Source organism: Eurosta solidaginis, chromosome 4 (assembly GCF_040869045.1).
Source record: "Eurosta solidaginis isolate ZX-2024a chromosome 4, ASM4086904v1, whole genome shotgun sequence".
Lineage (NCBI taxonomy): Eukaryota > Metazoa > Arthropoda > Insecta > Diptera > Tephritidae > Eurosta > Eurosta solidaginis.
This window is the reverse complement of record NC_090322.1, coordinates 164552897-164841254: the sequence shown is the minus strand read 5'-3', so window position 1 is coordinate 164841254 and position 288358 is coordinate 164552897. Positions and strand designations below refer to the sequence as shown.

The 288358-nt window shown below is 38.3% G+C and overlaps 4 protein-coding genes, 1 long non-coding RNA gene and 1 other non-coding gene across 8 annotated transcripts; 2 read left to right on the top strand and 4 right to left on the bottom strand.

Annotated features, from left to right (window-relative positions):
• Nucleotides 1-34242: 34242 nt before the first annotated feature.
• Nucleotides 34243-49357, bottom strand: LOC137250588 (uncharacterized). Its single transcript, XM_067783665.1, has 3 exons — nucleotides 47692-49357; nucleotides 38851-40210; nucleotides 34243-35313 (listed from the first exon to the last, which is right to left on the bottom strand). The coding sequence occupies exons 2-3, from the start codon at nucleotides 39733-39735 to the stop codon at nucleotides 35284-35286; spliced, it is 915 nt and encodes a 304-aa protein (XP_067639766.1). The 5' UTR covers nucleotides 39736-40210; nucleotides 47692-49357; the 3' UTR covers nucleotides 34243-35283.
• A 3127-nt stretch (nucleotides 49358-52484) lies between these two features.
• LOC137250591 (uncharacterized) lies at nucleotides 52485-133869 on the bottom strand. Of its 2 annotated transcripts, none has more exons than XR_010953014.1 (3): nucleotides 132904-133869; nucleotides 55307-55736; nucleotides 52485-52652 (listed from the first exon to the last, which is right to left on the bottom strand). It is a non-coding gene; the product is annotated as an uncharacterized lncRNA (long non-coding RNA). The 2 variants fall into 2 exon arrangements; XR_010953013.1 differs by having other exon boundaries at nucleotides 55344-55736.
• Nucleotides 133870-140939: 7070 nt separating this feature from the next.
• Nucleotides 140940-141110, top strand: LOC137251564 (small nucleolar RNA snR44). The gene has a single exon (XR_010953299.1). It is a non-coding gene; the product is annotated as a small nucleolar RNA snR44 (small nucleolar RNA).
• Nucleotides 141111-142940: 1830 nt separating this feature from the next.
• Nucleotides 142941-242541, bottom strand: LOC137250589 (mannosyl-oligosaccharide alpha-1,2-mannosidase IA-like). 2 transcript variants are annotated; one of them, XM_067783666.1, is made up of 3 exons: nucleotides 242322-242541; nucleotides 240714-241765; nucleotides 142941-143029 (listed from the first exon to the last, which is right to left on the bottom strand). In XM_067783666.1, exons 2-3 carry the CDS (start codon nucleotides 241341-241343, stop codon nucleotides 142970-142972), a joined length of 690 nt encoding a protein of 229 aa, XP_067639767.1. In that variant the 5' UTR covers nucleotides 241344-241765; nucleotides 242322-242541; the 3' UTR covers nucleotides 142941-142969. The 2 variants fall into 2 exon arrangements, with proteins under 2 accessions (XP_067639767.1, XP_067639768.1); XM_067783667.1 differs by having other exon boundaries at nucleotides 242411-242501.
• Nucleotides 242542-251234: 8693 nt separating this feature from the next.
• LOC137248304 (uncharacterized) lies at nucleotides 251235-254500 on the top strand. The gene is made up of 3 exons (XM_067779176.1): nucleotides 251235-251358; nucleotides 251426-251691; nucleotides 253017-254500. The coding sequence occupies exons 2-3, from the start codon at nucleotides 251443-251445 to the stop codon at nucleotides 254343-254345; spliced, it is 1578 nt and encodes a 525-aa protein (XP_067635277.1). The 5' UTR covers nucleotides 251235-251358; nucleotides 251426-251442; the 3' UTR covers nucleotides 254346-254500.
• A 1495-nt stretch (nucleotides 254501-255995) lies between these two features.
• On the bottom strand, nucleotides 255996-278322 carry LOC137250584 (activating signal cointegrator 1). Its single transcript, XM_067783656.1, has 5 exons — nucleotides 278169-278322; nucleotides 277447-278104; nucleotides 275492-275976; nucleotides 256241-256557; nucleotides 255996-256168 (listed from the first exon to the last, which is right to left on the bottom strand). Exons 1-5 carry the CDS (start codon nucleotides 278234-278236, stop codon nucleotides 256098-256100), a joined length of 1599 nt encoding a protein of 532 aa, XP_067639757.1. The 5' UTR covers nucleotides 278237-278322; the 3' UTR covers nucleotides 255996-256097.
• Nucleotides 278323-288358: the final 10036 nt, after the last annotated feature.

Below are 288358 nucleotides of genomic sequence, written 5' to 3'. Positions count from 1 at the left end.
AAACTTTTATCATTTTAAGTTTAAATTATGTAGATGCGCCAAGGATTATACGATTTTCACCCATGTGTTACCCAATTATATCGACTTAGACTGCTTATGATTTCGAGTGCGGCATCATTGACCGAATAGTTACTCCCTAACGTTTCAATATGTTTTTTTTTTTTGTGTAACTCGGAAGTATAGCACGACAATAACATCCGTCAGAATGTCTTCGGAGTTACACCTAGAGCTTCGAGGAAAGTGACATCAACGAAGGTATGAGTTCGAAGTCGCAGTCCTATGGCTTCTGTGCTGGCATATGGAATAAGGGCCAGGATGCGTGGTAGCGACTGGTGGTCAGAATTGCTACTGTTCGCACGTCGGGAATTGTAGATCTTAAAAACAGTCGAAAAAACTGAAGGCGCACTTTGGCACGATCAACAATAAGCCAGCATTGATGCTAATCGTTAAAACTGTGCCACGAGAGTCATGACTGTTAGTAGATAATTGATAACAACCGTATGTCGCCTTTGTACCAGCATGTAGCCATAAATGATTTAAAGAAATCTTGGCGACGGCGTGTATTAGAGTTAGCCCAGAACATCTCCTTCGGTGAAATTACGCTACAAAAGTGTGACCATTTTAAGTATTTCTCTCTACGCAAGGAGCTACTCCCGAAATTTTTTGAACGATCCACGAGATTTTGAGGCGAAAACCGCGGATCTTGCCGAAATGGCCGAAACGTCGACTTCCTTAAATACATATAAACAAAACTTTCATAAATATTATTTTTTTTTTTAATTTTCACTTTACGAGACTCCCAGATACTCATCCGCAAGTTAATGATATTGTTCCAGATAGTCAAGCATACCATTGACGTCAGCAGTATGTTTCCATATTCATTAGTTGTGGACAATGTGATACTCTGAAGTCCAGCCATTTAATTCAGAGGTTTACGCCGACACTTTGTCCGCCTCGGACACGCCGCCGCCGCCGGTATATATAGAGCCTACGCCGCTGCCGCCGATTAAGTGACCGGCGTAAACCTCTAATATGAAGTAGCCTCCTTTTAATATTTTTCGAGTAGCTGAAGATTGCACTTAACTGAGAAGTAGTAAAAGTCATCAAAAGCATTAGCCAAAAACAACACTAACAATAAAGTGATTGCGTTGCTTGTTCGCGCAATTTGCTGCGCACATTCAGATATATTCGCACTTATGTATGTATGTACATTAACCTGTGTCGATTTGTATGGACGAAAGTTAACCGATATCGCGCCATCGATTTTTCGATAGGATATGGACTGAGGAAAAAATGTTCCACTACGCATACCCAAAAAAATAATTTTCCAGCCTGCGAAATTTAATTTTTTTTTACTTTTTTCGACTTTGATTTTTAAGGTTTTTTACATGACCTACTAAAAAAATGTCATATGTCCGACCCAAAAATGTCCGCTAAAAACGTTGTCGATAACAGTTTTTTGAAAAATATTACATTTACAATCAAAATTTTTTTAGTAGGTCATGAAAAAAACCTTAAAAATCAAAATCGAAAAAAAATAAAAAAAATTAAATTTCGCAGGCTCGAAAATTATTTTTTTGGGTATACGTAGTGGAACTTTTTTTCTTGAGCCCAAATCCTATCGAAAAATCGATGGCGCGATATCGGTTAATAAATCGACTCAGTCCAATGTATGGTATTTCTCAAGTCTAAAAGTAGATCAGCGCTTGGTTTTCATATTCATTTACAGGAAATCACTATGTATGTAATCACAATCAGTGAACTTTAAGATGGGCGGCAAAGGCGCCCTGTGCACATCATGTGGAAAGTGGCACTCATTGTTACTATTGTTTGGTCAACAATCGCGAGCAATGAGTGGCTCTTTGCTCTTCCCCTGCACAATACGTTTCAACCATATAATGGCGCTTAGTTTGTTTAAGTTCAAGGAAAATTGGCGCAAATCGTTTTAAATTTAGAAAAGTTTATCTCAGTCTCAAAGTTCATGCAAGGGTTATGATATGACAGAGACAAAGGAGAAAAATGAAAATAATATAAAAAGTGCCAAACAGTGGAAAAAGGATTTTTTGCAGTGCTGGGTCGATAAATTGTGCGAGAAGTATTAAGAGAAGAATATGGATTTGCATAAAATATACGAACGGCTGTAATATATGTACTAACTTACTAAATCCCAGATAAACCTCCAACACAGTAAAGTGGCGTCGAGCGAACTCCTCCTAACCCTTGAGGAGGGTTCGTTTGACGTGGCGCTGATCCAGGAGCCGTGGCTCTCATCGGGAGGAAAGGTTTCTGGACTTAGCGCGCGCGGGTTTGGCGTTTACTACGCGCAAACGGAAGGACGGGTGCGAGCTGTAGTAATGGTAAGGAAACAGCTGCATTCATATATGCTGCCTAATTACACCACTGAGGATCTCGTAGCGGTGGCTGTTGAGCAAAAGAATAAGCAGGCATTTATCCTGGCGTCCTGCTACATGGCCCATGCTGCGGAGGTACCACCGATGGAGTGCAAAAGGCTAGTACAGGAGGAAGGGCGCAAAGGGCGGTTGGTCATAGGCGCAGATGCAAATGCGCACCACAATGCGTGGGGAAGAGCAGATACGAACGAGAGAGGCGAATCTCTGTTTTGTTACATCCTGCAAACCAATTTGCAGATAGCCAACAGGGGAAATGTCCCTACATACATTGGTCCAACATCCAGCAATGTTCTGGATATTACATTGAGCTCCGAGCGTGATATATCAAGGTATGATTGGATGGTTCTTGATAGACCATCCTTCTCCGACCATGCGTATATCAGCTTCAACATCCCCCTAAAGAGGGTAGAGAAGGGAGGAACCTTTAGAAACCCTAGGTCAACGAACTGGACTAAATTCCAGAAACATGTAGAAACAAAACTGGGACAACCCAAAGAGGTTGCTAATGTAGAGGAACTGGAGGAGTCGAATGAATTCCTAACAAGGACGCTTATGACTGCGTATAACAAAGCTTGCCCTCTAAGAAGATTCAGAGGAGAAGCAAAGCCGCCATGGTGGAGCAATGAGCTGAGTCTTCTAAGAAGACAGGTTAAAGAAATGTTTAAGCTCGCAAAGATCGCGGAAAGCGAAGCGTGTCGGGACGAGTACAGGGATCTACTGAGGATCTACAAGCGTGAAATTACCAGGGCGAAGAGAAACTCATGGAAAAGTTTCTGTACGGACATAGAGTGCTCCAGCGAAAGAACACGGTTGAAAAAAGTCCTAGCAAAGGGAAACATAGTCCAGGGACTAATAAATAAAGAGAACGGGGAATGGTCACGTAATAGTGAGGAATCCCTTGAGGTGCTTCTCGATACACATTTCCCATCGGGAGACGGTTTAGAGGAGCCAGCAGACATCACTCACACTTCGATCACGGAGCTAGTAGTGCCGGGCTTGGTGACCGATACCAAGATCGAGTGGGCAGTGAAGACGTTTTCTAAGTTTAAATCGCCGGGCCCAAATGGTATATTCCCGGCCATGCTACAAGTCTCAAATAGGGCGGTCGTGGAATGGCTTAAAATAATATTCGATGGGTGCATACGACTGAATCATGTACCGCAAGTTAAGTATGTACTTTCGATTTTAAATAAAACAATATACTTTATTTGTATCTATATGTACTTTAATGAATTCTAAACTGAAGTTCATACCCAGCCAGCATTTTTTGAAAATTTTGATCAAAAAATATTCAAATATCATACCCTAAGATGATTAAAAACGTTCAAATTTAAAAGCATTTTCTGTTCGAATATTAGCGTATCGTCGGGAGAAAAATGTACCATAAATGTGATTATTCTTGAATAATCATTTATGATTCATATTTCGAAACGCTTTTTATTCATATTTGATATCATTGTAAAATTGAGCTTTAATTGTTTTAGAGTAATATTTGACTGCTTTTCACAGTCGTTTTCTGATCATATTCGTGAACATATTTCAATCGTTTTGGTTGAGATTTTTGAATGCCATTATGATGCATTTATTCTTCAAATCTCGTTCAAAATAAGATACTACATAATAATCTTATTTCATCAGGGGAAGAAAGCATGCGGAAGTGAGCTATTTGAACCACAGGTCACTCGCAAACAAATAAAAAAAAAAATAAATGTAAGGCGCGATAACCTCCGAAGAGATCTAAGGCCGAGCTTCTCTTCCAATTTGCGTCGTGCTCCTCTTGATTTTTCCCTACAAATTGGCCGGACGGGACCTACATGTTTTATGCCGACTCCGAACGGCATCTGCAAGGCAGATGAGTTTTCACTGAGAGCTTTTCATGGCAGAAATACAATCGGAGCGCTTGCCAGACACTGCCGAGGGGCGACCCCGCTTAGAAAAATTTTCTTCTAATTGAAAAATCTTATTTCTAAAATTTTGATGTTGCTTTGCCCGGGATTTGAACCCAGGGCATACGGTGTGATAGGCGGAGCACGCTACCATCACACCACGGTGGCCGCCCACTCGCAAACAAACTTGACCGATATTCACCTGCGACTACAACATCCAACATCAGCTATGATGGTCAATATCTTAAAATACGATACGGTACGGGATGTTGAAGACATATCCAGTTACATATGTCAAGAGAGTTTCACTTACCTGGTCAAATAGCTCACACCTTTTGTATTGTCCAACTATTATCTATTAACTGGGAAGCCGAAGGTGGAGAAATGGTTGGGGAAATCTTCGGGCATGAGAGGCATTTGCATTAAATTGTCTTGAAGAATGTCTTAATAATAAAAATTGTATATACATATTTTTCTGAACTTCATGATTGAAAAAATGTGTGTATGTGAAAAAAATAAGATTTTCAATGAAAAGTAAAATTTTAACAAGTATAAAACTCATTATTCAGTTAACAAATATAGCCAGAAAAGATTCAGAAAGCTGAATTAAAAATGATTATAAATGTTTGATCACCTAAAGTAAACACATTTGATTCAAATATGATTCCAAAATGTGATTGAAAAACTATATTCAGTTTTTGTTCATCGAAAGGTAAGCATATTTGATTATTCCTTTTGCTGACTTTTATGAAATATTAAAATTTAATCATCAAAGGACTTCAAAAATGATTCCAAAACGTGATCGAAAAATGATTTTCAGTTTTTGACATCAAAGGTATTCATATTTGATTATTTCTTTTATTCAATTGTATGATAACTCATTATTTAGTCAGAAAGAAGAATGAAATTGTATTTATATGTAGGAAAATTCAAAATTTAATCATCTGAATGCCGTGTGGGTATGCTTCAGTGTAATAGAAGACTAACTTATTTCTATGCTTAATCGTCTATTTATATGCTCTGGCTTCTTTTGTTTAGTGGCTGCTGATAATGTTCAAAAAAGGATCTTGCTGATAATGTTTAAGTAGAAATCTTATCTATGCTTACAATGGTTGAATAGGAATCTTTTGTTCGCTGATAATATTTTATTTGGTTTTGTTTATGTTTTGTTTATGTTTGTATTTGGTTTATGTTTAAATATAAATCTTATCTTTGCTTACAATGTTTTGGTTTCTGATAATGGTTAATAGATAGATAGACAATGTTTAAAGAGGACCATACTTTTTATGTAAACTACTGATTCTATATCATACATGGGATGATGTTATCGGTACAGTAGTGTATTTTCTGTTGCACTAACTCGCACTCTTGGAGAACTGCTCGTGTAGCTTTTCTACCAAAGGCGGGGAAGATCGGTCACATGTATTCCAAAGACTATAGCCCCATTAGCTTAACATCATTTCTGCTCAAAACCTTTGAGAGGCTGATAGATGTGTACATAAAGTCCAACGTGGATGAAAAGCTGCTCTCCACAACACAGCATGCGTACACCAAAGGCAAGTCGGTAGACACCGTATTGCATAGGGAGGTAATAAGCATAGAGAAATCCCTGGAATATAAGGAGTATGCTCTAGGAGTCTTCTTGGACATTGCCGGGGCTTTCAATAATTTTGCAAAATGAGCGATTATGGATGGTCTTAATTACATTAAAGTACATCCTGCCTTAATAAGATGGATCGGCTGCATGTTAAATTGCAGAAAGATTACATCACAATGGGGACAGATGACGTTGCAATTGTCATAAGTGGAAAGTGCCTTCCAACGATTAGTTCTTTGATGGATCGGGCGCTTCGCGATATTCATACCTGGGCATCTAATGTCGGGTTGAAAGTCAATGCGGAGAAGACGGATATGGTCTTGTTTACAGAGAGGTACAAGGTCCCAAATTGGACCAGGCCTAAGTTAGGAGGGGTGACCTTACAGGAGAAACCTTGCACAAAATATTTAGGAATCATCCTAGACAGTAAGCTGTAATGGAAGCTCAACGTGGAGGAGAGGGTCAAGAAGGCCTCACCGGCACTCTACGCATGTAAAAGAATGCTGGGGTGTACGTGGGGCCTATCGCCCTCTCTTTCTCATCGGGTTTTTACAGCGATTGTAAGCCCTATTCTATACTATGGAGTTCTTGTTTGGTGGAAAGCCACACAAAAAAACAACATACCTCAAATTAGAGGGGGTATGCAGACTATCGATGCTTAGCATTACGGGAGCCCTGAAAACAACCCCGACGGCTGCACTGTATGCCATTTTGCACATCCCACCTGTAGACCTGGTAGCAAAGAACAAAGCGTTAACGACCGCAACCAGGCCCGGTGCTTCGGGGCAGCTTGAGCGCCGACCATATGGCCATAGTAGTATAGCGTCATCAATCACAAGACGAACAGACTACATGATTCCCTATCTGCGCTTCGAGGGAGATCTTAAGGCCACAATAGAGGTGGAGGTAGAGCCGTCTATATCTATATCAATTTGGGGAATAATTGAAAATTTATGACAAAAGGATTAACAGCTAAACTCAACTTTAGCCACTCAAATTTCAATAAGATAAAAAAATATTCAGATAAGGGGTTCCTAAAAAATATTTGATTGGCTGGAGTGAATACTTAGTAAGATCGAATTAAAGAAATTCAACAAATTTTGAGAATGTTTGAGCCGATATTGATATTAAAGAAGTGATCCGAGAACACGAAACTACAAAGATCAACAATGCCTATCTTCTTATGCACATTACTGACAAAAAAACTAAGTATCCCATGTGATTTATGTACTATATTTAAATATAAATTATTTATAAAAAGGCGTCTAAGGTATACTACTATTAAAATGCCAAGCACTTAAGTGCACGCCAATAAAAATTAAAGCGAACTTACGAATTGAAGTAAAAAGTTGCATGCAAACTCAATCAACCTCAAGCAGCGCAGCCACAAAGCCGTAGAAAAAAAACTAAGTGAAGCTTTAAATAACAAAACAAGTTATTTAATTTCCGCAAATTAATGTGAGCGTGAGTTGCAAATATGTAGATTAGACCGTTTCAGAAAATCTTTGAACTGCTTTTTTGTGGGCATTAAAAATGGATTTCAAAATATGAGCGGTCTTATTCGAAGTTACAAAACTGAGCAGAAGTAGAATAATATCTATCTCACGAATTATTGTGGGTCGATTTTCTGTCATCTTTAGTAATTTATAGAAACTATAAACGATATAAAGAAGGCTGATTCCGCTCTAAAAACATGATAGCCTTTCATGTGAATGAGCTTGTAGTCCGTTGTTTTCTTCCGGAATAATTTTGGTTTCATTTAGTCATAGTCGGATGTGTCATTTTTCTTGCTATCTAGATATCATCTTTACGAGGGAAAACTTCCGCCAAACGGCGGGTTTTGTGGAATTTCAGTCATTACTTCAATCAGCCAACATCTGAAGTTCGTTGCACTCATGCCATTCGTCCTCATATTCCGTTCTTCTAAGATTTTTTACTAAGGTTTTGCCACTGAGTATATCTTCATAAAGCTGATTCCTGTTTGATTTTTAAACGGTTTTATTTAGCTTGATTTGACAGGCTGGCTTGGCTGGCTGCAACGAATTTTGTAATTGAAATTTAAGTAACTTACCGATAAGCCACAAGCTTGAAACTTGGAATATAGTTCAGAACCCGATGACAATGCAATAATAAGAAAAAAACTCCGATATGTGGCGCATGGATCGAAAAATCGTATTTTGATTAAAAGATAACTGGCCAATTATGTGTTTTACAGAAGTATTTAATTTAACTTTGCACTAAGCAAATATTGGTCAAAAAGCCTATTTATACTGCTGTGATCGTATTTTTGGTCCGATTTGGTGCATATTTGGAACACATAATACATACAAGAATAGAAAGAGGCATATGAAGAAAAATTGCCGCTAGGTGGCGCAAGGATCGAGATATTAAAAAATTGCATTTGTGGTCCGATTTGGTCCATATTTGGAACACATAATACATACAGTCCGGTAGAAGTGACATCAAACTATTTTGGAGTTCGAGGAGGGGCAAACATACGTGGCGCAGAGTCGAGTAAGGTCTTTGGAAGAATTATGTATTGAGGACTTAGATTGTAACAAATTGTCAGGAAAGAGTCCTTGCAATAATGAGTCACTAAATAAACTAAATAGAATGAGAAATAACAGGCAATTAAATAAAGACTGAAAACTTGAAAATAAAATAATTAAAAAAAATTTTTAAGTAAAACGGTTTTATCGAAAACAATACTTATATGAAGTAATATTAATACTAAAAGCTAAAAAAATAATTAGGTAGGTCCTAGGTAAGCTGCGAGTCAGAGGGAAGTTCCAATTAAGGAAGTAGGAGATAACGCTAAGACTCCGGCTTTCTCGGAGGCGCTAAAGGGAGTTAACGCTAAGACTCCGGCTTTCTCGGAGGTGCCAAAGGGAGATAACACTAAGACTCCTGCTTTTCCCGAGAAGATGAGTGATGTGGCAAAGCAGTCACTGACTGTGGCGCTGGTTGATCGTAGCAGTCCTTTCGGACAAATGACTACTGAAAGGTGGAGATCTGTGGAAAGGGAGCTTATTAGCTTAATGCTTAAGATGATGCGGGAACAACCAAGTAAGCCCCTTCCAACCTTTGATTCGGGGGGATGATATAACGGTGTAAAGATGATAGCGTGCGACAACATCGCGAGCTTGCAGTGGCTGGAGGAAGTGGTTCCAAACCTCCAAAGGCAAGGCACGAACGCGCGGTTTGAGGTGGTGGATAAAGCGCAAATCCCCACGGTACCAAAAGTTAAGGTATGGATACCATGCGTGATGAAGTCGGAGGATACACTGCGACTTCTGCAGAATCAGAATCCGAACATACCGACACAGAATTAGAAGGTACTTACTGTATCTCGGCCTACCGAGGATGGTCAGTTCTACATCTTCCAAATAAACAAGCAGGCGGAGGATATTTTGTACACGCAGCTTGGTAAAATGTCCTTTGGCACTGGCAAAATTTACATGCGACTCAGGAAAAGAAGTCCCGAGGATAAAAACCCTAACACGCTAGAGGTGGGCGAAGTCGAAAAGGACCTCAAAAGCCTAAGGGAAAAAAGACAGGTGGAGGTCCCCGACGTCACCACGAACGTGCTAGAAGAGGACCAACCGCTAAATGGTGCTGTGACTCGCACAGAGGAACACCCTGCACAACAGTCACGAGAGGCTGAAGGGGGCCTCAAATACTCTAAACCAAAAGGGCAAGGGGAGGACGACGACGTCAAGACGAAGGTGCTGGAGGGGGACAAACAGCCCAATGGTGCTACGAGTCCTACAGATAAACCTCCAACACAGTAAAGTGGCGTCGAGCGAACTCCTCCTAACCCTTGAGGAGGGTTCGTTTGACGTGGCGCTGATCCAGGAGCCGTGGCTCTCATCGGGAGGAAAGGTTTCTGGACTTAGCGCGCGCGGGTTTGGCGTTTACTACGCGCAAACGGAAGGACGGGTGCGAGCTGTAGTAATGGCAAGGAAACAGCTGCATTCATATATGCTGCCTAATTACACCACTGAGGATCTCGTAGCGGTGGCCGTTGAGCAAAAGAATAAGCAGGCATTTATCCTGGCGTCCTGCTACATGGCCCATGCTGCGGAGGTACCACCGATGGAGTGCAAAAGGCTAGTACAGGAGGAAGGGCGCAAAGGGCGGTTGGTCATAGGCGCAGATGCAAATGCGCACCACAATGCGTGGGGAAGAGCAGATACGAACGAGAGAGGCGAATCTCTGTTTTGTTACATCCTGCAAACCAATTTGCAGATAGCCAACAGGGGAAATGTCCCTACATACATTGGTCCAACATCCAGCAATGTTCTGGATATTACATTGAGCTCCGAGCGTGATATATCAAGGTATGATTGGATGGTTCTTGATAGACCATCCTTCTCCGACCATGCGTATATCAGCTTCAACATCCCCCTAAAGAGGGTAGAGAAGGGAGGAACCTTTAGAAACCCTAGGTCAACGAACTGGACTAAATTCCAGAAACATGTAGAAACAAAACTGGGACAACCCAAAGAGGTTGCTAATGTAGAGGAACTGGAGGAGTCGAATGAATTCCTAACAAGGACGCTTATGACTGCGTATAACAAAGCTTGCCCTCTAAGAAGATTCAGAGGAAAAGCAAAGCCGCCATGGTGGAGCAATGAGCTGAGTCTTCTAAGAAGACAGGTTAAAGAAATGTTTAAGCTCGCAAAGACCGCGGAAAGCGAAGCGTGTCGGGACGAGTACAGGGATCTACTGAGGATCTACAAGCGTGAAATTACCAGGGCGAAGAGAAACTCATGGAAAAGTTTCTATACGGACATAGAGTGCTCCAGCGAAACAGCACGGTTGAAAAAGTCCTAGCAAAGGGAAACATAGTGCAGGGACTAATAAAGAAAGAGAACGGGGAATGGTCACGTAATAGTGAGGAATCCCTTGAGGTGCTTCTCGATACACATTTCCCATCGGGAGACGGGTTAGAAGAGCCAGCAGACATCACTCACACTCCGATCACGGAGCTAGTAGTGCCGGGCTTGGTGACCGATACCAAGATCGAGTGGGCAGTGAGGACGTTTTCTAAGTTTAAATCGCCGGGCCCAGATGGTATATTCCCGGCCATGCTACAAGTCTCAAGTAGGGCGGTCGTGGAATGGCTTAAAATAATATTCTATGGGTGCATACGACTGAATAATGTACCGCAATCTTGGAGAACTGCTCGTGTAGCTTTTCTACCAAAGGCGGGGAAGATCGGTCACATGTATTCCAAAGACTATAGACCCATTAGCTTAACATCATTTCTGCTCAAAAACCTTTGAGAGGCTGATAGATGTGTACATAAAGTCCAACGTGGATGAAAAGCTGCTCTCCACAACACAGCATGCGTACACCAAAGGCAAGTCGGTAGACACCGCATTGCATAGGGTGGTAATAAGCATAGAGAAATCCCTGGAATATAAGGAGTATGCTCTAGGAGTCTTCTTGGACATTGCCGGGGCTTTCAGTAATGTTGCAAAATGGGCGATTATGGATGGTCTTAATTACATTAAAGTACATCCTGCCTTAATCAGATGGATCGGCTGCATGTTAAATTGCAGAAAGATTACATCACAATGGGGATTGTACGAGGCCACGAATCAGTGGGCAGGGGCACGCCGCAGGGAGGGGTGCTATCACCTCTGCTGTGGACGCTGGTCATCAACCAACTGCTCAGGCAATTCGATGAGGGACCCGTAAAACTTACGGCTTACGCAGATGACGTTGCAATTGTCATAAGTGGAAAGTGCCTTCCAAAGATTAGTTCTTTGATGGATCGGGCGCTTCGCGATATTCATACCTGGGCATCTAATGTAGGGTTGAAAGTCAATGCGGAGAAGACGGATATGGCCTTGTTTACAAAGAGGCACAAGGTCCCAAATTGGACCAGGCCTAAGTTAGGAGGGGTGACCTTACAGGAGAAACCTTGCACAAAATATTTAGGAATCATCCTAGACAGTAAGCTGTCATGGAAGCTCAACGTGGAGGAGAGGGTCAAGAAGGCCTCAACGGCACTCTACGCATGTAAAAGAATGCTGGGGTGTACGTGGGGCCTATCGCCCTCTCTTTCTCATTGGGTTTTTACAGCGATTGTAAGCCCTATTCTATACTATGGAGTTCTTGTTTGGTGGAAAGCCACACAAAAACAACATACCTCAAAAAATTAGAGGGGGTATGCAGACTATCGATGCTTAGCATTACGGGAGCCCTGAAAACAACCCCGACGGCTGCACTGTATGCCATTTTGCACATCCCACCAGTAGACCTGGTAGCAAAGAACAAAGCGTTAACGACCGCAACCAGGCCCGGTGCTTCGGGGCAGCTTGAGCGCCGACCATATGGCCATAGTAGTATAGCGTCATCAATCACAAGACGAACAGACTACATGATTCCCTATCTGCGCTTCGAGGGAGATCTTAAGGCCACAATAGAGGTGGACGGTTGGCGCAAGGGTGCGCAAATTGCGGACGAGGCGATACATGTGTACACCGATGGTTCCAAAGTAGTGGAAGGAGTAGGATCTGCGGTATACTGCGCTGATCCGGAAATAAGCAGATCCTACAGGCTGCCGGATTACTGTAGCGTTTTCCAAGTGGAAATATTAGCCGTAACCAAAGCAGTAGAAACCCTGGAAGAGAATAGCTTAAGCTGCAACCGTGTTAACTTTTATATTGACAGTCAAGCAGCAATTAAGGCAATAATCTCGCATAGCACAGCATCTAAATGCGTGTTAAAGTGTAAGCAGTCTCTGGAGAGAATCGGGAGAGGGAGAAGCATATATCTGTATTGGGTCCCAGGGCATATGGGAATAGATGGGAATGAAAAAGCGGATGAACTAGCTAAAAAGGGCGCATCCCTTGAAGCTTGCTCCGTAGATGTCCCAATTAGATTGGGCGAGATTAAGCGAAGGCGGGAGGTGCACATGATCGACCAAGCGGGAAAGGCGTAGGTTCAAGCGCGGGGCTGTAAAGTGTCGAAGATTATGTGTAGGTCTTACAACCTTAGACTAACACAGTTGCTCCTATCATTAAAAAGCGAGGATTGTAGACTCATGACGGGTATTCTGACTGGACACTGCCTTCTGGCGTCACATGCCTTTAAACTAGGCTTGGTCAGTGATAGCAGATGTAGGAAGTGCGGGTTGGAGGAGGAAACGATCGAGCACGTTCTGTCCTCGTGCCCTGCACTTGCCAGGCTAAGACTCCAGCTATTAGGAGTGATACAGCTGTCAGATCTAGAAGCAGCAAGTGGCTTAAGTCCTAGGAAGCTTCTAGTATTTGCCAAGAGGACGGAGTTATTTTATAACATATGTCCTGGTTTTTGATAGGGTTTTTCAGTTTGGTCGTTAAAACAAACTTCTGGTAACACTACGGACTCAATCAGTCTATGTGAGGTCCTCATGGACCGGCCAGTTCAACCTACCTACCTACCTAGGTACTTGCCATCACACTCCCCATCAATGTAGGGCGTTGATCAGACAATTAAAAGCATTGGACGCGTCAAATTTCTATTGATAGTAATAAGTAAGACCAACTGAACCTTAATCAGGTTATGCTACGCCTCACATTTTCGGAAGTTTCACGCACCCAACGCTTTTATTTGTCTGATCAACGCCATAGATTGATAAGGAGTGTGATGACTAGTACCTAGGACCGACTAATTATTTTCTAGCTTTTAGTATTATTATTACTTTATGTTATTGTTTTCAATAAAACCGTTCAACTTAAATTTTCTTTTTAAATTATTTTAGTTTCTAATTTAAAGTAGATATGCCAATATGTGTATCATCGTATTTGTAAACAGGGGTTGCCATAAATCCTAATTGTAGTTATTTCTTTGTTTATCCGCATATCATCTCCAGACGTGTTGTACGAAGTTTGATACAAACATAGCGTATTACATTTTAGACTTCTTATATTTTATAGTATTTCTTGAATAGTATTTCTATAGAAATATTAATAAATAGGGTTGTCACACAGGGTTGCCACCTAACCTCGTATACCCAATACTATTTCGAAAATGGCTAGACCCATTTTTAAATTTTGCATATAGGTAATACGGTGCTTCTAAGCTCTTTTTTACTAAGGTGTTGCTAGTTAAGATGTTTTGATAAGGTTGCCACCTGCATGAATATATTTCTTTTAGTTAAGGTGGAATTTGACAACATTAGTATCAGGAGAAAAGTATTTGAAAGCTTTTTTTAAGTATTGAGTAGGGTTTCAACTAATATTAATTATATATGTACATGTATAATTGTTTATGGAGAAGCTGTAAAATTTCTTAGGCCAACCAGGCGCTTAAAAATATGAGCCCAAAAAAATCGGAAACGGTGTCTGTACAGCAGCGAACATGAAAGCAGTAGTGCAAATTTGTATAATTTAAGAAAAAACTTTTCTAAATTTTGTAGCTGAATTTATGCAAACCATTCTCATAAACCAATTTTTGTTGTTATATCGGCCTACTGATTTGTAAGATCGCGGGTTCGAAAATTATTGTTAAGCCTTGAGCTCGATTCGAACCCGCGATTCTCATAAACCTTTTCAAAATTTTGAAATTTTGAGAAAGTTGTATGAAAATTTCTAACTTTTTATTTGTACTTCTCTTACTTTTTAAGTGTGCAGTTTTATAGCCGAATCAAATTTTGTCTAAGAAAAAGGACAGGCTATAGGTGTTTCAAAATTCATTTTCATATTTGTCAACTTTATCCGAAAGACGTTTCATATTTTCATTCATAGGAAGGGCGCATAGCTTAATTTTTTATCTGGAAATCTGAAACAAGCTTCGGAACAAAGTACGCAAATCAGTACCCTTATTTGGAAACAGAGAAAGAGGGGCTGTCCTCTGGGTTGGTGTACCTAACTGGCGTCATGTAAGGCGAGACAGGGGGAGCTGACTTGTTGTTAACGATATCCAAAATACTTAAGCTGTAATTAATGGATGAATTATTGCATCCCAAGATATTAAGGGCGTAATCATTTTCTCTTTTCTTCTTCTTTCTTCTTTTTTCTCAAATGATTCTGCTTAGGCACAGGAATTTCGTTGCTTACAAGTTTCTCATGGCAGAAGTGCACTCAAAGGGCTTGCTGTCGAATTTAAGAAAAATAGTCTAAACTATTTTGGTGCTGGTTGTTCTATCACTTCAGTCAGTCACCTTCAGTTTATTTGAGATACCTATAACCTGTAATTGTTAATAAAAACCTCGAATTTTCGAAAACGTTTTTGAAGGTGATTTGTGAAGTTTCAGCTACAAAATTATTAGAAGTATTTTTTTTTAATTATCGAAAATAGAACAAGAATATAACTGAAAAAATTTTATTTAAAAAATGTCCCTGCTATTTTCCACATTTCTTTAAATATCCAAAATCAAATACTAGGGAATTACTAGAAGTTTAGATCAGGTAGTAGAAAAGTTGCAAGCGTTACCAATTTATGAACCCAAATCAAGAGTGAGAATGCAGTAGCTTCCCTAAAGGGAAGTCAGTAACTAGTGATACAAATTTCAGGTTTGGAACTAGATCAAAGGGCGTTAGTAGCTAGATTTTCTTCGGTCATAAAATCGGCAGTTTGGATCTTTATATTTCATATCTTATAACTTTAAACGAGCAATTCTTGTATATTTGTATAGCCGAACGATCTCGGGAACGGCTCAAACCAATTTAAATGAAATTTGGCACAGAGATAATGTATCACTTTCTAAGACTTTCTACCTAGGTGTTGCCACTCAGAATGTTTCACAAGGTTGTCACCTATTCGAAATTAAAAAAAAATTGAGATATGCCGATATGGGTATCAAACGAAAGGAATTTCACTCCGCTTTACAATAGGGACATTTTTGATTAGGGTTGCCCTTTAGGGTTGCCACCTATTCGAAATTAAAAAAAAATTTCATGAGATATGCTGATATGGGTATCAAACGAAAGGTATTTCACTCCGCATTACAATAGGGACATTCTTGAGTAGGGTTGCCATTTATGGTTGGGGTAGTTAGACGAAATAGTACTCTACTTACTCATATTCTATTAAAGCTTTAAAGGAGAACATTAAAGTTAAAAATCTTCGTAATTCGAATTAATTTTCTTAATTCCACACACGCTAATAAAATTGAAATGCAATATCAAGGCACCGTGGCAAATTCTAGCAAAATATATTTAAATGCATATTTTTGGCAAATATGAAATGAATAATTGCAATTTCTCACAGATTACTATTAGAAAGATTTCTCACCATAACAAAAAGATATCTCACCATAGTAATTTGCTACCGTTGAACACTAGATGCATATATTCAATTTGAAAACGACATCTAACCATTTAACTAATTACCAACAGATGGCGCTTAGGGAAGTAAGTTGACATTTAAGGAGCTTCGACTATGAGTATGCTTTTTTCCCCCACACCTTTCTACCAGTTCGGAACTATCGAAAAAGGGGATAATACCGTACTAAAAGCAAAATGTAGAATATCGGTTCGGAGCAGGGCCAACGAAATATTACCAAGGTGAGAGCTAGGTCTTAGCTGTAAATTTTTGCACTAGTGCGGAAATATCGAAAAAGTGCCAAAAACCCACTACTTAGTTCCAAAGTGGAAATTTTATCTAGTGCGGAACTAGTAAAAAGGTAATGCAGCGGAACAGTTTTCACCGCCTAGGACATCGCCATGTTAAATTCGCCAGTTGAAAGCATGTAAAAGAGATAGATGACGAGCTAGTAGTGATTCGGAATGTACTATAAGCGCACCAACTTTGAATTAGAGAATTTCCCTACAGCCTTTATCCGAATGTGAAAGAAAAAGTCCATTAATATTTTGAAGGGCGCTTACTTGTGTTAAAAGTGTGTTAACTAAAAGCCACCACGAAAACAGAAGCAATATGCTGGACGCTTAACTTTACTAAAATAGAATACTTAAGCAGAACACCTAGAGCAAGGCTTGGCTACGCGTAAAATCTAGCTGCTTGCTGTTGGTTGCATATGTAGCTTCAAGTAGGAATATTTGACTGCATAAGTGGCAAGTACACGTAAGTAATTTATTAGTCTGGCTTATAAAGTCACATACTCAAGCGCTAAAATATTTAAGTACATAGTGAAGCAGTTAAGCCATGCTGCTGATAGTTAGCTGTTTAAAGGAGATTACAAATTTTGTGCGCTAAAGGAAATAAATCTCAGCTGACAAAGAAATGCTAAGCAACAGGAAATTTATAGATCGAAGCGAAGGAGTACGCAAAATGCTAAGTAGCACAAACGCGGACCTGCGGTACTAGACCTTTAAGTTGTATCAACAAATTTGTTTATTTTTTTAACTTATGTTAAATAATATCTAAATACATATATACTTTTTCATTTATGTAAAAAATCTTCATAAAAAGACCCGCAGAGTATTAAGAAACCTTCCATTGTATCGTTTAAGCTGTGAAACCTCGCATATGCTAAACGCCAAAGGTGCCAGAATTTTAACAAAACTCTACAGTAGGGTGGTTACAAGGTATATGATGAATTTTAATTTTTGATCTATCTTTCGGGGCAATGAAGTTCCTGGCATAAATGGTTTCGCTTCTAAAATTTTTTCTGAAAAATCGCTGTTTTTCCTGACTTTGACCTCAATGAGACACGCGTTAGCATTATCGGATTGGCCTGAAACTTTGCAATAATCATTTTCTGATCTATTGGCATATTTTAGGAGGGTGCCCCGAAAGATAGAACAAAAATTTAAATTCACCATATACCTTGTAACCACCCTACTCTACAGCTTAACTGAATATACCGAAAAACGACTTAGCAAAAAATAAGCTGAAACGCCAAGAATGGCAAAAAGAAAAGAAAAAAAATTAAATGCGGAACTCAGGAGCGAAGAGTAGAAATAAATGTGAGAATAAATTTTAGTACGATAATAAAAGTTTTTGCTATTTTTAGCTATGCGATTTGGCGAAGTTACTTACTTAGTTGGCGTGCATTCTGACCACAAATTAAGTAACTGAGGTTTGAATATAGCTTAAAATAGTTTTCTGCAGAGTGTTGCAGTAAGCTGACAGTTAAAACGAACGTGGAACGTGTGAAAAATAGTACTTATTACACGCCAAGAGCTCAGCAAGCAATCAGCTGGCTGTGAGACATGTTGCGAGCCAAACGGAAGCTGAATATTTTAAAAGCAACCCTAAACAAGTAAACTTAGTCTATGAGTACAATATTTGTATGTATCGCACTGTAAGCAGAATGAAAAAGTTTAATATGTTTTCCGCGAGAAGGGAAACTTCAGAAGCGAACACGAAAATAGCAGTCGCAATTTTTATCAAATTTCGTCAATTAAATTCTTCTTTTTTTACTTTCGATAATTGTTCTTTTGTAACAAAAACTATGCAAATAAGTCTCAAAAGCGTTTTCGAAAAAAATCTAATTCACTCAGAACTGCTACGGTTTGTCTGCTTATGTCCCCAGAACACCATTAACACAGTTAGGCGAGAGTACTCCCCATAAGGAAGGGAAATGATATCCTAACCAAACAGTTTCTGCTGAATATCCAGAAACTTGGGCATCCCAACAGACATCTGCTGGAAGAGACCACACCTCCCAGGGGCTTTAGATGTCATTTCCGTAAGCATTAGGAGGAAATACGGCACTTGAGAAAACAACCTTATGAAGTAAAAAAACACAAACATGTCGTCAGTGATATCCACAAATAGGCGTCGGACCTCTATGCCAGGAATTGCCCGGGAACGCAGTTCTTAAAGAAAAATATGCAGAACTCCGCAGAAGAGGATCGCTTTCTCCCTAGAGAGACGCGCGTCGCTCTAGATCAACTTCCATATGGGTACTGTAACCGGTTAAACTCTTACTCTCTGGTTCACCGCTGTCGACTCGCGCCGCGCCGTTTTATTCCTCTGCTTTCATCGGCGGGCTCCAATAAAAATACTATCTTAGCCGGAGCATCAGCTTTCATTCGCATACCATGGCCTAGCCGGCGTAGACGTTGAGCTTTGATTCGGTGGACTATGTTGATGTCTGCGCAAAGCTCGTATAGCTCATCATTAAATGTGTTTCGGTACCCGCCGTCGCCAACTCGTAGAGATCCGTAAATGTTTCGAAGAACTTTTCTCATGCTTGGTTCATGCTTTTGAAGAAATCGAGAACACTACGATAGCAAATCGGTTTACATCCATTGTTGACCACATTTTCACGAAAAATTTACTCATCACATCCGTGTCTATTTTAAAGGCGCCATTGATATTACGACAAGAAGCTGCCTATATGGACTTTGGCTTCCACGCAAAATGTATATCGTTGTGCAATATGACGTTGAGCAACATCTTGTAGCGCGGAATTTCTTAACCTTGATGCTAGAATTATACAAGGTGCAGCACTTAAATGCTTTGTCTATCTAAGCGTTGGTGATTGGAAGGGCGAATCGTTTTTTTTTTTTTTAATTATATAATTATATTACAGTTGATTGTATGTAATTGTATAAATAAAATAAATGTAAGGCGCGATAACCTCCGAAGAGAGCTAAGTCCGAGCTTCTCTTCCAATTTGCGTCGTGCTCCTCTCGATTTTCCCTACAAATTGGCCGGACAGGACCTACATGTTTTATGCCGACTCCGAACGGCATCTGCAAGGCAGATGAGTTTTCACTGAGAGCTTTTCATAGCAGAAATACACCCGGAGCGCTTGCCAAACACTGCCGGGGGGCGACCCCGCTTAGAAAAATTTTAAAATGTTCTTCTAATTGAAAAACCTTATTTCTAATTGATTGATAATTTTGATTGATTTGACCGGGGTGTGAACCCGAGGCATACGGTGTGGTAGGCGGAGCACGCTACCATCACACCACGGTGGCCGCCAATATGTATTGTATATTGTTAGGGCGAGACAAAGAAACCCTTCGGTATATGCCGGTTCGAACTCTCACGACAAATTATGCTCGATATGCATGGAGAATGGACAAAAAACAAGAAAGAACACCGAGTTAGTATGGTAAAAATTTATATTTCCTTTATTCGTAAGACTTGCGTGGTAACGTAGATTACCTGTGTTATAAGCAACAATACAACTCTACCAACGCACTTAACTTGTGTTAAATTATGATATTAACTTAGGTGCCCGACACCTCGTTTCAACAATCGCGACGAATGAACCAGTGAGCCAATACTAAACCTAACAGTATATGCCTCATGGCCTTTTATTAGTTCTAATATCGTAAGAGAGACACCGCTTGACTTTCCATAGCTCTGCATCTTTGCAGCGGATAGCTGTGCCAACCGTCAAGCAGCGTTTCCCAAACGTTGAAGGCATTTTGGCTTCAACATTGCCGCCCGCCTTGCGATACGTCAGGATTGCAAACATAAATCTTAATTACAATGATGCAGAATACTAGAAACATATTTCATTTAATTCATATTTCATTCAAGCTTACAACTAGATAAATTTTGAGATATGTAAATATAATAAATGTATCGCTAGATTAATGTAATGTACATGCATGTGAAATTCATTTTGTGGGTAGATAGCTACTGCTGTAGATATAGTTGATGTGGCGAAGAAATGCGTGGCTTATCTTCAGCGCGGAACAATATATAGACCGGATATTCACCCATGAAGAGGTTCGAGTGCCTTAAAGAACACACGGGCCAGAAAGGACCCAACCGAAAATGCTATTCTGGGCAGTAGGGAACCCAGGATTTGATATCTGTTCTTGTTTGATAATTTTAAAGTAGACATCGCCGCCTAGAATAATGGCTACAGCGGATGAAGTGTAAAAATTTGGATCTGCTAACTTTAGGTTTGAGAATTTGTCCAGTACCGAAGAGTTTAGGTGGCGGGTTGGCGTTTTCAATCCGATCTCCGGTATGACCTTTGCGGTAAGTGTAAAACGCACCTTGACATCGTTGGTCGAGCTGATCGCAAGTTCGCATATATCGACGTTGGCTACGGGGAGCGTGGTCACATGTAGTTTCTGAACCAGTGTTTGACATATTTTGCTCATCTGAGACCAAGGATCCAACAGAGCTCTGACGAGGAATCGACGTTGACGCACGTGAAGGAATACTGCGCAGGTTGGCAGTACGGTAATGGTCCCCCCAAGCTGTGACAACGCAAGGGGTGGCTGACTTTGTGATTTCAACCTGCGATTTCCATGAAGCAACGTGTGATGCCGTTCGTGACGAACAACCACCAAGTCACCAATAAGAAGATCTCTTTGAGGAAACTTCCACTTGTACCGTTTGTGAAGCTCCTTTAGATATTCTTCTTTCCATCGCAGTGATATTTGTTGACTGAGCGCTTTCATTTTCTGCCATCGATTAATTATGGAAATCGGATCGGCTTCGATAGAAGGTTCTGCAGGGGCAAGAATGGGACCACCTGTGAGAAAGTGTCCAGGGGTCAGAGCGGCACAATCTGCTACGTCAGTTGAGATGGGAGATATAGGGCGGGAGTTCAGGCATGCTTCGATTCTACCCAGCAGTGTTTGGAACTCTTCAAAGGTGTATTTATGTGAACACCCGGCTCTCCTGAAATGGAACTTAAAACTTTTGACCCCGGCTTCCCATAAACCTCCCATGTGAGGAGCACCAGCAGGAATGAAGTTCCATATTATTTCTTGATGACCGTATAGTCTGTGTACCGATTCTTGGGCGCCTTTAATAAATTTCTTATAATCATTCTTGAGCACAGCAGAAGCGCCCACGAAATTGGTTCCGTTGTCCGAAAATATTTGTTTGGGGCAGCTGCGTCTGGATACAAATCTCGAGAACGCGCCCAGGAAGGTGTCTGTAGAGAGATCGCTTGTTGCTTCCAGATGTATCCCTTTGTAATGACGCATCCTCTTCCTCGATAGCTTTTGATCTCGAAGGGACCCGCAAAGTCTACTCCGGTATTTTGAAAGGATCTGGATAGTGATGTCCTTTCCTCGGGTAATGGTGCCATGATCTGCGACTGCTCCTTCCTTTTGTGGATGACGCATATTTTGCATTGGTGGATGACGGCTTTAATTAATGTTTTTGCCCTTGGTATCCAATAGCGTTGACGCAACAGTCGTACGACTATTTGGTTCGCCCCATGAAGAGAGGTACAATGGATAAACTCTATCAGGAGGCGAGAGTAAGTACAGCCATAGGGGAGGAGAACTGGACGTTTTTCATTGTATGAGAGTTCGAATGAGTTAGTGAGTCTACCACTGGCTCTTAAAATACCGTTTTTGTCGAGAAATGGACTCAAACTAAGAAGTTTACTTCTCCTTGAGAGGACTGTTTTCCGCGATAACGCCTGATATTCCTCACTAAGTCATTTTTGTTGGGACAAACGAATTAATCGATCACGCACTTGAGAAATTTCGGATCCAGAAATAGACCATGAGTTATACGAATGAATGTGCGTGTTTTCTTATTGGTCATAATGTAGAAGCGTAACACGTATGACAAGACACGCAAGGCTCGAGGGAGCGAAGAAAATCTCGCCAGTGGATCTTCCCATTCGTTAACCTGTGATGCGTGAGAATGGATTTTTCTAGCTTCGAGTACAACCTCATCGAGATCCGTATCCGACACCGGCCAATGGGAGGGGTCTTGCCTTAACCATAAGGGTCCATGCCACCATAAATCGTTAGTGCACAATTCTTGCGGTCTAACACCGCGGCTGCCGAGGTCTGCAGGATTATCCTGAGATTCTACATGACGCCAGTACGCGTGGCTTGTCCTTTCTTGTATTTTCGCCACTCTGTTGGCTACGAAGGTGGTCCACGTGTACGGTGGTTTTCTCAACCAGGACAATACTATCGTTGAATCTGTCCAACAGGAAACCTTTCCTATTGCAATTGGGAGCTCACTCAACAGGGACACTAGCATATCGGTCAGGAGGAGTGTTCCGCATAATTCTAATCGGGGAAGGGATGAGTTTTTAGGGATGCAACTTTTGTTTTTGCCAGTAGCAGGTGAGACGATATATTTTGTTCATCCCCTACCCGCAAGTAGATCGCCCCCGCGTATGCTTTTTCCGACGCGTCACAAAAGGCATGAATTTCAACGGCTGACCCTTCGGTATAATTAACCCAGCGCGGTATTTTTATGAATCCTATATGCTTATAATTTTCGACAAATTCTGTCCATTTAGACAATGTATGGGGTTTTAGAGGTTTATCCCAGGGAGTGTCATCCTTCCAAATTTTTTGCATTGTAATTTTTGCTGTTATCACTATAGGGGCTAACCAACCCGTAGGATCGAACAGTTTTGATATGGTTGAAAGAACTTCTCGCTTTGAATACGAACATTCGACGGACAAGGGTAGAACTATAAAATAAAAGTGGTCCACTCGGGCGTTCCACCTGATTCCCAACGCTTTGGTGTTACTTGTTTCATCGAATTCTAGGAAGTCTTTGTCCAAAATGTGTTCTTTTGGGAGATCTTCTAGTATGTCCTTCGAATTTGAACACCATTTTCTCAGCAAAAAGCCTGCACCTTTTAGGTTATCTATCAGCTCATTTCTTGCACGTAGCGCAGTTGCAACGTCAGGGTAACCTGTCAAGACGTCGTCAACGTACATTGCCTCCTTAAGAATTTTAGATGCCAGTGGATGGGAGGTCTGAGAGTCATCAGCTAATTTATGAAGTGTGCGAATAGCCAAATACGGAGCGCAATTAACTCCGAAAGTTACCGTGTTCAACTGATAGTCTTCAATGGTACTTCCTTTATGACTACGAAACAAAATTCTTTGGTAAGGTACATGGTCTGGATGAACCTGTATCTGTCGATACATTTTTTGAATATCGGTACTGAAAACAAACTTGTGTAGTCTGTAACGTAGGAGGAGCATCGGCAGGTCTGACTGAAGAGTTGGACCTGTATATAAAACGTCGTTAAGGCAGACTCCATTTGATGAGTTGCTGGAGGCGTTAAATACTACCCTCAACTTTGTAGAGGTACTTTCCGGCTTAAGAACCGCATGGTGTGGTAAATAAAAATGCGACGGAAAGTGTTCAAAGCTAGGTGCCTCTACTCTCTCCATATGACCTAACTCCAAATATTCATTGACAACATTTCGTAATCAGATTTAAGCTCAGGGATTTTATGTAGCCTACTCTCATTTCGTATAAACTGCCGAAATGCAATCGGTCGTGACGATCCTAGCTTTATTTCCGTAGGGAATTCCTTCCTAAAGGGTAATGATACGATGTATCTGCCGTCGGGATTTCTCCTGGTGGTTTTCACATAGAGCTCTTCACAGAACTCGTCCTCCGGGGTCTTAGGGTCCCCTTTGTGACCTCTTCTAATTCCCAAAAGCGTTGTAGCTGCTGATCTATTGTATTGCCCTCTCCTATGGACACCTTCGTAGTAAAGCAAGACACGTTTGAGGTGGAAGCTGCCCCAGTGACAATCCACCCAAACACCGTTTCTTGTAACAATAGATTGTTGTGAAGACTACGTTTCACTCCTTCCATCATAATTTTGGGGTACACGTCCCCTCCAATTAAAACATCTATCGGACCACTACGCAAAAAGTTCGGATCCGCCAGAGGGACTCTCGGAATCTCATCCAAAATAGATGTAGTTATTGTAGTGGACGGTAAGTTGCCCGTAATTTGTGGTAACACAAGGGCTGTTGCTTCCATAAGTAAATTTGAATCGCGTGGTGAACCTAAGACAAATGAGCACAACTTCCAGGTACTTGAAGATACCTTTTTGTTTAATCCGGAGATAGTCGCGTTTGTTCTAGAGAAGGGAAGCTTCAGGAGATTTCGTATTCGTTCCGAAATAAAGGACGCTTCTGAAGCTGAGGCAATTAGGGCTCACGCACTATACGTAGATCCTAAGTGGCAAATGTGCACCATTGCTGTGCCGAGAAGTGCCGACCTGAAATTGGTTGTCTTGTCTGAAGGTGTCTTGTTTGGAGGTACTTGGGTATCAGAACAAGTGGACTGTATATGAAAAGCTTGGGCAGAAGTGCCCTGATTTGCAACGTTATTGGTTGCCGGGGTAATTTGGTTCACTCTATGAAGAAGGGTGTGGTGTCTGCTGTTGCACGTTATGCATGCATGAGTGCTTTTGCAATCTTTTACGGAGTGTCCCCTAGTAAGACAATTGAGACAATAGCTATGCTTCTTCACGGTGGAATACCTGTCATTAACCGACAGTTTCAAAAATTTTTTACACTGTCGAAGAACGTGTGCCTGTTTGGGACATAAAACACACTCCGAATGATATACCTTGGTAGCATGCGAATATTTCTTCTGACTATTCGTGGTTTGAGGTGTCGTAGATGTTCGCTGAAGCTGTTGTGCTGACGTTGATGTTGCTGCACCTTTAACGTCCATAATGGATTCAAGAGACCTATGTCGTTGGGTGAGGAAATCGTCCATTTGACACCACCCCGGTAGTGCTGATTTGTCCAGAAGCGTTTGTTCCCATAAATTTAGTGTGTTTTCCGGTAGTCGGTTTGAGCACAAGAACACTATCATTGGATCCCAATTTATTACGTTAACCTCGTAAATTTTCAAGGCAGCTAGACACCCGTTGATGCTTCGTTGTAGATCCTTCAAAGCTGCAGCACTTTCGCTCCGAATGATTGGTAACGCGAAAAGTAGCTTGATCTGGCTGTTTACTAACACGCGTTTATTTTCGTATGTTGCCTTGAGGTTAGCCCATGCTAAGTCAAAGCCCTCATTTGTGCGTGGTGATTTTTCCACGATTTCTTTTGCTTCACCACTGGTCTTTCGAAGTAAATGGCAAAGCTTTTCAACTTTGCTCAAGCGGGGATGGTCTATGTAAATAGCTGTAAAGAGATCGTGGAAGCTCGGCCAAGAAACATATTCTCCTTTAAAAACTTCAGTATCGCATGGTGGCAATTGCAGCGTACTGGTGGGATGGTACGAATTTCCCTGATGGCATTTGGTTGATTGAGGTTCTTCCTTAAATTTTTTCATGCATTCCATGATGCGTGTGACACACGAAAGATAGTCTTTAAATGTAGTCGAGTGTTTGGACTTTACTGATCCAATGTCAGCTTCCTCTTTTAGAGATACTAGACATTTTTCATATGCCGCTTTAGCTTTTGCCCATAGGTCGTCAAGTTCATTTTTCATTATTTCCAATGAAGTTTTTGAATGTTCTGCTAACGTGGATGCATCCCAACTAGCATTGAACTCAACGACTTGATCGGAACACCGAGTAAAAAGATTAAGAGTGGTCGACATGTTTACACAACAAATATAATTTAATCAATACTGAATAAACCAAATATTTCAGGTAGAGAGATGTGCATACAAATGTTCGCTTATATTCGCAGGGTCTAATCACTTGATGTTGACTAAGGTGTGCATAAAAAAGGTGACCGTAAAACCTCAAACTATGTAAATAGTTATGTATACTTGTAGGTATATTTATTTGGTTGCCGAAAAGCGATCGCCACCCCAAGTATATATAAAGATTAGTGGAAAAACATTAAGTGCGTGTGCACGGCAGCGAACAAATTTGCGATGGGTTGAAATATAGGGAAGTTGTGTATATACCTGAAAGGTTTGCAATGGGTTGGAATATATGGAAGTTATGTATCTACCTGGAAGGTTTGCGACCACTTTAAACGAGCGCAGTCTCTTTGTATGCAAATTTATATGACTAACCTTTTAAAGCCACCAATGGCCGTGCTAGTTTTTTATTGTTTTTTGTTTGTTTTTTGTTTTTTTTTTTTTTTTATTACAGCTACAGTAGCTATCACGGCTTAGATTAGGTTTCGGGTGATTTAAAAATTCTTGCCGATATTTTTGAAGCTACTTTGCTAGCCTTTTGCACACATTTTTTCACTATCTACCCCACAAATAGTTTCACACGCACCTGTTAATAAATTCCGGTATGATTTGGTTGTAATTTTTCACTTTGCTCGTTTTATTTTCGCACGCAATCTCTATAGTCAATGATGATAGATATATCCGTACTCCTCTTGTTTGTAGCTCGACGGCTCGCTGGACCAAAATGTTAGGGCGAGACAAAGAAACCCTTCGGTATATGCCGGTTCGAACTCTCACGACAAATTATGGTCGATATGCATGGAGAATGGACAAAAAACAAGAAAGAACACCGAGTTAGTATGGTAAAAATTTATATTTCCTTTATTCGTAAGACTTGCGTGGTAACGTAGATTACCTGTGTTATAAGCAACAATACAACTCTACCAACGCACTTAACTTGTGTTAAATTATGATATTAACTTAGGTGCCCGACACCTCGTTTCAACAATCGCGACGAATGAACCAGTGAGCCAATACTAAACCTAACAGTATATGCCTCATGGCCTTTTATTAGTTCTAATATCGTAAGAGAGACACCGCTTGACTTTCCATAGCTCTGCACCTTTGCAGCGGATAGCTGTGCCAACCGTCAAGCAGCGTTTCCCAAACGTTGAAGGCATTTTGGCTTCAACATATATCTTTACTTATTTGTTTGTTCTTGTAGAAGATCAAAGGAAGTTAAGCACCTGTAACACCTTATATGTATTCATGGGGGCGAGCACTTGGGCTCTGAGGTACTAGCTGCATTTTGAGCTACCTTATGTTTCTATGAAAAAACCCTGATTTTGGAAGCAAATCTTAAGCTTTGCCTTTAAAAAATTTCACTAACTAGTTGAGAATTACAAGCGCACTGAATGGTTAATGAAACAAACGAAAGAAAGATGTGCATAACCTTAAACCAAAAACGGCCACCCTGTTTTGCTTATACCCGATCCTATATGTAGGAAATTAGAATAAATATTAAGAAGAAACTTTGTTGATAAGAAAGCTTTGAGCAAAACAAAAAAATTTAAATGAAATAAGGAAATTGAGAAAAAAAAATTGGTAAATTTTAAGAAATTCAAAAAGCAATAATAAATGATTGTGCAAACACGGGACAACAGACGACGAAATTCCGAAGATGGGTAAGCAATAAAGGCAAATTGACAGACTTAATAGATACTCGCTGATTAAAAAAAAAAAACAGAGAAAAAAAATTCTGTAAATTACGCCCAAGTATCACACTTTGCAAAACTTGTTTATCCTTTACATGCACTCCACAACTTTTAAAAATGTTTAAGAACACCAATTTTTTTTTTTTTAATTTTCAAAATTTTTTCATATTTCCGACTTTTAGAAAAAAAATGATTATTTGCCGTAACTTTGAAAATCTATCTATCTCCTATTCCATAACTCCGGAACTCAGGACAGTTTTCGTTATTTGTTTCGACAAATTGCGAATGCCATATTCACAGATATGTTGTAGTAGTAATAGTAGAACATACAACAACATACCTAAATATCATGTGAAATTTGAGGCGTTTAATTGGTAACATGAAGCAAAAGTTACTAAAACCCTCTTATCTGAAGATTCTTGGGGAGATATATGTATGCATGTTTAGTGGTCCGATCCGACCCGATCCTATCCGGGCATCAAAATATACCCGATCACCAAATTTCATAAGGTAGGTTGAACTGGCCGGTCCATGAGGATCTCACATAGACTGATTGAGTTCGTAGTGTTACCAGAAGTTTGTTTTAACGACCAAACTGAAAAACCCTATCAAAAACCAGGACCTATGTTATAAAATAACTCCGTCCTCTTGGCAAATACTAGAAGCCACTTGCTGCTTCTAGATTTGACAGCTGTATCACTCCTAATAGCTGGAGTCTTAGCCTGGCAAGTGCAGGGCACGAGGACAGAACGTGGCCGATCGTTTCCTCCTCCAACCCGCACTTCCTACATCTGCTATTACTGACCAAGCCTAGTTTAAAGGCATGTGACGCCAGAAGGCAGTGTCCAGTCAGAATACCCGTCATGAGTCTACAGTCCTCTCTTTTTAATGATAGGAGCAACTGTGTTAGTCTAAGGTTGTAAGACCTACACATAATCTTCGACACTTTACAGCCCCGCGCTTGAACCCACGCCTTTCCCGATTGGTCGATCATGTGAACCTCTCGACTTCGCTTAATCTCGCCCAATCTAATTGGGGCATCTACGGAGCAAGCTTCAAGGGATGCGCCCTTTTTAACTAGTTCGTTCCCATCTATTCCCATATGCCCTGTGACCCAATATAGATGTATGCTTCTCCCTGTCCCGATTCTCTCCAGAGACTGCTTACACTCTAACACGCATTTAGATGCCGTGCTATGCGAGATTATTGCCTTAAGTGCTGCTTTCCTGTCAGTATAAAAGTTAACACGGTTGCAGCTTAAGCTATTCTCTTCCAGGGTTTCTACTGCTTTGGTTACGGCTAATATTTCTGCTTGGAAAACGCTACAGTAATCCGGCAGCCTGTATGATCTGCTTATTTCCGGATCAGCGCAGTATACCGGAGACCCTACTCCTTCCACTACTTTGGAACCATCGGTGTACACATGTATCGCCTTGTCCGCCATTTGCGCACCCTTGCGCCAACCGTCCACCTCTATTGTGGCCTTAAGATCTCCCTCGAAGCGCAGATAGGGAATCATGTAGTCTGTTCGTCTTGTGATTGATGACGCTATACTAATTTCATAAAAATATCTTAAAAATTTATTTTTACATGAAAATGCAAGTGGGGTGTTCGCTACTTTGGCAGCAACTCTTATTGACATGGATCGGTTTTTCCTAATTAGAGATAGAACATTATTCTCCAATTGGACAGTTGATGATCCTTTGGCCGGCCACTTGTCCTTAAACATTTTCGAACTTTCTGTATCAGTCTTTATTGGTTTGTTTATGTCTTCTTTAGGTTAGAAGCGCCTTATCGTCGATGCTGCAGGAGTTGTAAAGAGGATGAGGAGGAGGTTCACGGTGGTTCATCTCATCTGCAACTGCCCGGCACTAAGCGGAACATGGCAGCGTTTTCTGGATACTCCATTTGTAGATAATCTGAGCCAGGTTGTGGAGCATGACGTCAAGGACCTGGTAGCTGTTATCAGGTCTTCAATATGGTTCGAAGAGGAAAAGTAACGGTATATTTTCGTGGTATCACAACGGGCCTAACACTACTGGCCTAAGTTTGCCCTCGGGCAGCCACCTCAATCTAACCTAACCTAATGTCTTCTTCTTTAAGGAGTTGCCATTTTTGAGAATCGGACCAAACTTAATGCACCTAACATTTTGTTATTTAAATGTTATTAAACCAGTTATTTCCTGCCAAGGTACTACTTAAGTTAAATTATACTCAAGCTAAGGTATGGATACATTTACATACATACAAGATAGGAAACGCTCATAAAACAATTTACAAAATAACTGAGCTATAATTTTTAATAATTTTGTTTTGCGCACATGACGAATGACATATGGATTTCGAGAGGCACCCAGGTGGTTGCATTCTAATTGAATTTAATAGCTCAAAACTGGAAGTAAGTAAGTGAATTACAGCTGTACCCCATAAAGTAAAATATTACAAAAACAACATAAACGAAACAAATCGCGAAACAAAAAACCAAATGAAAAATACAAAGCCACCGCAATTGTACATACTTGCGAACGTTTATTTTATTTTTATTTTTTTAAATAACTACTACGGTGGCCAGTCGTTTATTTTCTTTTTTTTTTTTTTGTAAAAAAAAATTTTTTTTTGTGATTTTTGTCGTTTGTTCTGTGCGTTTAGATTTTTTTGTACATTATTTTTTAAACGTACTTCGATGCCGCTTGAAATAGCTACACGGTAATCAAAATTTATAAAAATAAAAAAAGGCGTGGCACCGCCTACTGCTGACAAGTATTGACTATTGATCAAAAACGGTTTAAGTTATCAAAATAAAACTCCCTAAATTGATTCCCCTTGTCATAAGAAATAAGCCTGGGAAAAATTTACGAAATCGATTACAGACCACACCCACTTTTTTATAAGCATTATCTTTGCGAAAAATTACTTTAGAACAATGCCGTTTCACTTATAAAGTGTATTTATAACCAACAATTTTATGAGCAAGTTTCGGAAATGGGCATGACACCGCCCCTTTCTTTGAGCAAGCATTGTTAACGTTTTGGGAGTCATAGCTCGCAGAGGAATGGAGTTATCTCGACAAAATTCGAAATATATGCATATAAGCGCAAAAGTTTGGCCCAAAAATGGACACAATAGATAGAGGACCAGTTCTACTTTTTATAAAAGATATTTAAAAGGACTTTAGACTGATATAATAGGCAACATCTTATGGAATGGATCTACCGTGCAAAAACTCGGTGCGCTTACTTCTTTTGTAAGGAAAACACTCGTGCAATAAACACGCCCACTTTTAATAATAGTTTGTGCCAAAAAATTTAAATAAATGGCGATAGAAACTCTGACTATATAATGTTCGGCTACACCCGAACTTAGGCACTCTTACTTGTTTTATTTTTTTTTACATTGACACTACAATTCACGGCAATCACTCTACAAAAAGTCACAATCACAAAAAAATTACTTTAAATCAATCAATCAAAGCTAAACACAAATGCATGCCGAAACCAACCAATTAAAGTTGAGACTCTTTGCTTTACTATATTTTTTCTTCGATTTTTCAAGACTGAATTTTAATGAAACCCAAAAATATACAAGGGCTAAGCAATGGAAAACGAAATTCTTTGCTTTTCTTCTATTTTTTTTCCAAATGGCGGGTGTCATCTGCGAAATCTTGAGGTGTCTTTGTCTGTTCATCTACCCAATTTCGCTCGTATCTTCCAAGCGAAAGTTCTGGGCATAGAGAGGGCGTCTGCACTCCTGTCAGAGTACTCGGTGGGGCGCGAGGTGTATATTTACTCAGATAGCCAAGAAGCGCTCATTGCGCTTAACTTCCCGAGCACTTTCTTTAAGCCTGGCAGCAGCTACAAGAGGTCGCTTCAAGCCACAGGTAACTTCGCAAACATAGCCCTCATATGGGTTTCTTGTCACAGAAACATCGAGGGCAACGCGAAGGCAGACGAACTTGCAAGGGCAAGGGGCAAGGGTACAGCTGGAGGCTGCGGATGCCGTCAAGATGCATCGTCCACTTACATCAATCAAAATAAACATACATAGCAGATTTAAGGAGTCAGGAGTCTCCAACTGGTGCTACTCGGACACCGGCAAGATAAACAAGCCGGAATTACGGTAGTAAGAGAACAGGGGACCTACAAGATAGGTCAAGGAAATAAATTTGAATGACCACTGCCACAATTACGCGCCACTGGCGGCTTGACCTGCATTCTGAGAGAATGGAGATCCCTTTTAACAGCATTTGGAGGAAGTACGCTGAGGAGGGCAGCAAAGAAGCAGTCGCGCACTACCTGTGTAAATGCCCAGCTCTAGCATACACTAGGTTTCTAACTATGGACAGCTTTATACTGCCAGAACTTAAGGCAGTAGCTAAATGCTTTGTAAGAGATATCAGCATGTTCATTGTCCGCTCCAAATGGTTCGAACGGAGTACCTACTAGCCATACGGAAGAAATCGGTTACAGGAGAAATGTGCATGAAAATGGCGCCCTGTGCGCTGCTTGGGCTCGGATCTTTCATATCCGGGCGTCACAGCCACCAACCAAACAAGGATATGTATCGCATGTGCAATGATATTTTCGTTATTGTTAAAAACTCATATGCTTAATGAGCAAAAAGTGTCTAAAAGGAAACAATCGTTCATTCATGTATGGTTGGATTATTACATCAATCAAATCTCAGCAGGCATGGCTTGGGGAAAATGTTATTCCTCTAATCGATTTGAAATGTTATTGTGTATTAATTTGATTATAGTACGGATTCAAGATGCATCGTCCACTTACTAATTATCAAAAATTATCGTGCTGATTATTGATGATGTAATTGTCAAACTCCTGTAGGAATTAAAACGGCGACCTTGTAACTGATGTCCAGAGAGTGCTTAGATTATGGAGGGAACACTTCTCTGCTCTCCTAAATGGAGGCAGCAATTCACCGCGCAGAGATGAAGAACCCGATCCCGCAATCGATGATGATGGAATATATGTCCCCCCGCCCGATTATGACGAAGTTAGAATAGCAATAACCAGATTGAAAAACAACAAGGCCGTGGGCGCTGATGGATTGCCTGCGGAGCTATTCAAGTTCGGTGGCGAGGAGTTGGTAAGGCGCATGCAGCAGCTTCTTGGCAAAATATGGGCGGACGAAAGCATGCCCGACGGTTGGAATCTAAGTGTTCTTTGCCCAGTCCACAAGAAGGGGGATACTGCAAAATGCACCAACTATCGTGGAATCAGCCTTCTTAATATCGCATATAAGGTCCTTTCAAGTGTATTGTGCGAAAGATTGAAGCCCACCGTGAACCGGCTGATTGGACCTTATCAGTGCGGCTTCAGACCTGGTAAATCTACCATCGACCAGATTTTCACAATGCGCCAAATCTTGGAAAAACCCCGTGAAAAGAGAAATCGACACACATCACCTCTTCGTCGACTTTAAAGCCGCCCTCGACAGCACGAAAAGGAGCTGCCTATATGCCGCTATGTCTGAATTTGGTTTCCCCGCAAAACTTATACGGCTGTGCAAAATGACGTTAAGCAACACCATCAGCTCAGTCAGAATTGGGAAGGACCTCTCCGAGCCGTTCGAAACTAAACGAGGTTTCAGACAGGGTGACCCCCTATTGTGCGATTTCTTTAATTTGATGCTGGAGAAAATTATACTAGATGCAGAACTTAGCCGCACTGGAACAATATACTATAAAAGCGTGCAATTACTGGCATATGCTGATGACATTGATATCATCGGCCTAAACACCCGCGCTGTTAGTTCTGCTTACTCCAGACTGGGAGAAGAAGCGGTAAAGATGGGTTTGATGGTGAATGAGGACAAAACGAAGTACCTGCTGTCATCCAGCAAAGAGTAAGCGCATACGCGCCTTGGCAACCACGCTACTGTTGGCAGCCATAATTTCGAAATAGTAAAAGACTTCGTTTATTTGGGAACCAGCATCAACACTAGCAACAGCATCAACACTGAAATCCAGCGAAGAATCAATCTTGCCAATAAATGCTACTTTGGACTAGGTAGGCAATTGAAAAGCAAAGTCCTCTCTCGGCGAACGAAAATCATACTCTACAAGTCACTTATCGTACCCGTCCTGCTATATGGGGCAGAAGCATGGACCATGACAACAGCAGATGAAGCGGCTTTGGGAGTGTTCGAGAGAAAAGTTCTTCGAAAGATTTATGGACCTCTACGCGTTGGCGACGGCGAGTACCGAAAAAGATTTAATGATGAGCTGTACGAGCTATACGCAGACATCAACATAGTCCAGCGAATTAAAACGCAGCGGCTGCGCTGGCTAGGCCATGTTATGCGAATGAAAGATGATGCTCCGGCCAAGAAAGTGTTTCTATCGGAACCCGCCTATGGAAGCAGAGGTAGAGGGCGGCCCCACTCCGTTGGAAGGACCAGGTGGAAAACGATTTAAACTCCTTTGGTGTGACCAATTGGCGACGGTTGGCGGAGCGAAGGAGCGACTGGCGCGCCTTGTTGGACGGCCATAACCGTTTAGACGGTTAAGCACCAATTAAGTAAGTAAGTAAGTAATTGTCTCTCTCCGGCAGCCGCCGTGGTGTGGTGGTAGCGCGCTCCGCCTACCTCACCGGAAGCCTTTGGTTCTACTCTCGGGCGAAGTGGCATCAAAGTTTAAAAAAAAAATGTTTTCAAAAGACACAAATTTTTCTAATCGCTTTCATCCTTGGAAGTGATTTGCCAAATATTCCGAGTTTATTTCTGCCATTAAAAACGTCTCACTTAAAATTCATCTACCTTGCAGATGCCGTTCGGAATCGGTATAAAACATGTAGGTCCCGTCCCACAAATTTTTAGGAAAACCGAAATCGAGTATGACGCAAATTGGAAGAGAAGCTGGGCCTTAATCTCCTCGGAGATAAATAGGGCTAAGTATTAATATACTTTTAATTGTCTCGCTCCGAATTTCTTTACGTCTACTTGGTTTGGTTGACAGCGGACAATTTACGAAAAATACATGTGACGGGCAGTAATAAACATTTCAAAAGAATCATAAAAACAATAAATATTAAGAATTTTCAAAAGTTGTTTGCCACACTTATAAATCATTGAGTTAATTAGATATGAATTAACATAATACATAGCTACAAAAATAGCATCATATGACTACATGGAATTTATAGTAATTACGCGCAGGTTTATCTGATATCTTAAACAATTTCAAGTCATTAAAAAAAAGAGATAAAGATTTGAGTTTTTTATAACAATGAGTATCATGTGACGTTCCTGTACTAAGTATTGAGAAATTGTTCTAAAATGTGTTGATGTGAAGAATGTTTCCGTTTATCTGACTACTCGGTTATTGTTTCTTAGATAAGAGAATACCTATTTTTTTTAGCTGTCTGACTGGCGATATACATAGAATTTTTTAGAGGAATCTTACGTTGTAGATTTTTTGTCTTATCAATTAACTCATATTGTACTCACATCTTTCAATTTGTTTGCTCTATCAGCCATCTTACCTGTAAAGAAAAAAATATAACAAATTTTAATTAAAACTTAGTATAGAAATAAGTATGAAAAAAATTGTAATTCTAATGATGGTGATTGTTTTTTTTCAAATTTATAATGAATGTAAGTTAACTATACATTTTACACAGGACCCACTTGCAGAACGGCAAATTTACTTATTAAATCAAATTTACCTGACATGAGGGATTAAACTCACATATTTTTAACAATTTTTTTTAATTAACTCCGAGTTAAAAAAAAAACTCGACGTTTTTCACTGGGAAAAACAATTACTTAAAATGAGGAAAACATTTCCCAAAAACATTTTCTTTAAATTGAAGAAAATTTCAATATAATGGGAAAGAAGTTATTAATTTTTGTATGCAACTTTTCATCAATTTGAGGGAAAATTTTTTCAATCAGTTTACTGTGAATTTGAAGGCCTTGACTCGAAATCCACTGCAATGAAAGTTACCTATTTAATTCTTTCACGTTTTATAATACAAATTTATCTATTCTTTAGAAAATTATTCCCTTAACAAAATGGAAAAAATCAAAATTTTTAAGAAAATTTCTTATTTAGATTGGGAAAAGATTTCTATGGCGCAAATTCAATCCCATTTTTCTCAGTTTATTAGCTGTGATTATCTTATTGTCTATCTGCATAACTTTTAAGAAGTTTTTACCCCTTATTCTCCCTCCCTTTTTTATCCTTTTGTTCTCTTTATCTCTTTCTCCCTGTTCGTATTTTTCTTCCATTATTTTCTCTATAGCTATCTCTCCTTCACCCTCCCCCGCTCCAACTATCACTATCTCTCTATTTTCGTCTAGCTCTATATCTTTCTATGGCCCTTTGCTCTCTCTAGTTCTTTTTATTCTTCCCCATCCCGTATTCCCATTCTCGTCCATGTTCCAGTCTAAGTCCCAGATGGTTTTATGATTTTTGAATGCTGTTTCATTCATTCATTTTGCGGTACGAAAAATAGATAGGCTCCGATTCTCAAACCCACTCAATATGCTCATACAATTTCATGAGAATTGGTCGAGCCGTTTCGAAAGATTTCAACCACAAACCCCGTGATACGAGAATTTTATATATATTGATACTTTTTTTTTATATAAAAAATTAGGTATACTAAGTGGTGTTAAGATTAAGTTCTTTCAACAGGGCACCTACGAAATTGAGTTTTCAAAATATTATTTTCTCATATCCATATAACTGATGCTGTGGTTTTCGATTTTTATTTCTACATAGACCAAATTTTCGTTTATTTTTATAAAAATATTTATTTTTATACCTTTCATGAAAATTAAATGGTATATTAACAATCAATCTCAAAACTGTAAGTCCTTAAAAGAGAAGAGATATACACACCAGTATACCGAATTGATCATGTTGACAAGCTGGTTTGAGTTAGCCATGTCCGTCTATCCGTCTGTTTGTTTGAACGCAAACTAGTCCCTCAATTTTTGAGATATCTTAATGAAATTGTGTATATTTTGGTGTCGGATTAGACATTTGACGGAACCGACCGGATCGGACCACTATAGCACATATCATACAATCGATTTTACGGAAAAGAGGTTTTTTGTTATTTTTCCTCAGAGTTAGAAGCTTCACATTTCACCAAATGATTTCATATATGGCACATATTGTTGTCTAAGAAAATCGTAAAGATCGGTCATATATAGAGCAATATTTTATAAAACAGATTGTTAAGATTGCAATAATTTCGTATTTTCTACCCATTTCAACAGCTAGAAGCTTAATATTTCACCGAATGCGTTCGTATATAACATATATTGTTGTCTGAAAAAATTGTATACATCGGTCTATATAAAGTAAATATCCCATACAAACAGATTGTTCAGATAAGGAGCTTTTCGTTATTTCTGCCCCATTTTAACAGCTAGAAGCTTCAAATTTCCTGAAATACTTACGTACATATATCTGATCCGGCCAATGAAAAGTCGGCTTATGACTCAAGAAAGAAATTGCGAGAAACAGCTGTTAAAAATAAACAAACAATGCATTTCTTCAGTTTCTTAGTAGTAGTAATTTGTTTGAGTCATAAGCCACCTTTTCATAGGCCGGGTCACATCTATCATATATTGTACAGATAAGTGATTCATGGTCATAGCGCTATCATACAGACCACAAGAAACGTATAACTTTGTATCGTCACACAATTTTTATTGTTTTATATTTATCGAAAATGTCGCTTAATATGCACATCTGTTCACTATGTATGTGTTGCATATATAATACAGCCGATTATTCGGATATTACAAATGGGCTGAAATTATTGCTCAGTTAAATGCATGAATGTTATGAAGTCCCGTCCTTACTTGTTTCTATCTCAGATGGGTCTGATTTGGTGGAAACTCCCATATATAAACAAATAAGGAAGGCTAAGTTCGGGTGTAACCGAACATTACATACTCAACTGAGAGCTTTGGAGACAAAATAATGGAAAATCAACATTTAGCAAAATGAACCTAGGGTAACCCTGGAATGTGTTTGTATGACATGTGTATCAAATGAAAGGTGTTAATGATTATTTAAAACGTAGTGGGCCTTAGTTCTATAGGTGGACGCCTTTTCGAGATATCGCAATTAGGGTGGACCAGGGGTGACTCTAGAATGTGTTTGTACGATATGGGTATCAAATTAAAAGTATTAATGAGGGTTTTAAAAGAGAGTAGCCCTTAGTTGTATATGTGAAGGCGTTTTCGAGATATCGACCAAAATGTGGACCAGGGTGACCCAGAGCATCTTCTGTCGGATACCGCTAATTTATTTATATATGTCATACCACGAACAGTATTCCTGCCAAGATTCCAAAGGCTTTTGGTTTCGCCCTGCAGAACTTTTTCATTTTCTTCTGAGTATAAAAAGCACGTTAAGTTCCCCTTACAAGTCGCCAGGTCGAAATAGGGTTAAGACTCATATTGTCTTAGGCAACATTGTTCATAATGGTCCTTAGAGTTGTTGTTGTTGTAGCGATAAGGATACTCCCCGAAGGCCTTGGGGAGTGTTATCGAGTTGATGGTCCTTTTCCGGATGCAGACCCGGTACGTTCCGGTACCAAGCCCGACCATCTCGAGAACGATTTGTTATGAACACATGCGACCTTCTAGGCCATCCCGCCCTCCCACCCCCTAGATCCATGAGGAGTTCGGGGTCGCCAGAGCCTCGGCTATTAATGAAACAGGATCGCCACGGATAGGTGAGGTTAACAATTGGGTTTGGAGAAGCTATACATTGCGCTGGCAACCTGATAAGGTTGCGCTACACAACCCCTTGAATCTGGTATTTTAGTCGCCTCTTACGACAGGCATACCTACCGCAGGTATATTCTAACCCCTTAACCCTGGGGGGCCCTAGAGTATTTTCCGCGAATGCAACTTATTGGGAAACAGTAACGTAATGTATGTACATATATGATTAAAATTTTAATATCTTATCCCACCAGCTTGGCCTTATGCCAAAATGACTACGAACACTTCAATATTTTACAAATACACGTGCATACAAAATTATTTACCTGTTTGATATGATCGCGCTTCTCAAAATCAATTTGACCGGGATTATGATCCAAAATTGCCATACGATCAGCAGTCTGCCAAGCAGATACAATCGTCGTCGGCGTTGTATTGAGCCCCACATTGGCAGCGGCAAACGTAGTGTTGTTATCTGATACTGTTACAGAAGTATCAGTTGAGGACTTTAATGTGGTTGTTTCTTCGATGGTGGTTGTATCTCTGCCATCACTGTGCACACTCGAACTTTTCGACGTCACTAGTGTTTTCGTCTTCTCCGCCGTCGCATTCACTAACTGCGAGAGTGACGCATTCAATTGCCGTCTAGTAATTGTCGCAGGAACTGAAATCGAATCAATATTACCATCAACAATGGCACCTGTTATCGGTTCGATAAGCTTATCGATGAAGGCATCAACTGTGGATGAGGATGAGGAGTACGATGTGGAAGACGACTGTTGCGCTGCAGCTTCAACAGAGCTCGCATTCGTTATCGAACTCGTGAAGTTGCGTATGCCAATTTCGATGATAATTTTATTTTGTGACGCCGCATTATCACCAGCATTGTTGCCACCACCTACACCACCACCACCACCGAAACGTTGTAAATTTTTTGGATGCGTTGCCGCAATATAATTTAGATCGCTACGTGATAAATGATTATGTTGTAATGTTGAATATTGTTGTTCGACGAGCGCGGCACGCGTTTGTACGGCATTAGCACCCGTCGCTGCCGCCGAATCGCTTGCAACTTTTTCACGTAATTTGATGATATTTGAAATGTTGATGCTGTTCGTGAGTGTAATGCCGACAATGCAAACGAGCACAATGGTAAGTATGACGCCAAGTATGACCAGAGTGTGTACGCGAAAACATTTCCGGCTGCACATTGTTTTATATTTTGTTGTATTTTATGTCAAACCAAATGACGATGTTTAGAGTTGGAAAAGAAGAAGAGGAAGAAAAAGTAGTTGGAGGAAGTTGGCGTACGCCAGATATGGATCGTAGTTTTAATATAATAAGTATTTTTAGTTTAATGTTCTCATTTAAGTTGCATTATTTAATTTTTTTTAATATTTCAAGATAATGGCTGTATTGATATATATTTAGCCATAGATCTTGCAAACTAGCAAGATACCGCTGAATTGCCTTTAATAAAAAATATTTTGTTTTTCTTTCATTATATTATACAGCTTTATAGTGCTGATGATTTTTAAACTTTTTAATGCACTTTTAAAAATGTTGTCTATATAGGAAACTTTCGTTGGCGTGAATATTTTTTCACCGAAGTTTTCAGAAATATTTAATTCCGTTTTGGTGTTCTTTAACATATTCTAACTTAGAATTTCTAAGATACTGGTTCGCCTTGATGTTATACGGAATAAATAATAATTTTTTCAATTTATGCATTTCTTGTTTTTTTTTCGTATACAGCAGATAACAGGAAAATGGCAGTGTCCATATTTTTTAAATTTCGGCAATTGAATTCTTCTATTTTCGAAATTTTAAGAAAAAACTTCAATGAAGTTGGTAACTGAAACTACACAAACCAATCTCACAAATGTTTTGGAAAATTTCGTAAATTCGAGAAAATGTCTAACATTTTATTTGGAGTTCTCTATCTTACTGTTTCAGTATACATATTTGTATCCCACTTAATTTTAGTGTAGCAAAGTAAAAGTTAATATTCTTCGGAAAAAAATTGTCAAAAACTAATGCGAAATTTGGGAGAACTATAACACTATATACAAACACACACCAAATTGGCAATTTATACCATTTGGGCAAGTTATTACGCAAATTACATATAATAAATTGTAATAATAAATTGCCAATTTAAAAAAAAATTGCGTAATAAATTGTTTCATACTGCAAATGCAACCTTGTAAAGTGTATTTTTTGGGTAGATTTAAACGTCAGTTACGCATGACTCAACTATATGGTTGGCTCATCTCATCAGCTGATTTTATTTTTTTCATTTCACTGGAGTAGGGATTGTCAAAAGAGGATCGCAAACTCAAAATGAAACGAAAACATTGAACACATTTTTTACAACACACAAAAATTTCAAAGTTTATGTTTTCATTCCATTCCATTCGCCTAATACCAATACGCACATTTTGACAGTCTGAACAAAGGTATGTTGTTGCTGTAGAGATGAGCCAAACAGCCATCACATTACTATTGTGTAAGCTAAATTGAGTCGTATGAACACCACTCAATTTGAATCGAAATCGCCTCAATTTATTTCTCTGTTTGAACATAGTATAACTTGTACAGAGAACTCCAAATAAAAAATTGGAAATTTTTTTTCGAATTCTCGAATTTTTATAATTTATTTTTTGAGATTGGTTTGCATAGTTTCAGTTTACAAAGTTCATAGACAATTTTTCTTAAAATTTCCAAAAAAAAAGTTATTTACGAAGATTGATAAAAATAGCCACTCCTGTTTTTGAGTTTGCTGCTGTATATGTTTCTTTCTTATAACTATTTGTATTTACACTATTTTTAATAAAGCAGGTCTTTCTGATTTCCAATTCTTATTTTTGTAACATCTTTATATTAAGCCGATTTCATGTTGATATGTTGATTCGGTAAATTTTAGTATAAAGTTGGGGAATTTAGCAATCTACATATATTTTATTAACTTCTCGTGGAGCTAGAGTTTTGAAACTTCGAACATACTTCAGAATCCTAAAGCAATGCAAAATGAGGAGAAAAATGGTGCCATGATATTCCCGGAAAAGGTATAGACTTGAACTTTGACAGAGCTAACAGTTCTATTAAAATGCAATACTTTAGTTAAACAAAAAACTTTACATATTAAACAGGGATCAACCCTCACTAGGGTAGGCACCTTGTCGTTGGTTTGAGGGCTTAGCCGAACTCCATAGCGCCCGACTATGAGGCGGAGCTGTTTAGGACTGACATCTACGCCGTTTCGCCTCATAGGAGGGCGCCGGGATGTCGGTGACCAAGACCTGCCAACCCCCTAATCCAGGGTGTTATGCGGACCGTGCCTATTGGACGACTTGCAGCCAGGGGATAAATTCGAACAGAGCTTTCCCGATACCGGGCCACCTCGAGAAGTATTTATGGCCTTACCACAGTAAGGGGTGCTGCTGTGGCTAACGGTTCTTTCCTCGTATATAATACTGGACGGCTGAGCCCGCCTTGTCGGGCAGGTGGACGTATGACCAAGACGAACGACTCATTACCTGATTGTAATAAGGACAATGTAAAGAGGAGGACTGAGTCGCAATCCAAGGACGACAAATACGAATTAAGCGATGCGTCGGACTCGGGGAGCGAGAGTAGTGCTAATTCAATGAACTCCGTGTTGGAGAAGCACACAAATTAAAACGGAGTAGAAGACTGGAGAAGGGTACGGAGCAGAGGAAGTAAAAGAGCTCTCTTGCAGTACCGTGCAGCACTAAGAATTGTACAACGCTTGGGAGCAGTGGTCGACCCAACAGAAGTGGAGATCGAGCGCTTGGAATGGGTCCATGAAGCGGTAGAAGTAGGTCGAAGGCAGTTCAAAAGGTTTGCTGCGAGAAACCCTCGGTTCTGGAACCGGTACGAGAAGGAAGAAGCGTCGAATGGCAGAATGAAGAGGCAACGTTCGGCGGAGGGCGACAAGCCTGCTTTCAAGAGGCAGAAAGGACCCAGTCCTAGAGCCGCGAGGCAGGGCAGTCGCATAGACAAGACAAGTAGGCCCAAAGCTGTAAGACAGATGGGCTCGAATAGCGAGGTAGCAACTGCCTCGAAAGCTGCGAGTCAGAGGGAAGTTCCAACTACGGAAGTAGGAGATAAGCCAAAAGGAGATAACGCTAAGACTCCGGCTTTCTCGGAGGCGCTAAAGGGAGTTAACGCTAAGACTCCGGCTTTCTCGGAGGTGTCAAAGGGAGATAACACTAAGACTCCTTCCTTTCCCGAGAAGATGAGTGATGTGGCAAAGCAGTCACTGACTATGGCGCTGGTTGATTGTAGCAGTCCTTTCGGACAAATGACTAGTGAAAGGTGGAGATCTGTGGAAAGGAAGCTTATTAGCTTAATGCTTAAGATGATGCGGGAACAACCAAGTAAGCCCCTTCCAACCTTTGATTCGGGGGGATGGTAAAATGGTGTGAAGATGATAGCGTGCGACAACATCGCGAGCTTGCGATGGCTGGAGGAAGTGGTTCGAAAGCTCCAAAGGCAAGGCACGAACGCGCGATTTGAGGTGGTGGATAAAGCGCAAATTCCCACTGTACCAAACGTTAAGGTATGGATACCATGCGTGATGAAGTCGGAGGATACAATGCGACTTCTGCAGAATCATAATCCGAACATACCGACACAGGATTGGAAGGTACTTACTGTATCTCGGCCTACCGGGGATGGTCAGTTCTACATCTTCCAAATAAACAAGCAGGCGGAGGATATTTTGTACACGCAGCTTGGCAAAATGTGCTTTGGCACTGGCAAAATTTACATGCGACTCAGGAAAAGAAGTCCCGAGGATAAAAACCCTAACACGCTAGAGGTGGGCGAAGTCGAAAAGGACCTCAAAAGCCTAAGGGAAAAAAGAAAGGTGGAGGTCCCCGACGTCACCACGAACGTGCTAGATGAGGGCCAACCGTTAAATGGTGCTGTGACTCGCACAGAGGAACACCCGGCACAACAGTCACGAGAGGCTGAAGGGGGCCTCGAATACTTTAAACCAAAAGGGCAAGGGGAGGACGACGACGTCAAGACGAACGTGCTGGAGGGGGACAAACAGCCCAATGGTGCTGCGAGTCCTACAGATAACTCTCCAACACAGTAAAGTGGTGTCGAGCGAACTCCTCCTAACCCTTGAGGAGGGTTCGTTTGACGTGGCGCTGATCCAGGAGCCATGGCTCTCATCGGGAGGAAAGATTTCTGGACTTGGCGCGCGCGGATTTGGCATTTACTATGCGCAAACGGAAGGACAGGTGCGAGCTGTAGTAATGGTAAGGAAACAACTGCATTCATATATGCTGCCTAATTATACTACTGAGGATCTCGTAGCGGTGGCCGTTGAGCAAAATAATAAGCAGGCATTTATCCTGGCGTCCTGCTACATGGCCCATGCTGCGGAGGTTCCACCGATGGAGTGCAAAAGGCTAGTACAGGAGAAAGGGCGCAAAGGGCGGTTGGTCATAGGCGCAGATGCAAATGCGCACCACAATGCGTGGGGAGGAGCAGATACGAACGAGAGAGGCGAATCTCTATTTTGTTACATCCTGCAAACCAATTTGCAGATAGCCAACAGGGGGAATGTTCCTACATACATTGGTCCAACATCCAGCAATGTTCTGGATATTACATTGAGCTCCGAGCGTGATATATCAAGGTATGATTGGATGGTTCTTGATAGACCATCCTTCTCCGACCATGCGTATATCAGCTTCAGCATCCCCCTAAAGAGGGTAGAGAAGGGAGGAACCTTTAGAAACCCTAGGTCAACGAACTGGACTAAATTCCAGAAAAATGTAGAAACAAAACTGGGACAACCCAAAGTGGTTGCTAATGCAGAGGAACTGGAGGAGTCGAATGAATTCCTAACAAGGACTGCGTATAACAAAGCTTGCCCTCTAAGAAGATTCAGAGGAAAAGCAAAGCCACCATGGTGGAGCAATGAGCTCAGTCTTCTAAGAAGACAGGTAAAAGAAATGGTTAAGCTCGCAAAGACCGTGGAAAGCGAAGCGTGTCGGGACGAGTACAGGGATCTACTGAGGATCTACAAGCGTGAAATTAGGCGAAAAGAAACTCATGGGTAAGTTTCTGTATGGACATAGAGTGCTCCAGCGAAACAGCACGGTTGAAAAAAGTCCTAGCAAAGGGAAACATAGTCCAGGGACTAATAAAGAAAGAGAACGGGGAATGGTCACGTAATAGTGAGGAATCCCTTGAGGTGCTTCTCTCACATTTCCCATCGGGAGACGGTTTAGAAGAGCCAGCAGACATCACTCACACTTCGATCACGGAGCTAGTAGTGCCGGGCTTGGTGATCTATACAAAGATCGGGCCCAGATGGTATATTTCCGGCCATGCTATAAGTCTCAAGTAGGGCGGTCGTGGAATGGCTTAAAATAATATTCGATGGGTGCATAAGACTGAATCATGTACCGTACTCTTGGAGAACTGCTCGCTTCTACCAAAGGCGGGGAAGATCGGTCACGTATATCCCAAAGACGATAGACCCATTAGCTTAACATCATTTCTGCTCAAAACCTTTGAGAGGCTGATAGATGTGTACATAAAGTCCAACGTGGATGAAAAGTTGCTCTCCACAGCAGAGCATGCGTAAATCAAAGGCAAGTCGGTAGAAACCGCATTGCATAGGGTGGTAATATGCATAGAGAAATCCCTGGAATATAAGGAGTATGCTCTAGGAGTCTTCTTGGACATTGCCGGGACTTTCAATAATGTTGGAAAATGGGCGATTATGGATGGTCTTAATTACATTTAAGTACATCATGCCTTAATCAGATGGATCGAATGCATGTTAAATTGCAGAAAGATTACATCATAATGGGGATTGTACGAGGCCACGAAATCAGTGGACAGGGGCACGCCGCTTGGAGGGGTGCTATCACCTCTGCTGTGGACGCTGGTCATCAACCAACTGCTCAGGCAATTCGATGAGGGACCCGTAAAACTTACGGCTTACGCAGATGACGTTGCAATTGTCATAAGTGGAAAGTGCCTTCAAACGATTAGTTCTTTGATGGATCGGGCGCTTCGGGATATTCATACCTGGGCATCTAATGTCGGGTTGAAAGTCAATGCGGAGAATACGGATATGGTCTTGTTTACAAAGAGGTACAAGGTCCCAAATTGGACCAGGCCTAAGTTAGGAGGGGTGACCTTACAGGAGAAACCTTGCACAAAATATCTAGGAATCATCGTAGACAGTAAGCTGTCATGGAAGCTCAACGTGGAAGAGAGGGTCAAGAAGGCCTCAACGGCACTCTATGCATGTAAAAGAATGCTGGGGTGTACGTGGGGCCTATCGCCCTCTCTTTCTCATTGTGTCTTTACAGCGATTGTAAGCCCTATGCTATACTACGGTCTTCTGGTTTGGTGGAAAGCCACACAAAAAACAACATACCTCAAAAAATTAGAGGGGGTATGCAAACTATCGATGCTTATCATTACGGGAGCCCTGAAAACAACCCCGACGGCTGCACTGTATGCCATTCTGCACATTCCACCTGTACACCTGGTAGCAAAGAACAAAGCATTAACGACCGCAACCAGGCTCGGTGCTTCGGGGCAGCTTGAGCGCCGACCATATGGCCATAGTAATATAGCATCATCAATCACAAGACGAACAGACTACCTGATTCCCTATCTGCGCTTCGAGGGAGATCTTAAGGCCACAATAGAGGTGGACGGTTGGCGCAAGGGTGCGTAAATGGCGTACGAGGCGATACATGTGTACACAGATGGTTCCAAAATAGTGGAAGGAGTAGGGTCTGCGGTATACTGCGCTGATCCGGAAATAAGCAGATCATACAGGCTGCGGGATTACTGTAGCGTTTTCCAAGCGGAAATATTAGCCGTAACCAAAGCAGTAGAAACCCTGGAAGAGAATAGCTTAAGCTGCAACCGTGTTAACTTTTATATTGACAGTCAAGCAGCAATTAAGGCAATAATCTCGCATAGCACAGCATCTAAATGCGTGTTAGAGTGTAAGCAGTCTCTGGAGAGAATCGGGACAGGGAGAGGGGTACATCTATATTGGGTCCCGGAGCATATGGGAATAGATGGGAATGAAAAAGCGGACGACCTAGCTAAAAAGGGCGCATCCCTTGAAGCTTGCTCCGTAGACGTCCCAATTAGATTGGGCGATATTAAGCGAAGGTGAGAGGTGCACATGATCGACCAAGCGGGAAAGGCGTGGGTTCAAGCGCGGGGCTGTATAGTGTCGAAGATTATGTGTAGGTCTTACAACCTTAGACTAACACAGTTGCTTCTATCATTAAAAAGAGAGGACTGTAGACTAATGACGGGTATTCTGACTGGACACTGCCTTCTGGGGTCACATGCCTTTATATTAGGCTTGGTCAGTGATAGCAGATGTAGGAAGTGCGGGTTGGAGGAGGAAACGATCGAGCACGTTCTTTGCTCGTGCCCAGCACTTGCCAGGCTAAGACTCCAGCTATTAGGAGTGATACAGCTGTCAGATCTAGAAGCAGCAAGTGGCTTAAGTCCTAGGAAGCTTCTAGTATTTGCCAAGAGGACTCAATCAGTCTATGTGAGGTCCTTATGGACCGGCCAGTTCAACCTAACCTAACCTAAACAGGGATCAATGTATTTAGGGATCTTTACGAAATTCAGATCCAACGGGGAATCTGGCGATCAACTTTTAAGTACTTTCTCATTAAGCAAGAAAATGTCTGCGGGATAATGAAAAATTAAGTCAATATTAAGATACTTCCTGATAACCTAGGGTCCTCAAAATTTTATCATAGCTGAAAGGTCTTTAAACTGCAATGTATGTATATAATATTAAAAAATTCTTCTCGATGGGTCAGGGATTCGAAATGTTTAGTAAATCCATACAAACTGTAGACTACGACTAGGAGCAAAATACCTGTCACCAATTTCTAACACTTCCTTTATATAATAGGATCAAAATGCAGTGGAAAATGTGCCGTTAAACGACAACATAGTGATGATGAATTTTGATTTTAAAATTTTAAGAACAGCTATTGTAAACAGCTTATCAGAAACAAAGGGGCAGGGTTGTACCTATGCGTAGGTGAAATTCAGTACTAAAATCTTCGAGTTTTTTTCTTTATTCTGGAATAGCTACTTCCTTTAACTTTTTTTACCTTCTTTTTTCTTTACCAATTTTGAATTTTAGCGATTTTCCAATGTTTTCCTTAAGTTTTTTCAGCCATGAAATATTTTGTACACATATACGTTATATTTCTTAAAATAAAACATTTTTTTAATACTGTTTATCTTCTTACTTGCGCATAATTCAATCACATTAAGTTGGCTATATTTCAATTTACCTTTCTTTTAAAAATTAATTTGGACCAATATTTTTAAACATTGTCCTTTTTATTGTTTATATTTTTATTTTATTTTTATTACTACGTTTGCCTAATTTTTTTCACGTGCACGCACTCCGATTTTATAAAGGTATATGTAATTTTTTTTATTAATTTTGTTTTTTTGCTATTAAATTTTTTTTATATAAAAATTCTACACCACTGATACTGTTTTCTAGCTCATTAACAACTTCAAGTTTTCATGAAAGATTTTTTCACTATCAGCTTTAAAATCACCCTCTATTCTCTCCTTTCATTATTTGCTTTATTTTATAATAAGGTTTAGATTTTTATATATTTTTTTTTAATTTTCTTTTGTAAAGGCACAAATATTTGAATAAAACGGAAATAACAATAACAACAATTAGAATAGTATTATTCTCAATTTTTTGTATTCTCTTTCAAATTTGTAATTACTGCATTCTTTGCGAAACGCGCAACAGCTGCAATCAACGACCGATTCACTACTTTGGCTCTAGTGACTCAAGCAAACTAAGCCGAATCGCGTTTCAAGTAACCCGCACTAACGCATTTTTCGTTTTCTTATTTTGTTTTCGTTCTACACCACTTCGCTTAGTACGTTTTCAATATTTTACTTAGTTTTATGTGCCAAGCACACTATTTGCATTTCAATTGTTTTTTCTCAAAATAAAACTGTTGCACCTTTAGCACCGCACACACAGCTCTGCACGCCGCGCTTATTCATTCAATACACAGCTTGGTTTGAGTAGTAAGTGGTCGTTGTTGGTGTTGTTTGAAGCGTCACACGCGCTGACGTTGTCTGCAACACACCGCAACTTAGACCCGAATGAGACGAAAGAACTTGAAAAGCAGTTTTTCACGATCAGTTGCGGCAACAAGTCAACCACGGCATCAGCAGCACAAGCTGAGCTTCGAAAGCTGCGCTCAGTAAACGAATAATATTGCGTGCGCTGCAGCGAGCTTGTGAGGTCTAACCTCAAGCCGCGCTAATGCGCGCCTAGTGATCTTTGCTGCTTTTGAAATTACTTTGATGTTGATGTTCTAAATTTGGAGCTTTGAATTACTGTGCTCACCTCTCACGGCAATTAGGTTAACAGCACATACGACCAAATACAATGTAGAGAGCAAAAAAATTAGACACAGCTGTTATGATAACTTTGGTATATTTTTGTGCTCAGCGCTCAGTTCTTCGCTGTTTAAACTTTGTATGAAAATTGAGGCTTTGGCTTTTGTCGTTGACTGCACTGTCACTTTGACGCCGAGTGAGGCAGCCGCAAGTAGCTTGTTGGTTTCCTGTTGACCTCTGTGAACTTGCAGGTTTTCGCTTCAGTCTCTGCTAGCGTCAGCGCTCATTCTGCAGCGTTGTTGTTGTCGGCATCAGCAAAAGCCAGTGATTCTTCATTGTTTGTTTGCATTCTTGTATTCGTGCGATAACACAGTTTGCGTTACAATATTTTGTATATTTATACTCAGTTGAGCAGAGCTCACAGAGTATATTAAGTTTGATTGGATAACGGTTGGTTGTACATATATAAAGGAATCGAGATAGATATAGACTTCCATATATCAAAATAATCAGGATCAAAAAAAAATTTGATTGAGCCATGTCCGTCCGTCCGTCCGTCCGTCCGTTAACACGATAACTTGAGTAAATTTTGAGGTATCTTGATGAAATTTGGTATGTAGGTTCCTGAGCACTCATCTCAGATCGCTATTTAAAATGAACGATATCGGACTATAACCACGCCCACTTTTTCGATATCGAAAATTTCGAAAAATCGAAAAAGTGCGATAATTCATTACAAAAGACAGATAAAGCGACGAAACTTGGTAGATGAGTTGAACTTATGACGCAAAATATAAAATTAGTAAAATTTTGGACAATGGGCGTGGCACCGCCCACTTTTTAAAGAAGGTAATTTAAAACTTTTGCAAGCTGTAATTTGGCAGTCGTTGAAGATATCATGATGTAATTTGGCAGGAACGTTACCCTTATTACTGTATGTACGCTTAATAAAAATTAGCAAAATCGGAGAAGGACCACGCCCACTTTAAAAAAAAAAAATTTTTTTAAGTAAAATTTTAACAAAAAATTTAATATCTTTACAGTATATAAGTAAATTATGTCAAGATTCAACTCCAGTAATGATATGGTGCAACAAAATACAAAAATAAAAGAAAATTTAAAAATGGGCGTGGCTCCGCCCTTTTTCATTTAATTTGTCTAGGATACTTTTAATGCCATAAATCGAACAAAAATTAACCAATCCTTTTGAAATTTGGTAGGGGCATAGATTTTATGGCTTTAACTGTTTTCTGTGAAAATGGGCGAAATCGGTTGATGCCACGCCCAGTTTTTATACACAGTCGTCCGTCTGTCCTTCCGCATGGCCGTTAACACGATAACTTGAGCAAAAATCGATATATCTTTACTAAACTCAGTTAACGTACTTATCTGAACCCACTTTACCTTGGTATGAAAAATGAACGATATCGGACTATGACCACGCCCACTTTTTCGATATCGAAAATTGCGAAAAATGAAAAAAATGCCATAATTCTATACCAAATACGAAAAAAGGGGTGAAACATGGTAAGGTAATTGGATTGTTTTATTGACGCGAAATATAACTTTAGAAAAAACTTTATAAAATGGTTGTGACACCTACCATATTAAGTAGAAGAAAATGAAAAAGTTCTGCAGGGCGAAATAAAACACCCTTAAAATCTTGCCAGGTATTACATATATAAATAAATTAGCGGTATCCAACCGATAATGTTCTGGGTCACCCTAGTCCACATTTTGGTCGATATCTGGAAAACGCCTTCACATATACAACTACCACCACTCCCTTTTAAAACTCTCATTAATACCTTTATTTGATACCCATATCGTACAAACTCATTCTAGAGTCACCCCTGGTCCACCTTTATGGCGATATCTCGAAAAGGCGTCCACCTATAGAACTATGCCCTACACCCTTTTAAAATACTCATTAACACCTTTCTTTTGATACCCATATTGTACAAACAAATTCTAGGGTCACCCCTGCTCCACCTTTATGGCGATATCTCGAAACGGCGTCCACCTATGGAACTAAGGAATACTCCCTTTTAAAATACTCATTATCACCTTTCTTTTGATGCCCATATTGTACAAACAAATTCTAGGGTCACCCCTGGTCCACCTTTATGGCGATATCTCGAAAATGCGACCACCTATACAACAACCACCACTCCCTTTAAAAACCCTCATTAATACCTTTAATTTGATACCCATATCGTACAAACACAATCTAGAGTCACCCCTGGTCCACCTTTGTGGCGATATTCCGAAAAGGTGTCCACCTATAGAACTAAGCCCCACACCCTTTTAAAATACTCATTAACACCTTTCTTTTGATACCCATATTGTACAAACAAATTCTAGGGTCACCCCTGGTCCACCTTTATGGCGATATCTCGAAACGGCGTCCACCTATGGAACTAAGGATTACTCCCTTTTAAAATACTCATTAACACCTTTCTTTTGATACCCATATTGTACAAACAAATTCTAGGGTCACCCCTGGTCCACCTTTATGGCGATATCTCGAAACGGCGTCCACCTATGGAACTAAGGATTACTCCATTTTAAAATACTCATTAATACCTTTAATTTGATATCCATATCGTACAAACGCATTCTAGAGTCACCCCTGGTCCACCTTTATGGCGATATTTCGAAAAGGCGACCACCTATACAACAACCACCACTCCCTTTTAAAATCCTCATTAATACCTTTAATTTGATATCCATATCGTACAAACACATTCTAGAGTCACCCCTGGTCCACTTTTATGGCGATATTTCGAAACGGCATCCACCTATAGAACTAAGGCCCACTCCCTTTTAAAATACTCATTAACACCTTTCTTTTGATACCCATATTGTACAAACAAATTCTAGGGTCACCCCTGGTCCACCTTTATGGCGATATCTCGAAACGGCGTCCACCTATGGAAATAAGGATTACTCCCTTTTAAAATACTCATTAACACCTTTCATTTGATACCCATATCATACAAACGCATTCTAGAGTCACCCCTGGTCCACCTTTATGACGATATCTCGAAACGGCGTCCACCTATAGAACTACGGCCCACTCCCTTTTAAAATACTCATTAACACTTTTCGTTTGATGCCCATATTGTGCAAACGCATTCTAGAGTCACCCCTGGTCCATCTTTACGGCGATATCTCGAAAAGGCGTCCATCTATAGAACTTAGGTCCACGCCATTTTAAAATACTCATTAATACCTTTCATTTGATACCCATATCGTACAAACGCATTCTAGAGTCAACCCTGATCCACCTTTATGGCTATATCCCTAAATGGCGTCCACCTATAGAACTATGGTGCACTCCCTCATAAAATACTCTTTAATGCCTTTCATTTGATACACATGTCATACAAACACATTCCAGGGTTTCCCTCGGTTCATTTTCCTACATGGTTATTTTCCCTTATGTTGTCACCATAGCTCTCAACTGAGTATGTAATGTTCGGTTACACCCGAACTTAACCTTCCTTACTTGTTTTTATTGTGGTAGAATTTTATGAGCGTACTTATTTTTTTTATATTTATTTTTTTGGTCTTTTTTACTGTCTCCGTTGATCATTTAAAAAATATGTACGTACTTCAATTTGAATAGCTTTTTGAATTTTTTAATTTTATGCGTATGTTTTTCTTACTTCCAAAAGTTTATTCACTTAACGAAAAAGCCGTTTTGTTAATTTTTAAGGTAAATTATTGATTGCAAAATTTGTTTAGTCCCTTTAACCCAGGAACCAAATTTCATCATCATAATTTAAGTTTGTAGCTGTGGAATAATTTGCTTGAGGTCTCTTAGCTAGAATGTTATAATTTATCTTCACAGATTATGAGGAGGTAGTTGATCGAGCATTTATTACGTCGTCCTTGTTGGGGACACATGGTCGACAAGTAGGTGGATTGAGAAAGAAAAAAAATGAAAAAGAAGCCACGGATGATGGGAAGGGTAGCAATTATCAAAGTGAGCAAACAGCTTGACGAGGGAGATGGAGAACGAACAATGGTTGAAACGAAGAACTAAGAGATTTAGAGTAGAAGAGATAGTCGAAAGGAAAAATTTGAGAGTGAAGGCCGCGGTTCAATGACATTTTTCATATAGATGCGTTTAACACAAGCTTATGCATTCCAATAATATCGCCACAATCAACCAAGATGTTGCGTTTGTAAATATGAAGGAACTTCAGACTTGGCAATTGAAGTTTATTACGCCGTGCCCACTCACATACAAAATTTCGCGAAGCACTGTTATAAACATTCTCCCTATACAACAAAAATACTTATGTTTTGTGTCGTATTCGATTGTTATATTGCAGTTTTTAATTGTGAAAAATTTTAGAAAATTTACCAACCAGTAGGAAAAATAATTTCACTTGCAAAGGGTGCCAACACCCTTAGCCAAAGCAAATGTCAAATTCTTCTTGTTATGATTTTCTTGGAACAAAATTGGGCTACTTTTCAATATCAGATGGCGCTCATTCTACGATTCTCCATAAAAATACGTGCATTCTACTCATAATGCATAAGCATGTGTTAAACTCATCTATATGAAAAACTGCTTATGTGTCGGAGCTGTGAAGGAGAAACTGCGTAGAAAAAAGGAGTAGATGGCATCAAAGAGGGAAAGAACGATATACATATGTATGTAGTTGACTTCGAAATGCATAGGGCTCTATAGCGTTCGTAAGTCTAGTAGAAAGGTGAAGCCCAAAAATACTGTAGGCACAATAAGAATGATGGAGTTTACTACATTCTTGACACCGGTTTTCAACCAATTCAAGTCATTGTATATCAGATAGGCAAATGAATACCTATACCATATTTATCCAAGTTTAGCAAGTTTTTTTGCTGAGTTTGCTTCAAGTGTTTCATTTCTCCAACACGTTCAGGCCGTTAAGAGGGAGAGGGGAAGGACAGGAAGAGGGTGGGGGCGAGACAGGAATAGGGAAATAAAGAAGGGCATGGATTAGGACAAGGAGAAAGAGAAGGAAAAGAGAAAGGAGAAGTATAAGCCAAGGGGGAGAGGAAGAAGAGAAAGAGGGAAATGAGAAGGAGAAAGAGAACAAGAAGGCGTAGGAGGAGAAGGAAAGGGGAAGCAGAAGTAGAAATAGAATTAGAAGTAGAAAGAGAGACAGAGGATGAGGGAGAAGAGGAGTGAGAAAATGAGGGGAGAAGGAATAAGTGGAGGGAAAGGGAGACTGGGAGTGGTAAGGAGAGGGAGAGTAAGGGGAGAGAAAGGAAGAGAGAGGGAAAGGAAAAAAATTAAAATTAAAATAAAGTGTTTCGCTTCTCTCCTACATTTTCCAACGCTTCTATGCCATCATCACGGAGCCTTAGGGAAATAGCAGATTTAGTTCTACCACAAATATTTCTCTTTTATTAAATACATTTGAAATGTTTCTAACAACTCTATCGCCTTTTTCCTCACTTCTCAGTTTTCCACTCCCCTAAGGCGTTGCATGATTACCTTTGGGAATAAGCAGTTGGAAAAATTCAAATAGATCTATTATGATTAGATGCAACTCGATGAAGACTTAAAATTTTATATTTACTTAGCAGACCTTCTTCTGCTCGAAATCTAGTTTAAGATATTTAAAATTTGTCGGCATTCCTCACTCTTTACCAATTTTCAGACTCCTATCAAAAGTACCTCTCGACATACAGTGCAACATAGATGAATGGGATCCTTAAAGACTTGAGATCTTTAAAAACGCGTAGGAGATTAACGAAATCTACTAACCAACGCAGCTGCAACCCAGCCAACAATTGCATACGAGCATAGTCCAATAACTGAGATTAAGCTAATTTAATTGGTCGGAATTTTTAATAAATACTTGGCAGTAGATTTAAGAGTTAGAAACATTGGGGTACATTTAAAGTCGATTTGTCGATATTGAATAGAGTTACTATGGAAATATATATTTTTATTGATAAGACATGATATCGAATGGCGTGGATTTATTTTCTATTGCAGCTTAATTTTATTATTTTTTTTTATTAAACTCATTTAGAAATAATATAATTTAAAAATAATGCTTATTTTATTCCTACGGTTTTAATATTTAGGTCCAAAACTAATTCACATGCTTTTACACATGCTTTTTTTTTTTATTATATATGCACTTTTATCATTTTCCACAACTGTCCTTTAAATGACTAATTTACCAGCAAATTTTCACGTTTTTATTTGAAAATATTTTCAAAAGGCGTTTAAATAATTGAATAAAAATCAACACTTGTAATTTCAACAATTATTTCGCACACTCTTTATTGCACTTAATTTGCCAATAAATGGCACAGATTTTATATACATACATATATATGGCATACGTTATACGACGTCAACTCTTACATAAAAACTTATGTGACGAAAAGCAACTGTCTGATTTGGGCATTTGTGCTAATGGTGTCACCTCGAGCTCTTGTGTTCTTGCTATGTTGTACCTGCTGTCATTTATTGATCAGCTAACCTGGTTACAATTGGTTTGCGGCTGAATTATTGGTTTGTCAGTTTACTGTCTAATGTAATTTTGTTGTTTGATGATTGTTAACGAGGCTTTGGCACTTTGTTTCAAGGACACATGTGGATGCGGTCATCAATGAATTGTTTTAATTTTTTTTTCTTTTTTTGTTGAAACTGTAGTTGTGATTCGCTGTCGTAGGTTATTTTATATGTTCATACTTTCGCACTCCTTATTTATTTATTTTTTGTCAAGGCTTGGTTTTTAGTTTGCTTTGTAAATCGCTTAAAGAATATATGTTTTATGTAAGTACATATTTCTTAGAAAAAAACAACATTTCGTAAAAAATTAAATAAAATTTTAACAAATTGCAGCTCTCAAGTTTTATTAATAAACATAAAACCAGTGCAGTTAGGAGATACAATTAGAAGCTTTGAAATATTCTCCACAGGTCTAAGACCGCTGTTTTGTTTCTTTGTTATTATTTTTAACTTTAAGCGTTGACAGAAATATAGCAAAGAACCAAATAATCTATCCTGAAGAATTCCCGAAATGATGCGGAAATAGTTCCAATGCACGATTTCAAATAATATAAAAATGGAATAAAGTTTCCTTAAATCTCCGAGCTTTCCCGAAATAGGAAATAGTTATCCTTCAACAGTCCGAAAATCACAAAATAAAAGCTTTCACGAAATGTTTCGAGAATAGTCGAACGGTATGAAAAAAGTTTCGAAACATTCCTTTAAAAATTCCGAAATAAGCACAAAAATAATCCCAGAAGTGGCTGAGATATGCTTTTATGATCTTTAAAACAATCTCGAAATAGCCCTTAAATTATTGCTAAAGTTATTCTGAAATCATCCTGGATAGTTCGGAAATGAGTTTTAAAATTATCTCGAAATGGTTTCGAAATCATTTCCAGTCATATCTTATACAACTCCGAAACTACTTATCCCAAAATATCACGAACTATCCTTTCATTATGGCGGCCGTCATGATTTTGAAGTAGCGTGCTCCGCCTACCACACCGAAGATCCTTGGTTTAAGCCCAAAGCAACATCAAAAATTTAGAAACAAGTTTTTTCAATTAGAAGAAAGTTTTTTTAAGCGGGATCGCCCCTCGGCAGTGATTTTTGGCAAGCACTCCGAGCGTATTTTTGCCATGAAAAGCTCCTCAGTGAAAAATCATCACCATTGCCAATGCCGTTCGGCGTCGTCGTTAAACATGTAGGTCCCATTCCGTCAATTTGTAGCAAAAATTAGGAATTGAGAAACTCCGCCCAAAATCTCTTCAGAGCCTTGCATTTACTTTTATCATTCTCAAATCGTCGTGAAATATGTAGTTTCAAAATGATTCTAGGATCAGTTCCGAAGAGATACCGAAAAAATTCTAATTATTCCTTAAGTTGTCGAAAATTGATCCTAAAATAATCTCGAAGTTCCCCTAACAATCTGAGATGTTCAAGAAACGATATCGGAGATATCTCGAAATTTTTCTTCAACATCACAAAACACATCAATCCCGCATATTCCTGAAATAGTCCGATCCTTAAAAGTACCGAAATGGCCCTTAAATTATTCCGAAAGTCCTTCTGAAGTTATCTTGAAATATTCCAGAAATGTTCTTTAACACTTTCGAACCGACAAAAGACTGCTGGGTATACGGTAATAAAACTATATGACCGTCAAAAGTACAGAAATGTGAGCCAAAGCCATAGCCTAAAATAAAATGTTTGCAAAAAAGATATTTACAATTAATTAGTTCCCAAGCAGTGTGGTTGTCAAACGTAAAACTACCGTTATGAAAATTTTCTAAAGATCAAAAGGTTGGCATTCCCATAAATGTTAAGACATTTTTCCCAGAGTTTTTTCATACCTTTATATTAAGACGCTTTCATGTTTGTCCCCTCGAATTTTTGACCCACGGAAAAGTCTTTTTCGGTAACTTGCCGCTGATCTAGACACATGACACTTAGAACATACTTCAGATCTGAGAGACATTACAATGCAAGTGAAAAAAAATCCGCTAGGTGGCGCACGGATCGAGATATACAGAAAATTTATTTTAAAATGGAAATTTTGCGATCGACTTTTAACTAACTTCTCGGTGATCCCGAGACTTGAAAGTTAGCACGTAGTTTGCGAGTCGATGGCACTACAATTTATAGAAAACAAAATTCCGCTAGGTGGCGCGCTAAGTGAGATTACTACAAATCCCTGAAAAACGAGGGGAATCTTGCAATCGATTTTTGAGTAACTTCCCGGTAAGCTGGAGATATGAAACTTGAGCCGTAAGTCAGAACCCGGTGACAATGCAATATTTTGTCAAAAAAATGCCGCTAGGTGGCGCATGGATCGAGATATGAAGAAAATTAATTTTTTTTGGGGATCTTTCAATCCATTTTAACTAACTTTCCGGTTTCCTAGAGACTTGTAACTTAGCACATAGTTCGAGACCCAGTGACAATATAATTTGCAGAAAACAAAATTCCGCTAGGTGGCGCGCTAATTGAGATAACTACAAATCCCTCAAAAACGAGGGGAATCTTGCAATCGATTTTTGAGTAACTTCCCGGTGGGCTGGAGATATGAAACTTGAGCCGTAAGTCATAACCCGGTGACAATGCAATATTTTATCAAACAAAAAAAATGCCGTTAGGTGGCGCATGGATCGATATATTAGGAAAATTAATTTTAACTTGGGAATCTTTCAATCCATTTTTAACTAACTTCCCGGTTACCTAGAGACTTGTAACTTAGCACATAGTTCTAGACCCGATGACAATACAATTTATAGAAAACAAAATTCCGCTAGGTGGCGCACCAAGTGGGATAACTACAAATCCCTAAAAAACGAGGGGAATCTTGCGGTCGATTTTTGAGTAATTTGCAGGTGAGCTAGAGACTTGAAACTTGGGCCGTGGATCAGAACCCGACGACAATGCAACATTTAAAAAAATAAAAAAAATAAATGTAAGGCGCGATAACCTCCGAAGAGATCTAAGGCCGAGCTTCTCTTCCAATTTGCGTCGTGCTCCTCTTGATTTTCCCTACAAATTGGCCGGACGGGACCTAGATGTTTTATGCCGACTACGAACGGCATCTGCAAGGCAGATGAGTTTTCAGTGAGAGCTTTTCATGGCAGAAATACACCCGAAGCGCCTGCCAAACACTGCCGAGGGGCGACCCCGCTTAGAAAAATTTTCTTCTAATTGAAAAACCTTATTTCTAAAATTTTGATGTTGCTTTGCCCGGGGTGCGAACCCAGGGCATACGGTGTGACAGGCGGAGCACGCTACCATCACACCACGGTGGCCGCCAATGCAACATTTGGTCAAATAAAATTCGCTAGGTGGCACGCAGATCGATATAGTAAGAAAAGAGATTTTAATTTGGGAATCTTTCAATCCATTTTTAACTAACTTCCCGGTTACCTAGAGACTTGAAACTTGGCACTTAGTTAGAGGCCTGGTGACATAACAACCTATAGAAAACAAAGTTCCGCTAGGTGACGCGCTAGTCAAGATAACTGCAAATCCTTTAAAAAAAAAAAGGGGGGGGGGGGGGGGGGGAATCTTGCGATCGATTTTCGAGTAACTTCCCGATGAGCTAGAAATATGAAACTTGCGCCGTAAGTCAGAACCCGGTGACAATTCAATATTTTATCAAAAAAAATCCGCTAGGTGGCGAATGGATAGATATATTGAGAAAGCTAGTTTTAAATTGGGAATCTTGCAATCGATTTTTAACTAACTTCCTGGATATCTAGAGACTTGAAACCTGAAATATAGTTTAAAACTCGGTGACAGTGCAATGTTTGATCAAAAAATTTCAGCTACGTAACGCACAAGTCGAACTATTTAGAAGATTAAGCCATACCTACAGGGCTAGCCTCCTGAGTGTTTCAGGCGTTGTAGGGCCAACTCAATGCACGTCCTTGCATACTTTTAGGCGTACGCGACTTTCACCACGATTTTAAGCTGTGCAAATTAAGTAGCTGACAAACGAGGTGGAATTCTCTTGTTATGATGCGAGGTGTAATTCTGTTGTTTTCGCCAGTGTTGTCAGCGAAAATTCCACTAATTCTATTAAATCTTGCTATTTTGAACAAAATAAATAAAGATAAGAATTTTCACTCAGGAATTACTTAAATTACTAATAAATGTTGCAACTGCCTTTTTGTAGGCAGTACTAAAAATTGAAAATATAAAGATAATAAAAAAAATACGGCAACGGCCGTAACAAATTTGTCTTTAAAGCAACTTTCACAAAAGATGACAATAGTTCCAATATATTTCAATTCTCCACACTGTCCAAAAACTAACAAAACAGGCATTTGTGATCTAGAAACTTGGCCAACTTAGACAGATATACGTAAGTTTTATATTATGAAACCGGCTGTTTAAGTAATTCTAGAATATAATTGCTTATTTAAGCCCGGTTTTTCAGCGCGAGTCTAAACTTCAATTATAGTTGACAAGAGTTTGACCTTGCCGCTTTAGTCGGTAACATAAAATTTTAATGATCACTTTAGTTTATCGGTCATCACCTTAGTATCAACTCTAACTGTAGTCTAAACTAACAATGAAAAAACGAGCCTAAGCAATAGAACAGAATTGAATTCAATTAGGTACTTATGAATTTATAACGATACTAACATCGAACTGTCAAAGCAGTCGACAATAAAAACAACAACAACCAGTTACAACCACAGGCAAGGTAAACGCAATAAAATCATCAGAAACAAGTAAGGAAGGCTAAGTTCGGGTGTAACCGAACATTACATACTCAGCTGAGAGCTTTGGAGACAAAATAAGAGAAGGTCACCATGTAGGAAAATGAACCTAGGGTAACACTGGAATGTGTTCGTATGACATTGGTATCAAATGGAAGGTAATAAAGAGTATTTTAAAAGGGAGTGGACGATAGTTCTACGGGTGGCCGCCTTTTCGAGATATCGCCATAGGGGTGGACCAGGGGTGACTCTAGAATTTGTTTGTACGATATGGGTATCAAATTAAAGGTATTAACGAGGGTTTTAAAAGGGAGTGAACCTTAATTGTATATGTGAAGGCGTTTTCGAGATATCGGACCAAGGTGGCCCAGAACATCATCTGTCGGGTACCGCTAATTTATTTATATATGTGACACCACGAACAGTATTCCTTTCATGATTCCAAGCGCTTTGGATTTCGCCCTGCAGAACTTTTCATTTTCTTCTACCTAATATGGTAGATGTGACACCCATTTTACAAAGATTTTTCTAAAGCTATATATTTTGCGTCAAAAAACCAATCCAATCACCTTGTTTCGTCCCTTTTTTCGTAATTGGTATGTAATTATGGCATTTTTTTTATTTTTCGTCATTTTCGATATCGATAAAGTTGGCGTGGTCATAGTTGGATTTCGGCCATTTTTTTATACCAAGATAAAGTGAGTTCAGTTAAGTACGTGAACTAAGTTTAGTAAAGATATATCGGTTTTTGCTCAAGTTATTGTGTTAACGGCCGAGCGGAAGGACAGACGGTCAACTGTGTATAAAAACTGGGCGTGGCTTCAACCGATTTCGCCCATTTTCACAGAAAACAGTTAACGTCACAAAATCTATGCCACTACAGAATTTCAAAAGGATTGGTAAAATTTTGTTCGATTTATGGCATTAAAAGTATTCTAGACGAATTAAATGAAAAAGGGCGGAGCCACGCCCATTTTGAAATTTTCTTTTCTTTTGTATTTTGTTGCACCATATCATTACTGGAGTCGAATACTGACATAATTTACTTTTATACTGTATAGATATTAAATTTTTTGTTAAAATTTTACTTAAAAAAAATTTTTTTAAATTGCGCGTGTTCGTCATCCGATTTTGCTAATTTTTATTTAGCACACATATAGTAATAAGAGTAAAGTACCTGTCAAATTTCATCATGATATCTTCAACGACTGCCAAATTACAGCTTGCAAAACTTTTAAATTACCTTCTTTTAAAAGTGGGCGGTTCCACGCCCGTTGTCCAAGATTTTACTAATTTTCTATTCTGCGTCATAAAGTCAACCCACCTGCCAAATTTTCGATATCGCAAGTGGGGGTGGTTATAGTCCGATTTCGTTCGTTTTAAATAGCGATCTGAGATGAGTGCCTAGGAACGTACATACCAAATTTCATCAAGATACCTCAAAATTTACTCAAGTTATCGTGTTTACGGACAGACGGACGGACCGACGGACATGGCTAAATTAATTTCTTTTTTCGTCCAGATCATTTTGATATATAGAAGTCTATATCTATCTCGATTAGTTTATGCCATTGCGGTGTACCGTTAAGCGAACAAAATTAATATACTCTGTGAGCTCAGCTCAGCTGAGTATAAAAAATCTTCTCCAAGGTGGTACCGCAAAGGCCAAAAGCTGTTTGTTGTGACCAAAAAAACACCTCGTTGGTAGCAGTAATAAAGCGGTATAAATTAAAAATACTGTAGTATTGGAATCTTAGAGTTGAGTCTTATTAGAGCCATACTTGAGTTCAAATTGGGAACTATCTTTTTATCGACTTAAGTGACAATATTTTTTGCTTTATAAAAATCCCTTATTTTATGAGAACCCTATGATTCTCAAGTTGAACCGCTGTTTCGAAACACCTCTTGAGATTTTAGAAGTGTGCTAGTTATCAACATGAACTCTAATAGTACTCAAACACAAATGATTGTTGGGTTCATTCGACGCCATTGCGAACGAGCTTAAACAACTGGTAGGCTAACTAGAGTTTAACCCTGCAAGATCGCTCGCTAAACTAAGCTTGAACTTCAGTTTAAGGAAACTGAAAAACTGCAAAATAAGTCTGGGCATTGTTTAACTGACAAACTGAGTTTAACTTGTACTAAAAAGTCGGGTCTAAGTGTTGTGATATTGTGTCTGCTTACATTACTTAAGTAAATATACGCCACAACGTTGCCTAAGTATGCAACCTAAGCTATCTTTTTAGTTTGTTCTACTTTGTCAAGTATGTACATAAACAAGACAAAAACAAACGAGATTCTAACAAATTAGGTTCTATAGACGAGTATAAATTTTTTATTTTCATTTTTCTTAGTTAAACAAAGGCGATGCCAACATGCAGCATTAACATTGACAATTATAAGCAAGCGAGACAAAATGTCAGACACAAAACATCATTAAATACTGCTGACAAAAAATAAACGTAAACGGCAAAAGAAAACGAGTAAATAGAAATAATGACAAAAAATAGCGATGGTAAGAGCGCATTAACAAGGCCTCAATGAAGTGTAGTTTTTGGGACGATGCCACGGTCTAAAAGACTGAAAGAACAACATACCGAAAAACCAAATCAAGCAACAGGACTGCTTTATAAAACTACTCTTTTCTCTTGGTAAATATAAGAAACTTTCTGGGACTTCAACTAATTGTTACATTGATATCTGTTAACTCTGATGCACCCATTACCCGGTAACTTGAGTTCGTGCAGGGAACGTTTTTAATAGTTGCTTCCAGCTATCTCACTCACAAGGATTAGTTTAAGAACATGTGTCGCCAGAAGTCAGTAAGTAGGCCCATCAGGGTGCTGATGTCTTCTCTTTTCAGATATGTGGACAATTTTGTTTAGTCTAAATTCAGACATAGCTGCATATAGGCAACGATACGCGACAGTTCTTTTTCTCAAGGCCTTGGCGTATATAAAAAATTTGATCGGTTGTGGACTAACGCAGTCCAAAGCCGCACTGATAACTACAATCATTAATTTGGAGACTATGAGCTACAGACTTTCACACAATATTATTAAAATACCATTACAAAATATTCCGCGGTATCTATCGTATGTTGCGAAACCTCTTATCTTGCGCTTGGGGTCGAGCACACCTCAATCCCAACCTGGGGGTATGGGTTAGTCCGATGATAATTCTGTATTTACCGAATCTTAGCGACCGGGTTCAAACCGCTCCGCCGTCAATCTGTCGGTTCTCAATGCATTCATTATTTCGTCGGCTGAGATTGGGGTATTGGGTTCGAGAAGAACTATATAACAATGAGAAGAAGTAGTAGTAGCTTTTCCATAAATTAAGCACATAAATTTGCACCAGTCTTGAAACCTTGCATCATCCACTGGATATCCTGGAAGAATTTACAGGCATTACACCTTTAAGCCAGAACTTAAGTTATTTGAATTAACGCGATTGGAATCTCTTTTCCTTCTTCTTACCACCAAAGCGTTCATATACACAGCACGTTACTGCGCTTGTATGCTGCGTGGCAAAGTAGGCAGCATCTTTAATTCCCGAGGCGACGGGAACATCCCCATTTTGTTACTGTTGTTGTAAGGGAATAAACACTTCACGAAGGTTCATGGCAACTTCGCGGATGTAGCCAGTCCATTGCTGGATATGAGCACTGTACGATACGGTTCTAATACCTCCTGCTACTAGACGGACTTCCCCGGAGGCGATTTTTTTACTCCCCGAAACTTCGGGTCTGTGAATTACAATCGGCCTTCAACCCGATTAGATGCGTTCTTAAATGTTCTTGATGCCAAATTTTCCTTGCGTCACTGTGCGAACTCTCTCTGCGCACAGAGGTGTGTGCTATCTTGGCTCCAGCCAAGGAGGAGTAAGTAGCCCACATCAAGGAGAATATTGGACCCTGGTACCACAGAAGTCAATCAATTGGGGATGCTACATTGGTGAAAGTGAGAGACGACATTATTACTATTACGATGACAACCGGTAAGGCACCAGTATTTCCATTACAAATGTCCTGTCATTCCAGGAACATGCCCTCAAATCATAATTCGTTGTCGTCAGCACAAAAAAGACTTCTCATCCGAGGCTTGATAATATATTTCATTAGAATGATGACGTCTCTGATCGCAAAAACAGAGCACAAAAAATAAATATAAAAAAATATCTTTGCCATTTTAATTGCGACTAACTGTACTGTTTAGTTTGAGAACCAATGCAAGGAGGTTATAACAACAAACAAACAAAGTAAGCAAATACTAAAGTTACATTTTGAAGTGGGCAATTAATTTTGTGTGAGTAACAGTTCGCCATCCGTCGGCCCATTAACGCACAAGTATGAACATATGTATATATTTACAAATAATCGCTTCTCAGCTTGTGCCTTTGTTTGTCCATTTTTTTGCTCCCTTCAACTTTCTGCAAAATAGTATTAATTATGCTTGTTATTATTATAGTTGTTATTTGTTTGCAGTTAGTTGTAATTGGTTTTGCACAAACATTGTTACTTGGGGAAAAAATATTAGAATAACAAAACTCAAATAATAATTATTACAGCTACAATAACAATGATGAGCTGACTAGCTCTTGGTGGCTTCATCATAAATAAAGGGGGGTTTTCAATAATTGTTGAGAACTTGATGATAAATATATGTACATATGTTCGTAGATTCAAACAAGCATGAGAGGTGAAAATTCGTGAAGCATCAATAGTGTTTCATGATTTGGCCAACTGCTTGAATCAAATTATAAAATTTAGAGTGTGGAAGAAGTAAAGGAAACGAGTATCCAACGGCAACACTAAACTTACGAAGAATAAGTGGAGAAAGTCTTAAACAGTTAAAAATTATAAAATTTAGACTGTGGAAGAAGTAAAGGAAACGAGTATCCAACGGCAGCACTAAACTTACGAAGAATAAGTGGAGCAAGTCTTAAACAGTTAATACCTCGATGGTGATAACCCGAAGAAAATGTATTAAATAAGAGGGGAAATTTCGATAGGTGGCGCCTGGCCGAGATATTTAAAATTTCGATATCAAGTTTAAAGAAACTTTTTATTGAGCTTTGGTTTTGGAACCACAGAGGTATGTGTCTAGTTCTAAGGACCAAGACAACGCAACAATACAGGAAAAAATCCGATAGGTGCTACATGGTTAGAGATTAAAAAAAAAATTTAACGGGTTTTGGAATCTTCCTAGAACGCTGGAGACTTGATACAATTGATTTCAGGCTTTTTGAGAAGAGCTTTGTCGGTTTATTATTGGTAAAAACCGATACGCACAAGTTTTTATTTTATTATCGGCTTTTTGTCGATAGGCAATTATTATCGGCGAATTATCAGTTTTTTATCAGCTTGTTATCGACAATTTACAGAAGTGTTATCGATATTTTTGTAATTTTGTCTGTTTTATAACAAACTTATGATAGCATATCGGTAACATTTCTATAGTAAATGTATAACTTTCCGATAACAAATCGACAGTACGCTAATTACAATTTATAACACCCTGATAACAAAACAATAACTTTTCGATGAAAAATCGTTGCATTTTTAATAGCACATCGATGACTTTTAGATTAATAACCGAATCGTTCTCGATCGATGCATTTTTGATAACAAAGCGATAAATTTCTGATAGGAATTCTGTAAATGTTTGGCAAATCGATAATTTTTCGATAGCGGAAACGCTGATGGCAAAATGATAACAACTCGATATTAAATAGATAGCTTTTCGACAGCAAATCTATACATTTTTGATACCTTTTGATAAGTAAGCGATAACTTCTCGATAATTCGATATCTTTTGGATGAAAAATCGACAACTTTTTCACAAAAATCCGATAAGCTTTGTTATCGATAACAAATACATAACACTTCGAGAACGCACAACCACCGCGCTAAATGCCATTAGCACCCAAACAAATTGCGGTTTAATTCAAAACCCCCACCACAAAACAGCACTCGTTGCGCTAGACACAGCAAAAGCTTTTCATACGGTCAACCACGACACGCACACTTCCCAGGGGAACGTGAGTCACTCTAGCTCAACTTCGATCTGGATACTGTAACAGGTTAAACTCTTATCTATCCAGAATCAACCCCGACATACAAAACATATGTATGTCCTGCTTGTGACGTGTCCCCACATGACACCAACCAATTATATTGTGGAACCAACGCCTCTAACACCCCTCTCATTATGGTATACCCCTGTTGAAACAGCAAGTTTCCTTGGACTCGCGTTAGAAGATATTGATGACAATTTGTGATCGGTTGCACCTATGGGATGGGGCGAAGCACTGCTACAACAACAACAACAACAGCTTCGAGAGCAAGAGGACAACCTTTCTGTATCTTGTGTAGAAACTACACGTAAGCGCCATATTAATGATATTGTCGGTATGTGCTTTATAGTTGGCATATGTACTGTTAGGTGGAACGGCTCATTGGTGCAAATAATGACTATCCAGGATAGTATTGTGACGAATATTAGCAACACTAAGGGATACTATCATCTCTAAGCCGATACTAAGCAGTTAGTTGTATCGACATAAACAAATCAATCATTATATCTACACATATGTATATAGAGCAACGGAAAGATGCTCACAAGAGTATGCAATCATGTTCTCACACATACACATGCATATTTCTGAGATACTCACAAAAGTATGCAGTCTTCAGCCAACTAGTAAATTCCAGAAGGAGAAACGCCTAGAAATATGCCAACGAGGAAACCGAAGAGTATAAAAGCAGCACCAGCTGTGGCATGAATCAGTTTGTTTTAAACACGCTATCAGTTGTAAAGTGAAGTTTAATTGTGAAGTTCTTTAATAAAGGCCATTTTGCATTATTGAATATTAGAGTTATTTATTCAACAGTTTAGCGATACGAACGTTAGCAGAAGGTTTGGAATAAGTGGAAGTTTCACTAAATTCGTTACAGTATCATAATGACTCAGAGCAATTTTAAAGGCCCTTGATGTTGGACAGCAATCAATACGTCACCATCCAAGGAGCTGCCAATTTTTCTACCATCCCTGACTTTGCGAAAAACTATGAATCAAAACCCTTATTGTCGATAATGTCTAGATGTACCTGCTCACTGTTGGCACTCTCTCGCGACCGCTCCCACACACACACACAATTGAAGATAATTTCAAAATAATTGGGCATTAATTAAAAATTATCAAATAGCTGTTTGTCGAAAAAATCCGTCTACAGTCTAGATTGCAACAAGTGAAAATATATATTATAGTATAGCAGAAAAAACTACAATTGCATAGCAAACAATTGTAAACACATTTTCATGTCATGTTAGCGTCAATAGCCGACCGTACGACAAGCAACTCTTAGAATATTCACATAAGTAATCACTTTTTTGCCTAGTAGCACGCTCAGCCGAGCATGAAGTGATCAGATCAGTAAAATTTGTTGTAGGAAATGTAAAAAAATTTAAATTTTCTAATATCAAAATTACATGTAAATTGTAGTTACATTAATGAAATCGCAAAGCTGCGAGAATCACGAAAAACGTATCTCAACTAATAGGAGGAGCGACGATGCGCCGTTTAGAATATGCGATTAAGGCGTTTCAATCGCTTTCTTACTTACTTACATGCATTCTTTCCAGACACGCTACTTACAAAACTTTTTAATTGCAATGAACGATTGTAATGCAGTGTATTTGTAGGAGCTAACGTCGTCATGAAAAATATGCCGGGAAAGCTATTTAATTAGTGGAAAATGCGCACATGCATATTCTATTGCATTTCGGTGCAGAGAGTTGTGTGTTTCTATTTGAAAACTTATGAAGTAAAGCCTATTTCATGAAAAAGACAGAGCTCCATTTACTTCTCAAACATTTTCTTCCCTTATATATTGTTTTCGTTTAATTTTTTCTCACCAATTTCCATACTAATTTGGAGAATCATGCAATCCATTTTTGAGTATTTTCACGGAGCCCCATGATAATGCAACATGAGGGAAATAAATTTTCGCTAGGTGGCCCACATATCGTGAAAATTCAAAAAAATTTCCGAGCTTGGATATTGTGCTCCCAAGTTTTAAGGAACTTCCCTATAACCCAGTGACCTGAAACTGTGAACATAGTTTTGGTCTTTATTGCGTTAAAAGATTTAGGATAAAAAAGTGTTCTCCATTGGACAGGGATCGAAATATTTAGGGATATTTAGTAATTCAATTTACAAAATGTGTAATCTTGTGACCGATATTTGAGTGGCTTCCCGTAGTCCTAGCTTCTTGAAACTAAGAACATGCTTCAGAAGCCGATGACAATGAAACATGAGGGAAAAATCTTTCGCTAGGAGGTCCAAGGATCGTAAAAACTCAAAATATCATCCGAACTTGGAAATTATGCCTTCACGTTTTAAGGAAAATCCCGATAACCCAGTGGCCTGAAGCTTTCAACATAGCGTTGGGCTTTATTACGTTGTAACATCAAGTACTAACAAGTTTTCTCCATGGGGCAGGAATCGAGATATTTATGGATATTTAGAAAGTAAATTTAAAGCATATAAAAGCTTGGAACCGCTCTTTGAGTAACTTCGTAGAGCTATATTCTTGAAACTGAGAACATACTTCATAACTCCATGACAATGCAGCATGAGGGGAAACAATTTTCGCTAGGAGGTCCAGGGATGGTGAAAATTAAAAAAAACGGCCGAGCTTGGAAATTGAGTAGCCGATTATCGAAAAGTTATCGTTTTACTATCGGAAAGTTATCAATTTATTATTGAAATTCTAAAGATTATTTACCGAAAAGTTATCGTTTAATCATCAAAAAGTTATCGAAATGAAGTCCCAAAGTAATCGACTTGTAGTTATGGAAAAGTTACCGATTTCCTAACGGAGTGTACCAGAATTTTATAGGTGTGTTATCAAAATGTTATCAAAAATTATCGATTTGTTATCGGAATGTTAACAATATTTTACCAATTTTTTATCGGTGTGTTATCAAAATGTTATCAAAAATTATCTATTTGTTATTGGGATGTTATCAATATGTTAACGAAAAGTTATCGATTCGCGATCATAAAGTTATCAAAAAGTTATCGATTCTTTATCGGCGTGTTATCGCCTTGTTATTGACGATTCATCGGTTTTGAAACATATACTGATAAAATATTCACACAAAATCGATGACACATCTGTAGCCCGTCGATAACGAACCAACAAGATGCCGATGTCGCGGCGATAACAAGCCGCTAACAAACCGATACATCGACGGTAATTATTCCATATCTAATCCAGCTATCTCTATCCATAAAATATATGTTGCTGGTAAAGTTATATCTGTCTTATTTAACTACAACCCTGGGCGAACTCTCGTTAATATAAAGACATTTCTTTTCTAGACGTACATAAATTTACACATCGAACTTCACGAGTACTCGGTACTCACGATTTTTTTTTTTGCAAATATGTACGTTTTCAGCTGAGTCAAGCCGTTATGAAACAAATTGTACTCGTAGCTCTATTAATTTACGAAAATAAGAACAGCTTCAAGTAATTCCACTACCGGCGGATGAAGAATTGTAAAAAACCGGTTAGAACACTCTACAACACACTACAATCAGAACACTTTTTACGAGTTGCTTTTCGATAAGAGGGATTCGCTTGGAAGTATTTGAAAGTGAGTGTCGAATTGGAAAGAACGCTTAGTTTTTTTATGGCTAGTTATTCGAAACGAGTAGCTTTTTATGCGAGTAAACAATATTTAAAACGTTTAAAGCGTTAAAACGTTTATAAAACAGTCGTTAGATTACTTTCCCTTTCATAAGTCATTTTTATGTGATTTATTAGAGCAGTTAATTAGGCACAGTTAATGTATGCATATAAATATTGCTAATGAGATTAAAGTCGATCGTACGTTTATTATAACATTTTTTAAACGAATGAGCCGGAAATAAATATGCATTTATAAAAGTTTGTAAAATTCATTGACAGCTTATTAAAAATAAAAGCGACAAAAGAGCGCATAAATTAAAACGTATATACAGCAGCGAGCAGGAAAATAGCAGTGGCAATTTGATAAGATAACAAAAAACTTCCATCAATTTTGTATCTGCAACTGTGCAACCCAATTTTGAAAACGTTTTCGAAAAAATTCTAAAATTTTAAGACAATTTCAAACTTTTAATTTATTAGAGTTTTCTGAATATTTTTGAGCATAGTTTTGCAATCCCATTAATTTTAGTCAAAGTACAAGTTATACATAGGTCTCTAAATATTCGCATAGATTACAGAGATAGAAGGTAACGAAAAGTCCTTGATTTGCAAAAGAGGGTGCAGTAGACTGGGTTGGTCCCCATACACAAAAAAAAGTTGCTAATGTCCTCCCCTAAATTTAAAGATTATGTTGAGAGGATTTCGGAAAAAATTTTTAAAATTTTTTTTTTTTTTGATCTTTCGAAATACAGCCGAAAAGGTTTTTTCGTTGTATCTTGGTTATTTGACGTCCGATTTTTAAAAATTATTATGTCATTATTTTGGCCTTGAGAAGCTTCAAATTTCCGTTTAATTTCCTTTTAAGCTATGAAGTCGTTTTCCCATGATTAGGTCAGCTAACAAGGTTGTACCCCCCCCCCCCCCCCCCCCCTAACGTATAATTTTTTCCAAAACGAAAGTACTTAAAAATTCAAGAAAATTTTGCTTTTAAACCATATTACTAAAATAATAAACAGAGAAGTTATAGCACTCTCAATATTTATTGCAACTGTTATTTAACTGATTCTTATTATATTTAGACCTGAAACTCATTATATTTTTGGAGTAAAAATTATTATTAGGGTTTGCATTGAAAAGTTAATAAAGATATACCAAATATCATAAATAGGGGAAGTCAAAGTAAATAAGTGAGTCAAACCGTTTTTCGAAGTTAATTAAATGTTAATTTTATGTTATACCAAATTTCTCAAAAAAAGAATTCAGCCCTTCAAATAAGGGAAAAGAGCGGACCACGACCACATTTTTACTTTTTCAATTTGCTGAACGCGTTAACAAAAAAAAATAAAATTTCGAAATGTAGAATTTCTACTACTACTTTGTTAGCTGACCTAATCATGTGAAAACGACTTCATAGCTTAAAAGGACATTAAAGGGAAATGTGAAGCTTCTCAAGCCCAAAATAATGACATATCAATTTTAAAAATCGGACGTCAAATAACCAAGTTACAACCAAAAACCCATTTCGGCTGTATTTCGAAGGATCAAAAAAAAATTAAAAAAAAATGTTTGCCAAACCCTCTCACTCTCAGCACTGCAGCATTCTCTAAATCGACGGCAGACGTTGAACACGTTTTATATTCGGTTGATCACGTTCTGTGCTTGCGTCCTGCGTTCGCCAGCTCAGCGCTCCAGTTATTCGAAACGGCAGAGTTTTTCAGAACGTTCTAAAAGATTTAATTCACATAAATCATGCAATTGCGTATCGATTTTGACAAATTCCGGTTTTAATTTTTTGCATAAGAAATTGTTTGTCATCATAGAACTGTGCGCTAGAGATAACGAGGTATCCCGCTGTTTATTAAGTCCCGAAAATCTTGGGATTATAGGACTTTGAGCCCGGGACTGTTGAAAATGACATTCTAATATCCATTTAAATAATTTAAAAGTTGTTTCACAAATATGTATACCGCTTTTAAAAGCAAAATAAGCCCCTACAAGAACCCAAGTCAGACGTCAGGATTTTCAAATTAGTTTAGATTTTTATGATACTCGTGTCTAATAAAACTGCGAAGAGCGCCATTTTATATGTACCTCTCACAAGCCGACAAAAATTTGTATTAGTTTTGTAACCAGAAACACAACATACATATTTTCTCAAAGGCTTCGGCGTGATATATTCGAACCTAAAAGTAAAAACAACACATTTTTAGGTACATATGTGGTCATGTCACTTCTGGAATATTTTGTAAGAACGTTATTCTACCTGAAAGTAGTAGTGGCACTCAAAATCCGTTAAACGTTTTTAGAAAATATTTTTTTTCTGCTTCTGAGAAATCGCATATGTTTCATGTTAACATGCGCTTCGCCAAATTTATTTATTTGTATTTGTTTTGTGTTCTTTAAAATGAAAAATTTATACGCCTTCTGCTAATGTTCGAATCGCTAAACTGTTAAATAAATCACTCCAATATTAGATATTGCAAACTGGTCTTTATTTAGACTAATTTGGGAGTAGTACTTCACAATTATACTTCACAACCAATAGCGTGTTTAAATCAAAACTGATTCGTCATTCCAAAGCTTGCGCTGCTTTTATGCTCTCTGTTGCCTCGTCCGCATATTTCTACTAAGGTCTAAACCTTGCCCCTTCTAGAACTGCTGTATCTCCTGCTTGTTAATTGAGCTATATACGCGTGTATGTGTGAGTAACAACTTCGGCTGATGACTACATGTGTGTGTGAGATATCTCTTCGTCGCCTTTTACATAAGTGTTGCTATCTTTAAAGCAGGGTCGGAAAATAATAATTCTTTTTTTTTTCGGAGTCGAAAAAGTCCTGGTCAAAAAATTGTTCGAGGTGAAAATGTTTGAGTTCCCAGGTCTCCCTATAGCAATATCATGTCGATAGAACTAGTTAAACTCGGACTTTTAAAAATAAAAGTCCGGAGAAAAGAGTTAAATCCGGACTTTTATTTTTTTAAGGCCAAAATAAAAGTCCGGCTTGATAACAAAGAAGCGGCTTATCCGAAATAAATTTTTTTTAATTCGGATGAGCCGTTTCTTTGTTATCAATCCGGACTTTTATTTTGGCCTTAAAAAATAAAAGTCCGGATTTTACTTTTACTTCCGGAAATAATTTTTATCTTGATCCAAATATATTAAAAGTCCAAAATTAATAGTTTTGCAAGGAATTATATAATAAAAGGAATAACAGTTCCCGCACCTGCTTTAAAGTGTACATGTACATAAGAGTGGCTGCTTCATGTTTTTGTTGTTGCGTGATTATTTGCTAACAGCCTAGTGATGTCAACATTCGCCACAATATAATTTTTGTTAAAAGCCACAAGGAAATCTATACAGGTTAAGGTTCGATACAATCCCGGGATCCCTGCATTGAACTTTCGTATTCCGGATATCCCTTGAGCTGAAAAATTCCGGAAAATCCTCATCCCTACAGGGCACAATGCAAGTACTAACAAAAATTTGTCGTAACTCGACCTCGGCTGCTATTGTTTGTTGCCACAGTATTTGACATTTTAATTTGTCAGTTGCGGCCGGATATTTTAAGCGAAAATGCAAATTATTGAATTAAGTAATAAAGGCGAATGAAATTGTGTTAAGATAAATGAATTGAAGATTAATTAAGTTTGCACCAACACTTTAACTTTTTTGAATAGACTCTTTACTAACATAGCTGTAGTTCACAATTTGGACATATACTCGTTCGTGTGCTTCAAAAAGTCATTCATACCACATGTAGTGTCAAAGGTTAAGTGTATACTCGCATTACTCTTATAACTTAATATGGGTGTTAATTTGTTCGCATAAGACTGTTCATTTAGTCCTACAAACTTAATTCCACTTTTGGATATGAAGAAAAACGAGCAAAAAGGTACATAAGTATATGCTCTAGATGTGCTAGAGCTGCGCACTTGAATTAATGAATTTACGAAAAGTATGAAACAAATACAGTGCAGCAGCCATTTCGGTTAGAAATACTCAAAACTATAACTAACTATCTTCTATCTTAAATCGATTCTATTTTTCGAAAGTTCGAACAAAGGTTAATTTTAGAGAAGAATAAGTTTTAGAAAATTAATCTGCTAAAATCTATCTCCTCTATCATCTGAGATGGTGAAACTCAAATCGGTCCTATTCAAGTAAATCTTAGCATCTCTCGCCAATTTTTTCACAGGCTAAGGCACCCTAATAAGCAAGTCTCCATATACATATGCTGTTATAATCTCAAACTTCTCCCATATTTTCTTCCGCAAACTACTCAATGCAACATTTGAAAACTTGTCACACGCGCATCTCCCTATAAATGTGGTAGCAATCATACCACGAAGAAGCAAGAAGCACAAAAAATAATTTACGAATGCCACCACTGAGTGCGTACATAAGCACTTAGCCACTTTAGCGTTACAAATCTGATTACGTAGCCAACATCATCAGAGTAATGGTGAGCGCAGGCGGAGCGAGAATGACAGGCGTGAATGTAATTATTTTGCTGTCACCAACATTGACCGCGGTAACGCAAAACAGTGCTGCAGAATGCCACCTTAGGGGCTCGCGAGTTTTAGATATGCAAATACTTGCAGTAGCGGCATCGGAAAAGTAATCAAATTTAAGCGGTGATTTATAGAAAAAGAAAATTTTCATTTAAAAAAATCATTTATACTCCTTAAATTAATATTAACATAGGTCAAAAGAAAAATTGAAGATGTCCTGTGCAATGCTAAGGTGGAATGAAAGCAAAGTGAATGATGAGTTTGTAAATATTAAAATAAAATCACATATCTGGCCTTCGAAAAATTGTATCAAAGACCATGAAATCTTAAGTAATTAAAGGTTAGGTTAGTTTGAACTGGCCGGTCCATGAGGAACTCACATAGACTGATTGAGTCCGTAGTGTTACCAGAAGTTTGTTTTAACGACCAAACTGAAAAACCCTATCAAAAACCAGGACCTATGTTATAAAATAACTCCGTCCTCTTGGCAAATACTAGAAGCTCGCTAGGACTTAAGCCACTAGCTGCTTCTAGTTCTGACAGCTGTATCACTCCTAATAGCTGGAGTCTTAGCCTGGCAAGTGCAGGGCACGAGCCCAGAATGTGCTCGATCGTTTCCTGCTCCAACCCGCACTTCCTACATCTGCTATCACTGACCAAGCCTAATTTAAAGGCATGTGACGCAAGAAGGCAGTGTCTAGTCAGAATACCCGTCATGAGTCTACAGTCCTCTCTTTTTAATGATAGAAGCAACTTTGTTAATCTAAGGTTGTAAGACCTACACATAATCTTCGACACTTTACAGGCCCGCGCTTGAACCCACGCCTTTCCCGCGTCGATCATGTGCACCTCTCGCTTCGCTTAATCTCACCCAGTCTAATTGGGACGTCTACGGAACAAGCTTCAAGGGATGCGCCCTTTTTAGCTAGTTCATCCGCTTTTTACATCTATTCCCATATGCCCTGGGACCCAATATAGATGTATGCTTCTCCCTGTCCCGATTCTCTCCAGAGACTGCTTACACTTTAACACGCATTTAGATGCTGTGCTATGCGAGATTATTGCCTTAATTACTGCTTGACTGTCAATATAAAAGTTAACACGGTTGCATTTTAAGCTATTCTCTTCCAGGGTTTCTACTGCTTTGGTTTGGTAATTAAAACTAATTTCTCTTTTTGCTCAACATTCACGTCCACTAAACGATTTTTGGTGATGAAATCTTAAACTTTTTAGTTTTTTTGTCTGTTTCAACTGGGACTCATTTATACCCATTTTAGATACACCTAACGGTGAATGCGAATACGTCTAACTAGGCAGGCTTCGGCAGGGTGACGTAAGGCCAAAAGCCATAAGTTCAAACGGTCTTGTGTCCACGTCAAATGGCCACTTTAAATCGCCATAAAGTAAATTGACTTTATGAGCTTTTTAAATTTGGCCTAATGGCTGTATAAGAAATTTCTGTTTGAATTCTAAGGTGTGGCGTCGAGAATTGACTGTGGGTATGTGAAGCAGCTATCTCGTTTTTAACCGGCTCCACAGCAACAGCACCGCATTAAGTGTTCCAAAAGAGTTATTTTTGCTTAAAGGAAAACAGTTTACTCCCACCTGCATTCTTAAACATAAAGGGCGCCTTCAATAATGTTCGGTTGTAAGCAAGAAGACGCGCCCTTGGTATACCATTATAAACAATATTGGGTCGGCTAATATGGGCACTGCGCATCCATGGAGAGGGGCTCCGCAGGGCGGTGTTCAGTCACCATTCCTATGATTTTGTATTATATGTAAATAGCATACTTCGTCAATTCAGCATCAACGGGGTTAAAGTGATGGCTTACGCGGATGACGTAGTTTTACTGGTATTAGGTGTGTGTTCCGTCGTGATCACTGGGATCAAGATGCACTCACTGAGGAATCCGAGTAGTTGGGAGGAGAAGGCTCTCAAAGCCAGAAGTAGTACTCTTCACTACCGAAATGAGAATCACAAGTTTTAACTGTACTCTTACTGGTCAAGATCTAAGTATTTCAGATAGTGCTAAACACTTGAGAGTGCTTCTGACACCTACTTAAGGTGAATTGGCAGCAAAACACACAACATAGGCTTAAACGGGGTGGAAGAGTTACATATATATTGCCCGCAGAATAAGGTTGGGCAAGAAGTGGGGTCTGAGACCAGAGCTCACTTTATGGCTGTATAAGGCGGTTATTGGGCCTTTTTTTACCAAAGGGAGCACCACAGAACTACGATGCAATGGCTTTTAGCGCAATGCAATGTCCCAATAATCGATCTCATTTTTAACAAAAACGGGAGCTCAAGGTTATCTTAGGCTTTGCGAGTTGGGTCGCTGGAGGAAACGTACATACGGGCACGACCATTTAGAAATAAAGTACTTAGTGTGTTTCACGAAAGATTTCTATAAACTTTACGCTCCTCAAATATGGCCCGATGAAATTTGGTGAGCATATTGAGTAAGACTGAGATTCGGATCTTATCTGTTTTTCATACCCCAAAATGGTAAGGATAGACACAATTTTTGTTTTTATATTTTTATGAAACAGCTTTCAAAAATAGATACAATACTAGTGGAAGATGGGAGTATGATTGTGACTGGGAGAGGGACTTGGACTGAGGCCGGGACTGTGACTGGGGCTGGGAATAAGGGATGGAGAATAATAAAAAGAACTAGAGAGACGAAAAACGAGAGACGGAGAAAGAGATACAGTTAGACGAAGATAGAGAGATAGGGATAGATGTAGCAGGGGAGGGAGAAGAAGAGGGAACTAGAGAGAAAAGAAGCGATGGAAAAGGCGGAGAGGTAGAACGATACGAATAGAGAGGAGTGAATAAAAGGATAAAGAAAAAGGGGGAAGAAGAGTAAGAGGTAAAAAATTATTGAAAGTTGTGCAGCTATACAGAGGCTAGGGCAGAATAGCGTCTGCCAGAACTGCTAGTATTTTTATAGAAATGTAGGGTGAAACCGATAAGTGGAAGTAAGCTAGTTTACATTTAAAACTTAAACTGATTACATCGTCCTTTTGCCATGTGTAGGGAGTTCTGAAGAGTTAAATCTTTGGTTCACAAAAATACAGATCCTTAAAAAATAAGTAATATCTCATACCAAACTTAGAAATTTCGCCACTTCTCCCACCACCACTTTTTTATATCACTGAGTCATCAGGAAGTTGCTACATGTTGATGCAACATGTTGCTAAAGCTTTTTTTTCTCTTCTGGAGTAAACAGTGTTGGTGCGAAATATTAAGCCTTGTGCAGGAAGCAAGCAATATTTCCTAGGACACTAAAGTTGTAACTCTTACAAATTTGTTTAAAACTTGGCGTGAGGTACCTTGTCACTCCCTAATCCTTAGCTTCCGTTAAAAAAAAAGAACTCAGACGTGCTGTACTATGAGATCGCTCAGAGAAAATTATGACATGTACGAAATCGGTTTAAAATATAGTTACTTCTAGTTTTATTGTACTGTGTTATTAGAAACAAACAGTTCTAGCAGTTAGTTAAAATAACATATGCACAACTTTTTCATATCATTTCATATGAATGCAAACGACACAACTTTTCAGCAGTCACTTTTTTTGCTGGCAAAAAGTTCAATTGATTACGTTTCACCTATTTCAGTTCTTTTTAACCCTGCGGCTGTTCGCACTTTGGCAGGCAAAAACTTCCGACGGCAGCGATAGCCGGAAGTTTTGGTTTTTGCGGAACGATTTTTTTTTTTTTGTTGCTTATTTTCCTTTTGCTTCTTCTTTTCGCTTCGTTCGCAACTTTAAATAAATACATAATTGGCGCGATTAACCTCTGAGTATATTTAGGACGAGCTTCTCTTCCGATTTGCGTTGTGTTTCTTTTAAATGTTTCCTACATATTAGCGAGACGGGTCTACGTCTTTTATGTCGACCCCGAACGGCATCTGCAAGGGAGAAGAATTTTCATTGAAAAGCTTTTCATGGCAGAAAGACACTCGGAGTGTTTGCCAAACCACTGCCGAGGGGCGATTCCGCTTAGAAAAATTGAAAAAACTTAATTCTAAATTATCGATGTTACTTTACCCGGGAGTTGAACCCAAGACCTTCGGTGTGTTAGGCGCAGCACGCTGTAACCATATTACTTGCCCAACTTTGCTATTTTTTTTCACATTTCTTGTTAAACGGAAAGTTGTTGAAAAGCAGTTGTTTAACAAAATGTGCACGCATTTAAAAGTAAAAATATCAGCGAGTCTCCTGGAAGACTACGAGCTCCTGCAACCACAAATAGCAACAGGAGCTCCACGTTTGCGATACACCAGAGACGGCGAGCTCGCAGACCATGAATTGTAAAGTTTTTACAAACTTTTGAGAACGAATAAATGCAATTACGTAAAGTTAAAGATTGGCGCAAGTAAAACACCGGCAAGACGAAAAAGTTAAAAGTAGAAAAAAAGCGAAAGAAAACTCAAAACACAACTCAAGGAAAGCTGACGTTGGTTGTTAGAAGCAAATGGCAGCGATAGCGAATGCAATAAAAATTTGCCAAGGGGATTATATTAATTTGCTTGCAAAGTAAAGTAAATAAGCTCTTTCATCTTATAGACGTATAGTAGCTACTGAAAAAGTTCTATAAAGAAAGGAAAACAAAGCCAAAAATTACACCAACACGTGTGAATGTCAAAGCAGTAAATGTAGCACATTTTACGGTTTATGATGGTTAAAATTGAAATCCTTAGTAGGTGCTGTGTTTGAGTGACGGGTAGTTAAAGCCTTAAAGTATATAATACATACACTCAATCATTCACTTATGTAGGAGCTTAAATTTCACACCTAAGAAAAGTCAGATTAACATAAACGCTTAAAGTCATAGCACTGCAGCAACGGGTATCCACTGAATTATGGAATCGGACTATAGCATGGTGTTAGTCGTTACCGGAATTACTGATCGATAGGAAGGACTTGCTTTACGCAGGCATGACGATATTGCAGCAAATAAAACCCCAAAAGCTTCGCTGGCTGGGAAGTATCTCAGTCGCTACTGAGTTGGGAGAGGCAGGCGGAGGAAGTTGACCTCCTTTGGTGCTCCCAATTGGCGTCAGTTATCGCTAGTCAAAGATAGCTAGCGTGAGTTGTTACGAAACAGACAAAACCGCTTAGGCGGTTAAGCGCCAATTAAAGATAATGAGGGATGACCACTAGAGTAATCGTAATTTCACATGTTTTTGATTAACGATGCGAAAACTATATCAAAAACAAGAAAGGTTAACGAAAACCACCTCGAAATGGTATTTACAACAATCTTTACATTACACTAAACAATGCCGAATCGGTCCCAAAAACAATATCTTAATAAAACCAATGAGTCCTAGATAGTCCCCAAATTATCGCAAAAGAATCTTGAAATTTAACCGATAACAATCACGAGATGTTTCTGTAATACTCCCCTTAAATTTTCTTTAACTATTCCGAAAATGGTCCCACTTTCGACTTTGAAATTATTCCAAAATAGGCTCGAATTAATTTTGAATAGTTTCGCAAGAGTGATGCGGAAATAGTCACGAAATTAGCCCAAAATTGTTCCGAAAAGTCTTCGTAAGAGTCCCCATTTTATCTTAAAGTCATCCTAAAATTATCATGAAACCGTCCCAAGATGATATTGAAAACAATCGTGAAATGATCTCAAAACAGCAGGGAAAGCACCCCGAATTAATACCGATAACAATACCGAAATGTTTCGAAATAATCCAAATTTCTAATTGGTCTAGAAACAGCCGTGAAGTTGTCACAAACAGCTCATTCAAATATTACTGACATGGTCCCAAAACATGCTACCTAAGCCCGAAATAACATCCTACGGTGTCTACGTGGAAGGCGAGTAACACTGTCACCTTTTTCCTAATTGCTTAGACCTCGGCTTACACAAGGCAAATATATTGAAAGCCATGGAATCCCGATCATTTTACTGTTTTTTTTTTTTTTGTTTTTTTTTTTTTCTTGTTTTTCAAAAAAGCATAACCTCAAAGACTACTGATATCTGTGTGCCAAAATTTACCCCAAAAGCGAACGTCCCTTCTAAAATGAATGAATCACAAAGATAAGCATCTGAACATCCATAAACTACAACATATCTAATCACAATTTATGTAAAACGCCTAAAAGTATACTCTATATAGGGTGGTGAAAGATGCAGAAGAGGAAAATGAAAATAGGAGCGGGGAGCAATAAAGAAGGTCCAACCGTTTTTCCGTCGAAGCAAAGCCATATCTTGAGCAGGGCGACATCTACCGGATTTGCTGGTTGTTGTTGTTGTAGCGATAAGGTTATTCCCAGAAGGATACAGATCCGGTACGCTCCGGTAACACAGCACCATTAAGGTGCTAATCTCTCCCTCCCTACCCCCAAGTTCCATGAGGAGCTTGATGTCGCCAGAACCTCGTCTGTTAGTGAAACAGGATTGGCCGCAGATAGGTGAGGTTGACAATTGGGTTTGGAGATGCTATATATTGCACTGGCAACCTGAAGGGTTGCGCTACACAGCCCCTTGAATCTGGTATTTTAGTCGCATACCTACCGCGGCTATATTCTGACCCCCTAACCAGCTGGGATACTTCAAGCCGGTGTATCTTTTTTTATCTTAATAACTGCCCTTAGACAATGTTCAGTTCATTGCGCGGAAGCCAACAGTTCGAGCATGCTTGAGCCATGGCTGAAGGTGAATCAGGCAAAAAATATGATTTTGGAAATTTTTAGCGAAATCATAGGCGCTTGCTGGGTCATATGATGAATGTTTCACTGGCTGTCATTTGTGTCAAGTCAACATGATAAAAACAACATAATGCTATGACGCAACTGACAGACTTTGTTGCTCTTACATAGCGACTTTATTGCAAAAGCGACACTTTATGATATATTTTTAAAGACTAAATGGAACGCACAGTATGTCTACGATAGCTCATGTGAAGGCTTCACCGAAAAGTAAATATGTTAAATATGAAAGACGTAATATATATACAAATTTGTAAATATTGCAATGTTCTGCTAATTTAGCTTTGGTTTTTTTCTCAGAAGCTTATGTATGATAGGAACTCAAAAAAAAAGGCTGTGTGATTACTTCTCGTCCCCCATGTACATATGTTACGGCGAAATTGTGGGATACTTGCCGATAAAAAGCTCACGCTGCACTAAAATTATTTGTTCACTACCAGTAATGTGTTTTTTTTTTTTGGAATTGTGTAATAACTTGGAGCTAAACTTCTTCAAGGTGATTTGTGGGTGAGCTTCTCTTTCAATTTGGGGGGTACTATTTACTTAAAATTTATTCCATTGTATTTGGGAGACCAACACGTTTTATGCCGACACCGAACGGCGTGGTGAAGGCATATTTGTGATAAATACCTTTTAGTTGTTAATGTTTATTGCGGGCTAAGACTTTCAGGTTGGTTGCGAGCACACTACTTCAATTCTATGGTGCCCCCATATAACCTACGGGAAAAAATCGCCAATACCAATAGCTGTAACTGTGAATGAAACCATAACTATCTGCAAAGGTAACAGTTAGTTTGACCATAACCCCTACCGTGGTCGTAACTAACACTTACGGTATTAATAAATAAATAAATAAAATTTCCAACTAGGGGGATGACCGCAGCCGCAAAAAAAAACATTACCTTAAGGTTAAACGTAACCTTAAAAGGAACACTGCCCAATTTTAAAACTTCATATTCGTCTATATTTTCTTGTCATCCTTAGCCTTTCCGTCATCAAAATCACCGGTGTCATAAGTACCGTGACTATCGTCTTTGACTTTATCATTAAAATAAACATTTATTATTCTTCTTCTTTTTCATTCTTTTTTTTTCATCTTCTGTTTTCTTCTTCTCCTTTTTCTTCTTCTTTCTTTTTCTACTTTTTCTTTTTCTTATTTTTCCTTCTGTTATTTTTCTTTTTAATCTTCTATTTTTTCTTCTTCTTTCTCATCTCTTCATTTTCTTCTCCCTCCTCCTTATATCCTTTCTTGTTTTTCTTTTTGTTCTTCTTCTTCTTATTTTCTTCTCCTTCTCTTATTTTCTTTCTTCCTTTACTTATTTTTCTTCTCCCTTCGCTTTATTTTCTTCTTCATATTTTTTGTCCTTCTCTTTCTTCTTCTTTTTCTTTATCTTCTTTTTCTTCTTCTTCGTCATATTCCTCTTCTTCTTCTTTATCTCCGTCCTTTTCTTCTTCGTCCTCCAATTTTTCTTCTTCCTCTATTTTTTATTCTACTTAATTTTTAACTCCTTTGCTTCCATTTGGTATCTTTCTTTAGAAGTGCAATCGTTTTTACTTCTTTTTCTTCTTCGCCTTTTTTTTTCTTCACCTTTTTCTTCATTTTTTGTCCTTTTCTTTCTTCTGCTTTTTCTTTTTTCTTCTTTTTTTCTTCTCATTTTTCTCCTATTTCTTCGCTTCGTATTATTCCTCTTCTTCTTCTTCTGCGTTATCTTCGTCTTTTTCCTCTTCTTCGTCTTCCTATTTTTCTTCTTCCTCTATTTTTATTATATTTAATGTTTATCTCCTTTGCTTCCATTTGGTATCTTTCTCCACTTCTAAATCGTTTTCCCTTATCTTCCGTCTAATAACCTTTTCTTTCTCTTTTTCCTCCGCTTGGTAACTTTTCTTTTCTTTTTCCCTCTCGTATGTCGTACACCTAATCTTCGCATCGTCTGCTCTTCTTCTTCTCCTTAATCTTTTCCTTTTTTTATCTTCATATTTTGTTATACTTCTGTGTCTTTTTGGCTTTTCTCTCTTTTTTGTTTAAATTCTTAGTCGTTTTCTGTATTTCTTCTTATTCGGTTTCACTTCCATTTTTTTATATTTTCTCTTCTTCCTAATATTTGTCGGTTCTTATTTCGAAATCTTAATATTTTTATCTTCGCCTTTGTCTTAACCTCTTTTTCTGCCCAATTTGGTATTCTTCTTCTACTTAATCTTTTCCTCTCCTAATTTTTACATTTTTGTTTATGTTAAAATTGTTTCTCTCTCCTTCTTCACCTTCTTTTTCGAATTTTTCCGCTTCTTTTGAGTATTTTATCTTCTCTTATTTCTAATTCATTTCCTTCTTTTCCTCAATAATTTTTTACTTATTTCCAACCTTTTTATCTATCAAGTTCATTTACCTACTCTTTTCTTTTAACTTAAATATTTATCTATTATTTTATTTTCGCTTTGAATTAATCACCGATTTCTATGATTTTGCTGCTCTGATTCTGTGAGTCTTTTTCAAGGTGTAGATTTGTTGTCAAAGCCGTTATTTGTGGGGGAATTAAGAGTGTTTTAAATTTATTTAGTACTTTTGTGTTAATCTCAATTTCCTACTGGGCCCTTGTTGAGCTTGGACGCACGCAGTTTATAACCAGAAACGGTATAATATAGAGACATTGCATGGACGAAAAATCGTGTGAGGCAAGCTTCACAAAATTCTAGTAGGTCACATTCACCACTTACCACAGCAGAATTTGTTAAACTACCACTGTCTGTATATGTTATTTAACAATTATTTGTACACTTTTTATTCAGCTAATGTGTTCAGAATTCACATTTTTACTCTCCAAAACTACAATCAGTGTATTTCTGTGCTTAAATTGTGTTAAAAGTTGTGTTAAAGTTTTTCACCACAAGTGACCTACTAGAATTTTGTTACGCTCCGCTGCTTTCCACCGAAGTTCGCGCATGCAATATCTTTATATTCAAAAATTTTTGTTATAACTATGCTGCAGGAACATACATACATGAATGTTTATTTTCCGTTTTGTTATATTTTTCTTTTTCTTTTTTGTTTCGGTGCATAACATTGTTTAAGTTTTTGTTAGCGCCTAAAAGTATGCTAACCACTATAAATATTGTTTACTTAGGCCACAGCGCATACACGGCTCTAACGCGTATCATTAGTTGTAGCTTATCTCAGATACATGTTTACGAGTTTTGTCTACGAGTAATGTGAGGGGGTTGTGGAAATATCTATCTTAGAAAATATTTATAACAATTTAATGACAAGTAAAGAATACAATAGCAGCAAATAGACAAAAACAAATTCTTTATGAGTGCATTATATAAATACAAATTGTAAGAGTGATGTTAAGAAGCACAAAGGAAGAGCAAATGTAAATGAAGCCATCAATCTCTAGACATGAAGATCTAAGAAGATTACTGAAACTAAAAAATGACATAAAAAAATAAAAATAAATTCAAGGCGCGATAACCTCCGAAGAGCTTTTAGGCCAAGCTTCTCTTCCAATTTGCGTTGTGCTCCTTTCAAATTTTCCTACAAATTAGCGGGACAGGACGTAATTGCTTTATGCCGACTCGAACGGCATCTTCAAGGCAGATGAGTTTTCACTAAGAAGCTTTTCAGGTCAGAAATACACTCGGAGTGCTTGCCAAACACTACCGAGAGACGATCCCGCTTAGAAAAAATTCTTCTAATTGAAAAACTTGTTTCTAAAATTTTAATATTGCTTTGCCAGGGGCGTACACCAAAGATCTTCGGTGTGGTAGGCGGAGCACGCTACTATCACACCACGGCGGTTGCAGTGTCATAATCATGGCAAATAAAAAGGGTGCTTCGATAGGGAGCGCAATGTGTGACGCAATCTTGCTACTAGCTTTGGTAAATAGTTTAAGTGGCAACTAATTTAAATTAAGTACCAAGTTAGTTATCTTTCAGGCGCCACTCCACCGGCTGTGAGAACAAAATGAGAACTAAAACTTAGTGAAAAGCCAGATTAAAATTAGCCTATTGTTATAAATTAATGAAGCTGAAATGAAATTAGGTACATAGAGTGTTGATTGTGAGTCTTACAAAACATATATACATATATGTATGTAGAGTATGCAAATCCTGTCATTACTTAGTGTGAAACGTAATTAAGCGATTCATTTAAGTACTTAGAAATTCATGAAAATGTTTGAAACGCCAAGCTTTGTAATTATATAATATGTGCACTTAAATTCTTCATATTTCACAGCATACTCAAGTATGGCGTGCGAATGTTTTCTCGAAGAATTTTCATTATTATCCTTTTCAAATTCATAATATTTAGTATGTTTGCATATCGTAGCCATATGCCTGTTATGTGTGTGTGGAACAATATACAACTGTACAGCAAAAGAACTTTGTTTAGATCAATAACTGAAGAGAGTTCTTGCCAAGATCGTAGATGGAGATTCAGCTCACTGACGATGAATCTGTTTTCAGTTCAGTTAAGGTTTTGTTAAGTTTATAAGACTGGACGAAAAGGTTGCCTTCCCAGCTCGACATTGAGCCCAGGGATAGACGCATGACAAGCAAATTGTGATTCTCGGTCTCTAAGCGTTACTCCATGAGTCACCATGGATCAAAACCCTACGTGGAGTCAATAAACTTACCTAACTCAATTATGACGAGCTTCATATCATGACCAATAAGGTCATTGAAAAACATAACGTCTCTAACCCTGATCTATCTTTTGCGCCTACTTTCATAGAAATACCAAAACAGGCTTAATTTCTCGATCATTTACCATGTTTACAGCGTTTCTACCCATATCCATTTCACCACGTTGGCCGCCAGAAAACTTATGTTTTTTATTTAAGTAGAGGTCACCCAAGGGTTAAAGTTAAACCCCAATCCAGGTAACTTTACCAGAAACGAATAATTTCGGGCTATTTGAGAATAGCTCCATTGATTTTTTATCGCTTAATACTCTTTTATTATCGGCTTATTAACGATACCAAATTATTTTCGTCGATTTAGCGATATCTGCTTCATAACAAACCGATGAGTCATCGATTACAAATCGATAACACGCCGTTAACAAATTTTTAACAAATCGATAACTTTCCGCCAACAAATCGGTTAAATTTTTATGGCAAATTGATAAATTTTCGATAACAAATCGATAACTTATCGACAACAAATCAATGACTTTTCAGTAACAAATCGCCTATCACGAAACGATAAGACTCCAGTAACAAAGCGATTACCCTTCGATAACAAATGGATAGCTTTTTGAAAACATGTCGCTGGCCTTTCGACCAAAAATCGATAGGTTTTTAGTAACATTTCGATAACTTTGTGCATATATGTACATTAATCGTAACAAATAGATAAATTTTCGAAAACAAATCGATAACTTTTCGAGAAATCGATAAAATGTCAGTAAAAAATCGATAACCTGTGGATTACAATTCTATAACTTTTTGATAACACATCGATAGCTTGTCCAACTCTTCGATAAAAATCGTTAATTTAACAATAACCTTTGTTATAGATATCAAGTTTATAATATTTCGGTAACAAATAGCGGCATAGTTACTCCAATTAAGCCTACATTCTGGGTTGCCCCATATTCCCTCAATTCTTATCACAACTTGTTTTTAATAAGCTCCCCTCTGTTGCTCCCCACTGTAGGAAACAAATATGCATTCATCAGTCTTAATCATTTAACTACTCAACCATTTAACATCCTCCTACACCCTGTCCATGTATGCCATTGTACTTATGCACATACACACATTTGTATGTACATACTTTACTTCATGAATCTTTGCTTTGCTTTCATATCTTAACAACTTTCAATCAAGAGAATCACTTTTTTGTTTCTATTCCTTTACTGTTTTTTCTTGTGTGTCATTTGTCTTTCCTTGTGCTATTTGTCTCTTCACGTGCATGAGTGAATGACGTTGGCTGCGTTTTTTTTGTGCTTGGTATATTTTGGCTATAACAATTGGCATTGACATATATATGTATGTGGCGAGTGAGGCAGAAGTCAGCCTACGTGCAATATTTATATATTAAAAAATGTGTATACCCATTAACATCCACATACCAATACACATTTAAAACCTAAGTCTTCTTAGCACTCATCATTGGTTAGGCCGCCAGTGCGTATACGTATTTTTTTCTATTCAACATACATACACAACTAAACACACACACACAAATTGAGTGTGTATGTGACCTTGAGTATTGCTGTTTTTTGTTTTGTGGAGACTGGCGTTAGCTTTGACTTTTATGGTCATCTGGCATGTTTTCTTCATTGCCCCCCCCCCCCTTTTAGATCATTGTCATTGTCATCAGCAGAGCAACGAGCAAATGTATTCGCATGAGCGCTTGTTACCCTCCGCAAAGGGTTGTTTTTCTCCTCTTAGTCATCTTTAAGTCGCTGTCGACATTCCATTGCAACATATCAGCACATTAGTGTAAAGTATGCATTCTTCGCCATTTGTCTGCCTAAAATTGCTACCAAACAAGGCGGAAGACGAAAGGCTGAAGTCTGAGGAATGCTGCTGGTCCACCGTCCGTTGGCTATGTGCAACACTGTGGCAAATGAGAGGAAACAGTTGGCAGATAATGCATTCCCGAGGATAAGCAAATGTTTTATTTTTTTTATTTATTTTTTTTTTTTTTTTTTTTTGTTTACGCATATGGCTTTGGCAATGGTGGTTACATAATGTGGCTGCAATGACAATGGCTGTGGCAGTGGCGGTCTCGGTGTGGTTGGCGGCATAGAACTCGAGTGACATATGCAACAAAATTTATTTGAAAGGAAATTTAGGCAGATGAACGCCGTCGCTTAAACTACTTTGCTTGAAAATTAGTTTGATAATTTAGAATTTCAAATGTATGTATTTATTTGTGTGTTTTTGCTGAAAATTTGCCAAAGGATTTAGATTTAATTTTCCCTAGCGATTTGTAATCGCAAATGTTCTACTTTGTAAGCTGACGTTGTGTGCGTGCTTGTATGTTTGTGCATCGAAACTAAAACAACAACAGTGTGCAACATTTTTAAGTTTTTTTTTAATTAATAGGCGGCAAAAAAATGGATTTACATTGAGTATGATATACCGATTACTGTAATTTGGTCCCCAAGTAATCAGCAAGCTGGATTCTGTGGACTCACAAAGGCACACACTAACGAAACGAAAATATACATAAGAAACTGGAAAACAAAGCAGTTCAGACAACAATGCTTTGAATGGCCAGGACGAAGGCAGGCCAAATTGTTTATACTCCAGCAACGAGAGTATAAGCCACACTCAGTTATCTAAGCAGTGAGTACCACCTACAAACTCTCACTGGGTACTATACGGGACACTGTAGTGTAGCATATAACCTAAATATGTTAAATCTAACCGATACAGAAATATTTTGCTTTTGTAATGTGAAGGTTCACATTCTCTGCGATAGTGTCGATCTGACAAGGCAGATACCCTCTCATCTAACTAAGTGGCGTAACTCATAATCCGTTCGTGATATGTAAGGGATACTATCATCTCTAATCCGATACTAAGCAGTCACTTGTATGTACATAGACAAATTAATCATTCTGTATACACATATGTACATACAAGCAGCGGAGAGATATTCACAAAAGTATGCAATCATCAGCGAAGTAGTTCTCACATATACACACGCATATGGCTATGCGAGAGACTATAAACTACAAATTCATATGCATATATCTGAGATACTCACAAAAGTATGCAATCATCGGTAGAAGTATTACTCACATATACACGCGCATATGGCTATGCGAGAGGCTATAAACGTGCATCTGTAGTTTATAGCTGGTAAGTTTATAGCTGGTAACAAGTAGAAAATTCTAGCAGAAGAAACGTTTAGACATTTGGGCTCATAATATAAAAGCAGCGAAAGCTGAATAATCTGCAATCAGTTTGAGTTAAGCACGCTATCACTTGTGAAGTGAAGTTTAATTGCGAAGTGTTTTCAAAGTAGTATAATAAAGACCATTTTCCATTATTGAATATTGGAGTTATTTATTCAACAATTTAGAGATACGAACGTTAGTAGAAGGTGTAAAATAAGCGGCAAAAATTAAAATGTAAGTGATTATTTTGTAAATAATACACCTAGAATGTTGAAATTTGACGTGTGGACTGATATTGAGACTCTTGATAAAAATTTGAAAAAAAAAATTTAAATTGGGCGTGGCACCGCACACTTGTGTTCAATTCTACAAATATTATTAATCGTAAATCAAAAACCGTTAAACCTATCTTAACAAAATTCTGCAGAGAGGTTGCCTTTAGTATAAAGAATGCTTCGAAGAAAGATTTACGAAATTTTATATAAAAGATTTTTAAAAGGTTGGAAAGGATGAATAAAATAAGGTATATCTACTAACCTGGGTCGATTTGTATGGACGAAAGTTAACCGATATCGCGCCATCGATTTTTCAATAGGATTTGGGCTCAGGAAAACAAGTTCCACTACGTATACCCAAAAAAATAATTTTCAAGCCTGCGAAAAAAAAGGCGAAAGGGTAAATTTTTCGAGCAAAACACTCCCCAAAACCCAAAAATATATGTTTTTTTTTTTTTTCAAACTGTTGTAAGAACATTGGCGATAACAGTTTTTTGAACAAAAAAAATATTTTTTGGGTTTTAAGGAGAGTTTTGGTTGAAAAATTGACCCTTTCGCCATTTTTTTTTGCAGGCTCGAAAATTATTTTTTTGGGTATGCATAGTGGAACTTTTTTTCCTGAGCCCAAATCCTATCGAAAAATCGATAGCGCGATATCGGTTAATAAATCGACCCAGTTAATATCTACACATATTTTCCCTATCGCAGAAAATATTTCTGGAAAAAATGAAAGATATCGGTTAAGGACCACGCCCACATTTATATAAAAGACTTTTAAAAGGGCCGTAGACGAATATAATAAGCTATAACCCTGCAAAAAAGAGCTTGATATCCACACGAGGCAAAATTAAAACATCGTAATAAAATTGGGAATACAAACTTTCCTTATAGCAGGAAATATTTCTGGTAAAAATAGACGCGAACAGCAAAAGACCACGCCCACTATTATGTAAAAGATATTTAAAAGGGTCTTAGACTAGAATAATAAGCTATATCTTAGCGAAAAATAGTTTGGCATTGTGGCGAATTTTCACATCACTAAATAAATGCACAACAACAAAAACATTAATGCAAGCTACATAAACACATTAATCATTATTTACCCACATACATACAAGGCAACGAAGCGATAACTCACACACACAGATGTAGTCATCAGCCGAAGTAGTACTCACGCATACACCCGCATATGGCTATAAGATAGACATAAACTACAAATATATACATGTATATAGCTAATAACCAAGCAAGATATACAATTGTTCTGGAATACACTTTCGCGAAATGACTAGACCTTCGAAGAAATGGACGAACAAGAAAACAGAGAGTATAAAAGCAGAGCAAGCTGGGGCATGACTAATCAGTTTGATTTAAACACACAATTAGTTGTGAAGTAAGAGTTATTGTGAAGTGCTCTCAAAGTAGTCCAATAAAGACCATTTTGAATTATAGAATATTGAAGTTATTTATTCAACAGTTTAGCGATTCGAAAGTTAGTAGAAGGTTTGGAATAAGCGGAATTTCACTAAATTCGTTACATTATCAATGATATTTCACTTACCAAGAGGAAATTGGGAGAAATTCTTTTTAATGGGCGGTGTTACGCCCCATTCCGATCAAGCATTGCACAACACTTCTAGAGCCCAAAAAAAAAAATAAATCCCTCATAACGAAATTCGAAAAAGTAGTTTATCTGAAATGAACTGTACATTTGTACCCGAACTTAGACACCCTTACTTGTCTTATAGATGATTTAAATATGTACTATCTCGAGAATGACCTATGTCACTTCTTTGTAGGTAACACAAGACATTATAGACTCCTTCACAAGGTTATCACATATTTGAATTATATTTTTAAATGTACCGATTCCGTATATGCCAATATGAGTGTCAAGCAGAGAGAATTTTACATCGTTATTAAAAAAACTGATAATTGCCATCTAACCATAATGTTTTTTTATTGTTTTCTATATCAGCCAGCATTACCAGACTCACACAAAGGTAGCTGGACACGTCCCTTTCTTGAAATTCTAATGATCTGAGAAAATGTAACTCCCTACCGACTCCTCAATTTAAAAAAAAAAACGAAGACTACTGCGACAAATGGGGTAACTGGGCAATCTTTGGATACTTGGATTTTATATGATGGATTTTTAAAATTTGAATCTCCTGTTTCACAGTGTAATCAATTTGCCCAAAATATGTACACAAAGCTTATAAAGCACTATACTTAAGCCTCAAGCTTCATGGAAATTTTCCTCAAAGAAGGTTATCAATAAATACGAATTTGTGACAAATGACACATTAATCAGGTGTGTGCGTGAGTGTTTTAGCTTACAACGACAAGTATTTAGGCACACAAATGCTTTGTCGGTTCTACGTATATTTGTTAAAATTATAAAGCCATTAAACATGCAATACTTTGAGCTAAAGCACACAGGCAGGAGTAAGCAAACACCCTTATAAACAGGGTAAGCTAAAAGTACTTACTTAGTAAATAGCATGTGGAATAGCTTTTGGTGTGAGGTATTTTTCAATTGAGGCAAAATTAATTTATAATAAAATTTATAATAATAAACCCAACGGATTCCGCAACGAAGTCCGCGTGACGCACGCTTTAGTTATTCTCGATTGCCGAGTCGTTGAAGGGCAGAGGTTGGTTAAGCGTCAAGATATACAACTGCTCAGCTACAGAGAAAAACTCATCAGCTAAGTAAAATACATGTAAGATTTAGTAGATAAATATGTAAAGATTGAAAAAGGAAGATAGAAAAGAGAGTTTTGACACATCTTGACGGCCAAGATGGACATTAAATTCGCTCTAGAGGAAGTTCACTTCGTTCTGGGCTAGAAACCAAACCGTTAAGTAATTTGATAATTAAAATAGTACCAAGCATTTCCCTGCGACTAGCACGGGTAGGAAGTTTAATAAATTTAAGAAAATTTCTATATGGGGGGGCAGATTATACAAAGGATCCCACCGAAAGACCCCTAACGCGAAAAGTAAGAACTGTTTCTGACCTGATTCAATTCAATCTATATGAACCCGGAAATTTGGGTTTTAATCTTCCTCCGTGGGTTGGAATCTTCCTCCCTACTCCTGCCGTTTAAAACTTATTCAGCTCCCTACGTTACGGAGTCGTAGGGAGATGGTAGGTGTGTTATTTGTAGTAAAACTTATTAGAGAGATGGTAAATAGCCCTTTTCTGCTCGGAGAAATTTTATTTAATGTTCCCTTTCGACCATCTAGATATTTTCAACCGCTTCATATAAGCACATGCAGATCGAATTTTGAAATGCACGAACCTCGTCGTTGTGTGTGTACTGACTTCAATAAGCACTGCAAAAACATTGATACGTGTGACTCACTCTATGTAATAAAAAAAATATCTGCTGACTACCTTAAATACGCAATGATTTGGGTGGGTCGCTTGGAATCACGTCCTTTCCAACCTCCCACACATCGCAGCCCTACTTGTTACGTGTCAAATATACATCAGCTGCTCGAAATCACGTCCCTTCCGACAGCACTAATAATCAATTCCTGTTGCTCGGCATCTTGGTTCATCCCGACAACTGATTTAATAGTGTATGTACAAATTTTATAATATAATTTTGTTCAATTTGTATGCTTCTGTAATGTATCTGCAGTCCGTACTATATTTAGTCTAATTAATTGTTAATTTGTAGACTAATAAATAAATAAATAAATTATTAAACCGTATTAAAGTATCGGTCTTACTATTGAAGGGAAAAGAGCTTTAGTTACAAAAGGGTCATTAAATTCTTTTGGCAATTACTTTACAAACGCTAGAACACCACTTGCTTTATTGACTCTTGCATTAATATGAAGGTTGCAACTATGTTTGCAGTCCAGTAACCCCAGTAGCCCCCAGATCAACAAAATCAATCACTTGTTCAAGACAGTGGTATTAATTATGTAGAAAGCCCGATGAAATGATCTACTCGAAAAAATCATTTAATTATTGATTCAAAGGCATATAATTTATAACACAGTGTAGCCAGTGTGTCTAAATCAGATAAAAGTAGAGACCTATCTTCGATCGATTTGTAAGAAATAAAAATTTGAACTTACATTAAAATTTTTGAAAACTTTATTGAAGTAGAGATATCGTTTATGAATAGCAGAAACAGAATCGGATGGAGATGGCTGGCTGCCTTCAGGAGCTCCAGAACAAACCTCAATGATATTAGATAACGCATTTTTAAAAACCACTCTTTGTTTTCTGTCAAGAAGGTAAGAAGGCTTCCATCGGGTTAGCCCCGGTGGAAAACCCAGCAAATCAAGCACGGGAAAAAGTGGCGAGCAACACACTTGGTTGAACTCTTTGCTGAAATCGGTGTATACAACATCGATGTATATATTTTTTCTAAACTCATTTGGTCCAAAAGTTGTTAATTCATGTAAGTTCGTCACAGTTGATTTTTCTTTACAAAAGACATATTGGCAGTTGGCAATCGAAGTAGAGATCGAAACTGTGAACTGACTGGTAAGAATAGCTTCAAATAGTTTTGAAATGGCAGAGAGCTTAGCTATAAATCAAATAAGTCTTACTTTTATTTCGGCATTGGCTTCAAAAGTACCTGATTTGAATTAAACAAGGTGATAAACATTTTTTAAACACTTTCACTATATAACTGGATCAAAACGCAGCGGGAAATGTGTCCTTAAACAACGACCTATTGTTTTTGAAGTAGTTCGGAAATGGATTGTACTCAAACGGAAAAAATTTTCAAATTCGGACGAGTTTTAAAAATATGATATCCCTAGCACTACACAGCGACAGCTTCCTTTCCTCACGTTGCATTGTCAATGCGTTCTTAATACGAAGGAAGGGGAAAAGGGAAGAAAACATTTACTTTTAAGGCAATTTTATTTTAAGGTGAACTCAAGAAGGTTCTTTTTAGCTTTCTAATCGGTGGTCTTCCAGAAAACCATAATCTCTATTAAGTCTTGTTTTCAGAACGAACTTTGAAAAATATTGTGATGAATATTAGTGACACTGAGTGATACTCACATCACTAGTCTGATGCTAAGTAGGTGAAGTCACAACAACAATAAAGCAGACAGTCAATTGTATCTAAATAAACGAATCAATCATTATGTCTACACATATGTACGTACACGCAGCGGAGAAGCAACGCACAACCACATGCACATATATCTGAGATACTCCCGAAAGTATGCAATGAGAGAAGCTATAAAATCGTGCATCTGTAGTTACAGCTGAGTAATTTTGTAGCTGATAACTATCTAGTAAGTTCTGGAAATAGAAGCGCCGAGAAATATGTCAACGAGGAAACCGCACAGTATAAAAGCAGCGACAGTGGAGGCACGACAATCAGTTTTGATTAAGCACGCTATCTGTCTAATAAAGACCATTTTGCATTATCGAATATTGGAGTTATTTATTCAACAGTTTAGTGATTCGAACGTTAGCAGAAGGTTGCAAATAAGCGGAATTGCAGTAAATTCTTTACAATATCATAGATGATCAAAAATTGCCTGTTACTCTGTATTATGTCAACATTATATACAGCTCCTTATAAACGAGCTCTCATACTACCATCTTTGTATGTGTGTGTGTTCAAGATTTTGGCGCGTGAGCAACTTATTTATTTATTCACGTCATAATAAAAGGTGCTTAGCGTTGTATGTGTATTTTACTTATTAATTAATGAAATTGTTCCAAAGTGTTATATTACACGTATACGAAGCTATATACAAAGACATAAATATGTATGTAAATATGTGCTAATAATAATGACCTGGACAATATCCCATGGAGAAGATTTAGGCCGAGCTTTTGGTACACACGAATTTACGGGACCAACATAGCCGACTCCGAGCAGCATCTACAAGCAGACGAGTTTTCACTGAGAAGCTTTTCATGGCAGAAATACACTCGAAGTGCATGCTCAACCTCAGGCGAGGACGAAACAGTTTGAACAAACTTTGTCTAAAATATTTTTATGTTACTCTTTTCGGTTCTTGAATCAATGAGCTTAGGCATGGTGGACGAACACACTACCAACATACATACAACCGCTGTCACCCTACAAATATCTACAGCGTGTGTTTTATTTGAGTTGGTGTGCTTATGTGCGCAGTTGTTTCGCTGCAACCCTCTCGGTATCTGACTTTAACACAAGCTTATATAAACTCTGTTAGAATGTCAAACGAACGCACACATCTTCCACTTTTCCTTCCACATTGTTTTAGCCCCACAACGAAATGAAGAGGCACATATATTTTGACTGTATAAAATTAAATAAATACACACTGGTGTCAACTTAATTTATTTATAAAAGTTCATTGAAGAGCATAGTTAAAAAATTTATTTAATTACGTTGAAGTAGGCTAACCCAATAGAAAGACGAAGTTGAACTCAATTTTAGGTTGTTGAGATAAGAGGATTTTCAACATTTCTGCCTCATTTTTTTTTATGTCCGATCTTGACGATTTTTTCAGACAACCAGCTATGCCCAATACGTAAGCTTGTGGTAAAATTTGATGTTGCTAGCTATTAAAATGAAGCAGAAATGGGGCAGAAATGTCGAAAACCCATAATTTTAAGTGGGATAGGAACTATGAGACAAATTCGTTTTCATCGGCAACACTTTTACACGTTTCTGAAGAAACCCTTAAAAAAAATGGCACTCCTCAAAACCCAAAAAATATAATTTTTTTTTTTCAAAAAACTGTTATCACCAAAGTTTTTAGCGGAAAATTTTGAGTCGGTCAGGGTATACATGAAAATTTTTTTAAGTAGGCCATGAAAAAACCCTTAAAAATCAAAGAAAAAAAAAGTCAAAAAACTCAAATTTTTCAGGCTCGAAAATAATTTTTTTTGGGTATGCTTAGTGGAACTTTTTCTACAAATAAGCAAAGGACAATTAGATAACCAAGTAAACTAAAGTCACAATTAATTGATTCATGGCGCTGTCGGAGTGGACGTGATTCCAAGCAGCAGATGTAAAATTACAACAACAAAAATTGCGCTGCTTTGCGTGGGAGGTTCGAAAGGACAAATTCCCAATCCACCCACCCGAATAGTTGTCATTAGTTATTTAAGGTGACAAGTATACGCTTTTTTGATTAGAAAGAGCGGGTCTGAGATATCAAAAGAAGTACTAAGTATGTTGGTCGAAATTCTGACACAAACAGCTGAAAGGTTTGTGCATTACAAAGTTTAATCGACAAGTGTTTACGCTATTGAAAAATGCGTTTATATTAAAAAAATATATTTATTTTTGTTTTTATTACTTATTTTATTTTTTTGGCATTTTTTAAGTCTGGAAATTTTATGTTTCAGATGGGGGGAACCCATGATTCAATTACTAGAGGTTTGTTCTTCAATGACGGCAGAGCTTTGACACTCCCAAATTGAAAAATTTGGACGGTTTGCTTTTACGAAGTAAGAAAAACGGGTAATAATTCAATCCCCTTTAGCGAAAATTGTATTAGAAAAATACCTTCAGTAGTATATTAGTAGTGATAATAAATTTGTAAATGCCAACAGGTTTTGGAGGAGATAATTCATCTTCTACTAAATATTTCATGAATTGATAAAGAGCTATGTTGGTTTAGAATTTTATTCAAAAATTCCCTAATTTGTTTCAAAAACTCCCTATATGAGCATAAGTTCAATGCATTTTGACATAAGCGGGAGTTAACGAATAGCATTATGAGGCGTTCTTCAATCTAATTCTAATATAGGGCGTTTTTGTGACAAATCATGAAATGTGAAGTTTTTGAAAAATATTTTGAGATAGGACGATAGTGAAAGGCAGCCGACATGGTCTGACAAAAAAAACATAATAAAAGAAAATGGCTTATTGTCTTAGAACTTTATATTCCGGTCTTGACTTTGACAGAAGAGTTCAGCTTTTATGAGGTCCTGCTACAAGGGAGTATTCACCTTTTTATTCTGAAATTTCGGAAAGCTCCTTTACGTTAAGTATTCATGGAAGTGTTCCGGATAAACCATTAATTTAGAATGTTCGGAACACGATCGTTTGATACTACCTCACGAGGTCCCAATATACATAATATTCAAAATATAAACCTATTTCCCATATAGAAGAGAGAAACGAATGTTCCGAACATACGGAATGAATAAGTTAACATGCTCAATGAGTACATTTCGTTCTGGCATCTTCATTATTTACTAATGTCATTTTATACGTGAATCGATTTATTAGTCGAGTTTTTTGACGTTGAACGATGAATTTTGAAGTGGTTTAGGTTTCATATGTTCATAGGTTTGCGAAAGTACACGATTCCTTGGTGTCCGTACTTTTCATAAAACCTATGTTCAGCTACACTAATAGATAATGGCATAGTTAAGAAATTCATCATAAAATTAAAATAAATGTTCTAAGGAAGTATGCAGTTCAGTACTTATCGGGTATTTGAAAACTGATTGCTTCCTATTTCTACTAATAATATTTTTCGAAAAATCGCAAAGAAACAACACAGTTAACGAATGTCAATTCGATTTGGGAGCAAAATGGCTGCAATTGTCAAAAAATTTGTCTGTCGAGCAAACCTCTTGTGATTGAATCATGGGGGGAACCTACGATTCAAAATTAAAGCATTTTCCCCACCCTAAAACGGCATTGCGTAGTATATAAGTGCGTTACAAAATCTAATTTGAAGCAGTCAGAAAGAGAATTCTTAAAGACAAAGGGTACCCTGTTTTGCAAACCAATGATTACAATTTCAAGAAAATCTATACTGGGTTTCCGGTAATAAAGGAATAACGAAAAGGCCGGTGAGTTGGCAAACGAGGTTGCTGGGCTGGATAAGTCGACAGTAGACGTCCCAATCTGCTTGGGAGAAATCAAAAGTAGACAAGAGTTGCATACGATCCATTAAGCAAGAAAGGTGTAGAAAGTAGCGCAGGCCGTAAAATTTCTAAGATTTTGTGCAAATCATACGATATGAGACGTACAAAGTTGCTCATATGTCTAGAGAGCGAAAACTTGGGCCTCATGATCGGCATACTAACTGGTCAGTGTCTTCTGGCGTCACATGTTTATAAATTAGTCATCGTCAGTAAAAGCAGAAGTAGGAAGTACGTGCAGCAGGAAGAAACGGTTGAGTTCTGTATACGCGTCCTGCGCTTGCCAGGTCAAGAGTCCAGCTATTAGGGGCGGCAGAGTTGCCAGACCTCAAGGCAGCCATTAAGCAAGGTCCTAGAAAACTTTTAGTATTTGCCAAGAGGACTAAGTCATTTTATAACATACGTTAGTCTGGGTATGTACTTGGTTTTTCCGTTTGGTCGTTAAACAAATGCTGGTAATACTATAACCATACCGCAGCCGGTTCTATGTACCGGAGTGACTCGGGATTTTTTTTGTTTTCATGAGCAAGGACCGTAATTCCAGTGTAACCCCATTTAATTTGGCGCGTCTCTCCACAAATTGTCATCCTCGGAGAATCTCCCAGCAGCTGCACTGCTTCATACCCTCCTGCTTCGGGTATACATTGAACCCAACCCTCGGTCCAAGGATGTAATTCGGCTGCATATGGGGTAAAAGGATCCACCTTAGACGTTCATAGTCTTGTCAGTGTGTCACGTGTAAAAGATGCTTACATCGTTCGAGTTGTTCTAGGATAAAACCCAGCGTTCGTGGTTCCCAAAATATCTATAAAACTTTTGTGACTCTCAGCTGTTCGCATCCAAACACGTCCCGTGGTTCATGCTCAAGGGTACCTCCGCCAACTTTTGGCAGCAACGCTGCCCAGCAGGCCACATCAACTGCTACCTGTTGCTCGCCAAACGGCGCCTTCAACTAACGCGGCCGCTCCAATCCATTACTATAATCTACGTAGTATGGATAGAAGCAATGCCGAGCACCAGCCTCTGCCCCGTCTCGCCTCTCCTGTTCCGACATACGCACTCGCATTAGAAGTATAATTGATATATTCGTTTGCTGTTTTGAACCGAATCATGCAGACATCTAACATGAATGTATATAATGCACCATCAATCTTAATTTTTGAGAGTTCGAAGTCTTTTCTTTTACAACTTTGTAGTTTCATTATTGTCCTTGAAAATCAATTCAATAGGTCAAGGACATAGCAGCGACAAAATTTCACCCAAATAAAAAGCCGAAAGTCAGAAACATTTAAGGTTAATGGAAATCGAAATTATTTGAAGAAAGAATATCTGTCGGCTGAATGTGAGCCAATTACGCATTTAGAAGGTCAATCACAATCAAAGCGCAATAAATAAATTGAAAGAAGTAAACGTGCACACAAATAAGTCACAAAAAACCATAAAAAATATCATAATTACGGGTGCTTGTAGACTAAAGAAAAATAAAAGAAAATAACGAGTCAATAGCAAACAAATTATAAGTATAAGTTGGGCTAATAAATGCCCAATAAACAACATAAAAATAGTTCTCAAAAGTTTTGGGGAACGATTTGACTTACAGCGTGCATATCAAATTTTTAACTGAACATGTTTTAAAACGACTCTCAAAGTTGTTTCAAACTTGAGTAGGAGGTAAGAAGCATTGAAAAAGGTTTCGATTTCGATTCCAATACGTTCCTGTCATATTTAAAATGTTTGTGGGAAGTCGAATTTTATCTACTTGAGAACTAGTGATGGGGTTTGATGGTGAATGAGGACAAAACGTAGTAGCTGCTGTCATCGAGCAAAGAGTCAGGGTATATGCGCCTTGGCAACCACGTTATTGTAGGCAGCCATAATTTCGAAATAGTAAAAGACTTCGTTTATTTGGGCACTAGCATCTGAAATCCAGCGAAAAATCACTCGTTCCAATAAATGCTACATTGCACTAGGTAGGCAATTGAAAAGAGAAGTCCTCTCTCGGCACACGAAAATCATACTCTACAAGTCACATATCGTACCCGTCCTACTATATGGTGCAAAACCATGGACCATTACAATATCAGATGAAGCGGCTCTGGGAGTGTGCGAGGGAAAAGTTTTTTGAAAGATTTATGGCCCTCTACGCGTTGGCGATGGCGAGTACCGAAGAAGATTTAACGATGAGCTGCACGAGCTCTTCGCAGATATCAACATAGTCCAGCGAATTAAAACGCAGCGGTTGCGCTAGCTAGGGCATGTTATGAGAATGAAAGATGACGCTCCGCACAAGAAAGTGTTTCGGAACCCGCCTATGGAAGCAGATGTAGAGGGCGGTCCCCACTCCGCTGGAAGGACCATGTGGAAAACGATTTAAACTCCCTTGGTGTAACCAATTGGTGCCGGTTAGCAGAGAGAAGGAGCGACTGGAGGGCCTTGTTGGATGGCCATAACCGTTTAAACGGTTAAGCGCCAATTTAGTAGGTAAGTAAGTAAGAACTAGTGAAAATCGCATACCAAAAACCTAACTTTTAGTTGTAGAGCGATTTCAGATTGCAGAATATAATTACGTCTCAAATCTTTTGTAATTGAGATTGAAAAAAAAAATGTTTATTGGGTAGAATACTAATTTGTGCTTAGAAATAACAGACACACTTACACGTATGCAACTAACGATGATTGAGCTCACATTGCGCTCTTTAGGTGGTTAGCATTGTACGATAAAAATTGGTCGATAGGAGAAAGTGGATAATTGCTGGGGTGAAGCATACACAAAATAGAAAATAAGCATACAAATCTATTGAAAAGCCATCTATAGTTGAAACGAAACTAGAAATTGACAATGAAGGCAGGACACACATATGTATGTCTGCAAAGAATAATGTGAATTATATGGTAGAGTCGACAAATCCCGTGATTTTTTGAGAACAAAGTAATTTGTAACTGTGGCTTTTCAAGCTATTTTCATGCATGCTGCAGCCATGCATTAGCATTGATAGAAAAGCAATATGATGTAAGTCACATCTTTCTCGACAGTAGATTAGTTAGCTGCGACAATATGAATCACTGAACTGTGCTTTTGCATAACCGGCATAGTAACAGTAGATGACGCAGTCGGATTTTACTTAGGGCGTGTGGATGTTGCAGTCAACTGCGATTGCGCCATTTGCTACTATTTAGATAAAGCACAAATTACAGTCAGTCAAGGGATTTTCTCTGAAGCTGTCGCTGCGATTTACTAGAATGTCACTGATTGTGATGATATCGCACGTACACAAATATTTACGATCTCTACAATTTGTACGACGAAATGCGTACTGCGGAGGAATTAGTACACATTATAGCACGCCTTTCTAATAAATACCTACAATTTGTATAATTTCATACAGTTGGGCTCCGTAGTATATGCGCTGTTTTAAATGAATATCCTAAAAGTATGCAATATACGAAATATCCGTAATTGCAAACGCTAATGTACGATCGCTACATAAATTAAATAAATCGATATATGTACGTACCTCCGAAGAGCTTAACGCGTAGCTCCTTTTCCAGTTTTCATTGTGCTCCTTTTTTTCTGCGAATCGGCGGGACGTACACATTTTATACCACCCTCCGAACGGCATCTGCAAGCATATGAATTTTGCACTGCCAAGTTAGAAACATTTGTTTCTAATTGAAAACAGATTTTGATGTCCCTTTTCCCAGCCTAGAACTTACTACTTTTGGTGTGGTACACGAGCACGCTACTGCAGCACCATATTGGTCGCCGATCGCTAAATACTTTGTAAAAACTATCATAGCAGCCTAAAAGTATGGAAATGCACAGTTAGTTGAATCCAAATTGAAGGCAAAGAAAAATTCGAACAGGAAACGAAAACTCGCTCAGGAATAATATCTGACATAAGCCGAAGATAATGTTATCATTGGTTTTAGCAAACGCATATTAGGATGTGGCCTGTAAAAGGTGGCGAAACAAGTGAAATCTGCATTAAACGAGTGTATAGAAGCGTACTTACTCTTTTGCCGTCTTGGTAGACAAACCACTATTGACAGATATAAGTAAATTCTCATGTATGAAGGACTTCATCTTCGCTATACGTCACTCACACAACTGTCCAGATTTATAGCTCAGAGTCATGGGCGGTATGGCAAGAACTGCCAAATTGGGAGAAAAAATATGAAGACTTGACCTGCATTGGTTGTTTCAAATAATATAAGATATCGCTTAAAACTGGCCTAGGCTGAGAGCAAGAGAGCAAATTGAGCAACAAAAAGGCGTTGAGAGGTGAAATATTATATTTAAAAATTTATTTAACCGCTAGATGGTGCTGAGGTTGAGCTTTCTATTAAAACCATAGATTTTTAAAAACAATGGAGCAACTGGATCTCGGAGGACACATAAGAGCAATCTGCAAAGGAAAAATGTTTGTTATAAGCGGTGGAATACCCCGTACTCCAACAAATGACAGTGGTGCCGAATAAATATATATACAAGTTATTTTTTCTTTAACACACACTGTCGCTTAATAGCTGGACTGAACTACATATGTACATATGTATAATATGTTACACATCAAACATGAATAAAATGAAAATGTGTCACCCACCCAACGGGCATTGATAGACAAATATAATGACAGGCATACCCTGAAGGAAGTGCATATGTATATTGAGCTAAATACAAAAACAACATATACATATCTGCTATTTAACTATAGCCGCTTTCTTTTGCAAGCTAGTGGAAATAAAACGATATGTGGAACAGTGAATTGCATAGAAAACAACAACACAAGGTGAGCTAGTTGACTTGGCGAAGCGGATTGAAATGAAATCGCTGAAGCAATAGTCGACCAAAAAAAGGACTATTGTGAACGAAGTAAATTTATAAGAAAAAAATAAAACAATTAATAAATGTGAGGTGCGATAACATCCGAAAAGATTAAGGACAAGCTTCTCTTGCAATTTGGGGTAGTGCTCCTTTATTTTTTCCTACAAATACGGGACGGGAACTAAATGTTTATACGCCGATTCCGAATGGCTCTGCAAGGCAGGTGAGTTTTCACTGAGAAGCTTTTTAATGATAGAAGCAACTTTGTTAGTCTAAGGTTGTAAGACCTACACATAATCATCCACACTTTACAGCCACGCGTTTGAACCCACGCATTTCCCGCTTGGTCGATCATGTGACCTTCTCTTAATCTCGCTCAATCTAATTGGGACTTCTACGTAGTAAGATTCAAGGGATGCGTCCTTTTTAGCTAGCCTTTTCATTCCCATCTATTCCCTTATGCCCTGGGACCCAATATAGATGTATACTTCTCCCTGTCCCGACTCTTTCCAGAGGGGCTGAGAATTTGAACAAGATATATAGAGGTACTAAATTGAGGTAATCAGAGTGCTCACTCTTCTCCCTCTACTCTTTGGTATCGGATCTAGAATAAATGTGATTAGTAGCTTTGGGTTAGTGTGATAGGGGCGGTACCTACAGTGAATGAACATTTCAATTTAATGCGGCGGAAAGGCTGTAATCACATCCCTTACTTGTGATTCAGATTATTCCTGGTGCTCAGAGAATGTTGTTCACATCCTTCGTAACTTGTTTTGAAATTGTGAAAGTGTATCATGTATCTTCCGGTGTCCCAAGCGTCAGAACTGATGCAGCGAATTATTTACGCTTAGAATAGAATTTTAATGGAACTGAAGGTGGAGTTGTCTTGCAACCTGATGCCATTATCCTTAAAATGGTAAGAAACTTTGATAGACATCGTATCTTACGAAGGTAACACCTTGCAATTGTACCACCCGATTACAAACTAATTTGGTAACAACGATCATGCACTGAAATATATGGGCAGGAAACATGGAACCGAAAGTTGGGAGACTAATAATGCAATTAAATCCGTTGTGTTTTGATGCCGTGCGGTTGAGCCTTAAGGCAGGTACTCACGTTGAAAACATACTAATAGTTGCGCCAGAATTGAAATGTCAAAGCAGCTAAAAAAATACTAATTAGCTCATTTCCTTCCACAGCCTCGATGGTTCTGCAATGATGAAACTGTTTAGCTAGTTGAAGCGTTTTTTCCGAACTCGCTTGCAGAAAAAAAGCAACTTACATATGCATACGTCATAAACGACTCAATCATCAACTCGTATGAAAAGAAACAATTCAATGTTACGAAACTAGATACAACAAGTAAGGAAGGCTAAGTTCGGATGTAACCGAACATTACATACTCAGCTGAGAGCTTTGGAGACAAAATAAGGGAAAATCACCATTTAGCAAAATGAACCTAGGGTAACCTTGGAATGTGTTTGTATGACATGGGTTTCAAATGGAAGGTATTAAAGAGTATTTTAAAAGGGAGCGGGCCATAGTTCTATAGGTGGACGCCATGTTCGAGATATCGCCATAAAGGTGGATCAGGGGTGACTAGAATGCATTTGTACGATATGGGTATCAAATGAAAGGTGTTAATGAGTATTTTAAAAGGGAGTGGGCCTTAGTTCTATAGGTGGACGCATTTTCGAGATATCGCCATAAAGGTGGATCAGAGGTGACTAGAATGCGTTTGTACGATATGGGTATCAAATGAAAGGTGTTAATGATTTTTTAAAACGTAGTGGGCCTTAGTTCTATAGGTGGACGTCTTTTCGAGATATCGCCACAACGGTGGACCAGGGGTGACTCTAGAATGTGTTTGTACGATATGGGTATCAAACTAAAGCATTAATGAGTATTTTAAAAGGAACTGGCCCTTAGTTGTATATGTGAAGGCGTTTTCCAGATATCGACCAAAATGTTGACCAGGGTGACCCAGAACATCATTTATCTGGTACCGCTAATTTATTTATACATGTAATACCACGAACAGTATTCCTGCCAAGATTCCAAGGGCTTTTAATTTCGCCCTGCAGAACTTATTCATTTTCTTCTACTTAATATGGTAGGTGTCACACCCGTTTTACAAAGTCTTTTCTAAAATTATATTTTGCGTCAATAAACCAATCCAATTACCATGTTTCATCTCTTTTTTTCATATTTGGTATAGAACTATGGCATTTTTTTTAATTTTTCGTAATTTTCGATATCGAAAAAGTGGATGTGGTCATAGTCGAATTTCGGCCATTTTTTATACAAAGATAAAATGAGTTTAGATAAGTACGTGAACTTAGTTTAGTAAAGATATATCGAGTTTTTGCTCAATTTATCGTGTTAACCGCCGAGCGGAAGGACAGACGGTCGACTGTGTATATAAACATAGAATCTATGCCCCTACCAAATTTCACAAAGATTGGTCAATTTTTGTTCGACTTATGGCATTAAAAGTATTCTAGACAATTAAATGAAAAAGGGTGGAGCCACGCCCATTTTGAAATTTTCTTTTATTTTGGTATTTTGTTGCACCATATCATTACTGGAGTCGAATGTTGACATAATTTACTTTTATACTGTAAAGATATTAAATTTTTTGTTAAAATTTGACTTTAAAAAAGTTTTAGTTTAAAAGTGGGCGTGTTCGTCATCCGATTTTGCTAATTTTTATTTAGCATGCATATAGTAATAGGACTAATGCGTCTGCCAAATTTCATCATGATATCTTCAACGACTGCCAAATTACAGCTTGCAATACTTTTAAATTACCTTCTTTTAAAAGTAGGCGGTGCCACGCCCATTGTCCAAAATTTTACTAATTTTCTATTTTGCGTCGCAAGGTCAACGCACCTACCAAGTTTCATCGCTTTTCCTTCAGCTTCAAGCTTAGTGCACTTAATGTATTTTCTTGGACATTTGAATAATTTGCCAATGTCATAACTGTACATTGTATATAAAACAACATAAAGAATAAAGCGTATGCTACTTTGTAAAGCTGCCAAAAGTATACAGAGAAGACTATTTTACACATATTTATACAAGCACCAAAGTGATTTTTATTATAAGGAAGTGGCTGTGCGTCCGGAATTTTTTTTTATCAATTTAAAACAATATGAAAATTTTCGGACGAAAGGGGACATATTTATTATAAAGGCATATTGGTTGGCGGCCACCGTGGTGTGATGGTAGCGTGCTCCGCCTATCACACCGTATGCCCTGGGTTCAACTCCCGGGCAGAGCAACATCAAAATTTTGGAAATAGATTTTTCAATTAGAAGAAAATTTTTCTAAGCGGGGTCGCCCCTCGGCAGTGTTTGGCAAGCACTCCGGGTGTATTTCTGCCATGAAAAGCTCTCAGTGAAAACTCATCTGCTTTTCAGGTGCCGTTCGGAGTCGGCATAAAACATGTAGGTCCCGTCCGGCCAATTTGTAGGGAAAATCAAGAGGAGCACGACGCAAATTGGAAGAGAAGCTCGGCCTTAGATCTCTTCGGAGGTTATCGCGCCTTACATTTATTTTTTTTTTTTTTTTTTATATTGGTTCAAATTTTATTTTAACAAATTTGAGATCACGTGTCCTCTGCATTTGCATTTATATTTGAATTTATATCTAACGAATTAAGGGGAGCTATCTCTATTTAAACAAATTTTTTTAGTTTTTTGTTTTTATAATAAAACTGGCAGACCCTGCAGACGTTGTTCTGCCCTAAAAGGGGTCTAACTCTGCCCTCTTCCCGGGCCCACGTTTTGGCCTATATCTAGAGACCCTAGTCTCCAATAGGTATGAAAACTACCCTTTACTAAATCACTCATCAGCAGCTTTAATTTGTTATCCATATTCTATAAACACATTCTAGGGGTACTCGGTTCCACGTTTCGGCCTATATATCGAGACCCTGCACGTCGATCGCAACCAACCTATGTAATAACCGCCGCGTGAGGTATGCACAAATTATGTGAAAGTTTGAACAAAATCGACCAATGCATCTCTTCAAACACCGGCGACCAACTAACACACATTTTAGCCTTTCTTTTTATATATATAGATTTTATTTGAAAACTTCTCTTTATTTTAAATTTTTTTGTTTGTAAAATTTTTTTTTTATTTTTTTTACCTTTTTAACTCTTTTTTATTTGGTTAACCTTTTCAAATTTTTTTTATTTTTCTATTTTGTTACGCTTTTATATTTCTCGGTTTTTCTTATTGTTGAAATTTTTATTTTATATTCTTTAAGGGTTTTTATTTTTGTTTTGTTAAGTTTTCTATTTTCAATGATTTTTCCTTTTTTTCGTATTTTCTTTACCCTGTGTCTTTACCCTTCTGTTCTTGTATAATTTATAATTTAAGTGATTCTTTTTTATATTTCTGCTACTCAACCTTTTTGACCTTTTTTTAATGTTTTTTATGATTTTTAAATATTAGTTCTATATTTTTATTTTTATAAGGTTTTTCTTGTAAGCTTTTAATGTTTTTGGCCTTTTTATTTTTTGTTTATGTTTTTGCCATTTTTTTTATCATTTTAATATGTTTGTTAATTTATCTTGTTAAAATTTAATTTTTTTATTTTTGAAGATTTTTTTTATTTCTAGGTTCCTTAGTTTTTCTTTTTTTTTTTAATTTTTTAAGAGTATGCTTCAGTATCTTCTGTATTTAAATTTTTATTTTATTCATTGGCTTTTAAATTTTGTTTGTCTTTTTCTTTTTTACTTATTCATTTTGCTTCGTTGTTTATATTGGTAAGCCATTTTTTACATCGGCAAATTTTTTCAAGTTAGTACCGGTTTTAAAATTTTTACTTTTTGTTAATTTATTTAAGTTTAATTTAGTTTAGTGTTTTAATAAAAATAATTATTATATTTAAACATTTTTTTTTTATTTTTTAGACAATTATTTTTGTTGTTTACGGCCTTTGAATTATAACTTTTTAAATAGAAACGAGCTCTAGGCCACGGCCAGTCGACATATTGCATTCAACAGTTCCTGATGATGACTTCAAACTGAAGTCGAAATATCGACAAATTAAATAATATAATTGTATATCAAAATTCACGTATTGTGTTTTATTAAGAATATACAAATATTTTTTAAACAATTTTTGTTTTATTTTTTTATTTTTTTGTAATTTTTTTTTTATTCTTGTCAAACAAACAGCGCAGCATGCATAAAGCGTACTTCGAAATGGATTTATGGGAGGTTGTCTGAAAAATTTTCTTCATATTATTACAAAAGCAAAATCCAATTTTTCAATTAAAGAAAACTAAAAAAAACAATAATTATCATAAAAATTTTTGTTCTGGCCTTGAGCTCAAATCGAACCGTGAATCGTCTTCCTTTTTTTTAATTTTAGGTTTTTACTAAAAAAAAAATTTTTTCATTCGGTTAATCTTTTTTTTTCAAGTGCTTCTGTTTTTTTATTCTTTCTTTCTTTTTCTTTAATTTTGAGAATGCTTTTTATTTATTTTTTAATAAATTTGTTTTTTATCTACAATTTTTTAAGTTATTTTTTTGCTTTTCAAAGGTTTTGTTATGCTATTTAACTTTTTTATTTTAGTTATTTTCCGTTTTTATAGTCTTTTAAATAAATAATATTTTGATCTGTTAATTTTTAAATGCTGATTTATGGAATATAATTTTTTTTAAGTTTTTTTTTTTTTTAATTTTTGTAAAGTTTTTTTATTTTTTTAATTTATTTACATTCTTAAGCTTTATTTCACTTTATTAAGCCATTTTATAGTTCTCACTTTTTATGTTTTTCAAATTTTAGTTTTTGAGACTTTTTTAATCTTTAAATTACCAAGTTTTTCGGTTTTTCATTTGATTTTATTTTTTTAGTGTTTTCTTTACAGATTAATATTATTTGATTTTTTTATACTTTTTCAATTTGTCCAGTTATTATTATTATTTTTTTAATTCAGAGAGTTTTGTAGTTTTTCAGTTCTTTTCAATCAAAGTTTTATTTTACTATTTTAAAAAAAATGTGCATTGATTAAAACCATTTCATTACAAATAATAAAAAAAAATGTTACGCAGCCGTCTTTTCAAGGGTCTTTTTCTCAAAAATACAAGTCTTGTGAAGTCAAGTGTGTTTGTTTTGACAAATTTTTCGTTTCAGAAAAAGTTTGCTTGTGTAATAAGACTTGCATATTTTTGGAATTGGGGTCCAGGTGGTACGGATATGCTTTTGTGTAATTGGTTGGTTTTTAATATTATTTTTTTTGATGTTTTTCATTATTTATTTATGGCTGAAATGCACTCACATTTGATGTTGCTTTGCACGTTCGATGTGATAGGCGAGCACACTTTCATTGCACCACGGCAGCCGCTGTTTTACTTATCTTAACAATATCCTCAATCGTCCAAGGGTCTAGTTCGTGTCGTATAAAGCTCTTCGTTAATCGAGGATTAAGTTGTCTGTCTTTCCAACCTTTTATGCATCAGTAGCGTAATCGTTTGACCATCGTCTTAAAATAGATTTTACTTCGACAAAAAATATCTTTTTTTTTTTTGTACACTCAGTAGTAACTAAAGTCAAACTGACAGCATCTTAAGTAAACAATGGCGATTCGATTTAAAATGTTCTAATAAACTGACAAAATCAATTTCGCAAAAATCTCAACAAATATCGTCAAATGGATAAAAGTGAAAAATGACAGCCGCCAAACCGAATAGATGTCAAAATATGTAGCACATTAAATCCAAACAACAAACAACAAAAACCGCATGACGACCACAGCGAGCAGTCAAAGCCTTTGCATGCCACATCATTTTGACACTTGCTGAGTTACATGTGTGCATTACCAGCGCTTGGTTAATGCGATGAACATATTTACTCAACTATTGTATGTTCACCGTTGATGAAAGAGAGGCAAGCAGGCACTCAAACTGTCGAAACAGCTAGTCGTTGCATATATTTAGGCGCATATATGAGCAAATGTGCACAACATGTTATGAATTATTAATAGCGTTGCAATATTTAGCCGTCATGACATGCATCAATACAACAACATGCAATGTGACATTTTACAGGACGTAAATTTAATTTATTTAAATTTAATTTATTTAAAAATACACATATAAGACATATTTTTTTAGCTTATGCAGGAGAATTCTGTGGCGGACCGTGTCGAGTGCCTTATAAAAGTCCAATGGTGAGGTCGCCATTGTCAAAGTTTGGTCGTATGTCTTCTAAAACCTTGAGCATAGCGGTTGAGCAACTATGTCCAATGCGATAACCTGATTGACCGATAACCAAGGACACAATGACAGAGCGGCTAAAGGGAAGATGAGAAAGTTGAATGGATAATGAAAACAAAGATAAGAAAATATAAGTTGAAAGAAGAGAATGCGTGCAAGCATAACATAAGAAACCTAATGCAAATGCTGGTTGATGTGCAGAGTAAGCGCGTTGTTAAGGAAACTCTGAAAGGGAAGACTCTATTGAAAAGACGAGGCAAAGCGATTGTGTAAAGTGAAAAGTGGGCAAGATTTTGTGCAATATGAGTTTTAAAGTTTTTTGTTTTGTTTTCTTAAAGTAACTTGAATAACTTGGTGGATAGGCAAGACTGCCTGTAAAATCGGTAAGCGAAAGCTCCGGCCAAAAAAGTATTTCAATCGACACCGCAGTTTGGAAGCAGAAAAGGTTTAGGGGAGTGTTATCGATGTTGATGGTCCTTTGTCGGGTAGCGATCCGAAGTACTAGCCCGACCATCTCGCCAACGATTTAATATGACCGCATTGAACCTTCTAGGCCACCTCGACCCGTACTCCGCGAATGCTAAATAGGTGCATGATATGTTTAAAAAAAATTTAAATCACCCCGTAGAGGTGTGTTTGAAAATTGTAGGGGGGAAGCTGTGAAGCTATAAGTTTTTGTTTTGCGCTTAGCAACCCCTTGAATCCCTCTGATTTTCTCTCTATCTCTCTTTGCTTTTCTCTCTATCTCCCTCTCCATCTTCCTCTCTATCCCCCTCTTTATTTCATTCTCTATCGCCCTATATATCTTCCTCTCTATCTCTCTCCCTCCCTACGCCCTCTAGTCTACCTCTCGTTTAATCTCGCCCTCTGCCTCCCCTAACCTTCTTTTGTTCTTAACCCTTTTCTCTCCCGCACCCTCTTCCCTCCCAAACCATCTTCCCACCCTAACCCACTTTCCTGCCTAACCGTCTTCACTCCCCAACGTTATTTCCACCGTAACCCTATTCCCTCCCTAGCCCTCTTCCGGAGCACGGGGTATCCGTGAGTTGAATTTCAAACGAATGGTCCACTTTCCTTCGTTTTGAAGAATTTTCGTAGGTACTCATTATGTATAACATGCAACTGCAAATGACTGCACAGGGGCAGGCACATATTTGGGCTCAATTTTTGCTTATACATGATCATACAAACACGAGTACCCTCATATTTAGTGAAACATTGGCCAACGAGACACGTGAGTCACACTTTAATGGCACGCAAGGGTCAGCAAAGATAAAGCAGAAAAGAATGAAATATTTATATATTAGTGGCAATATAAAAAGATATAACAAAAAACAATAAAAATATAGAGGCACCATATATGACCGCGGAGAAGTGCACGGAAAGAAGACCGAAAGTAGCACATAAATAAATGCAAGGTGATGCAACACCATAGCAAAAATGTACAAAAACAAAAGCATAGACGAAGGCAGCCAAAAAGCCAAAGGCATAAATACTTAGAACACATTTGTACAAGCAAATGTAAGGCTATGGACCGCACACACAACATTTACGGTAAATATACATATGATTTCTATTCTGTGTGCACAAGAAGTCTCTCAAGAAGGTGTCATCAGACGTTACCATTATACCCCACAAAAGCAACATGAGCCATTGAGCGCCCACCCGAACATCGACAGCACAAACTCGATGGGTGGTTCTTGTTGTCGTACAAGATGCAGATAAGAACAAAATACTGCAAGGCAAACAGCCACTTTCAGCTTATCTGCCTTTTAAGTGCACTCACAATACAATACTTATACACGTAACTATGTAAATATACACAAATACATGCCTGCTGTTATGGTCTCATATATTTAAGGAGTTTTCCATGCTATCGGCTGTGAAATTCGTGCGACAAGTTAAAAAATTTTTGAGTTTGTTTGATAGTTAAATTTTCCAAAATTTGCGAATGTTGTAAAGCTTTTCTGTCCTGCTGCACCCTTACTACGAAGTCGTATTCAACACGAAGCAGGGATCGTGCGATTTTGACTCTCAAACCAAAACTAAAAATTTATTATGTATTTTTTGAATGTTACCAGAAAAATACAAGTTAAAATTTGACTTTTAATACAAAAGTCAAATATAAAAGTCAAACCTAATTTTTCGCGATCATTTCAACAGCGTTTCGGAATTGTATTAGGTATAGTTTCCGAACTATCTCTGTGATCATTTTGGAATTTTTTTTGTAGATAAATTCGAGGCTTTGTCTGGATCATTTTAAAACTATTTCAGGAACATTTCGGGACTATTTCGGCATCCCCTCGGGATTAATTCCGGGTCATTTTAAGATAAAAAAAAATTTAAGGCGCGCTAACCTGCGAAGAGATTTTTGGCCGAGCTTCTCTTCCAATTTGCGTCGTGCTGCTTTTAATTTTTCCTACAAATTGGCGTGACAGGACCTACTTGTTTTATGCTGACTGCGGCAGATGAGTTTTCACTGAGAGCTTTTCATGGCAGAAATACACTCGGAGTGCTTGCCAAACACTGCCGAGGGGCGACCCCGCTTAGAAAAATTTTCTTCTAATTGAAAAACCTTGTTTCTCAAATTTTGATGTTGATTTTCCCGGGGCGTGAACCCAGGATCTTCGGTGTGGATCGCAGAGCACGCTCCCATCACACCACGGCGGCCGCCGGTAGTTAATGTATTTTTTCGGTATCAATTCAAGACTATCCCAGTGCAATTTCTGTATGATTTTGAAACTGTTTCATTTATTTCCATTTCGAATTTATTTCCGTCATATATTTAGGACCATTTTTGGATAGTTAGAATATTTATTTATTTATTTTTTTTTTTTCAATATAAACATTGGCCGTCCTGGTTTTGTGTTATCGTACTCAACATACTACATCGAATATCCCGGGTTCAAGTCCCAGACAAAGCTACATCCAAAATTTAAAAAAAAAAAATTTTTTTTTTTTCAATTAGAAAAAAGTTTTTCTACTTGTCAGTGAAAATACATCTGCTTTGCAGCTACCATTCGGAGTCGGCATAAAGCATGAAGGTGCCGTCGCGCTAAAGAGTATGAGCACGACAAAATGGGATTTAAGGAGTTGATGAGCGCAATACAAAGCTTTATAGCTTCAAAGTTTCCGCAACCCAATTGTCAACCTCACCTACGCGAGGGGAATCCTGTTACAAATATGAATGTATCATACACATATTGATCAGTAGAGGCTCTGGCGACCCCAAGTTCGACATGAAATTAGAGGGTGGGGAGGGCGGAATGATCTAAAAGGTTTAATGTGGTCATATAAATCGGTCCCGAGATGCTCGGGCTAGTACTTTAATGGTGTTTTGTTACCGGAACGTACCGGATCTATATACGGTAAAGGACCATCTATATCGATGACACTCCCCAAAGCCTTCGGGGAGTGTCTTTATCGTTAATACAACAACAACAACAACATCACGACGCAATTTGGAGGTAAAACTAGATCTAAACTTTTCGAAAGTAAATTGCGGTATTTCTTTTTATTTATTTTATAAATATCTCTCTTTTATAAAAGTCTCAGCTCTCCCGTGAGTTTATGTGTTTCTTTCACAAAAAAATGTTCCACTGAATAAGAAAAGGGGGTGTGACATTACTTACAGACAGAGCCGTTTTGCATAGCGCCATATGACTTAGTTGAAAAGTAAGAATTTAAGAGTGCGACATAAGGGTAACATTTGTTCCACAAGAGAAAACGCCATACATTTTTCATGTAGCTTTGTCTGGGACTTGAACCCAGGATCTTCGGTGTAGCCCCAAAACTATCTTGAATATCACCGGATTAAGGCTCCAAGTGTTAGGAGCAGCATGAAGGGTAGGTCCTATAAAGCTTCGAGTACCTTCATAGCATCTTTTAGTTTGGTCGTCGAACAAAGTTCTAGTAACACATCATATTCAAAGTAGCACTCGTCGATTTGCTCGTTCGGCGTGGTTGGTAACGATCAAGTGCATTCGTATATTTTTTTATGACAACAGGTACTTTGAGCCCGAAACGGAGCAAGAAACATCGCGTGATAATAAGTTATTTTGTCTGTAACCTTGTCTTCCTCTTAATATTGCTCTTATTTTTTAGTTAAACCTGAATTTACCATCTGCAAGGTCATCCTAAACCACTTTATCCCTGATGTTGTCAGCATAGTTACTTACTTAATTGGCGCTTAACCGTTTAACAAGGCGCGCCAGTCGTTCCTTCTGTCTGCCAACCGGCGCCAATTGGTCACACACAAATACTCATTTTCGAATTCAAGTTTTCAATGGCAGTGCACCTTTTTCTGGATTAGTCCATAGTAAAGCAGCGCCATAAGCCAAGCCAATAAGGCAAATTCTTAACCAATGATAAAAAAACAATATTTCTTGAAAAAAATTAGGAATTGCGTGCTTGTTAGTGTTGGCACACTTCTTTTTGCTCAACAAAAGTAAGTGCATAAACATTTGTAAACATAAGTACATGAGTATAAATATGTTTAAGCTTTTACTTAAGCCGCCCTCTTGTTCACTTTTCTAATGTGTATATTTTGGCACTAAAATTTTTATTAAAAATTGCTTTGAAAATATGTATTTATCTACACTTGATGCTTGTAGTTATAATGTAAGAATCAGTTAGATAACAAAAAGGGAAATTACGGAAACAACAAAGGCTTTTTTATGACAATGATGAAATATAAAGCCAAGGGCTGCTTAAATAAACAAGGTAATTTGTTGTGTTTTCTTTTGTTTTCTGCAACTCTTCTTTTATAAATTAAAATTTTTAATAGTAGTTTCAGCTGTTGCATACTTTTAGGCGTCCATAGGTTTATTGCACCATGCGGAAAAACGTTTGCGTCGGATTGATTGCAACTACGCTGAAGGGAAATCAGTAACTAGTGATGAAATTTTGTGGTGCGGAACTAGACTTAAAGTGCCAAATAAGTACTAGTTCGTTAGTAGCTAGATTTTCTTCAGTTATAAAGACGACAGTTTGGTTTTTTATATTTCAAATTTAACATACATATATATTTGAGAAGTAGGCCACCAACTAAAATAGTACCAAGAAAAGAACTAGATCTTTGCTGTAAATTTTTAAGCTCGGAACTATCGGAAAAGTGCCAATAAAGAACTAGTTTTAAAGTGAAAATTTGTATCTAGTTCGGAAATAGTGAAAAGGTAATGCAGCTCGGACAATTTCCACCGCCTCGGACATCGCCATGTTAAACACGCCAGTTGTAAGCATGTAAAATAGATAGATATCGAACTAATAGTGGTACGGAATGTACTGGAGGCGCAATAGTTTTGAACTAAAGATTTTCTCTACAGGGTAAAAGTGAACCTGGATCTATAATATTATATTATACTCTTAAATCAGTTTAACACAGAAACAATTCGGAACAGTTGAAAATCAAAACATTGATTGTGTTTGTGACACAAAGTTTTTTTATTGATATTAGATAATGTTTCTGAATTTCACTTTAGCAGCTAGCTTTTTTGAAGATGAGTTTAGAGCTCGAAAGTTTCTGCATTCATACTGCTGTAATGACAGATGCCTCTATCCACTTAGGCATATGAACCCACTGCTAAAAAACCGATGTTACTAAACAAGCTCTTTTGAACTCCCCTGAAAATATTCCACAAAATTTGGATTAAAAATATATAGTAACACTAGAAGACACGGCAGACGTTGTCCTGCCCTAAATCTGGCATATCTGCATACATTTTAATAAGCTTTTTCCATCTGACTCTGCACTCCCCTCCCAGTCCCAGTCCATCTCTGGATAATATATTACTCTGTACTAAAGCACTCATCAACAGCTTTCATTTGATATCCATATTGTTACGAATATTAGTAACACTAAGGGGTACTGTCATCTCTAAGCGATGCTAAGCAGTGACTTGTATGCACATCAATAAATCAATCATTATGTCTACACATATGTACGTACACGCAGCGGAGAAGAGACGCGCAAACACATGCAGATATCTTATCTGAGATTCTCCCAAAAGTATGCAATTATAATTGTGGAAGTGTCGCTCACAAATACACGCACATATGAGAAGCTATACATGTGCATCTGTAGTTATAATTTTATAGCAGTAACTAAGTAAATTCTGGAAGCGCCTAGAAGATGCAACGAGGAAATCACAGAGTATAAAAGGCAGCAACAGTAGAGGCGCGACAATCAGTTTGGTTTAAGCAAGCTATTGGTTGCAAAGTAAAAGTGTTATTGTGAAGTACTTTAATAAAGGCCATTTTTGCATTATTCAATATTGGAGTTATTTATTCAACAGTTTAGCGATTCCAACGTTGCCAGAGAATTTGTAATAAGCGGAATTGCAGTAAATTCGTTACAATATTGTATAGATACTGTCTAGGCATTCACTGGCCCACGTTTTGGCATATATATCGAGACCCTAGTCACCCAGGGGTATGAAAATTACCCTCTACTAAAGCACGCATCAACAGCTTTCATTTGTTATCCATATTCTATAAACACATTCTAGGGGTACTCGGGTCCACGTTTCGGTCTATATCTCGAGACCCTGTACGTCGATCGCAACCAAATGTAGTAACCACCGCGTGAGGTTTACGCAACTTGTGTGAAAGTTTGAACAAAATCGGCCGACGCATCTCTTCAAACACTGGCGACCAACTAACACACATTTTAGCCTTTCTTTTTCTATATATAGATTTTTATTTTTCACACTTCACTATAATATTAAAACGAAATGCAGATATTCGTTGCTTTTGAAATTCGGCTTAAAAATTGCACATGGAACAACTAAAGACTCTCCTGAATTAAAAAAAATGTTTTAGTAATGTGCTATACTTGATATCATTCGCTATAATATTTTTTATTGATTGTTTAATTTAACACCAACCAATTACACGGAAGTATATCCGCACCACCTGAAAATGTGAGTGCCGGTGCGTATACGTAACACTTTATCATTACGTATAAACAAATAAAAAAAATTGCAATAAAATAATATTGCGACTATAAACTGAGGTATAACCTATCCTATCTCTCAAGTTAGATCAAACTACACACGGGGTGCAAAACATATTCACAATCGGTTCAGTAGTTTAGGAGTCCATTTGCGCCAAACATAGTGACACGTGTTTTTTATATATTAAGATATGTACCTAATTGTGTATAAAAGTAATAGCAACAAAAATGGCAACTTATGAAGCGTGCAGCGGGGCATTCGTATGGTTTAGTGGCTAAAGACATCTATCTGCCTTTACACAAGGATGCAGGTGATTCCGAGTTCAATACTCAGCTCCCGAGAAGCTAGCTGATGAAGAAGTGAAATTCATAAAAATGTCCTAGTAACCATCTCCGTGTGCAAATTTTGTAATTTTTCTCTAAAATCAATAACAAAGAAATTGTGTAAAGCAATATGAGCTTGCATCGCTAATTAAATACATAAAAAAATGTTTGGCAAAAATGTATCCAACTTTACGTCATCTGTTTGAAGTGGCAGCATAGGAAACTCTGAAATGTTTCCCTACCGAATGAATAATATTGAAAATCTTACTGCCTGAATAGTCTCATTACCTCATATTGAAAGGAATTATAACATACATACTTAAGTAACGCAAGTATTATTATTACTTTGATAATAACAAAAACTTATAATTTTAGATGCAGGCTTTAATTTAATTCCTTTGATGAAGGTTCATATAGAATATAGAATAGCATAACAAAGCTGAATTCATAATAATACACATAAATAATTCACATAATGCTAGGTATGTGTGTAAATGCCGGAATTTGTGTCATATGTGATAAATATTTGCAAATTATTTGCCTATGCACAGGCGGCAAAATATGCAAACTGCACAAACACATACACATTTTTTAATACATTTTAGAGCAGTTGGAGCTTGGACAATTATTACGATAACATATAATGGACCATATTGTAAAAGATAAATTTTGGATTTTAGTGCATATGTAAATATGTACATATATTTCCGATGATATTGCGTGTAAGAAATTTATCACCAACATTATTACAAAAACATTTGAGTTTCCATATGTTTACAAAGCTGAGCACGAAAAAATGGAAACACCAATTGTTATTATTATAAATAAAATTTTATTTAAGCATTTTAATTTGAAACATTTCATTTTAATTGATTTATTTATTTAATAACGAAGATGCTAAGTTTTGAACTCGCGGCATTCACATTGGCGGAGTGGATAGAGGCATCTGCCATAACACCAGTAAGAATAGAGTTGAACTCGATATCAAAACATAGCAGTCGAAAAGCTAGCTGGTAAGGAAGTGAAATTCAGAAGCACATCCTCTAGGGGTGGGGTGGAGGGCGGTACGACGTAAAAGGTTCAATATGCTAATATTAAAACGTTTCCGATATATTCGGGTTTGTACGTTATTGGTGCATGTTGCCGGAACGTACCGGATCTATACCCGCCAAGGACCATCAACATCTATAACACTCCCCAAAACCTTCGTGGAGTGTCCTTATCGTTAATACAACAACAACAACAGCTTGTCTCACTAATCATTTATTTTTAAAATATTTTTTGCTCATCAAAACAAGGCAAAATTAGAATGCCTTTTTAAGAGAGAAAACAATCTTAGAAGGTATTGTGAACAACACCAAAAAGACAAAATAACGAATTCAAAGCCAGCCAACAAACCAAGAACATAAAAAAAAATTGAATTATATTAGGGCTGCATTCTCTATTACGAAACGAACGTTCGAGTCGCCTCAGAGACGAATCGGTAGTATATTTGCACTATGTTAAACGATTGCAACATATCTTTTGACAATTGATTTCGCCTTTTTGTTTGAAATAAAGTAAGGGACGTAAAGGCCGAACGAAAATGATAGAGAATGCCGTTATTAGACGAAATCGTTTGGAGGCGAATCGTTCGTCTGAGCTATCGTTAGCAATACAGAATAAAGCCCTTAATAAATAAAAAGAGAAAACTAAAAAATATTGAAAAAAAAATATTTTAAAAAAGATAAGATTTAAAAAAAATAAAAATACATTTTTGGGGGAAGAAGCGGAATGGGAGCGTGATAAATGAAATAAGCTAAGGAGAGAAATAATAGGAAAAATAGAAGATTAAAAGAGAATGGGATAGAGAGTGAAGACTGGAAGTGTGGATGCCCTTTTCAATATAGGTAGCTCACTGATAACTGTTTATTTGAGCGAAACGACCGAGTCTGAGGTACATACGAAAATAGCACTGAAGATGGCACAACGAAAAGTCGTTCTAACATACATACATCAAAAATCACGCTGTCGGAAAATAAACAAAAAAAATTATTAGATGTGCATTCTACTTGCCGCCCACATTCAGCCAACAGGACGAATTCACAAACAAAATTTTTTTTTGAATATACAAACATATGTACATACATAAGTACTTATTTATTGCTGCATAAGTGATATATTTAGGTATAATCCATATACTGTATGCAAATGTGCCTGTTTATGCAAGCACATTCATACGAGTATTTACATCCGTCTTTGCCATTGCGACCTGCAATGGAACGAGCTGCACTTAAGCTGGGTTAAAGTGTTATAGGATAACATTGACAAAAGGATAACAGCATTTATGTAAGGGTAATATGTATGTACAGCTATGCGATCAAGTGATAGGCAGCGCTATCTATAAACACATGCACTTCCACAAAATCACGCTGCCACCCACATTTTCACTCACTCACTTTATGCAAAAATCGTGTGAACCAAACATGTATATATGTATGTTTGAAGAGGAAAAATTTGTTTCAAGCATGATATTTGTTGTGGTTGTTGTTGCTGTTGTTTGTAATGCACTATCATGTGTCAAACATACAAGCACAACTTAAGCTAACGATTATTTGCCGCTCACTTGACCAACGTTCGCTCACTTCACTTACACCACTTACGGCAGTAGTTTTTGAGTTTGTAGATTTTGTTTGCGAATATAAGTGAAAATATTTGCTTGACTCAAGTTAACACTTTTTTAAAGGGAAATGTGAGTAGTGTATCATGTCAGCTGCTTCCTTCTTTTACACTTGTCAGCAGGGAGCGTAAGGGTTATGCATTTTTCACTTTTAATTTCTTCAAATATGGTGTGATGGTAATGTGCTCTACCTACCGCACCAAAGATCCTGGGTCCCGAGCAAAGCCACATTCAATCGGTATAAAACCCGTCCCGACAATTTGTATAAAAATTTAAAATGGGAGCATGACGCAAATTAGAAGAGCTCGACCTAAACCTTCGCGGAGGTAGAGCACGTCAAACATGAAGAAAATAAAACATTGGTTTTCGTTGAGTTATAAATTTAAGTTTTTAATATACCTAGGTTGTACATGGTTCACCTTTCCAAAATCGTTCGGACCTATATCTGACCCATATATGTTCCTTAATATTACTGACCCCGATATTGCCTAGATATGATTAAAGTTTTCCGAAACAGTCCAGAAAAGAAGCCGAAATATAGTATTTGAATGAAATTTAGCGAATAGATATCTTATAGTCCGGAAGGACGTACAGTTTCTTATATCCAATGACGGTCCCGAACTGATTTCGAAATTATCTCAAACCTTAAAGGATTCCGAAAATGATTCCGGAGTTATCCCGAATTACTCCGGAAATGTTCATTAGTCGCGAAATGATCTTTAGTCCCGTAATGTTCCCAAAAACAATACCGATCTAGGCCAGAAGTTATGCCGCAACTTCTCCGAAATAGTCCGAAAATGATCCCGAACGACCTCGAAACAGTAAACAACTTATACAGAACACAACCCAAACTACATGGAACCCAGTCCCGAAACGGTTCGGATAGCAGTTCCAAACTATCCCGAAATAATGCCGAAAGGATCCCGAATGTGAGGGCTGGTCAAAACAGTATATCCAACCGATCGTTCCTCTTTATTAGCTATATGTGTTCCAAAATTCATCAACATCTGTTCAGAGACGGTTCTTGCGTAACTCAGTCACAAATGTCCCGAAATGATTCCAAGAACAATAACAAGGTTATTTGAAGCTCAGTCCTGAAAGGACACCTAAATAGTTAGTATAAAAATTATCCAGAACACAATCCGAAACTGATTCGGATTAGTCTCAAAACTATAACGAGCTCAATCGAGAAGTGGCACCGAAGTAGTAAAAAGTTATTACAAAAAGAATACATAAAACATTTACGATGTAAACCCGAAACGGTCTTCATATCAATTCGGAAATGGTTCATAAAGCAGTCAAAAATAATGGGCAGTCCCAAAATGATCCCGATTGCGGGACCCCGTAAAAAAGTATAGCCAAAAACCGTTCCAGGCTATTGGCTATCTGTGGGAGAAATTTCTTCAACATCCGTTCAAAATAGATTCGCTCTTTCCGAGAGCACCTTGTTCACTATAAACACTTCAGGGTTCCGAGAGCTTTGCGGACATTGTATCACGCAGTTGCGATATACACATAATAATTTATGCATTTTAGTATTTTATTCGTATGTCTGTCTATATTTCCTATCTTTAGATAGATATTTTTAAGTCTTTTTTTCAGGGTAGGGAAGTATTCCCACTAAGGTACTAAATACATAAGGTAACTTTCTCACCACACCTGTTAAGCCGACACCAAGCAGTCAATGTGTGGTCTTCAGCCACCAGACTCAAGGAAGCGTAGATCTAGTCCTGTTATTTTGTTGAAAAACTGAGTTCGGGGCCGGACAGAACGGGCTTGCCTATCAAAGCTTGTTTAATGGACTTAGGTGACGTGTTGTCGAAAGCCCCTGAGACAGCGCGAGGCGCAAAGGGCTATAGTTATTAACTAAAAAACCTTTTTAACTTCTACTGTATAACTATGAATAGCCGTGGTATTTTCTGGCTGGTAAGCGAATTGATTCCTACACTGACGATGTGCTTTTTGGATTGGCTTCCGCTATATGCTGATGAACTGAGGCTAATTCGACGAAGCGACGAGTACAGTTGCAGGGGCTTCCTTCTTACGACCTTAGGTAGGTTGAACTGGCCGGTCCATGAGGACCTCAAACCCTTAACTTATGTTCAACTTTTTCGAAGGTAGCCTGGTAGTAGATGCCCTATATAGCTGGTTAGATACTAATAATGCGCTATGCTTTATTCCCTGCTGAACAAACAAGAATATCCATCATTCTGACATGAAAATTGGACTGGACTGAAAGTAGACAAAGCAATTGTGGTAAGCTTTGCTGATAGACTCTTTTTTCTATCAATAATAAACGTAATTTTATTAGATGTGTGGGATGAAAGGCCTTTTATATGCCATGAGGGAAGCTACCGTCTGCCCGTTAGTCTTCCCGCAATGATCTCGCCAGGTAGCTTAGTTAGAGGTATGTTTTTCGATGCCAGTGGTGCATAGCTCTTGCTTTATTAAGCATTTTCCTATCTTGACATCTTAGCCTTCCCGACTTTTTATTCTACATATGAGTAAAGTCCAATCCTCCAAACGAAAATAGAAACGTTTGACGCAGAATCATTCCAAAATAAATCTAACTCTTATCGTTTTCGAAACATTTAAGGGAGAAAATGAATAAAATTTTCTTTGCTCTCATGTCAAATATAAGAAGGTTGTTATTATACCCTTCATCCGACTTTTTAAAATGAAATTTCTAAAGTAAAATTTATGTACGATCTCTGCTTGCCAAGTAAATGTACATGTATGTATGTATGTGTCTCTAGGTTAACGATTTTCTAAAAATTTCACAAGCTGAGAATTTCTATTGAAATTACTGCACTTCACTTTCTTGCTGCCTTCTTACCGCCAGCTTTTCGCCAACTTCCTTCCGCTTTTATCAAATTGAGTAGATTGACTTACTGAGGGGCTGAGTGTGTCAGTGGTGACGCACTGGACTGGCTAGTTGACTTGTTTGGGTTGAATTTCATTTAACAGCAACTCGCTCGGCATGTAACTGAAATGTTTTCTGGTTATTATACTCAGTTGAGCAGAGCTCACAGAGTATATTAAGTTTGATTGGATAACGGTTGGTTGTACATATATAAAGGAATCGAGATAGATATAGACTTCCATATATCAAAATAATCAGGATCCAAAAAAAATTTGATTGAGCCATGTCCGTCCGTCCGTCAGTCCGTCCGTTAACACGATAACTTGAGTAAATTTTGAGGTATCTTGATGAAATTTGGTATGTAGGTTCCTGAGCACTCATCTCAGATCGCTATTTAAAATGAACGATATCGGACTACAACCACGCCCACTTTTTCGATATCGAAAATTTCGAAAAACCGAAAAAATGCGATAATTCATTGCCAAAGGCGGTTAAAGCGATGAAACTTGGTAGACGGGTTGACGTTATGACGCAGAATAGAAAATTAGTAAGATTTTGGACAATGGGCGTGGCACCGCCCACTTTTACAAGAAGGTAATTTAAAAGTTTTGCAAGCTGTAATTTGGAAGTCGTTGAAGATATCATGATGAAATTTGGCAGGAACGTTACTACTATTACTATATATGTGCTAAATAAAACTTAGCAAAATTGGATGAAGAACACGCCCACTTTTTAAAAAAAAATTTTTTTAAATTCAAATTTTAACAAAAAATTTAATATCTTTACTGTATATAAGTAAATTAAGTCAAAATTCAACTCCAGTAATGATATGATGCAACAAAATACAAAAATAAAAGAAAATTTCAAAATGGGCGTAACTCCGCCCATTTTCATTTAGTGTGTCTAGAATACTTTTAATGCCATAAGTCGAACAAAAATTTACCAATCCTTTTGAAATTTGGTAGGAGCATAGATTCTATGACGTTAACTGTTCTCTGTGAAAATGGGCGAAATCGGTGGAAGCCACGCCCAGTTTTTATACACAGTCCACCGTCTGTCCTTCCGCTCGGCCGTTAACACAATAACTTGAGCAAAGACCGATATATCTTTACTAAACTTAGCCCACGTACTTATCTGAACTCACTTTATCTTGGTATAAAAAATGGCCGAAATCCGACCATAACCACGCCCACTTTATCGATATCGAAAATTACGAAAAATTAAAAAAATGCCATAATTCTATACCAAATACGAAAAAAGGGATGAAACATGGTAACTGGATTGGTTTATTGACGCAAAATATAACTTTGGAAAAAACTTTGTAAAATGGGTGTGACACCTACCATATTAAGTAGAAGAAAATGAAAAAGTTCTACAAGGCGAAATCAACAGCCCTTGGAATCTTGGCAGGAATACTGTTAGTGTTATTGAATATATAAATAAATTAGCAGTACCCGACAGATGATTTTCTGGATCACCTGATCCACATTTGGTCGATATCGAGTGAACGCCTTCACATATACGTCTAAGGGCCACTCGCTTTTAAAACCCTCATTAATACCTTTAATTTGATATCCATATCGTACAAACACATTCTAGAGTCAACCCTGGCCCACCCTATTGGCGATATCTCGAAAACGCGTGCACCTATAGACATAATGCCCACTCCCTCTTAAAATGCTCAGTAACACCTTTCGTTTGATACCCATATCGTAAAAACATTCTAGAGTCACCCCTGGCCCACCCTAATGGCGATATCTCGAAAAGGCGTCCACCTATAGACCTAATGTCCACTCCCTCTTAAAATGCTCAGTAACACCTTTCCTTTGATACCCATATCGTACAAACATTCTAGAGTCACCCCTGGCCCACCCTAATGGCGATATCTCGAAAAGGCGTCCACCTATAGACCTAATGCCCACTCCCTCTTAAAATGCTCAGTAACACCTTTCGTTTGATACCCATATCGTACAAACATTCTAGAGTCACCCCTGGCCCACCCTAATGGCGATATCTCGAAAAGGCGTCCACCTATAGACCTAATGCCCACTCCCTCTTAAAATGCTCAGTAACACCTTTCGTTTGATACCCATATCGTACAAACATTCTAGAGTCACCCTTGGTCAACCTTTATGGCGATATCTCGAAAAGGCGTCCACCTATAGAACTGAGGATTACTCCCTTTTAAAATACTCATTACCACCTTTCATTTGATACCCATATCGTACAAACACATTCTAGAGTCACCCTGGCCCACCCTAATGGCGATATCTCGAAAAGGCGTCCACCTATAGACCTAATGCCCACTTTCTCTTAAAATGCTCAGTAACACCTTTCGTTTGATACCCATATCGTACAAACATTCTAGAGTCACCCCTGGCCCACCCTAATGGCGATATCTCGAAAAGGTGTCCACCTATAGACCTAGTGCCCACTCCCTCTTAAAATGCTCAGTAACACCTTTCGTTTGATACCCATATCGTACAAACATTCTAGAGTCACCCTTGGTCTACCTTTATGGCGATATCTCGAAAAGGGTCCACCTATAGACCTAATGCCCACTTTCTCTTAAAATGCTCAGTAACACCTTTCGTTTGATACCCATAAGGTACAAACATTCTAGAGTCACCCCTGGCCCACCCTAATGGCGATATCTCGAAAAGGTGTCCACCTATAGACCTAGTGCCCACTCCCTTTTAAAATACTCATTACCACCTTTCATTTGATACCCATATCGTACAAACACATTCTAGAGTCACCCTGGCCCACCCTAATGGCGATATCTCGAAAAGGCGCCCACGTATAGTCCTAATGCCCACTTTCTCTTAAAATGCTCAGTAACACCTTTCGTTTGATACCCATATCGTACAAACATTCTAGAGTCACCCCTGGCCCACCCTAATGGCGATATCTCGAAAAGGTGTCCACCTATAGACCTAGTGCCCATTCCCTTTTAAAATACTCATTACCACCTTTCATTTGATACCCATATCGTACAAACACATTCCAGAGTCACCCCTGGCCCACCCTAATGGCGATATCTCGAAAAGGTGTCCACCTATAGACCTAGTGCCCACTCCCTTTTAAAATACTCATTACCACCTTTCATTTGATACCCATATCGTACAAACACATTCTAGAGTCACCCCTGGCCCACCCTAATGGCGACATTTCGAAAAGGCGTGCACCTATAGACCTAATGCCCACTCCCTCTTAAAACCCTCAGTAACACCTTTCATTTGATTCCCATATCGTACAACTAGAGACACCCCTGGTCCACCTTTATGGCGATATCTCGAAACGGCGTCCACCTAGGGAACTAAGGATCACTCCTTTTCAAAATACTCATTAACAGCTTTCATTTGATACCCATATCGTACAAACATATTCTAGAGTCACCCCTGGTCCACCTTTATGGGGATTTCTCGAAAAGGCGTTCACCTATAGAACTAAAGCCCATTCCCTTTTAAAATACTCATTATCACCTTTCATTTGATACCCATATCGTACAAACACATTCTAGAGTCAGCCCTGGTCCACCTTTATGGCGATATCCCTAAATGGCGTCCATCCATAGAACTATGGCCTACTCTCTCTTAAAATACTCTTTAATACCTTCCATTTGATAGACATGTGTACAACCACATTCCAGGGTTACCCTAGGTTCATTTTCCTACATGGTGATTTTCCTTATTTTGTCTCCATAGCTCTCAACTGAGTATGTAATGTTCGGTTACATCCGAACTTAGCCTTCCTTACTTGTTTTTTACTTGACTTGTTGTTGCTGTTACGGCTTAGAAGCGTTTGCTGAGCTTTACTTTTGTTGACTTAACTGCAAGAGCGCAAACAAATAAAACAACAAATGCAAGCAATGTTTGAAATCACAACAAAAAATATACTTGGTTTATAATTTTTTTTGGCAAGTTTATACATGCATATATATTTTTATCCATATGTTTAGTAATCATGGGCAAATATCCATAGCAGTAACTTAAAACTTACTAAATAAAATGTCATTTTTGTTCGAGTCAAGTTAAGTAAGATTATAGTAACTTTGAAAAATATATAGCAACAATTACTGCAAGGTTGCAATATGCACTTTGGGGAATTGGTTTATTTTCCTTTTACTGCCCAAACCAATTTATTTTATTTTCTAGGGGAAATTCTCTGATTGCTGCGAATATGTTCCTAAAATTTAAAGTTTGTTTAATTTAATAGACAACAAGATTTTGCGCAAAGCATTACAAGTCGTTATGTAGACAACATAAAGTTTAGTCAAATTTCATATAACACAGAAAAAAGTATTTAGCTTCTACAATGAGAATGTTATTCTAACTAGGACCGCGCCTCGGAAGCGGTATTTATGCCATTAAAAGCTTATCGGATGTTGTTCGGAGCCAGTAAAAAACTTGGAGATCCCATCCCGCCCATTTATATGAAAAAAACAGCACGACAAAAATTGGAACAGAAGCTTAGCCTCAATCTACGTGAAGGTATTGTGGCGAATACTAGCATCACCATGCTGTTAGTAAATAATAACAACAACAAAAACCGCAAGCAGCCACATTTATTTATAAGGCAACGAAGAATATTCCATACACATAACCAGCAGCTTCAAGCATAGAGATTATTTCACATACATATGTATATGTAGCCGAAATCTAAGATCAGAAGTTGTTAGTCTCACATACACACGCATATGGCTAGAAGAAAAGCATAAACTACAGATATACATGTATATAGCTAAATAACCAAGCATGTGATACAACTGTTCCAGAACACATGTTCGTGAAACGACTAGAACTTAGGATAAATGGACGAACGAGGTAACCGAGAGTATAAAAGCAGCGCAACCTGAGGAATCAGTAATCAGTTTGATTTAAACAAGCTAGTAGTGAAGTACAACTGAATTTGTGAAGTACTACTCCCAAAGTAGTCCAAGTAAAGACCATTTGCAATACTGAATATTGGAGTTATTTATTCGACAGTTAAGCGATTCAAACGTTTAGCAGAAGGCGCATAATCCTCAGGAACTCCGAAGAATTCGTTATAGTATTATTAGTGTCATACTATTATTATTGAATCATATTAATCTTCATCTTTGCTATAGCCGATTTTTTTTTTCCAAGGTGTGGAAATAAAACACGAGGTAGATTAGGGAATTGCAAACAACACAAATTTGAAAACGCTTAAGCAACAGTCGACCAAAAAAAGGGCACGAACGATATGTACATACGAATGTACAGATAAACCAAAATAACAAAATAACAGCGTAGCGGCATACATACACATAAACACATGCGTTCCATGTATCTTGTTTCTGTAATTCTCTGGGCCGACTTTCCTTATTCAAGTCGTAAAATGACATATGTCTGTCCCAGACTAACATAGGGTTTTTATTTAATAGTAATGTTAAAAAAAACATGACTTGTTTTTCAACTGGGCCAAGCATAACTTAGCATGCTTGCCTTGTTTATGCTTGAAGATAATAAATAAACGTCATATTGCTCCCTAGCCTATTGGATAAGCTAATAAAAAAAAAAACAAATAAAACACAATGTTTTCCATGACAAACGTTCTTTGCGCTGTTGAATGGTCATTATTTCATTTTTGGCGCTTAAAATGTTTCTCTCGACTCGATTACTCTTCCTTTTTGTTTTTTCTCCAATTTTATGTGAGTAACAATATATAACGAAAATATTGTGGCGAATATCAGCACTTCGATACATCACTATGCTAGTAAATAAATGTACAACAACAGCCAAACAAGCAGCCACACAGAGACGTAAACGTCGAAGCAAGGAGCCACACATACATGTAACAGGCAAAGCTAAGGGCGAAGAGAATCTTTCACATACATACATGTAGTCAGCAGCTAAGAGCGAAGAAGAAAGAGAAACTCACACATGATATAATCATCAGCTAAGAGCGAAATGACATTACTCACACATATTCATGTATATAGCTAAACAACCAACTATGAGATACAACTGTTCGAGAAGGCTGTTCGTGAAAAGTCTAGACCCTAGGAGAAATAGTCGAACGAGACACCGACAAGCAGCGCAAGCTGAGGTATAATCAATCAGTTTGAATTTAACACGCCATCAGTTAAGAACACGAGTAATATAATAAAGTTATACTACTAAAGTAGTGTAAATAAAAGAACATTTTGCTGTACTGAATATTTGAGTTATTTATTCGACAGTTAAGAGATTCGAACTATAACAGAAGATGCAGAATAATCAAGAATTCTGAATTAGGGTGATCCTTATAAATGAAATGAATATTTCTTCTGATTTCACCACTCAGACGGGCTAGCTAGGTCAAAACTATCAAATATAAATTTTGGCCCAGATTGGAGACGGTTTGCTAGTGAATTTTTTTTTCTTTTTTCAATGCATAAAAACGTATTAGAGGCCTAGGTTCCCTATCACAATTGAAAAGACGGTTGGTGTCATGTGGGGACACATCATATGCAGGAAATATGTATACAGATTACGTATGTCGCGGTTGATACTGGACAGGTAACTGCTTAACCTGTTACAGTATAAAGAACGAAGTTGGGCCAGGGTGACTCTATGAATTTTAGCCCCGATTGGAAATGAGGCATGTTTCACAGGGATTAAAATCAGATTGTCAAAGCTTAATCCTTGTCTCAAGTCATTCATCAATCTAATTTGCCTTGAAATATATTCTTCACGCAAAACGGGATAAATAGATCAAATGTTTAGAGAAGAAAACGGAAGCCTAAATAGTTATAAAAGCATACGAAGCGTCAGAAGTTCAGAAAATCCCTCAGCCCTTACCCTGAGTGGCACAGGACATGAATAAAATCCTTAAATATTCTCTGCTAGCAGTTGAGGCAAGAAAAAAGAAACGGTACCAACTACATATATAGAATATATCAAGGTCGCTCATGTGTTATGCGCTTCCAGTACGGTCATCGGACAAACAACAAAAAATTGATAAAACTAAGAATTGCCAGGGGACGTCTCTTTTTGACACCTGAATATAATTTACACAATGAATCTGAAATACTCCTCGTAAAGGAAAGAAGTGAAGTGCTGAACAGCGTCTGTTAAATTCCCAGACATATATATGTTGGCATCTTCGTGGACACTATGGAGAGTTCGACATACAAGAATTTATCAGCTTGAGCTAAAAAGGGCATAAGAAGTACCTCACACTCATTCACACTCGCTGGTCGATTAAGTAACGAGGTATGCACGCTGAACCTCGTTTTCAGAGTTCACTATCCTTCTGAAAAACCTACCAAAACTTGGTAATTCTATCGAATCTCCTTCCAGCACTTTTTATATTTTTCCCGGTGGCATCAGGAAGTTGGTACGTGCTTATGCAAGATATTTACCCTGCTAAAAAAAAAATGTTGAAGTGGTTGAAGGAAATATAAAGTTTTGTACAGGGAGCAGTATTAATTGAATGAAATGTATGACTCCATTTTTAAATAAGTCCATCGCACGTACCACGTACCGAGCACGGAATATGCATTAGCAATTTTTATCGAAATTTTGTTAATTTAAGGCCACATTATGCACGACGCCAGGACACTTTACGTCGAGCACACAGGTTGACTGCCACTCACTGAAGTGAATGAGTACTCTTATATCATACAAATTTTGGTTCACACGAGTTTAAAAAACTTAAAAACAGACAAATATGGTGCCGATTTAGTATCTAGAATTCACTTAGATATTTGATGTTGATAGCACCATAGCACAGAGGTTCGTGTTTCCACTACTAAGAACAACTCGTTTTGTAGCGAGTTATTTAACCACTGCCGCGAGTCTTCAATAATTGTCGCTAGGTGGGTCTAACTCTCCTTTGCGCGCCTAGCCTACAGCTAAGAAAATCCCTCCAATGTGTAGTTTGTATACACATACGATACCAATGAGCAAGGTTATATGGCAGGTTCCACGACAAAGTGTACCTTGGTGCGGAGATAATTTTTCTTATAAAACTGGAGACCGTGTGGATGCAAATATTGTAAAAACCTTCCAGCAACCGAAAAATATTAAATTCATGCTTCAAATAACTTTTCAATCGAATTATTTTCCTCTTAAAATAAAGTGCTGATTGAACTTTTTCAAATAGGTACAAAAAGAAAAATGCATTAACTCATCATTGTTCAATGGAGCGGATTGAAATACCAAATTATATAATCCCTTTATTATTAATATTTTATTTATCGAATAGTAGCCGAGTTTTTTACACGCTTAAACGTTTCCGTTCGCGCGTAAAAAAACGCTTATCCTCGCTTAGATAATGCTTCGGAGACCCATCTAGCGGCAGTGGTTAAGCAACTAGCTACAGCACAGGGTGTACCAAAAAGCGGAGACACAGCCCTCTGATGGCCACAATGTATAACATATAGCTGAATCAGTTGCGATGAATTGTGGACTCGCACCATTTTAAGAGGTGATACATAGAATTAGTGTAGAGGTGAAACATAGACACATATTTCAGTTACATAAGAGTATAATGCGTATTAAAATTTAATAGTACTAATTTTATGCGCAGCAATTTCAGAGGTGTATTTAAAGTTTGACGCTTGGCAGTCCATATAAAGTTTAAGCGTAAACGTCTATAGATGTAAAAAAAAACTACAGCTAGTGTTAGTTTTGTCCCACCCGTGACAAAAAAGTCAAAAGTTGTTGTTCTAAATTTTGCAAGACTTGTTTTTTTTTTTTTTTTGATATTTGTTATACAATGTTAGAAACTCGTTTTTAATATATCCAATGATTTAGCTTTGATTTCTTTGAAGTTTTTAAGGAATTATTAAACAACAAAGTTTGTCCCTCCCGTGACAAATACGCAGATAGGGTTGTTAGAAATTAGTAGGCATTGCTAATACGCCTTATAGTTCTAAAAGAGATATCAACTATGTTCATTAAAATTTTAATCAAAGTATAACATCTATCAAATTTGTTTAGCCCACGAAATATTCCCATGGCGTGAACCATATTTTGAACCTTCGGAATACTTTATTTACTATTAACAGGTTCTTTTAACGTTTCATTCTATTTTTGTATGTAATATGTGTTCCAATATGAGCCTAATCGGAGCACAAATACGATGTTTTTGAATATCTCGATCCTTGCGCCACCTAGCGGAGATTTTTTCTTTCTATTCATGTATGTATTATGTGTTCCAAATACGATTTTTTTCATAGGTGTTCCAAATATGGTCCAAATCGGAACACAAATACGATTTTTTTGAAGATCTCGATCCTTGCGCCACCTAGCGGCGTTTTTTTCATAGGTCGCTTTCTATTCATGTATGTATTACGTGTTCCAAATATGAACGAAATCGGACAACAAATACGATTTTTTGAAATATTTCGATCCATGCAGCACCAATCGGAGTTTTTTTCTTATTATTGCATTGTCATCGGGTTCTGAACTATATTCCAAGTTTCAAGCTTGTAGCTTATCGGGAAGTTACTTAAATTTCAATTACAAAATTCTGTTCGCTACAGTGAGTCAAACTAAATAAAACCGTTTAACAAGCTACTTCCATATACTTGCAGTTTTTGCTTAACTAATGGATAGCGTTTTTTTTTTTTTTTTTTTCTCCACCAGTGACAATTATAAAACTTACTATAATTTGCATATATACTAAGATATTGTGAGCAGTTTTTACATAACAGTGCTGATTCAATGTCAAGTGTCTCAACCTATCTATTAGAAGCTGAAATCTTCAGCTGGTTTTATCAGAATGCGTAAACAAAAATGAAATATTGACTACAAATGACCTACCCGTGACGGTGGAACATCCCATATATACAGTGGTATACTTTATAGTCTATATAAACCGTCGAGAATATTTCAAAGCATTTCAAAAAAAAAAACTCCAACATTTGGCCGCAACAATAATTACCAAAATTAAATTGTTCACTTAGCAGATATAAATAGATTCGTTGAAGTTTAATATCACCAACAGTGACTGGGACTTACACATAGTTGACTCCGACCGCTTAGCGAGCACAAAGGTATTTAGTGTAAATCACGTAAAAGAAGGCGGTGAAGATCACGTAAATTGTAAGCGAGAGAATACACAAACGCGCGCCATAGAATTATCGGCAATAGAACCGAAGGGTCGCGCCGGAAGCGTAGGCATTAACAACATTAAATAAGATGAGATAAGAAACTACAGTAAAAACTTAGAAGCATTTCGAAGAAGAAGAAGAAGCATTATGTTGCGTAAACTGCTGCTGCCATAAAAAGGATAACAACAACAAGCACGACGTTGGTACGTATCACATTATTGCTGTTACTGGATTTTTGTCTTTACATAAAATTCTTTTCGAAATATTAACACACATTTTTGTGACACTTTTTCAACTCAACTTTTGAATGATTTACGATTTCATTTGTTTTATTTTAACTTTGAAAGAAAAAGAAAACCAAAATCACATTAAACGCGCGCGCGGCAAATGCGTCGACGCTGCTTCGGGGCGATAAGAAGACAAATGTGAATGAGAGTAAGCAACAACAACAACGCTATAAATGCAGCAAAACTTCTTCACATGGGTGTTGCATAAAAATAGATTTGACACACACACACACGCACGCCCGTCACACAATACCACGAAAGTCGAAACGCCAAGTCAATTCAAGCGAACGCGTAACCAATGTCAACGGCTTGGGCTGCAAAAGCGACGATACGACATGGCGTATGAGTGTTAAGACATTGAAATCGACGCTACAAATGTTTATTTTGTATATGCAAGGCAAATTCGTGGTAAAATTGTATTTGTATTTGTGTTATTTTATGTTGCTGCTGCTGCTGCTGTTGCACGCTGCTACAGTTATTTACCGAACGCGTTATAAGGCGCTTTTTCGTTCAGAAGGCAACAACTAACGGAAAACAACTGAATTACATCGACCATCAAATAAAGCGTCGAAGCCAAAAATACGACACGATGAATACGATGCCATGACGAAGGCCAATGATAGCAACAATAATAAAGGCAACAACAGCAAGAATAGCAACAAAAAATAGTATCTGTACAAAATGCAAACAAAATATACACACATACACACATAGACAAACATACCGAAGTTTTTAGGTAGTGTTCGTCAAATCTCGAAGGACACGCCGAAGTTGAGTGTACGCCAATACAACAACAGTGGTTGTCGTCACAGTAACTCATAGTGAAAACGGGATAGAAATTCAAGTGGTTGCAAGTTATAGTTTTAAGCTTTCTCTAAAATTAATACAATAAGGCTCTAACAAAGAGTATTTCTTTTTTCAAGTCCTTACCTTATACTAATTGTATATCTCTCAAACAGCCTTATTTACATCAAAAAGTTATGAGCTCACTAAACTCTTACAGCCGCATAGATCGCTTCGCTATTTAAACTTTAAAAACTTTGAGCGCACACAATTTTGATGAGTTTATTGGGAGTTTACGGGGCTAGCTTGAAATCATTTATAGAACATATTTCGATAATTTCGGTATTGTTTTCGGCGAATTTTCTGCACTATTTGGGGTTGATTTTGTAATTGCTTTTATATCAATTCGGGACCATACAGGGATATTTTTTCATGATATTTTCAGGCCTTTTCAGGATCATTTCGGCTTTGTAATTTTCCGGGATTATTTAAATACTATTTTGGTATTTCCTGTGATCGCTTCGGGACTATTACTACACCGTGTCGGTATAATTTCCCCACAAGAGATTTACAAGGAATAATGGCAATAACTGTCGCCTGGGGCGTCCTGTAGTTATAATTTTTCCAAAAAATGTGTATTATATTTCCGGACTTCTCGGAACAGTTTCGTGATTGGTTTCTGGATCGTTTTGGAATTCTTTCGGTATACTTTAGAGTTTTTCGACATAATTTAAGCACTATTTCGGGACTGTTTAAGGATCCTTATGGATCGTGTTCGGGATAATTTTCGAACTTTAGCAACAATTTTAGAAAAATTTCGGGATATTTTCAGCACCATTTTGTGATTATTTCGCCATAATTTGAAGATTTTGTCGATGTGATTTCAGCACTATTTCGGAAATTTTCCGAATCATGCTCGGTCTAATTTTGGGACTTTCCGGCACAGTTTCGAGATGATTTCTGGACTACTTCTGGATTACTTCGGGACAATTTGAGTATTTTTTTTTTGCGGGATAATTTCGCCCTATTTCCGTATTAGTTTTCAGGACTATTTCAGGATTGTGCTCGGGATAATTTCATTACATTACATTACTCAGAACATTTTCGGAATTGTGTTCAGAATCATTTCAGGACTATAAAGAAATTGTTTAGTTTTTATTTCGATACTACTTCGGGGCCATTTACCAACTGTTTTGAAATTGATCTTAGGACAAGTTCGAAATTTTAGGATCGGTTCAGGATAACTAAAGGCTATTTCAGAATTTTTTTTCCAATTAGAAGAAAAATTTTCTAAGCGGGGTCGCCTCTCGGGAGTGTTTGGCAAGCGCTCCGAGTGTATTTCTGCCATGAAAAGACACTCAGTGAAAACTCATCTGCCTTGCAGATGCCGTTCGGAGTCGGCATAAAACATGTAGGTCCCGTCCCGCCAATTTGTAGGAAAAATCAAGAGGAGCACGACGCAAATTGGTAGGGAAGCTCGGCCTAAAATCTCTTCGGAGTTTATCGCTCCGTACATTCATTTATTTATTTTTTAATTATTTCGGAATAGTTTCGAAATTGTTCGAGGTGTGATTTCGACATTTCGGGATTGTTTCGAAGGAAAAATTCAGGACTATTGCGTGTTAGCTTTTTGATTGATTTCGGGATTATTTAAGGACCATCCAGTGCCGTTTTAAAGGTTATTTCTTTTCCGAAAAATTTTATCGCTTTGAGTGTTTAGGAACTAATTCGTAATTGTTGCAGGGAATATTTCGAGGTTGGTTTTGGAATTGCATTAAAAACATTTTGGGATTATTTCTGGATTTTGGTAATACCATCCGAGAAAAATTTTGCTTTATCTCTCAACAATTTCGTATATTTAGTTAAGTGAAATTTTTCTACTTCGTGCAGACAGAGCCGCTGGTTAAGGGTAGCAAATATATTACCCGGAGGATAATACCTGAAATATCTTTATCATAATTATATGGCGCTACCATCATGGTTCCAGTAGGAGTTAAGGTCCCTTTCTAGAAACCATATTACATCCACCGGATCTTCTGCTAAACCTGTCGGAAATCATTCCTATAAGCCAGATTCTCACACTCTTGCAGTTCTTTCTTTTAACCAGTCTCTCTTCCCTTTTCTAGAGCTTGGATCTGGAGAAACCGTCCTTCTTTCCGGAGATTGCACGAATTCTCCGTCGTGCCAGCAGCAGTGAAACGAAATGTGTCGGAAATGTGATACCACTAATCGGTTGCATTGCTAAATCTAAGACTGTTATTAGTGAGCAGGTGATTGGAAAAACCATTAGCTGTCTGTTTAAGTAGCAGACTGCCTACGGCCAACTTTTCTTGAGCCACTGTGATGCATTTTTCTACTTCAAAGAGGAGACCGATTCGATATCTGGGCTTCGTGAAGTGAACACATCCGGGACTTTTGTCTCCCTGAAGCAGAAAAAGACGTGCTCCCAAGCGAGTTAAGAGCCTAGCATATTCTGGCAGCAACAGAATGCGCTAGTAACGGTGCGTTCCAGATTCATAGTCGTTACATCGTGGAGGCTGAATTTTCCGAGTGTTAGATCAAAGACCCATTCCGGACACACCCTGGCGGAAAAGACGCCAAGCATAATTTTGGTACCATGATGGGGTTAGCGAAGTGCTTGTTTTCTAGTTTATCATAAAAGAAGTCCTTCTTCTCGTCATCTCCTCCTCATCTGTTGGAACATAGGGGTATATAAACAGATACATGTTATATTAAACAACCTCCCTTTGCAGCGGCTCGCGGATAAACGTACGTTCATAGCCGTGAACCACAGTACTTGGCGAAACAGTCTCTCTCCCATTACAAAACAAATGTTTGCTCAGTGCTTCGTGTCATTTTACTAGTGGCAATGGTACAACGGGTTAAAACGAAGCTTGAGGGGGGTATAAAAGGAGCGATGAAACAATTAGGTTTAAATATATACATATATACTCGTATATGAGCAAGCACAGCTAACTCTAACAACATCAAGTGAACACTAACAAAATTCCCTGTAAATACCAAATTCGTTAGACTGTTTACTCACTGTACTGACCTTTTTGGTTGACAACACTGTGCTAGCTACTAAAAGCTTCTGGAAGTTTAGCGTCAAAAAGCTAAGTTCGAAACATATTCGAACTGCTGTAATGAATTTTCAAAAGCAGTTAGAGCTTTTTCGCACAGTTGAAGAATAGTACAGTAGAAAAAAATAAACGTGCGTACAAACCTACATACATATTAGTTGATGTGTGTGCTAGTGGCAGTAGCGAAAGCAAATATAAACAAAAACAAAGGTAAAACAAGCTAATTAACAAATAAACGACAATGGATGAAGAAGCTTTTCATTTTTAAACCGTGAGTAAATAGAGTAGCGATATGAAACAAGTTATAACCCCAACCGGCCGCTAAATAACCAGGTGTGGACTTACAAAATATCTTTTGCTAGTTGGACTTCCTTAAGTACTTAAGTATACCAGAATAGTACACGTTTTTTTGGAGGGTCTTAGCATAGCGGCTGATCTGAGCAAGGTGTTGAATTGAGTTGGGAAATACTCGATGTAAAATAACACTGCAACTGATTCACATGAATTGCCGTTTATCTTGTTATATGTTTTTGGGATGATCTTCTGACTGTTTCGGGTTTGTTTGATGGATCAATCCTGATTATTCAAGGATAGCTTTTTGATGAGTGATTTAAGAACCATTCTGGACCGAGAGTTATGTCGAGATATTTGGCTTAAGAGAGATTTGTTGTTGTAGCGTTCAGTTTCGGCAAGCTCACTAAACGTAGGTAGAAATGTAGCTACGATGAGTACTTCTAAGTTTTTAGCGTATGTGACTACCCTCGATATTTAAGCTGTAAATGTTTCCAAGAACTATGAGTAACCATAGTAGAGAGGGCCGGATCTCTTCTTGAGGGATAACCTAGGTAGTAGTAAATATGGAGCACGCGCTTCGGCGATTCGAATCTTAAGCACAGATTCAACACAACTAACAAGAAATCCCTGGTTGTTATATCGTGAGAAACCCCTGCATTTTGACAGAACGTACCCTGAAGGGAAAATATCTAGTTCTGAGCTGGTGCACTTCTAGTGCATTCAGAGCCAATACAAGTTTGCCCTCAATATCTTTTTCATCCCTGCAGCGAACGCAGACCTATAGCATTTACGAAAAGTACTAATTCTAATTCTTTACTTTATATTCTATTACTGAATAATCTGATAACAACCTCTACGGCTGCGCTGTATGCCATCTGTAGACCTGGTGGCAAAGAACATAGCGTTTACAACTGCAACGAGACTCAGCTCCTCGGGACGGCTTGAGCCCACACCATACCGCCAAAGTATCGCCATCAATTACAGTGCGAACCGACTACCTGATTCCGTATCTGCACTTATAAGGGTCTCTTAGAACTACAATATAGGTAGATGGTTGACGCAATTGTGCGATACACGTATACACAGATGGTTCCAAAATAGTGGAAGGAGTGGGGTCTGCTGTATACTGTGCTGATGCGGAAATCAACAGATCCTACAAGCTGCAAGATCACTGTAGCGTTTTTCAGGCGAAGTAGTAGCCGTAGCCGTAGAAACACTGAAGGCATATAGCTTAAACTGCAGCGCACCAACTTTTATATTGACAGCCAAGCAGCAATTAAGGCAACAATCTCGCATAGCACAGCATCCAAAAGTGTGTTAGAGTGTAAGCAATCCCTGGAACGAATCGGAACAGAAATAAGCATACATATTGGGTCGCAGGGGATATGGGAATAGATGGGAATGAAAAAGCGGATGAACTAGCTAAAAAGGGCGCATCTTTGAAGCTTGCTCCGTAGATGTCCAAATTAGATTGGGCGAGATTAAGAGAAGGCCAGAGGTAGACATGGTCAACAAAGCGGGAAAGGCGTGGACACAAGCGCGGTCTTAAAACCTTAGGCTAACAAAATTACTCTTATCATTAAAAAAAAAAAGAGGACTGTAGATTCATGGCGGGTATTCTGACTGGATACTGCCTTCTGGTGTCACATGCCCTTAAATTAGCCTTGATCAGTGATAGCAGATGTAGGAAGTGCGGGTTGGAGGAGAAAACGATCGAGCACATTTTGTACTCGTGCCCTGCGCTCGTCAGGCTAAAACTCCAGCTATTAGGAGTGACACAGCTGTCAGAACTAGAAGCAGTAAGGGGCATAGGTTTTAGAAAACGTCTAGTATTTGCTAAGAGGATGGAGTTGTTTTATATCATGGGTCCTGGTTTTTGATAGGCTTTTTCAGTTTGGTCGTTAAACAAACTTCACTACCACTCAGCAATCTAAGTGAGGTCCCCATGGACCGGCCAGTTCAACCAAACCTAACCTTCCCTACAGGGTACGAAAACCCAGTTTATGAATGATGATATCTTATTTGGTCTTAGTGACTCTAACCTTTGGATGAAGAATGAGGATTTGTGTCTGGTGGTGGGCTTTGGTTAACGATATCAGTATAAAAGTAACGATTGTAAGTACCACTTTCAAAATATGAGGTACCCAGTATCAACACCAATTGGCATCAGTTATTGCGAAGCATTGATGACTACCGTCATTTACTACGCAACTGACAAGATCGCTAAGGCGGTCAAGTAAAGAGTAATGTAAGCAGTGTTGAAGAATTTCTCCAATAAATCAGTCAATAACCCCATTAAATAGCCAACAACTCAATACAAAAAGTAAACTACGAAGTTTGTTGCGTTTAGCAAATTTATTAGCACATTTGTAACTGTTTTTTTAACTGCTTTTTACTACCTTCGCTTTAGCCATTTACAGCTTTCAGTTTATTGTTGCTACGTAGCTGTTAATTACTTCCTCTCTCGTTCAATGATCGAAGCTTACAATAAACAACTCAAAAACGCTTAAGCATTTACTTATTTCCGCTGTGGTTCTCTCACTCTAAGCTGGCTCATTCAGAAGTCCATATCGTGTTATATAATCCCCTATCGAAAACCAATTTCACTCAAAAGATAAATGAATCTGTAAAGTTTTTCGTCAAAATGGTAATACATTTTGAATCTGATAAGTAGTAGTAGCCACTATTTCACGTATTATCGCAATCCCAAGCACCATTTCAGTGATATTACGGTATAAAAAATGTAATTCGATTACGGATCGTATCCCCCTCTTCAGAAAATTGCAAAAGAAAATCATAAACGCGAAATATTGCGGATATTGGTATTTTTTGGAAAAGCTATCCGTCCTGATGACACGTTGTTTAAATTTTTCCCAAATTATTAAATAAATTATAAATTAAAAATTGCTCCAAATAAATGTTTTCTTACATTTAAAGTAATAAGGGCAACCCCCTTAACTCATACAAAATGCTGTTTTATTAAGTTTTAGCTTATGATGAATTTCATTCATATCATCAAAACCTATAAAAAAAAGCACATTTTGAACCCGACCCCCTCAGATTTTGATGAAGTTTTGCATAGAGGCACACTATACAAGCACAACCTCATTTTTAGAAATTCCATTTTTGAAAAATTGTGGGCGTGGCAAGGTGTCAAAGTTGTGAAAAATGCGTAAAAAATGACGGTAATAGGTACTTTTGAGCTGTGATAACTACAGAACGGCTCAACCGATTTCAAAAATGTTGGTACCATTGGAAAGATATTCGGATCGGCTTTATACACTGTAAAATTTTTTTATTAAACTGAAAAAAAAAAATTTTTTTTCAAACAAATTTTTAAACTTGGAAAAACTTCAAAGGCCAAGCGTTTCAAAATAAAAGAATTTTTTTAGAAAGGTCTATTTAATATACATATATGTGACCCGGTCTATGAAAAGGTGGCTTATGACTCAAAAAAGAAATTACGAGAAACAGCTGTTAACTGCTGTTTTTTTTTTTTAGTCATAAGCCACCTTTTCATAGACCGGGTCACATATAACGTATCCTGAAAAAATGTTTGTTACACTGAAAAAAAATGTTTTCCAAAAAAAATTTGCTTGTAAAAAACTTCAAATATCAAGCGTTTTTTGTAATTCGAATAGATTAGAAAAAGAATCGTAATATCTAATTTTGCAGACACCCCCAAAATATGGTCCAAGAACCAAGACCAATACAAACAATTCAATTACGAAAGTTATCTATGTTTCAGACGGTGCAGGAGCACCATACAAAAACAGATACAACTTAATTAATTTACATATGTCATCATAAAGTTGATTTCGATATATCCGCTGAGTGGCACTTTTACCCCACCAGCCATGGAAAATCAGCATGTAATGGTATAGGTGGGACATTAAAAAGAGGCGCTCGGAATTATAGCTTGGCGAATAAAAACCTAATTCAAACGGCGAAAGACCTTTGTCACTGGGCTTCACAAACTCATAAGACCTCCACTGAAGTCGCTTATGCAGACGCTGACGAAAGAAGAGCTACTTGCAAGGTACAAAACTGCTAAAACTACTACAGGAACTCAAAGCTACCATTCGTTCATACCTTTGATGAATCTTCACTCAAAGCAAACATTCCGATAGTCAACAGTATAAGGCGCGCAAAATTGTATATTAAATCAAAAAAAAATTTTTTTTTGTGTCTGAGAAATTGTGTCTGAAAAATTAGATAATAATATTCTAATTACAAAAAAATGCTTGATCTTTGAAGTTTTTTACAAGTAAAATTTTTTTTATGGAAAAACTGTTTTTTTTTTAGTGTAACAAACATTTTTTCAGTATACGTTTTCGAAATCTGATTTGAATATCTTTCCAATGGTACCAAGATAAAATCGGTTGAGCCATTCTGCAGTTATCACAGCTCAAAAGCACCATGATATCAAAATATAAAAAGATGCATTTACTTAAAAATTAAAAAAAGAAAAAATACGGCATTTTAGGTTTTAGATATGTTATATATATTAAATAGATCTTTCTAAAAAAATATATTTTATTTAAAAACGCTTGGCCTTTGAAGTTTTTTCCAAGTTTAAAATTTAATTTTTGTAATTTTTTTCAGTGTAATAAAAAATGTTTAGAGTGTATAGCCGATCCGAAAACCTTTCCAATAGTACCAAGATCTTTGAAATCGTTGGGCCATTCTGTAGTTATCACCGTTCAAAAGTACCTATTACCGTCATTTTTCAAGTATTTTTCACAACTTTGACACCTTGCCACGCCCACAATTTTTCACAAATGGAATTTCTAAAAATGAGGTTGTGCTTGTATAGGTAAAGTGTACCACTATGCAAAATGTCATCAAAATCTGAGGGGGTCGGGTTCAACGCATATCGGTTTTGATATGAAATTCATCTTATGGTGAATACTTCTATTTCTCATTTACACTCTCCTCTTCCGCTCTCCTTTCTCATACTTTCTCTCTCACTTATTTTTCAACAGCTATGTTTCATTCATCTAAATCTACCCGTATGCCTTTTCCTTCCCCTTTAACTCTCTATTTTTCTCTCCTCAACCCTCTCCATCTTTTGATTCTTCCTCTGCCTTTCCTTTCACTTTCCCTATCCCTGGCCTTCTCCGCGTCTTCCCATTACTTCCAATTTATTTACCTAAGTAGTCACACGAATGCCACATATAACTGCTATTAAAAAATACCCCTATGTCAACTTGGGGCAGCTATACGTCATTATGTGACTTAAATTATGAAAATCGGCCCAGTATACCGCAGTTTTTCTCGAGGGAAGTTAGGACTTTTAAATTTTTTATATAGAAAATATAAAAAAATTCTTAGAAATCGATTTTCGAAAAAATTTGCTATATTTGCCCTAACTGTTTAATTTGATCTGATACTTATTTTATCATTTTTTCCATTTGTCCAAAAATTCGAAACATATAGCCACTTTTACATTACCAATCGTTTGCAACCGGTTCCAATTCGCTCGCATAGCCACAAATAAGAAAACTTACCTGAAAATAAATAAAACAGAAATTTGCATTACATTTTTTGAGGCAAGAACATAAAGAGTAGTTTTCGTATGCTACATAGTAGTAGTAAACTCGAATTAGTATTAAATGGTAAGGAAATAAGCCCAACAAGGTTAGGTTAGTTAGGTTGAACTGGCCGGTCCATGAGGACCTCACATAGGCTGATTGAGTCCGTAGTGTTACCAGAAGTTTGTTTTAATGACCAAACTGAAAAACCCTATCAAGTCTACAGTCCTCTCTTTTTAATGATAGAAGCAACTTTGGTAGTCTAAAGTTGTAAGTCATACACATTATCTTCGACTCTTTAAAGCCCAGCGCCTGAACCCACGCATTTCCCGCTTGGTCAATCATGTGCACCTCTCGCCTTCGCTTAATCTCGCCCAATCTAATTGGGACGTCTACGGAGAAAGTTTCAAGGCATGCGCCCTTTTTAGCTAGTTCGTCCGCTTTTTCATTCCCATCTATTCCCTTATGCCCTGGAACCCAATATAGATGTATGCTTCTCCCTGTCCCGATTCTCTCCAGAGACTGCTTACACACTAACACGCATTTAGATGCTGTGCTATGCGAGAGTATTGCCTTAATTGCTGCTTTACTGTCAATATAAAAGTTAACACGGTTGCAGCTTAAGCTATTCTCTTCCAGGGTTTCTACTGCTTTGGTTACGGCTTATATTTCCGCTTGGAAAACGCTACAGTAATCCGGCAGCCTGTAGGATCTGCTTATTTCCGGATCAGCGCAGTATACCGCAGACCCTACTCCTTCCACTACTTTGGAACCATCGGTGTACACATGTATCGCCTCGTCCGCCATTTGCGCACCCTTGCGCCAACCGCCCACCTCTATTGTGGCCTTAAGATCTCCCTCGAAGCGCAGATAGGGAATCAGGTAGTCTGTTCGTCTTGTGATTGATGACACTATCCCGAAGCGCCCGATCCATCAAAGAACAAATAGTTGGAAGGCACTTTCCACTTATGACAATTGCAACGTCATCTGCGTAAGCCGTAAGTTTTACGGGTCCCTCATCGAATTGCCTCAGCAGTTGGTTGATGACCAGCGTCCACAGCAGAGGTGATAGCACCCCTCCCTGCGGCGTGCCCCTGTCCACTGATTTTGTGGCCTCGTACAATCCACATTGTGATGTAATCTTTCTGCAATTTAACATGCAGCCGATCCATCTGATTAAGGCAGGATGAACTTTAATGTAATTAAGACCATCCATAATCGCCCATTTAGCAACATTATTGAAAGCCCCGGCAATGTCCAAGAAGACTCCTAGAGCATACTCATTATATTCCAGGGATTTCTCTATGCTTATTACCACCCTATGCAATGCGGTGTCTACCGACTTGCCTTTGGTGTACGCATGCTTTGTTGTGGAGAGCAGCATTTCATCCACGTTGGACTTTATGTACACATCTATCAGCCTCTCAAAGGTTTTGAGCAGAAATGATGTTAAGCTAATGGGGCTATAGTCTTTGGGATACACGTGACCGATCTTGCCCGCCTTTGGTAGAAAAGCTACACGAGCAGTTCTCCAAGAGTGCGGTACATGTTTCAGTCTTATGCACCCATCGAATATTATTTTAAGCCATTCCACGACCGCCCTACTTGAGACTTGTAGCATGGCCGGGAATATACCATCTGGGCCCGGCAATTTAAACTTAGAAAACGTCTTCACTGCCCACTCGATCTTGGTATCGGTCACCAAGCCCGGCACTACTAGCTCCGTGATCGAAGGGTGAGTGATGTCTGCTGGCTCTTCTAAACCGTCTCCCGATGGGAAATTTGTATCGAGAAGCACCTCAAGGGATTCCTCACTATTACGTGACCATTCCCCGTTCTCTTTCTTTATTAGTCCCTGGACTATGTTTCGCTTTTCTAGGACTTTTTTCAACCGTGCTGTTTCGCTGGAGCACTCTATGTCCGTACAGAAACTTTTCCATGAGTTTCTCTTCGCCATGGTAATTTCACACTTGTAGATCCTCAGTAGATCCCTGTACTCGTCCCGACACGCTTCGCTTTCCGCGGTCTTTGCAAGCTTAAACATTTATTTTACCTGTCTTCTTAGAAGACTCTGCTCATTGCTCCACCATGGCGGCTTTGCTTTTCCTCTGAATCTTCTTAGAGGGAAGGCTTTGTTATACGCAGTCGTAAGCGTCCTTGTTAGGAATTTATTCGACTCCTCGAGTTCCTCTACATTAGCAACCTCTTTGGGTTGTCCCAGTTTTTTTTCTAGATGTTTCTGGAATTTAGTCCAGTTCGTTGACCAGGGTTTCTAAAGGTTCCTCCCTTCTCTACCCTCTTTAGGGGAATGCTGAAGCTGATATACGCATGGTCGGAGAAGGATGGTCTATCAAGAACCATCCAATCATACCTTGATATATCACGCTCGGAGCTCAATGTAATATCCAGAACATTGCTGGATGTTGGACCAATGTATGTAGGGACATTTCCCCTGTTGGCTATCTGTAAATTGGTTTGCAGGATGTAACAAAATAGATTCGCCTCCCTCGTTAGTATCTGCTCCTCCGCACGCATTGTGGTGCGCATTTGCGTCTGCGCCTATGACCAACCGCCCTTTGCGCCCTTCCTCCTGTACTAGCCTTTTGCACTCCATCGGTGGAACCTCCGCAGCATGGGCCATGTAGCAGGACGCCAGGATAAATGCCTGCTTATTCTTTTGCTCGACGGCCAAAGCCCAACAAACTTGAATAAATATTTTTCCAACCCATGCTAAATGTATGTGAAAGGAAAGGAACCGAAGAACAACTAGAAGAAGAAAAAAAGGAAGGGAGATGAAAGAAATTAACAAGTCAAACCCGAAGCCGGGACCGGAATCGGACATCGTTTTATTAATTTGTTTTCGAAATGCTAGCGGTTTGTTATCGACGGGATATAGGCGATTTATCGCCTTCTACCGACGAGATATAGATAAGCTCTCGATTTGTAATCGAAGTGCTGAAAACTTGATTTCGATAACAAAGGTTATCTATGAGTTATCGATTTACTATCGAGGAATTATCGGCTTTTTATCTACGAGTTATCAATTTATATATGTTAACAAAAAGATATCGATTTATTAAATTCGTTGATCTGTACCGATTTGTTATCAAAAATTATTCGATGATTTTTCGAAAACGCGCCGTTGATATCAAATAGTTATCTGTATTTTATCGGGAAAGTTATCGATGTGCTATTTGAAAGTTATCGACTCTTTATCGAAAAGTTATTGATTTATCATCAATTTGTTCTCGACAGCTCGCCGGTTTGTTGTCGACCTAATAAACGCAAAGTTATGAACATGTTATTAAAAAATTGTCTATTTTTTTTAATAGAAAAGTTTTATTATGTAAATGTTTTCGATTGTTTATCGAAAATGTATCGATTTGTTGCCAAAGTTATCGATTTGTTATCTAAAAGTTATCGTTTGGTTATCGAAAAGTTAGCGCTTTGTTGTCGAATTGTTATTGAATTATTATCAAAAAGCTATCGATTTTTATCAAAGTTATTGATTTGTTATGGTAGTGGCACTAGTGGTTGTCGGCGGACTAAAGATTTGTCATCGACAGCTCGTCAGTTTTTTGTCGAAAACTTGTCGACCTATTATCGAAAAGTTATCGAAAGGTTAACAACTTGTTATAGAAAAATTTAAGATTATTTATCGAAAAGCTGTCGATTTGTTATCAAAATTCTCGATTTGTTATCAAAAATGTAGCGTTTGGTTATCAAAAAGTTTTGTAGCGAAAAAGTTATAGATTTGTTATCAAAAAGTTATCGCTTTTTATCAATGTGTTATCGGCGTAACATCGTTGCCGAGAAAATTTCAATACAAAATCGATGGCACATTTGTAACACGTCGATTAGAAACCACTAAGAAGCCGACAAATCGATAACACGACGAAAATTTCGCCGATAGAAAAAGAATAACTTTTCGGTATGGGTTGTTACCGATTATAAGCTCGAAATAGCCCGAAATTATTTATTTCCAGTTTATTTAAAAACATTAGTTTTCCAGACGTACCTCTGTATATTTACACATAGACCTTCACGAACATTTTGTACTCTCGATTTTTTTTAGTCGGATTCGCATCCCCGCACTAGTTGGCAAGAAATCCGTTTGGAGTTGTAATACAAATTTTTGTCCCGCCTGGGTCCACTTAAGTAATTTCTGATTCCAGTCGCACTTGTTACAACTGGTTTTACTGACGAGGTTTAATGTCCAGGAATGCGAAGCCCGATAGTGTGCAAGCATATTTCTTAAAATATCTCGAGGCCGCTAAGCTCTTAAGCTGGTTGTCTATCCACGCGTTTCCTAGCGTTTGCGTATTTCTGCTAATCTTTTCAGCTCGTTTTGTTTTGTACTTTTTCATAATAAACTTTCTCCACTTTGCTGGGGTTAAGCTCAATTGGGGCACAAGAAAATTATTTATTACTTTTCATTTCGTTTAATTAAATACTTTTTTGTTGTTTTTTGTTTCCCACGAGAAAAAAGTAAAACAACAAATTAAATGCGCTCCACGTTGGTCCAATTTTGGTTGCAGAAAAACGAACACAAGTCATTTAAGGCAAAGCTGTGTAAAAGCTGTAAACCTTTTGTGAATAATCTGTTACCTACGACATCGGAAGACACAAAACTGCGTATACCTTCTTTTCATTGAAAAAGGTGTTAAAATCAATTAGGAAAAGGTTGAAGGTTGAAAATCAATTCCGGCCTCTTGTAATTTTAATTAAACTTTGTTAGCAGCTATTCGACACCAAACTGTACAAAAATTTAACCAAGTCAATATACTTGTGTACTTATGTTCCTTTAGGATGTAAAAATACTAGAAAAGAAAAATATAAAGTGTGGCAAAAGCGTGTGAATACTACACCAAACGCTGTGCACTTAACTTTTTTAAGGCCGACATACAAACGGGTTAAGTCCACAAAACCTATGACGTGTTACAGGAAATGTTGGGCGATATACACAAAACTAGTAAAATCTTCTTGCAGTGGCAACCTTTAAAAATGTATGCATACAGTTAATGGGTTATATCATATTGTGACGAATATTAGCATCACTAAGCTGTTAGTTAATAATCATGCAACAAAAAAACATGATGCAGCCACTCTTATGTACATGTACACATTAAAGCTAGCCACACTTATGTACAGGGCAACGAAGAGATATCTCACACACACAGATGTAGTCATCAGCCGAAGTAGTTACTCGCACATACACACGCATACGGCTATGGGAGAGGCAAGGACTACAGATATACATGTATATAGCTGGTAACTAACCAAGCATGAGCCACAACTATTCGCGAAATTACTAGACTTTAGGAGAAATGGGTGAACGAGGAACCCGAGAGTATAAAAGCAGCGCAAGCTGAGTAATAACGAATCAGTTTGATTTAAACACGCAATTAGTTGTGAAGTATAAGTGTTATTGTGAAGTACTCTCAAAGTAATCTAATAAATACCATTTTGCATTACTGAATATTGGAGTTATTTATTCGACAATTTAGCGATTCCACCGTTGCAGAAGGTGTATAATAACAAGGATTTCCCAAAATTCGTTACAATATGGTTACCCAGCGTGTACTTGTACATAACTTTAGTTAGTCCTATATTGATTTAGATAGATAAAGACTCCCTTATATAGAACTTATCAGCATCGAAACAGATTTTGATTAGCCCTTGTCCGTTAACACGATAACTTAAGTCAAAATTGAGATCTCTTTACGAATATTATTACACTGACCTATCTTGACCCAGAATAGATTGGTATTGAAAGCGGGAAAATTCGAACCAAAAACATGACCACTTTTTGGATATCGAAAATTTATAAAACTTGATAAAAGAGTTGGTTGGTTCCCAACGAAATTTGGAAGAGCATTTTGTTGGAAACCATGCCCACTTTTTAAGTCCGGTTTTCCGCCTGTCCATCCGGCCATTTGTTAACACGATGACTTCAGCAAAAATTTAGATATCACCAAATTTAGTGCACGAGGTAACCTAAACTCACAATATATTTGCAATGAAAATGCTCCAAATCAGACTACACCCATGCCCAGGAAAAACTGACACAACGCATTAACAAATTTTGAAAAAGTGATGGAACTTGGCGTGTGGATGAACTTTATAACGCAAATAGAAATTTATAGCGTTTTCTTTTGTGAAAAAAAACACCACTCTTGCCTAAATAAATGGTAAAACCTTAATAGAATTACTCGTTACCCCAGATAATTGTCATCTTTTATAGTGCATAAGAAGAACATAAAAGGCTACCGCGCGTGTCAGCTGATTTTCACAAACGCGCTGTCAATTATTGCCTGTATTTTAATTTTCCTCGCTACAATTTTGTGAAGTTAAAAGTGTAAATCTTTTGCATTGCGAGTAGGCAACAATTTTTACGCAAGAACGAAATACCTCGTAAAGGCGTTGCCTGCTTTTTAGATTGAAACAAATTATATGTATGTAATTAGCAAGGCTGGCTCAAATTGCTTTATATAATGGTTTTTGTTATTGATAATTAGAGAGAAATTGCAAAGTTCACAAACGGCGATTGTTACTAGGACATGTTTCCCAATTTCACTTCCTCATCAGCTAGCTTCTCGGGAGCTGAGTATTGAACTCGAATCTCCAACATTCATACCAGTGCAAACGCAGATGCCTTTAACCACTCAGCCATATGAATGCCACGCTGTTCGCCTTCCAATTTTGGTCTCTAAGTGTTGCCTTTGTTGTAATTCATTTTATTCACCATGTGTAAATAGATATAAAACCATTGTAAAAAGCAATTTGAGCCAGCCTCGCTAATTACATACATATTGAAAAGAATTTAGTGAAATTCCGCTTATTCCAAACCTTCTGCTAACGTTCGAATCGCTAAACTGTTGAATAAATAACTCCAATATTCAATGTAAAATAGTCTTTATTAGACTACTTTAAGAGTACTTCACAATAACTCTTACTTCACAACTAATTGCGTGTTTAAATCAAACAGCTTTGTCATGCCTCAGCTTGCACTGCTTTTATACTCTCGGTTTCCTCGTTCACCAATTTCTCCTAAGGTCTAGTCACAATTTCTTAAACAATTTTTGCAAATACTGGAAGCTTTCTGGGACCTACGCCGCTTGCTGCTTCTAGATCCGACAGCTGTATCACTCCTAATAGCTGGGTTCTTGGCCTGACAAGCGCAGGGCATGAGCACAAAACGTTTCCTCCTCCAACCCGCACTTCCTACGTCTGCTATCACTGACCAAGCCTAATTTAAAGCTGAACATAGGTCATTTTATGAAAAGTACCGACACCAAGGAATCGTGGACTTTCGTAAACCTATGAACATACGAAACCTAAACCAATTTAAAATTCATCGTTCACTTCCATGAATACTTAAACCGAAAAGAGTTTTCCGAAATAAATAAAAAGGTAAATACTCCCTGTGTAGCAGGACCGCACTAAAGCTTAACTCTTCTGTCAAAGTCTTCTGTAAAGTTCTAAGACAATAAGCCATTTTCTTTTATTTTTTTTTTTTTTTTGTCAGTTCACTGCGGCTGCTGAGTAGAGAATCACCCCATGTCAGCTGCCATTTCGAAATCGTCCTATCTCAAAAAATTTTTCAAAATTTTTTTCTATGTCGAAATGCATTTAATTAATGATCAGATAGGGAGTTTTTGAATTCTTCAAACAACTTCTGAAAAAATAACCAAACCAACATAACTCTTTATCGTCCTATCTCAAAAAATTTTTCAAAATTTTCCCATTCCAGGATTGGCACAAAAACGTTCTATCTCAGAATGCTTTTCATTAACTTCCTTCTATGTCGAACTGCATTTAATTAATGCTCAGATATGGAGTTTTTGAATTCTTCAAACAACTTCTGAAAAAATAACCAAACCAACATAACTCTTTATCAGTTCCCGAAATATTTACTTGAAAATTAATTATTTCCCCTAAAACCTGTTGGCATTTTCAAATTAACTATCACTACTAATATACTACTTTTCTACTACAATTTTCACTGAAGGGCATTGAATTATTCCCCGTTTTCCCGGCTTCGTAAAAGCAACCCGACCAGATTTTGGGAGTGTCAAAGCTCTGCCATCATTGGAGAACAAACCTCTAATAATTGAATCATGAACGAGTACTTAATTAGGTCCAGGTTTCGTGGATTTACCCAAATGTCGTAAGTTTTAAAGACTCAGACGGTAAACGCTTAGACTATGACAAAACTTAAATTGTATTCATTTCGTTTTTTCTCTTTACTCTCACTCATGTTTTAATTGTAAATAAATTTGTAATTGCAGAAATTACACGCTGAAAATAGACAATGATAATGACGGCAATCGTAGGATGATGATAAGTCGTAATTTGTTGTAATACAACAATGCAAACATATGTACATTCATACAAAACCAGATTTGTAACCGCGCTCTTAGCAATGCGAATTTGTCGCTACAACTTATTAATGGAATTCGAAGTAAGGCAATGCTGTAATAGTAGGAAGAAAAATAACAACTGCAGCAACAACAAAAATAATATCAACAAAACCATTTACAGAAGCATCTGCAATATTTAGGCGCTATGAGGTCGCTACTTTCGAGATTTGAGACCTCAGCGGAATTTTCGCATTACGGCCATTAACTAAAGAAAAACAAGTAAGGAAGTATAAGTTCGGGTGAAACCGAACATTACATACCCAGCTGTACACTTGCAATGCTGTTGTTGTTTGTTTTTTGTGCTTAATAGTGTTACAAGGCTGCGCAATAATATATACATGTTGTTTATTCTGACCTATTTTTCGTTTAAAAGAAGCAAAAAGGCTAACACCAATGACCTTGAGCGAGTAATAATGCAGTTTTCCTTCAGATATCGGGATTTCGCTACTGTTTACTTTAAAATAAAGATATAACAGAACAATAAACACAAACAAATAAGTGTCATTATACTAAAAAGCGTTATTACAAAAAAGGGCATGGTTATTAACGAGATTTTCCAACTTTTACTAGAAATAGCTGCATCTACGCCCTTTTACAAAATCTTTTATATAAAAGAAAGCGATTTAACCAATTTAGTCCATTTTTACTGATAATATTTCCTGTTAAAAGGCATACATGTGCACCAAATTTTTCGTCGAGTTATGGCTCCAGAAACTTTGGGAAATGCATTGGGGCAGTTATAATTCAATTTAGAAAGTAAAATTCTATTGGCACAAAGCTCTTTTTCGCTAAGGTATAGCTTATTATTTTCGTCTACGACTCTTTTAAAAATCGTTTATATAAAAGTGGGCCTGGTCTTTAACGGATCTCGTCCATTTTTTTCTAGAAATATTTCCTGTTAAGGGAAAATTTGTGTACCCAATTTTATTACGATCCATTAATTTTTCTTCGAGTTATGGTTCCCGAAACACAGAAAATTGCTTAGTTATAAAAGACGCGGTGCCACGTCCATTTTTTTAAATTTGAAGTTTTTCCCATTTACTGTTATAAATCCACTTGGCAAATGAAATACCATTGATATAAAGCTCTTTTTTGCAAAGATATAGCTTATTTTATTCGTCCACGACCCTTTTAAAAATCTTTTATATAAAAGTGGGCGTAGTCCTTAACCGATTTCGTAAATTTTTCTTCAAAGCCGAATTTTGTTACGATAGGTTTAACGATTTTTGATTTATGATTAATAATATTTGTAAAATTGATTTTATCACAAGTGGGCGGTGCCACGCCCATTTCAAAATTTTTTTTCAAATTTGTATCAAGAGTTTCAATATCAGTCCACATGTCAAATGTCAACATTCTAGGTGTATTATTTACTAAATAATCAGGTTTTTTGTGTTTCCCAAAATGTTATATATATAAAAAGTGGGCGTGGTTATCATCCGCTTTCGCTCATTTTCAATACCAATCTATTCTGGCTCCAGATAAGGTCGTGCACCAAATTTGATTAAGATATTTCAATATTTACTCAAGTTATCGTGTTAACGGACAGGCCTACGGACGGACGGACGGACATGGCTCAATAAAATTTTGTTTCGATACTGATGATTTTGATACATATATTGAAATCTATATCTATCTCGATTCCTTTATACCTGTACAACCAACCGTTATCCAATCAAAGTTATAATACCCTGTGTACAAGTACAGCTGGGTATAATTACTTCAATACGTAAAAGGTAAATATGTACGTAATACGAAATGCACTGCAAAGTTATTCATTGCAAAATGAGTTGTGCATTTCGCGTTGTTGGCAATTTTTTATTCTTTTCTATACTGAATAAATTATTATTTACTTTTACTACAGATGTTCAAGTCATTTAATTTTACTTTTTTTTGTTTTGTTGCGAAAATTTCCAGCGGTCTGTACTTAATGAGTTTAACATTTTTCTTTTGTTTTGACAATATGACAGCTCGATATATTAGCTTTTATCGCTAAGAAAGATATATTTGTTTGCTTGAATAACACAGCTTTGTCTCTTTTATAGAAATGTTTATACAACTTTTTATTGTGATTGTGAGAGCCCTTTTACACAGAACAATACGAATCAGACTTTTGTTTGACTTTATGTTTACAAACGCTATATGCACCTATGTAAATTACGGTTAATCAAAGTTTGAATTCGTTTGTCAAAGTCTGATAAGTGTAAGCTTGATTTTAAAATGTCCATGTAAAAAGAATGGAACCCGTTTGTAGAAGTCTTCGAAAGTGCATGCGGTTTGAACAGCTCACTATTTATGGGCCGTAATACAAACTAACCTTATGACCACTTCAAATGATCATAAGGTCAAATGGTCATAAAAATTAATGGCTTTGCAATCACTATAAATGGCCCCAAGGTGAATTTAGTTTATAACTGTTTCCAATCTGACTCTATGGCTGATCGAAGGAAAGTATTCAATACTTAGACGTATTGTACACATTAAAAACTCAAAAAACTTATGAAAATGTATCCGTCACTTCGACACGTTTCGTGGTTGCCAGGCTAAGACTCCAGCCATTAGGTGTGTTACAGCTGTCAGATCTAGAAGCAGCAAATGGCATAGGTCCTAGAAAACTTCTAGTATTTGCCAAGAGGAAGGAGTTATTTTATAACATAACCTTTTCAGTTTGGTCGTTAAACAAACTTCTCGTAACACTACGGACTCATTCAGTCTATGTGAGGTCCTCGTGGACCGGTTCAACCAAACCTAACCTAATCCGTCACGTCCATGTAAAAGCTGCTCACCCAAACTAGCAATCGCATCATAAATTGAAACCTCAAATATTAAACAATTTTTTTAATAGATTTCATAAGTTACCCTATTTAATGTAAAACACTGGATTATGGTAAAAAAAAACTCGGTACAATCTATTGTAAACTTATACGCATTGCTTCATCTACTCATAACTTTATGATGTTCAAAATAAGTTAGGTTAGGGATTCTTAATACTGAATGCGCTTCTTTAAATATCCCACCAAAAAAAGCAGACATTTTTGTCAAAATTAGTCGTTTCTTAAGTATCATTCCTTCACGAGAAAGACTGAAGCCGAAAACCAAAGGAACTGACTGGAACTTACTTATCAGTGCCGCTTCAAAAAAATACTCCCCGTAAGAAAATCTACACGCACCGTCTTTGTATTATTTTCAAAGCTGCTGTTGATGGCGCGACTACCTTAAATACGCAATGATTTGGGCGGGTGGCTTGGAATCACGTCCTTTCCAACCTCCCACTCTTATCACCAGCTCCAGTAACTTTGGGCGGGTGGCTTGGAATCCCGTCCTTTCCAATCTCCCACACATCGCAGCCCCACTTGTTGTGTGTCAAATATACATCAGCTGCTCGAAATCACGCCTTATCACCAGCTCCAGTAACGTTGGGCGGGTGGCTTGGAATCACGCCCTTTCCAACCTCCCACTCTTATCACCAGCTCCAGTAACGTTGGGCGGGTGGCTTGGAATCACGTATTTTCCAACCTCCCACACATCGCAGCTCTACTTGTTGTGGGTCAAATACACATCAGCTGCTCGATTCCGACAGCGCTGATAATCCATTCCCGTTGCTCGGCATCACAGGCCATCCCGACAACTGATTTAATATGTATACTCGTATATACATATTGTAACGAATTTACTGCAAATCCTCTTATTTGCAACCTTCTGCTAAGTTCGAATCACTAAACTGTTGAATAAATACCTCCAATATTTAATAATGCAAAATTGCCTTTATTAAAGTACTTCACAATATATAACTCTACTATTGCTCGGCAGATAGCGTGCTTAATCAAAACTGAATCTATCGCCTCTACTGTTGCGGCCTTTTATACTCTTTGATTTCCTCGTTGCCTCTTCTATGCGCTTCTGTTCTAGAATCTACTAGTTGGTTATCTGCTATAATTATAACTACAGATGTACGTGTATAGCTCTCATATGCGCGTGTGTTTGTGAGCGACACTTCCACAATTATAATTGCATATCTCAGGTAAGATATCTGCATGTGTTTGTGCGTTGCTTCTCCGCTGCGTGTACGTACATATGTGTAGACATAATGATTGATTCGTTTATGTAGATACATAATGATTCATTTATGGATGTGCACACAAGGCGCTGCTTAGCATCGCCTTAGAGATGGCAGTACCCCTTAGTGTTGCTAATATTCGTAACAATATTTTATAATATAATTTTGTTCAATTTGTATGCTTCTGTAATTAATCTGTAATGCGTAACTATATTTAGTGTGATTAATTGTTAAATTTGTAGACTAATAAATAAATAAATAAATAAGACACCGCTGGCTAATACCATTTTCTTTTCTGAAAATAATTTTGCCCTATTGACTCTTCTCAACCCTCCGGTGAGTTTGTAGTTTCCTCTTAAAAATATGTTCCACTGAATAAGAGAATAGAGCCATTTTGAATAGCGCTAGGTGACCTATTTCAAAAGTCAGAAAAGAAAACGACATATGTCCTATTAGGCCGCTGGATGAAGGCGTTCCGCATCAGAAAGTATTGCTAACGGCACGTGTGTTTGGAAGCAGATAACTTTTGGATTGACTTTCACGCAAAGGCTAGAACTGCCTAGGCGGTTAGACGCCAATTAACAATGATGAGTTCTTCACGAGAACTTCAAATGAGCGAAATGCAATATTGTTTTTGGGGCATTTTTATATTGGAACTCAAAATTTCCAAATGTAGCAAATCTTAAAATAAAATTTGGCGGGAATTGTCAGTTCAAAATTTACAAATATACCAGGGGCGTTATTCGACATGAGTAATCGATACTGTGCCCATATACTTGATACGTAAGAACAGGGCTGTTCAAACATTTTTATATTGAAGTGCATAGCACAAAAAATATTTATCTTTTTTACATTTTTAAAGAATTTCCATAGTCCCTTAATGAATAAATTTTGAATAAAAATTTTTCTCAGTACTAAAATATTTTTGAAAAATTTTTGGTTGTCAATTTGTTAGTATAAATTTGAATATCATACCGAAGTGCCTTGGCTTCATATGCAAGTGTTTTTTCTTTGCACTTTCATATGAAAGCATATGGGAGTGCTATGAAAATTTGTTTGTAACTATATTAAAAACGTGAATTTATATCTGTGTCTATTCTTCAGGGCAAAACAAAAAGAAACGTGTATAGGGGTTGAGCAGCTATACCTAAGAAGGTATTTGTAAAAGGTCTACGAAAAACCCTCGATACTTGAGCAAAGAACTCGAGTATGTACTTGTAGTTACTCGCATCGGAACAACACTAATCGAGACCAGCACATTAATATTGTGACGAATATTAGTGACACTAACAGCCTGATTCTAATGTGGTAACAACTTTCTTCACCACGGCAACTTTCTTCATGTGGTAACTTTTGTACCCTTTTGGTATTCTGCCCACGAAAGTAGCCGGATAATTGTTTACCCACTAAAATAGATGGTAACATCGATGTAACCACACAAAAGGAAAAAGGCAATACTGAGAAATAAAGAATTGTGAGCGCAAATAAGTAAACATAATAGTAAAAAAGTGTTGCTTCTTGCTATACGTATTTGTTTACATTATGTACTTTCACAGTATATATTACAATATAGCTATGTAAAAACGTATGCATGTATGTACATATATACACATCGTCCCGCTTATTCGTTAACATCGTATCTACGAGTGACACATTTTCGGTAAAGCCATGGCGGAACCATACACGGTGGCAGCATGGTGACATACCTACAAACATAAATAAAAATTCCATGTACTTCGTTTTTGTAAATTCGATGGACAAATGTCAAAATCGTACTGCGCCGGAAATTGATGTATCAAATTAAATAAAAAAAGTTTATATTCAGCTGTCCCATGCTGCCACCTTGTATCGCTCCGTCATGGGTAAAGCGAAGAAAACCAACTTTTAAATTTCACCTCAGACACTGGTGAGTTTTTCGGTGATGACAGCGTTACCACTTTGGCCAGAATCGCGAATAAAAAAACTGGTAACGATTTTCGGTTACATAATGTTCTGGGTACTATTTTACCGGTAACTCTCAGAATCGGGCCGTAAGTGATACTCACATCACTAGTCTGATGCTGAGTAAATGAAGCCACAACAACAATAAAGCAGTCACTTGTGTCTGCATAAACGAATCAATCATTATGTCTACACATATGTACGTACACGCAGCGGAGAAGCAACGCACAAACACATGTATAGATCTGAGATACTCCCGAAAGTATGCAATAATTGTGCAAGTATCACTCACATATTCACGCGCATGGGGTATGAGAGAAGCTATAAAATCGTGCATCTGTAGTTATAGCTGAGAACTTTATAGCTGATAACTAACTAATAAATTCTGGAAATAGAAGCGCCTAGAAATATGCCGGCGAAGAAACCGGACAGTATAAAAGCGGCAACAGTTGAGGCACGAGAAGTCAGTTTGATTAAAGCACGCTATCTGTCGAAAAATAGAAGTGTTATTTTGAAAGTAGTCTAATAAAGACCATTTTGCATTATCGAATATTGGGGTTATTTATTCAACAGTTTAGTGATTCGAACGTTAGCAGAAGGTTGCAAATAAGCGGAATTTCAGTAAATTCGTTACAATATGTTCCTATTTCAAAGAAATTCTCGCCATAACAGTTTGGAATTATATTCTCCACTTGAAGGAAAGCAGAATACATGAAGGAATGTTCTTGTTTCTGATAAAACATCATCGGAACATTTTTACTGCAATGAAGCGCATATTATTTCCTCGGTCTGCATTGATTGCTGAACAAAAATATAGCGAAAATATTTTAATAATAAACGAAATAAAATAGTTGACCTTATGGCCCTTTGTTAAAATATAAATATAAATATGTATGATCATTTAAAAAAAGCAAATTGTCAATAACGTCAACATCGTTGAGATCGTTTGAGCTTGTGGCCGTTTGAAGTGGTATAAGGTCAGTTGACGTAATAGCCGCTGGCTTTATGTCACCCCTCCTTGTGTGCGATTCCGTTTCTTTTAATAATGAGCTAATGTAAGAGGGCAACGACCTTGGTAGGTGCTACGGCAGCATGATCGCCTACCATACCAAAGGTTGTGGGTTCAAGGCCCGTATAGGCAATTCAGAAAAAAGTTTTTTCATTAAAAATAAAAAATAAACCAAAGCGGCATAGGCCCTCGGCAGTGGTTTGACAAACACTCTGACTGTATTTATGACATGAAATCTGCTTGCAAATGCACTTCGGAGCCGGCATGGGACCTGAAGGTTCCGACCCGCCCATTTATAGAAAAAAATAATAAGTAGCAAGACGCAAAGCTCTGCCTGAACCTCTAGGTATATCGGGCCTTAAGTGTTTTGTTTTTTATGGTCAATTGGATATGCGCAGTACCGCTGCCTGATTTGTGGTTGAATAGTCACTATCCGCATAAAGCCGAGATTCTTTAAAACTTTATTCATCTGCAGGTTTAATAATAAAAAGCTCTATCAAGCAACGGTCGTTTCACTTGCGTATATTATGCCTTGGCGCAAATATTGAAAGTACATGCGAAATAGACTAAATAAATTTGCTTTTTAAGTAGTTAACAGATGTTTTCTTGACGCATGCCAAATCATAAGAAACACATCTGTTAGATGATAAGCCATTTTAAGTAAATATTTTCTTTGGATATATATATCTAATTATTTACTCGATACTTAATGCAAAGAAATGTCGTGATTGTGATTTTTCGATCGAGACTAAAAAAATGTGTGATCAGGCCTGTCTTATGTGTCCAATTACTTAGGAGCGCCGTTGTGATGAAAACAGTGGAACTGGTTTTGGAGATGAGCTCGTATAGCACTCTACAGCGGAGAGTTTTTAGTCTAATCTCAAGGGCAATCGGCTTGTTTGCAGATCGACATATGAGTACTATTATTATATGTCCTTTTCTGTTTCAGAATACGGAAATCAACGGAAGGTGCTCAAGGCTAGTGATATCTCACAAAAAGAGTAGAGCCCAGAAAGCAATTAAAGTTCTTCTAGCCTGGTTGGGCAAATTTTACGAAGTCTTGTAGGCTAATCAGATGTTGATGCAATTGTAGAAATCCTTTAAATACGTACAGGTTGTGATATAGATAGGTTTGTGGCCTTCACTTATCGAAATATGTTTCTCAGGAGGTCCTAATATGGAAGTGATATATTCATGTTAACTACGGTATTCACTGGGCCTTCTGCAATCTTTATGACTGTACGATTGTCCAGCACAGAACCATATTAAAGTTTATTTTCCTCTTCGAGGCTCTCTCAGAATTCATAAGAGGTGGGCTTGGAGATTCCATGGTTTTAGAAGTAAAGTCGTCAATGGAACTTAAGGAGCGAGATCGGTATATAGAAAGAAGGAAGCTCTGCTAGCGCATTATACCTTCAAAGTGGTATTCAGAAAGAACTGAGCGCTGTCGCCATGCAGCTTTATTATCTTAATACTAACGTATGGCGCTCTAATCTGGTAGAAGGAGCTAGACAAACCTGGGAATAATAGGTACAGTGGGCACCACGCATGAGGCCTTCCTCATTAACGGTAATTTTTCAATTGTTGCCTTCAGCCAAATAAGGACAGGGAATAAAATAAGATGGCATGGAAAGAAAGTGGTTTAACGGTGTTGAAACTGACCTAACGTCCGAAACAAACTATATTAAGGCAGTTGTTGGCTTTTAGACCCATAACATAAGATATGCTTAGAGTGACTAAGATAATGGTAGCGACGAAGAATAGTAAAGGGAACTAAGGTTGGGCTGCACTGGTCTTATCGTCTTTCTTACTCTATGTTCCAGTCGGCGACCTCTGGCATAGATAGAGCAGCTACCAATGTAACGATTTTTGCTGACGGCCCGACTACCTTAAAATTATTATAATCAACTTAGTATATTGTATGGGGATGTCAAGCCTTACCGGCATCCGTAAAACATCTCAGTTTCTCGCTTCTGTGGGGTACAGCAGTATTGAAGAGAATGCGTTTCCTGATGAAATTACTAGGAAACCACTACCACTAAGTTTTCGCCTGAGAAAGTCGAGGAATACATAACTAGGGCAAAGAGCTTACTATGGACCAACCTGGGCGACTGTGAGGTCTCAAAGTTTCTATGACCATATTTCCAAACTAAACATATCAGTGATGAGAGCGCTTAAGGGCGTCATCACAGGTCACTTTGCTCAGCAAGCTACCTCGAGAGTTTCCGCAAATGAAGACAAGATGCCTCAGATTTTCGGTTGCGTGGTTTTACGACAATTTAGCAGAGATAAGGAATGTATGTAGATGTTTCGGTTCTATTTGAGTTTATGTGGAAAAAAAGGTACTCACAGAGGTCCACACTGTTAAAACTGCAAGTTTGTGTGTGGGGCCAAGTACTGTTACAACAATAACAAATGTCAAACATACCTCTCGATGGAAGTGAGAAAAGTTCCAAAGCACGACCTCTTAGCTTAATTTAACTTGGACGTTTAGGGCTTTCAAGGTATTTAACTCAAGAGGAAGAATATAGTGCCACAAAGTTTTCTGTCCGGTCTTTAAGCTATTGATATTATTTTTTACTTAGTTTTCTATGGTTAAGTTATGAATTGAGGACAACAGCACTAATTGAAGTCAGAGAGAGTTCGCCGTTCCAAGCAACCAACCAACCATAACTATACTACAGTAAAAAACATTTTTTATTCAACCAGTAAATATTGGAATATTAGAGTTCGAGTACAATTGGCGAGATAATTTTTAGATTCAAATTTGTGCAATATTAGAAAAATAAAAAAGTACAAAAGAAGTTAAAATATGCATTCTCTACGGTTTACTGCCAAAACACGAAACTCACTTTAACGTTTGTATGCTTGTGATTTCATTCATGACCAAGTGCAAAATTTGTATTGATCGGCATTTACAATATGACATGAGGCCGAAGCTGTAGAGCGTGAAGCAAGGAAGTTTTGCAGAATGAGCCAAGTTGATATTTTAAATTTTTAAACCGTATTTCTGGTTGGTTGGTTGCTCAAAAGATCACTTTTTTTTAGTCACATGTGCTATGTTTTAATCAAATTTTATGTTGGAAACTGTGGAAACAACTGAAAACTTAAGATTTTACTGCGAATGCGCGACTCTTGTGAACTGCATAAATAACAAAATCGACAAAATTATATAGAATCATAGAAAGTTAACTTAGGCCATTTTTACCAAAAACCTTCCGTGCAAACATCATCAACTATCAACTTAAATCACGCCCAATCAAAACTTAAAAGCTGTTCAGAAAATGTGTAGGTCTGCCTCTTGATAATTTTCGATATCAAATCGATAATTTTTTTTATAGCAAAACGTAAACGCTCCGATAAAAAATCGAAAACTTTTCGATAAAAAACCTATAACATTTGATAACATACCGACTACTTTGCGATAAATAGTCGATAACTTTTCTATAGTAAATATATCACATTTCGAAAACCTTTTTGATAGCAAATTGATAAATTGTTGAGAACAAATCGGTTACCAATCGATAACTTTTCGATAACAAGCCTATAACCCGCCGGAAAAACATGATTTTTATAAAACACTTCGAAAATAAATCGATAACACGTCTATAACACACCTATAAAAAACCAATAATTCTTGTTAAGAAACATGCCTATAACCCGACGATAACAAACCAATAACTCATGAAAAACAAATCGTTAACCTTTCAAAAAAATTTATAACAATTGGTTCCCCGGCTTCGGCTTTGACCTATTTTTCCTCTTGTTTCTATTTTACTTTTTTACGGTCTTTGCCTTGTCTTTCCTTCCTTTTCCCTTCCTTGCTGGATTTGTTGTCTAATTTCGCTCACAGCATACGACTTTCAAAGGCTACGTATTCACTTCCACTTACCTTACGCCTACATTAAGGTTTTTCCATACCGTCGCCAGTCATGTTTAAATAAAAAATAAATGCGCGCTATATCTTCGAAGAGATTAAGGACACGATTCGCTTTCGATTTCCGTCGTGCTACTTTTTAATTTTTCTTAATGGCAGAAATACACTACGAGTGTTTACCAGACCACTGCCGAGGAACGACCCCGCTTTGAAAGACTTTTTTTTCTAATTTTCATTTCCTTTCAAAATTTTTGATGTTGCTTTCCCCAGGACTTCAACCCAGGAATAGTGGTGAAGTAGGCGGTGCACTACAGCACCAGAGCGGCCCAAAGGTGTTTACACATCAAAAATATCTATGGCTAAAAATCATCCCCATTTCGGAAATATAATTTTTGAAAATTGTGTTTGAATATTTGATACCAATTCTTTTCTGGGTATGTAGTGAATTAGTTTTAATCTATTATTTATACAGATAAACGTGTTTCCACTGAACTAGTCCAAATATGGTACACCAAAGAACTGAAATCTTTAAAAAAATCGCGTTCCTTCAAGCTATAGAAGAAGACGGGTTCACACTCCGACTACTTGAAGTACTCTATATTGCGTCATAAATATTTTGAATTAAATAAAAAGTGACTTATCTTGTTTGGTTGATTTTCCGACAGGGTGGATAAATGATGTATATTGCAACAATTTTCCGTCATCCCTTGTCAAATTTGGTTTTGAGACAAACCGGTTTCGGCGTTGTGCCATCGTCAGTGTCGATTTTCGTTCTGATCTGTTGTTGTCGTTTGTCCTGTATTTATAGTTCGTAGGTATATGCGCAGCTATTGTCAAATTGATGCTTGTGTATATTTAGTTATGTGTATGTGCTGTGTGTTCATTCAGAACCGAGGGTGGTTTACTAATCGATTTGTGTGGCTGACTGGGGTAGGTAGAAATCTGTGATTTTAGTCGTTTGACCTTCTTTGTCGGTTTTTTGTTTTGGTGTGTTAATTGTTTTGTGTTTATTTGTTGTTGTTTGTTTGTCTGTTGTACCTGTGTGATTAAGTTGTTTCCTGTAAACAAGTTTTAAAGGCTCGAATATTGTGTCAGAAATTGTGTTTATCTGTTCGTTTATTATTCTACCGTCGAATGTTTTCTGTTTGTAGATTTCCATGTTTTCGAGTACGTTGAGACGTCGGCCCTTTTCCTGTATGTGAAGAACCCTAACTGTTTTATTGATGTTTGCTGGGGAACATTCATTCTCGACCATGTGATTCGCGAAGTTAGACTCGGGTATAATGTTTGGATTCCGTGTTTTTTTGTTGTAATCACTAATATGTTCTCTGAACCTCGTTCTTATTTGCCGTCCTGTTTGTCCTATGTAACTATGCTGGCATCCGCAGGTAAGCTTGTATACGCCGTGGCTGCTAAACGCATCCTCTGAGTTAATGTTAGTTCTTAGTTTTCGTCCTAGATCGTTCGATGTTTTGAATGTTGTATTTTTTAAAGAAGTTTGCCAATTTATATGTTGCTTTTCCAGTATATGTCATAGTCGTCCAGCTATTATTTTCCTTTTCATTATTTCTTTTTGGTTCTCCATTTGTCCTTCTGAGCTTATCTACTAGTGCTTTTTTATATCCGTTGTTTGCAGCGATATTATATATGACCTCAAGTTCTCTCTTATATGCCTCTTGTGTAAGCGGTGTTCTTTCAAGTCTATGTACCAAGTGCCTTAATGCTGCATTTTTATGCTGTTGAGGGTGATTTCAGGTATTGTGTATTATTGTATCGGTGGCCGTTGACTTTCTATATATGTCATAGTTACATCTTTTGGCTTCTTTATCAATATTTATCGTGAGGTCTAGATAGTTGATTCCTCCGTCTTTTTCGGTTTCCATTGTAAATTTTATATTTCCGTGCTGCTTGTTGAGGTACTCCAGTACAAGCTCTTCGTTATTAGTAGTTAAAACGCATATTATGTCATCCACGTATCTAGCATAAAATGACACGCCTAATTTGGACTTCAGCTCCTGTATGTACTTTTCTTCCAGATTTTGCATGAACACTTCCATAAGAATTGCTGATGTGGGGCTTCCCATTCCAAGACCGTTTGTTTGTCTATATATTTTATTGTTGAATTGAAAATAGTTTTGACGTAAAGTGGTTCTTAGCGTATTTGTGATTTGCATACTTTTCACTTTGTTTTTTGTGTTATGAACTATTGTTGAGCTAACTATGTCCAAAGTCTCCGATAGTGGTATAGATGGGTATAAATATTTTATGTCAAAAGATACCAATTTGCTGTTTCTTGTTAGCTCTACGGTCTCGAGTCTCTCTATTAGTTCTGTTGTGTTAGCTATTGCATATTCGTTCCTTAGCTCCAGAGTATCTATCAATATCGTTTTTAAATATTTGTACAGTTTGTAACATGGTGCCGATTTAAAATTAATGATGGGCCTCATTGGCGTGTCCGGCTTGTGGATTTTTGGTAGCGCAACCAGTGGAGGAGCCGATGGGTTCATTTGGACCAATCTATGTGCCATGTTAGAATCTACTATATTGGTTGCATTCTTTATAGCAACTTTGATTTGTTTTTGGTATTCATCTGTGGGATCCTCTCTCATTCTACGACATTTCATTTCCTCTATGAGATCTTCGGTTTTGGATATATATTGCTCTTTTTCGATTAGCACAGTGGTGTTTCCTTTGTCCGCTTTCGTTGTGACAATATTGTTTTTCCTTAGTTTATGCCGTAGATTCTTTATTGTTTTCTCTTCTGTATTCGATTATTGTCCTTCCTGTGCTTTCACCTCCTTTTTTATGATTTCCCTGCACATGTGTCTTGCGTGCTCCTGTTCTTCCTGTGGTATCAATGATATTGCGATCTCCGCATCTACAATCGCTTGCTCCGTTTTTCTTACTGTATTCTGGTCCATGATATTGTGCTTCAGGCCCTTTTCGAGAAGTTGTGCCTCTTCCTTGGTAATGGCCACTGTTGTGAGATTAACGAACTTGTCATGAAACTGGTGAGTGTTTTGGTTTTGGTTACCCTCTCGTCGTCCTGCCAGCTTGTCCAATTTTCGGTTCAGCGACCTGTATTTTTGTTGTAGTTCCTGATCGACCTCTGTCTTAATGCGGTCGAAACATTCCATTAATGCAGTCGTAGGTAGTTGTTCTGCCAATCTTAAACGGATAAATAATAAAAAACGTAAGGCGCGATAACCTCCGAAGAGATCTAAGGCCGAGCTTCTCTTCCAATTTGCGTCGTGCTCCTCTTGATTTTTCCCTACAAATTGGCCGGACGGGACCTACATGTTTTATGCCGACTCCGAACGGCATCTGCAAGGCAGATGAGTTTTCACTGAGAGCTTTTCATGGCAGAAATACACTCGGAGCGCTTGCCAGACACTTCCGAGGGGCGACCCCGCTTAGAAACATTTTCTTCTAATTGAAAAACCTTGTTTCTAAAATTTTGATGTTGCTTTGCCCGGGAGTTGAACCCAGGGCATACGGTGTGATAGGCGGAGCACGCTACCATCACACCACGGTGGCCGCAATAATAACTCGGCATTTATCTCATCCTTCTTCGAGTACAAGCTTTCCAACTCATATTTTAAAAAATCCTTTTCCGCTTATCTAACTGTTTTCCTGCTAGATTTGGTATTTGCCTTTATTGTTATTTTTGCGAATTTCGGAGTAACATTCAATTCCAGGCATTGTTTGTTGAACCAAATGCTCGCCTTTGCTTTATATATTTTCAGTAGGCGTCGCTTGTAAATTGTTAGTAGTCCGTTCGCGTTCAAGTTAAAAGCCTGACAAGCAATAACTGACTTATCTTGTTTGGTTGATTTTCCGACAGGGTGGATAAATGATGTATATTGGAACGATTTTCCGTCATCCCTTGTTAAATTTGGTTTTGAGACAAACCGGTTTCGGCGTTGTGCCATCGTCAGTGTCGACTTTCGTTCTGATCTGTTGTTGTCGTTTGTCCTGTATTTATAGTTCGTAGGTATATGAGCAGGTATTGTCAAATTTATGCTTGTGTATATTTAGTTATGTCTATATGCTGTGTGTTCATTCAGAACCGAGGGTGGTTTACTAATCGATTCGTGTGGCTGACTGGGGTAGGTAGAAATCTGTGATTTTAGTCGTTTGACCTTCTTTGTCGGTTTTTTTGTTTTTTTGTGTTAATTGTTTTGTGTTTATTTGTTGTTGTTTGTTTGTCTGTTGTACCTGTGTGATTAAGTTGTTTCCTGTAAACAAGTTTTAAAGGCTCGAATATTGTGTCAGAAATTGTGTTTATCTGTTCGTTTATTATTCTACCGTCGAATGTTTTCTGTTTGTAGATTTCCATATTTTCGAGTACGTTGAGACGTCGGCCCTTTTCCTGTATGTGAAGAACCCTAACTGTTTTATTGATGTTTGCTGGGGAACATTCATTCTCGACCATGTGATTCGCGAAGTTAGACTCGGGTATAATGTTTGGATTCCGTGTTTTTTTTTGTTGTAATCTCTAATATGTTCTCTGAACCTCATTCTTATTTGCCGTCCTGTTTGTCCTATGTAACTATGCTGGCATCGGCAGGTAAGCTTGCATACGCCGTGGCTGCTAAACGGATACACAAGCATCAATTTGACAATACCTGCTCATTTACCTACGAACTATAAATACAGGACAAACGACAACAACAGATCAGAACGAAAATCGACACTGACGATGGCACAACGCCGAAACCGGTTTGTCTCAAAACCAAATTTGGCAAGGGATGACGGAAAATCGTTCCAATATACATCATTTAAATAAAAAGTGTTACAATACCTATCTCTGTGCGATGAAAAGAAAATAACTTGCAATCCGAAAGCTTTCTATGATTTCGTGAACTCTAAACGCAGGGTTAAAGGCTTTCCTTCTGGTATGAAATACAGTGATGATTTTTCTAGCGACGATCAAGATATTGCTAACTTATTTGCACAAATTTTTAAATCTAACAATTCCGTTGAATTAATTTCTTTGTCTAGTGAATACCCATATCAACTTAATTCACTTAACGCCCAGAAGAGGTTCTTACATATTTAACTTCTTTGAAGGAATCTTATAAATACGGTCCTGACCTAATTCCCACATGTTTTCTCAAAAAATGCGCTGAACACATTTATCAGCCCCTAACAGATTTATTCAACATGTCCCTAAAACATGGCGTTGTTCCTGCTGCTTGGAAGGAATATTTTCTAATACCGCTCCACAAAAACGGCAGTAGGTCATGTGTAGAAAATTATCGAGGAATGGCAAAATTGTCTGCCATCCCAAAAGTATTTGAAGCCATTGTTACCAATCAGCTAAAGTTTTCCATTTTTACATTGATTGCAGTATCTCAACATGGATTTTATAAAGGCAAATCTACCATTACCAACCTACTTGAATTCACAACTCATGTTTCTAATGGATTTAGAGAAAATCTTCACACCGATGTTATTTACACTGATTTCAGTAAAGCATTTGACAAAGTTTCCCACTCCTTGCTTATCCACAAGCTGGATCGACTTGGCTTCCAACCTGGATATCTTCGTATCTCTGCGGTAGAACACATCAAGTAATTTTAATACTCTTTCAGATGTCCCTCTGGCGTCCCACAGGGCAGTCATCTCGGTCCAATTCTGTTCATGCTATTTATTAATGATATATGCACCACAGTACAATAATTTCAAAATTTTAATGTATGCTGATGACCTAAAACTTTTTAGGTCCTATGCGTCTATTGAAGAACGTCCCCTGCTTCAAACTGATTTAAACTGCTTAGTTGCTTGGTGCAAAGCGAATTAAATGCCGCTGAACATCAATAAATGGAAATTCATGTGCCTCTCTCTCGGAGATCTTTGCCAGCAGCCTCTTACGTAATTGATAATTTTTGTCTTGTGTCAGTAAATTATTTTGTTGACTTTGGAGTCACGATGGATGCTAAACTTAGTTTCAACCTTCATATTATGCCTACTACCAATAAGGCCAGAGGTGTTCTATCATTCGTGAAGAGATGGTCTAAAGAATTTAGTGACCCTTATGTAACCAAAGCCCTTTTTACCACATTAGTCGGACCGATACTAGAATACGGATCAATAGTCTGGAATCCGCGATATCAAGTTCATGCAGATAGGCTTGAGTCAATACAGAAGCAATTTTTACTTTTTTCCTTAAGGAATTTTCATTGGGACTCTGCGTATAATCTTCCACCTTATACTACTCGGTTAAAGCTTATCAATCTTCCAACTCTCTCTAGTCGTAGAGAAATGCTAGGCGTATTATTTATTGCTAAGCTACTGAATGGACTAATTTCTAGCCCCTTTCTTTTGAACGAAGTAAACTTCGATGTCCCATCACGAGCGTCAAGACGTTAAAAACCTCTTCTTTTGAGGCAGTGCAGAACTAATTCCGAATTAAATGAACCTTTTCGGTGTTTGTGTCATGAATTTAACACTCATTCGAATTCATTTGATATAACGGATTCACTTTTTACTATAAGGAAAACAGTCTATATCCTCTCTTAACTCGTAACAAAATAAAAATAAAAATATAAAAATAAAAATCTTTATATGCTAAAAGCGTTAGTTTATTTAACAATTTACTATATGTATAATTTTCAACTGTTATGTATATAATACTCAGCTGATGATATTTATTCTGTAGCTGAGCAGTTTTAGTTCTCGACGCTTAACAAACCTCCGCTTTTCAACAACTCGGCAAAAACAAAATCCGTGCGTCATGCGGATGCGCCCCTCGTGTCGGTTGGGCGGGCTTTTGAGGGTATTAATCCGCTGGGTTTATTATTATTGTTATTAAAATAGAGAAAATAAAAATCTTTTAAGTATAAGAAGAGTAATTGAGAAAATGTTGTAAGCGCCAATTTCTGCAAGCTTCTTTGCATATAACTGTTATTATTACCCTCTTTCCTTGCTCAAATATCAATTCGGCCAATAAAATATTTGCCGTCATTTCAGAGTTTATGACAAGCTTAAAAAATGCCAATAAAATTGTGATCTACTCCATAGAAAATCTTCGTTTTTACTTTCCTGAAGAATTATAATTGGCACTTACAACGTTTTTCGCGATTACCCTTCCTATGTACCTAAGTGTTTATGAGTGTTGCCTAGCTATCAGCAACACTCACGTTATGCATTAAATATAAGCGAAAGTTAAGCATTACGTTCTAACTTGAAAATTTTAAATTTTCAGCAGTATGCATGTCATTACAAATGTCTGACCGACACGCTGACTGGAGCCATCAAAATTAAAATTTTTGGCATGCAATAAGGGATTTTTTGGTTGATAATTGTTAATGAGCGAAAGTGTTACACGTGAGCAAAGATTAAGTATAAGAAGAAGAAACACATTTTTTGTATTGGCAAGTTCTTTCTGGCGGCCGCCGTGGTGTGATGGTAGCGTACTCCGCCAACCACACCAAAGATCCTAGGTTCACACCCCGGCCAAAGCAACATCAAATTTTTAGAAACAAGTTTTTTCAATTAGAAGACAATTTTTCTATGCGGGGTCACCCCTCGGCAGTGTTTGGCAAGCACTCAGAGTGTATTGCTGCCATGAAAAGCTCTCAGTGAAAACTCATCTGTCTTTCAGATGCCGTCCCGCCAATTTGTAGGAAAAAACCAAGAGGAGCACGACGCAAATTGGAAGAGAAGCTCGGCCTAAAATCTCTTCGGAGTTTATCGCGCTTTACATTTATTTTTAAGCTTCTATTCTATACTAATATATATTTTGAAAGTCGTTTTTTTCTGGACCGCAAAGCTCGAGAACGGCTAAGCCGATTGGGATGAAATTTTGAGCATAGATTTGGTGGTGGCTCGACATGGTTATATGCTAAAAAACTGCAAAGATTTAAAAAGGTTGTTGAGATATCGACCAAAATGTGGACCTGGATAACCCTAAAATGTGGTCATGCGATATGGGTATCAAACGATAGGCGTTGACGAGGATATTAATGCAAGGTAGTTTTAATTTTGTTACCTTAGTAGGTTTGGGAGATATCAAAAATGTGGACCAGGGTAACCTCAGAAGGCTTATATACCTACATATATTATGGGTATCAAAGAAATATGTATATATAAAAGAAAGTGGTGTTTGTTACACTATTTATAACTCAAGAACGGATGAACCGATTTGGCTGAAAATTGGTGGAGAGGTAGCTTAGAACCAGGAGACGGACATAGGATACTTTTCCATCCCGTTATGACTAGGGTCTTGAGATAAACACGTGGACCTGGGTAATCCTGGGATGTGTTTGAACAATATGGGTATCAAATGGAAGCTGTTTATGAGTACTTTGAAACGGGGTATTTTTCGTACCCTGGAGTCTCGAGATATAGGCCAATACGTGGGCCCGGAAACCCATAGAATGTGGGTGTAATATGGATATCAAGTGAAAGCTGTTGCCGGGAGCTTTAAAGTGATTTTCATTGTGATATTCGATTTAGTCGCATCAACCCGGCAAAACTGATAAATATGTATGCGAGCCGAAATAAAGACATGAATTAATAATACAAACAAACCTATTTACATACGTCCTATTTGATTTGCCTGAAATTCGGTATATAAATTAGCCTATATTAGTATTTACGATCCTTTTTTCCGTTAAGTAGACCAGCGACAAACTGGATCTGGGATTAGGACTAGGACTGGGACTGAGAAACATACAAAATACATACCACGCTCGGGGACTGGCAAATTAGGGATAAAGAAGAATGAGAAGAACTTGAGAGAAGAGAAAAGAAGGAAGGAGACCGAGAAAGAGATAGAGTGAGAAGAAGATAGAGATAGATGAAACGAAAAAGACGGAGGGAGGAGTGAATAAAAGGATTAAGAAAAAGTGAAGAGGGGGGATGGGGCTGAGACGGAAAAAGCCCATTAAAAAAATATATGCAGATAGACCAAATTTAGGGCAGAACAATTTCTGCCTGGTCTGCTAGTTAGATATATTCTTATTTCGATAATTATATGTATTCAGAGAACAGTAGTTGAAGTATATCGTATTATAAGGTTTGCCACCTATTTGAAATTGTTTTAAAATTGAATGATACATACCAGTATAGTTATAAGGAAAGTTATTTCAGGCGGTTTCGCTAATTTTCAGAGCAAACAGTTGTAGTTACGAACAGAATTTGTATGCCAAATTTCGTTCGGATTGGGAGATTTTTGTTCGACTTATGGCATTAAAAGTATTTTGAAAAGAGTAACAAAAGAGGGACTGGTCACGCCCATTTTCTATATTTGTTTAAGTTTGGTTCTTAGCTCGACTTAGTTAAACACCATAGAGTTATTGCAAACTTTTTTAAGGTTAGACCTTTAGGAAAAGTGGGCGTGGCCTTTAACCGATTTTGATTATCTTCACTCGGTCTATATACTTTGGCAATCATAGCGTTCTGCCAAATTTCAATATAATATCTTCAACGGCTTTTGGTTTACGGCTTCTTAAACTTCCAAATTTTCTTCTCCTAAATGTGGGTGGAGCCACGCCCATATTTCAAAATTTTTTGGAATTTACGTTTTGCGGAATAAAACCAATCCACCTACCAAATTTCATTAGCTTAGCGATATTCGCTTTGAATTATCTTAATTTTTCCATTTTTCTAAATTTTCGGTATCGAAAAAGTGGACGTGGTTACCGTCCCATTTCTCTCATTTTAAATACCAATTCATTCTATATAAGCCCGTATACCGAATTTGGTGAAGATATCTCAGGTTATCGTGTTAACGAACTGACAGACGGACGGACGAAAATTTTTTAACTAAAATTTTTTTCGATACTGATAATTTTTAGATATGGAATTTTATATCTGTCTCGATTTATTTATACCGGTACAACCTGTGTACCAGTACAGCTGGGTATAAAGAAGTTAGAAGGGGGAGAATGTGAAAGTAATATGCGAAAAGAAGAGAGTGTTAGTGGAGATATTTAATTTAAAAAGCAGCATTCCTAAGAAAAAACGCAAAATTAGTGCTGTAGGGGAAAGACGTATAATGGTGTGAGTAGTAAATCAACTGCTTGTTCGGCTAACAAATTCGTGTTTATTGTTTTCGTTCAAAATAAAGCCACCTTACATTGCACAGATTTCACATGTTAAAATATGTACGAGCTAAATAGGAAAATTAAAAACAATGGGCGGGCTATCACATAAATATATATGGTGAAATTTCTAAAACGTAAACCATGGCGTAAACAATGAGGTGAACTTAGAGTCGAATTGAAACCTTTGTACTATGGAAATGAATTTTGCGTTCGTTAAGGTTTGGTTTACCTTGTTTTTCAAATGCTAATAAACACTTTTCTTTTTTGCTTAAGTTGACATTTCAGAGATATTATCATTTTAATATTGATAGATTTAAAGCTATATATTTTAACGCTATCCGTTACTTCGAAAATTATCAGCGATTTGTACTTTTAACACGGAAACAATTTTTAATTAGGTAAAATATGTTTAAATAATACATCCTTAAATTTATTAATTGAAGGAAATGTATGTTTTTCTACAACTGTATATAGGTGAGTAGTAGTACAACAATGACTCGAGTATTTTGTACTCGATGCTTTTTTCCAAGTACTGAGTAAAGTATCGATACTTAACTCAATAATTTCCTCCGATACTTTACGAAGTGCCGATTGTCTACATGTTCAGTCCATTCACAACTTTACTTGAGCAACTTAACTTGAGATCGTCGACGATGTCGTTAAAGCTCCACATTTCATTTAAACCGACTTTTTGATAATGGTGGAATGGGAGACGACTTCTACATATGATGGTAGAAGAAAAGTATGTGTTTATTCTCCAGAATCGCTAATGCCTATCTCACACAGAGGCTTAATAAAATAATTAGTCAGGTTTTCCGCATTAAAGCCCTAATTGAAATCAATCTTCCATACAAAATACAAGTTCTTAATTATCCCATTATTGCTTTATTGAATGCCTAATCGAGTGAAACATCCAGTGGGTTTTGCTTGGTGCTTCGAGTTTTATTGTCAATGTAACAAATGACAATTAAAAATAAATTATTTTCAATAATTACGAAAAATAGAAAAGCACGAGAAAATTCAAAATTTAATTTTCGCTGCATTTGCTGCAAAAGATAATATGGCTTTTTCGAAAATAGGCAAATATTTGGTTAGGTGCAACATCTATGGATAGTTGCGCATGCATTTTATTTTGATTGTATTTATAGTTAAGAAGGAAACGGCTGCTTTCCATTTTCCCTGTATGAAAGGGGAAACTTGATTATTTCATTAAATAGAATTGTGTTTCGATTAAGTTTCTGTGTGAAAACGGTATATCTCCAAAAAAATTATGAAAAGTTGCTAGCTCCATAAAATTTCAATACACTTTAACTTGCATGCAGTAGAGCTTTTTTTGTTCTACTGTGGATGGAGTTATCAGCTTTTACAGAATCGTCGACGATATATTGAAAACGTTCGAAATCAGATTATATCCACGCCCAATTTCAAAAATGGGAAAAAGGGACAATGCATGAAAAAATACTGATGAATTGGTGAAACTTGACAGGTGGATTAACTTTACAATGGACAATTTAAATTTATTACAATTTTGTAAAATAGGCGTGGCATCGCACACATAAAGTAGAAGAAAAACTGAAAAGTTTTGCAAGCCGTAAATCAAAAGCCGTTGGCATCACTTTGCAATTTGGCGGAAAAGTGGTCCTTGCTATTGTAACGAATCTGCGGAAATTCTGCTTATTTGCAACCTTCTGGATTGCAAAATGGTCTTTATTAGACTACGTTGGGAGTAGTACAATTATACTTCACAATTAAACTTCACTTCGCAACTGATAGCGTGTTTAAATCAAACTGATTAGTTATTACTCAGCTTACGCTGCTTTTATACTCTCAGTTTCCTCGTTCGCCCATTTCTCCTAAGTTCTAGTAATTTCTCCTGCTTGGTAAGTTACCAGCTATATACATGTATATCTGTAGTCCACGCCTCTCCCATAGCCATATCCATGTGTATGTGTAAGTAACTACTTCGGCTGATGACTACATATTTGTGTATGTGAGATATCTCTTCGTCGCCTTCTGCATAACAGTGGCTGTTTTATTGTTTTTGTGCATTTATTTAGTAGCAGCTTAGTGATGCTAATATTCGTCACAGTATTATATATAGGTCTGAGCAAAACCAAATAAGGAAAAAAATTTTGTTTTAATCTTTAAAAAAATTGCAATATATACACGGAACGTAATAACACTTATCAGTAGAGATATGGTAGTGCAAAGTACGAAATATAAAAAAGAAAAAGAAAAATCGTTCTGATCCCCTTCTATTTAGTTAATCTCTCCACAAAACGTTTAATGCCATAAAAAAATACTTGACTCCATTTACCTCCGATGAGATTTGAGCCGAGCTTCCCTTCCAATTCGCGTCGTAATATTTTTTATTTTCCTTACAAATTGGGGGGACGAAACCTACTTATTTTGTGCCGACTCCTAGCGGCAGCTGCAAGGCAGATAAATTTTCATCGTGAAATCTTTTTAATGGCAGAAATACCCTCAGACTGCTTGAAAAACCACTACCGCGAGCGACGCAGTCTGGATAAGTACTTAAGTCGTTTCTTTTATAGCAAGTGTTATTGTTTAAGCGACTAAACTATGAGTTTTTTTCTTTCGTTTGTTTCATAAGCGCTGAAATTCTTATCCGGCTTATGAAATATTCTAAAGACATAGTTTTAGTTTTTAATTTAAAACTGAGGTTCTTCGAGTAGAAGATGGGGTGCCAATACCTCAGAGCCCAGTGCTCGCCTCCACATCACATTTTTAAAGGGGTCTTCAAATAGAAGATGAGGTGGCTCATTAGAGCGAAACCTCAGAGTTCCCTATGCTCGCCCCAAATTAAGTAAATAAAGATGTACCGATGCTTTGCATCGTCCCGTGTTTTAAATACATCATAAATAAAATTAAATACCAAACTTAATAAATTGAATACATTAAAATAAAGATATTATAAATAAATAAAGGTGTACCGATGCTTTGCATCGTCCCGTGTTTTACATACACCCTCAACTAAATACATAAAACTGTACCGATGCTTTGCATCGTCCCGTGTTTTAAATACACCATAAACTAAATGAAAATAAAATACAGTCCATTAAAATAATAATTTATAAAATTATAAATTTAAAAAATGCTTGTTTGCAGTGGGATTTGAACCCGCAACCCCAAGCTTTTGAGTCGGGTACGTCATCCACTGTCCCATGACTCATACGCTTACAAGCACATCAAATTACTCCCTTATAACTCACATTAAACTGCTCGCCCTTAACTGCCCCACGCTTAGCTAGTTATAAAGCCTCTTACGCATACGATATTTGAATACGTATAACTAGTTTGTTTAAAAACATTTAATGTTCGTGTAGTGTCTCTTTAAACGTATCCTTAAAATATATGTAAGAGCACACAACTGGATTTATAATGTTCGGGTTTGTCCAAATATAAATTTCCTTACTTGTTTTCTACTAAATTCAAAACATACGATCTCGTTTTAGAAAAAAAGTTACTTCTATTTTGATGAAAATTCCGAAGTACTCACTTGGATCGAGTACACTCGATACCTTTTACTGAGTATGAGTACTAGCATCGATACTTTGATCTGAGTATTTTAAATGAGTACCGGTATCGATAATTTTTCTAAAAGTTCTATCACTATACATGGGTACATATACATACATACATATGTAGTATCACGAAAAGCTTAGTTGAGTTTATTGTAGTAAATTTCCCAATATATTTCTAAAAATAAAAAATACAAATACAACAAGTAAGGAAGGCTAAGTTCGGGTGTAACCGAACATTACACACTCAGTTGAGAGCTATGGAGACAAAATAAGGAAAATGAACCTGGGGTAACCCTGGAATGTGGTTGTATGACATGTGTATCAAATGAAAGGTATTAAAGATTATTTTAAGAGAGAGTAGGCCATAGTTCTATGAATGGACGCCATTTAGGGATATCGCCATAAAGGTGGACCAGAGCTGACTCTAGAATTTGTTTGTACGATATGGGTATCAAATGAAAGGTGTTACTGAGCATTTTAAAAGGGAGTGGGCCTTAGGTCTATCGGTGGACGCCTTTTCGAGATATCCCCATTAAGGTGGACCAGGGGTGACTCTAGAATGTGTTTGTACGATATGGGTATCAAATGAAAGGTGGTAATGAGTATTTTAAAAGGGAATGGGCTTTAGTTCTATCGGTGAACGCCTTTTCGAGAAATCGCCATAAAGGTGGACCAGGGGTGACTCTAGAATATGTTTGTACGATATGGGTATCAAATGAAAGCTGTTAATGAGTATTTTGAAAAGGAGTGATCCTTAGTTCCATAGGTGGACGCCGTTTCGAGAAATCGCCATAAAGGTGGACCAGGGGTGTCTCTAGAATGTGTTTGTACGATATGGGTATCAAACGAAAAGTTTTACTGAGCATTTTAAGAGGGAGTGGGCATTAGGTCTATAGGTGGACGCCTTTTCGAAATGTCGACATTAGGGTGGGCCAGGGGTGACTCTAGAATGTGTTTGTATGATATGGGTATCAAATGAAAGATGGTAATGAGTATTTTAAAAGGGAGTAATCCTTAGTTCTATAGGTGGACGCCTTTTCGAGATATCGCCATAAAGGTGGACCAAGGGTGACTCTAGAATGTTTGTACGATATGGGTATCAAACGAAAGGTGTTACTGAGCATTTTAAGAGGGAGTGGGCATGAGGTCTATAGGTGGACGCCTTTTGGAGATATCGTCATTAGGGTGGGCCAGGGGTGACTCTAGAATGTGTTTGTACGATATGGGCATCAAACGAAAGGTGTTACTGAGCATTTTAAGAGGGAGTGGGCACTAGGTCTATAGGTGGACGCCCTTTCGAGATTTCGCCATTAGGGTGGGCCAGGGGTGACTCTAGAATGTTTGTACGATATGGGTATCAAATGAAAGGTGTTACTGAGCATTTTGAGAGGGAGTGGGCATTAGGTCTATAGGTGGACGCCCTTTCGAGATATCGCCATTAGGGTGGGCCAGGGGTGACTCTAGAATGTTTGTACGATATGGGTATCAAACGAAAGGTGTTACTGAGCATTTTAAGAGGGAGTGGCCATTAGGTCTATAGGTGGACGCCTTTTCGAGATATCGCCATTAGGGTGGGCCAGGGTGACTCTAGAATGTGTTTGTACGATATGGGTATCAAATGAAAGGTGGTAATGAGTATTTTAAAAGGGAGTAATCATTAGTTCTATAGGTGGACGCCTTTTCGAGATATCGCCATAAAGGTGGACCAAGGGTGACTCTAGAATGTTTGTACGATATGGGTATCAAATGAAAGGTGTTACTGAGCATTTTAAGAGGGAGTGGGAATTAGGTCTATAGGTGGACGCCTTTTCGAGATATCGCCATTAGGGTGGGCCAGGTGTGACTCTAGAATGTTTGTACGATATGGGTATCCAACGAAAGGTGTTACTGAGCATTTTAAGAGGGAGTGGGCATTAGGTCTATAGGTGGACGCCTTTTCGAGATATCGCCATTAGGGTGGGCCAGGGGTGACTCTAGAATGTTTGTACGATATGGGTATCAAACGAAAGGTGTTACTGAGCATTTTAAGAGGGAGTGGACATTAGGTCTATAGGTGGACGCCTTTTCGAGATATCGCCATTAGGGTGGGCCAGGGGTGACTATAAAATGTTTGTACGATATGGGTATCAAACGAAAGGTGTTACTGAGCATTTTAAGAGGGAGTGGGTATTAGGTATATAGGTGGACGCCTTTTCGAGATATCGCCATTAGGGTGGGACAGGGGTGACTCTAGTATGTGTTTGTACGATAAGGATATCAAATTAAAGGTATTAATGAGGTTTTAAAAGCGAGTGGCCCTTAGATGTATATGTGAAGGCGTTCTCGCGATATCGACCAAAATGTGGACCAGGTGATCCAGAAAATCATCTGTCGGGTACTGCTAATTTATTTATATATGCAATACCACTAACAGTATTCCTGCCAAGATTCCAAGGGCTGTTGATTTCGCCTTGTAGAACTTTTTCATTTTCTTCTACTTAAGTGGTAGGTGTCACACCCATTTTACAAAGTTTTTTCCAAAGTTATATTTTGCGTCAATAAACCAATCCAGTTACCATGTTTCATCCCTTTTTTCGTATTTGGTATAGAATTATGGCATTTTTTCATTTTTCGTAATTTTCGATATCGATAAAGTGGGCGTGGTTATGGTCGGATTTCGGCCATTTTTTATACCAAGATAAAGTGAGTTCAGATAAGTACGTGGGCTTAGTTTAGTAAAGATATATCGGATTTTGCTCAAGTTATTGTGTTAACGGCCGAGCGGAAGGACAGACGGTGGACTGTGTATAAAAACTGGGCGTGACTTCCACCGATTTCGCCCATTTTCTTAGAGAACAGTTACCGTCATAGAATCTATGCTCTTACCAAATTTGAGAAGGATTGGTAAATTTTTGTTCGACTTATGGCAATAAAAGTATTCTAGACAAACTAAATGAAAATGGGCGGAGCCACGACCATTTTGAAATTTTCTTTTATTTTTGTATTTTATTGCATCATATCATTACTGGAGTTGAATTTTGACTTAATTTACTTATATACAGTAAAGATATTAAATTTTTTGTTAAAATTTGAATTAAAAAAATTTTTTTTTTAAAAAGTGGGCGTGTTCTTCATCCAATTTTGCTAATTTTTATTTAGAACATATATAGTAATAGTAGTAACGTTCCTGCCAAATTTCATCATGATATCTTGAACGACTGCCAAATTACAGCTTGCAAAACTTTTAAATTACCTTCTTGTAAAAGTGGGCGGTGCCACGCCCATTGTCCAAACTCTTACTAATTTTCTATTCTACGTCATAACGTCAACCCATCTACCAAGTTTCGTCGCTTTATCTGTCTTTCGTAATGAATTATCGCACTTTTTCGGTTTTTCGAAATTTTCGATATCGAAAAAGTGGGCGTGGTTATAGTCCGATATCGTTCATTTTAAATAGCGATCTGAGATGAGTACTCAGGAACCTACATACCAAATTTCATCAAGATACCTCAAAATTTACTCAAGTTATCGTGTTAACGGACGGACGGACGGACGGACGGACGGACATGGCTCAATCAAATTTTTTTTCGATCCTGATTATTTTGATATATGGAAGTCTATATCTATCTCGATTTCTTTATATATGTACAACCAACCGTTATCCAATCAAACTTAATATACTCTGTGAGCTCTGCTCAACTGAGTATAAAAACGAAAGGACGGGTATCAGAGAGGCAAATAGAAATTTTCCAGCATTCAAACGATTATCATAAATTTTTTTTTAAACAGAATTTCACTTTAGAAATTTTCCACAAAAACACAACAAATTTTTAATGCCACTGCACCCACTCATTCACTATTCATTTTCTTGCTTCAGCCAGTGTATTATTTATGCATGGCTCAATTAAGTATTCCACCGGCTAAATTGTTGCGCTTCTGCAAAATTTAATGTGATACCCATAGTAAAGCAGATTTATTTATGTGTGAAGTGGTCTACATATGTATGTATATGCGTATGTGCAGGGTGCATCTGTTTGTACTGGACATGTGCACTGGAAGTAAAAATTAAAAAGTTAAAACGTTCAGCTTGCTCAAACACATCGGGGAGAAAGAACCTTGGGAAACATTTGGAATGCACTCTTATGGGTTCGGGTTAAAGATTGCACCCAATGCAACTGCACCGAAATACATAGGCAGCTGTCGTATTTGTAACGATTCTCCAATAAAACGTTTGCTTCTCCGAATGTACGATGTACGACTCATAAGCCCGATGATTTCTGTCAGATATATTATTTTCTTTTTACGAAGATTTCTAACACAGTACTTCAAATATTTGCAGGGTGATGCGTCCTTCGAATTCTTAAAATTTTTCTGTATTTTCATGTTTGGCCCTTAACTGTAATTAAACGATTTTTGGACTTTTATAGTCCTTTAACCTTCCATTCAACTTATACACCTGGATTTAATTCCATACAAGTACTTAAGCCGATTCCCACCAGGTGATGCTTTGTCAGCACTCCAATAACCTTTGAGAGATTCATTCGAGAACCCTAGACTACAAGTGGTCAGCAAACATCCAAGTTCAATATAAGCATTCACCGGAGTGGCAATTGCCAAGGACGTTGCCTGCTTCTCCCAAACCAACTTTCCCCTGTTGAATAGATCCATCCGTTCAAGAGAGTTATAATGCTAATAGCCGTAGTAGAACGTGGTGCATATAAATCTGTTTCACTAGAGATAAGTTAGAAAGTAGTAAGAACGCTGGCCGCTTGTTGATAAGTCAATATCCCACGCAATTATCGACAGTGCTGCGACCACCTTCCCAACATTGCATTCATAGCCAGTGTTGGTGTTCTACAAATAGGCAGATTCCACTCAATACCCTTTGATGCACGGTTTCTTTCTTTTTCACATTAGAAGCAGTGTCTAGTTCAATCCACCAGACCAACATACCCAAGTAGAGAATCGGCTTAGCCAACATAGCATACAGCCTGGTCACCATCTTTGGAGCGAGCCGTGTCGCTTTCTAAATGCCGAATGCAGCAGTACAAGCCAACTTATTTAAAAACCTTCCGTTGTTCCATCTTGGGAAGCTTTATGGTCCTTTTCGTCTATCGATAGATGTTTAATATTGAGGTGTAGAAGCTTTAAGCAGATATGAACATAGGGATAAAGATGCACCGCCCAGAAAGTGTTTTCATGACACCAGTATTTCGCAGCATAGGAAGACATCCGCTGATTTGAGAGAGACAGACTTGTTCTCCGTTGGTGCTCTGAATTTCCGCCAAAAATTGCGTTGCACGGACTATCTACGCAACGGCCTTCAGCTGCAGTCAAGGTACTTAGTGCTGTCTGTTAATACCAGTAATACTCAAATAAAGGGTAGTCTGTCTACTGGAATATTTAACGTTCACGTCAGTAGAACTTTCACAGTATTGTTGCGGCGCAGACGTTTTCTTCCTCGAAAATTTGATTGGACACTTTTAAAAAATTGTCCTTTCTTCCCGTCTCATCCCTGAAAGAAGATTCGATTCACTTTCTAATCCCTCTAGCTACCCATTTCTATCTCGCTCTACATGTCTCGTCCTCCACCGCTCTTCCTGCTCAAACAAACATACAAGCAAAAAAAAACATTTTGTTTTAACATTCACTATAAGGAAATATGGCATTTTCAGAGTGACATAACTCCATGTGTTGTTGTTTAGCAGTGCTTCGCCCCATACAATAGGCTCGACCGATCACAAATTGTCATCAATATCCTCTAACGGTAAACTTGAAGTTTTAACAGGGGTGGACCATAGTGAGAGGGGTGTTAGTGGCGTCGGTTCCACATTACAATTGAAGAGATGGTTGGTGTCATGTGGGGACACATTGCAAGCAGGATACATTGCCAGCAGGACACACATTATGTATGTCGAGGTTGATTCTGGATAGGTAAGAGTTTAACCGGTTACAGTACCCATATCGAAGTTGAGCTAGAGTGACGCGCGTCTCTCTAGGAGAAAGCGTTCCGCTTCTGCGAATTCTGGGTATTTTTCTTTAAGAACTGGATTCGCCGGCAATTACTGGCATAGCTCCATAGTTATCAGTTCTAACACTTTCAAATTTTTACTGGTTATTTATTTTACTATGCCATACCAAAAACTTTGAAAAATGCATTTTCCAAAAGGCTGTTGGTAAGAAACTTTGTGAAGCAAACTAACGATATGAAAAGTTCACTAATTTCCTATATACCCTGCTTATGAAATTTTCACAAAGCTAAAAGTTTAAATAAATTAAATACCAAAAAAAACAGGAAAATACACCCACAAATACATTTTAGGGCTTTTTTGAACAAAAGCTAACGGGCCAATGGCCATTGACACGCTTCGGAACCTATTTTATTTATTGTCGCCAACGTTATGGAACCAATTAAACGGCATAAAAAAAATCGAATAAGCATTAACAGTACACAGTGTTGAACATAAACATGTTTTGCACAGCCATACGAGGTGTGGCAAGTAAGTTCCGTGAATTTGTCAATGAAAAACACAAAAAAAAGTTTTAGGAAAAATTTTACTGTCAACCTTCACAATAATCTTACTCTCAGTCTATACAAGGATTTCAAGGTTCCTCCCATGATTGGAAGCACACTTATCGTCCTCCGAGGACAGCCCGTTTAGCACCACGGTTACAGCTTCTTGAGGTGCGACTTCATCTTGGGAATATAAAAAAGTCGCAGGGAGCAATATCTGGGCTATAGGGTAAGTGACGTTGGGATGCCGTTTTTGCCAAAAACTCTTGCACAACAGGGGGAGTGGGCCGGTGCGGCCGCTGTGCTGTGATCGTAGCGTGCTCGGCCTACCACACCGAAGATCCTGGGTTCACGCTCCGAGCAAAGCAACATCAAAATTTTAGAAACAAGGATTTTCAAGTAGATGACCATTTTTCTTAGCGGAGGTCGCCCCTCGGTAATGTTTGGCAATCACTCAGAGTGTATTTTCGCCATGAAAAGCTCTCAGTGAAAACTCATCTGCCTTGCATTGCCAATTTTTGAATTATAACTAAGTTTGCGTAACTTAATTGCCACACCTCGTACATACAAGAAGTTCAGAGCCCAAAAAACTGACATCGATAATGCCAACAATTATTCGCGTACAACTATTTTTGGTCATTTTTCATATACATACAATTGTCCGCCAAAAGCCTACGAAAATTGAATCATCAGAGTCAAAGTCAGACATTAAAGCAAACTAGCGGCCACTTTTTTGCGCTAGACATAAACATACATAAAGGTGGGTTCACCGGTACCAGGGCCAATATGACAACGCAACTTCTTGGCTTGTATTATTAATTCATTCACTCACAAATACCAAAGTTCTAGTACTTCGGCGTAGGGTGATCGGCTTTAATTGTATAAATCGTTTGCAGCAGAGTATTTAGCTTAGGTTGAGTTAAACTGGTAGTGTTTTTGAAGCGTGTAATATTTATCGCAAATAAATACTCTTAATGCCCGTAGAAAATCTGAATGGAAGTACAAAGCCTCGGTTTTGCATCTTGAGACAGAATGCTGTAATTATTCCTCCATCTCATCGCCCACACAGTTTTAATAATATATAGGTCGCCCTATGAAAATAAACCTCCAACACAACTTTTTCTGATTCTATGGAAGCCTTTACCAGATGTGGCGCTGAAGCAGGTATCAAGACTGTCATATGGATAAAAGGTTTCTAGGTTAACCGCATATAAATTGGGCAATAATTACTAGGCGAGGCAGTACGAAAGCTGCAAATATGATAAGAAAACTAAAGACCTAGCGGTGGGGCCAATAGAACGGAAGAAGGAGCAACTACTTATCCTGTCATCCTTCGCATTTGTTTATAATGCAGAGGCACTCCGAGGAATGTTCAACAGGCTGCAAAGGACGGTTGGTATTAGGCGCGAATTCGAATGCAAAAGTGCCCTTATATGGCACTGCCTTCTTTTCGCAATGCGGTACATGCTCACAAATTAGGTCTTCCCAGTGATAGCAGACATGGAAAATGTAGGTTTTATTAGGAATCAATCGTTTCGCACGTTCTGATATGATACGTTCGCCATATGAAGACTCCAGCTATTAGGAGCGATGTAGCTCTCAAATCTCGAACCAGCAATTGATTTTCGTAAGCCTAGGTATGTCAAATTGAAACGAGAATTTACTGTTCCGTTGTTAACCTGCCATTAACATACCGAATCTAACGGCTGTGTTTTGTCTTGCCGAATCTCATACCTCCTAATGCTGTGGTGATTACTTAGCAGGAATTGCCTCTTCAAATATCTTTTTTACATTTTAGACCTTTCTGGTTGTCATGCGAATTTATCCATGTTGTTGTCAACAGTTAGTGCCATCACTCACAAATTGTTATCAAAGTCCTCTGACGAGAGTCCAAGGAAACTAGCAGTTTCAGTTGCTGTAAGAGGCGTAGGTTCCACATTACAATTGAAAAGGTGGTTGGTCTCATGTGGGGGCACATCGCATGTAGGACATGCATTTCGTTTGTCGGTGTTGATTCTGGACAAGTAAGAGTTTAACCTTTTACAGTATCCAGGTCGAAGTTGAATAAGTGTGACTCGTGTCTTCATTGGTAGTCTGCTTTCTTCCTCATCATAGGTTCGATAGGTATTTTGATAACGGCGTTCACCGAGTGCGACCTAGCAAAGGTGTTTATCGTGTATTAGGGTATTAGGCTTAGGGCCTCCTTATGCTTGTCTGGATCAAACACGTGCGTAAAGCTGGCAGACCCAAGTGCTCAAAAATAAGTTTAAGTTGTTTGAGAATTAAGTGCATTTTAGGTGCTATTTAGGGCCACAAAAGATAATTTAGGTGCTCATTTGGTTTTCGAGATATTCGCAAAAAGGTGTGGGTCTGCTAGCTTGACGTTAGCTTGACGCTAGCTTGACGCTAGCAGACCCACACCTTTTTGCGAATATCTCGAAAACGAAATGAAAACCTAAATTATCTTTTGTGGCCCTAAAAAGCACCTAAATAGCTCCTAATTTTGATAAACTTTTTATTTAAAAAAAATGAAATTTAAATTTTGGGTCTGCTAGCTTGACGTTAACCTAGCAGACCCACACCTTTTTGCAAATATCTCGAAAACGAAATGAAAACCTAAGTTATCTTTTGTGGCCCTAAAAGCACCTAAATAGCTCCTAATTTTGATATATTTTTTATTTAAAATAAAATGAAATTTAAGTTGTGAGTTTGCTAGCTTGACGTTAACCTAACAGACCCACACCTTTTTGCGAATATCTCGAAAACGAAATGCAAACCTAAATTATCTTTTGTGGCCCTAAAAAGCACCTAAATAGTTCCTAATTTTGATAAACTTTTTATTTAAAAAAAATGAAATTAAAATTTTGGGTCTGCTAGCTTGACGTTAACCTAGCAGACCCACACCTTTTTGCGAATATCTGGAAAACGAAATGAAAACCTAAATTATCTTTTGTGGCCCTAAAAAGCACCTAAATAGCTCCTAATTTTGATATATTTTTTATTTAAAATAAAATGAAATTTAAGTTGTGGGTTTGCTAGCTTGACGTTAACCTAGCAGACCCACACCTTTTTGCGAATATCTCGAAAACGAAATGAAAACCTAAATTATCTTTTGTGGCCCTAAAAAGCACCTAAAAAGCTCCTAATTTTGATATATTTTTTATTTAAAATAAAATGAAATTTAAGTTGTGGGTTTGCTAGCTTGACGTTAACCTAGCAGACCCACACCTTTTTGCGAATATCTCGAAAACGAAATGAAAACCTAAATTATCTTTTGTGGCCCTAAGAAGCACCTAAATAGCTCCTAATTTTGATATACTTTTTATTTAAAAAAAATGAAATTTAAATTTTGGGTCTGCTAGCTTGACGTTAACCTAGCAGACCCACACCTTTTTGCGAATATCTCGAAAACGAAATGAAAATCTAAATTATCTTTTGTGGCCCTAAAAAGCACCTAAATAGCTCCTAATTTTGATAAACTTTTTATTTAAAAAAAATGAAATTTAAATTTTGGGTCTGCTAGCTTGACGTTAGCCTAGCAGACCCACACCTTTTTGCGAATATCTCGAAAACGAAATGAAAACCTAAATTATCTTTTGTGGCCCTAAAAAGCACCTAAATAGCTCCTAATTTTGATAAACTTTTTATTTAAAAAAAATGAAATTTAAATTTTGGGTTTGCTAGCTTGACGTTAACCTAGCAGACCCACACCTTTTTGCGAATATCTCGAAAACGAAATGAAAACCTAAATTATCTTTTGTGGCCCTAAGAAGCACCTAAATAGCTCCTAATTTTGATATACTTTTTATTTAAAAAAAATGAAATTTAAATTTTGGGTCTGCTAGCTTGACGTTAACCTAGCAGACCCACACCTTTTTGCGAATATCTCGAAAACGAAATGAAAACCTAAATTATCTTTTGTGGCCCTAAAAAGCACCTAAATAGCTCCTAATTTTTATATATTTTTTATTTAAAATAAAATGAAATTTAAGTTGTGGGTTTGCTAGCTTGACGTTAACCTAGCAGACCCACACCTTTTTGCAAATATCTCGAAAACGAAATGAAAACCTAAATTATCTTTTGTGGCCCTAAAAAGCACCTAAATAGCTCCTAATTTTGATATACTTTTTATTTAAAATAAAATGAAATTTAAGTTGTGGGTTTGCTAGCTTGACGTTAACCTAGCAGACCCACACCTTTTTGCGAATATCTCGAAAACGAAATGAAAACCTAAATTATCTTTTGTGGCCCTAAGAAGCACCTAAATAGCTCCTAATTTTGATATACTTTTTATTTAAAAAAAATGAAATTTAAATTTTGGGTCTGCTAGCTTGACGTTAACCTAGCAGACCCACACCTTTTTGCGAATATCTCGAAAACGAAATGAAAACCTAAATTATCTTTTGTGGCCCTAAAAAGCACCTAAATAGCTCCTAATTTTGATATATTTTTTATTTAAAATAAAATGAAATTTAAGTTGTGGGTCTGCTAGCTTGACGTTAACCTAGCAGACCCACACTTTTTTGCGAATATCTCGAAAACCAAATGAGCAATTAATTCTCAAACAACTTAAACTTATTTTTGAGCACTTGGGTCTGCCAGCTTTACGCACGTGGATCAAACGGCTGCGTGTTTCGCCTGTTTTTATACTCAGCGTGATTTGCACACAGAGTATATTAACTTTGATTGGATAACGGTTGGTTGTACAGGTATAAAGGAAGCGAGATATATATAGACTTCCATATATCAAAATCATCAGTGTCGAAAAAAATTCGATTGAGCCATGTCCGTTCGTCCGTCCGTCCGTCCGTCTGTCCGTTAACACGATAACTTGTGTAAATATTGAGATATCTTCACCAAATTTGGTACACGAGCTTATCTGGACCCACAATTGATTGGTATTGAAAATGAAAATCGGATGATAACCACGCCCACTTTTTATATCTATAACATTTTGGAAAACACAAAAAACCTGACTGATATTGAGACTCTTGATAAAAATTTGAAAAAAAAAAATTTAAATTGGCGTGGCACCGCCCACTTGTGATAAAATCAATTTTACAAATATTATTAATCATAAATCAAAAATCTTTAAACCAATCGTAAAAAAATTCGGCAGAGAGGTTGCCCTTACTGTAAGGAATGATTTGAAAAAAAATTTACGAAATCAGTTAAGGACCACGCCCACTTTTATATACAAGATTTTTAAAACGGTTGTGGACGAATAAAATAAGCTATATCTTAGCGAAAACTAGCTTTATATCAATGGTATTTCATTTCCCCAAGTGGATTTTAAACAATAAGTACGAAAAACTTGACTAAGCAATTTTCTATGTTTCGAAGAAAAATTAACGGATCTTAATAAAATTGGGTACACAGATTTTTCCTATAGCAGGAAATATTTCTAGAAAAAATGGACGAGATCGGTTTAAGACCACGGCAACATAGATATAAAACAAGTTTAAAAGAGTCGTAGACTAGAATAGTAAGATATAACTTATACCTATATGACACTACTTTATTTTCGTGTATTTTTTCTTGTATTTTATCTCCAATTTTTTGTCGCACTCCCGCCTAATACGGGTTCAGTACTGGTGTAAGTGTGTAAACTGTATTTCAAAAAACTAACGGAATACAAGGAAAATACAATCTAGTTCATTAAAAACAAACGAGCCAGTTTGTATTTCGATAGGTTTTTTGACATTCGGCCGTTTTTTTTTTTTTTTTTTCTGACACATGAAAATTTTGTTTTTAGTTTAAAAATTTGGTGCATAAAAATACAATTAAAATCAACTTTCTTGTGAAAAAAGTGAACCATTAGAGACCGATATAATTTTCGCGTGTTATTTGCATTGTTTTTATTGTTAAAAGTGTTAATGTAAAAAATAAAATGTAAAACATAAACAAACACATGTCAAACTCACTAATTTTGGGGGAATAGTGGTCTCGCTTTTTCATGATAGAAATTGTTTTTGTGTTTTGAAGTTCCAATAAAGTTTCGTCAGTTTTTTTAGCTTGGAATCCAAGCAAAAATAAAGTAGTGTCATATATGCTTTAGCAAAAAATAGTTTTGAATCAATGATATTTCACTTATCAAGCTTTATTGTAAGAGGAAATGGGGAGACATTTTTTTTTAAATGGGCGGTGCAACGTGTTATGTAGAAAAGTAATTTATCTGAAAAGAAATGTGCAATTGAAGCTCACGCTGAGTATATAATGTTCGGTTACACCCGAACTTAAACACATTTACTTGTTTACTATAATTTTCACCACGAGGAAATTTTATAATTTAATTTAATGAAATGAACTTGCTTCTTTAAGGGCACAAAACTCCCTAGTCCATAATCTAAATTTTGCCTCTGATTGATCTTGTGTCGAGCACATCCTTTTTCGAACTTCTATGCTAAAGACTGTTTTCTCTTCGATTATTTTTCCGCAAATAGTTGATAAAGACGTTTCCTACTCCCCAACAGCAAGCACTCGCAGAGTTCAGCCGCCGATTTCTGGCTTGGAATGATATCGTTAACTATTTGATAAGAACTGCTCACCCTAATATTAGCCTACCAAATTTTTTTTTTTTCGTTTGTGTGCTCATTCATTTTTTTAATTAGCGTGAGTTAGTCCTCGATCGTTAGATATGATGAAAGTGGAAACATAGCGATATTTGGCGGGCCGTTTTGCCGCATATTGCGGCAGTGTGTTGGCGCTTTGCGTCAACAGGTTGCAGGTACATACTCGTACTTATATATGTATAAACAGTTGAATAAACATACATACGTACAAGGCTGCTTATCGTAATTGGCACAATTTTCATTCGATTAATTCAATTACAATTCGATTTGTCAGACACAAATTTTCTTAGCGGCGATTAAACTGCTGTCTGTGGAAAATGAGTGGGATTATAGGCGAAATGCAGATTAATAAAGTGAAATTGGCCAATAAAATCGAGACTCAACCACCTGTTACCACCTGCCACCGGTGGTTATTGGTAGGTAACATTTTGTAAACTTACTTATTAAGTTTAGGTAAAACCTCGTAACCAAACTTTTAACGAAAAATCTGCGAAATTGTATGCCAAATTCGTTGAATATTCCGAAGCAATACCATTCATAGAATCGCATGGGCAAGTAAGTGTTTAACCTGTTACAGTATCCAAAACAAAGTTGGGTCAGGGTCACTAGTATCTTCCTCGTAGTATGCTTTCTTCTTCTGCCAGGATTGAATAGTGTATTGTGGCGAATTTTAGCATCACTATGTTGTTAGTTAATAAAGGTACAACAACGATAAAGCAAGCTGACACTCTTGTGCACTTGAACAAATCAATCATCATTTACACATATACATACAAGGCAACGAAGAGATATCTCACAAACACATGTAATCATTAGCCGAAGTAGTTACTCACACATACAACCGCATATGGCTATAAGAACATAAACTACAAATATACATGTATATAGATGGTAACCAAGTAGGAGATACAAAAGCTCTAGAGGGTGAAACGTCTAGACCTTAGGAGAAATATGCGAACTTAGCAACGGAGAGTATAAAAGCAGCGCAAGCTGAGTAATTAGGGATCAGTTTCGATTTAAACACGCTATTGCCTGTGAAGTATAATTGTGAAGTATTACTCCCAAAGTAATCTAAATAAAGACCAGTTGCAATGCTAAATATTGGAGTGATTTATTCAATAGTTTAGTTGTTGTTGTTGTAGCGATAAGGTTGCTCCCCGAAGGATTTAGGGAGTGTTATCGATGTGATGGTCCTTTGCCGGATACAGATCCGGTACGCTCCGGTAACAGCACCATTAAGGTGCTAGCCCGACCATCTCGCGAACGATTTATATGGCCACATTAAACCTTCAGGTCAGCCCTCCCTCCCCACCCCCAAGTTCCATGAGGAGCTTGGGGTCGCCAGAGCCTCTTCTGTTAGTGAAACAGGATTCGCCGCGGATAGGTGAGGTTGACAATTGGGCTTGGAGAAGCTATATTGCGCTGGCAACCTGAAGGGTTGCACTACACAGCCCCTTGAATCTGGTATTTTAGTCGCCTCTTACGACAGGCATACCTACCGCGGGTATATTCTGACCCCCTAAACCGCTGGGGGGAAATAGTTTAGCGATTCGAACGTTAGCAGAAGGTTTCAAATAAACGGAATTTCCCTAGATTCGTTATGGTACATTGCCCGGTGAGCGACCTAGCAAAGACGTTTACTGATACATTAGGCTTAGGGTCTCGTTATGCTTGTCTGTATCAAATGGCTGCGTGACCAGTTGCCAGATCTCATCATAGTTCTTACGGAGATGTTTCCTTATCCCTCTTGGAGGTGGGGCTAGATCAAGCAGTGGTTTGCTAGGGTGTCCCGATTTGTGACAATTTAACAGAAACAGGTTGACATCATTTCGTTATGCGCTTTAATGTTGCGCTCTTTTGCTTCACTACATAGATGTTGTTCAGGGGTCATAAGAAATCCCGTGGCAGTTCTGAGCGCAGCATTTTGGCAGACCTGCAGGCTTTTCCAGTGCCTGTTTTATAGACCAGACTGGTGACGCGTAGCACGTGAGCGCCCGGCCAATTACTTTGTAAGTGATTAGCAGCGCATCTTTATCCTTTTCCCAAGTACTGCCATAAAACAATTCGAGAATTTTATTGCGGCTTTGTACTTTGGATACAATTTTGGAAGCATGTCGTGTTTGTGTTTATGTGGCCGTCTGTTTGCAAGATGTCTAGCCTTGTTTAATGAAGAATGCAATACAAATGCAGGCAGAAAGCGATCACACATTTCTTCGAGTCCGGCCGAGTTTTTTTCGCTAAAGGCAATGGCTATTTTATCATTGTATTTTGTCGTTTTAGGCATGGATTTGACGGTTGACCAAAATTTAGGTTACAGTTCTTTAGATGTGGTTCCCATTTCGCACGTTTGTGTTCATTTATAAAAATTTCTAAAAAGTTTCCAAATTGAGACACAGTATAATACAAGAGATAAATAATTGTTGTAATTAATTGTACATGACCCCGGATAATTAAAAAGGAATGAAATTAAAAACTTACTAAAGATGAAAGCATATTTATAGTAGATAAGAATAAATAAAAAGTAAATCGGAACTAGGTGATTACACGAGCATACACAAACAATTCTAAAGTAGTTACATATGTATGTATGTACCTTTGTATATAAACAAATATGTCAATGAATTAAAATTAGATTTATTATTCAATGGCACATCGCATTCATGTCAAAATGCTGTTGTTTATTTTCAAAACATATATACACATATAGTTATGTATATTAGGGCGGTTTTTATAAATCAAATAAACGATTCCTTCCAGTGTCACCTATTCAAACGGTAATATCAAGAGCAAGATTGTGGTTTCAAATTGAAATCAACATGTGTAATTCTGAAATTTTATCACTTTGCGACAAGCTTTTGCTATTTCCAATCGAGAATCGTAACGAATATTAGCAGCACTAAGAGATACCATCATCTATAAGCCGATGCTAAGCAGTGACTTGTATGCACATCAATAATTCAATCATTATGTCTACACATATGTACGTACACGCAGCTGAGAAGCAACGCACAAACACATGCAGATATCTTATCTGAGATGCTCCCAAAAGTATGCAATTATAATTCTGGAAGTGTCAAGTGTCGCTCACAAATACACGCGCATATGAGAGCTATACACGTGCATCTCTAGTTATAATTATATAGCAGTACCTAAGTAAATTCTGGAAGACCCTAGAAGTATGCAAACGAGGAACCACAGAGTATAAAAGGCCGCAACAGTAGAGGCGCGACAATCAGTTTTATTTAAGACGCTATCTGGCGAGCAATAGTAGTGTTATTGTGAAGAACTTTAATAAAGGCCATTTTGCATTATTGAAGAGTGGAGTTATTTATTCAACAGTTTAGTGATTCGAACGTTAGCAGAAGATTGCAAATAAGGGGAATTGCACTAAATTCGTTACAATTGGTGTCAGAAGAGGAATTGTTGAATAAATTCTAGAGATTTCGAATACAACTTGGACATGGCAAAGTTAAGTGAATTTAAGATCCAGCAACTGAAGAAGGAGTTGGAGAGCCGTGGATTGAATACAACCGGCATTACACTAGAACTTCAGGAACGACTACGACAGGCAATGGAAATAGAAGGAATTGACGTGGAAGAGTATGTCTTTCATCTTGATGGCGATGAGACAACAAAATTGGAGGAGAAAAATGAAACACCGCAGACAATGGCGAACACAGACTTGAACACGATTTTGGCTGCAATATCTGCACAAACATCGAGAGTAACATCAATGTCGTCGCAAATATCATCCCAACTGGAATCACAGGATGTACGCATTTCAGAAATGGCGTCGCAAGTAACATCTCAACTGGCAGAACAAAAGACAAATATAACATCACAATTGGAAGAAAAGAAGACATATTTGGCATCTCAACTGGAAGCGCAAGAGACACGTATATCCGAAATGTCGGCACGAATTTCAGCGCAGATATCATCTCAGATCTCTACACAACTTGAAGAGCAGAAAGTCCGTATATCATCAAAGCTGGAAGCACAGGATACAAAAATCGCTCAATTTCAGGCAAAAGTCGAGGATTTAAAAGGTCGTATGGAGCAGTTGCAACTAAATCGCCCAGCAGTTTCTGCGAGTAATCCAAAGGTAAAAACACCATCCTTTGACGGTTCTGTTCCTTTCCAGGCCTTTAAGCTACAGTTCGAGAAGACCGCAGCAGTGAACAACTGGAATGCTGAAGATAAAGTTGCTGCATTGTTCGTGGCATTGAAAGGGCCTGCAGCTGAAATCTTGCAGACAATTCCAGAGTACGAACTGAACAACTATGAAACATTGATGAGCGCTCTAGAGAGGCGATACGGAAGCGAGCATAAAAAACAGATATACCAAAGTGAGTTGCAAAACTGTCACCAAAGAGCAAATGAGACTTTGCAGGAGTTTGCCTCGGATGTTGAGAGATTGGCTCATCTCGCAAATGCGGACGCACCCGTGGAAAACACTGAAAGGGTAAAGATTGAGAGCTTTATAAATGGCATACGGGACGTCGAAACGAAGCGAGCCACATACGCAAACCCAAAGCAAACATTTGCTGAAACGGTATCCCATGCATTGACTCAGGAAACAGCCCCACTTTTGAGTAAACCAGCATATAAGGCTCATCGTGTGGAAGTGGAAAGACCAGAGTGGGTAGACACAATTTTGGAAGCATTGAAGGGTACGCAGCAGAAGAATAATGATGCAGTCAAATGTTTTAAGTGTGGGAAGCCAGGGCACATTGCGCGTTATTGCAACATTAACCCTAACAGTTCCAACAATGTGGGTGGTCGTAAACGCAGATCTGAAAGAGATGATCAAATCTCCAAGACCAATCAATCGTTAGACTAAAGCAAGTCAGCCGCAAGGGGCGACAGCTGGCTCCCTCAATTGAATGCCCCATAATCTCTATCTCACAAATTGGAAGAAGGTCAAACAATCTTACTGTCGGAGGACATGTAGATGGAAAGGAACGTTTACTGACTGTAGATACGGGTGCATCCCATTCCATCATTCGATCAGATTTAGTCAACAAGAAGATAAGACCTTTGCTTGGAGCAAGATTACGTACAGCCACGAGAAAGGACACCCATGTAATTGGAGAAGTAGCATGTGAAGCAGCAATAGGGAACGTCACGGTACTACACAATTTTATAGTGGCAGAGATTGTTGATGAAATCATAATTGGAGTGGACTTCTTAATCGACCAAGGCATCAAGATCGATATGCAAAGCAAGACGATGCGATATAAGAACATGGATGTGCCACTTAAATTCGGCTACGAGCGAGGCTACAACAGTAAACGAGTGCTGGTGGAAGAGAGTCAGCAAATACCACCAAAATCCGAAGCAGTCATTTGGGCAAGGGTTGATGGAGATTCTGGGATAAACAAATTGTGGGTTGTCGAAGCAGCAAACAAATCAACACTGAGCGTACTTGGAGGAAAAACCCTGGCTATAACAAAACAAGATGGACGTATCCCGGTAAGAGTACTCAATGAGTTCAAGTCACCACTCAAACTGACCAGAGGAGCTGTTTTGGGAAGATGCCAAGAGGCTGAAGTAATAATCAATTGTGAACAGCTCCAGGAAGAGGTTTCAACTAGCAATATTATTCTTTCAGATGACATCATGGCATGGACGGAGGGACTAGAGGAAGACTATCAGAGTAAGGCAAAACAACTGCTCATAAAGTACGCAAACATATTTGACCACGATGGTTCCAAACCAGGCCGCACCAATGTTGTGAAACATCAAATTGACACTGGAGACGCGAGGCCGATACGTCAAGCTCCTCGTAGTGTTCCACTGGCGAAGCGGGAAGTTGTGAGTCAAATCGTACAAGAAATGAGCGACAGCGGCGTAATCGAACCATCAGCTAGTCCATGGAGGTCACCGGTAGTACTTGTAAAGAAGAAGGATGGAAAAATGAGGTTTTGCGTGGACTACCGGAAGTTGAATGACGTTACGAAAAAGGATAGCTACCCATTGAACAGAATTGACGACACTCTGGAGTCGCTCTCTGGTACGAAATGGTTTTCCACACTGGACTTGAAAAGTGGCTACTGGCAAGTGGAGGTGAAGGAGGAAGACAAAGAGAAAACAGCCTTCAGCATCGGAGATGGTCTCTGGCAATTTACAGTAATGCCCTTTGGACTGTGTAATGGACCAGCTACTTTCGAGAGACTCATGGATCAGGTATTGAAAGGACTACATTGGAAAACATGCTTGGTGTACCTGGACGATATCATCGTACTGGGCAAGAACTTTGATTAACATCTTAAATACTTAGAGGAAGTTTTCCATAGAATAGCTGGCGCTGGTCTGAAACTAAGTCCCAAAAAGTGCTGTTTAAAAAAGAAGTAAATTATTTGGGTCACAGAAGGCATCTGTACTGCGAATGAAAAGATAGAGGCAGTAAAGGATTGACCAAGACCACTGAACCTGCATGAATTGAGAAGTTTCCTTGGGCTGTGCACATATTACCGCCGATTTGTGCCAAACTTTTCCAGCGTACTCCATAGCCTCCATGAGCTTATAAGAAAAAATAAAGCTTTTGAATGGAAGAAGGAGCAAGAAGTGGCTTTCCAAACATTGGAGGAGCGTTTGTGCACTGCCCCAATGTTGGCATATCCGATTCCAGGAGCAACATTTATTCTAGATACAGATGCGAGTGGATATGCTATAGGAGGCGTTTTATCACAACTGGTCGATGGACAGGAGAAGGTAGTTGCATATTACAGCCGTTCGATTGGAAAACCAGAGAGGAACTATTGCGTTACACGTAGAGAGTTGTTGGCATTGGTAGAGTGCATTAAACATTTTCACAAATACCTCTACGGCCAGCGTTTCCGCGTCAGGACAGATCACGCAGCATTGAAATGGCTTCCGCAATTCCGTAATCCGGAAGGACAATTGTCACGGTGGATCGAGCGACTACAAAGCTATGACTTTTCTATTGAGCATAGAAAAGGTAGTACCCATGGAAATGCTGATGCAATGTCAAGAAGACCATGTAGTTTGGAATGCAAGCACTGTTCACACGCCGAGGCTAAAGAAGACATTATAGATGTCCGACTAATGACTATAACATGTACAGATGAATGGGACAAGGAACAACTAAGGAAGTGTCAGCTAGAAGATACTGATCTGTCACATGTTATGCAAGGGCTCGAACGAAACGAAAGACTAAATAGGGAGGAGATGTCAACAGAGAGTCCTATTGCGAAGTCATATTGGGCACAGTGGAACAGTTTAGAATTGATATCCGGCTGCTTGCATCGAGTATGGGAGAGTGAGTATGGTCAATGCAAGAAGAAACTGATAGTTGTTCCCAGAAAGAGGATTCCTGACGTTCTCAGTGAGCTGCATAATGGTCCAAGTGGAGGTCATCTTGGAATCACGAAGACGCTCGAGAAAATTAAGCAGAGATTCTATTGGGTTGGTTGCCGTCAGTCGGTCACCGAGTGGATTGCCAACTGCGAGGTTTGCAACAGAGCGAAAGGGCCCAAAACACGAAGTCATGGCCAGATAAAGCAGTATACTTCAGGTGCACCATTTGAAAGGATCGCCATGGATGTCGCAGGTCCATTTCCTACTAGCAACCGCGGAAACAAATACGTACTGATGGTTATGGGTTATTTCAGTAAATGGCCAGAGGTATACCCAATCCCAAACCAAGAAGCGGAAACAGTAGCAGAAGTGGTTACAAACGATTGGGTTGCAAGGTATGGTGTACCAATGGAGTTACATTCCGACCAAGGCAGGAATTTTGAATCAGCTGTGTTCCAAGAAATGTGTAAGAAGTTGGGCATTCGAAAAACACGGACAACTGCATTGCATCCTCATTGCGATGGTATGGTGGAACGTTTCAATAGAACATTGGAGGAGCATTTAAGGAAAGTAGTAGACAAGTACCATAAGGAGTGGGATACACACATATCATTATTCTTGATGGCTTACCGATCGGCAGTGCATGAGACACCGGGCCAAACTCCCGCAAAGTTAATTTTTCGCAATGACCTTCGACTGCGAGCTGATTTGAAGTATGGAATATATGCCGATGCGGAGATAAGTGTCAAGAAATCCACTGGTGTTTTGGAAGAAGAGCTGAGAGAGATACACGATCTGGTAAGGCAACGAGCAAAGATTACGAGTGACAAGATGAAAGCCAGATACGATAAAGCAATTAATTCGGAATGGTTTCAGGAAGGAGATTTGGTGCTGTTATACAACCCACAACGAAAAAAAAGGTTTGTCCCCGAAATTGCAGTGGAATTGGGAAGGCCCATACAAAGTTGTAAAACGGATCAACAATGTATTGTACCGCATATAAACCATTGGCAAACCACGAACCAAAATGAAAGTGGTTCATTTCGAAAGGCCGGCAGCGTTTAGATCGAGAGATTTGTCTGATCGGGACGATCAGACTTAGGTGGAGGGCAGTGTAACGAATTTTAGCAGCACTAAGGGATACCATCATCTCTAAGCCGATGCTAAGCAGTTATTTCTATGCACATCAATAATTCAATCATTATGTCTACACATATGTACGTACACGCAGCGGAGAAGCAACGCACAAACACATGCAGATATCTTATCTGAGATGCTCCCAAAAGTATGCAATTATAATTGTGGAAATGTCGCTCACAAATACACGCGCATACGAGAGCTATACACATGCATCTGTAGTTATAATTATATAGCGGTAACTAAGTAAATTCTGGAAGAGCCTAGAAGTATGCAAACGAGAAACCACAGTGCATAAAAGGCCGCAACAATAGAGGCGCGACAATCAGTTTTATTTAGGACGCTATCTGGCGAGCAATAGTAGTGTTATTGTGAAGAACTTCAATAAAGGCCATTTTGCATTATTGAAGAGTGGAGTTATTTATTCAACAGTTTAGTGATTGGAACGTAAGCAGAAGATTGCAAATAAGGGGAATTGCACTAAATTCGTTACAATATTTTTGTTCTTCCCTTATTCCAATTATCCCCCTCCCACCAAAGAGGATTAATATAATAAGAGCCGTCACTCGTTATTTTTTAGGCATTTACTCGATGTAAACTGTGAGGTAGTCGCTACTTTTTTTTGGCGAGATGTTTATAACGTAAAGGCACCGTTTACCGACCGGCCTCCTCTATCCGACCATTTTAGTTTTTATTGGTTTAAACATGTAAAAAATAGCTAAAAAGCCGTAAAACCGACGCCATTCAATTCGAGAAAACATCGTGCGTCAATTGTCAAAACTTGAGTTTCAAATGTTAACGGATACTCTGTCAGTTTAATAAAAGCTACGCAGCAGTACAGTTCGCATCAAATTTGATGCGAAAAAAACATAAACCGGACAAAATAAGAAGTGAGATTTTTTTAAACTATTCAGTGGTAAGTTTGACATTTATTTTTTTTATATGATTTATTAGTGTTTTAACGTCTTTAAATTTTAATATGCAAGAGAAATTTGATTATCTTAATATATTAATCGGTCAATTAATTGTGGACGGAAAGAGGGGCTCTAAAAAATATTAACATTCCTAATACCGACCATTTGGTCGGTAATAGAAATTTGCAAGTTTGTAACTTAAACTAATTTTTTATTTTTTTATGTTGTTTTGTGAGTGTTTAGTGCTCATTTACTTATTCTTTAAGATATTTTTATATAATACACCGGTATCCGACCTATTAATACTTTAATGGATTTTTTGTAATTTACGTTAAAGTTTGCTCTATTTTTTCGCTTTATTTCCAATTCATTTCAAAAAACCAATCGGGTTTTAATGTCTTTTACTTTAAGTTTATTAGATATAATTGCATAATTACTATATTGTTAGATTCTTATAAGTCCGTGGAAGTAGAAACGTGCTAAAAAATTTGAATAAAACTCGGATTCGAGGACTTATTAGGTGAATTTGGGTTTGGTCGGAATCTGAATACGATTTCTTTCGCTGTCCCTGTTTCCGTCCAACTCCGGTGCTTTTGGTTTTTGTGTGCTTGTTTGAAATCGCATATATTTTTCCAGGTTATTCGTCATGGATAAAAAGAAAAAGTTGAAGTATTCGCAGGAGAATATGGAAAAAGCGTTAAAAGAAATAAGAGGAAAAAAAATTTGCATAAACCAGGCTGCGAAAACGTACAAGGTTCCAAAAACAACGATATTAGACACATTAAAATCAAAGTATAAAAATCCAGGCAATATCGGGGGTCCAACGGTATTGACAAGCTCTGAAGAGATGTATCTGGTGCAATGGATTCTAGAATTGGGTGAAGTTGGTTTTCCGATAACGAAGACCCAGTTGCTGAACTCTGTCACTAAGTTAATTAAGAGTTTAAACCGTAAAAATCCTTTCAAAGATGACAAACCGGGTAAAAAATGGTATAATGGGTTTCTAGCTCGCCACCCGGAAGTTTCGAAAAGAGTTCAACAATCTCTCACAATATGCAGAGCCATGGTTTCGGAGAATAATATTAGGAGTTGGTTTTCAAAAATACGGCAGTATTTTGTGGAAAATGATTTATTGGAACTTCTCCAAGATCCCAAACGTATCTTCAATTGTGATGAGAGTGGCTTTTATCTGTCGCCTCAAGAAAAGCAAGTATTGGTCAGAAAAGGCTCGAAAAAAGTATACAATCGTACTGCTAACGACGAGAAAGAGTGTTTGACGGTTTTACTTACAGTAGCTGCTGATGGGGCAATACCTCCTCCATTGGTAATGTTTCCGTATAAACGCTATGTTCCGTCGCATATCACAGCCAGCATGCCTAAAGGGTGGGGAATGGGTCACTCTGATTCTGGGTGGATGACCACTGAGGCATTTTTTGAATACATCACAAATGTCTTTCACCCATGGTTAAAAGAAAAAGGAATCAAAATGCCAGTCGTTCTTTTTCTGGATGGTCATTCATCCCACATTAACATTAATCTGAGTGAATACTGTAAAGAAAATAAAATAATTTTGATAGCATTTTATCCCAATGCTACCCATCGTCTACAGCCTTTGGATGTAGGGGTATTTTATCCTTTACAAAATTGTTGGCGTAATGATGTCCGAGAATGGCGTATGATAAACAATGGGAACAAAATGCAGCGATCAGATTTTGCGAATATTTTGCATAAGTCTGTAAATGCAACACTTTCGCCTGAAATTATTTCAAAAGCATTCCAATCGTGTGGGCTCTATCCGTTTAATGAGGATGCTATAGATTTCTCGAAGCTAGTAAAAGAAATCCCCAATGACAAAAATAACAACCTAGCAGTATCTACTCCTAATCAACTCGTCAAACACAACACAGATGAGAGTCAACCATGGGATTTACTAAATCAAGTTGAAGCGCGTTTGCCTACGGAAGTTGTGAATAAATTTAAAAATCTTGACTCTGAAATTGATCTTGAAGAGAGATTTCTTGAACTCTACAAATTCTGGAAAAACATATAATCTGAAAAAAAATTATCTATGAATGAATCTTCCTTTCAAAATAATCTCCCTAGCAACCTAGATCAAACTGCTTCTGATATAATCATTACTGAAGATTTTTGGTTAGCTAATGATGACGCAATTGAGGCAACAATCGAACCAGATGGTTCTTTAAGTTTAGTGAATTTAACGTCTCAGCCATCTACATCAAAACAAGCCCAAGCAAGAGATTCAGCTTTCAATACAGATTTAAACCTTCAATATAGGCAACAACAAGAGCAGAAAACTCCAGTCAAGATATCAGAAGACAATGCCACCGGGTATCCTACACCTTTTAAAAACGCCCTTTATTGGCCGGGAAATATAGAAAAGAAAAGAAAGACCGCCATAAATAACAAGGGGAAATTAAAAAAACCAAAAATGTATCCCACTGTAGCAACTAGCGACCAATTCATGGAGTATCAACGACGAGTTGAGGCAGAGAAAGTAACTAAAGAGAAGGAAAAGTTAGACAGAGCTCAAAAAAGGAAAGAAAAGAGCCAGCAAACTAAGGCAAAAAATGAAAAGAGCCAGCAAGCTAAGGCAAAAAAAGGCATCATAGTAGATATTTCAGAAGCACAAGAAAAAATTGAGTACCCAGAAGGTGCGTTTGTTGTTGTGCAGTATGAGGGAGAATATTTCCCCGGTATTGTAATCGAAAATATAGATAACAATTTGAAAGTAAAGACAATGACAATGAGTGGAAATTACTGGAAATGGCCGGTGAAAGACGATATCCTAGTCTACGATATTTCAGATATAATTTGCCAAATTGCAGGTCCGGCTCTCGTAACAAGCCGTGGGACTTATGATGTTCCGGAAGTAAGCCAACTCCGACAGAAGAGTACTCTAACCCTCCATTAAACGCATATAAGTAGTTGTGTATATACATATGTATTAATTTATTTTTGCTAATTTTATATAAAATTTTTAATAAATATTGAAGTAATATTCAAAAATATTGTGTTTTTTTTTATTTATTCTCCCATTCTGAGCCATATTGCTGATTTTACAAGGAAGGAATTGGGTGGTCGGAATCTAGGTACTTAGTGGTCGGATACAGGAACATTTGTAGTCAGTCGGTCGGAAAACGGTGCTTTCAGATTATTTTCAGACTTAAAAGATTAAAACGAAAAAAATATATATTTAAGCTTTCATAAGAAAAAATTATGCATATATTTTCAAATTAAAGTCCCTTTTCTATCAGAAAACCATATTTTCGAATAACCTCTAGGGTTTTTGTTTTATCTTTTGAGCGATTCATTTTGCGATATCGATCAGTGGTCGGAATTCGGTGCCTTTGCGTTAAATGTCTTCTATACATTTTCATGGGGTATTTGTGTTTATTTTTCCGACTGTATTTAATTAATTATTTAATTCTCTTTCCAAAAAACACGTTTGCATAAAGTGACAACACCGCATGGATAAATGGAAGGCAATTCAAAAATGTCCCTCATAAAACAAAAGTAGCGACTACCTCACAGTTTACATCGAGTAAATGCCTAAAAAATAACGAGTGACGACTCTTATTATATTTATCCTCTTTGCTCCCACTCCGACTCCCAGTTTCACTCCCACTCATGCTTCCGCTCCCACTACCACGGCCATTATCACTACTGCTATTCACACTCCCAGTCCCACTCCCACTCCCTCAACCCACCTTAACTTCCTTACATATGGAATCTTTATACCAAATATTTAATACCTTTTTCAAATAAATGCGGATATAAAGTGAATTTAAATGTTTCCTAATAGGGCGTGGCACCATCCAGCAAAATTCTTATAATGTTTTCCTTAAAACATTTTTTTTTTCATAAGAAGCCGACAACCGGATCATTCAACTCGGAACAATTTAATGACCACTTCGTGATAATTTTAGGTTGGACAAACTTCAAAACCATTTCGAGACCGTTTCGGGACAATTTTGGGGCAGTTGAAGCATCTCTTTGGGTACACTTCGGGATTTTTTTAGGTATCATTTTGGAACAACTTCAGCATAATTTCAAGGCTATTTCGAAACCATTCCGGGATAACAGACTATTTCGGGCCCAATTAGGAACTGTTTTAAGATAGTTTTGGGATTATGTTATGATCCTGTAACGGTCCTTGAATTATTCCGAATTGGTCTTCAAATAGTTTCGATATTATTCCAAAAAAATAATTTAAAAAAATGTGTAGTTAAACGGTTTTATTGAAAACAATACTTACATGAAGTAATATAATACCAAAAGCTAGAAAATAATTAGGTACGTCCTATGTACTAGTCATCACACTCCTCATCAATCTAGGGCGTTGATCAGACAATTAAATAAAAGAGCGCGTGAAATTTATAAAAATGTGAGGCGTAGCATAAGCTGATTAAGGGCAGTTGGTCTTATGACTATCAATAGAAATATGACGCGTCCAACGCTTTTCTTTTTCTGATCAACGCCCTAGATTGATGAGGAGTGCGATGACTAGTACATAAGACCTACCTAATTATTTTCTAGCTTTTTGTATTATTACTTCATATAAGTATTGTTTTCAATAAAACCGTTTAACTTAAACATTTTTTTTAATAATCTTTTTTCCAGTTTTTAGTCTTTATTTAATTGGCTATCATTTCTCATACTATTTAGTTCATTTAGTGACTCATTATTACAAGGACTCTTTTCTGACAATCTTGTCCTCAAAACATAATCCTTCCAAAGATTCGACTCTGCGCCACGTATGCTTGTCCCTCCTCGAAATCCAAAATATTTTGATGTCACTTCTACTGGACTGTATGTAATATTTGTTCCAAATATGAGCAAAATCGGACATCATAGGTCGCTTTCTACTCATGTATGTATTATGTGTTCCAAATATGGACCAAATCGGACCACAAATACGATTTTTTTAATACCTCGATCCTTGCGCCACCTAGCGGCGATTTTTTTTTACAGACCGCTTTCAATTCATGTATGTATTATGTGTTCCAAATATGAGCCAAATTGGACCACAAATACGATTTTTTTTAATATCTCAATCCTTGCGCCACCTAGCGACGATTATTTTTCATAGGTCTCTTTCTATTCGTACTGAGCCATAACGAAGGAACTACAAAAAATTTATCGTAATCTGTCAAACCGTATTTTTTTCCAAAACTGGTTAAAATGGAAATCAGCTTTTTCCTCAATGAAACCTCTCTTAATGGACTGAGACTGATAAACTTCGTGCTCATATCATAATGGTCATATCCACTACGAGGTACACGCATAAACATAAACATCAAGCTACATGGCTGCCCCCCCCCCCCCCCCCCATCGAATACACGCTATCAGATCAACCACGTTGTGATAGACGGCTTCCAGTGTTTTAGATGTACGCACGAACCGAGGACCTTACATCGACTCGGATCACTATCTCTCTACAGCCAAAATACGCTCCCGCTTCTGCGCTGCTAAATGCAAGGAACAAAAAACACAAGGAGAGCTAGACGTCGTAAGGCGGCAATCGCAGCATATTGTCAATGATTTCGCAACTCGTCTCTGACGCCTGCTCTCGATAGCATAAGACAAACCGACGGAATGCATGATCAGTGCCTAAAGCACTTCGTACCGCTGCCAAGGAAAAAATTGGTTAACAGCTGGCACGGAAAAATAAACGGTGCGATGAAGAATGTCGCGTTGCAACCAAACCAAAAACACTGCCTACAGGGCTTCCTTAAAAGCGAACGGAACAAGAATAGTGGGTGCTACTGTTTGTGGAAAAGGGAAGGGCATCTCACCTTTACAGGAAGGAAAAAAAGAGAGAGAAAGACGAGACTGCGAGGAGCTTGACCTGCTAGCCACCAGCAATAACGAAAACGGCGAACTTGTAGCCTATGCACAAATAGCACTTAGATTATGGGGATATCACTTATCTTCCGTCCTAAATGGTCGCAGCGATGTTTCGCTTAGGGATGTTGAGCCCGAGCCCGCAACTGACGATGACGGAATTATCGTCCACCCTTCGGATTATGACGAAGCCAACTATTCAAATACGGCGGCGAGGAGTTGGTAAGGCGCAGCTTCTTCGCAAAACGACGATTGAAATCTAAGTGTTCTTTGCCCAGTCCACAAGAAGGCAGATCCTACAAACTGCGCAAACTATCGTAGAATCAGCCTTCGGAGTATCGCATATAAGGTCTTTTGAAGCGTATTGTGCAAAAAGTCCACCGTCAATCGGCTATTTGGGCCTTATCAGTGCGGCTTCAGACCTGGTAAATCTTCCATCGGACAGATCTTCACTATGCGCCTAATTTTGGAATTTTAAATCCGATTTTAAATCCGCCTTCGACAGCTTGAAAAGGATCTGTCAGAAATGTGATGGTTTCCCCAGCCGTTCGAAACTAAACGAGGTTTCACGCAGGCTGACCTCCTATCGCGCGATTTCTTTAATTTGATGCTGGAGAAAATGATACAAGCTGCAGAACTTAAGCGCTGTGGAAAAATGTTCTACAAAAGCGTGCAATACTTGCGTATGCTGACGACTTTGCTATCAGCGGTCTGAACACCTGCGCCAAAGGTTATGCTTACTCCAAGCTGGAAAAAGTAGCGAAAAATATGGATTTGATGGTGAAGGAGGACAAAACGAAGTACTTGCTGTCATTAAGCGTAGGGTCAGCCAGCGCATTTACGCCTTGACACCCACGCTACTGTTGGCACCATAATTTCGAAAAAGTAAAAGACTTCGTCCTAGCTTTAACGCAAACAACAACACCAGCGCATTTACGCCTTGACAACCACGCTACTGTTGGCACCATAATTTCGAAAAAGTAAAAGACTTCGTCCTAGCTTTAACGCAAACAACAACACCAGCTTTGTAAATCCCCAAAGAATCACTTTTGCCAATAAATGCTACTTTGGACTAGGTAGTGAATTGAAAAGTAGAGTCCTCTCTCGGAAAACGAAAATCATGATCTACAAATCATTTATGGTACCCATTCGAGCTATACGCAGACTTCAACATAGTCCACGCTGTGTAAGCCATGTTTTGCGAATGAAAGATTATGATTCGGCCAAGAAAGTATTTTTATCGGAACTCACATATGGAAGCAGACGAAGAGGGCGAGCATCACTCTGCTGGAAGGACGAGGTGAAAACGATTTAAATTCTATTGGTGTTACCAACTAGCGCCAGTTAACTTAACGAAGAAGCCTTGTTGGACGGCCATAACCGTTTAAACACTTAAGCGCCAATTAAGTTATTAGTAAATTATTTTTGGTTGCCAATTGTTGCATTAATAAAAAAAAAAATCCGAAACACCAAGCAAATCTGGCTAGATTTCTTACCCCATTTGACATTAAATAAAGCAATAATAAAATAATTAAAAAATTGTATTTTGTATGGAAGATTTCTACGGTCACAACAGCTACGCAAAGAACGTTTTTAGTTCTTGTGGTCAATATTGATAATACCTCAGCTAATTTGGTGATATATTAAGACAAAACAAGTTAGTAAGTCCCTAGCAGTTTTCGTAAAAGCAATGATATTTAATAAAAGTAAAAGTGTTATCCTTAAGAAAGAAATTCACACAAATGTCTACAAACCGCAAACCGTAGGCGATGTACTTTTCAATGTATCATCCTTTAGGAGATTGTGGATGAAATATATAGAATCGAAGACTATATCCGTTCATTTTGAAAGCGGATGACCACGAAAGGCAACTGAACGCGATGATAGGGATATCATCAAGATCTTCTGAATTTAAAACTACTGCAGGAATTGCCTTTGAGTTTAAGGATAGTATAAACATGAAAATTAGAATCGCAACGGTCACAGCGTCTCTTGAGGAAAAATAATTTGCTGGCCCATGGCTAAAAGAAACCACTTTCCACCACAAAAAAGCGATTGCGCACGCTAACTGGTATTACAAAAACATAAATTGGACAGGGAACGATTGGCCATGATTCATATTCTCTTATGAGTGCAAAATAAATTTTATTCAGTTATGGTTCGTGATGCGTAGTAAGTCCCAAAAATCAAAAAGATTGAGTCAAAACTGCGTTAAGGCAACAGTGAATGATTCTCTGTATAAAACGGTGTGGAACGCATTAAAAACCGTGAGAGTTGCTTAGATTTTCTTAATGGGGAGTTAAGCTAACTCCGCCGACTACATTGACAGCATTCAAGACGGTATCTCAACAAGAATTGGGGGCTAATCGAGCACGGTAATCTGAACAAAGCTGTGAATCCATATTTTTGAATTTTTGGCGCTAACCAAACATAACTGAATTGAATTTTTTTTATTTTGCGCTATTCAGAGAATATGACTCGTCACTCCGAAGCCAGTTTCTTTTTTCACAGAACCAGCTTGGTGGGGGAAGGAATTTTGTGATAAGAAGCTAGTTTTATTCTAGCCAGAGACCATCTAATTATTTTACCTCGAGGGACGGCGGACCAGCAATATTATAATTATCATGTTTTTACTATCCTTCAATTCCGCGAAAGTTTCTGGAACAATTTTAAATATATTCAGAAGAGCTATCCTGGCGATATTCCTATTAACGCGTTCAGTGGCCTTTCGTGGTGATATTAACCACAATAACTAACAAGTTCGTTACGCAGCTGACTGTAGAAACGCGGTAACAGGGAAAAAAGTTTCCTCAGCTTTTTTTTACCGTAAGTGTATGTGCACATAAATAAGCATACAAAATTAGCAATAACAATATGAATATGAAAGCAAATATAAACACGAAATGCAATCAACGTACAAACATCGAAATATTTCTACCGGTAATTACGAGATAAGCATTTTGCAGATAAAAACAAGTAAGGACGGGACTGTCTTCGCCTGTGCCGAAGACTTCATACCTTTCATAAATGGGGCTGAACAATAATCTTATCCCGTTCGTAATCTCCAAATAATCGGATATACAAGATAAGAAATATATATTGAACATATGTACCTAAACGATTTTTAAGATAAATATAAAATAAAAAATGGCAAAAAAAAAACCCTTATCTGAACGATCGGTTGTATGGGGTATATATCATATATAGCTCCGATCGAAATGATTTTCACAGAAAATCTTCTATGATAAATTAGAATAAATATCACCAAGCTTAACGTTTTGTATTGGAAACTAAGGGAGAAATGGACAAAAATCTTTCTATCTGAACGATCGGTTGTATGGGATAGGTATATAGTATATATATATAGCTCCGATCGAAATGATTTTTACAGGAAATCTTCTATGATATATTAGAATAAATATCACCAAGTTTAACGTTTTGTATTGGAAACTAAGGGAGAAATGGCCAAAAATCTTTCTATCTGAACGATCGGTTGTATGGGATATATATTATATATAGCTCCGATCGAAGTGATTTTCTCATGAAATCTTCTATGATATATTGGAATAAATATCGTCAGGTTTAACGTTTTTATATTGGAAATTAAGGGAGAAATTGCCAAAAATCCTTCTATGTGAACGATCGGTTGTATGGGATATACACTATATATAGCTCCGATCAAAGTGATTTTTTCAGAAAATCTTCTATGATATACTAGAATATATATCACCGAGTTTCAGGATTATACTTTCTAAATTACGGCAGGAATGACCAAAATCGTCTTATCTGAACGATCGGTTGTATGGGAGATATATGTTATAGTGGTCCGATCCTACCGGATCCGACAAATGACTAATATAATACAAAGATACACCCTTGTGCCAAATTTCATTGAGATATCTCAAAATTTGAGGGACTAGTTTGCGTTCAAACAGACAGACGGATGGACAGACGGACATGGCTATATCAACTCAGTTCGTCGCCCTGATCAATTCGGTATACTTAAAGGTGAGTCTATCTTCTATATTTCTCAACGTTACAAACATCGGACCAAAGTTAATATACCATTTCATGTTCACGAAAGGTATAAAAAACAACAATTTATGAAAGGTGCTTAGAAACACCCAATAATTTATATTCAACGAAGTGTAACGACCTACGAATGGATAGTATTGTAAACAAATAGTAAACGTGTACCAATTGCATTTGCATGTTACCATTTTTTATACCCAGCTGTACTTGTACACAGGGTATTATAACTTTGATTGGATAACGGATGGTTGTACAGGTATACAGGAATCGAGATTGATATAGACTTCCATATATCAAAATCATCAGTATCTAAAAAAAATTTGATTAAACCATGTCCGTCCGTCCGTCCGCCCGAAAGCACCATAACTTGAGTAAATATTGAGACATCTGCACAAAATTTGGTACACTAGCTTATCTGCACCCAGAATAGATTGGTATTGAAAATGAGCGAAATCGGATGATAACCACGCCCACTTTTTATATATATCAAATTTTGAAAAACACAAAAACCTGATAATTTAGTCAATAATACACCTGGAATGTTGAAATTTGACACGTGGACTGATATTGAGACTCTTGATAAAAATTTGGAAAAATTTTTTAAAATGGGTTTGGCACCGCCCACATGTGATAAAATCAATTTTACAAATATTATTATTCATAAATCAAAAATCGTTAAACCTATCGTAACAAAATTGCTTTACTATAAGGAATAATTTGAAGAAAATTAACGAAATCGGTTAAGGACCACGCCCACTTTTATATAAAAGATTGTTAAAAGGGTCTTGAATGAATAAAATAAGCTACATATATCTTTGCAAAAAAGAGCTTTATATCATGGTATTTCATTTCCCAACTGGATTTGTAACAGTAAATAGGAAAAACTACAAATTTCAAAAATTGGGCGTGGCACCGGCCCTTTTATGACTAAGCAATTTTCTATGTATCGGGAGCCATAACTCGAAGAAAAATTAACGGATCGTAATAAAATTGGGTGCACAAAAAAAGCAGGAAATATTTCTATATTTTTTTGATTTTTGATGGCCTTGTTTATTTAAAAAATGTAGGGTTTTGTGAGCTCGAGGCCTTGCTTTGAATAAAACTTACTTACTTAATTGGCGCTTAACCGTCTAAACGGTTATGGCCGTCCAACAAGGCGCGCCAGTCGCTCCTTCGCTCCGCTAACCGGCGCCAATTGGTCACACCAAGGGAGTTTAAATCGTTTTCCACCTGGTCCTTCCAACGGAGTGGGGGCCGCTCTCTACCTCTGCTTCCATAGGCGGGTTCCGATAGAAACACTTTCTTGGCCGGAGCATCATCTTTCATTCGCATAACATGGCCTAGCCAGCGCAGCCGCTGTGTTTTAATTCGCTGGACTATGTTGATGTGTGCGTATAGCTCGTACAGCTCATCATTAAATCTTCTTCGATACTCGCTATCGCCAATGCGTAGAGGTCCATAAATCTTTCGAAGAACTTTTCTCTCGAACACTCCCAAAGCCGCTTCATCTGCTGTTGTCATGGTCCATGCTTCTGCCCCATATAGCAGGACGGGTACGATAAGTGACTTGTAGAGTATGATTTTCGTTCGCCGAGAGAGGACTTTACTTTTCAATTGCCTACCTAGTCCAAAGTAGCATTTATTGGCAATATTGATTCTTCGCTTTGAATAAAACACTATGTTAATATTCATACATTTATTTGGTCGATATTTCGACTTCAATCTGAAGTCATTTTGAAGATTGCATGGAAATCCCTGTGTCGATCAGGAAATATTTCAAGGAAAAATGGACGAGATCGGTTAGAGACCACGCCCACTTTTATATAAAAGATTTTTAAAAGGGTCGTGGACGAATAAAATAAGCTATTCTTTGCAAAAAAAAAAAAAAAAACAGCTTTATATCAATGGTATTTCATTTCCCAAGTGGATTTATAACAATAAATAGGAAAAACTTCAAAGTTTAAAAAATGGGCGTGACACCGCCCTTTTATGACTAAGCAATTTTCTATGTTTTGGGAGCCATAACTCGAAGAAAAATTAACATATCGTAATGAAATTGTGTACACATATTTTCCTTATAGCAGAAAATATTTCTAGTAAAAATGAACGGGGTCGGTTAAAGACCACGGCAACTTAGTTATAAAACAAGTTTAAAAGGGTCGTAGACTAGAATAATAAGCTATAACTTAGCAAAAAATAGTTTTGAATCTATGATATTGCACTTATCAAATTTTCTTGTAAGAGGAAATGGGGAGACATTTTTGTTTAAATGGGCGGTGCGACGTGTTATGTACAAAAGTAATTTATCTGAAATGAAATGTACAATTGAAGCTCACGCTGAGTATATAATGTTCGGTTACACCCGAACTTAGACACCTTTACTTGTTTTATTTTATATTTATCTTAAAAATCGCTTAGGTATGTACATCTGTTCACTACATATTTCTTATCTTATACAGCCGATTATTTGGAGATTACGAATGGGATAAGATTTTTGTTCAGCCACATTCATGAAAGGTATGAAGTCTTCGGCGCAGCCGAAGACAGTCCCGTCCTTACTTGTTTTTTATTTCGTTTTGCAAAATAGTACATATATATATATATGTATGTAAGTTTAAGAATAAATATTTTAATAAATTGTTAATTAATTTACGTTGATTCGGAATTGCAAACCGTTTTTAAAGTTTTTTTTTGTTCTGATTTTTTCATAAACCTAGTTCTTGTTGACATTAAGTGCTGGTTTTTACCGGCTTAAAAGTATTAAGAAAATACATTGACTTTTCTCTATTAAAATGCTCACTATAAAAAGAGAATTCATAAAACAATGTCCGTTAAAAAAAATACGAGGAAAATTTTCCCCTCTTACGGCATTTCTACAGTCGCTGCAACTACGTAACGAAACATTCTAGTTCTTGTGGTGATAATTCCTTACCTCGTTGGCTGATATTTTAAGACGGCAAAGTTAGTAAATCCCTAGCAGTTTTACTAAATGCAACTATATTTCATACAATTAATAAAAACAAGTAAGGAAGGCTAAGTTCGGGTTTAACCGAACATTACATACTCAACTGAGAGCTTTGGAGACAAAATAAGGGAAAATCACCATTTAGGAAGATGAACCTAGGGTAACCCTGGAATGTATTTGTATGACATGGGTATCAAATGGAAGGTATTAAAGAGTATTTTAAAAGGGAGTGGGCCATAGTTCTATAGGTGGACGCCATTTCGGGATACCACCATAAAGGTGGACCAGAGGTGACTCTAGAATGCGTTTCTACGATATGGGTATCAAAATTTTAAAAGGGAGTGGCCCTTAGTTGCATATGTGAAGGCGTTTTCGAGATATCGTCAAAATGTGGAGCAGGGTGGCCCAGAACATCATTTGTCGGGTACCGCTAATTTATTTATATATTGTCACGGATATTACCACCCCTAAGTTATCCCATCACTAAGGCGATGCTAAGGCCATGCCAAGCAGTATTTACGTTAATAATCAAATCAAGTATACACATATATAAGGCAGCCCAGAGAGATGTCACACACAGATGCATTTACTTATACGGCTATGTGCGCGCGAGAGACTGTAAACTACAAACATTCACATCAATAATTCAATCTGTATGTGTTTACATAAACGAATAAATAATTGCGTCTACACATATGTACGTATACGAGCAGCGGAGTGGCAATGCACAAACACATGCATATATCTTATCTCAGTGGTCACAAGAGAGGGCAATAATTTGTGCACGTAGTTGTGGCTGGCGATTTTGTAGCCGAAACAACTAGTAACTTCTGGAAATCGAAGAGCCTAGAAGTATGCAGCATAAACTATAAAAGCGGTGCAGGCGAGTACGAAGTAATTCAGTTTGATTTGAATTGTCAAGCAGTTACGAGTAAGACGATAAGATATCAGTTTGGTTATTAAGCTATTCGTTGCACAGTTTGAGTGTTATTGTGAAGTACTTAATAAAGGCCATTTTTCCATCATTCAATATTGGAGTTATTTATTCAACAGTTTAGTGATTCGAACTTAGCAGAGGATTGCAAATAAGAGGATTTGCAAGTAAATTCGTTACAATTGGTGTCAGAAGAGGAATTGTTGAATAAATTCCGAAGATTGGGAATACAACTTGGACATGGCAAAGTTCAGTGAATTGAAGATCCAGCAACTGAAAAAGGAGTTGGAAAACCGGGGATTAAATACAACTGGGAATAAGATCGAACTTCAAGCACGGCTACGAGAGGTAATGGAATCGCAAGGAATTGATGTGGACGAGTTTGTCTTTTATCCTGATGGGGACGAAACAACAACAAAAATTGAAGAGAAAAACGAAACATCGCAGACAGTTACGAGCACAGACTTGAACATGATATTGGCTGCAATAACTGCTCAAACATCGACAGTGGCATCTCAGCTGGAATCGCAGGAGACACGTTTAACATCCAAGATGGAAGAACAGAAAACGTATATGTCATCTCAACTAGAAGAACAGAAAACGTATATGTCATTTCAACTAGAAGAACAGAAAACGTATATGTCATCACAGATGGAATCCCAAGAGACACGAATAACATCGAAGATTGAAGTACAGGAAACACAAATTTCTTCACAACTTGACGAACAGAAGACGTATATGGTATCCCAACTGGAATCGCAGGAAACCCGTATAACATCACAATTGGAAGAACAGAAGACACATTTGGCGTCTCAACTGGAAGCGCAAGAGGCACGTATATCTGCAATGTCGGCACAAATTTCGGAACAGGTATCATCGCAGCTCTTTGTGAAACTGGAAGAACAGGATGCAAAAATTTTACAACTCGAGGACAAAATTGACGCCGAAATAGAAGCGTTAAAAGGTCGTATGGAGCAGTTACAACTAAACCGCCCAGCTGTTTCAGCGAGTAATCCAAAGGTAAAGACACCATCCTTTGACGGTTCTGTTCCTTTTCAGGTCTTTAAGCTACAGTTTGAGAAGACCGCAGCAGTGAACCAATGGAATGCTGAAGATAAAGTTGCAGCTCTGTTCGTGGCACTGAAAGGGCCTGCCACGGAAATCTTACAGACCATCCCAGAGTACGAGCGGAACCACTACGAAACATTGATGAGCGCTTTAGAGAGACGTTACGGAAGCGAGCATAGGAAACAGATATTCCAAATTGAGTTGCAAAACCGCTACCAAAAAGCAAATGAGACATTGCAGGAGTTTGCTTCAGATATTGAAAGATTGGCTCATCTTGCAAATGCAGACGCACCCGTGGAATACACTGAAAGGGTAAAAATCCAGAGTTTCATAAATGGCATACGAGATGTGGAAACGAAGCGGGCTACATATGCGAATCCAAAACTAACGTTTGCTGAAACGGTATCGCATGCACTGACTCAGGAAACAGCCTCACTATTGAGTAAACCAGCATACAAAGCTCATCGTGTAGAAGTGGAAAGACCAGATTGGGTAGACACTATTTTGGAAGCACTGAAGGGACACAACAGAAAAATGCCGGAGTTATTAAATGTTTCAAGTGCGGCAACCCAGGTCATATTGCACGACATTGCAGCAGCGGTCCCAATAGCTCCAACAATGTGGGTGGTCGTAAACGCAGAGCAGAAGGTGATGAGCAAATATCCAAGACCACTCAATCGTTAAACTAAATCGAGTCAGCCGCAAGGGGCGACAGCTGGCTCCCGCAATTGAATGCCCCATAATCTCTATCTCGCAGATTGGAAGAAGATCGAGCAACCTTACTGTTGGAGGACATGTGGACGGAAAGGAACGGTTATTGACTGTAGATACGGGTGCATCTCATTCCATCATTCGAGCGGATTTAGTCAACAAAAAGATAAGACCATTGCTTGGAGCAAGATTACGTACAGCCACGGGAGAGGACACCCAGGTAATTGGAGAAGTAGAATGTGAAGTCGCAATTGGGAACGTCATGGTAGTACACAATTTTATAGTGGCAGAAATTGTTGATGAAATCATAATTGGAGTGGACTTCTTAATCGACCAGGGCATCAAGATCGACATGCAAAGCAAGACGATGCGATATAAAAACATGGATGTACCACTTAATTTCGGCTACGAGAGAGGCTACAGCAGTAAACGAGTGCTGGTGGAAGAGAGTCAGCAAATACCACCAAAATCCGAAGCAGTCATCTGGGCAAAGGTTGATGGAGATTGTGGGACAAACAAATTGTGGGTTGTCGAAGCAGCAAACAAATCAGCACTAAACATACTTGTAGGAAAAACCCTGGCTATGACAAAACAAGATGGACGTATTCCGGTAAGAGTACTCAATGAGTTCAAGGCACCATTCAATTTGACCAAAGGAGCTATTTTGGGAAGATGCCAAGAGGCCGAAGTAGTTATTAACTGTGAACAGCTCCAGGAACACGTTTCATCTAGTAATACTGATCTTTCAAATGATATCACGGCATGGACGCATGGGCTAGAGGAAGCCTATCAGAGTAAGGCAAAACAACTGCTCATAAAATACGCGAACATATTTGACCAGGATGGTTCCAAACCAGGCCGCACCAATGTTATCAAATTGACACTGGAGATGCGAGGCCGATCCGTCAAGCTCCACGTAGTGTTCCACTAGCGAAGCGGGAAGTTGTGAGTCAAATCATACAAGAAATGAGTGACAGCGGCGTCATCGAACCATCAGCTAGTCCATGGAGCTCACCGGTAGTACTTGTGAAGAAGAAGGATGGAAAAATGAGGTTTTGCGTAGACTACCGGAAGTTGAATGACGTTACGAAAAAGGATAGCTACCCGTTGCCAAGAATTGACGACACTCTGGACTCGCTATCTGGTACGAAATGGTTTTCCACACTGGACTTGAAAAGCGGTTACTGGCAAGTTGAGGTGAAGGAGGAAGATAAAGAGAAAACAGCCTTCAGTGTCGGTGATGGTCTTTGGCAATTTACAGTGATGCCTTTTGGACTTTGTAATGCACCACCTACTTTTGAGAGACTCATGGACCAGGTACTGAAAGGACTACATTGGAAAACATGCTTGGTGTACCTGGACGACATCATCGTATTGGGCAAGAGTTTTGATGAACATCTTAAGAACTTGGAGGAAGTTTTCCAGAGAATAGCTGGGGCTGGTCTGAAGTTAAGTCCCAAAAAGTGTGCGCTGTTTAAAAAGGAAGTAAATTATTTGGGTCACAAGGTAACGACAGAGGGCATCTGCACTGCGAACGAAAAAATAGAGGCTGTAAAGGATTGGCCAAGACCACAGAACCTACATGAATTGAGAAGTTTTCTTGGGCTGTGCACATATTACCGCCGATTTGTACCACATTTTTCCAGCGTAGCCCATAGCCTCCATGAGCTTACAAGAAAAAACAAAGCTTTTGAATGGAAGAAGGAGCAAGAAGTGGCTTTCCAAACATTGAAGGAGCGTTTGTGCACTGCCCCAATGTTAGCATATCCGATTACAGGAGCAACATTTATTCTGGATACAGATGCGAGTGGATATGCTATAGGAGGCGTTTTATCACAACTGGTCGATGGACAGGAGAAGGTAGTTGCATATTACAGCCGTTCGATTGGAAAACCAGAGAGGAACTACTGTGTTACGCGGAGAGAGCTGTTGGCATTGGTAGACTGCATTAAACATTTTCACAAATACCTCTACGGCCAGCGATTCCGTGTCAGGACAGATCACGCAGCGTTGAAATGGCTTCTGCAGTTCCGTAATCCGGAAGGACAATTGGCACGGTGGATCGAGCGACTACAAAGCTACGACTTTTCCATTGAGCATCGAAAAGGTAGTACCCATGGAAATGCTGATGCAATGTCGCGAAGACCATGTAGTTTGGAATGCAAGCACTGTTCAAAAGCCGAGGCTAAAGAAGACGTTATAGATGTCCGGCTAATGAATATAACATGTACAGATGAATGGGACAAGGAACAGCTAAGAAAGTGCCAGCTAGAAGATGCAGATCTGTCGCGTGTTATGCAAGGGCTCGAACGAAATGAAAGACCAAACAGAGAAGAGATGTCAGCAGAGAGTCCCATTGCGAAGTCATATTGGGCACAGTGGAACAGTTTAGAATTGATATCCGGTTGCCTTCATCGAGTATGGGAGAGTGAGGATGGTAAATACAAGAATAAACTGATAGTTGTTCCCAGAAAGAGGATTCCTGACGTGCTCAGCGAGCTGCATAATGGTGCAAGCGGAGGTCATCTTGGAATCACGAAGACGCTCGAGAAGATTAAACAGAGATTCTATTGGGTTGGTTGCCGTCAGTCGGTCACTGAGTGGATTGCGAACTGCGAGGTTTGCAGCAGAGCGAAAGGGCCCAGAACACGAAGTCATGGCCAGATGAAGCAATATAACTCAGGTGCGCCATTTGAAAGGATCGCAATGGATGTCACAGGTCCATTTCCTACTAGTAACCGCGGAAACAAATACGTACTGGTGGCTATGGATTATTTCAGTAAATGGCCAGAGGTATACCCAATCCCAAACCAAGAAGCAGAAACAGTAGCAGAAGTGGTTAAAAACGAATGGGTTGCAAGGTATGGTGTACCAATGGAGTTGCATTCTGACCAAGGCAGGAATTTCGAATCAGCTGTGTTCCAGGAAATGTGTAAGTCATTGGGCATTCGAAAAACACGGACAACTGCATTGCATCCTCAATCCGATGGTATGGTAGAACGATTCAATAGAACATTGGAGGAGCACTTAAGGAAAGTAGTAGACAAGTACCATAAAGAATGGGATACCCGCATACCATTATTCTTGATGGCTTACCGATCAGCAGTGCATGAGACAACGGGCCAAACCCCTGCAAAAGTAATTTTTGGCAATGACCTTAGACTGCCAGCTGATTTGAAGTTTGGGATAGATGCCAATGCGGAGAGAAATGTCAGGAAATCCACTAGTGATTTGGAAGAAGAGCTAAGAGAAATACATGATCTGATAAAGATGAAAGCCAGATACGATAAAGCAATTAATTCAGAAGGTTTTCAGGAAGGAGATTTGGTGCTAGAACGGTTATTGACTGTAGATACGGGTGCATCTCATTCCATCATTCGAGCGGATTTAGTCAACAAAAAGATAAGACCATTGCTTGGAGCAAGATTACGTACAGCCACGGGAGAGGACACCCAGGTAATTGGAGAAGTAGAATGTGAAGTCGCAATTGGGAACGTCATGGTAGTACACAATTTTATAGTGGCAGAAATTGTTGATGAAATCATAATTGGAGTGGACTTCTTAATCGACCAGGGCATCAAGATCGACATGCAAAGCAAGACGATGCGATATAAAAACATGGATGTACCACTTAATTTCGGCTACGAGAGAGGCTACAGCAGTAAACGAGTGCTGGTGGAAGAGAGTCAGCAAATACCACCAAAATCCGAAGCAGTCATCTGGGCAAAGGTTGATGGAGATTGTGGGACAAACAAATTGTGGGTTGTCGAAGCAGCAAACAAATCAGCACTAAACATACTTGTAGGAAAAACCCTGGCTATGACAAAACAAGATGGACGTATTCCGGTAAGAGTACTCAATGAGTTCAAGGCACCATTCAATTTGACCAAAGGAGCTATTTTGGGAAGATGCCAAGAGGCCGAAGTAGTTATTAACTGTGAACAGCTCCAGGAACACGTTTCATCTAGTAATACTGATCTTTCAAATGATATCACGGCATGGACGCATGGGCTAGAGGAAGCCTATCAGAGTAAGGCAAAACAACTGCTCATAAAATACGCGAACATATTTGACCAGGATGGTTCCAAACCAGGCCGCACCAATGTTATCAAATTGACACTGGAGATGCGAGGCCGATCCGTCAAGCTCCACGTAGTGTTCCACTAGCGAAGCGGGAAGTTGTGAGTCAAATCATACAAGAAATGAGTGACAGCGGCGTCATCGAACCATCAGCTAGTCCATGGAGCTCACCGGTAGTACTTGTGAAGAAGAAGGATGGAAAAATGAGGTTTTGCGTAGACTACCGGAAGTTGAATGACGTTACGAAAAAGGATAGCTACCCGTTGCCAAGAATTGACGACACTCTGGACTCGCTATCTGGTACGAAATGGTTTTCCACACTGGACTTGAAAAGCGGTTACTGGCAAGTTGAGGTGAAGGAGGAAGATAAAGAGAAAACAGCCTTCAGTGTCGGTGATGGTCTTTGGCAATTTACAGTGATGCCTTTTGGACTTTGTAATGCACCACCTACTTTTGAGAGACTCATGGACCAGGTACTGAAAGGACTACATTGGAAAACATGCTTGGTGTACCTGGACGACATCATCGTATTGGGCAAGAGTTTTGATGAACATCTTAAGAACTTGGAGGAAGTTTTCCAGAGAATAGCTGGGGCTGGTCTGAAGTTAAGTCCCAAAAAGTGTGCGCTGTTTAAAAAGGAAGTAAATTATTTGGGTCACAAGGTAACGACAGAGGGCATCTGCACTGCGAACGAAAAAATAGAGGCTGTAAAGGATTGGCCAAGACCACAGAACCTACATGAATTGAGAAGTTTTCTTGGGCTGTGCACATATTACCGCCGATTTGTACCACATTTTTCCAGCGTAGCCCATAGCCTCCATGAGCTTACAAGAAAAAACAAAGCTTTTGAATGGAAGAAGGAGCAAGAAGTGGCTTTCCAAACATTGAAGGAGCGTTTGTGCACTGCCCCAATGTTAGCATATCCGATTACAGGAGCAACATTTATTCTGGATACAGATGCGAGTGGATATGCTATAGGAGGCGTTTTATCACAACTGGTCGATGGACAGGAGAAGGTAGTTGCATATTACAGCCGTTCGATTGGAAAACCAGAGAGGAACTACTGTGTTACGCGGAGAGAGCTGTTGGCATTGGTAGACTGCATTAAACATTTTCACAAATACCTCTACGGCCAGCGATTCCGTGTCAGGACAGATCACGCAGCGTTGAAATGGCTTCTGCAGTTCCGTAATCCGGAAGGACAATTGGCACGGTGGATCGAGCGACTACAAAGCTACGACTTTTCCATTGAGCATCGAAAAGGTAGTACCCATGGAAATGCTGATGCAATGTCGCGAAGACCATGTAGTTTGGAATGCAAGCACTGTTCAAAAGCCGAGGCTAAAGAAGACGTTATAGATGTCCGGCTAATGAATATAACATGTACAGATGAATGGGACAAGGAACAGCTAAGAAAGTGCCAGCTAGAAGATGCAGATCTGTCGCGTGTTATGCAAGGGCTCGAACGAAATGAAAGACCAAACAGAGAAGAGATGTCAGCAGAGAGTCCCATTGCGAAGTCATATTGGGCACAGTGGAACAGTTTAGAATTGATATCCGGTTGCCTTCATCGAGTATGGGAGAGTGAGGATGGTAAATACAAGAATAAACTGATAGTTGTTCCCAGAAAGAGGATTCCTGACGTGCTCAGCGAGCTGCATAATGGTGCAAGCGGAGGTCATCTTGGAATCACGAAGACGCTCGAGAAGATTAAACAGAGATTCTATTGGGTTGGTTGCCGTCAGTCGGTCACTGAGTGGATTGCGAACTGCGAGGTTTGCAGCAGAGCGAAAGGGCCCAGAACACGAAGTCATGGCCAGATGAAGCAATATAACTCAGGTGCGCCATTTGAAAGGATCGCAATGGATGTCACAGGTCCATTTCCTACTAGTAACCGCGGAAACAAATACGTACTGGTGGCTATGGATTATTTCAGTAAATGGCCAGAGGTATACCCAATCCCAAACCAAGAAGCAGAAACAGTAGCAGAAGTGGTTAAAAACGAATGGGTTGCAAGGTATGGTGTACCAATGGAGTTGCATTCTGACCAAGGCAGGAATTTCGAATCAGCTGTGTTCCAGGAAATGTGTAAGTCATTGGGCATTCGAAAAACACGGACAACTGCATTGCATCCTCAATCCGATGGTATGGTAGAACGATTCAATAGAACATTGGAGGAGCACTTAAGGAAAGTAGTAGACAAGTACCATAAAGAATGGGATACCCGCATACCATTATTCTTGATGGCTTACCGATCAGCAGTGCATGAGACAACGGGCCAAACCCCTGCAAAAGTAATTTTTGGCAATGACCTTAGACTGCCAGCTGATTTGAAGTTTGGGATAGATGCCAATGCGGAGAGAAATGTCAGGAAATCCACTAGTGATTTGGAAGAAGAGCTAAGAGAAATACATGATCTGATAAAGATGAAAGCCAGATACGATAAAGCAATTAATTCAGAAGGTTTTCAGGAAGGAGATTTGGTGCTGTTATACAACCCACAACGTAAAAAAGGTTTGTCCCCGAAATTGCAGTGTAATTGGGAAGGCCCATACAAAGTTGTAAAACGGATCAACGATGTAGTGTACCGCATACAAACCATCGGTAAACCACGAACCAAAATGAAAGTGGTCCATTTGGAAAGGCTGGCAACGTTTAGATCGAGAGATTTGTCTGATCGCGCGAGAGACTGTAAACTACAAACATTCACATCAATAATTCAATCTGTATGTGTTTACATAAACGAATAAATAATTGCGTCTACACATATGTACGTATACGAGCAGCGGAGTGGCAATGCACAAACACATGCATATATCTTATCTCAGTGGTCACAAGAGAGGGCAATAATTTGTGCACGTAGTTGTGGCTGGCGATTTTGTATCCGAAACAACTAGTAACTTCTGGAAATCGAAGAGCCTAGAAGTATGCAGCATAAACTATAAAAGCGGTGCAGGCGAGTACGAAGTAATTCAGTTTGATTTGAATTGTCAAGCAGTTACGAGTAAGACGATATCTAGCGAGCAATAGCACTATTATTTTGAAAGTCAGTTTCCTTTAAGATATCAGTTTGGTTATTAAGCTATTCGTTGCACAGTTTGAGTGTTATTGTGAAGTACTTAATAAAGGCCATTTTTCCATCATTCAATATTGGAGTTATTTATTCAACAGTTTAGTGATTCGAACTTAGCAGAGGATTGCAAATAAGAGGATTTGCAAGTAAATTCGTTACAATATGTAATACCACGAACAGTATTCCTGCCATGATTCCAAGGGCTTTTAATTTCGCCCTGCAGAACTTTTTCATTTTCTTCTACTTAATATGGTAGGTGTCACACCCATTTTACCAAGTTTTTTTCTAAAGTTATATTTTGCGTCAAAAAACCAATCCAATCACCATGTTTCATCGATTTTTCGTATTTGGTATAGAATTATGACATTTTTTTTTTATTTTTCGAAATTTTCGATATGGAAAAAGTGGGCGTGGTCATAGTCGGATTTCGCCCATTTTTAATACCAAGATAAACTGAGTTCAGATTAGTACGTGAACTAAGTTTAGTAAAGATATATCGATTTTTGCTCAAGTTATCGTGTTAACGGCCGAGCGGAGGGACAGACGGTCGACTGTGTATAAAAACTGGGAGTGGCTTCAACCGATTTCGCCCATTTTCACAGAAAACAGTTATCGTCATAGAAGCTATGCCCTTACCAAATTTCACAATGATTGGTAAATTTTTGTTCCACTTATGACATTAAAATTATTCTAGACAAATTAAATGAAAGAGGGCGGAGCCATGGCCATTTTGAAATTTTCTTTTAGTTTTGTATTTTGTTCCACCATATTATTACTTGAGTCGAATGTTGACATAATCTTAATATATAAAAATCACGTGTCACTATGTTTGGCGCAAAGGAGGCCCGTGATTTAGAGGTACTATGATATTTTTTTTTAATTCAGGAGAGTCTTCAGTTGTTCCATGTGCAATTTTTAAGCCGAATTTCAAAAGCAACGAAAATCTGCATTTCGTTTTAATATTATAGTGAAGTTAGAAAAATAAGAATCTATATATATAAAAAGAAAGGCTAAAATGTGTGTTAGTTGGTCGCCGGTGTTCGAAGAGATGCGTCGGTCGCTTTTGTTCAAACTTTCACAAATGTTGCGTAAATCTCACGCGGTGGTTACTACATAGGTTTGGTTGCGATCGACGTACAGGGTTTCAATATATTGGCCGAAACGTGGACCCGAGTACCCCTAGAATGTGTTTATACAATATGGATAGCAAATGAAAGCTGTTGATGAGTGCTTTTGTACAGAGTGATATATTATCCAGAGACGACTGGGACTGGGATTAGGACTAGGACTGGGGCTGAGACTCGGAGTGGGACTAGGACTGAGATTTGGAGTGGGACTGGGACTGGAATAAAATACATACCACCCTCTGGGACAGGCAATAACGGATGCAGAAGAATGAGAAGAAATTGAGAGAAGAGAAAAGAGAGAAGAAGATTGAGAAAGAGATAGAATGAGACGAAGATGGAGATAGATGAAGCGAAAAAGACGGAGGGAGGAGTGAATAAAAGGATTAGGAAAAAGTGAAGAGGGGGAGGGCAGAGTCAGACGGAAAAAGCTTATTAAAATGTATGCAGATAGGCCAAATTTAGGGCAGGACAGCGCATGCCGGGTCTTCTAGTTTAATTATATACTGTAAAGAAATTCAATTTTTTGTTAAAATTTAACTTTTCATATATTTTTTTTTTTTAAGTGGGCGTGTTCGTCATCCAATTTAACTAATTTTTATTCAGCACCCATATAGTAATAGTAGTAACGTTCCGGCCAAATTTCATCATGATATCTTCAACGACTGCCAAATTAAAACTTGCAAAACTTTTAAATTACCTTCTTTTAAAAGTGGGCGGTGCCACGCCCATTGTACAAATTTTTATTAGCTTTCTATTCCGCGTCATAAAGTTAACCCACCTACCAAGTTTCATCTCTTTATCCGTCTTTGGTAATGAATTATTGCACTTTTTCGGTTTTTCGAAATTTTCGATATCGAAAAAGTGGGCGTGGTTATAGTCCGATTTCGTTCATTTTAAATAGCGATCTGAGTGCCCAGGAACTTACATACCAAATTTCATTAAGATACCTCAAAAATTTACTCAAGTTATCGTGTTTACGGACGGACGGACATGGTTAAATGAATTTCTTTTTTCGACCAGATCATTTTGATATATAGCAGTCTATATCTATATCGATTAGTTTATGCCGTTACGGGGTACCATTATGCGAAAAAAATTAATATACTCTGTGAGCTCTGCTCAGCTGAGTATAAAAACACTTCTCGCTAAGCTGGTACTGCGAAAAAAATCAGGTATCAGTGATCGACTGAGGCCGAGTCATATTCTTTGATTTGGGCAAAATAAATATATACAGTTTGTAAACTTTGCAATTTTTCTCTAATATCAATAACAAAACAAATGTATAAAGCAATATGAGCAAGTCTCGCTAATTAAATACATATGATAATATATTAAGTTAAGATTTGCAATGTGTGTTGGCCCTAAAAATACAGAAAGATTGAATCACAACTGCGTTCAGATTTCTACTCACGTTTAGCCCAGCAATACTTGGTGAATTTAATGAAGCCAATATAGGCGATGGAGTTAGCGTAACTTTCCACCAACAAAATGTTGCCAACTCCTTGGTTTTTTACTACCTACCACATCATTATATACGGAGAATCTGTAACAGTGATCGCAACACAGTTATGACTCAATGTAATTTTGGGGATCAATGCCGATCGCGAATCTTAACTGAATATAGAGATGACTCGTTTTTCTGAAGCAATTTTAAATGTTTTCATAAGGCTATTCTGATGATAACCCTATCATCGCATTCAGTAGCCTTTCGTGGTCGTCCGCTCCCAGACCAAGAGGATAAAAACACCGATTCCATATTTTTCGCCAAGAACCTTCCTAATTCATTGCAATGTACTCCACTTACGCTATCCATATTTTGAGTTATTTGTCGTTGACAAATATGTTAATTTTTTCTTTAAGGATTACTTTTATGAAATGTGGGTGCTTTTACGAAAACTGCTAGGGATTTCTAACTTTCTCGTCTTAAAACATTATTCAATGGGTTACCTTTGTCTCTCTTATCTCTCTCAATCTCCCTTTCTCCCTACACCTTATCTTTATCTCCCTTCTACTTCTCCTTAGCCCTATTCCATTACCTACCTATCTCTCCACATTCGTGTTTCGTAATGCCCTTCGCTCTCATTATGCCTTTCCATCGCTTTCCCTATCCCAATATAAAGCCAAGTTCAAAAAGCGGATTTCTTAAAGAATTTCAAGCAAGTCGTATCATAAATAACATTTTTATCTCTATCCTCTACTTCCCCTTAGCCCTCTTCCATTCCTTACATATTCATCTACATCTATTTTTCCCAATTCCTCCCCCTCCCTTTCAATATGCGTTTCCTCCTATTTGGCTACGGAAATGTGAATATGATTTTTTCAAACAAAGAAAACGTTTTATTTGTATATTTATATATTGTAAAATTTACGTTAGAAGTTGAGAAAGATGGAGAATTGCCATTTCTGGACACACTGGTCATAAAAAACAACAAACCACCTCACGTTCGATTGGTATAGAAAGCCTACTGCCTCCGGTAGATTATTAAACTTTTATTCGAAGCACGACAAGTCTGCAATTGTAAATACGGCCAAAAATTTCGTAAGACGTGTTCTCACAATTAGCGACGCGATGTACCATAAGAAAAATATTGAAATAATTCAAAAAGTTCTTGAAAATAATGAATTTCCTGCTCAACTTATAAAACAATTCATACATAGCCATTTCAAGACGACTAGAGACAAGAAAGCTAAACCAGATAAAATATATAAATCCACCACTTTTGTACCAGGTTTTTCGAATAGGATAAAGCATTCGAATTTGTACGACAGGGACAAATTTCTAATTGCCTTCACATATAACAACACTTTACAAAAAATATTTACAAATACAAAAAGCAAAATCGGAAAATATGAGAAATCTGACGTTATATATAAAATTAAATGCAACGGCGACGGGTCCCACGTATGCAATAAGGTATATGTGGGGACAACTAAATCCAAACTAAAGACAAGGATTTCCGCTCACAAATCAAACATAAAAAATAGGGACCACAGTTATGATAACAAAACGGCCCTCACTCAGCATTGCAAAACAACTGGACACTCTCCGGATTTCGATGAGGTAGAGATTCTACAACAAGAAAAACATTATACGAAACGCTATATTTTGGAGATGCTTCACATAATCAGCACACCCAACGATAAAAGAATGACTTTTAAGTCAGACACAGACCAATGCGCTCACGCATACAGACAATTGGTAAAGAAAAATTGCAAAAATTAATGCTGAGAGTGTTATACAACAACATTTACCTGGTGGGAATTTAATACATACTTATGCTATGGGTGTCGCTCACAGTTTAACTTTTTATGCTATATTGTTGTTAGTTAAGAATTTTGTTTATAATTACGGTTCCTTATTTGTTTACTTTTTATGTTTATTTTGGTTTTTGTCATATCAAATTTTAAATTAGTCGATCTGGTACATCCAACGATGTAAGTCAAATGTATACCTGTACTTTTACGTTTTTTATTATAATACTTGTATTTTTGTATTTCTAGTCCTGAAGATGACTTCTAATTGAAGTCGAAATATCGATAAATAAAAAAACGACAATATATAAATATACAAATAAAAAGTTTTCTTTGTTTGTTATTTAATATTGTATGGCCTCGAGCTCGACAATTTACAAACATTTTTACAAACTAAAGGCCAAAAAACCAACAAGAGATATTAATTATGATTTTTTCAAAAATATCCGTTGCTAGTCTACTTCCCTAAAAACACGTATTCTCAATATAAAGCTAAAATCAAAAAGTTGATTACTTGCCGAATTTCAAGCAAATAGGATCATAAATAATATTTTTTGGAATAGCTCGTCCCCTGATTCCCTCAAAGAAAAGTATCTCATCATAAATAACATTTTTTACAATAGGCCCCAGTCCACTTCCCCGAAAGAAAAGTATCTTTAGTATTAACCGGGTCAAGGAGCCATGTACTCAATTTTAAACGAATCGAACTATAAAAGAAAAATTTAGAATAGGTCGATCCTTTGTCCACTTCCGCGAAAACAAAATACCCCAATAAAACGATCTGGGCAACAAGGTGTCTACTTGTCAATATTAAATCCAATCGGATTAGTTTCGGAAGTCGATAAGGTTACATCAGAGCATCATTAGAAGATTTAATATGGTGGATAAGTATTCTTAAATTTTTGCGCATTGTTTTCTTAATTTTTTCTATCATAAGAAACTTGTTGACAATGTCAAAGCCAACAGAATGAGCGAAATCGATCCAACCGTTCACGCGTGATACACTGACCAAAGAAATAAGGATATACATATAATTGTTGGTGCCCCTCATAAATTCAGAAAACAAAAATTCAGAAACACATTTTTTTAGAAAACACCCTTTTTTCAGAAATACAAAATTCAGAGGTCAAAATTCAGAAGTAAAGTCTCAGAAGTCAAATTTTAGAAGGCACAATTCAGAAAGTACGTACGCCGATGCTAAGCAGTCACTTGTATGAACACAAACAAATCAATCGTTATGTATACACATATGTAGTAAAAGTATGCAATTATCGGTGGGAGTATTACTCACATATACACGCGCATATGGCTATGCGAGAGACTATAGATAAACTACAAATTCACATGCATATATCTGAGATACTCACAAAAGTATGCAATCATCGGTGAGAGTATTACTCACATATACACGCGCGTATGGCTATGCGAGAGGCTATAAACGTGCATCTGTAGTTTATAGCTGGTGGCGTATAGCTGGTAACTAAGTAGTAAATTCTAGAAGAAGAAACGCCTAGAAGTATGCGAACGAGACAGCAGAGAGTATAAAGGGAGCGAAAGCTGAGTAAGCAGAAATCAGTTTGATTTAAGGACGCTATCAGTTGCGAAGTATAGGTGTTATTGTGAAGTATTTTCAAAGTACTCTAATAAAGACCATTTTGCACTATTGAATATTGAAGTTATTTATTCAACAATTTGGCGATACGGACGTTAGTAGAAGGTGTAAAATAAGCGGAGTTTCACAAAGTTCGTTGCAATATGATTAGTAGTTAGAGTTGAAACTAGTTATAGCAAATGCTAAGATAACCTTTCAACATAAAAGTAAAATTTCTTTTGTCTCAAACTATGAATTTCCTCGGATTTCATTTATTCTCATTTCTACAACAAAATATCTTTGAGCAAATAAAAACAAAATAAGCAGGAGTTCGGAAATGAGGTTATTTTGTTAATGCATGCGCAGTTCTTAGTAAATATGGAAACGAAAGCTCTTTTTAGTGCTAGTATTTCTAAAACAAGAGCTTACAAGAACTAAGTGAACACAAAGTAAGTATAAAATCAAAGCAAAATGAAAATCAAATAAAAATAAACAAATTCTTACTAAGCCGCCCACTTGTCCCACCTCTCCGAAAGATCACCTACTTGTCACACAATTCTACATTTGTATACACGCGTATGAATATCAAGGGAAAAAAAAAAGAAAAAACGCTCGATTTCAGGTTAAACCAAATGAACGAGATACATGCCGAGTGTCCGGCATTAAAAACATTTTGATATTCAAATTTTTATTTTATTATGCTCGCAGTGAAATGAGGCTAAAGTAAATTTCCGTGAGTATTTATGAAAGAGCTAACATGATCACAATAACATACAAATGAATGTTCAGTTTAGTGTCCGATCGAAAATGGACTTTTATAGCCGAGTCTTCGGTACAATGTACATCTTTGACTTTGTTTGCGGATATTTGTCTGGAATTTCTTGATAAAAAAAATTTTTTCCAAAAAAAGGTAATCCCAGCGACATTCCATCTTATCTCGACAACGGTCATGATTCCGAGCTGTACATAAGTTAGAGTCTGTATTTCTAGAGCGGACTTGATTCGTCGAGGGATGTCATGGTGTGGTAGTAGCTTCTTCCGCCTACCACACCTAAGGTTTTTCTAAGAAGTTTTTCTAAGCAGAGCCGCCGCTCCGCAGTAGTTTGACAAACAATTCGAGCGTATTTCTGCCATGAAAAAGCTTCTCAGTGAAAATGCATCTAGCTTGCAGCTGCCGTTCGGAGAAGCATTAGAAATGTATGTCCTGTCCCGCCAAATTGTAGGGTAAACTAAAAGGAGCACATCGCAAATTGGAAGAAAATTTTTTTTATTTGTATTTGATTTTAATAAAATGCCTTCGTCCTAATAATTTATTGGATCTTAACCACTTAGGCAGTTTTTGGCCGTTTCGTAACTAGTCAGGCCAACTATTTCTGTATCCCCATAACTAAAGTCAATTGTTAGCACCAAAGAGAGTTGAAGTCTTCCTCGACATGGCTCTCCCAGCTCAGTGGCTTGCTTTCCATTCCTCTGGTACCAAATGGCGGTTTCGATTGAAATGCTTTCTTGGCCGGAACGTCTTCGTCCATTCGCATAACAACATGTAATCAGCGAAGCCTTGGGCTTTGGCTTGGGCGAAACCTGAAATTCGTTGCACTATCTTCATATTTTCGTAAAGCCCATAAAGCTCATCAGTACACCTCCTTCGATTCCTGCCGTTGATATCAGGGACAGGACCATAAGTCTTCAAGAGAACGTCTTCTCGAACATTCCAAGGGCCATCATACATATGTATCTCCTATTTTTTTTCTTTGCTGACATTGTTTCCGCTGTTATTGCTAATTACCAGATTGACTAAGTCGCCGAATGCGCCGATTCTTTATTAGATGACGATCAACACTTCGTTTTGGTCTTATTTACCTCAAGCACCATTTGTTTGTGTTTATTGAAGCCAATGGTATCAATATCATCGGCATACGCCAGCATTTGTAAGCTCATATAAATTTTACCATGCTAGAGATGGTGCATGAGGTTAAAGAAAGGATAAGACGCGTTATAATATTGATATAGGGCCAAGCGGGTTATATGGCTTTGAATACTCCCGGATGCCTGTTGCGACCAAAACCCACAGATCTACAAGCACACGTTATTTCACCTGAAATCAATTGCCCCTTTCAATCATTTATGATTAAACCTAGCCATTAACAGGCCAACCAAAGCCCGGACTTGTGATGCAAATATATCTCTGATGGCAACAGGCAAGTGTCCCCCCTTCTGAAGGGGCAATAAAAAACTGAATTTATTTTCGATTTTTATAGCAAAAAAATAAATATCAATTATTTTGTTGATATTCGGTGTACTTTATGTGTATATATTACCCATTCAGTCGGTTATTTATACTCAGCGTGCTTTGCACACAGAGTATATTAAATTTGATTGGATAACGGTTGGTTGTACAGGTATAAAGGAATCGAGATAGATATAGACTTCCATATATGTATCAAAATCATCAGTATCGAAAAAAAAAATTGATTGAGCCATGTCCGTCCGTCCGTCCGTTAACACCATAACTTGAGTAAATATTGAGATATCTTCACCAAATATGGTACAATAGCTTATCTGAACCCAGAATAGATTTGTATTGAAAATGAGCGAAATCGGATGATAACCACACCCACTTTTTATATATATAACATTTTGGAAAACACAAAAAACATGAATATTTAGTAAATAATACACTTAGAATGTTGAAATTTGACACGTGGACTGATATTGAGACTCTTGAAAAAATTTGAATAAAAATTTTTAAATGGGCGCGGCCCGCCCACTTGTGATAAAATAAATTTTACAAATAATTTTAATCATAAATCAAAAATCGTTAAACCTATCGTAACAAAATTCGCAGAGGGGTTGCCTTTACTATAAGGAATGCTTTGAAGAAAAATTAACGTAATTGAATTATAACATTAATTTGGAAAACACTAAAATTTTTGAAAATGTGTGTGGCACCGCCCCTTTTATGACTAAGCAATTTTCTATGTTTTGGGAGCCATAACTCGAAGAAAAATTAACATATCGTAATGAAATTGTGTACATATATTTTGCTTATAGCAGACAATATTTCTAATAAAAATGGACGGGATCGGTTAAAGACCACGGCAACTTAGATATAAAACAAGTTTAAAAGGGTCGTAGACGAAAATAATAACCTATAACTTAGCAAAAAAAGTTTTGAATCAATGATATTTCACTTATCAAGTTTTATTGTAAGAGGAAATGGGGAGACATTTTTTTAAACGGGCGGTGCCACGTGTTATGTAGAAAAGTAATTTATCTGAAATGAAATGTACAACTGAAGCTCACGCTGACTATATAATGTTCGGTTACACACCTTTACTTGTTTTTGTTTGTAACAGTTATCTGCAATCTCTGATTTCTTGAAACAGAAATATTCCGAACTAATATGAAACTAATTATTCGTCCGCAGTTTTTATACAACGAAAATGTCCGGAGAGGCGGCCGAAAAAAATCTACAACCGAATACCGAAGGCAGGCGAACCTTCGATTGAACCCTAATTCATGCTATAGCGAAAAGAAAAAATAAAACGTTGATTCAAAATAAAACAACAAGTTATTGAACAAAGAATTTAAGAATTTTTTTTGTTTAATGCTGACACAGAGCACAAAATAAAGTATCAAGTGGGTCAGTAAGACAGCTATGAGAGGCGTATTGGGGAATGATCGCACGAACACCAAAAAAATCTGTATCTCGTCAAAGTAATTAACATTTCTTTATTAGCATATGTAGATAAGTGGGCATCAGGTCGTTACTATGTGGAAAAAAGTCAAAATACGTAATGTAGCATTATCACTTTGAACAGAAATAGTCTTATATTAAAGTGGTCAAACACACAAGGCATATGCTAATCATATTTGTTAGACATATCCACTTTATGTATGATCATATCACAACATAAGTTAAATGAGATTTGTCATTAGGTTTGTCTTCACAAATAATTTTGTGTTTAAAGTAAACGAAACCAACCAGCGGCCACCGTGTTGCATTGGTAGCGTGCTCCACTACCACACCTAAGATCCTAGGTTCGATTGCCGGTCAAAAGAAACATCAAAAATTTAGAAACAAATCTTTTCAAGTAGAAAACAGTTTTTCTAAGCGGGGTCGCCCCTTGGCAGTGATTTGACAAACACTCTGAGTGTATTTCTGCCATGAAAAGCTTCTCAGTGAAAACTCATCTGCCTCACAGATGCTGTTCAGAGTCGGCATAAAACACGTACATACTAGAGATATACGCCGCCGAGAAACGCCGCCTCCGCCGCCGATTAGGGTCGTTTTTCGCACGCCGTCGCCGAATGTTAAAAATATCAGCGCGGCGGCGGTGGCGTCCGGCGCGGTACTATATTTTCTACTCGTTTAAGACTGTTTAGGCCATTTATTGTTCAAGTCGAAAATTGGTCGGATATGGTCGAAAGTGGTATCAACGGATGCGCATCACTGTCAGTTATAAGAAACTAATTGCGAAATTTAACTCTTTCTAACTGTTCAAAAGTTATTTAAAAAAGCAGGCGTTTTCGATGTCAGCATAACACGGACTTTGCATCACCCAATTCACCAAGTTATTAAAACAAAACACTAAAAGAAACGTTATATAATAAATTTATATAATCACTTTGCGTATTTTTTCCAAAAAAACAAATTACCCAAGGCGTTTCAAATTGTTTTCAAGTTGTTAAAAAAAGCAAAAAAAGTGCCGATTGTTTTAAAAATTTTATATTGCGATTGGCTGAAAGAATAAGCGAAATCAGTGATGCCAAATCCTTTACTAGGTTCTAGGGGTATAAACACTGCTTTGAAATAATTCTTACCTCATACTTAAGTTGAGGATTTATGTACGTATGAGAAGGGTTTGAAAAATCACTTGGGTTTACATTCAAACATCTGTTGTTCATTTGCGAAACTATACAATAGGGTCTGAAATGTTAATTTTGATTTTCACACTTCATCCTTCAACACCCAAGGCTCCCGGTTTGACATTTCCTAAAGTTGGCGGCCCTATGCAAAACTAGTCCCCTGGATTGAATCACATTGATTATAGCCTATCAACCAAGTTTAAATATCACTTACACGTTACGGCTCCTTTTACAAATGTGAATACGTAGGCACATATATGTATTTACCAGGTGAGGCTTTGTCCTTCGCAAGAACACTCAAAGTGGTGAAGCAAAAGCTTTCCAAAGACAGTGGAAAAAATGACCGTGTGTGCTACTACCCTAACGAAGTAGACAGTCGAACTAGTCTGAAAACTGAAGCTACGCGGTCATCCATAACGAGCTCTTATATCATTAGGCCGGAAAACAGCAATAAACATCATTCAAATTAAAATCGGTCGAATTTCATTCTAAAATATCGTTTTGATTTAACGAAGACTATTGAAATCAATGATGTGAACTCTGGTCCTTGTAAAATTTTAATTATATGCAGACAAAAATGTGGCTATTTTATGTATCTCTATTTCTTTTCAGCAGACGCAGCAGTACCAATTCCAAAGACCGGGGCTAGGTTCGAAACCTCTCTGGAGCAAGTGAACGAGGGACAATCCCTCCGCAAGGAGCTACTCCTGAAAATGTTTCAACAGTCTGCGAGATCTTGAGGCAAAAACCTCGGATCTTTCCGAAATGACCAACACGTTGTTTTCCTTAAATACATACAAGCAAACCCTTTTATAAATATTATTTTTTTAAATCAAAAAATCAAGCTTTTTAAAGTACGAACACCGGCGTACGCCGGCGCGCCGCACACGCCGCCGCCGCCGGTATATAATAGAGCCTGCGCCGCCGCTGCCGATTAAGTGATCGGCGTAAACCTCTAGTACATACCGTTCCACCAGCGGGTCTTAGAATACACCTGCGGCAGGTATGCCTGTCGTAAGAGGCGACTAAAATACCAAATTGATTCAAGGGGCTATGTAGCGCAACCCTTTCAAGGGGTTGTCATTAACACCTTTCATTTGATACCAATATCGTATAAACAAATTCTAGAGTCACCCCTGGTCCACCTTTATGGCGATATCTCGAAAAGGCGCCCACCCATAGAACTAAGGCCCACTCCGTTTTAAAATACTCATCAACACCTTTCGTTTGTTACCTATATTGTAAAAACGCGTTCTAGAGTCACCCCTGGTCCACGTTTATGGCGATATCTCGAAAAGGCGTCCACTTATAGATTTAAGGTCCACTCCCTTTTAAAATACTCATTAACACCTTTCATTTGATACCCATATCGTACAAAAAAATTCTAGAGTCACCCCTGGTCCACCTTTATGGCGATATCTCGAAAAGGCGTCCACCTATAGAACTAAGGCCCACTCCCTTTTAAAATACTCATTAACACTTTTCATTTGATATCCATATTGTACAAAAGCATTCTAGAGTCACCCCTGGTCCACCTTTATGGCGATATCTCGAAAAGGCATCCACCTATAGAACTAAGGCCTACGCCCTTTTAAAATACTCATTAACACCTTTCATTTGATACCCATATCGTACAAACAAATTCTAGAGTCACCTCTGGTCCACCTTTATGGCGATATCTCGAAAAGGCGTCCACCCATAGAACTAAGGCCCACTCCTTTTTAAAATACTCATTAACACCTCTCGTTTGATACCCACATTGTACAAACGCATTCTAGAGTCACCCCTTGTCCACGTTTATGGCGCTATCTCGAAAAGGCGTCCCACCCATAGAACTAAGGTCCACTCCCTTTTAAAATACTCATTAACACCTTTCATTTCATACCCATATCGTACAAACAAATTCTAGAGTCACCCCTGGTCCACCTTTATGGCGATATCTCGAAAAGGCGTCCACCCATAGAAATAAGGCCCACTTCTTTTTAAAATGCTCATTAACACCTTTCGTTTGATACCCATATTGTACAAACGCATTCTAGAGTCACCCCTGGTCTACCTTTATGGCGATATCTCGAAAAGGCATCCACCTATAGAACTAAGGCCTACGCCCTTTTAAAATACTCATTAACACCTTTCATTTGATACCCATATCGTACAAACAAATTCTAGAGTCACCTCTGGTCCACCTTTATGGCGATATCTCGAAAAGGCGTCCACCCATAGAACTAAGGCCCACTCCTTTTTAAAATACTCATTAACACCTTTCATTTGATACCCATATCGTACAAACAAATTCTAGAGTCACCTCTGGTCCACCTTTATGGCGATATCTCGAAAAGGCGTCCACCCATAGAAATAAGGCCCACTTCTTTTTAAAATACTCATTAACACCTTTCGTTTGATATCCATATTGTACAAAAGCATTCTAGAGTCACCCCTGGTCCACCTTTATGGCGATATCTCGAAAAGGCATCCACCTATAGAACTAAGGCCTACGCCCTTTTAAAATACTCATTAACACCTTTCATTTGATACCCATATCGTACAAACAAGTTCTAGAGTCACCTCTGGTCCACCTTTATGGCGATATCTCGAAAAGGCGTCCACCCATAGAACTAAGGCCCACTCCTTTTTAAAATACTCATTAACACCTCTCGTTTGATACCCCCTTTGTACAAACGCATTCTAGAGTCACCCCTTGTCCACGTTTATGGCGATATCTCGAAAAGGCGTCCCACCCATAGAACTAAGGTCCACTCCCTTTTAAAATACTCATTAACACCTTTCATTTCATACCCATATCGTACAAACAAATTCTAGAGTCACCCCTGGTCCACCTTTATGGCGATATCTCGAAAAGGCGTCCACCTATAGAACTTAGGCCCACTCCCTTTTAAAATACTCATTAACACTTTCATTTGATACCCATATCGTACAAACAAATTCTAGAGTCACCCCTGGTCCACCTTTATGGCGATATCTCGAAAAGGCGTCCACCCATAGAACTAAGGCCCACTCGTGATTAAAATACTCATTAACACCTTTCGTTTGATACCCATATTGTACAAACGCATTCTAGAGTCACCCCTTGTCCACGTTTATGGCGATATCTCGAAAAGGCGTCCACCTATAGAACTAAGGTCCACTCCCTTTTAAAATACTCATTAACACCTTTCATTTGATACCCATATCGTACAAACAAATTCTAGAGTCACCCTAGGTTCATTTTACTACGATTTTCCCTTATTTTATCTCCATAGCTCTCAACTGAGTATGTAATGTTCGGTTACACCCGAACTTAGCCTTGTTGTTGTTGTTGTTGTTGTTGTAGCGATTAGGTTACTCCCCGAAGGCTTTGGGGAGTGTTATCGATGTGATGGTCCTTTGTCGGATACAGATCCGATACGCTCCGGTAACACAGCACCATTAAGGTGCTGGCCCGACCATCTCGGGAACGATTTATATGGCCAAATTAAACCTTCAGGCCATCCCTCCCTCCTCACCCCCAAGTTCCATGAGGAGCTTGGGGTCGCCAGAGCCTCGTCTGTTAGTGAAACGGGATTCGCCGCTCGAAAATGAGGTTGACAATTGGGTTGGAGAAGCTATATATTGCGCTACACAACCCCTTGAATCCCCGCACTTAGCCTTCGTTACTTGTTTTGTTAGAAGTTGGTGCGCAAGATTATAATGATGATTGTCTCTCTTATGTTGTTCTGCTGTTTTCATCCCTAGCTCTTTTTATTGATCTGCTAATCTGAGGTTTTCGCGGTCTGTTGTTGTTGTTGTTGTTATACCGATAAGGTTATTCCCAGAAGGCTTTGGGGAGTGTTATCGATGTTATGGTCCTTTGCCGGATACAGATCCAGTACGCTCCGGTAATACAGCTCCATTAAGGTGCTAGCCCCACCATCTCGGGAACGATTTACCTATATATCCATATTAAACCTTCAAGCTTTCCTTCCCTCCCCACCCCCAAGTTCCATGAGGAGCCAGACCGTCGTCTGTTAGTGAAACAGGATCCGCCACAGATAGGTGAGGTGACAATTGGGTTTGGAGAAGCTATATATTGCGCTGGCAACCTGAAAGGGTTGGGCTACACAGCCCCTTGAATATGGTATTTTAGACGCCTCTTACGATAGGCATACCTACCGCGGGTATATTCTGACCCCCTAACCCGCTGGGGCCATGTTTATCCGCCTTGGCGTTAGTTTAAGGCTCGCGCTGCCGTTAAACCTAATCAGTACACTCAGAAAAAAAATCGTTCTAAAACGAACGAAACAAGTTCAAAATTAAGAACATTCGTTGACAAAAATCTGTTAAGTACGTTTTTTCTTAACTCGTGACCGATGGGCTTGTTTTAAGAAGCACACCGTTCGTATTTTATGACCAGTTTGATATTGATGTGTGAACCTTCTGTGCTCATTTCGATCACTACTTGGGCTTGATTTAAGATATTTCGTTCTCAAGCTTCGAGAACGATTTGTGGTCGATTTAACAGTTTTCGGTCTCAATTCAAGAACGGTTTGTGCTTGATCATTGATGGGAGTGGGAAGGTACCATTTATTTACTTTTTTATTAATAAATAATTTTTTTGTTATTAATATGCATAATATGCATTTTTTCATATATTTCTCTTATTGAGAAATTCTTCTTGTTTGATGATGCAATCTGAATATATATTAAAAAGATTTCATAACGAGTTTGAGAATTACCTGTGCATATGTGAATGGAACTGAACGAAAAATAACAGTTAAAAAAAATAGAACATAAAAAAATTGTATTAAACAACTTCAGAGTTTGACGGTGATTGAACTCGCGGAACACGATCGCAACCGCAACATCATAGCCGCTGGGCCACTACAACTGCTTGATAGCGTGTGCCAAATGTTGTATTTAACATTGTATTGCACACGAATTGTACCGTTTATTTTTTCTTGAACTTAATTTAAGAACATCGTTCTCATTAATGGAACATTTGTTCATATTTTAAGACCAGCCGTTCTCTTTTCAAGAAAATGGTGTCAGTTCAAGGACAAGGTTGTTATTTTAAGAACAGGTCGTTCGTTTTTCAAGAACAAAAAAGTAAGAACTTGAAAAGCTTGAATTGAGTCCGTTGGTGCCGGATTTCAGAACGGGTTTTTTCTCTGAGTGTATGACTTCGTTGTATTATCCCACAGAGACAAAAGATGGAAAGGCAGTTTACATCGTCCTGCATTATCTGCATTATGGCAGCTCCTTTTCTAAAGATATCCACCTTGCCGTGCACACCGCCAATGAAGATTACAGGAATGCGGAGTTTCTCTGAAATCACTATTTTTCTCTTCAGAGTAGACCAGAATTTCATTGTCATCTCCTATGCTCTTCTTCTAGCAGCTCTAGATGTGCGCGGCCGTGTCCACGGAGGGTCAGACGCCTTTCTCTGTTACTAGGTCTTCTCACATCTTCTCTCTTCTTCTTAAACACATGCCTGTCGACCTCCGTCAATCGCATGCTTCTTTTTCCGTCGGTGACCTCTTCCTTCTGGAACCGATTTCGGTGGTTTCACCACTTTACCCATTCACGCCATCTAGGTCGGATAAGTATACCTCCGCTTACAATCTCCCTAAATAACGGTGTAGAAGTCCGCTATCTTCCGCTCTCTATTGAGCAAAGCATAAGCTCCGACATATCGCACGGTGCGATATCGACGCCCCTCCGCCCAGGATCGATTCTTTGCTGTAGAGCTAACTTTGTCGCGACCGCACCCTGCTAATCTCTTCATCGTAATTATTTCCAACATCTTTTATAAAATTGATCATGTCCGTATGACCACGTGTCCGCCCAGGGCGGGCACATCGTTCCACGACAGCGAATGTATGTATCGTAGTTCACATTTACAGACATACCTGTCGTAAGAGGTGACTAAAATCAACATTCCCGCATGTTCGAGGGATAAAAACGTTCGCGTGGGCGTCGGGCTAATACCAGAAGGTGCTAGTACCAGAGAGTACCGCATTGGACCACCAGCGGTTTAGGGGGTCAGAATATACCCGCGGTAGGTACGCCTGTCGTAAGAGGCGACTAAAATAACAGATTCAAGGGGCTGTGTAGCGCAACCCTTTCAGGTTGCCAGCGCGATATACAGCCTCTCCAAACCCAATTGTCAATCTCACCTATCCGCGGCGAATCCTGTTTCACTAACAGACGAGGCTCTGGCGACCCCAAGCTCCTCATGGAACTTGGGGGTGAGGAGGGAAGGATGGTCTTAAGGTTTAATGTGGCCATATTAATCGTTCCCGATATGGTCGGGCTAGCACCTTAATGGTGCAGTGTTATCGGAGCGTACCGGATCTGTATCCGGTAAAGGACCATCACATAGATAACACTCCCCAAAGCCTTCGGGGAGAAACCTTATCACTTCAACAACAACAACAGTACCGCATTCGATCTGGTAAGGGACTAAAATATACATAACGCTTACTACCCTTCGGGGAACGTTTTTTACGACAGAGGGGACTCGAATTTTTTTCGACCAGGGGTCTAACACATAAAAATGTGAAACTATCCATCCACCTCAGTGAGCCTCCTTGTTGTGGTAACGACTGCTTTACTTCCCAAGGCAGCCTGTTGTCCACAATGCTTCGTCGCAAATTATCCGATGGTCACGATCTGTATAACACCATGCGTTAAACGATACGTAGGTTGCATAAACCAAACGATAACTTGGTTTGTTGATGATCTTAATGTTGATTTCAAACAAATTAGGAATACAATTATTTTCGTTATGTTACTGATATTAAGTATGTTCGGCAAGCTGAAAGTTTGTACAAAGTTGTACCAATTGTTACCGTGCAGCGTTCGGTCTTGGTAGACGATTGCTTGGAAACGCCCACAAGTAAATAAATAAACAAGCACATTTGTTTTCCCGGTAAGATCATGAAATGACATATGTATGTATGAATTGTGCTTCTCTAACCACGTTTACTTAATTTGTTGTAGCAGAAAGAGAAAAATTCGAAGACAGATAAGGCAAGGCCGGCGGCGCTTATCAATAGCAAAGCAGCGGAAAGAACAACCAATCCAGACACTTCATTTGAGTAACTAATTGAAGTTTGTACAACAATTAGTGATAAGAGCGATTTTTGATAAAACGCGTTGAGAGCCAATCAAATTAGAAATACTAAACATATTTTGTGTATTTTTTCTTATAATTGGTTGCTCTATGCTCAATGGTATGTGTTCTTTGTTGAATCTCATGACCTCAAAATTTGGCGAAGAATAGGTTTCGTTTACCTGGAAAGTTATTGGGTGTAGTGACATCCGGCATTGCTCAGCATATCCATGTCAAGCTGTCAACAAGTCCAGTCGACACGAGATTCCTGAAGTTATTCGGAATACAGATGGTCGTATAGTTGTATTTAAACGAAGAGCTAAACCTCCACTCCTGGTCCACTTTTATAACGATATTCCGAAAAGGCGTCCAACTATGGAACTAAGGCCCACTCCCTTTCAAAATACTCATTAACACCTTTCATTTGATACCCATATAGTACAAACAAATTCTAGAGTCACCCCTAGTCCACCTTTATAGCGATATTTCGAAAAGGCGTCCACCTATAGAACTAAGGCCCACGCCCTTTTAAAATACACATTAACACCTTTCATTTGATACCCATATTGTACAAACGCATTCTAGAGTCACCCCTGGTCCACTTTTATAACGATATTCCGAAAAGGCGTCCAGCTATAGAACTAAGGCCCACTCCGTTTTAAAACACTTATTAACACTTTTCGTTTGATACCCATATTGTACAAACGCATTCTAAAGTCAACCCTGGTCCACTTTTATAACGATATTCCGAAAAGGCGTCCACCTATAGAACTAAGGCCCACTCCCTTTCATTTGACACCCATATAGTACAAACAAATTCTAGTGTCACCCCTGGTCCACCTTTATGGCGATATCTCGAAAAGGCGTCCACATATAGAACTAAGGACCACGCCCTCTTAAAATACTCATTAACACCTTTCATTTGATACTCATATCGTACAAACAAATTCTAGAGTCATCCCTGATCCATCTTTATGGCGATATCTCGAAACGGCGTCCATCTATATAACTTAGGCACACGCCCTTTTAAAATACTCATTAATACCTTTCATTTGATACCCATATCGTACAAAATAAATTCTAGTCACCCCTGGTCCACCTTTATGGCGATATCTCGAAACGGCGTCCATCTATAGAATTTAGGCCCACACCCTTTTAAAATACTCATTAATACCTTTCATTTGATACCCATATCGTACAAAATAAATTCTAGAGTCACCCCTGGTCCACCTTTATGGCGATATCTCGAAAAGGCTCCACCTATAGAACTTAGGCCCATTCCCTTTTAAAATTATCATTAACACATTTCATTTGATACCCATATCGTACAAACAAATTCTAGAGTCAGGCCTGGTCCACCTTTATGGCGATATCCCTAAATGGCGTCCATCTATAGAACTATGGTCCACTTCCTCTTAAAATACTATTTAATACCTTCCATTTGATACACATGTCATACAAACACATTCCAGGGTTACCCTAGGTTCTTTTTACAACATGGTGATTTTCCCTTACTTTGTCTCCACAGCTCTCAACTGAGTATGTAATGTTCGGTTACACCCGAACTTAGCCTTCCTTACTTGTTTATATATTATTTTGGGTGTAGGGATATATCTGTGGACATAAACATTTTTCTTATGTATATAAAGGAAAAACTTACCTCTTTAACTTTCTGCCGTTTTTCCTCTACAGCTGGATCTGGATCAGCATTACCATTTGCGGTAAATGTAATTCTGGAAATTTTTCCCACCGGCAAATTATTGCGCTCCATACGTGCAACAATATCTTCATTACTCATACTATTCCCTTTGATGACAGCACCAACTATTTCCAGTGGTGGTCCTTCACCATTTAGTGGTGGCGCCACACCCTGTTGTTGATGACCATCATCTGCTGCTGTTATGCCACCACCCATTTCCTCGCCATCGTAACCTGGATCAGCTGCTGGCTGTTGGTGGGGTTGTTGATGTTTTTGCAGTATTGGTTTATCCAATATTTCGCCTAATTCTTCTTTGATTTTTGCTTGCAACTTCTGACGGTCACCCAATAAGTGGGGATCTGTGTCGATTGGTGCATGCTTGGCTAACGGTGGTGCTGGTATAAACATCTCGGGACCGGCGTTTTGAAAATGCTTATAAACGCGTAGTACACGTTCGCCACCAAAATTATCAGGTAAAAGGAATATGCCACCGAAACAGAGCAGACATAATGTGACCAACACCAAGCCGATGAGAAATTTTTCACGCAAGTGAAAATTTGGTTTACGACCAATTGGACCAATGCGATGCATTTTGGTTATTGAGTAGAATTTCAATTAAACGCAGCCTGACAACGTTATATGGGGGCGTAAAATTAAGTACCGTTTATTAGGGCTTTGTGTGGAGTATATTTATTGTAGTTCAAACTTTCTCTTGAGCGGGTGGGTTAGGAAGACGGTTTATTTACATTACAGGACGGTGGGTTTTCACTTATTTAATGATTTTATTATTTAACATTTAATTATGTTTTAGTAATTTTTAGCTTTCTGACTTTTCTATTCACAAATTTTTGCACATTCAAACACAAACAACAAACACTTTCACTCTGAGCCAAAATTACCGAGTTGCCTCCTACTAAAGCACAAAACGTTGTTTCTTTTCTCTTATTTGCCTCTTTACTTAACTTTCCTTTGCTCCTCCTTTAAAATCGCCACGGACACGAGCTGATGAACACCTGAAAGCAAGGTTTTTGTAACTGCAAATTTAACACTTTTTTAAATTATTTCATAGAAATTTTGATTATTTTTTATGCCATTATTGCGTGAGAAACACACCACACATGCATAAATACACAAGTACTGCAAAAATAATAAAGCAACTGACGTTGGAACCAATTATGACGTTGGAACCGACGAGACGCGTATTCTCGAAATGCACAAGCAATCACCAACTGTATGCGACTGTCAGTATGACAGCAGCTAGAAGAAATGTCCACTATTTGTTGGGGACTGAAGGGGAAGCAATACGAGCGCCAAGTAACGACGAGAATGCTAGCTGCTTGGGAGCGTAATTTTAATAATTAAATGTAATTGCAATAACAGAAATGAAGAAACGATTTGTTTGCTTCTATACTTCCATTTGTTAATTTAAAAAAATAAATCACCAAATTCGTTAATAATTGCTTTTGTGTAAATTTGTTGTTTATTTTTGCAAAAAGACGCCGCCTTTCAAACAAATTCTACCTATAAGTAGGAACAAATGTGCCATTGGATGCATACATTCACACACACCTAATTCTTATTGACATTTATCATTTTCGGGATTTATTCGCGAACTCCAAATTAAAGGTCTCTATTCATCACAAAATATTTAACATAACCTGATTTCCACGATCTTATTTGTGTTCATTCTTGCACAGGTGTGTTTATAATAAATTAAATTTTTTATTTAAAATTCAATTTAATTTCAGTTTTCAATTGGTTTGAGCAAGATGCTGTGTAAAACTCTTGTAATCTCCGATTATTTGTTTTCTCTTCTGTTTATCAGCATATTTCATATACTTCCAAAAGAAAATTTTTCCAGGGTTGTATTAACTATAAGGTCTATTGCTGGCCACCACAAACCACATTTAGAAGATTGCGCTTCCACGAGTTCAAACTTGCTTGGTTCTGCGAATTTGTCACAGTTGACTGCTTGAGCGAATGAAAGATAGAGCGAAAAAGCAAGAGCTAAAGGAAAATGGCGTATGAATTTTTCATAAAAAAACAGCTGATCTTTTGTTTACATGCACAATGCGCAATCTTGTGTGTGTGATTTGTGGTGATTGCTGGCTGGCAACGGCAAAAAAATGTTGCTGGTTATCATAGCAACGGGTGGTTGTGTGCGTATCGGGTGATTGTCACTTGCCCGGCCACCACACAAGCAGAAAGCATCAAGCGCCATTTGTATTGAAATTTCGTAGCGTGCTGACGTATACATGTCATCGGATGACGATTTTTTATTGCTTGTAAATTTTGCGAATTTTCATAAAAATTTTTGAACTTTTTTCTAAGAATTTTTTCGAGTATGTAGTTTTGTAGCTTTTTCAATTTTAATATAATAAGATGCTAATCTTAAGCTACTAAGAAAATTACCTGATTTTTGGCAATTTATTTTTTCATCCGACCTTTGCATTCGTAGGTTTCAATAAATCGCAATGTAAAATCTTCTTCTTCCGCGAACTTGCTCATTTCACTTTCTCACAAAACTAACACACTAATGCTTGTCAATCACGTTGGCCACAATCAAATAGACCAGCTGTGGAAAATTAAGTACCGTTTATTAGGGCTTTGTGTGGAGTATATTTATTGTAGTTCAAACTTTCTCTTGAGCGGGTGGGTTAGGAAGACGGTTTATTTACATTACAGGACGGTGGGTTTTCACTTATTTAATGATTTTATTATTTAACATTTAATTATGTTTTAGTAATTTTTAGCTTTCTGACTTTTCTATTCACAAATTTTTGCACATTCAAACACAAACAACAAACACTTTCACTCTGAGCCAAAATTACCGAGTTGCCTCCTACTAAAGCACAAAACGTTGTTTCTTTTCTCTTATTTGCCTCTTTACTTAACTTTCCTTTGCTCCTCCTTTAAAATCGCCACGGACACGAGCTGATGAACACCTGAAAGCAAGGTTTTTGTAACTGCAAATTTAACACTTTTTTAAATTATTTCATAGAAATTTTGATTATTTTTTATGCCATTATTGCGTGAGAAACACACCACACATGCATAAATACACAAGTACTGCAAAAATAATAAAGCAACTGACGTTGGAACCAATTATGACGTTGGAACCGACGAGACGCGTATTCTCGAAATGCACAAGCAATCACCAACTGTATGCGACTGTCAGTATGACAGCAGCTAGAAGAAATGTCCACTATTTGTTGGGGACTGAAGGGGAAGCAATACGAGCGCCAAGTAACGACGAGAATGCTAGCTGCTTGGGAGCGTAATTTTAATAATTAAATGTAATTGCAATAACAGAAATGAAGAAACGATTTGTTTGCTTCTACACTTCCATTTGTTAATTTAAAAAAATAAATCACCAAATTCGTTAATAATTGCTTTTGTGTAAATTTGTTGTTTATTTTTGCAAAAAGACGCCGCCTTTCAAACAAATTCTACCTATAAGTAGGAACAAATGTGCCATTGGATGCATACATTCACACACACCTAATTCTTATTGACATTTATCATTTTCGGGATTTATTCGCGAACTCCAAATTAAAGGTCTCTATTCATCACAAAATATTTAACATAACCTGATTTCCACGATCTTATTTGTGTTCATTCTTGCACAGGTGTGTTTATAATAAATTAAATTTTTTATTTAAAATTCAATTTAATTTCAGTTTTCAATTGGTTTGAGCAAGATGCTGTGTAAAACTCTTGTAATCTCCGATTATTTGTTTTCTCTTCTGTTTATCAGCATATTTCATATACTTCCAAAAGAAAATTTTTCCAGGGTTGTATTAACTATAAGGTCTATTGCTGGCCACCACAAACCACATTTAGAAGATTGCGCTTCCACGAGTTCAAACTTGCTTGGTTCTGCGAATTTGTCACAGTTGACTGCTTGAGCGAATGAAAGATAGAGCGAAAAAGCAAGAGCTAAAGGAAAATGGCGTATGAATTTTTCATAAAAAAACAGCTGATCTTTTGTTTACATGCACAATGCGCAATCTTGTGTGTGTGATTGGTGGTGATTGCTGGCTGGCAACGGCAAAAAAATGTTGCTGGTTATCATAGCAACGGGTGGTTGTGTGCGTATCGGGTGATTGTCACTTGCCCGGCCACCACACAAGCAGAAAGCATCAAGCGCCATTTGTATTGAAATTTCGTAGCGTGCTGACGTATACATGTCATCGGATGACGATTTTTTATTGCTTGTAAATTTTGCGAATTTTCATAAAAATTTTTGAACTTTTTTCTAAGAATTTTTTCGAGTATGTAGTTTTGTAGCTTTTTCAATTTTAATATAATAAGATGCTAATCTTAAGCCACTAAGAAAATTACCTGATTTTTGGCAATTTATTTTTTCATCCGACCTTTGCATTCGTAGGTTTCAATAAATCGCAATGTAAAATCTTCTTCTTCCGCGAACTTGCTCATTTCACTTTCTCACAAAACTAACACACTAATGCTTGTCAATCACGTTGGCCACAATCAAATAGACCAGCTGTGGAGCGAAAAATCTAAAAAGTTTGATTTTTATCAACGCGAAGCCGACAACAAGTACATGTGAGCACGACTACCGCCGCTCGTGCCGATTGCTATGGTAACCACCCGTTGCTATTGTTACCAGCAGCATTTTTTGTGCCGTTGCTAGCATATAAAAGAGGACTTTGGCTAGACCTACATAGAACGCTTAAATGCTATGTGTGTATATCTTGCTCCACAAAGTTTGTGGATCGTAAGGCGAGACAAAAAGTTAAGAATGGAATGCACATTCCATTTATAAAGCATTCACGGCTCAAGTTGAAATCTAAGAATTTTAAGAAGATGGCGGATCCAGTGCAAAAAAAAAAGAAAAATTTGTGTCAAAACCTAGGTATGGAATCTACATAGAAGGACTTCTCTACCAAGCCTTATCAACAGTTTTTGTCTTCCTTATATAACACTGTAATATTTGCTGAGGCCTGATTGCAAAGTATACTTTCGACAGAGCTGTAAAAAATTGAATCAATTGAGTGTGCATTCTCTCACATTCTTTTAAAAATTTGTGATTTTTTCATTGCATATTATAAATCTCCATTCCTGAATGGCTTAAAATACTTTAACTCAAAGCTAGTATGTGTGTGTTATTGAATGGTAAAATATAATTAATATAGTGTGAATGTAGGAACCATTCACAATCTTTAATGAATGTAAACTTGAAATGAATGCACACTTTTTTTCCATTCAGTTCTAAATACTTTTACCCCAAGGTTATTTCTTTCTATACTTTCATTGCCATCAGATATGTTAAATCAATTTAGGAGCTGGGTGCAAAAAAGGCGTAAAATTGGTCAATAGCAAAAATAGCCCCTTCTAATTATTCCAGTAGTATAATATTTAAGAATTCATGCGCTTAACACCTGCTTATAATTAGTGAATATCAATTATGTTTGTTTAAGAGCAACTGAAAAGAAAGAAACATTTACTGGTATATTGCGACGGTATCATTTCGAAAACAAACAAACAAGTAGTTAATTATAAACCAGGAAAGTCTTAAATCATCTTCATGGTGTCCGAACATAAGACATACAAGAGATAGTACTTCATAGCAGATTTTGTATTCTTCGTAATTGGGTTGATTTTTTTTTTTTTTAATTAATCGTGTGAATTCAAAAAATGTTAGACTCTTGTGAGTTGATTGCTTTCCTTTTTAGGTAAATCTCGCGGATAACTCGCTTACATAAAACCATACGGCTCTTGATTATATAAAGTATTCAAAAGACATGAAGATATAGTCGAATTTGGCTGAAACTTCGCAAAGACAATCTATTGCTTTCTTGCTATATGTCAAAATGTTACTACTTATTTTGCTATTGTTGTAAAATGGATTTTGTAAATGAACACATTGTGCATTGTGGATATTTTTTGTCGATAATATAACAAAAACAGATACTTGAGTTTAAGTCATTTAAATACATCAAAGTGCATAGGTCCTTCGGCGATTTCGTTGGAGCTTCCTAATTCCGAGAATTTCCATAAACATATGTCTATTACCATGGCATCGTCATATGGTGATTCAGGCTTTTTCTATCCACCTTCCCCGTTTTCCTTCATCTGTGCCACAAAAAAAAATGTTCTATAGGAAGAAACTCTTCAGAGGTTATTGACTGCCTCCATCGGACTACAATTTTTTTACAGCTGATATTTTAACAGTGTTTGACGGAATATAAATATGCTTGCATAGAAACTCCCCAGGCTTCAATCAAAAAATGCATTTAGATATATGTTGTTATGGTAACGCATCTTTGATGGAAGCAGTAAGGCGGTCGGCATGATGTGGTGGTGCACAGTGGCTAGTCATTGTCGGCTGGGGCGGGTCCTTGCCAACCTTACTGTTCCTGCGCCATAATCAGAAAAAAGTTCCTATCATGCCTATTCAAGACTCAGCTGCCAAATTCAAAAAACCTGACAGAAGCGCAGAGACCGACTCAAAACGCTTGAAATTCAAAGAAAACGACATTCGGCAGAACCGGATGCCACGGACAGACCGTTAAACATTTAAAATTTAAATTAAAAAAAAAACCGAAAATTTAAAAAAAACTGTTCAAAAAAAAAACTAACCGAACCGGAAACGACCGGTTACTAACTGCTGAAATTAAAAAAAAAAACGCTGAAAAGTAAAATAAAAAGGTGAAAAACAAAAAGAAGAAAGGGGCCGAATATAACTTGGGGGCGCCGCGGGTGTTGTTGCACCTATTGCACGCACCTATTGCACGCACCTATTGCACGCACCTATTTTTCGGTGGCCCCTTACCTGTAGACCCCACGTGCCTTCTAAATAAATGGCGACGCCAGCATTCCCATTTTAAATATTAATTTATTTATAATTCATTTCTATTAACGTATGTAAGCAACAAAAAAAAAAAGATAATGCAGGTTTCTTAACCAGGGCTACAGCATTGTTGAACTACGAATAGCTAATTACACTATGAAAATGTAGGTAAGTGTGTGTAGTGCATAAGTGAGAGAAAAAAAAATGATCCAACAGATCACAATTTATTGGGCCGAAATCGAAACGAAATCTAATATGAATACTTAAGTCTGACTAAGCTTGTTCTGTTGGGGGTTCTTTTCTTTTCTCTTACTTTTGCTCGTAATATTTTAAATTATACAATTATTTACGTCTCCCCCTTTTTTTTATAATCGTTATAAGCGCTATTTGTGAGAAAAATATGTAATTAAATGTACTTATGTATAGTAAATATACTACATACAACGTAAGAATGTGGTCGAGTACCACTTTTCTGTTTTCCCTTCACAAAACATATTTTAGGGCTATAAAGTTGGGATACAAATTCCGAAAATTGGGGCTCTCTTAGAAAATGATTATGTTGTTGTAGTAGAACTATTTTTGAGTTTAACAAAATATCAATTTGGTATAACGCATAGTATAATGACACTAACATGTAATATGTACCAAGAAACTTGTTATAAAAGCAATAAAGATTAAATTTGTATAGCGCTATATATTATATGCACGTATATAATTTGCTTCTGGTTGTTCGAACGATATTGCTAGCTACGTACCGTGGACCTCTGCCGGCGTGGTTACTGGTGATGTTGTTGTTGCTGGTGAAGTTGTCGCTGTTGTTGGTTATGGCGCGCGGTCTTGGGCGCGCTGTGTTGGTACTGTTGGTGGTTGTTGCGCTCTGGTCCGAGGTGATCAAGTGAACCTGGTGGCAATAGAACTTCGTGTTGACCTTTACGATCTGGATGACTTGGTGCTAACTTTGGCGTTCGTTGTATTACGCTGCAGTGTACTGCTGGCCCTGGAGGCGGAGGTGGTGTTAGACGCTTATCCAAAGATGGTGGCGTACGTCGTAAACGTAGAGAAAGGAATTTATCTTCGGATACCAAGGGTTTCTCATCAACAATTTGTTTAGTGCCATCCGAATCCGAATCGGAATCACTAGAACTTTCCTCACTAGGTGTGACTGTGAAACGCCGACCTACTACTTCAACTGGATATTCTTTACGTTGAGCTTGTGTCAACGAACACAACTGTTGTAAGATTTATTACAACCCAAAATAGACGAGTAAAAACGAGGTTTGTCGGAATGAACTGGTCGGTACTTTGCGCTATCGACTCTTTCCTAGTTTCTGGGCATTTTCCCGTTTGTTCTTTTAGTAGTGGGGTAAAGGAATCGGTCTCCAATTCCTCGTTGCGGTCTTGTGGTTCTTCACAATACTCTCTTGAATATGTGCACAGCACGGCGAGGGTGTTTTGCGATGAGTTGAATATAGTCGGGGATGTGCAGTTGATGTAAGCAATAGTGTTAATGAAGCAGGAGCTGTGCTTGACGCCTTTGCCTCTTTGGTTTATAAAATTTTCCGATTAACTGCGCAAAAGAAAAGCCAACTCTTGTTTTTTTCCCGGCCGGAAAAACGTGGCTATCTTTTTGCTGCTTTTTTTCTAAAACTTTCCACTCCTTCCTCGTTTTACTTGCGGCCGGAAACTCATGGCAATTTTCGCTAGTGATCGCCGGTCTTTCTTTCTTGTTTTTCGATACTTTTGTATCGCAACTTTCGCCCCATCACCAGTCACTAGGTGTGTTCGCACGAAAACGCTCCCAAGTGGACCGTAACCGTAGACCATAACAGCAGACCGTAACAATGTTGTTGTTGTTGTAGCAGTGAAGCTCCTCGGTCTTCAATCAAACAATGCTTTTAGATCCATGTTGTTTCACTGCTACAACAACAACAGCATTTTTTGATTGAAGACCGGGGAGCTTCTATGCAAGCTCGTGTTTCTCCCACAAGGGGGTGTGACACCTTCTAGTTGAACAGGTTGGCGGCATCCCTTAAGCTGGAGACATTGGTGCTTTATCGGTAACCGTATCGGTAGCCTTTTAACAGCTGATTCGACTAACCTTATGAGAATCAATGCAATCGATTATTGGTACCGCTAAAGTCGTAACCGTATCGTAGCCAACCAATTGGGTTTTGGTTTACCGTCGTAACGATAAACAGCTGATTACGTTAGGGATACGGATACAGCGATACGACATACGGCACCAATGACTCCGGCTTTAATTGTAACAACACAACTCTTTACCAATAAAATATTAACATTTTATTTTCAATATTAGTGCAATTCTCTCAGTCTAGGAAACAGAAAATATTCTACGTTTTCTGGACCAAATATACAACACTCAGAAAACATTCCAGCTTCACAACTAGCATCCTTTCCATCTGATCCTGCACTTAGTGTCAAACCTTAAATATAAAGGCGCATAGTAATAATTAAAATAAAATAGGTTTTAAATTTAGTTGCACCTTTTTTGACAGATAGATCATAGAAAATTATGTCAAAAAGCTGCAACTAAATTTAAATTCAATTTATTTAGACTATAACTATGCGCCAAAATGTATATATCATGCATTCGAAAAGGTTACAAAACTGCACTGCGCATATATTTGTTCTTCTTCTTAATTGAAATTCAGTCTCACCATTCTTGTAACATTTATATATTTTCTGTTCTGGATTTGATTTTAGAAAATGTAGAAACCGTAGACAAATTTTGACGATTGTCTTACGTTGTTGCAAGTAGAAAACTTTTGACCATAAAATGGAAGACTTTCTACGTTTTGTTTAATTTCTATGCAGATAGAATATCCCTATTTTGATTTTTTCACCAAATATTAATGGATTGCAGAGGTTCTGCACTTTGAATCAATATTTTCGATCTATATTGATAGATTTCAAAATTTTTGATATTTCGAGATCTGAATCACTATAAAAGTCCGTGCACACTAAGCGACGCGACACATAGCGACACGCTACACAAAATATTCGCGGAATTTTTGCCTAATTGGCCAACTTGGTCGTGTCGTGTCGTCCGACTGTCGCTAGGTGTGCATGGTTCCATAAGAACACATGCAAAGAATATTTTGTTGGTACGTGTCGCGTCACTTAGTGTGCACGCACTTTAAGTCTATACTTCAATATATATCATAATCCAAAAATACTAGCAGTATTTCCTAACCTTCTAGAGGGCCAATTACTTATAACCATATAACCATTACCAGATAAAACAGCTGATCGAACCTACGTTATGAAAATCAATGTAATCGATTAATAGTGCCATACCATAACGCTAACGCCCTAACCGTACCATAACAAACCAATTGGATTTTGGTTTCTCGTCATATCCATAACTTAAAAATATTTGAGTTGGTGAATTTAATAACATTTTGTAGATTTTATCCATTGTTTTGGATTAGCTTTGACTAAGAGACTTATTTTTTGTGGAATATGTTTGCAATTTTTTGAGTTTTCTGCATTTTTTTGGAATTTTCACGATTTTTAGGTTAAGGTACCATTAATCGATTACATTGCAGATGGTTATGGATACGGGTATGGTTACGACTATGTCGTTAGGGTTAAGGAAGTTTAATTAGCCCTTAACTTTTCCCATATGTCAAATTGGACCGACTGATTAGTCCGCAAACTCACTGAAATAGTGCAGATTTCTGTTAGTATATCAACAAATCTGGCATTACTGCTTCCGCCATTGTGAAAAAGCATAATAATTGGATGGTCGATCGATAAAAATTATAAGTAATTAACTGAAATTTTTATAGTTCAGAGATTTATAGCTTTGGTATATTCTGTCTAAAAATTGTAGCTTCAAGTGGAGATGCGATGGAGCCAAGTGTGAAATATGAAAGTTGTGAAGATATCTATATTGGGCCAGGAGATATAATACCAACTAATACTGGCCAAAAAAGGCATTTCGATTATTTGAGTAATGCTAACGAATGTAATGATGGTGTAGGTGGTGGTGGCCAGTATAAGATGCAAAATCTGGGATTTTCTTTGCCGCAACAACCACCAAAACGTTATCGCAGAGGAGAAGCTGCAGTGCTATTCTCGCCGCCATTTTTTGAAGTGGTAAGTTTTTTTTTCATTTGTACTATATGTATATAAAGTGATTATTTGAAGTTGCATGAGCAAGAATTTTCGTAATTCTTTTCCAATTAGTGGAAATATGTAAAGTTATAGGAACGATTTTTTAGTGCTGCTTGAGTGAGAGTTATTAACACCTGTTCTATTTTTGGTAATAGTCTAGTTGAGGGGTCGACTGCTAATACGCTACCCAAAATATCGAGAGGTGTCAAACGACGCGTCTTGACATCAGTATTAATAATCCAGACGCGGAAAATAAAAATTCATTCGTTCAAAAGATATTAACGAAAAACTTAAAAAAGGCCCGCGGGTACCTCCGAAACCGGGGGTGGGATCCATAGTATTTTTGCGCAGAGCACCTTTCTGCGTTGGCCGCCTTCGGCCGCGCTTATAAAAAATAACCCTGGGCTACGCCGTACCAAGTCCGGGTGTGTGGTGATGCACAATTTTTTTTGTGGGTACCAACACAACAACAACCACATGAAAATCGCCAATTGCAACTGCAAATATCTCCGGACATAGATACAATTTTTTTTCCGCCTTCGGATTATTGTTCTCGAGATTAATACGCGTCTTTTGACACCTGTCGATATTTTTGGTAGCGTATTAGCAGTCGACCCCTCAACTAGAATTTTACCTAATTTTTTACTATACACTCCTAGGTTTTGGGGAATATTATAGTTGTTGGTATTAATTTGCTTGATATTGTTCTGGTACGTTGCAGCAACGATACTTTACTATTTACTATACACTCCTAGGTTTTGGGGAATATTATAGTTGTTGGTATTAATTTGCTTGAATTGTTCTGGTACGTTGCAGCAACGAGCGCTATTTAGGTACCACCCGATATTTTCGGGAACAATTTGATATAACCACGCCGGGCTTCCTAAGTCATCCAGCTCCTCCTTCAGTAGGGAGCTTGCTGGAACCAAACCTGGTAAATATGTGTATGATACACTCATATACATAGGTTAGGTTGACAGATAGATATATATTGCAATCCAGAACCCTCTAGGGATTCACTTAGATCACTCTTTTCTTGGCATCCTAAGCTGACTCTGTTCATATTTATTTTATGGAAATCAATAACACAACGATAACATAGAAATCTCGCGAAGAATCACTCTTGCCCACATATTCGACTTGGGCTGAATAGGTAATTGAGAAAGTCCTCTACTGTTGTTGTTTTTGTTGTAGCAATAACAAGAAATTCCTCTCGGCAAGCGTTATTCTCACTATATAATGATTTCATTGTCCCCACCTACTATTTTATTGTCCATTCATTGCAATATTTGTTTTTGTATTTTCAGCCCGAGAATATGAACTTAAAAACTGGTGACACCATTATAGCGCGTTGCGTTTCTTGTCGAGTTGTGTTGCGTGGACACAAAAATGTATCGTCCAATTTCATCAAACATATGAAGCGTGCACACCCAGAGGTATATAAAATGTATGATAATTATAAAATCCTTAAACAACATGGCATTGTGACAAGACCGGCAACTGCGGTTGCTCCAAGAGAGCAGGGCTATTTTGAACCCACTTCGTTCCTAGAGGCTTTGCCCCCGAATTCCAATACCTTTAACCCGGAAAGCGACGGAATAGGTATTGAAAATGAACAAGACTCTGAGACCAACACCACAACCAACACTGAAAACTCTCAAGCCCATTCTAATACAGATCATACTGATACCATCGAAAATTCAAACGATTCTCAATTGAATAAAAATCAAACTCGCGGCGCAATTGGTAACACCAAACAACCAATTCAACAATCAGAAGTTAATTTATCAAACAAAACACTACAAGCAATGAGTAAATTATTTGATGAAAAACTCAAGTCTTTTGCTACAAAAACTGAATTGAATGAAGTAACTAAAAACATAATGAATCAGGTACGTTCGCGACAAACTACGCCATGCTCAAGTACAATCGGCGGCGAGGACGATGAAGAATATGATGATAATAATGAGGGAAAAATTGATGAAAGATACAAAAATTTTGAAAAGGAGTTACAAAATTTGCGCGAACGTTTAGATCAGACTGAACAAAGTAAACGCATGTTGCAACGCGAATTGCATTTACTCGAGAAAGTTGTACGTAAACGTAGATTGATTATAAGTAATTTACCAATAGCACCAAATCAACAGCCAAAAGCTGCAGTTGAACAATTATTGAGAGAACGTTTCGATATGCCGAATGTTATGTTGGAAAGTGTAACAGTTATTGGTAATAGAAATAGGCCGAATCAGGATCGCCAAACTCTGCTGGTGCAGATAGTACATGAGAATGATGTGAATGCGATTTTCAGAAAGAGCTCTTGTTTAAGAAATACTGGCATTTATATTGAGAGTCAAATGTCACAAATAACAATGAGACGTAAAGAAAAATTAATGGTACTACGTCGTGAAATGCTGAGACGAAATGGTTCTTTACGCATTTTAGTACGTAATGCACAAATGTTGGTATGCGATACATTTTTCCATTGGGATGATTTCTTGGGTTTATGCATGGGTAATTTGGATGCACCCGAGAATGAGTTGGTTTGTGGCGAGGAAGCAATTGAAGAACTGAAGAAATTGACAAATCTGGATATGAAAGAATTCCTGAATGTTTTAAAAAATTATGATATAAGATAAAATGTTAATACAAAAGCCATTTTATGCTCAAATAATGCAATATAGCATAATTGTTTTAATTTTTATCACATTCTTTAATCAAAACTTTGCTTGTAATATTTTACTTGAATATATAAATAAACAGCCAGTCCCACTGATTTTATGGTATAAGTAAACATTTTTTTTCTTTCAAAAATACAAGGACGCAAAGTTGCATCCATTTCACACTATATAAAACAGTAGTTTTAGTCGCTAAATACGGCATTAGAACAAGGCAACCAGCGCTTTCTTAACTCTGGCCTCTACATGAAATTTACAAGGCATGTACCTATGCAGAATTATTACAAGAACCCTACAAGTGAAAAGAAGTGATATTTTAAATATGCAGTTCAGTTATTAATAACATTACTTACTTAATTGGCGCTTAACCGTTTAAATGGTTATGGCCGTCCAACAAGGCGCGCCAGTCGGTCCTTCTCTCTGCCAACCGGCGCCAATTGGCCACACCAAGCGAGTTTAAATCGTTTTCCACCTGGTCCTTCCAACGGAGTGGCGGCCGCCCTCTACCTCTGCTTCCATAGGCGGGTTCCGATAGAAACACTTTCTTGGCCGGGGCGTCATCTTTCATTCGCATAACATGACCTAGCCACCGTAGCCGCTGCGTTTTAAATCGCTGGACTATGTTGATGTCTAAAATACTAGATTCAAGGGGTTATGTGGCGCAACCTTTTCAGTTTGCCAGCGCAATATATAGCTTCTCCAAACCCAATTGTCAACCTCACCTTCGAGCGGCGAATCCCGTTTCACTAACAGACGAGGCTCTGGCGACCCCAATCTCCTCATGGAACTTGGGGGGTGGGGAGGGAGGGCTGGCCTGAAGGTTTAATGTGGCCATATATATCGTTCCCGAGATGGTCGGGCTAGCACCTTAATGGAGCTGTGTTACCGGAGCGTACCGGATCTGTATCCGGCAAAGGACCATCACATCGATAACACTCCCCAAAGCCTTCGGGATGAACCTTATCGCTACAGCAACAACAACATGTTGATGTCTGCGTATAGCTCGTACAGCTCATCGTTAAATCTTCTTCGGTACTCGCCATCGCCAACGCGTAGTGGCCCATAAATCTTTCGAAGAACTTTTCTCTCGAACAATCCCAGAGCCGCTTCATCTGCTGTTGTCATGGCCCATGCTTCTGCACCATATATCAGGACGGGTACGATAAGTGACTTGTAGAGTATGATTTTCGTTTGCGATAGAGGACTTTACTTTTCAATTGCCCTACCTAGTCCAAAGTAGCATTTATTGGCAAGAGTGATTCTTCGCTGGATTTCAGAACTGATGTTGCTAGTGTTGATGTTGGTTCCCAAATAAGCGAAGTCTTTTACTATTTCGAAATTATGGCTGCCAACAGTAGCGTGGTTGCCAAGGCGGATATGCGCTGACTCTTTGCTCGATGACAGCAGGTATTTCGTTTTGTCCTTATTCACCATCAAACCCATCTTTACCGCTAACATACAATAATTTAAGCCAGAGTAGGTGTTCTCTGAAGGCTCCCCGCTGTTTCCAACAAATGCTAAGCGATACCGAGACGCTTAACAAATCCCCAATTAGGAGCAATGTTCCAAATCGGTAATTGTACGTTGAAATTAAAAAGAAAAAGCTTCACCTATGAAAATGTTTCATTTAAACGAGCTTAAATTTTATTAAAGAAAAGATTTTTCAAATCCCCTCCAGGCGCTTTATATATAAACTTCGTTCAAATGCAGTGTTTAGCCCTTTGTGTTTTTTAAACGGAGCAATGTTTTGCAAGCTGCATTGTGTATTTTAGGATCAATTTGGTCTGAAATTAAGCAGTTTCGTTTTTATATTACTACCGAAGTACATACATAAGTAGATAAAAGCAAAAACTCACAAATTTTATGGTGTCCTTTGATGGGAAAGACTACAGGTAGCGCCTCGGGATTAGAACACACGAAGACATATGGACTATCGGATTCACCATTGGGGTACACTTCGCGATATTCTTCTTGCGCCAAGCAATCATCTACACGTACACAACCCAAAAGACAACCAGTTGGATAGTGCTCAGGAAACTTAATATTCGGGTCATTGTAGTGGTTTTTATAGAAATTTTTCAGCTCCTCAATTTCTTCTGGATGTGGTTCCTTAACAGTGGAAGCAATCCACAAGCGACCGCGATGTTCGCTATACCAAACACGCCCTTCATGCCTGTAAATGATTAATGAAGAATTGTTAAATGATTTTAGAAAAAGTGTGATAACATATATAACAAGTAAGGAAGGCTAAGTTCGGGTTAACCGAACATTACATACCCAGCTGAGAGCTTTGGAGACAAAAAAGGGAAAATCACCATGTAGGAAAGTGAACCTAGGATAACCCTGGAATGTGTTTGTAGGACATGGGTATCAAATGAAAGGAGTTAATGAGTATTTTAAAAGGGAGGGGGCCTTAGTTCTATAGGTGGACGCCTTTTCGAGATATCGCCATAAAGGTGGACCAGAGATGACTCTAGAATGTGTTTGTACCAGACCTGTTAAATAATGATTACTAATGGTAATGATTAGCCGTTCCATTGATTATTTTCTTTAAACGCCATTTAATGATTACTTGCCATTATTTTCTATTTTTAATGATTACTTTTCAGTTAATTAAAAAAATAATCAAAAAAATCATGATTTTTTACGATTATTTAAAAAAATAAAAAAAAAAAAACAAAAATAATCAAGTCTTGTCTAACTTGCTGGAGTTAACAACCCTCGTATCCAATAACTTAAGGACGAACGGCAAAGTTGATGTCATTTACACTGATTTCAGTAAGGCGTTTGATAAAGTTTCCCATTCCTTACTCCTACTAAACTTCCATCACGGCTTCTCTCTTGGGTCTCTTCGTACTTGGTAGGTAGAAAGCAAACCGTTGTGTTTAACAATTGTTTGTCTGAATTCATCAATGTATCTTCTAGAGTTCCACAGGGCAGTCACCTTGGTCCAGTGTTGTTTCTGCTCTTCATTAATGACCTCCCAAATGTTTTGAAGCGCTGCATACCGCTGATGTACGCTGACGATGTCAAACTGGTTATGCCCATTCGCTCACCTGAAGATAGGGCACTTCTTCAATTGGATCTGAATAATATGGTTGAGTGGTGTGACGTGAACGTCATGTCACTAAATTTACCGAAGTGCAAGTTTATGTGTTTTACGAGGAAATCTTTTAAAACCTATCAGTACATGATAGGCGATTATATCATTAAGCAAGTCACAAACTTTACTGATCTTGGCGTTATAATGGACCCTAAACTGGACTTCAAATTACATATCGAATCGTGTGTGAATAGGGCTAGAGGCACTTTGGCTTTCGTAAAAAGGTGGTCAAAGGAATTCAGTGACCCCTATGTCACTAAAACTCTTTTTTTATTGTTAGTAAGACCTATATTATAATATGATTCCATTATCTGGAACCCGCGTTATCAGGTTCATAGCGAAAAATTGGAATGGGTCCAGAAGCAATTTTTGCTCTTTGCTTTAAATCATTTGCCCTGGGATCCATCAAGGAACCTACCGCCCTATTGCAGCCGGTTAAAACTTTTACAGCTGCCTTCACTACAGAGCCCTAGGGAGATGCTTGGCGTTTTATTTATGGTAAAACTATTAAGGGGGATGATAAACAGTCCATTTCTGCTTGGCGAGGTGATGCTTAATGTCCCTTTTAGGCCCTCTCGGTATTTCCAACCGCTATATTTAAATACATGTAGATCGAATTTTCAAATGCATGAACCTCTTCTTGACACAGATTTCAATAATCACTGCAAGATTATTGATACTTGCGACACACTTTACAGTATAAAAAAATATATACTCACTGCCTTGAACTCATAACTGTTTCAAAATCACATGTTAAACTAAATCTGTTACCTGCTCCAGTTACTTTGGGCGGGTGGCTTGGAATCACGTCCTTTCCAACCTCCCACACATCGCAGCCCTACTCATTGTGTGTTAAATATACATCAGCTGCTCGAAATCACGTCCATTCCGACAGCACTAATAATCAATAGTTACTTTGGGCGGGTGGCTTGGAATCACGTCCTTTCCAACCTCCCACACATCACAGCCCTACTCATTGTGTGTTAAATATACACATCTGCTGGAAATCACGTCCATTCCGACAGCACTAATAATCAATCGTTACTTTGGGCGGGTGCCTTGGAATCACGTCCTTTCCAACCTCCCACACATCGCAGCCCTACTATTGTGTGTTAAATATACATCAGCTGCTCGAAATCACGTCCATTCCGACAACACTGATAATCAATTCCGTTGCTCGGCATCACAGTCCATCCCGACAACTGATTCAATAATATATGTATATACATATTTTATAATATAATTTTGCTCACTATGTATGCTTGTTAATTTTACACTGTAATCCGCATTTATATTCATTCATTCAATCATATTTAGTCTGATTGATTGTAAAATTTGTAGACTAACAAATAAATAAATAAATAATCAAAAAAGGCCTTTTTGATTATTTTTATTTTTTCGATTATTTTTGATTATTTTCAATTAAAAAAATAATCAAAAAAAAATCATGATTTTTTACGATTATTGAAAAAAAAATAATAATAATAATCAAAAGTAATCAAAAAAGGCCTTTTTGATTATTTTTGATTTTTTCGATTATTTTTGATTTTTTTTGATTATTTTTAATTATTTTTCTGCTTTGTTGAAAGAAACATTCTCGTTTGTTGTATGCACGGAATAATTTCTACATACAAGTACATTTTAGGATGCAATATTAAATCGTAACCGTTAATCGCGGCAAATATATACATGCAACATATAGGGGAAAGGTATATGAGCGTTGATCTAAACATATTCTCCGGAAAGTATATAAGCCAATTTTGTTTTGTATACAAAATTAATATATTCACTGTATTGGATTACGTTATGGCTATGCAATGATTGTTTTGTAATCAAAGTTTATCATATGGCTCGCTTTATTTTAGTAATATTGGTTTCATATCTTCGCCAGTGTGGGGCAATGTTCTCCAACAAAAGGTGGGCTGAAAAATTTGGTACAAAATAAGCTGTATAGCTACCTGGGTGATTCATGTACTAGCATGGACATTGGAAAATACGAAGTTCGCTGAAAGAAACTGCAAAACTCTTCAACACGCCTTTAACTTCTTCTGCTCCTGTTGAGCGACTATTTTCCTTTGCAGGAATTATAAATGGCTCAAGGCGTCAGTCTTTGTCGGACGTTTCATTCGAAACCTTAACTTTATTGAGAGCAAATGCAAATTTGTTATAATGATTAAAACAATAGATAATGAATATACATAAATACCTCTTATTTTACTTTCTTTTAGTTTTGATTTCCATCGAAATATCGTTATTTTTGGCAATGTTAATTTAATGAAACAATTTTTAATTGATGCAAATAATTATTAATTATAAAATCATAACATCATTACTCCCTTTTAAAACATCAACTTGTGCAATTTTTATGCTTACAAAAACACATATATGTAAAATTAATAAAAAACAAGTATTGAAGGATAAGTTCGGGTGTAACCGAACATTACATACTCAGTTGAGAGCTATGGAGACAGAATAAGGGAAAATCACCATGTAGGAAAATGAACCTAGGGTAACCCTGGAATGTGTTTGTATGACATGTGTGTTAATGATTATTTAAAACTTAGTGGGCCTTAGTTCTATAGGTGGACGCCTTTTCGAGATATCGCAATAAGGGTGGACCAGGGGTGACTCTAGAATTTGTTTGCACGATATGGGTATCAAATGAAAGGTAATAATGAGTATTTTAAAAGGTAGTGGGCCTTAGTTCTATTGGTGGACGCCATTTAGGGATATCGCCATAAAGGTGGACCAGGGCTGACTCTAGAATTTTTTTGTACGATATGAGTATCAAATGAAAGGTGTTACTGAGTATTTTAAAAGGGAGTGGGCCTTAGTTCTATAGGTGGACGCCTTTTCGAGATATCTCCATAAAGGTGGACCAGGGGTGACTCTAGAATTTGTTTGTAAGATATGGGTATCAAATGAAAGGTGTTAATGAGTATTTTAAAAAGGAGTGGGTCTTAGTTCTATAGGTGGACGCCTTTTCGAGATATCGCCATAAAGGTGGACTAGGGGTGACTCTAAAATGCGTTTGTACAATATGGGTATCAAACGAAAGGTGTTAATGAGTATTTTAAAAGGGAGTGGGCCTTAGTTCCATAGGTGGACGCCTTTTCGAGATATCGCCATAAAGGTGGACCAGGAGTGACTATGGAATTTGTTTGTACGATATGGGTATCAAATGAAAGGTGTTAATGAGTATTTTAAAAGGGAGTGGGCCTTAGTTCTATAGGTGGATGCCTTTTCGAGATATCGGTATAAAGGTGGACCATGGTTGACTCTAGAATGCGTTTTGTACAATATGGATATCAAAAGAAAGGTAATAATGAGTATTTTAAAAGGGAGTGGGCCTTAGGTCTATAGGTGGACCAGGGGTGACTCTGGAATGTGTTTGTGCGATATGGGTATCAAATTAAAGGAATAACGGGTTTTAAAAGGGAGTGGTGGTAGTTGTATATGTGAAGGCGTTTTCGAGATATCGACTAAAATGTGGACCAGGGTGACCCAGAACATCATTTGTCGGGTACCGCTAATTTATTTATATATGTAATACCACGAATAGTATTCCTGCCAAGATTCCAAGGGCTTTTGATTTCGCCCTGCAGACATTTTTCATTTTCTTCTACTTAATATGGTAGGTGTCACACCCATTTTACAAAGTTTTATTCTAAAGTTATATTTTACGTCAATAATCCAATCCAATTACCATGTTTCATCACTTTTTTCGTATTTGGTATAGAATTATGGCATTTTTTTAATTTTTCGTAATTTTCGATATCGAAAAGTGGGCGTGGTCATAGTCGGATTTCGGCCATTTTTTATACCAATACAAAGTGAGTTCAGATAAGTACGTGAACTTAGTTTGGTAAAGATATATCGATTTTTGCTCAAGTTATCGTGTTAACGGCCGAGCGGAAGGACGGACCCCGCCCATTTTGAAATTTCCTTTTATTTTTGTATTTTGTTGCACCATATCATTACTGGAGTTGAATGTTGACATACTTTACTTATATACTGTAAAGATATTAAATTTTTTGTTAAAATTTGACTTTAAAAAATATTTGTTTAAAAGTGGGCGTGGTCGTTCTTAGATTTTGCTAATTTTTATTAAGCATACATAATAATACAGTAATTGTAGTAACGTTCCTGCCAAATTTCATTATGATATCTTCAACGACTGCCAAATTACAGCTTGCAAAACTTTTGAATTACCTTCTTTTAAAAGTGGGCTTTGCCACGCCCATTGTCCAAAATTTTACTAATTTTCTATTCTGCGTTATAAGTTCAACTCACCTACCAAGTTTCATCGCTTTATCCGTCTTTGGTAATGAATTATCGCACTTTTTCGATTTTTCGAAATTTTCGATATCGAAAAAGTGGGCGTGGTTATAGCCCGATATTGTTCATTTTAAATAGCGATCTGAGATGAGTGCCCAGGAACCTACATACCAAATTTCATCAAGATACCTCAAAATTTACTCAAGTTATCGTGTTAACGGACGGACGGACGGACATGGCTCAATCAAATTTTTTTACTGATGATTTTGATATATGGAAGTCTATATCTATCTGGATTCCTTTATACCTGTACAACCAACCGTTATCCAATCAAAGTTAATATAATCTGTGAGCTCTGCTCAACTGAGTATAATAACACGAAATTACTATGGCTTACATTTTCTAACTGTACCATTGAACATGTACATTAGATTGGGACGAAACCTCACTTTTCTGTAATTTCCGTTGTTAATACTTAAAATATGGCTCACTATGCAAAACTTAAGATTTGATAGAAAATATCCTAGACGTAATCATAAGGAAATAAAAAGAAGTTTTAATCTAATATACATGGACATATGTTAATAAATTTATCTGGGATATAACAACATTTGGTTAGACAACTAATCATGATGATGAACGACAACTTAGATGATCGCTCCAGTTGGAAGTGAAGCTATCAACAATCAACCTAAGTAGTATTACTCATACATATTGTTTGCGCATATTGTTTTGTCATAAAACAATACGCACTCCCCAGGTATTCATCGTAAACACTTATAGAAACGATAATTTGTAGGTGGGTATGTACATACATATGTACCCATATGCCTAGATAAGCGCTCACGATATACCGGTACATTCTCCAATGTACTTGTATGTACAAAACAATCAGTGCATGGCCATAACGTAATACAAAATTGTGGATATATTAATTTTGTGTACAAAACAAAATTGGCTTGACTTAAGGATAGACCATAGAGGACCGTTATTTATTTATATAATGAGTGTATGAGATTATGTTTAGATCAACATTCATACACCATTCGCCCTATATGTTGCATGTATATATTTGCCTCGATAAGCGGTTACGATTTAATATTGCATCCTAAAATGTACTTGCAGAAAAATAATTAAAAATAATCAAAAAAAAAAAAAAAAATCATACAAAATAATCGAAAAAATCAAAAGTAATCAAAAACGCCTTTTTTGATTACTTTTGATTGTTTTCAATTTTTTTGTTTTTTTTTTCAATAATCGGAAAAAATTATTTTTTTTGATTTTTTTCTAATGGTAACCAATTAGTAATTGCTTTTTACGGAAAACAATTGAAATAATCATTGGCCATTAAAATATGCATCTAATTAATTGATTACTAATGCTAATTCAAATTTAACAGGTCTGGTTTGTACGACATGGGCATCAAATTAAAGGTATTAATGAGGGTTTTAAAAGATAGTGGCCTTTAGTTGTATATGTGAAGGCGTTTTCGAGATATCGACAAAATGTGAATCAGGGTGTTCTGGGTTACCCTCATCTGTTGGGTACCGCTAATTTATTTATATATGTAATACCACGAACCGTATTCCTGCCATGATTCCAAGGGCTTTTGATTTCGCCTTGCAGAACTTTTTCACTTTCTTCTACTTAATATGGTAGGTGTCACACCCATTTTACAAAGTTTTTTCCAAAGTTATATTTTGCGTCAAAAAACCAATGCAATCACCATGTTTCATCCCATTTTTCGTATTTGGTATAGACTTATGGCAGTTTTTTCATGTTTCGAAATTTTCGATATCGAAAAAGTGGGCGTGGTCATAGTCGGATTTCACCCATTTTTAATACCAAGATAAAGTGAGTTCAGATAAGTACGTGAACTAAGTTTAGTAAAGATATATCTATTTTTGCTCAAGTTATCGTGTTAACGGCCAAGAGGAAGGACAGACGGTCGACTGTGTGTAAAAACTGGGCATGACTTCAACCGATTTCGCCCATTTTCACAGAAAACCGGCATAGAAGCTGTGCCCTTACCAAATTTCACAAGGATTGGTAAATTTTTGTTCGACTTATGGCATTAAAAGTATTCTAGACAAACTAAATGAAAAAGGGCGGAGCCACGCCCATTTTGAAATTTTCTTTTGTTGCACCATATCATTACTGGAGTTGAATGTTGACATAATTTACTTATATACTGTAAAGATATTCACTTTTTTGTTAAAATTTGACTTTTAAAACTTTTTTAAAAAGTGGGCGTGTTCGTCATCCGATTTTGCTAATTTTTATTTAGCACACATATAGTGATAGGAGCAACGTTCCTGCCAAATTTCATCATGATATCTTCATCGACTGCCAAATTACAGCTTGCAAAACTTTTAAATTACCTTCTTTTAAGAGTGGGTGGTGCCACGCCCATTGTCCAAATTTTTACTAATTTTCTATTCTGCGTCATAAGGTCAACCCACGTACCAGGTTTCTTCGCTTTATCCGTCTTTGGTAATGAATTATCGCACTTTTTCGATATTAAAAAATCGAAAAAGTGGGCGTGGTTATAGTCCGATACCTCAAAATTTAGTCAAGTTATCGTGTTTACGGTCCGACGGACGGACATGGCTAAATGAATTTCTTTTATCGCCCAGATCATTTTGATATATAGTAGTCTATATCTATCTCGATTAGTTTATGCCGTTATGGATTACCGTTATGCGAACAAAACTAATATACTGTTGTTGTTGTTGTTGTAGCGATAAGGTTGCTCCCCGAAGGCTTTGGGGAGTGTTATCGATGTGATGGTCCTTTGCCGGATGCAGATCCGGTACGCTCCGGTACCACAGCACCAATAAAGTGCTAGCCCGACCATCTCGGGAACGATTTATGTGGCCACATTAAACCTTCAGGCCATCCCCTCCCTCCCCACCCCCAAGATCCATGAGGAGCTTGGGGTCGCCAGAGCCTCGTCTGTTAGTGAAACAGGATTCGCCGCGGATAGGTGAGGTTGACAATTGGATTTGGAGAAGCTATATATTGCGCTGGCAACCTGAAGGGTTGCGCTACACACCCCTTGAATCTGGTATTTTAGTCGCCTCTTACGACAGGCATACCTACCGCGGGTATATTCTGACCCCCTTACCCGCTGGGGTCAAACTAATATACTCTGTGAGCTCTGCTCAACTGAGTATAATAAATATAATAATTTTGTACGATATATGCATGTACTGTTGACTAGACTTGGGCGTTCGAGCTTTTCCTACAAATAAGCGGAGCTACATATTCTTGACATATGATATACACAGAAAAACTAGCCACTCACTAGTGAAATACAAAGGGAAATACAAGGTCAAAGAATAGCAATTCTTCTTGAGGACTCCCATCACTTGATCGTGATATATTCAAGTATGTTACCGATCACTTTGGGGAGATACAGACTGCTTAAGGCTAGGGATATCCAAAACAGGGCCCAGCTGGAAAGATCTGAAGCATGAAAATAAGGAAATCCAGAAAAAGGCTATATATTTTCGAAGGTTTCCACAGCAGTTTAGCATCCTGGAATCGACTGAATTTACATGAAACTATTTAAATTCGATTAGCTCATAACATGTTAAAAATATCTCAACTTTTAATTGCGCTTTACGTTTCCCAAACGTTGTGCATTAAGTCTAAACTAAAAGACACTTTGAAATGTAAATAAGAGTAACACTGACTACTCCAAAACCTTCCGAGGTGATATAAACTTTTGTAAGTATTTTCGAGTTCTATCCGATCGCTTTTCCAATTACACTACATTGAGTTATCTTACTGAGTAAATACCGGTGTCATTTGGAGTTAACTTTGGGATATTTTGGAGGTAATTTTGGGTTGTTTTGGGGAGTATTTCGGGGTACTCTTGGGGGACTTTCCGATTACCCAGATACCTGAAAACTTGGGTTTTATTAGGTCAAAATAATAAGGATAAAAGAGTTCATATTGGGCAGGGATTGAGATATTTAGAAAGGCCTTTTACAACATGTGGAGTCTTGCGACCCCTATTTGAGTAACTTCCCGTCGAGCTAAAAAGATTTTAGCTAGGCGGTCCAGGGATCATGCATATTCAAACAGTGATCCACATATCGATCAACATTTAACATGCAAATGCAGCAACAAATTGATCCATATAGATCACATTGTTGTTGCATTTGCATGTTAAACTTCTATCTAATTTTATACTGCCGTGGTGGTAAATTTTTATTAATAAGTAGTTTCACATCGCTTTAGGCTATTTTAGTGAATGCAAATAGTTTAGCGCATTATTTTTTCACAACACACAATACTTGCAAAGTTTTCTTTTCCCTTGTTGTTGTTGTTGTAGAGATAAGAACACTCCCCCAAGGCCTTGGGGAGTGTTATTGAGTTGTTGTTGTTGCTGTAACGATAAGGTTGCTCCCCGAAGGCTTTGGGGAGTGTTATCGATGTGATGGTCCTTTGCCGGATACAGATCAGGTACGTTCCTGCAACACAGCGCCATTAAGGTGCTAGCCCGACCATCTCGCGAACGATTTATATGGCCACATTAAACCTTCAGGCTATCCGTCCCTCCCCACCCCCAAGTTCTATGAGGAGCCTGGGGTCGCCAGAGCCTCGTCTGTTAGTGAAACAGGATTCGCCGCGGATAGGTGAGGTTGACAATTGGGTTTGGAGAAGCTATATATTGCGCTGGCAACCTGAAGGGTTGCGCTAAGCAGGCCCTTGAATCTGGTATTTTAGTCGCCTCTTACGACATGCAAAGCTACTAGAGGTTTACGCTGGTCATTTAATCAGCGGCGGCGGAGTAGGCTCTATTATATACCGGCGGCGGTGGCGTGGCCGGCGCGCCGACAAAGTGATCGGCGTAAACCTTTGAATTGAATGGCTGGACTTCCGAGTATCACATTGTCCACAACTAATGAATATGGAAACATACTGCTGACGTCAATGGTATTTTTGACGATCTGAAACAATATCATTAACTTGCGGATGCGTATCTGGGAGTCTTGTAAAGCGAAAATTAAAAAAAATAATATTTGGGAAGGTTTTGTTTATATGTATATAAGGAAGTCGACGTTTCGACCATTTCGGAAAGATCCGCGGTTTTTGCCTCAAAATCTCGTGGATCGTTCAAAAAATTTCGGGAGTAGCTCCTTGCGGAGAAAGGGAGAAATACTTAAAATGGTCACACTTTTGTAGCGTAGTTTCACCGAAGGAGCTGTTCTGGGCTAACTCTAATACCCGCCGTCGCCACGATTTCTTTAAATCATTTGTGTCTACATGCTGGTCATACACAAAGCGACTTACGGTTGCTATCAATTATCTACTAATAGTCATGACTCTCGTGGCACAGTTTTAACGAATAGCATCAATGCTGGCTTATTGTTGATCGCGCCAAAGGCGCCTTCAGTTTTTCGGCTGTTTTTAAGAGCTACAATTCCCGACGTGCGAACAGTAGCAATCCCGACCACCAGTCGCTATCACGCATCCTGGCCCTTATACCATGTCAGGAACGAACCTATCATCGGTTCAGGAACACACATACAATCGATTCACAATACACATTCCTATATATACATATTACTGCACAACCACTTTTATTTTATTGTACACACTCTTGATATACATATTATGGAAGATTGTTCTAGACACGAAATATAATAAAACACCCTTCTCAATCGTTCTATTTTATTTAACAAAAGTAATTTGTGGCGGCCACCGTGGTGTGATGGTAGCGTGCTCCGCCTATCACACCGTATGCCCTGGGTTCGCACCCCGGGCAAAGCAACATCAAAATTTTAGAAATAAGGTTTTTCAATTAGAAGAAAATTTTTCCAGCGGGGTCGCCCCTCGGCAGTGTTTGGCAAGCGCTCCGGGTGTATTTTTGCTATGAAAAGCTCTCAGTGAAAACTCATCTGCCTTGCAGATGCCGTTCGGAGTCGGCATAAAACATGTAGTTCCCGTCCGGCCAATTTGTAGGGAAAATCAAGAGGAGCACGACGCAAATTGGAAGAGAAGCTCGGCCTTAGATCTCTTCGGAGGTTATCGCGCCTTACATTTATTTTTATTTTTTAATTTGTACCAAAGTTAAGGTACATTACATACCATATGACGGCACAGAAGCCATAGAATTGCGACTTCCAACTCATATCTTCATCGACGTCACTTTCCTAGAAGCTCTAGGTGTAGCTCCGAAGACTTTCTGACTGATGTTTTTGTCGCGCTATACACCAAAAAAAACACCTTGAAACGTTAGGGAGTAACTATTCGGCCAAGGATGCCGCCCTCGAAATCATAAGCAGTCTAAGTGGATATCATTACGGAGGTTATGGGTGATAAAAGTTTAAAAATGTAGACCAAAATTTGCAGACGTTTGTGTTCGATACATACGATACCATTTGCAGACGTTTGTGTTCGATACATTGGCCTCAATATTTTCAATTTCCAACATCCAAAGACATGTTTAGCTGTGTTGATCGGAGACTAATACATTCCGACAGCTTAAAATACAAATGTAATTGCCCCCAGCGAGTTAGGGGATCAGAATATACCCGCGAGAGGTATGCCTGTCGTAAGAGGCGACTAAAATACCAGATTCAAGGGCCTGTGTAGCGCAACCCTTCAGGTTGCCAGCGCAATATATATCTTCTCCAAACCCAATTGTCAATCTCACCTATCCGCGGCGAATCCTGTTTCACTAACAGACGAGGCTCTGGCGACCCCAAGCTCCTCATGGAACTTGGGGGTGGGGAGGAAGGGAATGGCCTGAAGGTTTAATGTGGCCACATAAATCGTTCCCGAGATGGTCGGGCTAGCGCCTTAATGGTGCTATGGTACCGGAGCGTACCGGATATGTATCCCAGGACCATCACATCGATAACACTCCCCAAAGCCTTCGTGGAGCAACCTTATCGCTACAACAACAAATATAATTGAAAAATATAAGTTCCAGATTTTGTTGCCTTAAGCTGGGAGCACTGGAGGATTGGAAACGCGTCCTTTCCAACCTTCCTTAAATGAGTGGCTCCCAGGCTCGTCCGTTTGTCACGCCAGTAAATATGCTGATCGGAATCACATGGCATTCCATCAGAATATTCAATAGAAATAAGTGATTATAATAATAAATTATACTTAGTAGTTTAAGTTTTAGGCCTAAACAGCCGTTATAATAAATAAATTAAATTAAATAGTCTTCGTTTCCGACCTTATGATATAAGAGTTCATTATGGATGACCGCCTTCAGTTTTCAGACAAGTTCGACTCTCCCCTACGTTAGGGTAGTAGAACACCCGGTAATTTGTTCGACTGTCTTGAGAAAGCTTTCGCTTCACCACATGGATTATAGGATATATCCAATGTGATTCACTCCAAGGGACTAGTTGGGGATAGGGCAGCAAACTTTAGGAAATGTCAAACCGGGAGACTTGGGTCTTGAATGATGAGGTGTGAAAATCAAAATTAAGATTTCAGACGCTATTTTATAGTTAAGCAAATAAAGTGATTTTTCAAACCCTTCTCATACGTGTTGAAGACATGTATGTTGTTGTTGTTGTAGCAATGCTCGCTTGTGTTTTTTCGCTTCATACGGCTGGGTTCTCAGGTGCCGTATTTCCTCAAAATGCTTACGGAGATGACTCCTTAGGCCCCTAGGCGGTGCTGGTTCGTCAATCAGATGTCTGTTGGGATGCCCAGGTTTCTGGGTATTCAACAGAAACTGTTTGGTCAACTGTGGCACCCCTTGTTTAATTCTCCTTGGTTTTGATGTTTCGTTTCTGAATTGCACCGATGCCTGCCGACCACCCAGATAATTTGCGGTCCACCTTTTAAGACATGGGGGAAGGGTAGACCCTTCCAGGTCTTGCAGTAATGAGCCATGGTTGACCGTATCAAAGGCTTTTGATAGGTCTAGCGCTACGAGTACTGTTCTATGGTGGGGGTATTGATTCCAACCGCAATTTATCTGGGTGCTAATGACATTTAGCGCGGAGGTAGTGCTATAGAGTTTTCTGAAGCCATGCTGATGAGGGGCTAGCTGCAAATGTGCTTGGAAATAAGGGAGCAAAATGGCTTCAAGCGTCTTTGCCACTGGCGATAGGAGAGATATCGGACGATATGACTCACCTACGTTAGCTGGTTTCCCAGGCTTTAGTAGCGGGACCACCTTGGCCATTTTCCATTTCTCGGGTATGGCAAAGGTGGAGAGAGACAGGTTGAAGACATGCGCTAAATATTTGAAACCCTCTTTCCCTAGGTTTTTAAGCATCGGCATGGCTATGCCGTCTGGGCCCACTGCTTTGGATGGTTTAGCGCGACCAATGGCGTCCTCAACCTCTCTAGCGGTGATGGTGATTGGTGACGCGCTGAATTTGTGTTTATGTGCGTGTCTATTGGCTCTCCGTCTATCTTTGTCGACCGTAGGATGCATTATATATTGTCGGCAGAAAGCGCTCGCGCATTTTTCCGCATCCGACAGCACCTTATCGCCAAAGGCGATGGAAACTTTGTCTTTGTGCTTAGTCGGATTCGATAGGGATGTATATGCATGTTAAGTATGAGCTGAGAATCATTTCAACCACTGGGCTTACTAAAGGATTTTGCATCACTGATTTCGCTTACTCTTTCAGCCCATCGGGATATAAAATTCGTCACCTTTTTCGGGTTCACTTGGTTGTTTAACAACTTGAGGACAATTTGAAAATATGTTCGACTTGGGACATTTTATTTAAATTCGTTGTTCATTATTAATTTTTTGAAAAAAATATGCGAAGTGAGCATTTAAATTTATTATATAACTTTTCTTTAAGTGTTTTGTTTTAAAAACTTGGTGAATGCGGTGATACGAAATCCGTGTTAAGCTTCCATCGAAGTCGCCTGTTTTCTCAACTAACTTTTGAACGGTTAGAAAGTGTTTAATTTCGCAATTGGATTTTTATAACTGGCAGTGATTCGCATACCTTGATACCCCTTTCGACCATATCGGACCAATTACGCGCCGAACGCCGCCGCCGCCACCGCGCCGATATTTTTGACATTCGGCGGCGGCGTGCGAAAAACGTCGCAAATCGGCGGCGGCGGCGGCGTTTATCGGCGGCGTATATCTCTAATACCTACCGCGGGTATATTCTGACCCCCTAACTCGAGTTGTTGGTCCTTTGTCGGATGCAGGTCCGGTACGTTCCGGTACCAAGCCCGACCATCTCGGGAACGACGCTTCCCAAGGCAGTCGGTTCTATGTACCGGAGCGACTCGGGATTTTTCCCGACCAAGGACTGTCATTTCAGTGTGACCCCATCTAATTTGTTTCGTCCCTCCCACAAATTGTCATCCTCCCAGCAGCTCCTTGCAGCAGGACTGCTCCATATTCTCTTACTCCGGGAAGGCATCGAATCCAATCCGGGTCCGTCTCCTGACCCCGGTCCTGAGAAATGGTTTTGCTGCATCTGCCGGAAAAGAACCTTTTTAGGACGGTCATACTCTGTTCAGTGTGTCTCGTGCAAGGGATGGTTGCATCGGACAGGTTGTTCTGGGCTTGATCCCAAAACCCGACGTCCACGTAACTTTTATAAATCTTTTGTGGCTCCTTGCTGTTCACGCCTAAGGGCGTCCCGTAGTCTACGCCCCCCCACTACCTTTCAGCAGCCCCGTTGCTCAGCAAGTCACAACAAGTACCCGCTGCTGCTCGCGCCCCACGGCGCCAACAACTCAAACAGCTCATACCACTCATAACTACTACCTTCGTAGTAGAGTTGGTAGCAATGCTGAGTATCAGCAGCAATCGTGCAGGTCAGGGAAACAGACTCTTAGTCCCTACCTCCGTTTGCACCGTCTGCCAGCACAGAATATATAGGTTTGCGACATCCGCCCAATGCAGCTCCTGCCTTGGGTGGTGCCACTTTCCTAGATGTTCTGGTCTCCGCGACGGCAACCCCCCGACGGGTTTCATCGAGCCATGTTGCCAGGTCGCAAACCCAAATCATCCGGGTACCCCAATGCTTGCCCAAGGACGCCCGGTCCCAGGGCCACAACAGCAATTGCGTCCTGGCCTTCCTCAACCCAGGCGTAGTCACCCGTCACTTACCCCCAGAGTGGCGACGTCTCCCCTTATGCACTTCAGAATCCTGCAGTTAAACTGTAATGGACTAACTGGGAAGATTACGGATATAGTCGATTTCATGAAGCGGCGCAACATCCGCATTGCTGCGATTCAAGAGACTAAACTCACAGCAAGATCTGCATTGCAGACCTGCTCTGGGTATAACGTCCACAGGAAAGACCGCGAGAGCGGAAATGGATGCGGTCTCGCGTTTATCATACACCACTCTGTGCAATATTATATATTTGATCCTGGCATCGACCGCAGGGACAATGTCTTAGAACGTCAAGGCCTATCTGTCCGGTCAGGCGATGCAAACCTAGAAATCATCAACATCTACATCCCTCCTGCCACCTGTTGCCCCAGTGGATACCGCCCTAATATCAAGGCCTTACTCACTGGCAACAATCGCACTATCTTAGGTGTTTTCAATGCCCATCATGATCTATGGCATTCAAACTTGCGGGCGGACAGTAGGGGGTGAGATGTTGGCGGATCAAATAGAAGAAACGACGTTCTGCACAATAAACGGAGACGCCCCCACACGTATGGTAGGAAGCTGTCACAGCTCGCCAGATATCTCAATCGTGAGCGCAGAACTCGTAAACTGCGTCAACTGGCAGCCGATGGTAACATTGGCATCCGACCACCTGCCCATACTTATTTCGCTTGAGCGTACCGCCGGCTTCATCGTCACTGAAAAACGCACTTTCATAAACTTCAAAAATGGAAAGTGGGAAGAATATAAATCCTTTACAGACAGCCGCTTTGCTGCCCTCCCTATCCCGACTGATGCCCGCCAAGGGGAGCGTGCCTTTCGTAAGGTCATTAAATCCGCCTCGGCACATTTCATTCCCGCCGGGAGAATTCCCGAAATCCGGCCCACTTCCCGGCGGAGGCCGCAAACTTAGCGAGAGAACGTGACCTTATAAGGCAGCTTGATCCAGGCGAACCCCAAATAAGGGATATAAACCAACGCATCAGATTGCTTGTGGATGAACACAAGCGGGCGAAATGGGAGGAGCACCTAAGAGGTTGTAACCTCTCTACCGGTGTGGGTAAACTTTGGTCCACCGTAAAGTCCCTATCGAATCCGACTAAGCACAAAGACAAAGTTTCCATCGCCTTTGGCGACAATATACATATAATGCATCCTACGGTCGACAAAGATAGACGGAGAGCCAATAGACACGCACATAAACACAAATTCAGCGCGTCACCAATCACCATCACCGCTAAAGAGGTTGAGGACGCCATTGGTCGTGCTAAACCACCCAAAGCATTGGGCCCAGACAGCATAGCCATGCGGATGCTTAAAAGCTTAGGGAAAGAGGGTTTCAAATATTTAGCGCATGTCTTCAATCTGTCTCTTTCCACCTTTGTCGTACCTGAGAAATGGAAAATGGCCAAGGTGGTCCCGCTACTAAAGCCTGGGAAACCAGCTAACATAGGTGAGTCGTATCGTCCGATATCTCTCCTATCGCCATTGGCAAAGACGCTTGAAGCCATTTTGCTCCCTTATTTCCAAGCAAATTTGCAGCTAGCCCCTCATCAGCATGGCTTCAGAAAACTCCACAGCACTACCACCGCGCTAAATGCCATTAGCACCCAGATAAATTGCGGTTTAAATCAATACCCCCACCATAGAACAGTACTCGTAGCGCTAGACCTATCAAAAGCTTTCGATACGGTCAACCATGGCTCGTTACTGCAGGACCTGGAAGGGTCTACCCTTCCCCCATGTCTTAAAAGGTGGACCGCAAATTATCTGGGTGGTCGGCAGGCATCGGTGCAATTTAGAAACGAAACATCAAAACCAAGGAGAATTAAACAAGGGGTGCCACAGAGTGGTGTCCTATCCCCACTTTTGTTTAATTTCTACATATCTAAGCTACCTTCACCACCGGAAGGAGTCACAATCGTTTCCTACGCCGATGACTGCACAATAATGGCCACAGGCCCAGGCCCAAAGATCGATGCGCTATGCAATAAAATAAACGGCTACCTCCCTGATCTCTCCTGTTTTTTCGCCTCGCGAAACCTGGCATTCTCACCGACTAAATCTTCTGCGGCCTTATTTACAATATGGACGCCCCAAATGTCGACCATTTTGAACATCCACGTCGATGGCACTACGCTACCGACTGTCCTACACCCCAAAATCTTGGGTGTGACATTTGATCAGGATCTACATTTTGGTGAGCACGCAGCCGCAATTGTTCCGAGAATTCAGAGCCGTAACGAAATCCTCAAATCCCTCGCTGGCAGTACTTGGGGAAAAGATAAAGAAACGCTCATGACTACATACAAAGCAATTAGCCAGCCGATTACGTGCTACGCGTCACCCATATGGTCGCCAAGCCTAAAAATCACCCACTGGAAGAAACTACAGGCCTGCCAAAATACTGCTCTCAGAATCTCCACAGGCTGTCTTCTTATGTCCCCAGAACACCATCTGCATAATGAGGCGAGAATACTCCCCATCAGGGAGAGAATTGAGATGCTGACCAAACAGTTCCTGTTGAATACCTAGAAACCTGGGCATCCCAACAGACATCTGATTGATGAACCAGCACCGCCTAGGGGCTTAAGGAGTCATCTCCGTAAGCATTTTGAGGAAATACGGCACCTGAGAACCCAGCCGTATGAAGTGAAAAAACACAAGCAGGTCCTTGGCGAACTCCATAAACAGGCGTCGGACCTTTATGCCGGGAAATGCCCGGTGAATCCAGTGCTTAACGAAAATTATCCAAAACTTGCGGAAGAGGAACGCATACTCCCCAGGGAAACGCGTGTCACTCTTGCTCAACTTCGTTCTGGATACTGTAACAGGTTAAACTCTTACCTATCCAGAATCAACCCCGACATACAAAATGTATGCCCCGCTTGCAACGTGTCCCCACGACACCAACCATCTCTTCAATTGTAATGTGGAACCAACGCCCCCTAACACCCCTTTCCTTATGGTCCACCCCTGTTGAAACGGCAAGTTTCCTTGGCTCCCGTTAGAGGATATTGATGACAATTTGTGATCGGTCGCGGCTATTAGGTGGGGCGAGCATTGCTACAACAACAACAACAACATCTCGGGAACGACTTGTTATGACCACATGCGACCTTCTAGGCCATCCCGCCCTCCCACACCCTACCATGAGGAGTTCGGGGTCGCCAGAGCCTCGGCTGTTAATGAAACAGGATTCACCACGGATAGGTGAATTTGACGATTGAGTTTGGAGAAGGTATTAGTATTGCGCTGGCCTCTTACGACAGGCATACCTACCGCGGGTATATTCTAACCCCCTAACCCACTGGGGGTTTGTTTTCTCTTCATTCTATTTGCCTAACACCAACAAGCCGATTTTGACAATGACACAGATATGCTGATGCTCTAAGAAATAGCCAACCATATAGTTGAACCATGCTCGAGCTTCAAGAAAACGAAATTACTTTTGTTATTTTTGTTTTCTTTTGTTTTTGAGGATTAGAAATTTAATCAGTTCTGCTTGCTTAGAAAAAAATTCAATTGAAAAACAAATTAAGCGAGTTTAATTTGTTTTTGCTTTGCAATTAAAAGTTTTTTCTAAATGAGTTAGAAAAAACAGCGATTGTTAGGTCCTTTAGGATGTCCATACTTACTTTTTTATACCTGCTACTAGTAGTGATGCCCATGGCTGATGCATTGAAAGGCAATGTAGCATATCTTGCATTTCCAGCAACTCTTTATCTTGCACTCGATTATATGACCGGTCTACTGCAAAGACGGTTTGATTTTGACGACCATCTGCAGCAAGTGATCGGCCTTCAGCCGTTAGTTTGTATTTTGGCAAAATTCCACCTACTATATTTGGATCCGTGCCACATGTGTCTGGTGTTATTTTATGTGCATTCTTAGGATTTGACCAATAATTTTTGTCACCAGTAGCTAGTTTTGCGGCAGATATTTCTTTTAGAACACGATTTTCAAACTCCTCAGTTATAGGTGGGTCATCTTCTACTTCACGCCCGGCGAAGTCTACCTTTATTTTACGTTTGGCACGACTTTCATGTTTCTTTTCATGCATTTCTTGTTTGAGGCTTTCTAATTTGGCCCGCTCAGCATCTGAGAGCCATACTGAATTTTCCTATTGAAATAGAAGTTCATGAAATTATTTTTAGAACGAAATATGTAAGAAATTATAGGCAGATGAATATTATGTTGTTGTTGTATTAACGATAAAGACATTCCACGAAGGTTTTGGGGAGTGTTAGCGTTGTTGATGGCCCTTTGCCGGATATAGAACCGGTACGTTCTGGTTTTTGTTGTTGTTGTAGCGACAAGGACACTCCCCGAAGGCCTTGGGGTGTGTTATCGTTGTTGATGGTCCTTTGCAGATTCGGTACGTTCCGGTACCAAGCCCAACCATCTCGGGAACGATTTGTTAGGTACGTTCCGTTCCGGTAACAAAGCACCATTAAGGTACTAGTCCGACCATCTCGGGAACAATTAATATGACCACATTAAAAGTTCTAGGCCATACGCCCGCCTATATAGTCGAAAATTTAAAATAAGTAACATAATTCGATTGCGACATATGTATATTTGCTCCTTCGGTACCATGATTCATGATCATGCTTCGGTACTTGATTACAAAAAAGGTTCTGATGTTGGAAGAAATCCATCATTGTTTTTAATATTTCATTTTATGGCTGATGCTATTTTCGCAATGCCACATTTACCCGGAGATTCATACAAACTCCTCTTACAGCTGTGTTGTAACTGCAAAAACACTCCCTGAAGGTTAGAGTAATGCGGATATTTGTAGCCCATTGCCGGATATGAATCAGGTACGCTCCGTCCTTGGTAGTAGCCCGGCTGCTTCGGGACCAAGGGCCTAGAAGGTTTAATGTAGTCATATTACTCGTTACCGAGATGGTTGGGCTAGTACCGTAATGGTGCTTTGTTACCGGAACGTACCGGATCTGTATCCGGCATAGGATCATCAAAATCGATAACATTCCCCAAAACCTTAGGGGTGTGTCTTTATCGTTAATAAAACAACAACAATAACAAAATACAACCATTACAAAAAATTTAGAAGCAACTCGGGAGTTTCGCCATTTAATTTGTTGCGTCCTTGGTCGCACCTATTGGATGGTGCGAAGCACTGCTACAACAACAACAAGGGATTCAAGGGGTTGTGTAGCGCAATATATAGCTTCTCCAACCCAATTGTCAACCTCACCTTCGAGCGGCGAATCCCGTTTCACTAACAGACGAGGCTCTGGCGACCCCAAGCTCCTCAGGGAACTTGGGGGTGGGGAGGGAGGGATGGCCTGAAGGTTTAATGTGGCCATATAAATCGTCCCCGAGATGGTCGGGCCAGCACCTTAATGGTGCTGTTACCGGAGCGTATCGGATCTGTATCCGACAAAGGACCATCACATCGATAACACTCCCCAAAGCCTTCGGGAGTAACCTAATCGCTACAACAACAACAACAACAACTACAAAAAATATCATTGTATCATATAACAAAAGCAATGAGTAGTGTCTGACCTCTATCAAATGCACAACAATTATAAAATATAATATAGTATAATATTCTACCAACCTCAAAATAATCGAACTCATCATCAATAACTGTTGTACGTTTTTCACTATTTCGATCATACTCCAAAAGGCGATCACGTTGCTCCATTGCTTTTTTTAACGATTCACCACCACCCTTTTCTCTTAACGTTTTCAGCAAAGTATTTCTCTTCTTGGGATCACCCTTCAACACCTGCATTTCATCATTGGTGCATACAATCTCACCACAAAAAAGGCATGGTCCACTACCTTCTTGTTCGCAAACTATGCGCCCACAGGTAAGGCAATTGTTAATGAGTTTATGTTGTGATGCCTGGCATTCACATAGACGGCGCCCTTTTAGCATTACCACATCCCCGCTAACACTGCCATCAGTTGTATATAAACTGACAAATTTCGATTTTTTCTTAGCGCCTTGTTGCTGATGGGCTTGCTTGCCAAAATTTCCGTCTAATGACACAATATTGAAACTTTTTTTATTTTGTCCCGTTGCCTGTTCCTGTTTGGATTGTTTTAGTTGTTGGCCGTTTGTTGCTGATAAACGTTTATTAGGTAGTGCCTTGCTAAACAGCCGCTGTTTACAGTCAGCCATAAATGAACGGTGATCGTCGCATTCAGGATTAAGTAGGGTCTCAAAATATTCATCGAATTCTGTTGAAGACTTTATTGATAAAATATACCTAGAGTGTATAAACAAGGTTTAGCATATATAAAATAGTATGATTTTGAAGATCTCGGACTTACTTTATCATATCATCTGGTACCTCAAAGTCTAGGCAATTCTTTAGGCGTTCACGTACCCACTTCTCCATTTTTTATCAAAGTTGTTTATTATTTTTTTTTTTGGATCTAAATCATAGTGTACCTAGACAAGTGTGTCAACTAAGCGATAAACGTCAAAACTACAAACAGCCTCGCTCACCTGATGCAAATGTCAGGTCTAGAAGTGCATTCTTCGTACGTAAAGCCCCCATTACTGATACTTAGCATAGACTTGACTTGACTTGGCGTAAACTTGGCAACTTAGCCACGATTATACTCCACTTGGCGCATAAAATCTGGCATCATAATCAGCGTTGAAATTTATTTTTAAATAAATGTCAATTTGTATGACAAAATGTCAAAATGAAATGGAAACAAACAAATGGCATCTCAAAATGTAAACGTCACTTAGAACTTACATAGAAAATCAAAATTCAACAGACTTCTAAGTCAAGTTAAGTTTTGAGTAATCAGTAACATGCAATGTTCATTTAACAGAACTGTAAGTGACAGTTCGCAAGCCAAGTCAAGTCTATGCTAAGTATCAGTAATGGAGCCTTAAAAGAGTACTGCAAGCTGAGTTGCATTTAATAGTTTAATAAAACTTTGAAGCAGGCATGCTTAACGAACGAAACGATATCATTTCGTTACGATAATCAACGTGTTACGGTCCGCTGCTACGGTCTACGGCTACGACCCACTTGGGAGCGTGTTCACGGGAACACACCTAGCGATGTGGTGAAAGTGGCGATAAAAAGAAAAATATCGAAAAGAAGGGAACACACAGACCTGCCATCACGAGCACAAGAAAATGGATGGAGTTTTTTTTTGCCAGCAGATAGGCACGAGGAAAAAGAAAAAGGAAGAAAAAATTGGGTTTTTGTTCTTTTAGCACGAGGTTCCGGCCATGAAAGTTCAGCTAGATTGGAGCGAAAAGAAAAAGGAAAAAATCTCCCAAAATTGGACAACAATAAGCGATTGTTTTCCCGCTATTTGTATTGCACATAATACACTACGATTATTATAAAAAATTTTGTGGAACAGCGACAAGAAAGTCGCTTATCAATTAAGTTCATACGCTGATGGCCGAAAATGAAATTTTAACGAAAAGCACAAACAAAAAACTGCTGCTAATTTATGTGTGACCGAATCTAACAACACTCAATTGTGTGGAGAAAATTTAAAAAGGTTACAGCACTTTTCTTTGACTGGGGCAATACATCGATTCCCACACGCTCGGGTGAACTGTTGAAAGCAGTGCAAAAGATCAGTCTCCGGTAACAATATCATATTATCGCCACCAAGCATAAAACACCCACATATGAAGCAAATAACATAAGGACAATTGAGAGACGGCGGCAGCACGCGGCAGCGTAACCCAACGAACGTCAAAATTAGCACCAAGTCATCAAGTTCGTGAAGGTCATCACGAAGTCTATTGCCACCAGGTTCACTCGATCACCTCGGGCCAGAGCGCAACAACCACCAACAGCACCAACACCAACTACAACAACAACGTTTGAAACTGGGTGAGTCAGTTCCAACTCGGTGAAATTATATTATGTATTTATAGGAAGTGATAAAATTCGTCACTTACAGATTATCGTTTCAAATTTTTGTAATTCATTCCAAGCACGCTTAATGAACCTAAAGACCCCTTTCTGTAACTCGATTCGAACATACGGTATATGAATTCGGACACTTTGGTGCTCTTAACTCTGTTGACCCGTCGGATAAGTGCAATGTAAAACCCGTTCTGTAATCTTGCGAATAAGAACCATTGTTCTGTAAAGCTTGTGAAAGGTCAATACAGTCAAGAAATAGAAAACCAAAATTATAAAAGTTTGAGTTCTGCAAATAATTTTATTCCAGTCAAGTTACAGAATAGTGTCACTAGTACATATAGTACCTTACATTTTTGAATGTGTCACTCGGAACCATATTCTTTTTTTTATATACATACATGCGAAAGCCATGCGGATGGGTAATGCATTACACATTAGCGACATATGCCTTTCCGCGAGAAATTAGAATCTAGTCGCAACAAGAAATAGAGGATCTACGTCTTGGTGATCAGGAACAAATAAACTCTTTCTATAATTTTTTTTTGAAATATTTTTTTTTACTGCTCCACTATACTGTTGCGACTGAAACGTCACCCGAAAGTTCATAAATATTTTTTCTCTATATGATCACACGGCACAAGTTAGTATGTGTCAACGAAGACTAAAGCTATAAAAGCTTATTAAATTGTTACGAGAGTTTTGCCGACCATATCCATTGGTGTGGCAATCAAATTTCCATAGACTCGAGATAAGACAAATGAAATGAATTTAATACAATTGAACTTGCTGATATGAGAAAAGTATAACTAACGTAATTGGATACAATCGAATGCAATTATCATAAATTGGAACTCAGAAAAAAAAAATATAAAATTTTTTACTAAATACAATCCAAAAGTAAATTTGAAGTTTGGAAAACTATAATTTAAAATAGATGTGAAATAAGAAAATCTAATTAAATCCTAACAAAAGGAACATTCTAAGTTAGCAATAAGAAAATGTAAATGTTAAGAAGTCTGCAAACTCTGTAAGGCGGTCTACGATTTACTATAGGAATTTTGAGCCAAATAACTACATTTTTTTTAAGGTATTTTTTTTTACTCCAGTGTGCTTCGCTTGGTTTCCACGTTATTTGCTATGTACAAGCATACCTATGAAATTAAAATCTATTCAGCAGTATGGAAATAGATTCGAAAGAGCATTTAGATGAATTCCACATTATTTTCAGCAAATGACCTGTAAACCAGAGCAACAACCGCAACAATGTTATCAAACTTAGTTATAATAAGAAGGAATACAACTTCCTGTATAATTTTTTTTTACCACAAAAAAAATGTTATATGTACATACAGCTGCGAACAAAAGAATAGCAGTCGAAGATATTAAACACCTTTTATTAGTAAAAGAAGGATCATTTATTTGATAAGCTGCAATAAACTTGCAACCAAACTTATTTTAGAACCATCTAAAAACGTTTAAAGCCCCTAAAAGGAATTATTGCTTTGGCTTTACAAAGTAATATTTACTATTCATGTTTCTTAATACCGGGATCGTAATGAATTATGTCAATTAGATACTTATGTACAATTTCTTTGTTCGAAATTATTTCTTTTACTTCTTAAACAAGCATTTTATTCACCGTTTCCTCTGTAACTTAATGCGTACAACTTATTTTGAAGAAAGCAAATTTAGATAAAACTCAGGATTGATTAGTATATACATCTACATATTAATTTTTTTTAAATGATGGATTATAAATAAAAATTGTAATTAAAAATGGGAATGTTGGCATCTTCATTCTTTTAGAAGGCACGTAGGGTATACAGGTAAGGGGCCACCGAATTTTTAGGTGCGTCGGTGGCCATGGATTTTGAGGGTGGGATATAAGCACCGGGCGTCGCAACACCACCCGCGGCGCCCCCTATGTATATTCGGCCCTTTTCTTTTTTATTTTTAATTTTTTCAGCTTTTTTGTTATTATTTAATTTTTCAGCGTTTCTTTTGAGTTTGATTTAAACTGTTAGTAACCGGTCATCTCCGGTTCGGTAATTTTTTTTTTGCGGTTATTTTTTTTGAATTTAAAATTTTTGAATTTTTTTGAATTTAGATTTTGAATGTCAACGGTCTGTCCGTGACATCCGGTTCGGCCGGATGTTGTTTTATTTTGAATTTTTAAGCGTTTTGAGTTGTCTCTGCGCTTCTGTTAGGTTTTTTTTTGAATTTGACAGCTGCTCGTCTTGATAGGCATGATAGGAACTTTTTTCTGTTTATGGCGCAGGAACAGTAAGGTTGGCAAGGACCCGCCCCAGCCGACAATGACTAGCCACTGTGCACCACTACATCATGCCGACCGCCTTCCTTACTGATTCCACTGTAGATGCGTATCCATAACAAACGCTAATAAACGAAACGAAGTGACTTCGTTTCGTTTATTAGCGTTGATTATCGTAACGAAATGATATCGTTTCGTTCGTTAAGCATGCCTGCTTTGAAGTATTTACGGATGAAAAAGTTGCATATATTTCCGCGTATATAAGAATACTAGAAGATTTGTAGCCTGCAACAATGCGGAAACATACGGAAAGCAAAATTTATTTAAATTAAAGTCAAAATATAAAGCGCCACACGTGTAACATGGAATATTTTCACTTCTAAGGCTGTTTACACAAATGCATAAGGGCAAAATTATATAAACGCTTGGGTCGCTTCAAAGCAAATGATAACGTACGGTGTTTCATTGTTTTTCGTACGGCGTTGTCAAAGCGTAGGCACGCAACGAAGGCATTTATGTAAATTTTTCGATACTTCGCCCGACAGGGGAATTAATGAATGCAACACAGCCAAAGCGTCTATGTAAATCCGCCTTAATTTTTGTAGCTGTGAAAGTCTCCTGCAAATAAAATGGTGCTGTAAATGCAAACAAATCAAACTCCTGTATGATACTACTTTATCTCCAGCTCACCGGGAAGTTAGTATAAAATTGATTGCAAGATTCCCCTCGTTTTGCAAGGATTTGTAGTTATCTCACTTAGCGCGCTACCTAGCGGAATTTTGTTTTCTGTAGGTTGTATTGTCACCAAGCCTCGAAATGTGTGCAAAGTTTCAAGTCTCTAGGTCACCGGGAAGTTAGTTGAAAATGGATTGAAAGATTCCCAAATCAAAACTAGTTTTCTTAATATCTCGATTCATGCGCCATCTAGCCAAATTTTTTTGATCAAATATTGCATTGTCACCGGGTTGTGGCTCACGCCCAAGTTCCAAGTCTCTAGCTCACCGGGAAGTTACCTAAAAATCGATCGCAAAATTCCCTGCGTTTCTTCAGGGACTTTCGTTTATCTCGATTCGTCTGCCACCTGGCGGCATTCTGTTTTCCACGAATTGTAGTGCCATCGACTCGCAAACTATGTGCTAAGTTTCAAGTCTCTGGATCACCGAGAAGTTAGTTAAAATTCGAAATTCCATTTTAAAATAAATTTTCTGTATATCTCGTCCCGTGCGCCACCTGTCGGATTTTTTTCACTTGCATTGTAACTTCCCCAGATCTGAACTATTCTCTAAGTATCAAGTGTCTAGCTCAACGGGAAGTTACCGAAAAAACTTTTCCGTGGGTCAAAAATTCGTAAGGAAATGAGGGGACAAACATGGAAGCGACTTAATATAAAGGTACTAGAAGCCCCGGCAGACGTTGTCCTGCCCTAAATTTGGCCAATCTGCAAACATTTTCCGTCTGTCTCTGCCCTCCCTCCCTCTTAACTTTTTCCTAATCCTTTTATTCACTCCTCCCTCCGTCTTTTTCGCTTCATCTATCTCCATCTTCGTCTCATTCTATCTCTTTCTCAATCTCCTTCTCCTCCTCTCTTTTCTCTTCTCTCAATTTCTTCTCATTCTTCTGCATCCCTTATTGCGTGTCCCAGAAGGTGGTATATATTTTATTCCAGTCCCAGTCCCACTCCGAGTCTCAGTCCCAGTCCTAGTCCTAATCCCAGTCCCAGTCCGTCTCTGGATAATATATTACTCTGTACTAAAGCACTCATCAACAGCTTTCATTTGATATCCATATTGTATAAACACTAACTAGGCATCCACTGGCCCACGTTTTGGCCTATATCTCGAGACCCTAGTCACCCAGGGGTAGGAAAATTACCCTCTGCTAAAGCACTCATCCACAGCTTTCATTTGATATCCATATTCTATAAACACATTCTAGGGGTACCCGGATCCACGTTTTGGCCTATATCTCGAGACCCTAGTCACCCAGTCCCCTATCCTATATTTCAAGTTAGATCAAACTACAAACGGGGTGCAAAACAAATTCAAAATCGGTTTAGTAGTTTAGGAGTCCATTGGCCTCAATTGTGTGACACGTGTTTCTTATATATTAAGATAATATAAAAACCCACGAAATACACAAGCCAGTTTGTATTTCGATAGGGTTTTTTGACATTAGGCCGTTTTTTCTTTATTTTTTCTGACAAATGAAAATTTTGTTTTTAGTTTCAAAATCTTGTGCATAAAAACACAACTAAATTCAAAGTGAAAATTGTGTGTGCAAATGAGTTTTCGATAAGTGTACATTTTTCAGTTTTTCATAGTTAAGGAATTGACCTCCAGATTCTTGTGTTACACAAATATAGTAAACTTGGGTACAGAAATTCAAATTAAAGTTTTTCACAATAATTAGAAAAACTACGTTTTCTCTGCTTTTTACACTTAAAGGAGTAACCCTCCGTAATAAATTAAACTTTTAATGAAAATTAATAACTCTGAACTGAACACTTTTCGCCATTATCTAAAATTAAAATGCTGTGGAACAGGAGCAACACTTTTGTGACTACATAAACCCTGTTTCAATCTTTTACGTCTCTGCACAGAACCCTATTTGACCGTTTTCAACCGAAACAACAATGGCAACCCAGATTTTCCCGTTATGCTCACTTAAGCGAGTGCCTTTCAGAAAGAAGTCAACACACTTGTACTTGTACACTATGATCTAAATGACACTGCATTCGCAAGCATCATATGGCAAGGTGCTTATGAGAGCCCTTATAATGCCAGGTTGTCTTAATTCTTATTCCTCACATTTTATGAGCATGGAGCTGCCGGATCGTAACTTCGCAAATTTGTTCTTGCTTTGTGTAGATTCTCAATTCTTTTGTATCTCCGATTTAATAACACGTTACGCGAGTTTGAGGTTTCAGTGAGTCAATTTGGAATCCGAACCACCCCTCAAACCAGGGATTCAAAAAATAATAAAAAAAATAAAAATTTTTCCCTTAAGTGCATCAATATATCTAAATTTAAATTGTAGTGCTGATAAAGAAGTATGGTTCTACGAAGTATGTTTTTTTTTTCCTATTCACAGGTCCACCATCTCCCACAGGAGCCCCCAGCGAGGAAATGTCTGGGATAAACACCACCGCCAGCTCTGCGACAGTCACGGAACTCTACCAACACAACAGAGCTCCGCTCCCCAAAACAGAACCAACGATCGAGTTTCCACCCCACCACCACTCACCAAGGACCCCAACTGAAACAGCCACTAGACTTGTTGCAAAAGTTTCTATATTTTATCAATTAAATTTGCATTTTTTAAAAAACTTATAAGTTCCTCGTAATCCGCTAGCTTACGACTTTTTAGTAATTCAGTTAACTTGTTATATTTAGTAAAAATTGTTAGCTTTAACCTATTTGTATGTAGTGCTCGGCGTTCAAAAACAAGGTGTTCCGCAGTTTCCAACATATTACAGAAACTACAGTTACCCGACATTCTAGGAAGAAAAACGCTCAGATAGTCCTTACAATATGTGTGTCCTGTCATTAGTCTGTTTATAAGTTTAATCTCACATGGGCTGAAAACACATTTTTTATCTTTATACCATGGCTCCTTATTAATGTCAGGCATTATTTCAGCAAAATTTTTTCCCTTGGATTCATTTCTTGCTTTATAATCAATATTCCAATTATTCCATATGACGTTTTGAAATCTGACTCTAGCTTCACCTAGAGTTAGTTCAATTTCCAAGTTCTGTCCAAATGAACACGCTGTTTTTGCAGCTATGTCTGTTTCTTCATTAAAACCAATGCCTATGTGACTAGGCACCCAAAATAACTGTATAGACTGCAACACCCCCCTTAGGGAATAAAGTAAATTGTGGATTTCCGCTACAATATAGTTGTCCGTCTTATCACAGTCCATTACCTCTAAAGCTGACAGACTGTCTGTAAAAATTTCCGCCAATGGGATTTTGCTTCGAGCTATGTATAGAACCGATTGCTTGATTGTAAGTAGCTCATCGCAAGTAGTCATCGACACTACTTTTTCGTTCAGCTTATAAAGCAAAGACGTTTTATTCTGCACATTATATACCGCACATCCTGCACTATCGCCATTACAGGAAGCATCCGTGGCAAAAATCATTACTTGTCTTTCCTCCAAGGCAGATTTTTTTTCATTGAATATGGCAACTAGCTGTTCTTTTCAATAATTTGTTTTGGATCTGGCAAGGCACGATTTGTTGACACTAAAATATGGGTGCTTTAGAAATTTACAATTTGTGTTTATTCTATCAAAAATGTAATTGTATTTATTATAGATAAAACTATAGCTGCTGTTTAATGTTGGATTTGTTCGTAGAGCTGACCTGAGTCCAGGGTTAATGTACCACTGTTTCATTAATTCCTTACCAGTCAACCATTCCGCCCTGACAAGCGGTGGGAGTTCTCCTGCAAGTGCACACCTGGTGTGAATTGGCGTGCTTGGAGGCATCCCCATGCAACGTCTGAGAGTATCGTTTATTATCGTCTGCAGTTTTTTATTGTAACCCCTTGGAGCATGTGACCAGGTTGTACAACCATAGTCCATTTTGGAACGTACAAATGATCTATACACATTCACACCTACTTTAGGTGCCAAACCCGATTTAACCGTAGTAAGCCTTTTTACCATATTTATAGCTGGCGTTACTTCCTTCTTGATCCTGGAAACCTGATCCTGAAGGGTTCCGCCACAGTTTATAATCCTACCCAAAAATTTCAAGCGCTTTTTTTTTAATAGATAAAGAGTGATTGAAGAGGAAGGAACGGATGAACATATTTGGCTGAAAATTGGTGGAGGGGCACAGCCACCACCACGGCAGAAGGAAAATCCGACAGAATGCAAGAGGCATTCAGAATAGTGAGGCAGAACATGGAACGAGCAGCGGCAGACCAAGCACGGCATTACAATCTACAGCGGAGAAAATGAACCCCCGTAGTCGGCGAACTAGTGCTCGCAAAGGAACACCATCTCTCCAAGACCGGGGAAAATTTCGCGGCAAAGTTGGCCCCCAAATATGACGAACCCTACCAAATCCTAGGATATGTATCCCCAGTGATACTCAAAATACGAAAACCCAACGGAGGAAAGGAAAAAACTGTCAACATCGCGGAACTAAAAGCATATCATACAGCAGAGATCATCGCGTGAAACCAAACAAATTCAGGGAGAACAGTTTTTTATATTATTAATTAATATCAAGGACAATCAAGCGCCGGTCATTTCAACGCAAACCACCGAGGTGACAACATCGTTTTCTTTTGCTACGAATTTTTTTTCACAAGCCAATAATCTACAATGCAGCGCTATAACGCTAGACTAACCAACAGCGTCAAGCGTATGCGCCAGCGCTACGAGGAGGAGGAAGCAAAACGCCCGAGGGCCGTAATGCTGGAAGGAGTTACAGGCGCCGACGTCAGCCACACGCGTGCAACTATACGCGCAAACAGGTACGCTGACGTCGAACACATCATTACACCATTAAACACTACTGGGGCCGACGTCAGCCACACGCGTGCAACTATACGCGCAAACAGGTACGCTGACGTCGTACACGGTATTACACCATTAAATACTACAGGCGGCGACGTCAACAACACGCGTGGAACTACACGCGCAAACAGGTACGCTGACGTCGCACGCATCATTAAACTAACACACACCACGGCACCAATGACAACACCACGAACACCGAGCCAGTCACGGCCAAAGCCCACAATAAGACCGGAGCATCGCCGATAACATTCACACTCGGTAGGATAGAAGTGAAGGCAGGGCAGTTGCCGGCAGCCATCGAGTTCCCCTCCAATGAGGACACAGCTCCATCGGAAAAGCCACAGTCGCCGAAAATTATCGAGCTCTCCTCGGATGAGGACACAGCCCCACCGCCGAGAGACACGCCTAAAATAATATTCCCGGCAGGACCAGGCGGCATACCCTCTATACGACTGACCTCGACACTCTCAGAGAATCGAAACGGTTGACCGACACCGTCATTGACGCTTGGGCAAAGGGACTGGAAGAGCAACAAAATACGACTCTCAGCCCGTTCGTGATCTGGCAGCTGACCCAGAAGAGTAACACAGAGGAAGACTACCAACGCATACGCCGATGGGTCCGGATCGTCGACCTGTTTGGCAATAGTGCGGTCCTAGCATCCCACAACACAGCTAACCACTGGTACCTGCTCGGTCTGGCAAACGCAGCAGTCACCACACTCAATGCACAGGGCCAGAGTCCCCCACGCAACCCAGGTTTGGGCAGATTTCCTCCGGTGGGAATACATACAGCGG

Bases quoted from the DNA above. Each gene is read 5' to 3' on its own strand.
- LOC137250588 (XM_067783665.1), bottom strand. From the start codon at position 39,735: ATGTGCAGCCGGAAATGTTTTCGCGTACACACTCTGGTCATACTTGGC. The intron at 35,314-38,850 runs GTAAATAATTTT...TTTTCTTTACAG, and splicing joins AGCGCGATCATATCAAACAG to GTAAGATGGCTGATAGAGCA.
- LOC137250589 (XM_067783666.1), bottom strand. From the start codon at position 241,343: ATGCATCGCATTGGTCCAATTGGTCGTAAACCAAATTTTCACTTGCGT. The intron at 143,030-240,713 runs GTAAGTTTTTCC...ATTTATTTTCAG, and splicing joins AACGGCAGAAAGTTAAAGAG to GTAAGTTTTCTTATTTGTGG.
- LOC137248304 (XM_067779176.1), top strand. From the start codon at position 251,443: ATGGAGCCAAGTGTGAAATATGAAAGTTGTGAAGATATCTATATTGGG. The intron at 251,692-253,016 runs GTAAGTTTTTTT...TTGTATTTTCAG, and splicing joins CGCCGCCATTTTTTGAAGTG to CCCGAGAATATGAACTTAAA.
- LOC137250584 (XM_067783656.1), bottom strand. From the start codon at position 278,236: ATGGAGAAGTGGGTACGTGAACGCCTAAAGAATTGCCTAGACTTTGAG. The intron at 275,977-277,446 runs GTTGGTAGAATA...CTATTTCAATAG, and splicing joins ATGAGTTCGATTATTTTGAG to GAAAATTCAGTATGGCTCTC. The intron at 256,558-275,491 runs GTAAGTATGGAC...AATCATTTACAG, and splicing joins CTAGTAGCAGGTATAAAAAA to GCATGAAGGGCGTGTTTGGT.